The sequence below is a fragment of the Drosophila obscura genome, unplaced genomic scaffold, assembly GCF_018151105.1.
Source record: "Drosophila obscura isolate BZ-5 IFL unplaced genomic scaffold, ASM1815110v1 contig_73, whole genome shotgun sequence".
Taxonomy (NCBI): Eukaryota; Metazoa; Arthropoda; class Insecta; order Diptera; family Drosophilidae; genus Drosophila; species Drosophila obscura.
The window spans coordinates 5,406,675-5,682,901 of record NW_024542865.1 but is presented as its reverse complement, the minus strand read 5'-3'; the positions used below and the strand labels follow the sequence as shown (position 1 = coordinate 5,682,901).

Here is a 276,227-nt window from a genome sequence, read left to right as displayed (position 1 = left end):
TTTTTTTAATTCTCTTTTTTTCTTGTTTCTCTTTGTCTTTCGTTTCTCTCTTCTTTCGCTCCACTTTTTCTTATTTTCAGCCTCCACTTTCCACCGCTCAAAAGGCAGAAAACGGTTTAATTCAAATCTGGGATACCAGGCGCACAGAAATCAGCAGAAGGTCGCTGCTTTTTTTTAATTCTCTTTTTTTCTTGTTTCTCTTTGTCTTTCGTTTCTCTCTTCATTCGCTCTAATTTTTCTCATTTTCTGCCTCCACTTTCCACCGCTCAAATGGCAGAAAACAGTTAAATTCAAATCTGAGATACCAGGCGCACAGAAATCAGCAGAAGGTCGCTGCTCTTTTTAATTCTCTTTTTTTCTTGTTTCTCTTTGTCTTTCGTTTCTCTCTTCTTTCGCTCTAATTTTTCTCATTTTCGGCCTCCACTTTCCACCGCTCAAATGGCAGAAAACGGTTAAATTCAAATCTGAGATACCAGGCGCACAGAAATCAGCAGAAGGTCGCTGCTTTTTTTTAATTCTCTTTTTTTCTTGTTTCTCTTTGTCTTTCTTTGCTCTCTTCATTCGCTCTAATTTTTCTCATTTTCTGCCTCCACTTTCCACCGCTCAAATGGCAGAAAACGGTTAAATTCAAATCTGAGATACCAGGCGCACAGAAATCAGCAGAAGGTCGCTGCTCTTTTTAATTCTCTTTTTTTCTTGTTTCTCTTTGTCTTTCGTTTCTCTCTTCTTTCGCTCTAATTTTTCTTATTTTCAGCCTCCACTTTCCACCGCTCAAAAGGCAGAAAACGGTTTAATTCAAATCTGGGATACCAGGCGCACAGAAATCAGCAGAAGGTCGCTGCTTTTTTTTAATTCTCTTTTTTTCTTGTTTCTCTTTGTCTTTCGTTTCTCTCTTCTTTCGCTCCACTTTTTCTTATTTTCAGCCTCCACTTTCCACCGCTCAAATGGCAGAAAACGGTTAAATTCAAATCTGAGATACCAGGCGCACAGAAATCAGCAGAAGGTCGCTGCTTTTTTTTAATTCTCTTTTTTTCTTGTTTCTCTTTGTCTTTCTTTGCTCTCTTCATTCGCTCTAATTTTTCTCATTTTCTGCCTCCACTTTCCACCGCTCAAATGGCAGAAAACGGTTAAATTCAAATCTGAGATACCAGGCGCACAGAAATCAGCAGAAGGTCGCTGCTCTTTTTAATTCTCTTTTTTTCTTGTTTCTCTTTGTCTTTCGTTTCTCTCTTCTTTCGCTCTAATTTTTCTTATTTTCAGCCTCCACTTTCCACCGCTCAAAAGGCAGAAAACGGTTTAATTCAAATCTGGGATACCAGGCGCACAGAAATCAGCAGAAGGTCGCTGCTTTTTTTAATTCTCTTTTTTTCTTGTTTCTCTTTGTCTTTCGTTTCTCTCTTCTTTCGCTCCACTTTTTCTTATTTTCAGCCTCCACTTTCCACCGCTCAAATGGCAGAAAACGGTTAAATTCAAATCTGAGATACCAGGCGCACAGAAATCAGCAGAAGGTCGCTGCTTTTTTTTAATTCTCTTTTTTTTCTTGTTTCTCTTTGTCTTTCTTTGCTCTCTTCATTCGCTCTAATTTTTCTCATTTTCTGCCTCCACTTTCCACCGCTCAAATGGCAGAAAACGGTTAAATTCAAATCTGAGATACCAGGCGCACAGAAATCAGCAGAAGGTCGCTGCTCTTTTTAATTCTCTTTTTTTTCTTGTTTCTCTTTGTCTTTCGTTTCTCTCTTCTTTCGCTCTAATTTTTCTTATTTTCAGCCTCCACTTTCCACCGCTCAAAAGGCAGAAAACGGTTTAATTCAAATCTGGGATACCAGGCGCACAGAAATCAGCAGAAGGTCGCTGCTCTTTTTAATTCTCTTTTTTTCTTGTTTCTCTTTGTCTTTCGTTTCTCTCTTCTTTCGCTCTAATTTTTCTCATTTTCTGCCTCCACTTTCCACTGCTCAAATGGCAGAAAACGGTTAAATTCAAATCTGAGATACCAGGCGCACAGAAATCAGCAGAAGGTCGCTGCTTTTTTTAAATCTCTTTTTTTCTTGTTTCTCTTTGTCTTTCGTTTCTCTCTTCTTTCGCTCTAATTTTTCTCATTTTCTGCCTCCACTTTCCACTGCTCAAATGGCAGAAAACGGTTAAATTCAAATCTGAGATACCAGGCGCTCAGAAATCAGCAGAAGGTCGCTGCTTTTTTTAAATTCTCTTTTTTTCTTGTTTCTCTTTGTCTTTCGTTTCTCTCTTCTTTCGCTCTAATTTTTCTCATTTTCTGCCTCCATTTCCACCACTCTAATGGCAGAAAACGGTTAAATTCAAATCTGAGATACCAGGCGCACAGAAATCAGCAGAAGGTCGCTGCTTTTTTTTAATTCTCTTTTTTTCTTGTTTCTCTTTGTCTTTCTTTGCTCTCTTCTTTCGCTCCACTTTTTCTCATTTTCAGCCTCCACTTTCCACCGCTCAAAAGGCAGAAAACGGTTTAATTCAAATCTGGATACCAGGCGCACAGAAATCAGCAGAAGGTCGCTGCTTTTTTTAATTCTCTTTTTTCTTGTTTCTCTTTGTCTTTCATTGCTCTCTTTTTTCGTTCTAATTTTTCTCATTTTCTGCCTCCACTTTCCACCGCTCAAATGGCAGAAAACGGTTAGATTCAAATCTGAGATACCAGGCGCACAGAAATCAGCAGAAGGTCGCTGCTTTTTTTAATTCTTTTTTTTCTTGTTTCTCTTTGTCTTTCGTTGCTCTCTTTTTTAGTTCTAATTTTTCTCATTTTCTGCCTCCACTTTCCACCGCTCAAATGGCAGAAAACGGCTAAATTCAAATCTGAGATACCAGGCGCACAGAAATAGCAGAAGGTCGCTGCTTTTTTTAATTCTCTTTTTTCTTGTTTCTCTTTGTCTTTCGTTTCTCTCTTCTTTCGCTCTAATTTTTCTTATTTTCAGCCTCCACTTTCCACCGCTCAAAAGGCAGAAAACGGTTTAATTCAAATCTGAGATACCAGGCGCCACAGAAATCAGCAGAAGGTCGCTGCTTTTTTTAAATTCTCTTTTTTTCATGTTTCTCTTTCTTTCGTTTCTCTCTTCTTTCGCTCTAATTTTTCTCATTTTCTGCCTCCACTTCCACTGCTCAAATGGCAGAAAACGGTTAAATTCAAATCTGAGATACCAGGCGCACAGAAATCAGCAGAAGGTCGCTGCTCTTTTTATTCTCTTTTTTTTCTTGTTTCTCTTTGTCTTTCGTTTCTCTCTTCTTTCGCTCTAATTTTTCTCATTTTCTGCCTCCACTTTCCACTGCTCAAATGGCAGAAAAGGGTAAAATTCAAATCTGAATCCAGCGCAAAGAAATCAGCAGAAGGTCGCTGCTTTTTTTAAATTCTCTTTTTTCTTGTTTCTCTTTGTCTTTCGTTTCTCTCTTCTTTCGCTCTAATTTTTCTCATTTTCTGCCTCCATTTCCACCACTCTAATGGCGAAAACGAGTTTAAATTCAAATCTGAGACAGGCGCACAGAAATCAGCAGAAGGTCGCTGCTTTTTTTTAATTCTCTTTTTTTCTTGTTTCTCTTTGTCTTTCGTTTCTCTCTTCTTTCGCTCCACTTTTTTATTTTCAGCCTCCACCTTCCACCGCTCAAATGGCAGAAAACGGTTAAATTCAAATCTAAAACAGGCGCAAGAAAATCAGCAGAAGGTCGCTGCTCTTTTTAATCTCTTTTTTTCTTTTTCTCTTCGTCTTCGTTTCTCTCTTTTGCCTAATTTTTCTTATTTTCAGCCGTGGAAAGCCAGGAAGCAAAGGCTGATAAATAAGCGAAGAAGGCAAAGACAAAGAGACACAAGAAAAAAAAGAATTTAAAAAAAGCAGCGACCTTCTGCTGATTCTGTGCTCTTTGAATTTTAACCGTTTTCTGCCGATTGAATGAAATGTTCTGCCTTTTGAGCGGTGGAAAGTGGAGGCAAATGAAAAAATTAAAAAGAGCGAAAGAAGAGAAACGAAAGAAAATGAGAAAAATAAGCGAAGAAAAAAACGAAAGCAAAGAGAAACAAAAAAAAGCAGCGACCTTCTGCTGATTTCTGTGCGCCTGGTATCTCAGATTTGAATTTAACCGTTTTCTGCCATTTGAGCGGTGGAAAGTGGAGGCAGAAAATAAGAAAAAGTTGAGCGAAAAAGAGAGAAAAGAAAGACAAAGAGAAACAAGAAAAAAAGAGAATTAAAAAAAAGCAGCGACCTTCTGCTGATTTCTGTGCGCCTGGTATCTCAGATTTGAATTAAACCGTTTTCTGCCATTTGAGCGGGTGGAAAGTGGAGGCAGAAAATGAGAAAAATTGGAGCGAAAGAAGAGAGTAACGAAAGGCAAAGAGAAACAAGAAAAAAAGAGAATTAAAAAAAGCAGCGACCTTCTGCTGATTTCTGTGCGCCTGGTATCCCAGATTTGAATTAAACCGTTTTCTGCCTTTTGAGCGGTGGAAAGTGGAGGCAGAAAATAAGAAAAATTGGAGCGAAGAGAAGAGCGAAACGAAAGACAAAGAGAAACAAGAAAAAAAGAGAATTAAAAAAAAGCAGCGACCTTCTGCTGATTTCTGTGCGCCTGGTATCTCAGATTTGAATTTAACCGTTTTCTGCCATTTGAGCGGTGGAAAGTGGAGCCAGAAAATGAGAAAAATTATAGCGAAGAAAGAGAGCAAAGAAAGACAAAGAGAAACAAGAAAAAAAGAGAATTAAAAAAAGCAGCGACCTTCTGCTGATTTCTGTGCGCCTGGTATCCCAGATTTGAATTTAACCGTTTTCTGCCTTTTGAGCGGTGGAAAGTGGAGGCAGAAAATAAGAAAAATTAGAGCGAAAGAGAGAGCAACGAAAGACAAAGAGAAACAAGAAAAAAAAGAGAATTAAAAAAAAGCAGCGACCTTCTGCTGATTTCTGTGCGCCTGGTATCTCAGATTTGAATTTAACCGTTTTCTGCCATTTGAGCGGTGGAAAGTGGAGGCAGAAAATGAGAAAAATTAACGAAAAGAGGAGCAAAGAAAGACAAAGAGAAACAAGAAAAAAAGAGAATTAAAAAAAGCAGCGACCTTCTGCTGATTTCTGTGCGCCTGGTATCTCAGATTTGAATTTAACCGTTTTCTGCCATTTGAGCGGTGGAAAGTGGAGGCAGAAAATGAGAAAAATTAGAACGAAAAAAGAGAGCAATGAAAGACAAAGAGAAACAAGAAAAAAAGAGAATTAAAAAAAGCAGCGACCTTCTGCTGATTTCTGTGCGCCTGGTATCTCAGATTTGAATTTAACCGTTTTCTGCCATTTGAGCGGTGGAAAGTGGAGGCAGAAAATGAGAAAAATTATAGCGAAGAAAGAGAGTAACGAAATGCAAAGAGAAACAAGAAAAAAAGAGAATTTAAAAAAAGCAGCGACCTTCTGCTGATTTCTGTGCGCCTGGTATCCCAGATTTGAATTAAACCGTTTTCTGCCTTTTGAGCGGTGGAAAGTGGAGGCTGAAAATAAGAAAAAGTGGAGCGAAAGAAGAGAGAAACGAAAGACAAAGAGAAACAAGAAAAAAAGAGAATTAAAAAAAAGCAGCGACCTTCTGCTGATTTCTGTGCGCCTGGTATCTCAGATTTGAATTTAACCGTTTTCTGCCATTTGAGCGGTGGAAAGTGGAGGCAGAAAATGAGAAAAATTATAGCGAAGAAAGAGAGAAACGAAAGACAAGAGAAACAAGAAAAAAAGGAATTTAAAAAAAGCAGCGACCTTCTGCTGATTTCTGTGCGCCTGGTATCCCAGATTTGAATTTAACCGTTTTCTGCCATTTGAGCGGTGGAAAGTGGAGGCAGAAAATAAGAAAAATTAGAGCGAAAGAAGAGAGAAACGAAAGACAAAGAGAAACAAGAAAAAAAGAATTTAAAAAAAGCAGCGACCTTCTGCTGATTTCTGTGCGCCTGGTATCTCAGATTTGAATTTAACCGTTTTCTGCCATTTGAGCGGTGGAAAGTGGAGGCAGAAAATGAGAAAAATTAGAGCGAATGAAAAGAGCAAAGAAAGACAAAGAGAAACAAGAAAAAAAGAGAATTAAAAAAAGCAGCGACCTTCTGCTGATTTCTGTGCGCCTGGTATCTCAGATTTGAATTTAACCGTTTTCTGCCATTTGAGCGGTGGAAAGTGGAGGCAGAAAATGAGAAAAATTAGAACGAAAAAAGAGAGCAATGAAAGACAAAGAGAAACAAGAAAAAAAGAGAATTAAAAAAAGCAGCGACCTTCTGCTGATTTCTGTGCGCCTGGTATCTCAGATTTGAATTTAACCGTTTTCTGCCATTTGAGCGGTGGAAAGTGGAGGCAGAAAATGAGAAAAATTAGAACGAAAAAAGAGAGCAATGAAAGACAAAGAGAAACAAGAAAAAAAGAGAATTTAGAAAAAGCAGCGACCTTCTGCTGATTTCTGTGCGCCTGGTATCCCAGATTTGAATTTAACCGTTTTCTGCCATTTGAGCGGTGGAAAGTGGAGGCAGAAAATAAGAAAAAGTGGAGCGAAAGAAGAGAGCAAAGAAAGACAAAGAGAAACAAGAAAAAAAGAGAATTTAAAAAAAGCAGCGACCTTCTGCTGATTTCTGTGCGCCTGGTATCTCAGATTTGAATTTAACCGTTTTCTGCCATTTGAGCGGTGGAAAGTGGAGGCAGAAAATGAGAAAAATTAGAGCGAAAAAAGAGAGCAATGAAAGACAAAGAGAAACAAGAAAAAAAGAGAATTAAAAAAAGCAGCGACCTTCTGCTGATTTCTGTGCGCCTGGTATCTCAGATTTGAATTTAACCGTTTTCTGCCATTTGAGCGGTGGAAAGTGGAGGCCGAAAATGAGAAAAATTAGAGCGAATGAAGAGAGCAAAGAAAGACAAAGAGAAACAAGAAAAAAAGAGAATTAAAAAAAGCAGCGACCTTCTGCTGATTTCTGTGCGCCTGGTATCCCAGATTTGAATTTAACCGTTTTCTGCCATTTGAGCGGTGGAAAGTGGAGGCAGAAAATGAGAAAAATTAGAACGAAAAAAGAGAGCAACGAAAGACAAAGAGAAACAAGAAAAAAAAGAATTTAAAAAAGCAGCGACCTTCTGCTGATTTCTGTGCGCCTGGTATCCCAGATTTGAATTTAACCGTTTTCTGCCATTTGAGCGGTGGAAAGTGGAGGCCGAAAATGAGAAAAATTAGAACGAAAAAAGAGAGCAATGAAAGACAAAGAGAAACAAGAAAAAAAGAGAATTAAAAAAAAGCAGCGACCTTCTGCTGATTTCTGTGCGCCTGGTATCCCAGATTTGAATTTAACCGTTTTCTGCCATTTGAGCGGTGGAAAGTGGAGCCAGAAAATGAGAAAAATTATAGCGAAGAAAGAGAGTAACGAAATGCAAAGAGAAACAAGAGAAAGGTAAGAAATTAATTGAACCGACTTCCTCAGATACCTGCCGTCTGTGATCCATGAGAATCTGGTTAGTAAAGTGAGCCGCGTTCAATACGTGGCAAATCCTCTAAATTCGCTGCGACTGATGCGACGTGCTCATGAATACTGGGCCAAATAGTTATCCTACATCAAAGATCATGAAGATATCCCTTTGTGACACAAATGCCAAACGCCGTGGACATGAATGAAGCTTTGATGGGTATGGAGCGTATATAGCGTTTCTATGACTTGAGGGCATTTGATATGGCCAATGGGCTGATATGGCACGCCATCTTGAGTAAGAACTTGTCCCACTATTTCCCATTTGAATACAGCCAATCCAATGAATCTTCAGTACCCGCATGCTCGCACCAGAATGCCTTATCCTAGCGGACTTTATGTAGAACCGATTGGAATACACTAGAGACACACAGACTGACATGGAATAACCTTCAGCTACCACTCAATCCGCCCCAATCAAGAGGAAGTTCGAAAAAGGTTTCTCATCAGCAGACTGCATGATGGTTCGGTGAATCCAAACATTTGCATGCTGCTTTATTAAACTGATTCCACTCTTGCAGGCTCCATTGACCAAATAAAAGAGTATCTAGCAGGATCTGGCAATTCCTTTGGTATATCTAAAGCCAAAGCGCGCAGCGACTGACATTGAACGGGGTTGCAGGGGCCTCCTCCAAAGTTGGTCTGTCGCTACAATAACTCCACAATACCATTCCTGCAGCTGGCTCCCCTCACGGAGGAGGAAATCAGTCGGGATCCACTCATATGGTTGTATCACGATGTCATCTAGGACAGCGAGAGCCAACCTCACCAGAGAGGAAATGGTTGAGGGCTACACGGACAACTACGCCACGCCAGAGAAAGAGCGTTCGGTCTGCTGGTTGGGCATTGCATAAAGCGCCGCCGCGCCACAGAGAAGTCGAGAGGGGAGTTGGGCATCGGGGGACGGACGATGGATGCCGGTTGGTTGGACAATTGCGCATGCGCGTAGCTCGTTAAAGCGTTTTTCAACGGCACTCGGCAGTTGCTGCGGCGACAATTAAAGCAGCCCAAAAACAAAACAAAAACTCCGAGCAAAATGTTTGCAGTTCGAGGGCTTGCGAACGATATTGGACGCAGTCCAGGCACGTATCCCCATCCCCATCCCCTCCCCCTGGATAAACTCGTCTAAACTCTGGGGTACGTGCTGGTGCACATAGTGCCTGCCATTTGGCCCTAAACGGTCATAGGCAAAGCAGCAAAAGCAGCAGATTGAGCAGTTTGAGATTGAGATGTGGTGTGATGGCCTCCGCATCCCATTCTGCATTTCAAACAGTGGATGCCCACTGTTGGATCACTTTCTTTTAGTTGCCCAAAAATCAAATAGATGCGAAAAACATTTGGCGACACCCCAGCGGTAGAGATAAATGGCCAGCAGATACAATTGTATCTCACAGTTGCGTTATGTCATTCGCACATTTACACGTTGCTGTCTCTCTCTCTCTCTCTCTCTCGCTCGCTCTGTCTGTGTTTTATGATATCTTTTATCTCGTTGTTTCAGAGCTCTGACTCTGGCCAAGATCAACATTTAAATGTTGTACAATTATGCGAGAGCTGTCATCGCCAAATGTGAAGACTCCTCTCCAAAATGACACGAAACGAAACGAAATGCGGCGGGCCGGTGCCCCATTAAGATTATGTGTGGCAGCTGGCAGCTTCCTAGTAAAATGTTGAGTAACTCTAAGCACGGCAATCATGAGTTGGAAATTAAGAAAAATTATTGTCAACTCTGAAGGCAAATGTAAAAGATATTCCGCGAATTGTGGCATCCCTCTCTACATACTCGTACGAGTATTTGAACAATCTATTGATCTGGCTCTGTCTCTGTCTCTGGCTCTGTCTCTGCCTCTGTTGCAATGCATTCGATAATTGAGGAAATCCACCAATGGAATGGCATCTCAGGATGAGCTAATACTTACTATAATTAAGTAGTGGCATGGCCAGACAGAGCATACCAAAAGATCATAGCTGATGCCAAGCTGAACCCAGGAATCTGCAAGCCTATTTAATTATTGTTTAAAGCTGTCATGGCTTAGATATAGCAAATGATATTTATTTTTGGGAAGAGTGCCACAAAGAAGTCTTTATTTTTATTTATTATCCTTTCAAATAATTCAAACGCTATTCTAGCACTAGCTGGGAGTACAATTTCAGATTTTATAACTACCATCAGTTTGGGTTAGACCCTTCATGTTATTGCCGTAATTTGTTTTTGGTTTTTTCCTCACACCTACTTATGCTAATTTTCTTTACTTTCTTCCATTATGGATGGACCTACTTGTTTCTATTTGTTGCTCTGATGGAGACTTGCCACAAACCATATTTTTGTTCTCATAGTTAGAAAATTCCAATTGAATGTTGAGAATTTGTTTGAGTGTCCGCTGGTGAACAGAGACATAAAAAAATAACTAATTTCATTGCCAGTGTCGTGGAATAGAAATGTGAATGTGGCGCCAAAAGAAAGATCCTCTATGATCCCAAATGTAGGACTCTGGGGTGCCAGAGTGCCAGAGTGCCAGCTGTGCCCCAAATGGTGTACAAATATTGAAGCATGCCCTTTGGCCTGGCACCCGTTGCCCGTTGCCTGGTTCCATGCCCCAGCTGAATCTCTCTCTCTCTCTGTCTCTCCCTGTCTCTATTGGTATCTGTATATCTGTGTCTTTCCCGCGCGTGGAGCATCTTCGTGCGGCGATGCTGCCCCAGAGTCGTTGTCACAGATATTTGCAACATTTTGCATGTTGCCTTTGAGCGAATGCCGCCCGCGAGCGCTCACGTACTGGTACTGGTGGTACTACGGTGGGGCAGCGTCACGACTCTCTCTCTCTCTTTATCTCTCTCTCTCTCTCTCTGCCTGTGTGTTGTGTGTGTGACTCTGCCAGACACTGCGACTCTGTGGACTCTACTCTCGCCGCGCCGCGCCGCGCCGCGCTGTTACCTGCCGCATATTTTCCACGCGCAGCGCTCAGTTCGTGGGCGCCTGCGCGCATGTGCAGTCAGTCAGTGTTCGTTTGCGGTGCGGTTAACAATCGAGATACGGATCGCGATCCACTACACACATATATCAGCATATATATATATATATCAACGATCCGTGGGAGCAGCGAATCCCAAAACAAAAGTGTACCAAAACATAAATAAAACACCCCCGAAAATTGTGTGCTAAATATTTAAAATATTTTTTTGTTTGCATTTTTTGTTCGAGTGCGCCGACTGTCAAGTGTTCGTTTGAGTAGTGCCGTGCCAGAGAATCGCTCAAGCTATCTGGCATACACAGAAATTGTCAGGAATTTCAGGTAGCGATCGCCACAGCATCAGCGATCCTTCTTGAAGGGTTCGATTTCGATTTCGGGTTCGGGCTCGGATTCGGCAGCAGAGTGGCAAGCAGGCTACACGAGGAGGCGCGGCTGTTTTTCTTGGGAAAAACTGTATGCATTTCTAGTGCAGCGCAGTCACTGAAGAAGAAATGGTAAGTTCTTCCAAGAATTTGTTCACACGAAACCACACAAAGACAAACGGAGGGTTTTACGAGTGCCAAAGACAGACCAGACGTAGGTCAGGGTTCAGAAACAGAAACCGAAAACAGAAACCGAAACGAGCAGCCGAGCAGCGGTGACTTTGTAGAATTTTTACGACTCATTTCGAGGCCTAATATTGTTGTTTAAAGTACGAGTACAAGTACGAGTATCCATTAGGTTTACGATCACTTTCGATGCGGCAAAACATGACCCAAAACAGAAAGCAATGGAAAGGAAAAAGGCCCGAAACGTGTAGATCACTTAGAATATAAGAAACAAAAACAAAATACATGCAGGAATTGCTCTACTCAAAGGAAAAGGATCGGATCTTAGATATATACTATGTACCAGATGTCCATTAGAAGGGCTCAGGTTCTGTTCAATGAAACATCAATGAGTAGGGAGTAGGGGAACCTTTAAAATCGGTCTATAAGCATATGATTAATGAAGGGAAATACAAACAAAAATATGTATGCATGTACATATATGTAGAAATTAAATACAAAGATCCCTAAATCTCGAAGCATAAATGTCAGGGATCTCTGGCACATAAATTCTCACTGCATTATCTATTTATTTATATCTAGAAATAAATGAAGCTTTCTGTGACATTTTATTCCAGAGCAAATTTGCCTTTAAGAATCTTTTCAAAGCAATCACAGAGCTGTCTTGGGGGTTAAACAAACAATAAGACTCTGCTAAAATATCTTGAGAAATGAGAAGAAAAGTTTACCCAATAAATTTGCTAATTATTGTTCATTGTCTGCGGAATGGATACCCCCCTGGGGGTCTGTGGCTGTGAGCTGCAAATGGATCGGTTATCGTAGCCAATTGTCTAATTCATCAATATCTGTTCAATCTGCTCGAATCTGTTTCGCTTTGATCACTCAATTGCCGCAGAGATCCCACAGCCAGCCAGCCAGCCAGCTAGCCAGTGAGTGCCCTAGTAAAATATTGATTCATTGAATCATTCGTTGGGTGCCCTTTCCCATGGCCTTTACTGTGCCGCCTGCCTGTAGGTGCGAGACGCTCATTATGACGCTTATCAATCGCAGATATCGGAACGATCTAACTCTGGACGCTGGCAATTGGCATGCCAATCACGAGTGGAAGATCGATGCCAAAGTGGCTTACATAAGAGCCAGAAAGTACGAGTGCGAGTACGCGGATTATGCCCCAAAATTTATTATAAATTCGTTGGGTTGGGTTCGCTTGGGTTGAGGCATATGGGGTGGCAGGCGTAACAGGTGCGTTGAGTGCATTTCAATTGTATGGATAATGGTGCTGTATTGTAATTTAAATCCACAAAAGTAAAAACTCAACTCAATGAATGGAATATCATTTTATGACCACGCGAGATGCATAACGAATATGCCACGTAATTGTAGCACACAACACAACACAACCGACCCCCGAAAACCCCACAAAAATTCAGTGCAGATATTTTCTGGTATGAGGTGAGGTATTGTCTTTAAGCCACCCACCGAAAACCCAAAGCCAAATAATATATTATCCTATATGTACAGATGTACATACATATGTATGCATGTATATTGTATATTTTACAATGGCATTTCCAATTGTGTAATTGTTGGATTGCATTTTATGTGGCGGCACTCGTCAGCTTTTGTTTTTGTTTTTACGGTTATTTCTTTATTTCGGATATACGACTATAGGTTGGTGTTTTTTTACGAGTATTCCGTTGGGTGGGGGGAGGGGGGGGCATGCATCATACTCGTAAAAACCAATAGGCAGCCAAGCATGGATCTATCTGGTGACCACTGGAGCACATGTTGCTGCTGCTGGGTGGCTGGGTGCTGGGTGGCTGGGGGGCTGGGGGTCTGTTTATGGGGTTAAGGTGTCATTGACTGTTTAATGCGCTTCCCGGCAGATGCACACAAGCACAGGAGCAGAGGCAGCGACAGCGGCACAGGCAGAGGTACAGGCACAGGCACAGGCGATAGAGATGGATTGGATAAAGTATTAGTGATAGAGAGAGGCACGCACACAATTATATAATCGCCTTTGATGGTGGAACTTTAATTTAACTGACTGTCAACGCTTAAAGAAGAAAGAAACAGCAAAAGACTGAGACTGAGAGTGAGAGTGAGAGTGAAGGAGAGTGTGGCAGAGTGAGAGTGAGAGTGAAAGATAGGTGGAGAATGCAACACTGATGCGTTGATGCGATTATTCATATAATTGCTAAAAACTCAATGGCAAGAAGAAAATGCCGTTGAAGGAAGCAGCCCCCAAGGCCCAGGCGCCAAGCCCCATAATACGCAATCGGGAAAAGGCATTTGAAAGTGTTATACTGAGGAACAGTTAAGTCTTTATAGCATCATTTATCGTTATGTGACACTACTAATTCCCTCTTTATAGCTAGAGTTTGATGGAGGCTTAGGCCTCAGCTGATTAGTGATGATTATGTACAATCGATAGCAGCGATAGATTACTGTTGGCACGCCTATCGCAGAAGTTTGGTTATATTCTGCTGGGTTTAGCAGTTGTTTGTGGCTATATTCTCTCACCTTTTGGGATGCTAATTTGGTGACTAAAGTGACTAAGGAATACTGAAAACTCTCAAGTAAAAATGAAAGCAAAAAGCAAAAAAATGAGAATGATCTATTTCCGTTCTTACGTATATAAATGCAACATGCAATTAAATATCTGGCATCTAGGGCAACATTTCCATTAAAACCTTTCCCTCCACGTGATTTCTAACTCTTGAATGCAAAAGGATTTGATTAATATTTTGTGGCCGATATTCAACGGCTTTCTCCTCGTAACAGTGGGACTTCTTTTGCGATGCTGCGTGTGTTGTTTTTCTGGCAACTCATTTGCTTCCGTTTAGATCTCGGGGAAAGTACAAACAGCGCTTCCGTTCGACTACAGACAAAAAGAAATTGAAACTTTATTATGCAAATTTTAGTTTTTAATTTTTCGATCAGAGAATTAACATACATTTCCTGCAAAACGTTTTGTCGCCATCCCAGAGCTGAGTGGTTGAGTGGTGTGCCATAATGGGAGCAGTTATGAGATTTGATTTGTGAAATATGTGCATATATACGAGATGTAAGTAGGTACGGGCAGTGTGTGATTAGGGTATTACGCAGATGCAGAGAGTGTTGCAGTGGGGCCCAATTAAGGCAATGGCCGGTGTAAATATCTGAAAATTAATGGCCAAAAGAAAGACCATATATACATATATATATATACTGCCTAACCTATGCCTGGGCAGGCCATGCCACTGTGTATCTGTCTCTACAATCGCTTTACTGCCACACACTTAATTATAATTAAAATATTGTATCTCTCTCAGTCTCTGTCTCTCTGTCTCTGTGGCTCGTAATGACCTGCTTTATGAGGCTGAAACACACACAGCAACAGGGGGGGAGGGAAACAAACAAAAAAAATAGTTTTTAAATATAATCAGTTTGCAATTTCACTTCAATTTTAACACAACCCACAAAAGAGTCGTCCCAGTGCCAGTGCCAGTACCAGTCTCAGTCTCAGTCTCAGTTCCAATTCCAGTCACAGCCTCTAACTTTGAGCCGTCCGACATTCATAATTGCGGCTAGTGAGACCACAGCGAGATGATGTCTCTCTGTACCCCGTGGAAAAACAGTCGGACAGAAGAGTTTTTCGTTAGTTTTCCCACAGACACAGATCAGGCTAGATTTACGCACCCCCCACCGCACCCCCACAGACAATCCGAGAACTTGCATAACGAGAAAACGGAAACGCAGGCGAGGCGAAGTGAGAAAATGCCTCTAAAATACTAAATAAATAACGCAGCAGCAGCAGCAGCAGCAGCAGATGGAAGGCGGTTAAAAGTCAAACAAGGCCCAGCCACGAGTACGACTGACCAACGTAACTTAATTGGCGTCACTTAGGGCAGCGAACAATCTTAATTACCGCATGGAGCCACAGGTGCGCGGGGCGGGCACCACTGTTTAAGCCCCACCAGACAGAGGTGCTCGACTTTTTATTGCTGACCCCTGCCAAAAAAAACAAAAAACAACAAAAAATAAAAAGAAAAAGAAAAAAGAAAATAAAGACCAAAGAAAAGCCAAACGGCACGCAGCTGAAAAACAATGGAAAATCCATACAAACAAAAGCTGAACTCTCTTCAGCTCTATGCCAGAGCATATACACATATATATATATATATATTGTACACCCGATCCCGATTTGTAACAACAACCACTTTTACTTTTATTTTCATTCGAGTTGGGACGCTATTTTTTTTTTTTTCTTAACAATTTTGAACATTTTTCAACAGCCAAGTTCAGCGCCAGCGCACAGTGGCTTGAGGTCTTTGGGCAAATGCTGTGAATATATACAAATAAAAGAGAACGAAGAACAGGAATATATATTTATGTAATAGTTATGAGAACTGTTGAAGATTGTTGAAGCTGTGGCAGAATGCCGCAAGCTGGCTCAAAGTCTCGAAGCTAAAGACTAAAATATATAACAGTAGATCACATGTGGGCATATCCTCTGATAGCTAGGAATTTAGTAGAACTATTGAAGCTATATTCATATATCGTTGTTGATTTTTATGATTTTTGCCTCGTGGTATATTTTTGATCCCATTAAAAACTTTAAATTTCATATTTTAAAGATCTCCATGATATCTACAAAATATGGTTACACAATACACAATAGAATTTATACAAGTCAGTGGAATTTTGTTTAGGAAAAGTTATCCAGGCAGCAGTTCCTTTGACAGCCTCAGGAATGGTTCTAAGATTATTGTTTGAGTTCCATTAGACTGAAATTATAAATACAAAATAATTGAATATATTCCATATAATTTCCAATATTTTTTTGAGTGTCTTCATATTTAATTTATGAACATTAAATAAAATATTTTATCTTTATCTTTCATGCCTTCCTTTTGAATCCACTGAAATGCCTCTCCAGTCGTATTCCATTCGGTGCTTGTTCCACTGTACCCTCTGTCCCACTGTACCCGCTAACCCATAAGGCAGGTCGGTCGCCAGATACCGGCCCGGCCCGGCCCATACCATTGCACTTTCCTGGCTTTTTGGCTTGTGCGAAAACTAAAGCAAACACGAGCCGGTCGACCGGTCGACCGAGCCAAACAGCGGACGATCCGCGCGATCCACAATCCGACGACCGGTTCTACGGGTGGCGGGGGCGAAAGGAAAGGAAAGGTTTCCCCCACGGAGCCCCAGGCCCCGCGTTGTCACACGACAATTACACGCAAGTGTTGAGAGAGGTGGATGGGGATGGGGCTGTGGGGCTGTGGGGATGTGGAAATGCCCCTCCTGCCGGTGCGCGTGTGAAAAGCGCATAATTTTTGGACGCGGACAAATTTTCACTTTTTTCCCGAGCATCTCCATGCGACGTTCGCGATGCTCCCTCCACGGGCTTGGTTTTATTTTTTGTTTCTCTTTTATTTTTTTCGTTTCACTTCTTTTTTTTTCTTTCTTTCTATTGCATTTGGTGGGTTGCCTGCTCGCTTTTCTTCTTATTGTTCCGCAGGGTCACACCAGACCAATTGGAGGAGTCAGTGCTAGGGCCTGTGCCGCACCGCACCGCACCACACGGGTGGTGGGTTGGTAGGGGCGGAGAGCCGACAATAAAAGTCCACAATGCGCCGATTATGCTGGCAATCGCTGGGAATCGTTATTGTTGCTGTTATTACTCGTATTATAATGCCGGGTCTGTCTCTATTTTTGTTGTTGTTGTATTGTATCTGGATATACGTATCGCTGTGTGTGTGTGTGTGTCTGGGTGGGAGCTTGTTATGGTCAAAAAAAGGGGGGCACGGCTACCTGGTTGGCTGGCTGGCTGGCTGGCTGGCTGGCTGGCTGACTGACTGGCTGGCTACCTATATCACTGTCAAACTCTCTCATTGCAGACAGACATTTGGGCCAATTATCTGTTGGCCTGGCTCCTCTTTCCCTCTTTGGCTTGTCGCTTGATTTACGAGTATGAGAATTGGCTTGGGGTCCGATAATTTACCAAAGAGTTTATCATCTATTTATGCCATTAGATCCAGGCAATTTTCGCATGCTTATATGCAGAATTTTCAGCCCACTGACTGCCCCCCCCCCCATCAAGGAGAGCTACCTCCTCCTTCTCCTTTTTTTCCTTGTTTTTTTCCACATTATAACCGTGGGACCTTGTGTCGCAGCAGATCGGTATCGGCAGCCCGGAGATCGGTAATCGGTAATTGATACGTATGCACGCAGACGGGTGGCACACCGCAAGTGGCTAAATGATCGCTGAATGGAATGGCTCGAATCTTCCGGGATTGGCAGTGGAGTCGTTTGATTATGCAAAGGTTGAGGGGAGATGCTTGTTGCATCGATCGCTGAATTGGTTCGTTGGGCGCCCGACAAATGCATTAATTTGTTTATAATGAACAGCGCGAATGTTGGAGGGGCGAGGCAAGGGTTACGCGACAAATGCGACAATTGCTGCGATGGCTGCGATGGCTGCGATGGATGCGACGGATGGCTGGCAAAAACTTGTTAATTACTCGCGTGCTGTCGTCACAATTGCTTGATTCCGCATTGCGTTGCATACATCATCATCATAATCATCATTATCATCATCGCACACAGCCATGACAGACATTTCGCAAATGGTACTCTGTCTGCCATTTTTGTTTGTATTTTTGGGGCAAGCAAAGAGGCACACATCCCCATCCACAGTTGCATGGGCATGGGCCATGGGCCATGGCGGGGGCAACACTAATCAAATTAAGCAGCTTCATAAATTATCCACATTCGAGTGGATATGCGCTGGATATGCTGTTGTCGTGAGACAAGGCCAATGGCTCTGCTCTCTTCTGCTTCTTCTTCTCCTGTCAGCTACTTAACAGTTCGAGGTGAGATTAATTTTCGATTTCGGCTGCGTACAGTAGTTATATACAGTCATCACACTTTTCGCCGGGATAATGGCATGTGTCTGTAAAGGTGTGATAAGCAGTGTCATTAAGCAGTGTTTCAGCACTGTTAGCTGTCTGACTCAGGTTAACAGCCTGTGAACTGCACTCCTTTAACAGCTCACTGTAAGCTCTCTCTCGCTCTCTCTGTCGAGCTGCCTTGGCTTGTAGTCTCTTTCCATTCTGCGTGCTCATCGTTCTGCGTTACTCCTCCTACTTCTCCAACTTTATCCACTCTCCCTACAAATGGAAAACACCCATTCAGCCCCAATGCAAGTGATCTTTCATACGTACGATTCATTTAACCCTTCACTGCCGAAAATGGGCTTTCCATACAAGTATTTAATGGTTTCTATTTATTATTTCTCCACTTGCTTCCCCAGCATAAAAAAACCTTAATTATAGGCAATAATTTACAGTTAAATCTGTGCTGCCGCTGCCGCTGCCGCTGCCGCTGCTCTATCGATATTCTGTATCAATTTCCTGCCCAATGTCAACAAAAACTAATCACAGAATTTAATATATATAACTACGCCTTGGTGCGGCCATCGGACTGGACTACTATCTCTAACTGAAATTACTCCATAGACACCTGTAGCTGTAGCTGTCCCTCTGGCGGCGATGGCGGCGATGCCGGCGATGGCGGAGGGCGGTGACGAGAGATAAGTCCATGACATCGATAAAAGTCAATCCGAAAGTTTTCATAATATTTGAGTCACACAGAACGGGTCGCATACAAACACATACATACATATGTACATATTTATATATATATATGTACGGGTAGTATTGATGATATTGTTTATGGATTGTCATCGTCCATCGAGTGGAGTATTTCTTGCAGCCATTTCTTGTGCCACATTCACTGGCCTGGCCTGGCCTGGCCTGGACTGGACTGGACTCTCTTTTGCATGCAGCACTTAATGCCATCTCATTTGGAAAAAGTTGTCGCCCAGAAGGTGCATCGCATGGCGCACCTGTTGTCGCTTGTATCTACCAGATACCAGATAGCAGATCTCATTTCCCTGACAGACATTTCCGCCATAAATGCGGCAAAAACTATTTGTCCACATGGCACATGGAAAAGCTCTTAAGATTCTCTTAGGATTGGGATTATTGAAACGAAGCGAAAGTGATGGATCCGGTGCGATCAGAGGGCTGGCCCCAGACAGAGGGTGGCAGAGGCTTTTATTTATGCGGAAATTATGCAAACCAAAAAAATAAAAAATTAAACGTTGCACTCTGCAGTTCAGTTGCAGGGGGGAAACTGTGTTCGGGGATCCTCCTTTCATCCATGCCTCAACTTCATCCAATGATAATGCATATTGATCTGTGTTCAAGCATCAATAAATCCAAACGGATGCACAGTAATCTTTGTAAGCCAATGACCCACATTTGGTTGGTGAATGATCTCCCACTGCCTCAGATGAGCATAAATCATAAATAAAACAATTGATTTTAGTCGGCAAACTCATGAATATTTTTGCATATTTGTGTGCAATAAAATGGGTGGCATTGGGGGGTGGCATTGTGCATTTCTTTGGGGCATAGCCTGTCATCTGCAACTGCAGACCTCTGCGCTCATCCGCCCATCCGCCCATCCGCCCATCCGCTGACGACTTCCAGCCAACATAAAATTGTAGATATATACATATATATTTTTCTTTGCTGGCTGCCATTACTTTGTTTTGCTTTGCTTTGCTTTGCTTTTTTATTTCTTTTTTTTTGTTTTCTCCACAAACCATTTCCATACATCTCCGGAGGCGCAGGCACAGGCACTGGCACAGGCACAGGCACTGGCACTGGCGTTATGAGTGCGAAATGTATTTTCATAATTAATTTCTTTTGGCTTTTGTTGTTTGGAAAACCTAGTGCCGTGCTGTGACAGTTTTTTTTTTCTTTCTTTCTTTTTCTCTGCTGGCACTTTTCCACACATCCACCACGGTCGCCGGCAAGCCCTCCCCTTGAGCCACTACTGGGTTTCCTCCTGCCTTTTATCGACAATTTCACTTTTGCCACAGAGCCACAGAGATGCACAGAGGCAAAGGCGGCAAAGGCGGCAAAGGCGGCAAAGGCGGCAGAAGATGCTCATCGTGTCTCATATGTGATGACGAGCGACCCATGGATGATGGGGTCGTCGACAACAATTGTGGTTTGGTTATTTGCGGCCCCAAAAAGATTCCCAAGCACATTGTCGGATCGCGTGCACTTCTCCAGCCCCCTTCTGCCCGCCCCCGCCCTTTTGGCTGGTGCTCATTTGTCAAACCTTATGGCGGCGTCGGTGGCTCCCAAGTCGTTTGCGATTCTCAAGTGCAAAGCCAAGGTTGCATGTTGAATGGACGTACGTACCTACTGGATGCTCTTCGGCTGCTGCTGCTGCTGCTGTTCTCTGCTGGAGCTGCTTTTATTATCGACACGAACCGAGAAGAAGACGAAAACAAGTTTATTCCCAGAGCAAGCCAGACCAGACCAGACCAGACCAGATCCAGACCCACAGCCAGACTCCCTCCGCCTGCAACAGCGACTGTGACTAAGAGCCAGGCCCGGCCCGGCCCGGCCAGGCCCGGCCAGGCTCCTCTCCTCGTTCGTCAGCTGCTCTTCGCTTCTTTGCAAACCGTTTGCAGAATTTCACTTTCTTTTCAAATTGCGACGACCTCGATTTATTACCAACCCAACGACATCGCCATAGCTGCTGCTGCTGCTGCTGCTGCCTGCCTGCCATGTGGACTGACTGAAGTGCCTCCCTGCCTGCCCCACTGCCTGCCCCACTGCCTGCCACTGAAGTGCGGGGCTTTGGGCCCCCGCGGATTGGGAATTGGCCTTTGTTTTGATATCGTCGTTGAGGCTTAATTGAATTACGTTGAGCTTCTGCTTGAGCTTCAAATATGGCAGCATCCCAAAAACAAAAACAAACAAAAAAAATATATATATATATTATAAATAAAAAAAAGAAAGAAGCTGCAAAAAATACAAAAAATAATTATGGGAAAGTGAACGCCCATTGTTGGGGGGCCTCTTAACTCTCTTCGTATTATATTTTAGTTTTTCGCTTTTTGTGTGTGTGTTTTCGGCTGCTTATTGATAACTCACATTAATGAGAGCCAATTTTCACATAATTAGTCGCCAGGCAGTCAGGCAGCCAGGCAGCCAGGCAGGTCGCTGGGTGACTGGGGAAACCTATAGCCACGCAGGGGGCTGGCAACTTCTCTTTCTCTGTGGGTCAGGAGTGCACCACCAGAGGGTGGTGGCACCTACCAGATGTGGGTGTGCGAGATGTTGATATGCAATTTCTTTTAGTTTTCTTTTGGGCGTTTTGGTCTTACTTTCATCTAGAGTTTAGGTGTCAAAGATTTCTTAATATTATTGCATTATTGCATTATTTCTTTCATATAATTTCTATTTCACTTTTCTAATATTTTTAATCATTAGAAACTATTTTTTTTTTGTGTGTTTTTAATGCTCAATAAATTGCTTAAATATTCCCAACCCAGCCCCTGAGTTAAAACTTTCCATTAGAAGTATGAAAATGCCTTCTGCTTAAGCCACTTTGATTCAGTTCCCATGGAACTCCATGCCTGATCGCAGCTCTTTGTCTGATTTGTTGCGAACTTTGACAAGAAGTGAACGCCCACAGCTGACCAGCAGGGGGCTGGGATGCAGCTGGCAATATATCATGGCCATGGGGGGCAGCCGTAAATAATGGCAAATTGTCGCACAAAAGATGCACCTGAGGAGTGGCGCGCACATGAACCCCATGCAATGGGGTGCACAGAGGAAGTCTCCGCCGGAGATGAAAATATTTCTCTCATTTTGTTTAGTTGGTTTTTGTGGGAAGCAGCAACCAGAGAGAGAGACGTCATATGGCATATGGGCAGAGTGACGATGATGAGGAACACGTTGCGGTCAGTAGCTGATGGCCATTTACCTTGGCTAATTTGCAATTTGGTGAGTAGCTGACCCCGCCCCGAGTAGCAGGGAGAGAAAGCCAGGCCATGCCGCACCGCATGTGAATCGGAAATTGTCATTCAATCGAACATTCAATTGGAATGGTCTATGGAAGTTTGTCCATGGCATTGTCTACTCATTGCCACAACAATCGAATTTAATTTCTATTTATTTTTAATCTGAAGAAACCTCAAGAGGCATCCCTGCCCTGCGCCTCAAGTGGTTTTTTGCGGTCTTTGCCTGGGCCTACAAGATTATTGTTATAATGTTTTTTTGTTGCCCAGAAATGTAACTTAACTTTGCGTTTATGGGGCCCCATAAAGCTGTTCCATTCGGTGTCTCAGGTTTTTGGTGGGGGACTTTATCTCTGTTAATATTTCACTGGTTAGTCAGCTCAGACAAACAAGAGTGTCCACAGCAACAGCCACACAGCCAAAGCCCCAATGCTGTAATCAGTTCATGGAACGCTTGTCTCTCCTCAATTTGAATGTCATTATCGCAGCCCTACAATCTCATATCAGTGGGTTTTTTGTTTTTAGTACTGGGTTCTTTGCCTGGCGACAATCATTGGAAAATGCCAAGCGACTTTAGACACACAGAGGTTTGGGGATGCCAAGGCATCGGGCAATGGGCATGTAGCTGGAGCTGCAACAATGAGTGCAAATAATATTATTACTATATATATTATTATTAATATTATTATAATATACATTATTATTATTAATGTTATTATATTACATAATATTATTATTATATATATTAGAACAATTTGAACCAAGCGAATAATAACTATAATAACATTAATAATAATATTATAAATATAATATGGTAATATTAATTTTAAAATATAAATAATAATAATATAATATTATAATTATAATTATTATTATTATTATAATTATTATAATATAATACATATTTATTATAATAATTATAATAATAATATAATATTATAATAATATATATTATATTATTATTACTAATGTCATTATATACTATTATTATATATATTATTATTAATATTATTATTATATATATTAGAAAAATTTAAACCAAGCGAATAATAACTATAATAACATAAATAATAGTATTATATGATATTATTATATTAATAATAATATAATTAATAATATTAAACAATATAATAACATTAATAATAATAATATAAAATTATTATTAATGTTATTACTAAATATGTTACCATTATTAATATTATTAATATTATTAATTATTATTATTATTATTATTATTATTATTATTATATATTATTATTAATGTTAGTTTCCTTTTTATTCGCTTGGTTCGACTTCTTCTTCTGTTAGTCTGATTTTAAAAGTTCCTTGAAAATCAAAGGGTGGCGGGTGGTGGGTGGTGTGGGGTCCCGTCCCCCCCGTCCACAGTTCAGCCGCTGGGTGTACGTTTATTTTGTGGTGCGGGGATGTTGCATATCGCATCACGAATGAGGAATGAACCGGATCAACTGCTTCTTGCTTTTATGCTTGGATCCGTAACCGGATCGAATGCCGCCGACTGCTCTCTATAAATTAGTCGCGTTGGCGGCGGCGCTGGCATTGAATTTATGACTTGGAAAGTGAAATTTGACATCTAATTGGACTTACACCCCCCCCCCCCCTACACCCCTCTGCTCTCTTCTCTCGTTTGCAGGCACTGAACCACACTGCAGGAGGCTTGGCGTTCCTCGGCCTCGCCAGCCTCGCGCTGGCGCTGTTGCCATTCACGACGGCGGCCCAGGCCCAGGTCCAGGCTCAGACGCTCTCAAGGTCAGTACTGCCGGCACAGCCGGCGGATCATTTGGTGCCGCCGCCGCTGCCCACAGCGCAGCGTCTCAGCCATGCGGCAGGATACTCGGAGGTGGCCGCTACAGGAGTCGCTGCCGTGCCGGAGCCGCCGCCGGGCTTTATGACGCGCGTGGCCCGCTGGTTTGGGCTGGGCGGACAGACGGCGCGCGACCAGCAGCTGAGCGCCAGCAGCGCCAACAACTACGCCTACCCCAAGCCCGTGCAGAGCTTCGATGCTGCCGGCAAGCCCTGCAGCCTGTGCAACAAGTATCCCTGGGTGCCAATGGTGGGGCAGCAGCAGCAGCAGCAGCAGCAGACCCATCCACAGCATCAGCAGCAACAGCAGCAGCAGCAGCAACAGCAGCCGCAACAGCAGGTCCTGCAATCCTGGCAGGTGCAACAGCAACCCCTGGCCCAGGCATCGCAGCACCGCCAGCGAGCCGTGCAATTCCGTGCGCCACCTGCGGCCACGGCGGGGCAGAGTGTCTTCCTGCCCATCACCGTGCCGCTGCCAGCGCTCAGCCACGTGGCACTGCCGCCGCTGTACAATGCGCAGCCCTTCCGGCCGCTCGGGCCAGAGCATGTGGCCGCTCCGTCGGAGGTGCGTGCCAGCACAGTGCCGCCGTTCCGGCCAGCGCCCAGTCCGCGTCCGTACAGCCCCAGCATTGCCAGTTCCAGCAGCAACTTTGAGATCGTCCAGAGCCATCAGCTGACGGACTTTGTGACCTCCGTGGAGTATCCGGCGACCTTTGTGCCCTCGCATGCCATCGATGTGGGCGGCAGCGCACCCTTCGCGCCCGCGGAGCAGCAGCAGCAGGCGGATCGGGAGCAGCAGCAACAGCAGCAGCAGCAGCTGCAGCTGCAGCAGGACATCAGCACTGTGCGCTACCAGCTGGAGGATCTGAGCAGTGGCACGGTGCACCAGCATCTGCCCGCCTCGCAGCTGCTCACCGAGTTGGGACACTTTGCGGAGACGACAACGCAGCAGCTGCCACCGGCGGACAACTATCCGGCGGCATCCTCCCAGCAGCAGCTGCAACAGGAGCAGGAGCAGCAGCTGTTCTACGCGGAGCAGTACCAGCCCGAGGAGACCAGCACAGTGGTCTACAGCACCACAGAGCAGCCAACAACAGGAGGAGCAGCAGAGGCAGCAGAGGCAGAGGCAGCAGCACCGCCAGCGCCTTTTCTCGAGTTGAACAACCATCTGGCGGCAGTGCATCATCGAGGTGTCTATCAGCAGCAGCAGCAGCAGCATCCCCATCGTGCCGGCAGTCGTGGCAGGGAGACACCCAAGCGGCTGCTCGACTCGCCCATCAACCATGCCCCTCCCCTGGGCGTGGGGCTGGCTGGAGGAGCGCGTCCCTTTACGCGTGATCCCGCGGATCTGAGCTTTCGCCTCAGTCAGGTGTACAAGCCCACGCCCACGCCGGCCGCGCCCACGCCCACGTCCACGTACGGGGCCATCGATGCCAGCGGACAGTATGCGGGCATGTCGCCGCCCAGTCCCCAGCAGGTGATAATTCCCTACACGACCAAGCAGCGGCCACGCCCCTTCGACCGGCCATGGGTGCATGTCCAGGAGCAGCAGTCGGAGCACCACGACGGCAACGACGTGGAGGAGGAGCCGCACGAGCAGCAGGAATCGAAGCTGGCAGCGGCCACAGTGACGGCCCCACCGCCGCCCAACACGCATCGCACCACCAAGTACCTGACCAAGATTCTGGCCACGAATCTGCGGGAGCTGCTGAAGCGGGAGCGCGAGACGAAGCGCCGGCCCCTGGGCGTGGACATTTCCCGGCTGCAGCACAACATCGATGGCTGGACGGAGCAGGAGTACAACTCGTTGTCGCATCGCCCCAGCACGCCCACCATACGGGGCAGATCCAAGCACATTCCCACGGAGTATCTGACGACCACCACCACGACCCCGGCACCGGCTACGGCTCAACAGCTGACGCGCCAATCGAAGACGACACGCGGCGGCGGCTTCGAGTTGGGTGGCGCCGCCGCCGCCGCCGCCTTGCCCACCAGTGCCGGGGATCTGTCCACCTCCATTAACAATCTGGAGCAGCTGCATCTGCTGGGGGAGCGCGGCCTGAGGCGCTTCCAGCCGCTGGAAGACAATCGACTGCACTTGGACTACTACGAGGCACAGCAGCGACCAGGACCACGACCACGACCAGGACCCGGACCCCCTGCCATGACCACACCCCTGCCGAGCACCACAACCACCGGCAGGACCACCGGCAGGACGACGATGATGCCCAGCGAGGAGGTGGCCGTCACGCCGCTCTATGTGCGGAGCACACAGGCGCCCACGGAGCTGTGGAAGCAGGCCAGGGTGGCCATTCTGCCGCAGACGAACGAGAAGGTGTATGTGGTGACGCCACAGCCGCGTCACCAGGCCTACCATGCGACAGAAGGGCATCGTGAGGTGTCGGTGTCGGTGTCCGCCGCGGCATCGGCGCCCCGTCCGGTGTACCAACAGACGCCAGCGCCAGCGCCAGCGCCCAGATTCCCCAGGGTGCGCCCCACGCCAGGCACAGGTAGGCGCTATGCGAAAGGGAAGCGAAAAGATTCCAGAACTCTTAACGAATTTCTTTTTGTTTTTCCAGCTGGCGAAGCGAAGGCGGCCACGCCCACCCTCAGCTCATCGCAGCTGCACAACTATACGCCGGATATCTTTGGGCTGACGGGTCTGTCCGCGTATGTGCCCGCAGATCCCGTGGAGATTATTGACGGCAACTCCAAAGTAAATCGCAATTCACATCGTCTAGACATGTAATCTCGAGCTCTCTCTCTGTTTTGTCTCCACCACACGTCACACACCTCACTCACTCACTCACTCACTCACTCACTCCATAATTCACCACACACCGACACTGACACTGCAGGTCATCACGATTGTGACAGCAGCGCCAACGGCGGCCGCTCTTCAGCGGCCCACAGCAAAGCCAACGATGTCGCCCTCCCCGAGATAGAGAGCGTGCCCACCCCCTCACCAAAAGAGATCATGGATCCGCATCCCCATCTATTGTAATATATTTCCACACAACAACAACAACAACAACAACAGCAACAGCAAAAGAGAGAGAACACCCCAAGGAGGCGTCGCGTCCACATCAAACTTAGATTTAGAGCAAAGTCTTTGGGAGTGCTATTTGATAAGAGAATGCAGCCCCGCTAGAGATCCAAGTTAGAGTATTTTTGCATTTGGTAGCTTTATAAACGCATAGAGAGAGAGAGAGAGAGGAGGATGGATACAAGAGAGGATTAAAGAGAAGGAAAAAGGATTGAAGAAGTACATGGAATGAGAAGTACTTCAAGCAGTGCATGGAACGAGAAGTACACCAAGCAGTGCATGGAAAGAGAAGTACTCAAGGAGTGCATGGAACGAGAAGTACTCCAAGCAGTACAGAGTACTGCAAGCAGTTTATGCATGAGCAGCATTGATTGTATGGGATGGCGAAGATGATGGATGATACACACCGCGCCCCCTTCCCCTTAGAAAAGATATACTCCACTAATTTTTTTTATTTTTTTTGTTTGCTATGTGGGCCTTTCTTTTTGCTAGTAGTTTTAGTTCTTTGTATAAGTATATCTGCTATATGTATGTATATGTTTATGTATCTTATCTCTATATGTATGTAAATCGAATCAATCGAAAGTCCTGATGTAGATAACCGTTTCGAATGCAAACAATTGTTCAACATGCAGGAGAAATGATTGAAAAGAAGAATCGAACGATAGGCAAAGTCACTTTAATGTACACTTTAATTTGTAAGAATGATTGAATAAAAATAAAATATTATCAAGAGCTTAATGGTTTTTGTTTTTTTGTTTAAAATACTTTGGTTAATTGGGTGGTAATATTTAAATCAAATTTCTGTTTATGTCTAGCACATTTTGATCAAATTCAGATTTTAATGGGGAATTTGCAAAAAGTTTGCAGCCTGAAAGCAGGCTACACTTTTCCGTCAAGCCTTGCACATGTAGCATGCATGTAGATGTGACATGTAAAATTCTACGTTTCTTTTTTTGATGCCGCAATTGAAATATAACTGGAAAAAGGATATTTTCGAACGAAATATGGCAGAAATTTCTCTGTGGAAGTAAGTAAAGGTACAAACTGGAATTTCCTCCAAGCTGTGGGAATTACTGAAGCAAAAAGGTAAATAAACATAGGAACAAATGGCGTATAGATAGACCATGGCTTGTACTTGATGCTTAATAATCTATTACAAAGCATTAACTTAGAGATAGCAAAAAAAAGAGAAGGTAACTAACTTAGGCACCGATCGATTAGCGATTAGCGTGAGCGATGAGCGATGATCGATGCTCGATCAGCTATCATCCAGTCGCTGCTTACGCCGATGGCGGCGAATGAGCGCCTCCAGGGTCCAGGAGGCGGCAGCCACAAAGGTCATCATATTGAGACAATGCAGGGTCACCGAATAGTCGAAGCGATCCCGCACAAGACCTGGTGGAAAAACCAAACAAAGCTTAGGCTCGATGGGAGATGAGAGACTCGACGCGATTCGATTGGACTCACCGACAAAGGGTCCGCAGATGAGTGTAAAGAGGCCCGAGATGAGCAGCTGGAGGCCCGAGGCGCCGGGCAGGCGATTCAGCGGCACGTAGCCGGGTATGATGAGGGGCCAGAAAATGGTGCGCACGCCCTTGCACAGCCCGATCCACACGAAGCTGCAGAGGATCAGTGTGTAGGAGCGCGTGCAGGCGACCACCGTGCGGCCGAGGGCGATGCCAACGACGCCGATGAGGAAGAACACCCGATTGTCCCACGGTATCTTCTCGGTGATGAAGGGCACCAGGAAGCGCATGGTGATGTCCAGGCCGGCCAGCAGCGACATGGCCAGCGTGATCTGTGGCGTCTCGAAGCCAAAGTCCAGCAGGATGAACGGCGTCAGGATGGAGAAGTTCAGCTCCCCAAAGTTGATGATCGTCAGCCCAGCGACCAGATTCACGAACGTGAAATCGCGCAGCAGGTCCAGATCGAAGAAGGTCACGACCTTCTGCAGGAAGCTGATATCCCCGGCGGGCTGCTCCACCGCTGCCGCATCCCTGCCGTTGTTGTTGTCCTCCCGGGCAATGGCCCGATGCTCGGCGCATCGGCAGCACAGCTTCGCCTCCAGATTGGACTCGACGCGCTCCCGCCGAAAGTTATTGGGCCTGAGGAACTCCTCGCTCTCCTGCTGCTGCTCCTCGCTGATGGGACAGTGCAGCCGCTGCGTCTGCTCCAGATCCTTGGAGCTGGACACCGTGCGAAAGCGCAGCCGTCCCGAGGTCAGTGAGGGTCGCGACCCAAACCAGCCGTCATTGGCCCGCGACAGCATGGGCGTGCCCGGCTCACAGATCTCGTAGCCCGGCCGCTGGGCATCGTCGTCCTGCCACAGATACTGGCTGGAGAAGATGCCACCCGGCTCGCGCTTCTGCTGCCAGGCACAGTGGGCACACAGCGCCTCCGTCGGCAGCTGCAGCTGCTGCTCCACCAGCTGCTCCGGCTCGGGGTCCGGCTGCGTGGCGCTGCCCCTCCTCACATGGTAGCGCACCGGCTGATAGATCATCGCACTGACAAACGAATGCAGCGAAATGGCGGCAAAGAGCAGCACGGTGCCCAGCACCCCATAGACGGTCAGCAGGAAGGTGACCAGATAGGGCAGAAAGATGGGCCCCAGACCCGTGATGGTCCACGAGAAGCCAGCGGCCTTGCGTCGCTTCTGCTGGAAGTACGTGTTGATGGCCAGCGACGAAGCCGAAACACTGATGCCCATGCCAAAGCCTACAGACAGAGAGAAGAGTTGCTGTGTAAAAGAGGCAGCTAAAGGAGGTGCATGAGACTCACCAAAGAGCAGGGCATAGGCCACCATATAGCCGACGAATGTCTCACAGAAGGCCGTCAGCACAATGCCGCCGGAGATGAGCAGGGAGCCGGCCATGGCCACCTGGCGGAAGGTGAAGCGGCGAAACATCGGACCGTTGAGCAGACCCGTGCAGGCGGACACCGCCGGATTCGTATTGATAATGGCCGTTATCTGTGAGCTGGACATGCCCAGATCCCCCAGTCGCTCCCTGAACAGAAAGCCAAACTGCTGCAGACACGGATAGATGGACAGCTGCTGGGCAAAAAGGGGTTTCGGTTTCGGTTTCGATTTCGGTTTCAGTTCGATGTGGGGGGCAGGGCAGAGAGCGCTTTATCCTATTACCTACATTGGAAACGCCAGCGGCAACGCACACCAGCCACGCCCAGCCGCCATCGGGTGCCACAAAATCATCGCCCAAATCGCTTTTGTCGTTCCTGTTGTAGTACCGAGCCCTGGGCAGGGGTCGTGTGGTGTCCTGGTAGACCTTCTTCTCGGCGGTGTCCATGACTGCAACTGAGTAAATGAGTAAAGATCAGTGTCGCTGTTGGTATCGGTATCGGTATCGGTGTCAATGTCCGTGTCCGTGTCCGTGTCAGAGTGGCAGTGAGAGAGAGGAGCATCAGTTGATCTGTCGACCCCCTGCGGCATGAGGAACTATTAACTGAAGCGTGTACAAAACAATTGTTTCGTCGCTTCGAGTGCATGATTTACGAGTCGATTGTCAATTTGTTTGTAGGAAACACTTTAACGATCCACTTGCCACAATTAACTGCCCCAGCCAGCCAGCCAGCCAGCCAGCCAGCCAGCCAGCTAGCAGTTAGCCTGAAAAGTTTATGAAGAGTCGGCAAGCCAAGCCGACTGCATGCAGTCACTCTCTCCTACGCTACCCTACCTTACCCTGCCCTACCCTAGCCTAGCCTAGCCAAGCCGACTTTCCTCTCCTACCCTGCCCTACCCTACCCTCCCCTTCTTATGCCCGTACTCCGCTGAACGCTTGCTGGATTCTGAATTCTGACTTTGGTTTTTTTGTTTTTTTTGTTTTCTTGTCGTTGCCAGCGGCTTTCTGAGCCCGGGTTCATGGCTGGCAGCCCCCCAAAAAAAAAAACTCTACCCTCCAGTCTGCTCCTCTGCCGGCTCTTATCAGCAGTAGTAGTCATGTGACGCGGACCTAGACCCGAGACGCTGACCAAACTTAGCGCGCAAATAGCTAAAGATTTCGGTTGAGTGAATCACTTGCATCATCATTGTCCTCTACCAGAGGAGAGAGAGAGAGGGGGGGGGCATCAGTAAAGTTTAACTGAAAATTCCAAAAAAGGAAAGCCAAGCAGGAAGCTGCCCCAGTCAGGAAGCAAGTCTGATCTGATTGATGCAAGGAAAAATTGGCTTGAAATGCTAAAAAGAAAAAGAGCCCAAGCTGATGGTGGGGCTCCCTCGCTACTTGCCCTACCTTAGAGTACTCCCACAATTTGTTGCGTGTAAAAGAACTTGAAAAGAGGCCGCAATTAACGATCAGTCAGAGTTCGAGGCGTATTAAATTGATTTGCCTGATGCTGTTTTCCATTTATGTAACCATCAAAAACATGCGAGTAAAGCAACTTCTGTCGAGTGCTGTGAAACAGTGGGAGGGCGGTGTGTGTGGGCTGGGCTGTGGGCTGTGCTGGGCTGCGCTGTGCTGTGGTACAACATGTTGACAGATTCCCAATGATAGTAAATTGAGAACTTTATTAGATAAGGTTTTGCCCGATAAGCGAACTCTCCCTGGCGGTAAAGTGAAACTGAAACGTCAAATCAAACTGGTAGCTGGCTTTTAGTTGCAGTTGAAAAAAAGGGATCTCCGCAGATTAAAATATTCAAACCTTAAGGATTATTGTGTTTGATTTTTGATTTGGCATATCGTACATTTAATGGCTATTGGAACTGCATGGATTCGATGGGATATGTTTTGGATTGCATCGAATTGTATGCTGGCTGGCATTCCATTGTTCCTTTGCCTGTGGCTCGAACTGATCGCACAAACAATGGGCACAGATCGCAGATAAGCAAAGCCCCCCCCCCCCTACTACTACTACTACCATATATAGACTATAGATCCATCCATCGATAAGGGATGATAAGATTGCGTTTGCCATTACATGGGGCTGGCAACGTTTTGGTTTTGTTTTTTGGTTTTTGGTTTTGTTTTTGTGCCAGCTGTGGCTTCTCGATAGCTAGCCCTGGGGGTGGTGTTGGGGTTGGGGTATTGACATTTTGCCAAGGTCCATGCCCACCTCCCAACTTCCACCATCTGCCCGGAAAGGGAATCACTGATAGGCAACAGTAGCAGCAGCAGCAGCAGCAGCAGGGCCGGGGAGGATGAACCCGTGCGAGGTGCGTGACATGAACGTGTGTACCCCTGCCGCCCCACTCGACTCACTCACCTCTATATCCTCTACTATTATTATTATTATTTGCGCCCTCTCCTTGGCTAGTGCGCAGATTGGCAGCCGATTATTTTTAGTTTTTATTTTGGTTTTTCAACGGATGAAAATGCCTGATGCCTTTACCTTTTGCCTCAGCCTCAGCCTTTGCCTCCGCCTCCGCCTCCGCCTCGGTTGTTGTTTTTATTTTTATTTATATTTTTACACTCTCTGGCACACGCGTTACAGCGCATTGACTGACTGACTGACTGACTGACTGACTGACTGACTGACTGACTGAATGGCTGTGTGCCTGGCCTGGCCTGGCCTGCATCTAATTGAAACACACACGAAAAAAAAAAAAAAATGCACAAACTGTCGCACCAAGCAAGTTCAAGGTTGCCCAGACTGGGAATGGGAATCGTATTGGTGTTGGGGCTTGGTGGGGGGCGGGGTGGGAGAGCGCCACTCCTTGGTTCACTTGCTGCTCGAGTTCTGTATTGTATCATTTATAGATCTCCACGGTAGTAATGGGTATGGAATGCCCGGATTCAAAACCAATTCCCATTTGGCGGAATATTCGTCTAATCGCGACGCCGAACCCCGTCGTCAGCTGAGTTGAAATAAACTAAAACTGAGAACTGAACTGAGAACTGAACCGAACCGAACCGAACACCCAGCAAAGCAAAGCACAGAGGCACTGGCAATGGCAGAGGCGTACAGTGTGTAGTACGGGGCGGCAATGGAAAGATCGGATCGGATCGGATCGGATCGACTAGCGCCAATCGAACGACGTCGACGCGTCGACTAGCAGCGTATGCCGTGCGGGAGGGGGCTGGGTGCAAGAGGCTGTCGGCTGTCGGCTGTCTCTGCTTCAGTTCCGCTGTTAGTTAACAGCCGACTGTAAAGGTGCGCGCAAAATTATTTGCTTTGCGTTGCCCGCCCCGGAAGCCAAACAGTGCGTCAGTAAAATATGGGCATGGGCAACAGATTAATTAGCTTATTATAGTTTCGATTGATATAGCAACATACATACATATATTGTGCATATTTCCATCGCTCGTTGGTTCGTCGGCTGAGGCAGTCCACGTGCTGCCTTGGTCTTTGACACCTGTGCTAGGGGTAGAGCCCAAAAGTGTGCTGCAAAACATTGAGTAGATCTGTTAACAATAGATTTCAAGAATTTGAAGACTTAAATAAATGTACGGCATCGACAGGAGAGAAGGCAACAAAACATACGCGAAGAGAATGAGAGAGTTAGGCTCAAAAGAAGCGGAATGTAAGCCCCATTTTTTACAAATAAAAATTGTCACATCAAAGAACAAACATTTCATATTTTTCTCTTATTTTTGGTTTGAATATTTGATGGCATAAACTTCGAACGGAAGGACCATTTGCTATGCTTCGGTCGCAGATACTTTGTGATTTTTCATTTAATAAACTTCAAACCGATTGGATTTGTATGTTTGTTATAGCCGGTATAATCTGCATCATACATTCATAGCATAAATCCAAATAGATAACCAAGTTAAGGATATATTATTTGCCATCTTGCTGTGCCGAAAACTATTCATTTGTTTGTGGGTGTAAAGATATATACACAAGGTTTTATATAACTAGAATTGTTGAATTTCTACTAAGCAAGCGATTCCCATTTTGTTGCTCTCACAAAGCAATCAACAAACAAAATCATCATTAATTTCTTGTTTAAGAATATCTTCAGATGATCTTTCTATATATGCCAAAATAGCATTTGCAATTCATGGAACAAAGCCATCAAAAATCTCTCTACAAATAATAAGAATAAATGGTTTGCTCAGTAAGAGGTTATGCAGCTGTCTTTCCTTGCGATCAATTAATTTGCTGTGGAAACATTCCCTGAACTGATTAACACACAAAACTAGAATGGAAATCATTTGTATATCCAATTGGACGATACCTAAAGAAGCCAAAGGCAGCCCCCAAGAAATCTCTCATTCCCCACGAAGCTGCTCTCGCTGCGAACTTCACCAACCACTCCAATTAATGTTTGCTGCAATAAAAATCATTAAAATAATAATAATATTCATTCTAAAGATGTTAAATTTTCTTCGCTAATTTCATAGATCCATTTACAAGAGACCAGAGACGAGAGTGTAGAGATAATTCTCCTTTTTTGTAACTCAACTAACATTTATATATATTTATCAATTTATCAATTTATCGATCAAAGTGTGGGACAGTTTCACACAAATTATATGATAGATCGGGATAAGTACAGTGTTCTTAGTCTAATTTATAGATTACATATATTTATTTTATTTTAAACACACAAACAAAAAAAGTGACAAAATAATAAAAAAAAAAAATTCAAAAATAAAAAATAAAAAAAAATAAAAATAAAAATGATATTAAAATGATATGGTGGTGGGATATGATGGGATTGCAGTTTTAAGGGGTAAATTACGAGCTAGTTATGCAATAATTAATGTATATAATAGTATATATGTATATATATATATATGTATATGTATATGTATGTATGTATATAGGTATATTTTATCTTGTATCTTGTGTATTTGTATCTTAGGTATCTGTAAGTACGGCCTGCAACTATGCCGTATGCTCAATCAACGTGCTACGTAATACTATGCACACACACATACACACACACACACACAAAAAAAAAAACTCGATCTAAGCTAACATTTAGGGAGAAGCCCAAGGCCAAGGCCAGGTCCAGTTCCAGGTCCAGCTCCAGGTCCAGAAGTCGTCCTCGAGAGTCGTCTCGCTCACACACTGGGTAATAGATGGATCGATGGATTGATGGATCGATGGATCGATGGATGGATTGATGGATGGCCAAGCAAGTAGTTTCAGTTCCGACAAGACGAGACGAGACGAGACGAGACGACTGTCCTAAATACATTTATGTATATTATCGGCCGGACATCACTGACCCAGCCCCTTCGACGGTCGCTTCAGCACGCGGCGCACAATCGATTCCGTGAGCCAGAGGAGCAGTGCCAGGCCGGTGAGGAAATTGATGGCATGAATGGTGGCGGCATAGCCAAAGGCCTCCGTGATGCTGCCTGCAAAATACACATTGAAAAATACACACACACAAATTAGCGAAAAAGTCCTGTCGAGGGAAACAGCCGGGCAGACCTACCCAAAATGGGGCCCATGGCAAAGGTGAACAGTGTGTTGAAGATCAGCTGGAGGCCGGAGGCGGCGGGCAAGCGATTGAGCGGCACGTAGCTGGGTATGATCAGGGGCGAGAAAATGGTGCGGAAACCCTTGCCGAAACCGATCAGCAGAAAGACGCCGATCATCACCTCGTAGGAGCTGGTGAAGGCGACAATCACACGGCCGACGGCAATGCAGAGGATGCCAAAGGCGAACAGCACCCGATTGTCGAGCTTCACCTTCTCGAGGGCCAGGGGGGCCAGGAAACGCACTGAGATGTCCATGCAGGCCAGCAGGGACATCACCAGGGAGATCTTTGCGTCCGAATACCCAAAGCTATTGAGTATGAAGGGCGTCAGCACCGAGAAGTTCATCTCGCCAAACATCATGATGCTCATGCCGACGGCCAGATTCACGAAGGTGAAATCGCGCAGCAGATCCAGATCGAAGAACTTGCTAACCTTCTGGCAGAATGTCATGCGGCTCTTGGCCTCATCCTCCTCCGCCTGGAGGGCATCATCGTCCATCTGCTCCAGTCGCATGGCCTCGGCGGTCTTCTGCAGCAGTGCCTTATCCTCGGCGCAGGTGCAGCGCAGCAGCTCCTCCTGGCCGTGCCTCGAGTAGACGCTCGTCTTGCTGGCATACCGATCCAGATCCTCGCGCTCCCGATTGAAGTAGTTTGGCTTGAAGAGCGCCTGCTGCTGCTGCTGCTGCTGGTGCTGGTGCTGCTGTTCGTGGGTCTCGTCCATGCGGCCCGTCTCCACGTGATCGAGATTCTCGCGGCTGCGCGAGGACACCTGTCGCATGAGCTCCTTGCGCGTGCGATAGCGTGCCCCGCCCGCACTCTGATCGGCGGTGAGCGACACCTTCGAGCCGAACCATCCGTCGTTGGCGCGTGCCAGCATGGGTGTGCCGGGCTCTGTGATCTCGTAGCCGGGACGCTCGGGATCGTCCACATTGAACAGATACTGCGATGAGAAGATGCCACGCCTGGCCCGCTTCTGGTACTGACAGTACTTGCACTCGTAGTCGATCCACGGATCGCTGCCGGGCGTCAGCAGATTCCCATTGGCCTCCAACAGCTCGGGATGGTCCTTGGCCGCATCCAGTGCCTCGGTGGAATTGGTCTTTGGCCTGCGCACATGCCACAGCACTGGCTGCAGGGTCAAGGCGCACAGTACGGCATTCATGGCGATGCCCGAGTAGATCAGGATGGTGCCTTGGGCCCCGTAGAAGCCCAACAGCCACGTGGACACATGCGGAAAGAAGATGGGCCCCAGGCCCGTGATCGTCCAGGAGAAGCCGGTGGCACGACGACGCCGCTGCTTGAAGTATGTGTTGACGGCCAGCGAGGTGGCAGCCATGGCCAGACCCAGGCCAATGCCATAGACCGCTGAGAGGCAGAAAATGTACTGCCAGAAGGTGGTGCAGAAGGCCGTCAGGAAGATGCCCACAAAGGCCAGGATGGTGCCCGTGAGGGCCACCTGACGGAATGTGAAGCGCCGGAACATGGCTCCATTGACGATGCCTGCAAAAGGGGGAGAAAATAAATAAATATTTTAATGATCCTTGCTCCGCTCCGCACTGCTCCCCGCCACTGACTTACCCACTAGCGAGGATATGGCCATCACCACATTCACAATTGTTGTCGTCTGTTTGGCATCGAATCCCAGCGAGTGCATTCGCACTCTGTAGATCAAGCCGTACTGCTGCAGGGCCGGAAACAAAAAGAACTGGATGGCAAGAAAGAAATTGATGAATGATTTATTGAATGCAACTCGAGTGTATGGACTCGCTTATCAATTTCTATTTCACATACGTTATTCAATCCAGCCGCGAGGCATACGACCCAGCCCCAGCCGCCATCGGGTGCCACAAAATCTGCACCCAAATCGCTCTTGTCCCGCCGCTTGGGCTTCTTTGGTTTCGTCGTCACATTGTACACACTCGTGTGATTCTTATCCGTTAAATTTGACTTGTCCATGCCCTGAAAGAGTACAAGAAACATTTAATTTTGATAAGATATTAATTGGGGATTTCCTAGCATTCGATTTATAATTATTTAATGTTCAGGGGAGCACAAAACAACTGGCAATAACTTTTAAAAGTTAGTTTAGTTTCAAATTGATCCCTTCTTAGCTGTAACGTGTCCTGCAGCAGCGCCCCTCGGCTTGCTTTGGCTTTCGCCTGGGCTCTGCTGATTTGCTGTCTTTTATGATTATTCTATTCCTCAAAGATCATCAGTTGATCATCAAATAATTGTATCATTATTGGCATCTTAATCCTTGCTGTCGTGCGTCATGCAGCAGTGCCCCTCGGTTGATTCTGTCTCAGCTCTTAACACAAAACATCTGCAATATATGCAGCATACTCTATCGAATCTCTATGCCTTCGATTTTAGGTTTAGCGCGTCATGCAGCAGTGCCCTTTGGTCGGCCTGCTTGCGCTCCTGGGATGCCATTTCTTTCACAACTATTATATTTATTAGAGAGCTACCCCACTCGCGCTCTCTCTCTTCATCCTTCTCTTAGAGCTTCCACACCCACAAGGCGTATCCCCATTTCGAGTGTTCGTTAAACGTCTAGCAATCTCAGATGTGTCTAACAAATTTCTCTCCATTATCATTCCTTATCCTACATACATATGTGTGTGTGTGCGTATGTCGTTGTCAGTGTTTTTCCAAAAAAACTATCATTAGAGCCATCACAACGCTGGCATTATCACATACTCGTACTCGTACTCGCACGAGTATTTATTTCGTATCTATAGCCCCCTATAGTCGATGAGGGCACACCTTAAATGGCGCTGGAGCCGCAGCTGGAGCTGGAGCAGGAGGCGGCTGGCAGGGTGGAGGAGCAAAGATAATGCTCTAATTGCTAATTGGGATTGACGCAGAAAGCTCCGCTATAATGTTGCAGACTAGACCGACAATCATCAATATTATAGGGTCTATCGAGTGACGACTCCCATCATAGATACGACACACACAAAATTGCCTATTAATGGGTGCGACATTGTCGCGCCGATTGGCGGTAAGTATTTCGTATGCAAGTCACGAGGAGAATTCTTTTTGCAATTTGAAACGAAGCAAAATGGAAATCACTTAGCGGGTGGGGTGTGCCCCAAAGTGTTGCACGGCACGGCACGGCACAGCACAGCACAGCGCCCAGACCGGATTGGATTGGATCGATGCATGGAAATGCACAGGCAAAGTGAGACCCCATCGAGAAGGATCGAGAGTTGGTTGTCATCGTTCGTTCGGTTCTTGTGATAATCAAAAGACAAGTTGTACCGCCTAACCGCCCCCTTAGCCCCCTTAGCCACCTTCCCCTGTTGCATGTGGCGTTTATTTATGCATCGATAATGCGAGGACAAAGCCGGTGCAGCACTGCCAGCAGATGCATCCGTGGGATGTCTTCATTCAGACGAGACTCTACGCTGCCTCTCCATGTATGTATCGGTGCCGTGTGCCGTTGCCATTGAACTTCATCGGAGCGTGCCATAAATTGACGCCCCGTCCCGTCCGTTGTAGTCGCAGTCTGTCTGGAACTCGAACTGCGTTGGGATGGGGGGACTGCAACTGGGACCGATCTTGCAGAAGGGGTAGCACAACGATGGCACTTAGCAGCCGCCCCCTCCCCACCACCATAGCTTTAAGCAATCGATCAACAGAGAGGAAAGCGTACAAAAATAAAATAAATAAAAAGAACCAAGCCGAAGCTTTAAGTACACTGTAAATTGCAGTGTATTAAACATATTTTCAGGGTTTATTTTCGCTAATTTTTATTCCGTGATTGTTGGTAGTTAAATATTTAAATTTATTCTTTTTATTCTTTCACTTTTGATATGCAGTTCTCGCTTTATTGCTTTCTGCATTCTTTAACTAACATTTGCTGCATATCAGCGGCATGCAGCAGCACTCCTCGGTTGTCGTTTTTGCCTTGGTTCATTCAAGCAGCAACTGTTCCTACGACAGCTGAATACTGAATAGAATCTATATATATGTATATATCAAGCAGACACTCTATGGCTACAAACAGTATTCCAAGTGAGTTCTTAAATGGATAATTATGCACCAAAAAATAAATGTATTTAGGCTACAGACTGCAATGGCTCTCCCACTCTACATCTGCTACTCTCTCACAGTGCAGACAATCAAGCAGTGCGTGCCGCTGCTCTGCTTGCACTGTCCATTCTCCACGTTAGACTTTTGTTTCTTCTTTCTCTCTGCCATTCATTCATGAATGATGCTCCATGGCAGTGTATTTGTTGCTTCTTTCTGCCATTCATTCATTAATGATGCTCCCTGGCAGGGTATATTCCCATACAAAACTTTCGCTTTAAGTCGATATATCGTGGCAGTCGTAGTCGCAGTCGGCACGGCACGGCACTCTCAAAACGTTTCAACACGAGAGCCGAGCGCCGAGACTCATTGGGTGCAATGCAAAGCGATCTACCATCCAATCCATCCCATCCATCCAATCTATCCATATATCTATCATCTATCTATCTATCTATCCAGCGTTTCCATCGCAGCGACCGCGACATTCCGGTTTCGATGCCAATGGAGCTCCGGCCGTCGGTTTCCGCAATTTGTCGTCATTGCTTTCTTATAATTTGTATTTGTATTTGTGTTTGGTTTTTATTTGTTTGTTGCTTTTACTGTTGTTGTATTTTGTATTGTGTGTGTGTGTGTGTGTGTGTGTGTGTGTTTTCGCATAGTCATGCCGCGTGGGCAACTTAATTTTGTGTTTTAGAAAAGCAAACACTCATGAATGGGCTGGCCAGAGACAGAGTGGAGAAGCAGAGCTCTGAGCTCGCCGGAGCTCGGAGCCCGGAGCAAGTGCCTTGATAATAAAGCCCCCCCAATCAATGGGAAGTGCAAAACGTAACGAAACAAAACGAATCGAATCTGTTTGGTAAGAATTTCACAACATATTCCAGAGAGGGTATTCACAGATAAGTTAAGCGTATTCCAAACACAGATTAGTTTCACACAAAATCCTGATAAATGTACTGGTACTAGTAGCATGGCGGGGAGGGAGGGACGGTGGTGGGCTATTAAATAGGTATTCCCCGTCTCAGAAGGTAGTCCATAAATTCCAATATTCCAATGAGGATTATAAAGCAGAACAAAGAGCGAGAGACTGCGGCTGCGGCTGCGGCTGCTGCCACTGGCACGGGTATGACTTTATCTCTTTGTACGATAGCACGGTTGAACGGAATGTAATTAAGTATTGCCCCATGCCACAAAGCCACAAGGCGCACAAAGCAAATACTCTGCAAATACTCTGTAATTTTTCGCATTGCTCGTGCCCTCTCAATCTCTATCTCTATCTCTCCCTCTCTCTCTCTCTCTCTCTCTCTCTCTCTCGCTTCTGTTGAGATAAGAATCAATCGGCCCACAGGAAAAAGAAATCTCCTGCGACTTGTAGCGACGACTTTTGAAGGGGGGGATACGTAACCCTTATCTATTGGTCGAGTGCTGGGCCATTAGAAGCGGAGCAGATGACTCATTATTTCGAACGGGCTAGATAAAGGGCGGAAGGGGCACACAGGCGGCACTATTGACTACGGACGAGGCGTCCGATCGACGCTCTGACGCTCTGTCTGTCGGTTGTCGTATCTCTCTGGAGCCACAAGACAAATAGCAGAAAACAACAGCAAAGAAAAGAAAGGGGAGAAGTGAAGTGTAGTGAAGAGAGGAAAAAAACACTTGTACCTTTTGAAGTTCACAACGCACATGTGGCTGTGTCTGATGTGATGTACAACAGGTGCAGCCTAATGGTTGGACAAGCACTGGAACATGCGCCGTTCCCCGTGCCCCGTGCCCCGTGCTACATGCCCCCCCAAAAACCGATAAGATGCATCTCCCATACCAAAAACCATTTTGTAAGCGGTTTTCCACTCGCTCTCTCACTCAATTGGCCTCTAATTGAGATTAATCGTTGTGTGGGGTTCGGCATGGAATTGCGAGAGTATATTGTCACTCGGCTGCGTCTGTGTCCAGCTGTCTGTGTGAGCTGTGGGCAAAGCAGAGCAGAGCAGAGCAGAGCAGAGGAGGGAGGCGTCAAGTCCAAAGAATTGTGTTGTCGCACTGATCGTTTTCATTTCACAAGCAGCCAACAGAGACTTCAATTAAATTGTGTCAATGAGAATTGATTAAGGCCTGTCCACAGATATATAGCAGAGCGCGGTAATTGATTCGCGCCGTCGTCTAATTGGTTCCAAAGAGAGCGCAATAACAACAACAAAAACACACACACACACACACACACAGAAGCTATAATTGTAGATCATTCACTCTCACTCTCTCTCACTCTCACTCTCTTAGTCTGGAAGATTTGACACTCTTTGAACTTTTGCTCGATGCACACAAGAACTTTCAGCTGATCACACAGAATATTTATTATTGACAAAAGAGAGCAACAGCAGGCAGCAGGAGGAACATAATACAAACATATAAACACAAACTTATGTATGGTATGGTATGGTATGGTATGATCATAGATATGTATTTTGCAAAGACCAGAAATACTTTGCCAAACATTGTGAAATAATGAAATCTTAGGAAGAGAGAGAGAGAGAGATACTTTCGATAGATAAAAGCTATCTTTAGTTGGTTGTATGCCTAGACTTTAGTTTTTAAATTTCATGGATTTTTCTTGGATTTCTGGCATAGCTTTTTCTTTTCTTTTATAGATAAAATAAGTCTTTACTAGTAGTTGGGGAATAAATATATAATTTACGCAGATAAAATTAATATTTGGAGATTAAATAAATCGCACATCTATTGCCAGATTTAGTTACTGAATTTGATGCATTTCTCTTGGATTTATGGCACACTCTTTTGATAGTTAAAAGCAGTCTTCAGTAGGTTTTAAATTTCTAAATTTATGCCATGGATTTTCTTATAATTTTTATGCACTTTTCATACAGGATTTCCCTCAATATGCATACTTGTAAACTGCACTGTTTGCCCGCCGTTAGCATACTGCATTTAATGGAACAATGCAAACATTGTTCAGAGCAAATCTTTTGTCTAGTAACAAGGTAAAATCTGTTGCAGCAATAAAATAACATTTTTGACCACTGAAAATTTATGATTCAGTGCTGGCGCCTTCCAAAAAACATTCCCTAAAACCAAACACTCGTAAAACCAAGAAAGGGAACCTCATTGTATGGCAGGGCATGGTTCTGGTTCTAGGTCTGGGTCTGGTTCTGGCTGTGGCTGTGGTGTTGGCTTTTTGTTTTTTGATTTATTCCGTCTGTATAGGCTAGTGGTTCTAGTAGTCGTAGCGTCATGCTTGGCTTGATGTAAAGAGAGACGACTACAAATGGGGCTATTTATACACCCAAAACCAAAACCCGTGGGCCCATTGGGATTGGGACTGAGAGTGCGACATGGACATGGAGTTATCATTCATTGTGTAGGCTGAACTCCGTCTCCGTCTCAATTGCATCCCGAGATTATGGGCAAACGTGTGTTCCCTGGTATTGGGCTCTGGCATGGGTCTATTTTTAGTAGCATTTCATTTCATTTCATTTCAATGATTGTTATTGCCACAGTAGGCCCTGGGCTGGGTGCTCTGGCCACAAAATAATCCCAACACCCGTCACATTCTCACATGTGTCTCTCTGTGTCTGTGTCTGTCTCTGTCTCTGGCTCTGTCTCTGGGAATGGAATATGGTGATGGTGATGGGTATGTGGCATGGGATATGCATGTGGTATGTGAATGAAGATCATTGAGGATCAATCTTAGGGGGAAAATCCTCATGTCCATTGCCGCCTTGCATACAATTCTATTCTATTCTATTTTATATTATTTGGTTTCGTTTCGTTTCGTTTCGAATAAACTCACGTACTCCCGACGTTGCACTTCAAAAATTGACTCCGATGCCGCCCGCGCCCCCGCCGCTTAAGTGTGCTGGGCCCCGGTCCTAAGTGCCTTCTGTCAAGTGAAACACTATACTACTGGCAAAGCAAAGCAAAGCAAAGCAAAGCAAAGAAAAGCAAAGCAATCCCCTGTACCCAGAAAAATGCACTCGAACGAACCTCTCTGTCTGTCTGTCTGTCTGTCTGTTTGACTGTCTGGTTCCCATTCGAATAACCATTCTTATTCCCAATTCCAATGGCAATTGGCTCTCACTCCAGCCCACAAATGCTAATTCCACTTGGGTGTGCGACTCTGACATATGATCTCTGTCTCTCTCTCCCTCCCTCTCTCCGTCTCTCCGTTTCTATGTCTCTGGGCCAAAAAGGTGTGCTTTGGCTTAGTGGGAGTTCTCCAATCAATTGGTCAAACTATCTAACTGGCCCCACAGAATATCAGAGTGAGAGAGCCAGACCCAGAGAGTTCTATTTTGTTCTGTTCTGTCTGGGCCAGGAGCTTATCGCCTGCATTTCTGATTCCAACGGGAGGGGTCGCTCTTTATCGATTGCATAATCCCAGCGAACAGGGCGCTTCCATTATACGATAATCATCATCAGCACGTAAGCTGCTTATAACTGTTGATTCAATTCAAAATCTAAAAAAAATAAAAAATAAAACAAACTCTAAAATCTGTCTACCATTTTCCCTTTTCCCATTTGCACATTTTTCACGTAACATTTACCAAGTAAAAAATATAATAAAACAAAAAAAAAAGACACAGTAAAAACCAGACGGAGCGTGGCCCCCAATTCCCCGATTTTCATTGTTTGCAACAGGTTATCTCTCACGGGGAGTCAAATACGAAAATCCGCACAAAAATTTCCCCATCTTCTGCTGGGTGTCTGTCTGTGTGTGTGTGTGTGTGTGTGTGGGTGGGGTAGGGGCTTTGTGCTGAGGGCTCTTTGAGTCTGCTCGGCTCTGCTTTGCGAGTCTGTTGTGTGCTGACAGCTTTAGTTTATGCCAGAGCTGCGGGGGCAGCATCTTCTTCCAGCGGCAAAAAAAACTGACAGGCCAGAACCTTGGCCAACTGACATCTGGGGGGTGTTGTTTTTGACTGGCTTTGCTGTTGCTTTCCGCGTGCATTCTGTGGCCACAAATTATAGTATCTAAATATTCACCTTCTACAGATTTTCAGCATATTCTTAGAATACTCTAGAAGGGAAGTGTAAGTACCTATGGGACTCCCTTTTGCTTGGGCATATTGCTGGGAATATTTCTGTACGTTTGGCGATCTTTTTAAAGGAGAAACGGCGAACCCCTGAGTATTTAGAAGTTCTTCAATAGTTTTAAATAGTTTTAAACTTTGTTTTAACATAGTTTAGCAAATGTTTCGTACATGCTTAAATTATAAATATTTCTATATTTAATACCAACTGAAACTTTAGCCATTTAAAGCCTGGCATATTTATGATTGATGCAATATTTATATGCATTTAATACCTTGATATTTTCTCTAATTTTAGGCAAATTTTCCAACTAAAGATCTTAGTTTTCTAGTATAAGAGATTTTGTTTAATTTAAATAAAAAATCGCAAAAAAACAAATCACTTTTTGATTGGGTTGTTCTCTTGCAACTTATCAAGCACAGAATGCAACAACATTTCAATGGCACGGTCTGATCACGTTTAAAAAAAATATGTATGTATATGTGTCTGTTTTGCTGACGCACTCCGACGGGGGGTGCCGGCATCCACCCACCAATTGGCGCCCGATGTAAATGCATTTACCGTCAATTCCAGACCCCGGACGAATCCCTATGGAACCCTCGAGGCGCTTCGTCGAGGACAGCACAAAAATAACATCACGTAAAAAACAGCACACAAAAAAAAAAAGGAAATTTAATTCGATTTGGTGAATATTTTCAGCTCAGTGCGGAGGTTTTTTTTCGAACAGGGAACGGAAGGAAGGCAAGGGAGGCAAACTCAATTTGCTTCCCGGAACCAGATCGTAATGTTGGTAAATGTGGTGGGTAGAGCGGTGGTCCCGTCCAAGCACACACAGAGTGGCTGTTGGGCTGTGGATGTCGATTGTGGGTGCCTGTGACGACAGACAGTAGTGGTAGTGGTAGTGGTAGTACCTTATGGCCCCCCCCCTCTGTCTGTTTGACACTTTCTTCATTCTGATTTTTGACATTTTGTTTTGTTTATGTTTATGTTTTAATTGTTTTTTTCGAAACTTACGGTAATTGGTAATCTGTTGTTCAAGTGGTTTGTAACTGTCGTTTATCACACGGTTTACGGCTTAGCAGATGCTTGGATTGAGGAAGCTGCTAATTTTCACACGTTTGTTTGTTTTTTGTTGGATGTTTTGTTTGTTTGAGTTTGTTTGAGTTTAAAGAACTGTTTAGAGAAGTGCACAAAAACAAAAAAGAAGAGCACACTTGAGCTGCACTGCGCTGCGCTTGGCTTATTGCAAATCCCAAAAGTAAGAGAGCCGAGGAGGAGCCGTTAAAAAACACTTGTACACTGGTTTGACGGTTGGTTCGGTTTGGTTTGGTTGAGTTGAGTTGGGAGCAGAGAACACGCCGCGTATGTGTTATACACAACGTCGCGACTCAGCTGTTCGAACTGTAATACAAAAACAGAAAACTCTTTCACTGCCAGCCAGCACCTGCTGCCGTTGGTGAGTTTGGTGAATTTGGTGAGTTCATCATATTATTTTGTTTTGGTGCGCTCGCTCGGTCTGCGTGCTCGGCTAAGTCTCCGTGCGTGCGTGTGTGCCTGCGTGCCTGTGTGTGTGTATGTGTGTGGGTTGTTCACTGTTATGCGTCCAGCAATCGACTTACTTGGCCCGGCGGCCTGCGGTTGCCTTTATAGCATTTTACGTTAGCAACGCGAGTCTAAGCAGCAGCAGCAACAGCAACAGCAGCAGCAACAGCAGCAGCAGCCTGGCCCGGCACCCAGAGCGAGCGGGAGCGGGCTACACTGATAGCGAGAGTGAGTGTGCAAGTGCGAGCGAGGACGAGAGTGATAGCGCCTGCCTGCTGGTTGCCTGCTGGCTGCCTGTTGCTGGCAGTGCGTGGGCAGAGTGCATATGAAAATGCAGCAGCAGCATAGGCAGCTAGGCAGCTAGGTAGCTAGGCAGCAGCTCTCTATCCCTCTCTGGCTCTCGCACGCGCTCTACGCATTAACAGTGGTCTGCTGGCTAACATTATCATCATGACTCTGCCAATAATGAGAGATACTGACTCAATGAGAGAACAACTTTGATTTAGCCGCTCGCTGGGCCAACTGTTGCTTTTTTGGTTTCTGGTTCTAGTGTGGCCCGCACACGCACAGTTCGCACAGTTCAAAGGTCGGCTCAGACAACCAACAGGCCACTAATTGGCCGTTAGGAGACAAGAGAGAGAGAGAGAGAGAGAGACCCCGGGTATAGCTCCGCCATTTGATTGATGTGCAAGTGTTGGACGGCAGTTGGTTGGACAGCTCTCTTCCTCTGGCGTTTCTGAAACGAAATCTTGACTTGATCCTGCGGCATTTGTGTGTTGCGGCTCTGCCACCTTGGGCTAAACCACAATTTACGATTATTCAGGTAGCAGCACCCTTAGCCCTAACCCCCCATATAATATTATTGCAGAATTTTCCACAAAGCACTTTTCTTGGGAATTTGTTACGAAATTTCCTTACACTTTATGGCAGCACTGCCACTGCCATCCCACTGGATATACCACTGTCATTAGAACGCTAAGTATCTCGTTGGTTGGGCCGCCATAAATCAGTCGATGCAATGCCATCAATCAAATGGCTAGATCCTGGCCGCTGGCCATCAATCAAATCAATTCGCAAACTGAAAGCAAATTAATCAAGCTGATTATGCGGCTAATGAGTCATGCATCATGCAGCATGCCGCATGCAGAGTGCAGAGAGTGCATCATGCATTTAGCTAATTTGCACCACGGTGCACCAGGGCCACGCCACGCCACCCACTCTCACTCACTCACTCTCTCCATCTCTATCGGTGAGGCTGTCTCGCTCGCACGCCCAACAAGAACTCCTTGAGAGACGATTGAGTCTTTTGGCTGGTTTACCGTTCGTTCTTACCACTCGCACACACCCACACACCAGGCGCAGGCACACCCACACAGGGACACATTCATTGGTGGCTGGGCGCCCGTACGAGTATCAATGTCAAGCAAACACAGGCTTTGCGACATTGTGGGAGCACCACTACCACCACCACCACCACCACCACCCCCGCTCAACAGCACTTGCCTCCCCGGCCAGCAGCCGAAGCTCTCTCTGTCACTCACGCCCTCTCTGTCTTACGCTCGTACAACAGGTGGTTGCGGTTTCCCAAGTGCTTAGTCGCACACTCTTTCCGTCTCTGTTGTTGACAGAGGTGCGGAGAGAGGGAGGAGGTCGCTCTCGGTCTCGGTCTCGGTCTCGGACTCGGTCAGTGGATGAGCAGAGGAGTGGGTAGGAGCGGCGGGGTGGCTTAGAGCAGGAGGAAGTGGAAGTGCAGGCAAAAACAATACTTTCACAGCAAATATGAAAAATCGACGACACACGACACACGAATCGAACCAGATTCAAGATTCTGGGGGGCAATTATATATTGCGAAATTAGTGTACAGTAGCACACGCACATGCATGGTGGAAGCTAGGGAGGGGGACGGTAGGGAGGTGCTGCTTACACCACTGGTCAAAATAATAAGTACACACGCTTCTGAGCTTTCTTTCACGTCTCGTAAAACGTTTTTAAAACAAAACAAAAAACAATAAAAAAAAAATCCAATTAACTTTGAATTTACTAATTTACTGTAGACTATACATACAAATATTTACCATAAGCATTTTTCGCTTCAAATATGTACAAATATGTACATGTATGTACAGGTGCAAGTGTGACTATATAGAAATCGAATAAATTATCATTTAATTCAGCATGATGAGACATCGCAAACATAGGAAAACAAATTCATTTTAAGCCAATGACTTGGCAACTTTTTGCTGTCGCTCTCTCGCGGGTAATTTTGTTTTGTTTTTTATTTTTTATTTTTGTATACCCTATTTGGTATATGGGTATTGTGAACTGATGTCCAAAGATGTATGACTGAAAGGGAAAAAACTTCAAAGTTACAAGTGAAAGGAGCACAGGATTTTACACATGAAACTCAAAATTTGACTAGGAATAGGAATAATAATAATAATTGCTTGAATAAAATGAATTGCTTGCATAAAATAAATCAAAGAGAATTAAAGCAAAAGTAATTCAAGAATTTAAAATTGCATAAATGGCATGTCGAAAATAAAAAACCTTTTTAGTCAGTGAAACGTAATACATATGTAAGTAGCCCCAGAGCCACAGATCAGACTGACGTTTTTTCCTCATTTAATTCGTATAATGTAGCGCTCAGCTGAACGATAGATCTCCGCTAGATCTGCTATAAAGAGCATCAAGTGTTTCGTTGCACAAAGCTGAACTTCCTCTCTTGTTTACTGTTGATTCTGCAACGAAAACGCACAGAAAAAAAATACTGGTATCGTCTGTATCTGTGCTTTGAATGGGGGGGCTGTGCTCTGCGCCAGGGGGCCAGAGGCCCAGGTCCAGGTCCGCCCAGTAGTAGTGGTAGTACGAAGTGGGCGAGGCGAGGCGAGTATCTCTGTTGCTTGCGTGCTTTTTGTTATTTGTTTTAATTTGCCTTTGATGTTTTTACTACCCTAGGCGCGGTGCCCCATCATGGAGCGTATGGTGTGTATGGAGCGTATGGAGTGCCGTGTGGAGCCATGCAGCGTGCGTCTGTTTTTATGTCTAACCAAATATTATTCCATCTAATTGCGGCGAAAGTTCTTGCTGGGGATATCCACATGCTTTTTCAACTGATTATCGATTATGATGGTTGACACTTTCCTACCCCCACCCACCGTATCCCCCCACGCATTTGTCATTCCGGCATTCTGCAGGTCATTTCCGAGTCGTATACCGTCGGTGTAGATAGCTATACCCATCCAACCAATGTCATGGTAACCGGCAAAAGGCCGGCAACTTGTTGAACTACAATTCATATAATTTTCTACTGCTAACAGTTGATAACAGACCGCGATCGTCGATAGAGAGAACCGAGCGAAACGTTCGTCCATGAATTATTATGCAACATTAAAACAGTTTCGTGACGTATTTTAAATTTAAATTTAAATTAATTATACAGCAGGCAGACAGTCATCCAAGGCAAGCCAAGACTTATATTATGAATATGAATATTATATTATATTTTTCTTTATTTATAATATTTTATTTTATTTTATTTTATTTTATTTTATAGTAATAAAAACGCATGCTTCCGAATGGCTCTGCGATTAAATTCCCAACGAATGGCCGCTTGGTCGGAACGGAACCCTTCCAATTTGTCTATGCAAATATTGGCGCAAAGATTAGACTTGAGCTGACGAATCCGCCCCGAAAAAAGTACCCCACTAAATGTACTACTTACTATCTTTATTATGCCAGAGATAGTTAAAGTTGCGTATCGTAAATCCAACGCCACTAGCATTTCTCATACGTTAAATATTTACAGCAGTAATTTGGCGGAGAGCGAGCACTTTGCACCACAAAATGCGTCACTCAGACTCGAAAGTCAAACAAAGTTTTCGTTTTCCCTTTCGGTTTTGGTTACGGGGCTATAACAGTGATTCCAAAAAGTGTTTGACTCACTCAACAGTCGCGGAAAACCTCCGCTGCGCAGTCATTTGCAACGATTACGGACTTTACTTCTTTTTTTTTTTGTGCCCAGAATGACTCTCGCCTATGGGGATTTACGTGCGTTCGCATAATATCTATTGGCTGAAATATAGTGACAAGAATAAAATGGGAGTACCACATGGGTGGAATTTATATGTGGGGTATACTCGTACAGACACATTGGTAGACTGGAAAAATTTAGATTTAATGCAAGAAAACACTCAATCGAAATTTATGTATTCGTTTGCAATTGCATTTATTTATTTATTATTTCTTTATTTATTTATTTTATAGATTCAAACTATTTTTCAACGATTTAAAAGGTGCAAAACAAAACTCATCTGTCTGTATGTCCGTATGTATTTTCCTATCAAGTACGCCAGTCCCAAGTCTTATCATGTGTCGCAGGGGGCAGGGCACACAAAAAGTTGCTTCTTTTTGGCTTGGCAAATCAGAATGAAATGTGCACTTCCAATAAATAGTCGCCACTCATCGTGATAGTGGCACATATTGTGCACAACAACTGATACTCGTGCTCGTGAAGAATACACACTCAAAATTCGTATTAAATAAATTCAAAATAAAAAACAAATATGGCAAAAGTTTGATTGAGATATTTGCCCAAAGCATGACTTGAATTATTCCACACGCGTTTCCGTTTACACAAATAAGTTGACTAAAAAGTGATTTAAATAGTGATTCAACAAGAACTTTAAGGTGTCGTGCAAGAGGAAAAATCTTTAAAGATTTATATGGATTTATCATGCTCAAAGGTTAAATATTTTAAACTGATTCCGCACTGGAATTAATGTCTGCTCCATTCGAATTTCTCCTTGAAGTGAGAATTATGCCAAACAGATTTGTCATTAGTAGACGCTTACCTCAATCATTTGATTCAATTATCGCCCACTAATTAATTAGCTTTGACGCATTCCTGGCCAAGGGGATTGAATAACCGCTAGAGCCTATCGGTGGAATTCTGCACAAGTAATTATGTGTGTTGCAGCACCTCGACCCCGACCTCCAGCTTGCCCGCTCAATAGAATTCCCTTTCAGCATGCCATCCACATTCACATTCACATTCACATCCACATTCACTCGGGTATCATATTCATGACCAGAGTGGGCACATCTCAATATACACAACCGAGAACAGAGCAGAACAGAACAAGGCAACACAATCCAATTTGGCCAAGCATTTATGCAAATATCTCGAACTGCAACAACATGTTTGTGGTGTCCAAACATCGCTGGGGCCTGTGCCTGTGCCGGTGCCGGTGCCTGTTGCTGTTGCTGTTGCTGTCTTTGGCTTATGGCATGGACATATTTGCGGTTAGTTTATTGACCGAGTTCAGGCCCAGCACAGCCGGCATCAAAGTCAGAGAGTGAGAGAGAGAGCATTTAATTGGTAAACTGGTAACCGGTTCCCACACAGCAACACTCCGGCATTTATCGTCTCCACTCTCTTTCTCTCTCTCTCTGTTTCTCTCTTCCTTTGGGATATTTCTCCAAGCCCATGCGATCTGTGGACACAGATACTGGAGGAGGGTGGCCAGGCCGGGCCAGGCCAAGCCACAGGGTCTCTGTCTCTCTCTGGAGCTAATTTCGCCACATTGTCACATACTTTGGCTACGCCGCCAGCTAAAGAATGGGGCTGCACGCTCCACGCCTGGCCCCATGCTATCCAATTACCAGCGATTGCATGACACATCATCGACTTGGGGGCGCAACGTCAAACAACAGTCCATATCAAAGCGATTATCAATGACAAAAGATAAAAACCAGAAAAAAAAAAAAAAAAAAAACACCAAAACTTAGATACACTTCAAAGTTCGCTGATACCTGATAGATTACTTCTGGCATAATAATTTCCAGACTATACGAAATTCGTAGCAAATCTTATCGCGTCTCATTTAATGAATTTTCGTTTGTTCATTCAGCAAAACTATTCCCAAATCGGCGCAGGTGTTTCCTTGGCATAATCTCAATCAAAAGTACACAGCGGAAACACATTTCTAGAAGAGTTCTCAAAGCGTTTTTTATGCCGCAAGTTTCATCACTTTTGCTGCTGCCTGTAGTTCTTATCCAATAATTATGAGACTATCATTTGATTGATGGCGGAAAAGAAACAATTAAGATTGAAAGAAATAATGTGCACAAGAGAAGAACAGCAGCACAGACAGAAGGTATGTGGCACGACTAGAAGGCGTCTTTACGCCTTTTATCCTTATCCTATAAATGAAATATAAATAGTATTAAGTATATAGCATATATCTTCCCCGGCTGTACTTGCCCAGGCGACACAGTCGATGTTTAATGGGGAAATTCAACGTGTACGTTGGAGAACTTTGATGATTGCAAAAAGACCGTCGGAGCAAATTGATAATTGATAAATGCCGTCGGCAACATGATGAACAATAAAATGCAAAATCTGAAGAGCCATATACATAAGCTATAGATTATATCTACGCACTTCTTGGGCTATAAGAATCGATTGCCAATATACTGAAATAATTCTGAGCTCTGTATTCCATATCCAGTAATTTCTACAGTGCCAACGACCTTCCTTCCACCTGTTACTCGCTCGCTAGAAAATCAAATATGCCCCGAGTACGTACCCCATGAATAAACAGCATTCATTCATTCATTAAGTACCCCCCCGGGGCACTCTTTTGACCAAAAAGACTCGTGCATTATTTTGCTAATGTTTTGTTTGTGTTTTGCTTTGCGTTGTTTTGCTTTTGCTTTTGTTTGGTTTGTTGTGTTGGCAGCTTATGCATATTAATAACAATTATCAATAGTTAATACAAATAATTAGCTACACTCAATTATTATATACACAATGTACACGCTGATTATAGACATAATTTACATTAAGAAATATAAAAATACAAATTAAAAAAAAAAAAAAACATCTTTTGGGTTGGGGGTGGTGTGGGGGTGGGGGTAACAAGAAGAAACATTTCGCTAGATTTAGGGCTGGGATGGATTTTGGGGATGGATTCTCAGTTGACCGATGGCTTGACGGGCTGCGATTTGCGTGTGCGGGCACGCACAAAGTCCTCCAGGTACCAGCCCGCAATGGCCATCACACAGAGGGCATTCAGGCAGTTTAGGGTAAAAGCGTAGCTGGTATGGTCCCGCACCAGACCTGCAAACGAAAACGAAAACGAAAACAAATGCAAACACAAACTCAGTTGGTGGGCCAAAGACTCTTGGGGGGCTCTCTCTCTCTCTCTCTCTCACTTACCTATGAGTGGGCCAAAGGCCATGGAGAAGGTGCCAGACATTAGTAGCTGAAGTCCAGCGGCAGCTGGCAGACGCTTCAGTGGCACATATCCTGGTATAATCAACGACCAGAAGACCGTGCGGAAGGCCTTGTTGAGGCCCAGAAACAAAAAGATGCCGACCATTGTATAGAAATTGGAGGTCATCGAGAGGAAGACACGGCCGAGGCACATGCCCAGGATGCCCACCACAAAGAAGGTGCGATTGCTCAGATTGATCTTGGCGGTGATCAGTGGAATGAGGAAGCGAACGACCAGATCGAAGAAGCCCAGCGTGGACATGGCCAGGGCTATCTGGTCACTCTGGAAGCCCAGATCGTTCAGTATGAATGGCGTGAGAATGGCAAAGTTGATCTCCACAAAGTTGATCAGCGTGATGCCCACGGCCAGGTTCACGTAGGTGAAGTCACGCAGCAGATCCAGATCGAAGAATATCACGATCTTCATGTAGAAGGGCAGCTTCTTGCGGCGCTCGCGCTCCAGCTCGTCCTCCAGCTCCTGCTTGTCCCTGTCTGTCAGCTTGAGGGACACGGCCTCCGCCTCGGATTCCGAGTCGTAGCCAGGATGCGGCTTGTCCGTCTCCGTACCCGACTCTGGCTCCTCCTCCCTGATGCTGTGGCTCACGGAAATGCTGCGCTGCTGGCGCGGCGAAATGTCCGTACGCTCCCCGCGGCTATTCAGACGCTTCAGCTCCACGTGTCCGCTGTGCTCGGACTTCTCAAAGGTATTAAGGCGATTCCGGGTGCCGCTGCTGTTCAGCGAGGCCCTGGACCCGAACCAGCCATCGTTGGCGCGCGGCAGCACCGGCGTTTCCGGCTCCACCACACTCTTGATGATATCCCCATCCTGGTCCTCGCGCTCGGCCAGTCCCTGCGGCTCGTGCAGCGCCTCGGCATCCCTGTCGCGCTTCACCACATGCCACTTCACCGGCTGATAGATCAGCGAACAGGCGATCGTGTGCAGCGAGGCGCCCGCGAAGAGCAGCGTCGTGCCCTGCACACCGAACACCTGCAGCATGTAGGTGGCAAAGTAGGGGCACACAATGGGCCCCAGGCCGGCCACACCGAACTGATACGCGGTTGCTGTGCGGCGCTTCACCTTGAAGTACGTGTTCACCGCCAGCGAGGAGGCGGACACCGTCAGGCCACGCCCAAAGCCATAGATGATCGAGAAGCTGAGCAGGTAGACGGTGAAGCTTTCGGCGAACACCATCCAGAAGAGGCCCAAGAAGGTCAGCACTGAGCCGAACAGGGCCACCACGCGGTATGTGTAACGCCGGAAGAGCGGGCCATTCAAAAGACCTGCAACAAAAGCATTAAAGGAATATTATCAGGGAATTTATCAATTAAAATACAAGTTGGAGATCCTCTCTATACTCGTTAGGCAATAAGGAAGTCATTCAAAGCTATTCTTTAACACAAAATATTCCAAGATACTTCAAAAGAATAGATTAAAGATTTAGCTTCAGAGAGAGAGAGAGAGCTCATTGGCACAAAAATTAAGAAATTGCAGGGCTGCTGGATTAAATGAGTTCGTTCATTGATATTTTGTGGAAATTTATCAAACACGACAAATTTCCTATTTACACAAATACTTAAAAGCGAGTACTAATACCAATAGATCTGCTCCGAAAGTGGAGATTCTCAGCAAGAAATTGTTACATTTTACTCATAATACAAAATACAAATGCCCATGGAACGTAAAAAAAAAAATATATATATACATATATTTCATATTAAAAATAAATATTTTCACATTTCAATTAAATATCTTCATATTTAAATAATATATATTTTCATATTTAAAATAAATATATTTCATATTCAAATTAAATATTTTCTTATATAAATTAAATATTTTCATATTAAAAATAAATATATTTTCATATTTAAATTACATATATATTTTCATATTTAAATAAAATATATTTCATATTTAAATTAAATAGCTGTTCATATTTAACTCAAATGTATTATATTTAAATTAAATGCACACATTTAATTAAATATATTTCATATTATTAATAGCTTATATCTTTTAAAGCGTTTCTGTAGGTGTTTAAATTAAAGTGAATTGCGAATATTTAATTTTCCCATGATTGGATATAAAGATTGAATATTTCATTTGAATATGGGTGTGTTCACTATGGCATTACTATGCCATTTATCTGCGAGTGTACCAACGCGGCATGTGATATCACAAAGAGAAACGTGAGCTATAAATATTGTTTACACTAACTGAAAAACATCTAAGGAGCACATAAAGATGAGACGTACGCAGTAGCACGCTGCCTTACTCACCCGTAAATGCAGAGACGGCTATCTGTGTATTGATGATGGTGGTTAGCTCCGAGTTGCTGATGCCCAGATTGCTCATACGAGTGCGGAACAAAATGCCAAACTGCTGGGCCAGAGCGAATGTCACCAGCTGGAAGAGCACATGGAGAAGGTCAGATCAGCATGGGAGTATGCGAGAAGGAGCATGGGAGGAGGATACACTTACAATATTAACGCCACTGGCAATGGCAACCAGCCAGCCCCAGCCGCCATCGGGCGCCACAAAATCATCGCCCAGATCGCTCTTGTCGCGACGCTTCTTTTTCTTTGTGGGTGAATGCGAATTGGCTAACACCACCTTGGCCTGGCCGGTACCATTCTTTGAGTGATGCTGCGACTGCGACTGCTGCTGCTGCTGCTGCTGCTGTGGTTGCTCTGCTGTCAGCTGCTCCTCGGGCAAGCGTAGTCTGGATGCCTCATTGATATTATTATTATAATTGTTATTGTTGCTGCTGCTGTTGTTGTTGTGGTGGTGATGATTCCCATTATCAGTCATCTTGAAACTGCGGTGTTAGGACTGGGATTGGAACAGGGACTGGCACTGGCACTGGCACTGACAATGGCACTGCTGGTTGTCTGATTGTTGCATCACTGGATGGGTCCTACAATCATACGCCTATAAATGGGAAATTCAAATCAAAGTGAGTAACCGGAGTAGTCGTTGCGGCAGTTATTCATGGCAGGCATTCAGCGGTTCAGCAAATTCCACATTCAATCAAAGCAAATCAAATCAAAGCAAAGCCCAAATACCTTTTCCTTTGAGATAAGCACGAAATCAATTGTATATAAACAAAAACGTTGCACATTGTACAGTACATATATACAACTGATAAGACAGTTAAAACAAAAAAGAAGAATTATATAAGCTCCGATTAGAACGAAAAAAAAAAACAATGATTTCTCGAAGCATGGGGATCAATGGGAATCATAGAAACATAAAAGAACTTTGAATTGGTCGCTTGAACTTTAAATTCGATTATTCAGATAGCTGAGAGTTAAACTTTGAGCATCTATTTGGAATAATTAAATTAAATGCCACATATTATAGAACAACTTTTTGTACTCATTGAAATCCAATGGATAGCTTTTTTTTAAATTTATTTTTCACTCTTTGGACAGATTCACATGTTCACTCTTCACGCCACATTGACAGACTGAAAGCCGCCACTATATTGTACATAAATATGTACATATATTTCGCTGGCACACCACACAGACGATCCGATAACCGTTTATGGATCAGATTGAGCTCTTTGTTTGGATAATTTGTTGGTCTATCACAGTCGCCGCCCAAAAAACCAAAAACCCACAGCTAACTCTCACTCAGTTGGCTTCGTTTAAGTTAAATATTTGGCTGGGGAACTAGAAACGTGACCACAAACAAAAAGAGTTAAAAACTAAATAAATAATACATAAATTTAGCACCCCTATTATATAAAGAAAGTAGAAAAAATAACAAACGTCAATGGGTTCCGATTGTGTGATCCGTAGAGCTCGCTCCGGCGTAGCGGCGCGTCTGGGCGACGATTATTAAGTATTATTTTTTCTTCTTTTTTGTTTTTGTCGGTATCCTAGAGAGTTTTGGTCTGACCAGCAACCCAGCAAGCAAAGGTCTGAACTTAACTGAACTGAACTGAAACGGAACTGAACTGAACTGAAATGAGGCCTCTCCGTTCCGTTGTAAATATGCCAATCGACAAGCGGCAGGGGCAAAGAAAGATATCTCTGCCTTGGGTTTTATGAGATCATTGGAGTGGGGTGTAGGGGGTAGGGGGTAGCAGGGTTGGGCGTCGCTATATATTTGATAAGGATAAGGATAGCGTTCTTTTTTTTTTTTATATATCCAACACGAGGTGAGAGTGGAGCGGAGCGGAGTCGCCATTATCGCAGACTGACCAAAACTGACCAAATACATACACACATAAATGTACGTACATATGTACGTATGTCGTTATGGCAGAAAATGATAAGATTCGCGGCAAAGTTCGCTTTTATTTGCACGGGGCGAGCAAGGAGAATAAATAAAACTGGCCAACTGGAAACCAATGCTTAAAGTGAACAGTAACAATAATGGGTAGGAAGTTGCTGGAGGGAGGGGGGGTGTGTTTTTGTGTGTGCTAAAGGTCGCTTAAAACTGCTGCTCAAATGTACACTTTACAGCCACTTAATTGTCCGGCAATTAATAAATAACAACTGGAAAGGCTATCAAATATTGTATGCTAAATACTCACAGCTACTCTACAGTGGCTGCGCAAAAACTTCTCACTTGGGTCTGCTTATCAGTCGGGATGGGCTCGCGTTTTGGGTACCATATAATTGGTTGCTAATTGACCTTAAGCCTCTTTCGTTTCTTATCACAAAATGTGACAAAGCTCAATGTGAATGTGAATGTGACTGTGAATGTAAACATATGTACATATTGGCATGGGCATGGAATATTTCATTGGTTACCATCCATTCATCCATCGATCGATCGATCGATGAGTAAAGCACATGGCCTGCTCCTTCCTCCACAGCACACGTGATGATCCTCCCCCCTCCAGGGCTGAACTGACCCCTACTTTTCTGATGTTTTATCATACGATCCTCAAACGGATGTTGCTCTTGGGGAGCACTTAAACATTATCTTTTGGGTCTTTGCATTTTGTTAAGCGATCAACTTTGAGTTGGTTGCTGATCTGCCAGTTCACTGGCACTTGAAGGGAAGTTTAAGAAGCAAAATAAAAATAAAAAAAAAATTAGAGTAAATGTCTTGTTTGAAACTGCCCCACACAGCGAAGGATTGATGGCAAAACATTCGTGAGTATATACCCGTAGTTTGAGTTTATATACAAACGAATTTGCCGCTGCCATCGTCAGGCATTATTAAGTTTTGAAGGCGTCTAAAGCTAAAAACAAACATCTTTATAATTAGTGCTTTCCGCATTATATGATTACTCTGCCTCTCTGTCCTCTCCCCACTGCTGCCTACTGCCATCTTTCACACTCCATAAAAAGGTATTTGCAGTGCAAACAATAAAAGGCGAACGAGGCGAGGCGAGGCGAGGCGTGGAGCTCATGACGATGCGTCTGATGGGGGGGATGTGTTACTTGTGTGGGCAAACAACTTGTGGCAGACACTGTGCCAAGGCACGTCTGATTGGGAAGTTCTGTAAATTGTAATCTCTCTATGTCTCTCTCTCTCTCTCTCTCTGTCTGTGGAGACTTTGATTGATGAATGCCCGTCGAATGGATGGGAAGGGTAGCATAACGTATGCACTGATATTACCCCGAGACATACACACATATTTAGATATTCAGAGTTATTGAGTACAGTGAAAGTGCCCCAGGAGGAACACATACTCTTAATGTAGCAGCTACTAGAGCTGGAAGATATTTATATAGTAATCTTTGTTATCTTTAGACATTTATGGGCATGCCATTTAGTTTTTGATTAGCAAAGGAACCAAAGCACCCCTCCCCCTCATAGATATAGATGTGTGCCCTTTCCTTTGAGAGCTCCTAAAATTACTGGCAGCAGAGACAAAACCACAGACCTTCTTTATAGCTCTTTTGGTAGAATTTCCACCTATAGCTATGGATATGAAGTTACACCAGTTATCCCCTGGGAGCGCTCCCAGTAATGTTCGCTAAAGCAAGCCTCCACTGTAGCATAGACATATGTATCTGTATCTGTATTATCTGTAGATATTTATCTATAGATTTCCGTTTGAATGTTTTCGCTTTTGTGCACGTGTCGCCCGAGGAAAGCGCGCGCTTATTTAGTTGCGTTGCTTTTGTGTTAATTGCTACTAAATTAAAATACAAATGTTAACACACACACACACACACACACATGATCATGCACACATTTAAATATATATATATTTATTTTTACATACATACATACATATGTATATATATGTATATATTTGAGGCCGTACGATTTTATTTTTGTTGAACGTTTCTTTCTGTTTTTGTCGCTTGACTTTTCCACTGCCGCCTCCTCTGCCACTGCTGCTGCCTGCTGCCTGTTGCTGTTTTTCTTGTTTGTTGTTTTGTTCGCGCTTTAGAATAATGTAAAATGTTTTAAGAACAAAAACAAATACTTAAAAACAAATGCAAAACAAAAAAAAAACAAAAACTAAACAGAAACAAAAACAAAATCAAAAAGAATGTAAATAGTATATGAAGCCGAGCGAAGTAAATAGAATTTTTTTTAGCATTCAACAGGCGGCGACGACTTCGACTCGGACTCGACTTTTCCGTTACGTTCACCAGCGCGAACTGAACCGAACGATTTTGTGAATTATAGTATTAAACACCAGAATACAAACGAAACTCTCTCAAATACACACACCAATACAGGCAGGGACAAACACTAATACATGCAGGTACATTTATGTGTGTGTGTGTGTGTGTGTGTGTGTGTGTATGGGAGCCCCTTTGGGCGACAGTCTGGTACATAAAAATACACTTACATGCGCCACCGATGCCGGCTGCCGGGGGCGCTGTTGGCCGGTGCGATATATTTATTATACGCGATATACATATGTATATGTACACGGGCCATGAAGCGAAGCTCCCCCCTCGTTGTCAGTGTGTGCGTGTTATTTATTTTGGAATTTTGCGCTTCAATTGATACCCTTTTTTGCTGCAGAGTGTACCTCCTATTACGATCCAAAAGAGGGCGCAGGAGCAGCAGGAGCATTCACAGCAGCGTATCGGTATAGGTCAGTGTTTTGTTGCTGCCCCCCTATAACAAGTTCCACAAGATCGGTACACTATATAGTACATACATATATGTATGTGTGTGTAGGTTTCCGAAGAAGAACATTTGGTCAAAACTGCTTCCAAAGATTTTGTTGGTGATTTTTCAATATTCACCGAAAAATTCAATTCAAATCGGATCACTTTACCATATACATATGTATGTATGTAGCTGTATAGCTGCCATAGGAACAATCGAAAAACTTGTCGATGGGCTAAGAACCGTTGCAAAAACTGTTTTCAATTAAGAAGCATCTAAATCTATTGACTTTTCTTCTTCCCGTTCCAAAAAAAAAAAAAAATTTGAAAACTGTTCTTCCCTTCAAAGATATTTCCAATTATATTTACTAAATTATAGTTTAAGCAAAACTACATCGAAATCGGGGTGGACTATATCATAATATAGCTGCCAATCGCCCCTTAGCCCATTTGCATTTCTAAATATCGTTTCAAATGCACCAAAATAGAAGCAACATTATGTTTTAATTATTTATTTCTTTCAGAGCTCCACTGAGATAATGCCAAGAGAATAAAACAATTTCCAGGCTCATAAAAATAACAATGGATAATGCAGATGCAGAGGGTAACAATTAATTCGGTAATCCGTTCTGGCGCTTCTTCGACTTCTTTTGATAAGGGGAATACGGTTCCATTGTATTTGCCATGGGGTTTGTTGTTGTAATTAGTGTTGCCCTCGCAGGTGCGATTATCAGGGCAAACATACATACATACATACATACACACACACACACACACACACACACACACCTCATACATTTATATGTGTAGGAGGCAGCACACCCCACACAGGCCTGTGTACAGCCCATACAATCTGCACCGTGTACACACACTCATAAATACATTAAGATAGCAACGATGATTAGAATTTGATTTTGTCATCTGCCATCACAGTGGTGAGCAACTCATTCGGATGGCAGCCCCCCCGTCGTGGCTAGATCTGGGCAGAAGAGGCAGATTTAAACTTTTCTCCCGCGTTAAACAGGCAGATTGCCTCTGCAAATAATCATTCCTGTGACTGCCTGTGGGGGGAAGTGGCGCCTCCCCAATTGAATAGGCCTTGCAGCACTGTACATCTCCCATTGGGTGGGGTGTCTGGCATACAGGAAATGCTTTTAGTTAACTGGTGAATAGAAGGCAATGGCAGTGCCAGTGGCAGTGGCAGTGGCAGGTGCTCCTGGTTAAGCCGTTCCGTTCGCCTAGTGTGACGATGATGACAGGTGGTTTCAGATAGCCCAACCCCAACCCCAACCCCAACTCCAGACAGACCCAAGTACAGGTGTCCAAAACTGTATCGAAAGTTTGCATTACATTCCCCCAAGGCTGTCTGTCGTGTCCATGCCATGACGCAGATTGAGGATTATGCGGCATGTGTCTGCGTGGCTGCGTGTGTGTGTCTGGAGTAATCTTGGGTCTGGCAACAGGTTGGCGGCGTCCCCGTTGGGGAACTTCCATTTGAATGTCATGGATGGGGGGATGGGGGGGATGGGGGAAGTGAAAGGCTCGACACGGCCCGTTGCTTTTGCTCCTCTTTCGCTTAGCGCTGATGATGACTCCCCAGCCGTATATTATCAGCGCTAAAAATAAATGTGTATTAATTAGTTTATATATATATATGTATGTATATGCATGTGTATTTTGAGAAGACTTCTTTACCGGAATTATCTTCAGACCGAAAGGCAAACAATAATATCCAACTGGCGAGACCTTCAGTGCGCCCATATGGGCTGGAATTCGCTCTGCTGTTTGCTGGTTTTACAATCTTCAACTGATACCGACCGATAAGTTTGCAGTTTATTTGCCGTTTGGCATTTTCGGTGCGGGCTTTACGATTTGGCACCCGGCTCCAAAGGCCAAGGTGGGTGTGTCCCACAATAAAGCTGCGGGGCCACAAAAGTACACATAAAATAAAAATATATAGACGAACGTATTTATAGCATAGTCACAGATGTCAGCGCCATAGCCATTTAGTTCCTTAGACCGGCCTCCTCCAGGGCAAGCGATAAGCAGCAGGCGAAGGAGAGTGGACGATCATCGCGAGTGGACTCCAGTCAGGCCTCAACAAACAGCCGATACGCATTTATGATTGGTATGTTCTGTTCTGACAAGTCTCCGACTCACTCGAATTGAAACGCACAGCAACAAGAGGGAAGAAACTTTGACACGGAACCAAACAGAACGTTGGATCTGCCTGGGAGACTGGATATCGATTTTAGTAGGTAACAGACAAGCAGCTATTTTGGATTTGGAACACACACACAAGATAGCCATTTGTCTATTAGCCACAGAAATCTTTGACGGGGTTCGGGTCGATCAAGGGGAATGCAAAGCACACTCCAACACAAATCGATTAGTCAGTGAAACACGGTGACGGATGTTCAGCACAAATTATTGCATTTCAAATATAACAATATGAATTTTGAGCTGATCATCCGAACACCGTCAATCGTTCATCGATCATCGTTCATCGGACAAAACACTCACAGGAAACATATTGTGTGAGCTTTGCTGATCGCTGATTAATGAAGGGTTTCAGTTCTCCAATGATATTTGAATTTAACATTATAGATTCCAATCCATTCACTACTGCAATCACATAAACAGACAAGTCGCGATTTAATTTTAATTTTAATTTAATTTAATCACAGAATATAAAGATACCATGCTGCTTGTTTGATTCAAGTACTAATTGAAGAAGCTCTGCTGTTGGATATGGAAAACATCAACGGCAGAGCACCCTCAATCAGTACTGCAATCGTCTGAAGGAGTGATGCTCAATGGGAGGGAAGGATCCACTCTCGATCACTCGCAGAACGTTGGCATTGAGTACGTGATTCAGCAAACTGTTCACACTTCACAGGATATTTTGATGCTATATGTAAATCACAGTAATCAGCGGGATAAGCTGCAAAATTAGTTTGAGAATATACCAATTTATGATCAGCTCTTCCCGCCCACTACGTTGATCGCATAAAAGTTTCTGCATGATTCGACGCTCACAGGAGATATTTTGATGACAGCTGCGAATGCCCATGCAGCTCTATTGGATATCGAATACACCAATTAGGGAAAAATGGACATTCACTGCCGTCACAGAGAAAACAGCAACCGGACACTCAGCGGACACTCACCGGACACTCAGCGGACACTCACCGGACACTCAGCGGACACTGACAGGACCCTCACCGGACACTCAGCGGACACTGACAGGCAGCCATGCGCTGCTATGTAAATTGTGCTACGAGCGTAGAATCTTTCCTATGGATTTTAAATACACCAAAAGAAAAACATCCTTCGCCAGTACTACAATCGCATGAAGAATAGATCAACGCCGTTACTCACTGGGTACATTCGTTTTGCGATGCTGTTGCTTCTGTTGATGCTGATCACAGTTGTGCATGGCCATTTTTCTGTATTTGCATATTAAAAGAAAAAACCAAAATTCAGAATATGGCCAGAACATGACCATGATCCACAAAAAATATAAAACACACACACACACAAAGTACACACCACACGTTACCAACAAACACTGATCATTTTTTTGTTTGGGTCACTCGATGGATGGTGATTTTTCGAATGATGCTATGGCAGGACAAATCCATGTATTCGATTTAAAATCTAAGAATACATGACTTCATCTTGCCAGCACTTCGATCGCATTAAGCAGGTGGACACTTCGCAGGATACACGGGCGGATATGCAGATCACAGTGCCTGGATGAAAAAGCACACTAATTGACTTGCGAATAAACGAATGAGTGTGCTTTGCCACCCAGCAACGATAATCGTCGTATATTAAAAAGAAAATAAAAAACATTATTCACTCACAGCATAATTATGGGGATTCAATGCGCACTGAAATAGTTTTTTAACAAGTCTCTTTATTGCATTTGGAATACAACAATAAAGAGCATTGTAAAAATACGACTTCAAGCGTTCTCTTGTGTTGTGGCAGCAGGACTGCAGCCAGTAGACACAGTTGAAACAGCATTTTTTGTGTTAATAAATTCGATCGATCGATCGATTAATTAATTCTCTGAAATATTAAATATTTTTTTATTTTTAAATTGTTTTATTATTAAATTTAAAAAAAGATTACGCAAATAAAGTTACCTCAGTTGTTAGCTTTTTTGTGGCACACTTTTGGGCAGTCGCATAATAATATCGGTTAATTATTATTTAATTTACTTGCTTTTTGTAGCATACTTTAGGTGGTGGGGCTGGTTTCGGATTTTGTTTAATTTAATTTCAAAAACACTTTGAAATAATAAGAACCCAAACGGATGGAAATTTGATTAATTTGTTGGCTTAAATTATTAGTTGCTTACTTGCACATTATCGAAGCCATCCGATGTCCTCTCCACTCAATTGAGTAATGCACGCAAACGTATTTGGGTGTCCATTTCATCCGTTGTTATCACATGCAATAATACTGGAGCCTTTACATGCAGATTGCGAGCTGCAGTCTGTGCGCCTTTATGCGTACACCTCCCTGCCCCAAACTGCGACTAATTTGTGAGCCCCACAGGTACTTGCTTGTGTGCGTCAAAAGACGCCTCCGCACACAGAGTCCCCCAGCAGCCAGAATTGCAAGTCGTGCGGTGCTCGTATATATTTATATGCCCACGCACAGGCACACACGAAGTGATGGTGGTGGATTGGGGGGGTTGGGTGGTGGTAGCTTTCGTGTGGCGTCACCAGACGCGCAACAAGTTCCAGCAGGAAGCCCACAAAAGCAGAACACAATACCAGAAATGACAGTAGCAAAAAGAGCGAATACAAAAGGAAAGCCAAGGAAAGTGAGGCAGCCGTGAGGCAGGAGTATATGGAACAGGAGCACAGTTAAATCTTCCTGTCACCCACCCACTGAGGGGCACTGAGGCACTGCTCTGCTGGGGACTCACCAAGCACAACGTTCGCTGTACTCGAATGGATGCATTTGAAACATGCCACAGTTTGTTGCCTTAGCATTTATTGGTGGCCTTCCCTCCCCATGCGGAAATAGTAATTTATCGATTCATTGTCAGGTTCGTAGAGTTGGCAAAAAGAAAGTTGGAGAGAGGCAGGAAGGGAGGGAAAGAGACATTTCCATTATCAGAGGCTTAATACGCACTCATTGGCAGGCAGGCAGGCAGGCAGGCAGGCAGGCGGCAGCCGCATTGTGTCTGGTGGCTTATTAGTTGGGACTTTCGTTCTGCCGTTCATCAGCCACGTGAAGTGGCAGAACTGAATCTGAATCTGAGTATCACAACAAGACAGGCGGACGGACACTTGTAGCCTGACGGCGCGGGCCCCGACAAACTTTGACACATCTCAAAATATAGAATTTAAATAGTAACTGCTACTCGGAGGACCCCTAGACCCTTGACCCTAGCCAAAATATATTTAAAAAAATATATATATTAATGCCTTTTGCATGCACTTACGGATTTAGAAGTGAATGACTGCCACGGAAATGTTATTGTATGTGTGTACATATGATCTCATCTATTCCGATCCAAGCAATAAAGTCCAATCAATATCGTTTTGCCGCCGAGCGAGCCGCCGCCTTCAGAGTTCAAACTCCAACGAGAAGCGTGTGACAAAGGCGGCAGGCAGCTGGCCGCACGTGCTGCACATCACGAGCGGCATCATAATCAATATAGGAAGAACTACGATCAATAACAGCACTTGGAAAATGGAAGCAAAAAAAAAATAAGAAAAATAATAATTAAGCGAAATAATTGTCTCCCGGCGCAGTCGTAGGTTTATTTTTCTGGCATGAAAATATGAAAAATAAAACGAAATTTATGTAGAATTTTAGAATTGTTGTATTCTACCCAAGGGAAGGGCCATAGAAAAAAAAAAAAAGAACCAATCATTAGTTTCGTTGTTATTGCGCTCGCAGTAGTCAAAGGGGATGAGTGCTCGTATCTTGGAATGCGAATGCAAGATAACGCAATCATATCCTTTAACTAAAACAAGCCCATTGAACCGCATCAATAAATAACTCACAGCATGGGATGACAAATGAAATTAACACTGGAAAATGCATTCGCCACTTAAATCAAATCAGAAATGAAGCCGCACACAATACACAGAAGCTGTCCCAATAATTCACTCGCTGGATTTAAGGCTGCTGTGTGGATTGCAGTATATTTTGAGCAATCTTCCAACTTGGATTTTAAATATGTACACCAGCATGGAATCTTGACCAATAAATACGGCTAACCTTGGATTGGCTTGGATTGTTTGGCTGTTTGGGGGACTCGCAGCAGGATTCTGCGATCCGATGCTAGTGGATTGTGGTACTGCCGGAAAGTGCGTTGCTCATGGATTTCGAATGCACCAATAGAAACGCAATTTCCGTTAGTACTTCAATCGTGCAAGCAAACAACAAAACAAAACAAAAAAACATCAATTCCGAAACTCTTTTTGGACACACACACAGGATATGTATATTCGTTTTGTGGGCTGCTAGTGGATTGTGGTAGATGCCGTTAATGCATTTCTGTCGGTTTTTAAATACACCGATAAAAATGCGTTTGAGGCAAGTACTTCACAATCGTATTTGGCCAGAGCAATGCTCTGCGAAACTGTCCCGACAGACACTCACGGGATATGTCCTCCAGGTGTGCGCCACTTGATCGGATTAGTAAGTGGAACAGGCAATTTCTTTATGGCATTTTTGAGTCAACAATAAAGTAAGAACCTGATCCACTCACTAAATTAATTTTATAAAAGTTCACACGGATCGACGGCATGCCAGGGACATATTTAGGATGAACACGAAAATACCACGCACATTCACTGGGGAGTCCGTGCCCACTGTTGTCAGGAAATAAAGGAACTCTCCTTCAGATGCGATTACTTCACATATATGTATGTATGTAAAAAAACAAAAACTGAAGCTAACCCCAATTGAAGAATAGCATCTAATTCCATTCGAATTTTTAATGGATTAAATAGTGATTGAATATTACCATTTGAGGATCCTCTTTATGCCGGTGCTCTGGGACAACTATGGAAAGAAAGAGAGAAATAGATTAGCTAAAACTCAAAAGATATCCTAGATATTATTATTGATTACTGATGGATTGATTTAGAATGAGCGCCAGAGAAAAAGAAAAAGAAAAGAAATTATATCACTTCCCGATGTAAAGTTTCGCGCACAGTTAAATGATTTGTAAATTCTTTGGGTAAATAATACTTCAGATAGCCGGTATGATATGATATTTAAATGGAACTATATGATACCTGGTGATCTGAAGAACTATAAGCCAATTGAAATCTGTTAAATCTATACATTTTATTATTTATTATGTATCTTTGTAGAACATTTTATCGACTAACAGATGATCCTAGCAGCACAAATTTGGTATATAATCTTTAAAATGGGCTACTGAGCGATCATCAATCAAGCGATAAATCGTAACTGAAAACTCATTGTACACATGGTGCCCTATGCTGCAGAGTGAAGATGTAATTCTGATCAAATGACCGTGCTTCAAGGACTGATACAACTTAAAGACATACGGCATTTGATAAAATTACCAACTCAATTATATGTATAAATAAAAAAATCGAAACATATAACTAATATAATATAGTTATATTTAGTCACAAATGCCAAATTTATGATTGAAAAATTAGCGCCTACGATTCCAAGCTAATGGAAATGCAAAAGCCTCAAACCTGGCTCCAACGATCCTCTTCACTTTCACGAATACATTTTATGGCAAATAACTCTCCAAAGTCATAAAACAATCATAAGATAGCTGTGTGGATCTGTATTATTATTCACAAAATATTTAATTTTATTTTTTGTTCACTTTACGACTCTACACTTGAGTCCCTTGGATGCGCCGGGCGGGACTGGCTGCAGTTCGGGAAACTACAGTTAGAGGGAATATATGATTTTGGGATTAGGCCTGGTACTAGGCATCACATTTGGATATCACACATTCATATTTTAAGATAATTTTTGTTTGTAATGAAACTTGTAGGTCTGCCACATTGGAGCGGTGTCTTGGGTATGAGATGAGATCTCTGTTGCAAGCAGGATTATATTGCAGGCCTTACCGAGAACTGTTCCAGTGGCAGTCATTTGATGACTGCAGATTCCGACCTGCAGTCTGCGCGCATTTATTCGTGTACCCCCCAAAAATGCGACTCATATTTGGGGCACAGGTACGGTACAGGTACTTGTGCGTCACAAAATCCCAGAAGCCAGAGAATCGAATCGAATCGGCAATGTTAGATGCTCCTACGTAGATATGCAAATGTAATTCATACGCACACGCACTGACAGGCGCACATATGTATGTATGCAGTGGGGGTGGCTGGTCGTGGGTGGGAGCTTTCGTGCGGCATCACCAAATGCGCAACAAGTACCAGAAGGAAGCTAACAAAAGCAGAACGCTGGGAGAGAGCACGTCAATAGAAGAAAAAAAAAATAAAAAATGGAAAAATAAAGGAAGTAAGGAAGCAAAGCAACAGCCAACCTCCCACCAGCTGCATTGGCATTGAAACAGCAGAGGAACAGGAGGAACAGGAGCACAGGGAAATCTCCCTGCCACACAATTTGAAGCACTTGTGGCGCCATGGGGGGTCCGCCAAGTGGTGCGCTCACTGTACTCGAGTGCATGCAAAATATGTGCGACAGCGTGTGTTGCTTAGCATTTTGTGCCAACCCCCCCCCCACGCAGAATCAGTCATTTATCGATTCCATTGTCAGAGGGTCTCAAGAGTGGGAGAGCAGAAGCCGAAGCAAAAGAAAGTGACGGAGAGAGATAGAGAGGGAGAGACATTGCTTGCGGAAACACTTTCATTTTCAGCTACTCAATGTAAGCCACCACCTCGTCAACACTCCATTGTGTCCGTGGCAATTAGCAGGGCTTTCCCCGGCAATCGTTCCGTTGGGTTGTTGGGTGTGTCAGGGGCACAAAGCAAGCAAGAACTATTGAATAAACACCCCCCCCCTCAATACACCACAATGGTCCACGAATTCGAAAATATCCCACAAATAATTTGGCAGTCAAAAGAAAAAGATTGACTCCAAATGGGAATCCATATACAAAATATTGAGACATACTAGAGTGTTCGGTCAGTATGTGTATGGGTGGAAGGCAAGAGTAGATTTAGAATAGAGCTCCGCCAAGTATCGTTAGGATCATTGCCCATCTTATGCAAGTAAGTTTCCATTTATGTTCATATATTTCCATAATAATTAAATTACACTCAATTAACAGTTGAGATATTAACAGTATTGGATCTGTTAAAATTGTCTTTATTGACAGTAATCCATATCTGGCAACGCCAAGCGATTTACCACTGTTCCTCTCTCTTTTTCTCTATTTCTCTGTTTCTCACTCAATGTTTGGCTTCCGCACCCATACACTTGCCCGTGAGTAAGCAGAGCAGCAGCGCAACAAGTTAACAGACAAGGCTACGCAACAGTGAGTGGAACAGAGAATGAGAGAGTCGAGTGCATTTGCGCAACTGCAACGGGAACCAAAAGAATGTAGTGCACGGTGAGGGGAAGTTAGCTTCAGGTAGCGGTTACAGAATGCAACTCCTCCACCAAGACTCAACAGATAATAATAATTATAAGTTAATGGTTCCATAGAAAAGAGGCAACCGACGAGAGCGGGCATGCATCACCTTGTAGTAATACGCCTTGCAAGAATTTGGCAACTAACTGCTTCTCATCCGAGAAGAGCAATCGAGAGTTGAAGGAGCAGCGCTCGCTCTCCCTCTCTCTCTCTCCCGCTCTCTTTGCATATATATGCGATCTTGAAACTAAACACACACAGTCGAAAACTTGCTTTACCATGACGACTCTCTCATGCACACGCTCATGCTACCACTCACTCACTCGCGCTCTCTTCATTGCCTTTGGTGGGAGGCAGGCAGCGCAGTCAACATGACAAGCGCAGACGACAGTCTCACTCATGTTTAAAAAAAACCGTAAGAAAACTAATTTCGTCGTAGCGAAGCCCTGTATACCCTGGAAGTTAGACAGACCATGAACCAATATAGAACACACAGGCCCTGTCCACGCCATAGCTATCTCCAATGGCACGTACATATATGATATGTGCTGTTCTGTCCCAACTGCCTGATTCCGCGGAAGGATCTGCTTAGATAATTATCATATGAGTCTGCACAATTTCATTAAAATAGCTGATAGAAACAGACAGACAGCGTACCAAACTTCTGTTAAATCTGCAAATACCCTCTTCTAGGGTATGGAAAAAACTTAACATGAGTGAGTTGCTTCTTTGGAAATTGGGTACCAACGAAGCAACTCACTCATGTTAAAAAAAAACATACAGTGAATATTAGTGGTTGTACATGAGCGCAGTGCTCAATTTCGCGTGAGCAGCCATTCAATCGAACAGCGCGAGCGCGTAGCTCATCGAAATCGAAGAAGGCAAAGACAGAGTGGGAAAGAGAGAAAGAGTGCCACCCCCCTTTTGGCCCCACCGCTTCTTTTTTTTAGTTTTGTAATAAATAGCGCTGTATAAAGCGACCACGCTACCAAACGGAAAGAACCCGCGCTGTGAGCAGAGCAACAACGTAGGTCGGTACCCCCCTGCACCACCGCCCCCCCGTCAATATACCATCGTCAACGAAAGGGAGAATCGAATCGAATCGAACCGAACCCCCGAACCGTCGTCCGTTAACGTGAACGAGAAGAAGAATCGGTTGAAACAGCTGGAACAAAACCAGAAAAGAAACCAGCAAAGCAAAGCAAAACAAAAACAGAATTAGCGACAGGCCAAAAAAAATATAGAGAGAGAGAGAGAGAGAGAACATACGTTTCCCCCTCCCACCGTATCGCCGCGATTTTCCACATGGAAAAAATATAATACAATATAATAAGTATATTAAAATTTCAATGTGATAAGAAAACTCTGAAAAAACGGCATAAAAAGCAAACCGATCAAAAATTCAACAACAACAGCAACAAAATAAGATATAAGAACCGCCTGCAGCAACAAAGGGGAAAAATCATGATATAGGATTAACGAAACTTTATGGCAAAAAAGAAAAACGAGTTGCAAAAAATTATTTTCAAATTTTTTTCGAGTGTGTAACAAATTAAAGACCGAACAAAAAATTAAAATCACAACAAATGGAAAAATATAATTAAAGCAGATGCCAACACAAAACAAAAAAAGCGAAACAGAAATTAGCAACGTAAAAAGAAAATATCCATAAATCTATATATACCATACATTATATATGTAGATAGACGGAGAGAGGAGAACCCGGAGAACGGAACGGAACGGACAGAACGAACACCTTAAAGCCAAAAACCAAAGCAACCAAAAGCGAAAGAAGGAAGGAACAAAAGAACGAACCAGCAGATACGAGAGGGACAAAGACAGAGGGAGAGTGAGAACACAACAAAGAACACAAAACAGAAACAGAATTAAAACAAAACAAAACAAAAAATAGAGCTGAAAAAGTTAGAGGAGAAGGAGGAGGAAATGACAACGAAACAACCAAGAAAAGTTGCCCCCGATGGCGGCTGGGGTTGGGTTGCCTGTTTTGGCGTTAGTTTGGTCAACGTAAGTTCCACCTTAATATATATACTACATGCATATACATATATGTACACATAAACCTCCCATCCAATGTATCCACACATTCCAAGTATTCCAATTAATTAGCTAATAAGAGAAAGGAAAAGAAAAACCAATCACTCTACGCTGCTTTAAAACCCTTTCATCCTGCAGACTGCATTCTTGTCTCCCTCTTTTTTTCCCCCTGATGTACAATATTAATGGTTTTGCACTTAGGATAGGTTAGTTACAAACTTTCCCCCTGTCCCCTTTCACTTTCCGTCGGTGTAGCCACTGTAGGGAGTTGGGATGGTATATGACTTGTGTTTTTCCTATGATAAGATTCAAATGAAATATTGTATGACAAAATTGAATATGTTTCTATCTCCACATGTTTACACGACGCGATTTATGGGGCTATTCTGTAATAAATATTATGGCTAATAAATACGGCAGATACATATATAATCAAATCATAAATACAGAAGATAATCTATTGTATTAATGTGGTTTTACTGGGTTAATTATTTACAATCAGATCCCCATAAAGATAGTACCGAGGGAATGTAAAAAGTTCAAAAATAAATCAATTTCTCAATTCCATGTCTGGAGCGATCATCAATTCCATTTATCTATCTACCTGGCTGCTGGTCTCTGTTCCCTGATCCTGTTCTATGGTGCAACTTGTCTTTCCTTTCCTTTCCTTTATTGTTTTCCCGTGTATCTGTATATCTGCACCCCTGCTGTATACAGCAAACAGGCAAGAAACAGCTGCTTTTTGAAAAGACTAAGGTAGAATGAGCAATAAAGAGGGCGAGACAAAACAGGAGAACCAAAGCAAAAAAAAAAAAAATGAAACTACTCCGATCCGATCATGGCCATTGAGTGTGTTCGTTTTGGAGTCTCCTCTGGGCATCCACAATGCACAATGTGCTGTGGCGCGGACACGCACCAGACGCGTGATATCGAAAAGGCGTCTCAAGTGTTGTATACCCTTTTTGCAGAGGGTTACGTGCATTTAGTATCACAAGAAATCACATTTCGTTCAATACTCGCTAAATTAAATATGAACCGAGAAAAAGGGAACACAATTTGATTGGGAGTGGCACCACAAATGCCGAATTCTTATAACAATTTCGATCACACATCGACTATTACGATATCAATAAAGCTAAAGGCTTACGTGATTATAAAGAATATTTGAATCTTTTTGAAGATCCTCGATTAATATTGAGGCATCATCATTTTGCTCTTCATCTGTGGGAGGTTAGACCAAACCACTATGGAAAGAAAGAGAGAGAAATAGATTAGTATCCGAAATAATATTCAGCCCGTACACAGCCAAGTACACTAATGGAAAATAATCAATCCTTTATTGGCCTAAATGATGGAGAATGAACGTATACGTCTACCGAGTGTACTAGCCTTAAGGAATGAAACCACTTAATGGCTGGGACACTCGAATAAAAGTAACAGCTCCAGCGACTCTCTTTTTTTATCCACAAAGAATATTGACGCACGGATGGGCAATCTCAAAGATGGTTTAGTGGTTAATAAATGTCTTGGTTCGCAGCCCAATATGATACTAAAAAAACATATTGGAGCTGTGATCCAAAGACAACTATAGGCCAGTTTAAACTTTTCCCAATTAATATTTACAAATGAAAGTACCAGCTCCAGCGATCCCCACAAGGTTTACCGAGAATATTCACCGCTTTAACGCATTTATCGGTTCGAAGTTTGAGCTGATGGAAAATAAGCTTAGACGTCTATCCATTTTCCGAGTATTAAGATACCAAAAAATCTTATATACCAAGAAAATGGATAAAAGTACAAGCTGTCGTCCGCTCAAAGAATATTAGCGCACGGAACGGATATCTTACGGATGGTTGGGTGGGTGGTAAATAAATATGATCCCACAAATGATGGAGAATGAACGTATACGTCTACCGAGTGTACATGCTTTAAGGAATCAAACCACTTAATAGCTAGGACACTCGAGTAAAAGTAACAGCTCCATCTTTTAATCTACGAAGAATGTGGCTAATAATTGTCACTGTGCACAGCAATTTATGATATTAAAATCTAACATAAATTAATGGACAAAGTTTAAACGATAAGTCCATGCAAAATATTCACCACTCACGAAATAATTCACGACTGATTTAAATTATTCGATGTTGGGGGCGCCTACATTCATCGAGTTTCCCAGTCATAAGATATCAAACCTCTTAATAACTGGGGATACTCGACCAAAGTATGAACCCCAACGATTGTCGTCCGGTCACAGATGGTTTAGTGGTTAATAAATGTCTTGGTTCGCAGTCCAATATGATACTAAAAAAAAACATATTGGAGCTGAGAGCCAAAGACAACTAAAGACCAGAGGAAAATAAGTCTCCACAATGAAAACTCAATTCCCAGTTGATTCGAAGTTAGTAATTCTTTTAGATAAAATTCCACAAATGATGGAGAATGAACGTATACGTCTACCGAGTGTACTATCCTTAAGGAATGAAACCACTTAATGGCCGGGACACTCGAATAAAAGTAACAGCTCCAGCGACTTTCGTCCTTTCTTTCTTATCACAGAAGAATATTGACGGACGGATCGGTAATCTCAAAGATGGTTTAGTGACAAATAAATGTCTTGGTTCGCAGCCCAATATGATACGAAAAAAACATATTGGAGCTGTGATCCAAAGACGACTATAAGCCAGTTTAAAATTATTACAATTAATATTTACACATAAAAGAGAATATACAGCGCTTAACGCATTTATCGGTGGATGTAATTGATTCGAAGTTTGAGCTGATGGAAAATAAGCTTAGACGTCTATCCATTTTCCAAGTATTAAGATATCAAAAAATCGTATATACCAAGAAAATGGATAAAAGTACAAGCTGTCGTCCGCTCAAATTATTAAAATGGAATATTAGCGCACGGAACGGATTTCTTACGGATGGTTGGGTGGGTGGTAAATAAATATGATCCCACAAATGATGGAGAATGAACGTATACGTCTACCGAGTGTACTTGCTTTAAGGAATCAAACCACTTAATAGCCAGGACACTCGAGTAAAAGTAACAGCTCCATCTTTTAATCTACGAAGAATGTGGCTAATAATTGTCACTGTGCACAGCAATTTATGATATTAAAATCTATCATAAATTAATGGACAAAGTTTAAACGATAAGTCCATGCAAAATATTCACCACTCACGAAATAATTCACGACTGATTTAAATAATTCGATGTTGGGGGCGCCTACATTCATCGAGTTTCCCAGTCATAAGATATCAAACCTCTTAATAACTTGGGATACTCGATCAAAGTACGAACCCCAACGATTGTCGTCCGGTCACAGATTGTTTAGTGGTTAATAAATGTCTTGGTTCGCAGTCCAATATGATACTAAAAAAAAACATATTGGAGCTGAGAGCCAAAGACAACTAAAGACCAGAGGAAAATAAGTCTCCACAATGAAAGCTCAATTCCCAGTTGATTCGAAGTTAGTAATTCTTTTAGATAAAATTCCACAAATGATGGAGAATGCACGTATACGTCTACCGAGTGTACTAGCCTTAAGGAATGAAACCACTTAATGGCTGGGACACTCGAATAAAAGTAACAGCTCCAGCGACTGTCGTCCGTCCTGTCTTTTTATCAAAGAAGAATATTGGCGCACGGATGGGCAATCTCATAGATGGCTTAGTGGTTAATAAATGTCTTGGTTCGCAGCCCAATATGATACGAAAAAAAACATATTGGAGCTGTGATCCAAAGACGACTATAAGCCAGTTTAAAATTATTACAATTAATATTTACACATAAAAGAGAATATACATACACCGCTTAACGCATTTATCGGTGGATGTAATTGATTCGAAGTTTGAGCTGATGGAAAATAAGCTTAGACGTCTATCCATTTTCCTAGTATTAAGATATCAAAAAAACGTATATACCAAGAGAATGGATAAAAGTACAAGCTGTCGTCCGGTGGAATTATTAATATGGAATTATTCGCGCACGGGACGGATATCTCACGGATGGTTGGTTGGTAAATAAATGACCTGAACTCGCAGTACAATATGATTTTAAAAAAGACATATTGTAGCTGGGAGCCAGGACAACTACAGACCAGTTGAGTTATATGGAGGGAGCCACAGATGAACCGATTGATAAGGGAATGTCATTTGTGTCGATAAATAGATCTTTCAGACACAATATCATTATACATAGTAGTCTTAAAATAACGAAATCTGTGCAACGGAATAACTATTGATATTTTGACATAATGAAAAAAGGGTTTGTTGAATTTAATGGATTTTCGTATCCACTTCATCATCAAGGCGAAGGTGCAAATTGAAAACAAAACCTCTAATCTTAATCGTGAATGCTGCTTCTTCCCCACCTGTACCGCCCCCCCCCCCCCATGTTTGGAGTAGAATCGGGGTTAGATCGTTGCCTGATATCGGCTGATAGGCGGCCGATCGATCAGTCGATTATGTGAGCACACGGTTAACGGTTGGATTGTGTTTGGTTGGGGTTCGGGTTGGGGTTGGGTTTGGGTTAACTTAGCAGCAGCTCGAACTAATCGCAGCCCGGAGAACGTTTTGTTTGTTTGTTTTCGCTGCGTTGACAACACATCCAACAACAACAAAATTCACTATCTTTGGGCAGCGGCCAGCCGCACGTTTAATCGCTTTTAAATCATTTACGAGGCAAATTAGCACTTGAACCTTATACAACACGAAACAGAATAGCACACACACACAACACATTAACCTCTCACCAAACACTAAACTATCCAAGACAGCAACAATACTACCAATTCTTCTGAGGATGGATTGCTGTATAAAAAAAAAAAAAAATTAAATATGACTCTTAGAAATAGGAAATCTCGTTGCCAGGTGCCCCGAGACATATCTCTGGAAATTGATTAATAATATATGACTAATAAGAGCTCATTTTTTTGGGTATATAAAACAAGTCCCACCCATACTCCTACATTAAACGAATAACTCACGAATTTTTCTTTGTGGAAAATAAATGGCAAAATTCTTTAATTGTTCGGTCATATATGGTATAAAAAAACAAACATATGTGATCCGAACAATTAAACAACTTAAAACCATTAAAAAAGTATATGGAATATAGCAAGGATCTCGCCAGATATGGATATCTCACTGATGAGCTTGCGGTAAAGAATTCCCCAGAGACACGCTGCCCAATGATATTAAAAGTATACATTAGACAGCTGTGGCCCCGGAAAACTACAAACCATTTGCACAAATGATGAAGGATGAGCTAATACGTCCATCGAGTACCTCAGCCGAAAGATATCAAACCACTCAAGAACTGTGATACTCGGTGAAAGTACCAGCTCCAGCGATTGTCGTCCTGTCATTTTATTAAAATAGAGTATTCACGCACGGAACGGATATCTCAGGGATGGTTAAGTGGTAAATAAATCACCTGGTCCGCAACTCAATATGATACTAAACGAGAAGGAACGTGTGAGTCGCTTCTGGGGACGCGACTCTACCTATACCCGTACTCAGTCAGTATATACATTTTTGAGCTTATGATTTTTAAGAATTTTAAAATTTTAAAAAAAGTTTTACATTTTACATTTTTTTTGCTACATCTGCTATCTACATCTACATATACATGGTAGATGTACCATTCATATTCTACATCTCCTGCGCTAGGGGTTGCGTACTGAACGCGGCAGAGTGTGCGAGCGAGAAAGAGAATGAGTAGCGTGTCTCTGGCTGAGTAGGCGGGGAAGGCAACTGAAAAAGAATTTCTTCATTCTGGCTATACTTATGTTTCGATCTGATTCAGATTCGGCAATCTTATAGATATGGTCATTCTCTACGATACTGCGTTTTCAGTTTTATCGTATCTTTAAAAATGTGCCTGCTACAGATTTTCGTCCTTTGTGGGGGCGGAAGTGGGAGGGGCGAAATTTTGAAATACACTTGTAGCAGTGTGATATCACATGAGCCCGGAAACCAAATTTGTTTGCCCTAGCTCTTATAGTCTCTGAGATCAAGGCGCTCAACAAGACAGACGGACGGACAGACAGACAGACAGACAGACAGACAGACAGACAGACAGACGGACAGACAGACATGGCTCTATCGACTCGGCTATTGATGCTGATCAAGAATATACATACTTTATGGGGTCGGAAACGTTTCCTTCTCTGCGTTACACACATCAACTTTTAACACAGATCTAATATACCCCTTAACTCTTTTTTGAGTACGGGTATAAAAAACAAACATGACTCTTAGAAATAAGAAATCTCGTTGCCAGGTGCCCCGGACATATATCTGAAATTTGATTAAGAATATATGACTAATAGGAGCTCACCTTTTTGGGTATATAAAACAAGTCCCACCCATACTCCTACATTAAACGAATAACTCACGAATTTTTCTTTGTGGAAAATAAATGGCAAAATTCTTTAATTGTTCGGTCATATATGGTATAAAAAACAAACATATGTGATCCGAACAATTAAACAACTTAAAACCATTAAAAAAGTATATGGAATATAGCAAGGATCTCGCCAGATATGGATATCTCACTGATGAGCTTGCGGTAAAGAATTCCCCAGAGACACGCTGCCCAATGATATTAAAAGTATACATTAGACAGCTGTGGCCCCGGAAAACTACAAACCATTTGCACAAATGATGAAGGATGAGCTAATACGTCCATCGAGTACCTCAGCCGAAAGATATCAAACCACTCAAAAACTGTGATACTCGATGAAAGTACCAGCTCCAGCGATTGTCGCCCGGTCATTTTATTCACGCACGGAACGGATATCTCAGGGATGGTTAAATGGTAAATAAATCACCTGGTCCGCAGCCCAATATGATATTAAAAAAACACATTGGAGCTGGGAACCAGGACAACTATAGGCCAGAGGAAAATAAGTCTGCACAATGAAAGCTCAATTCCCAGTTGATTCGAAGTTAGTAATTCTTTTAGATAAAATTCCACAAATGATGGAGAATGAACGTATACGACTACCGAGTGTACTAGCCTTAAGGAATGAAACCACTTAATGGCTCGGACACTCGAATAAAAGTAACAGCTCCAGCGACTTTCGTCCTTTCTTTCTTATCAAAGAAGAATATTGACGGACGGATCGGTAATCTCAAAGATGGTTTAGTGACAAATAAATGTCTTGGTTCGCAGCCCAATATGATACGAAAAAAACATATTGGAGCTGTGATCCAAAGACGACTATAAGCCACTTTAAAATTATTACAATTAATATTTACACATAAAAGAGAATATACATACACCGCTTAACGCATTTATCGGTGGATGTAATTGATTCGAAGTTTGAGCTGATGGAAAATAAGCTTATACGTCTATCCATTTTCCAAGTATTAAGATATCAAAAAATCGTATATACCAAGAAAATGGATAAAAGTACAAGCTGTCGTCCGCTCAAATTATTAAAATGGAATATTAGCGCACGGAACGGATATCTTACGGATGGTTGGGTGGGTGGTAAATAAATATGATCCCACAAATGATGGAGAATGAACGTATACGTCTACCGAGTGTACTTGCTTTAAGGAATCAAACCACTTAATAGCCAGGACACTCGAGTAAAAGTAACAGCTCCAACTTTTAATCCACGAAGAGTGTGGCTAATAATTGTCACTGTGCACAGCAATTTATGATATTAAAATCTAACATAAATTAATGGACACAGTTAAAACGATAAGTCCATGCAAAATATTCACCACTCACGAAATAATTCACGACTGATTTAAATAATTCGATGTTGGGGGCGCCTACATTCATCGAGTTTCCTAGTCATAAGATATCAAACCACTTAATAACTGGGGATACTCGACCAAAGTACGAACCCCAACGATTGTCGTCCGGTCACAGATTGTTTAGTGGTTAATAAATGTCTTGGTTCGCAGTCCAATATGATACTAAAAAAAAACATATTGGAGCTGGGAGCCAAAGACAACTAAAGACCAGAGGAAAATAAGTCTCCACAATGAAAACTCAATTCCCAGTTGATTCGAAGTTAGTAATTCTTTTAGATAAAATTCCACAAATGATGGAGAATGAACGTATACGTCTACCGAGTGTACTAGCCTTAAGGAATGAAGCCACTTAATGGCTCGGACACTCGATTAAAAGTAACAATTCCAGCGACTTTCGTCCTTTCTTTCTTATCAAAGAAGAATATTCACGCACGGATCGGTAATCTCATAGATGGCTTAGTGGTTAATAAATGTCTTGGTTCGCAGCCCAATATGATACGAAAAAAAACATATTGGAGCTGTGATCCAAAGACAACTATAGGCCAGAGGAAAATAATCACAATTAATATTTACAAATGAAAGTACCAGCACCATCGATCCCCACGAGGGTGTTTCACACGCGAACCGGATATCGTTTGTGCTATGATTGACAGTTTTCCAGATCTCCAGAAACATATATGATTAGCGGACCTGGACAACTTCAAATCATTTGTGAAAGTACCAGCTGCAACGATCGATGGACGGAGTAGGGAGCACTTTTAAATAATTAGCAAATTCCTTGAGAACATATTATGATATTAATGGAACATAGTGTTCGTAGCTATATGTACTGAGATTGGAGTTTATCAATTCTATGAGTGTATCTATCTATGGAAGTAAACCCAAAAAATGGTTTCAGCTATCGCATATATAAATTTCAGGTGGAAAAGGCGAGGCCAAAAGCGGATGGAAACGCACCCAGGGATTTATATGATCAAAATTTAATATATTCGAGTATATTTATGTATATATTGTATATATGTCGAGATATGGCCAAAATGTCTGGTGTGGGTTGAGGCACCTTATCTTTGGTGGAAATATAAGACAAAGAAAGCCGCCGCCCGTCGTCTGTCTGTCTGCAAAGCTTCGGGCAAAGATAAAGATAAAGAGCAAACTGGCAACATATTTCGTTATACTATTCATGGCAAACAGAGAGATTCCGAGAGACCCGAGGACCACCATCCTCAAGAGGCACCAAAAGCCATTAGCAGGCACGTGACTGAAAAAAAAAATATATATATATCTTATAGCAAATATCGGATGGCAGAGATAGCATTACAAAATAGGTACACACCATGTATATATGTAGATATGTAAATATATATACAATAGATACAGATACACAGATAATTTGGTATTCAATTCGCTTGGAGGTCGTCGACACAGACAGCACACAAGAGGAGACCCGATTAAACCATAATTATGTGTACCATTGTTGGACATCAATATTGGAGCGGCTAAGCACAAAAACGAAATACCATTGGACTAGAGATCTATTTGGAAATGTCATTAAAATTACATAAAGATTAAATACATTGTTGAAGAGAGTTCCTTATTGAGGAAGTGATCTAGGGCCCCCCTTCATTTGCAGACACAGCTCCTCCATAACCTGTCGAACCTGTCAAATCTGTCAAAAAAATCAATTTCCATTTTGTATCACGTAAGCTTGCTTTGTCGTAAGCATTTCCATAAACAATCTCATTTAATTGAATTCTTCGCTCCAGCGATTCGAACAGACTCTGTCTGTCAGAACCAGAGACACAGAAAGACTTGCATAACCAATCGCCAGATAACGCAGTAGCAGCGATATCGCTCGATGTTGAAATTAAAGAAGGTACAACAAGTCCATGAGCCTCACGCCTCCCCACTCCCCACTCCATACTCCCTCTCTCTCGCTCACTTTCTTCACCGGAAAAATGTTGTTTACTCTCTTGCTGATATTTTATTTGATTTATTGCCCAAGCTCCTTTCGATTGCAGCTGCAAAAATATAGTGGTACACCCTCGAAGAATCGAAGAAAATCAAATACACTGAAAGTATGATTCAGAAATAATTTGATAACAATTTTTGCAAAACGCAAATTAAACAAAGAGAAAAAAAAAACACACACCAAAGATTTTCTGTGTGGACTTTGCACGGAACGAGACTTTTGCCTGTCTGTCTGTCTGTCTGTTTGTCTTTCGTGTCTTGTCTGCTTTCGATCTCTCTTTTTTATTTTCTTATGTCCATCTGCTGTACAACAAATTGAATGATATATATATATATATATATATATATTCTGTACTCTATCTGTGTACACATCTTGATTTTGCTGTTGTGCTCAGTGTCAACGCAATAATGAAACTCAAGTAAATGGTTCTCAGTGCTTGCTTACTCTATAGATATGGGGGTGGGGGGCTGCTGGCTACCTCTCGTTTTTGCCAGAAAGGCATAAATATTTACAATCAGTAATGGAGCATATGAAATTCCTGGTGGCGCTAGGATGGATCTAATTTTCAGGGGAATTGTAATTTAATATTTACTTTGATTGCATAAATATAACGCTCCCTCCTCTCTCCCACTTAGACTCCTAAATAATATTCCGGCATGTGCAAATATCTTAAGTTAACCGCATTCTCTCTATTCCAGTGTGGCATAGCATCTCTGCTAGCGCACTGCTCTCTCCCAGTGAGCATTTAAAATAACCAGGGTATCCCCACAGTCTCTCTCATGGTCCCTGCCCACTCTTTGTTTTCGTTTTTCTATTTGAAGATTTGCTGCCACCAATTCCACCTTCTTCTCTGCTCTTGACGCTGTGCCAATTTACTAAAAACACAAACAGAAAGTAACTTATAGATGTACTACCTATGTACATATGTATGTATATATGTATATGTATATATATATACAAGAGAGTGGTCGTCATTGATTTGCTTTTGCTGCTCTTTGTTATCATTATCAGCTGCACGATTAGCACTCTTTTTATTTGTGATTCGGGTCTAGACAATCGAAACGATTGATAGCTTCCCCTGCACCACCCTCTACCCAGCCAACAAATGGCGCGACGACAATGAACTAAAGACAAAAGCGTAGCAATTAAGCCTTAACATTTAGCACATTGTCTTAATTGATAATTAGAATACATGAATTTTGTGATTAGGAGAGCACTCAGAGGCACAGACACAGACAGAGACAGAGACAGAGAGAGGAGCTCTGTCCATGTAAGGCAGGCAGGCACCCAAAATGACAGACAGAGTGAATGATCCGAGTGAATGACTGAACAGAATGACTGAATGACTGAATGACTGAATGACCGAATGACTGACTCCTCGACTGAACGAACGAACGACCATTTAGCATTCATCAAACGCATGCTCAAGTCAACTCTCGACTGGCCTGGCCTGGCATGGCCTGGACTTGACTCGACTTGAATACGTCATACAAAATATCCGGCATGCTTTTGCAGTCAAACGTACAATCTATATCGGGGCATATGGGGTGCATACATATGTACATATATGTATATGTTTGTACATACATATATACGAGTATTTGAAGTGGCATTAGTGTCGTCGTCGTCATCGTTTTCGTCGTCGTTGGCGTTGTCGCACATCGAAAGCCAATTAGAACATATCCCAAATTCAGTTCAGGGAATGCTGGAAAATTCCCATTTCGTTTGGAGAGGTCAAAAAGATTGCCCAAAAAAGGGGAATCCCAAATTACATATATTCAAAAATGTTTCAATGAAGAAATTCCAATCAGGCCTATTTGGTGATTTGCTGCTGTGGCATAATTCAGAATAAATTATGATCATGTAGATAGAAGATAATTGAAATGAAAGGACAATTATTTCGCCTGAAATTTATGGAACTTTTTTTTGGTTTGTTTTAGTTTTCAATGGATGGCATTCTAATAATAATTATATTATATATTATATTTTTTATTATTATTATAATTATAATTTTAACTCAAACCCGAAATCCAAGCCAAACCTTTTTTCTACATTTCGTTCACCCAATCTAAACATTTTCTTGTTAATTTTGTGACGCTGTGTTTCTGTTTTTTTGTTGTTAACAATTGTCATCGTCTGTCTTTACTGTCTCTCTCTGTGTGGGTGTGGGGGTTGTGGCCTCTGTTTGCTGGTTTTTTTTTTCATTTTTATTATTATTATTTTTTTTTTTTGCAAATGAGAGCTAATTTCTTTGACAAATTCCGTGTGCCAGGCGCGAGAAAAACAATAAATAGAATTAAATAGAGCACGAAATAGAAACAGAAAAACAGGAACGAAATGCGAAAAACGAAATACGAACACCCGCTCGACGAGTGATGTGTGAGTGTGAGAGATCTATCTCCCCATCTGATCTGATCCAATCCGATCGATGGTCGGAAAGTCATGCAAACAAGATCTTAAACATGGGAGCAAACAAACTTCCCCCCTTGGGCATTATTCGCAGGTGAATGCTAAAACCAAACGATCGATCCGATCGCGAGAGGAAGTGTGTGGCGTGCGTGTGGATGTTAATGAAATTTTAACAACTGCTAAAATGGTATCAGAGTGCCAACAATACGAGATGGAGCAATCGGAAATGCTAATGTTAATGCCCAAAAGAAAAAACCACCACAATCAATATCGATGCATGCAAAAATGAGCTTGATATTTGCTCTCAAGTATCTGTTCAAGAAGGAATGTTAAATCCCACATCCATTCAATGCTAATTATTAGCCCTAAGAGAGCACCCCCCCCTAAGTGACTGACTGGGCTTCATTTGAAAACGTTTTCGCATCACGTGATCAAAGCCCACAAGCTGCACGAGTCTATAAGCAAGATCTATCTACCAGTTACCAGATACAGCATAATAAATGGTAGGGGAAATTAATGAATACAAGAAAAAAGCATTGCAACAACGAGTTCCAATCAATGTCAATAGTCAAATGCACATGTGACGAACGGACTTGACTCAGCGTCTTGCTTCCCTCTAGCTATCTCTGTCTAGATGTATCTCGCAACTCTGCCTCTGCCTCTCCCGCTCTCCTTATCTCGCTCTCGCTGACTGCAGCAGTTTTGCAGGTTTGTCAAGCAGCTGATGCTTCGATCGCTTGCTGGCTTGCTGGCTGGCTGGCAATCACGTGACTCTGTGGCAAGTGGCAGACAGACAATGGGGTGCCTGGGTAGGGAAACCTGTTTGCAGCAAAAGCGAAAAAAATCTACAACAACAAAAAACAGCTGCTTTTTTGCAGCTATATTTTTTAGGAGCGGGGTGGGGGGTTAGTTTTTGCTGTGATCTGTGATCTGTGCCCTGAGCATCACTTTGTAGCTGCATCTGTTTTTGGATTCTCTGTGGGAGATGTGCAGCAGGATCTCCGATCTCTGTGCTGGCATATTTTATGAATTTTTCGCAAATTATTGTAGCTCTGTAAGCTCTCTGATTTCTGATGCTGCAACTCCCATGCATACAGCTCTGCATCGCCCATCTCCACATAGCAACTGCAACTGCCTTCCGCTGATCTCTCTGTGCTGTTCCGTTTTCTGGCGTTTTCTGGCGCTGTATCTTTGCTTGTTAAATCACATGATTGCCAACGATCATGTGCAAGCGCCATCGATACCCACAATCTCGTTCCAGGCCAAACCAAATACATATCTACGCCCCCAGCCGCCCCCTTAATATCCGCTCTATCGGATCGGTTCGGTTCGGATCGGATCGGTTCATATCTGAATTGTAATTTCGAGTTCAGAGCTTTGCAGCATCAGCAGCAGCAACACAGGCTTTTGTTTTGTTTTGTTTTTCTGTTGCTATTGTTTTTGTTTTAATTGAAATTGAAATGTTTGGCGACTCAAGTGCCCCCCACAGTTCATTGCGTTTCAGTTGAGTGGCTGGCTGGCTGGCTGGGCTGGCTTGTCGATACAGATTCGAGTCTCGAGCTGAGTTGAGTTGAGTTCACAGTGAGAGCAAAAAATATAAAAAGCTGTGGCCGGTAGTGAAAATGTACTTCACAATTTAATTGCTTCAATTGCCGCGAGACCCAGAGAGCAACAATTTCAATTTTGAACGCACTTATACATACATACATATGTATCGTATCGTATATTTGTTTGCATTATTATTTTTATTCTTTTTTTATTTTGTTGTTTTGTTGTTGTATGTGCGCGCGCCTGTCTCTTTTAATGAACGCAAATTAATATTCAACAATTTAGGAATAATAATAATACTGAAAGTTGAAGGCACCCTCGGTGTACTGGGTACTCTACACTCGTAAAATGTAAAAACCAGCAGCTAAATTTTCGTGTATGCAAATTGATTGGAAATTCACGTTTTAAATAACATTCAAGGCAGTTGCTGTCCGAGTCTGAGGCACTTTCTGCTGTCTGGGTAATCCGGACTCAAACAGAGCAGAACAGTGACAGCAGAAGAAAGGAATTGAAATTAATAAAAAGGGGGGGAGCTGCCCCAAAGGGGGAGCCGTAGCTAGTGAGAAGCCAATGACAGGAGTCCATCTGTGTCAGTGTATGTGTGCGTGTCCTCTCTACTCTCCTCTCACACCAACCACCGCTGGCTGCTGGCGCTCTGTGTCAATCAAGAAATTCCTCTAAATATTCGAATTTTGAGCCCCTCTTTGGGGGAAAACTGTAATCCAAGACTGCAGTTTCATGAAAAGCGTAATTGGAAGTTATTTTGTGCACAAAGCTAATTGAAACATGGACCATGGACACTGCACCATCTCGACCACATGCAGCACATGACAGCCATGCAGCATGCAGCAGCAGCATGCAGCAGCAGCATTGTGAAGGTATTAAACCAAATGCCACCTCTTTTCGAAGCATACAAATCTGTACAGCAAAGTGAAAAATGGCTTTGGGGCTTATCAATTGCATGCGAGAACTCTTTGTGCGCAAAATATTGAAGATTTATTGACAAATACCTGAATATATTGCGTAAGTTTTCGCCAGCAACAAACCAAAGATGGCAAAGACAGCAACACAGGGAAAAAATTAACTTCAATTTAAGAGGCATATGAAGCAAATTTCGGAGCATGGAAAATTATCCTTGAATTTCCGATAATTCTTGAAAAAAATTTAAGGGAAACTAAAAAACCAACAACTACCAACAATTGGTATTATTATGCTTCAAAATTGTGAATTTAATTTTTTTAAATAGAAAAAAAAAAATAATAAATAAAAAAAATAAAATAAATAAATAATAAAAAAAAAAATTATAATATTAAAAGTTTGAGAATTTAACTTTCGAATTCGAATTTCCTATTTATTGCGTTGCCCTTGGAATAAGAATCAAATGATGGGCAGGGCGCGGGCATCATAATACTCATATCATGTTCATGGCAATATCTATTGCAGGCCAATTATCATTTAATATTCAATTACAGTGCCCAGAGATTGAATTCATTTGGAAGATAAATTGCATTCACAGTTTAACGAAAATTTCCCTGAATTGGGGAAAGGAATGGGGGGAGGGATGGTATGATTACCCTTCAATTACTGGAGTTAATTCCGGACTTATAAATGAGCAGCCAGCAGGCAGCCAGCAGGCAGGCAGCTCGTTGGCAGGCAATAATAATCCGGAAACAAAACCCTACCCGTACGTACTCCTGGCTGTTGGTCCTTTGCTCAATTATCTATTGCTTAGACAACACAGACAGAAACGCAATGAAAATCGAAAAACCCCCCGCCGTTCGCCACCATCCACAACCAACCATATCCATCCATTCAAATGCTAAGTTCCGAGTTTTTGAAGGACAAAAGCTGGTGTGTGGACAGGACAGGACACACACACACACGGACACTGGACACTGGTCGCTGGTCGCTGGTCACTGGAAAATGATGAAATATCAAGTTGAAGGCATAAGAAATACCACGCAAAACGTAATGGGAAATCGATAGGACAGATGGACTTGATTTACGACGAACGATGGTCAAGGGCCGCCGCCTCTGCCCCAAAAGCAAAAAGCACCAACAACGGACAGTTGTCGTGACAGCCGCCAACAAAGAGGTACAGGCAGAGACAGAGAAAAAGTCAGAGCCAGGGGTAGGTGGTAGGGGTAGGTATGTATGTGGGGAGGTTGGGGGTGTCGGGAGGTTGGTCTACGACCAGTAGTGACGTCTATTGACATCGTCACCATGGTCAGCAGCAGTAGTAGTCATCATCATATAAATTTCGCCCCCACTGCGTGCCAGTGACCAACCACCCACCCACTCTCACCGCCTTTTTGCCACAAGCCACAAAGCCTTTGCCACACAGCACAGAATGGGGCATGGCAATAACGCTGTCGTCGTCATGCGCTTTGAAAGCTGTTAATTGATAGCACGCCGAAAGTACATTTCAAGAAAACATCAACAGGCTTCCTGTTTTAAATAGAAATGCTTAGATACATACATATAAATATCTTCAAAGACACAGCTGCCGCTGCAGCTGCAGCTACAGATACAGATACAAATACAGAGCAGTGGAAACTTTTGTGCAAGGTCTCAAAGGAGCAGCTGCAACCTTTGAACAGTAAAAAAGTCACCTTGAAAAGTGGAGAAAACTCCGCTTGGGGAAAATGCATAACGCGTAGGATGTTTGAATTTAAATTTAAAACAAAATATAGGAATCAAATAAAATATACAACAGATTAAATGGGAAAATGTTCCGCCGTTCTATGCTGAATTAGGAGGAAAAATGGCAAAATGGTAAACAAAATATTGCCTAGAAATTGTAAATAAATTAGTAAGAAGTAATTCAAAATTTAATAATACAATTTGCTTGTGGAAAATACAACTGCCAGCTAAATTCCCTAATAGTATATTGGCTTAAAGTATACATATGCTGCAGTGATTGATGGATAATTTTTGGGTAATATTAGACCATAAATAATGATTGATTTGGGACGTGGGCGCACGCTCTCTCTCTCTCTCTGCTCTAGAAACTACACCTAAGAAAACCATTGGACATGGTTTTTCAGCTGCATGGCTTCTCAAGAGTGTCAGAATCGGGGGAACCCCACTAATTATTATAAATTGCATTGCTTCATATTGATATTCTGCAATTGTTGACACCATTTTGCAATTCACAAACAAACAAAGACATCGACTTCACGGGTTGGCAAGGGTTTATTAATAAATATAGAGTGCAAGATTTTTCATTGAAATGTCAGCAAGGTGCAAGGGTTCCGCAGAATAATAAGAGAAAAGAGAAAGAGGAGAGGGCAAGGTAGGGCTTCTAATTGCCACTTTTCAATTAAATATTTAATTACAGACCAAGAATACAACACATGCAATAGCGGAAAATTATTGTGAGAGAACAATTGTAATTAAATAAGAAATTCAGTTGGCGGAAGATTCGATATTCGAAAAACTTTCCAGCCACAACAAAGCACTGAAACGATTTTTAGCTGAAGAAAAGAACTGTGTGCAAAGATCTGTATTTTATGTATAAAGATTTGTACCAAATTATACTTAATACGCTCCTTTTGGGGAATTTAAATCCAAGCCGTGATACAGGCGTGATTTTCAAATGATTCTATAAGCAGATCTTACAAATCTTTTATCCCTTGCCATATCCATAAATCATCACCAAGAGAGTGTCGCTTTCTACCGATTTGTTGGACTATTAATAGACTTGGGACAAGCGATATAACAAGGCTAAAACGGTGACAACGTGCGCTTGTTAAGTAATATTTTCTATAGGTATATTTGCCATAATCAAGAGCCCCTATATATGTACACATGTATCTGTATATCTATGGCTAGAACGTGGCGGAGAACGTACACTCGAGTTTCACGTTAATTTCACGCAGGCGGCGGCCAGTCAGCAGCAAAGGCAGCAGCAGCAAACGACAACCACTTGTAAATTAGATTCAAAAATATTGCACGAAAAATGTTTAAAAATAATTTAGCATCTAATTGTGCAAATATCATATTATCACACAAGCTACCTCTAAATAACAATTAATGTATATAGTATACGGCATATACATATAAATCAATAAGGTGATTTAGAGCAGTAGATCCAAAAAGGTGTTCCCAAAACGCGAGTTGTCTGTCGAGCTCTTTGAGGTGTTTGCCTTTTGCTGTTTTTCGCTAAAAACCCAACAAAAGTCAAGACAAATAAATACAAGTACAATTTACTTGTATACTATATATGGTTATATATTCCAAGATATTTGTATGTACATCTGTATGTATGTATGTATGTTTGGGTTGTGTGACTGAAAAGCTAATAAACAAAAGCAAAAAGGCAATAAGAAACCAAAAATATATACGAGTATATATCATACTTATGTATATATATTATTTACACATTACAGAAAGGCTGGCTGGCTGGCTGGCTGCTGGCAGGCAAATTGCAAATGAAATTAAAAATAAAAACAAACGTGGGTTTAGACGATTGTTGTTGTTGTTTGCAAATGGTTTGAGTTAAATGGAAATATAATCTGCAGATTGATATTTCCTTTGTTGTAAATAAATTCCTCAGGCAAGTGCCCCTCAATGGTAGATTTTGGGGCAGAAATATATTTCAGTGATTAATGCAATATTAAACCATAAATTAAGATTGATTTGCGTCAAGAGAATATGCACACAAAAGAGCATTAAAAGAGAAATAGCCTGTGCCTTAGGGTTCAATTGTGGATTACATGAATGATAAAAGATAAAATAACTTAATAACTTCTAATTACCTGTCGAATATATACACAGAATACTATATTATAATAGGCATGTGCCTCTATATATTGATTGATTCATGATTTTTAAATATTAAAAGTTATGGATGATAATGTGAAATGAATTGAAGGATTTAAATGGAATTTCAATTTAATAAAAAATTAGCATAATACTCAATATAATTTTATTTATATTTATAATCGAAAGATACAAGAAAATAAATTAAGAGAAATAACAAAAACTTTTATTGATGAATTTGTTCTGCCAAAAATCAAAGTCTAAAGATCCCCAAGATTGCCAAGTAAACCCCATATAATTGTGCCACAAAAAGTGTCCCTAAATGGCATATAGCATTGAATCTACAGCCAATTTACGATCTCTAAATCATAAAAATCATATAAACTCAATTAAAAAACCTAGACCCCCAGATACACACAAACACCAATTGGGGATTGGGATTGGGGCACATTGAAAGGTATTTGAAGCACTTGTCGAGCGCGTGCTGCTGCTGCTGCTGCTGCTGCTGCGGCTGGGTGCCATGCCTGTTGTTTTCTGATAACTCAATTATCAAGCAATTACCGAATGAAACGACAGAGCTCCACATACAAAAACATTATATATATGTATATATATTGTAGAGGTAACCCCGGATACGCTCTATAAAAAGTAGAGGACCCTCAGCAGAACGAGCACACACACACACACACACACACACCAAAAAAACAAACACACACACAATCAATAGCACAAATAATCGCAAAAGCAAATAAAAAACACTCTCAAGAGCACCCCCACAACAAATCCTAGAGCATAGGGAACAAATCTATTGAATCGGTGGATTGAATGACCTGGCGGCCCCTTCATGGCACAACAAATGTGAAGGAGACGAGAGGGGCCACATGAGTAAATTACAAATGTAAATTATTGAAGCGAAAGCGACTCTAAGAAATGAGTCGCGTCCCCATTTACTTAGCAGCCAATCATCATTATAATAATTTAAGCTAAAGCGCAATCTTGTGGCAAAAGCACATGAGGAAAAGAAAATATTTTACTTGAATGGAAGAGACAGGGGAAAATGCTTAGAAAACTAGGAAGTAATAGGGGAAAATTCTTAGAATAATAGGAAGTAATTAATATAAATAATATATATAAAATAAAATGAATATAATAAATATGTCAAATAAATAATATACGTATAGTTCACATAATGATTGATAGATTAGTTTTTTTAGAATGTTAGATTAAACAAAGAAATATTGCAAAATACTTTTCAAAGGACAAAAACCTACATAATAAAAAGGGGAAGCTATCATGGTAATCCACTTGTCAGCTACCCTTGGAATCCCCTCAAATAATCTATTAATCATACGATTATAATCATTAAAATGTTTATGGTACATAGCATACAGACTTACATACATACATATGTACACATATTAAGTGACTAAAGCACTCATTTTCTTATCGTGGAATATCATGAGTAACTCATGGAAATGTAAATAAATAAATTGTGCAAAGCCAAAACTTAAATAAATTCTTGACTAGAAAAATTCTAGGGTTATAATACCCCCCACTAAGGGAATGGTATGCCAATTCCATAATCGTTTTTATGGCAAATACAAAATATGTTTGGCAATTACAATCGGACATTGATATGGCGGCGACTGTGGCCCAAGGAATGATCCATCAATCAAGCTGCTTGCTGGCTGGCTGGCTGGCTGGCTGGCTGGCTGGCTGCCTGACTGACTGATTTCTGGATCCATCAATGGAGCAAGCTAGCCCTGCTGTGTGTGTGTCCATGCCCTGATAATGCTGATGGCCAAATGCCGCATTGCACAATCGATAAGGGTACCTCCATATAAAGAGGGTAAATGGCATGAAGTGCATTCATGATAGGCCACTTTCAGGCACTCTCTCTCCCTCTTGCTCTCTTTCTCTGTAGCTCACCCGCAGGGCTCACAGCCCTCCTCCGCCTCCTCCTTGCTTACTCTTCGAGTTCCATTGATAAGGTTTTGGCGATTATCCATTCAATGACGTTGACTGTTGATTGTTCCTCTTGGCTTTCCTCCTCCCTTCTCTCTCTTTTCAAGTATTTTCGGTGTTTGCTGATAGCGTCCTCTTCTCTCCATGGGCTAAATAAATCACGCGCCGCTTGCAGATTAGCCTCAAAACGACAAATTGGCCTACATAAAAATACAAAAAGAAAATAAAATAATTAAATTAGTAACCAAGTTTATAATTTCTATAATTTATGATGGAATGAGCGAGCAGCAAATTGCACAAGTACCCACACACATGCCCAATAATAATAGCCACAACCACCACCACCCCTCTTTCCCTCTTTTCGTTGCAGCTTGCCACACGCTCCATAGAGCCATCGTTTGGTCTGCTTTTTGGCGACACCCTCAAAGATCTCAATGTGGGCACCACTGGGGCGGCGGTGATCATCAGTGCGCTGGACGTCTGCATGAATTTCTCGGGGCTGTTTGTCGGTCCGCTGCTGAAGGAGTTCTCCTACCGCAAGGTGGCCATTGCCGGCTCCCTGCTGTGCGGCCTCGGGCTGGCCCTCACATCGCCCGCGACGAGCATGGCCCACATTCTGAGCACCTATTCGGTGATCAATGGCATCGGTGTGGGCCTGTCCACATCGGCGGCCTTTGTGGCATTGAATCATTACTTCAAGCACAAGCGCGGCCAGGCGGTGGGCCTATCGATGGCTGGCACAGCCATTGGCATGTTGATCATGCCGCAGCTGGTGAGGATACTGCTGGAGGCGTATGACTTCCAGGGCGCCGTCCTGCTGCTGGCGGGCGTGGCTCTGAATGCCACTGTCGGTTCGGTGCTGCTGCAGCCGGTGAAGTGGCACATGAAGGAGGAGTTCGATGATGAGGAGCTGATGTGTATATCGGCATTGCCGACACCCCAGCCCCAGCTGACAATAGGGGGCGGCGGCGCGGCGGTAGCTGCGTCGGCGGCCTCGCCGCCCGACTTCAAGGTGATCAAAGAGGATGGCAACGAGGAGGATGCCCTGCCAGAGATGAACACCCTGCTGTTCCACAAGCATCACGCCCATCAGCACTCCATGCGCAAAAACTACTCTGAGATGGCCATGAACACAATGAATGGCGCCCGCCTGGGCATACCCAAGCGTCCCACCTTTCCGCGCATCATGTCCCTGGCGGGTGTACAGTCGGCGGCCCACGGTGCCGGTGCCGATGGCGCCTACACCTCACAGGCGGAGATCAATGCCACGCAGCTGCGCTGTCGCAAGGCCTCGGTTACCTCGAACCTCTCCTACATGGACTTCACCGGCTCCATACTGCAAGTGCACCTCAATACCGGCGACGATGAGTTCGAGCAGAATGATCGCGAGCTGCGACGCGTTGGCACCGCCACCGGCAGCATTGTCCTTGGCGGCCATCGCGATAGTTTCATCAAAATGAAGCCCACGGAGCTGGACAAGCAGACGGAGGCGGCTCTCGCCGCCGCTGACGATGAGGAGGCCAAAAAGAAGAAACCAAAAAAGCCCGGCTTCTGGCGCCGATTTGCCGATCTGCTCGACATTGACATGCTCAAGGACAAAATGTTTCTCAATCTGCTGTTCGGCCTGTCCATCTTCTATGTGGCCGAGATGAACTTCAAGATGGTGACGCCCTTCTTTTTCGCCAATCTGGGCTACCAGAAGGCGGATGTGGCCTTCTGCCTCTCAATCACAGCCATCACGGATATTGCAGCACGTATTGTGCTGCCGCCGCTCTTCGATAGGACCACCATCCGAAAGCGTACCATTTTTCTGGTTTCCATTATATTTGTGGCTCTAACACGTTCAAGTAAGTGAGATCCAAGGGGGCTTCGGCTTCCCTTTGGCTTTCTTTAATTACATTTTTTATAACACATTTTGCTTCTCTGCTCTCTCCTCTCCTTGCTTGCAGTCATGGCCGAGCAAACGGATTGGACACAGCTAATGATTTGGCTATCGATTTGTGGATTCTTTCGTGGCTCGGCACTGAGCAATTTCACGCTCACCGTCTCCGAGTATTGTTCGCTGGAGAAGCTGCCATCGGCCTTTGGCTGGCATTTGGTGGGCAAGGCATTGTTTGTGATAACATTTGGGCCACTGATTGGTAAGCAGGATCACTCCACTCTACTCCACTCCACTCCACTCCACTCCACTCCCTCGCTCTATAAACTTCGGCGGCAGCCAACTGACTGAAGTCCGTTTCTAATTTTGTTTTGTTTAATTGCAGGACTCATTCGTGATGTAACCGACAGCTATCCCATTTGCATACACACCCAGAGCTTCTGCATTATGCTGTGCGCCTTCGCTTGGGGCATTGAGTATTTGGTGGAGTTCCTTAACTCGCGCCGTCGCACTGCAGATGCTGCACAGGTGCCCACGCAGGAGGCAGCCGCAGCAGCGCCCACGCGGACGACGCAGGATGTGAAATTGTAAAAAGGGGGGGGGAAGAGAGATGCAAAAAGAAAAAAAAACACGATGAAGGATTAGATATGAGCTATACTATATATTTATAAGGAAGAAGACAAGGCTCGCTCGCTCGCTCGCTCGCTTGCTGTAGGCAGGAGTACACTTAAGAGAGTGGGGATGGAGTCCCCCGCACCCTGTATAACACCTACACCACCCACTCCCCACCACAAGACCCCACCCCTCACCACTGTACCCACAAAATGTATTAAAAAAAAAAAAAAACTTAGTTAATTTTTTTTTTGTTTCTTTTGTTTTCTAAATAATTTAGTACATAAGAAAGTAACATTTATTTTCTGTATTTCCTGTATTTCCTCACCCCCACCCCGTAAATTGATTTGTAATTTTTTGTATTTTTTTTTTTTGCTTTCTGTTTGCTCGTTTTTTGTCGTTTATTTAGTGAACTTGTATGTGATAGTTCAAAGATAGTTTCTAATTTAGCTGATAAACAACAACAACAAAAATACACCATAAATACACACACACACACATATATATGTATATGCGAGAGTAGAAAGTAACCTGCAACTAATTATATCGTATAATATATACACAAACAAACAAACAAACATGCATAAGCCGATGCAAAGGAAAATGTGAATCGAAGTAGCGAGAGACAATTAATGGGCTTTAAAATGTACCTTAAGAAATGAACCCCAATCGTGTACCCATACAAAAAAATAAGAAAACAGACAAACCCACATATACAAGGACCAATTGTAAGTGTTTTTTTTTTGTGTCGCCAATTTGATATATAAATATATACCCACTATATATAGTGATTAAATATGCAAACAGATCAGCAGATCAACAGATCCTTTAAATTCTGTTGCCAAACAAAATGCCAGAATATTGTATACCCCCCTCTCCCTATATTCTATATTCTATATCTATAAAAGAAAAGAAAAAAACAACAAAAAACGATGGTTCCTTGTGCTTGTAAGATCAATGAGTAAAACACACACACACACACACACAATTATATTTCGGACGCGAGAGCCTTATAAATGTGCCCAAATAACCTATATTATACATGTATGTATTTGCATGCCCATATTTAGATCTAAGTTAGTCTTAGGCAAAAAAATCCCCAAACTGTTTTTGCTTAGCTTAACTTTTTTTCCGAGTCGATTTCTAACAATTTTCATATGAAATTTGTACCGCAAATTAATTTCAATCAATCAATCAAGGAGTTTATTTCGCCCAGAACATATAGAAATATATATAGTACAGATGTGAATATTTGTTCCAAAAAAAAAAAAAAACAAATAATTTTGGACATTACACAAATCCCAGGCAACTATGCCGACAACAGCACTGTTGGCGCCACCTAGCGGCTAGGTTGCAAAACTGTATGTCAACTATTCATTTCATGTAGAATGTAAAATATTCGTTAGTGTGACCAAGTGCAGCGAAACTTTTCAAATGTTGCAAAGCTCCAAATAGGGCTGACAGTTTTTGAACTGTCAACAGTTTTAGTGTTTTTTTTTTTTGTGTGTGGAGCGTTTAAATTAAACAGTTTCCATCGCAAGTTTTTTATAGACCATCGCGAATGGTAATAGGAAAATGGTAATAAATAAATAAATGTTCCGCCCACCTTGGCGTATGAATTTTTGGAAAACATTTACAACAAAACGATAAGCAATAAAAACAAAAAACAAAAAGAACAACATTCAGATATACACCACTTAAATTAAATAGTATTTTAAGCATATTTTGTGTACTTAATTTTGTTTTTGTTTTTTGTTTTTGGGACAGGAGTGAAGATGATAGAGAGCAGGAGATTTTGATACGATGAAAACTGTTGGCATTGATATGGTCCCCAAGATATTGAACGATATAATATAATATATATATATACGATAAGAACTATATTGATAAATATATGTATGTATATTTAATTGAGAATAAAGTGATGAACAAGTGACAACAACAACAACAACAAAACACAAGTGTATTCTTTGGGTCGAGTTTCTCAATGGCAGAGAAGCAAATATTTGCGGTTGGAATTTGACAAGATAATGGTTTAGGGGGGATGGATGGTGGATTCTGTAAAAGAGGTAGCTAGCCCCAAATTCCTAATCAAAGAAGATGCCTAGCCCCCTGCCACATACCAACGCGCTCCTACTGGTTTTATGAAGTGTGAAAAGAGCCATTACCATTACCATTACCATTACCAGCCACCTCCCACCTCCCACCACCCACTCTGAGCACGATCATCAACAGCAAATGATAGTGTTTTATCATCCCCAAAGGCACACATAGGATAAGGAGCAGAGACAGGCATGCGTATGCGTGTTCTGTAATGCGTGAAGAATAAATTTAAGTTTGTATAAATTATGCATGAGAATTAAATCTCAGAAGAGCAACAACAACAACTCAGGCCACGACAGGACAGACTATTGTGCACACTATATATCTCTCTGCGGGCATTAAGTGCTCTGCGCGCGCTCTCTCTTATCATGTGAGTGGGAGAGAGGAGGCATTTTAATTGTTATTTTAGATATGAAGAGCGCTGGATAGATAAATATCTAACCATAAAAATGATTCGCAATTTTTAATATAATGTTACAGAAGGTGCCCAAAGGACAGAGGCGGCGGCGGCGGCCTCCTCTTGGCAAATATCATTTGAAAGTCAATATTGCATCATTTGGCCAGAGGCATCTCTCTTCTAATCTTATCGCGCAGGGAAAAGCCAAATTACATTATGAGTGCCGAGATGGGCTAACAAACAAAAAACCCCCCCCTAAGCTTTGGCCATAAAGGCCATATACCGCGAGAGAGGCGATAAGGCAGCAGGCAGCAGCAACAGCTACTGGAAGAGGAAGCCGCCAGCCAGCCACTGACTTGACTTATATGATGGATGGAGAATTGATTTATGTGTAACATAGAGCAGACAGAGGCACGGCACCCACCGCGCAAGGTGCCACTCGGAAAGTCACTTGAAAGATCAGATCACTCACCATTCAACGCTTAAGGAGCGCAGCAGTCGCCGTCACCGTCAAACCGTCATCGATGAAGAAGTCCAAATCCTACAAACTGGAGGCCCCCGATGGTGGTTGGGGCATCCTGGTGTGCATTGGCATGGCCCTGCCGTTCGTGAGTACAATTGAGAGTCGCCAAAGGATATTTCCTGATATTTATGCTGCGCCCTTTCAGGCGAGCGCCTTGGCTGCTCTGCCATCGTTTGGTCTCGTGTTCGGCGACTTCCTGAAGAGCATTGGCGCAGAGACGAGTGCCATGGCCATCATCACCAGCGCCTTCTTTTCGGCCATGAGTTTTGCTGGCTTATTTTCGGGCTCGCTGTTCCAGCGCTTCGGCATGCGAGCGGTGGGCGTCACGGGCGGCATCCTGTATTTTCTGGGCACGGGCATGCAGCTGTTTGCCACCACAACGATGCATCTGATGCTGGCCTTCAGCTTGGTGCAGGGCCTGGCCTTTGGCCTGATGGTGCCCACCTGCTACACGACCTTCAATCATTACTTCGTCAAGAATCGGGTGATGTGGATGAGCTTTGCCCAGACGCTGATCGGCCTGGGATCGATGCTCTATCCGATTGTGATGCAGAAACTGATGCAGTGGTATGGCTTCCGTGGCTGCCTGCTCATCCTTACCGGCCTCAATGCCCATGCCGTGCTGGGCATGCTCGTAATGCATCCCGTCGAGTGGCATATGCGTCGTGTGCCCCTCAGCGAGGAGGAACTGCAGCTGCAGGAGACCGCCAAAGGGGTGGTGGTGGTACGCATCCAGCCAGAGACTCCGCTCAAGGCCACCGAAGAGGAGCCCAAGTTTCTGCGGCGCCTCTCGCATGCCGAGGAGCAGCACATGCTGAAGGTCATCTCCAGTCGAGCGTCGAGCATCACCAGCCTGGGCAACTGGTCCGGCCCTGTCGTCGTCAGCGATGCCTCGCCCCAAATGCTCCACAGCCTGCAGGCATCCAGGCGCCCATCGATGACCAATAACACGGCTCCCGATCTGCCCAAAAAGGGATGCATCCGCTCTGTTGTGGACTTTCTCGATCTGACGCTGCTGAAGAAGCCCATCTACGTGAACATTGTGCTGGGCATCACCTTTGCCCTCTACTCGGACATCACGTTCTTTACCATGCAGCCGGTCTATCTATTTGAATTGGGATACAGCAAGGTGAGTAATTACTTTTGAAATTATTAATATTTTAAATCGGCACATCGGAGTTTAGAATTTAATTTATTGACTCTAAATTGAGTTGGAAATTCGAAAAATGTGGCAAAAACCAAACGAGATACGAAAAAAATGAAGCAGAGGATTCTTCCCTCTTGTTTTTCACACACACAAACACGCCTCAGGTTTTACAAAATTTCGTTGGAATATCTTAAAAATCAATCGGAATTATCTTTACAAAAACAACCTTTTATTTCACTCATTGGCTTTGCAACAGTTAAACTAAATACTTATAGCCCAACAAATTCTCTTTGCATTTTAAAAATTTCTGCAAATGTTCGAGAACGTTCGAAGCAAAATAGCGAGAGGAACCGACGCTGCGGCCATTTTGATTTATCCGCTTATAGCACACATACACGCACACATGCACACACGCACACCCAAATTTTCAATTTAAATGAAATGTATTACTCAATTTAAAAGTTTTTCAAAAAAGAGGCATTTCTATAGAGGGTTTGCAAAAATTACACTAGAAATTATCTCAATTTTACTTCCAAATACTCTGCATTTTCCCAATATTTTTTTCTGCTCGCAGAAGTTTTGGAATGCTCAATAGAATAAAGAGAGAAAAAAATGTTCAAGCGTTCGGGAATGTTGAGCAAAAATGAACGAGAGAAAGAGCAACGAGCAGACGAATCGGCAAACAAGAAACCGACGCTGTCGCCATTTTGATTTTACCCAAGCTGCACACACACACACACACAAAACGACGCATTAATTTTACAACATTCGATCCAAAATTGTATGAAATATACGCATTTAAACTTCGGCGAAACGAACAAAACCTTTAAAATGATATACAACTTCGGCGCTCCGAAGATTTTACTTTGCAAATTAAACATAGTTTCGCACAACATCACAAAAAAATCATTAAATCTTAGACAACTGGAAGAAAATTATTAAAATGTAAAAATATTTCGAAGGCTTTACCTTGAAAACGTTTTGTCGAAACATTTTTTCCATTTATTTATTGGACTTTTCACTTTATTTCACATTTAATCGGACACATTTAAAACATCTTTCGTTTACGGCTGCTACTTCGATTCTGGCATTTCCAACATCAAGCGCCGCCTCATAAGAACATTCTGCAGATCTTTTTTCTCGCTCGCACAAGCTCAAAAGGAAGGGAGTAGCGAGAGCAAAAGAAACTCGGTAAAAAATGGCAAACGAGCCAGAAAAACCGACGCTGACGCCATCTTGATTTTGTCCCAGCTTCAAGTATACACACACACACACACAAAACCACGCATTAATTCTACAACATTCGATCAAAAATTTTATGAAATATTCCTATTGAAACTTCTGCGAACCGAAGAAAACCTGTATAAATGGTACATAACATCGATATTACAAAGATTTACCTTGAAAATTAAACAGTTTTACACAATATCACAAAAGAACACCTTAAAACTTCAACATTCCGAAGAAAATCATAAATTGTAATACTATTTCGAAGCCTTTACCTTGAAAACGTTTTGTCGAAACATTTTTTTCATTTATTAATTGGACTTTTCACTTTATTTCACATTTAATCGGACACATTTAAAACATCTTTCGTTTACGGCTGCTACTTCGATTCTGGCATTTCCAACATCAAGCGCCGCCTCATAAGAACATTCTGCAGATCTTTTTTCTCGCTCGCACAAGCTCAAAAGGAAGGGAGTAGCGAGAGCAAAAGAAACTCGTCAAAAAACGGCAAACGAGCCAGCAAAACCGACGCTGACGCCATCTTGATTTTGTCCCAGCTTCAAGTATACACACACACACACACACAAACCACGCATTAATTCTACAACATTCGATCAAAAATTTTATGAAATATTCCTATTGAAACTTCTGCGAACCGAAGAAAACCTGTATAAATGGTACATAACATCGATATTACAAAGATTTACCTTGAAAATTAAACAGTTTTACACAATATCACAAAAGAACACCTTAAAACTTCAACATTCCGAAGAAAATCATAAATTGTAATACTATTTCGAAGCCTTTACCTTGAAAACGTTTTGTCGAAACATTTTTTCCATTTATTTATTGGACTTTTCACTTGAATTCACATTTAACCGGACACACACATAAATAACTCCTTTCGTTTGCGGCTGGTATTTCGATTCTGGCAGTGGCAACATTCAAACACCGCCTTATATAGAAATGTTTCAGGCGAATCTGTTCTCTTTTCTCGCTCACACTAGCTTAGAAGAGCGAGAGCAAAAGAGACGCCAGCGAAACCGAAGCTGTCGCCATTTTGATTTTGCCCCAGCTGCACATACCCTTTAAAACACACATTTAAAACTTCCTTCGCTTACGGCTGCTAATTCGATTCTGGCAATTCTTGACGTTGGAAGAAGAACATTCTCTTAAGAAAATTCTGCAGATCTTTTTTCTCGCTCGCACAAGCGAACTAAGTCCGCTCCTGCCGTTTTTACTCCGGCCATGGCAACAATTTTTTATATATGCGCTGCTGCGTTTACAAAAAAAAAAAACACTCGTGAGGACAGAAGCAGGCGAAAAGATCTCTTATCTCGCTCGCACAAGCTCAAAAGGACGGAGGAGTAGCGAGAGCAAAAGAGACTCGGTAAAACGAGCCAGCAAAACCGACGGTGTCGCCATTTTATCCCAGCTACACATACACACAAAGCACTCATGAATTTTACAGCATTTGATCAACCATTTTATGAAATATGCGCATTAAACCTTCGGCGAACCAAACCGAACTAAACCGAACCCGTCCGTTCGACTCGTGCTGGAGCACTTCGGCTACTACGCAGACGCCGCTGCCTCAGCGTTCAGAAACCACAAAGCAGAGGACAAAAGAAACCAAAACGGATTCAGCGCGAACTGAACGTTACTTTTTGTTGTCTCTAACTGCGCAAATGCAAAACACACACACACACACACGCACACGCAATGCAAAGGGAGAGTGGGTAAAAGTATATTTTCGTACATCCGTATGTAAATTCAATTAAAATTTGAATCCTTAGCGCTTGCGCATTAGCTAATTGGCTTCTAAAATCCAAATCCAAACAATACAAATATTTTTGCAAACTATATATGTATTTTGTGGCTACACGAATTTATGACAATTTAATTTTGTTTGTGCTCGAACCTGCCTGCACACACACGCACACACACACATACATACATGCTAAATGTATGCATATGTGTATACACATTCCTTAACTGATTTATTTAGTAATGCCTTAATTTGTTGCTTCTTTTCTGCCTACCTATAGCCGGACACTGCTACTATTATAGCAATTGGAGCAGCCGCCGATTTGGCTTCGCGAATTTTTCTGGCCATTACCGCTGTTTGCATACAGGTGCCCTCCCGATATATTTACTTGGCCGGAGCTGTGCTCACAGTCTTTGCCAGATTCTGTAAGTAACCTCCATTGAGGATACTGAAGAGAAACACTCACATTATTTAACTGTTCACTCACCAGTTTTCAATGGCATCACGGAGTTCGTTGGAATGGCCTGCATCACGGGAGTTATTGGCTTTTTGCGCACGTGGCTGCATGTGCCGCTGCCTCTGGTTTTTGCCGACTACTTGCCAAAGGAGAGGTTGGTTCGGGATCTCTTGAAATTCGTATATTTTAATTAAAACACTTGTGCCCATGCAGATTCGCCACCGGCTACGGATTGTTCATGTTTACGCAGGGAAACGCCATGTTTCTCATTGGACCGATCGTCGGCATTATCCGCGACAAGACACGAGATTATTTATTAGTTTTTAATATATTGAACGGGTTCATGATTCTGTGCGCTGTCCCCTGGGTCATCGAGGTGCTTATTGTTAAATTCCGGCGACGCAACAAAATCGCTCGCAATAATGTCGATCACGAGGATGTTCCCGACGCGGGCCGCACTACAATTGTTCACTGAGTACCACTCACACTCACTTGTATTCACTGCTTGAAATAAAAAGAGAGTAAACTATTTAAACGTTTTGACTAATAGCGGGAAACGGAAAAGGCAGGGCTGCAGCTCGACAGTGCAAGTATCGATATTAACGTGGCAAATCGATCGATAGTACTATTGGCAATCAATTGAAATCAATGCCAATTTTTTCCATTTGGAAAATACGATAAAATCTTAATTTTAAATAAAAGCCAGCAGGCTTTAAGCTAATTGTTTTGAGCCGATCATTTTTGTAGGAATAATCGATTGAAGCTTATATCGAACTATCAAGAATTGGAGTTTATCATACAAAATCCAGCCCAGTATTGCAAATGATTTATTATATGTTTATAAAGCCATTATAGAGCCATTACCAAGCACATTATTTTTGAGATTAGATTTAAAATGCAATAGTTATCTGTGAAAAGGCCTACTATCGATACATTGAAAAATTCATTTTTTTTGTCATTTATTCTAAATTATTTATTTCTATATAGGTATTTTAAAAAAATTGCATTTAGTCTCTAAATTCTTTTATTTCTCATTTGTACAAGCAAATTAATAATAATAAGTGTTCTAAACGATAGTTGCCATCGATATGTCGCAGCTGAAATCGATTGCATGCACATAAAAAAACCACGAAACAAACAATAGAAATAGCACTTTTTAGGCAATTATGTTGCAACAAATTAAGATGCTGCTGCTCAGCATCGTTACGCTTTGCCGGCGTGCCTTATGCTGCTTCTCGCGGCGCCGCAAGATGAGCCACAGCGGCGGTGGCATCACAGCCAACGGGGACCAGCTTCTCGCCGTCAACGTGATTGCGGAGCGGGGGGACTTTGCGACAGGTGGTGCTGGCAGTCGGTCAGCGGGCAGGGAGCGGGACTGGAACTCGTGGGATGACAGCCCCCGAACCGTGGAGGAGCACATAGAGCAATACCGTCAGCGCATGGCCCAGCCCCCAACGCCGCCGAAAGAAGAACCCGAACCGGATTTCTTTAGTGTGAGTGTTGGTATTTGGCCCAGACGGTAACTGGTCACGTTTAATCCAACGTTTAATTGTGCTCGGTTTCCAGGAGCTGACGCCCACCATCAAGCCACAGGTGAAATACTTTCTGGACGATCCCACGGCCGCGGCTGCGTCCAGCCAGGCAACTGACTTTTCAAGACTGCAGGCCCAGGATGTGATACCCATCAGCGATACCGTAAGATCTTAGTTATCCACTGCCCGATGGCTTGTTTTTTTTTGTTTGTTCTAACTTTTGCCACGTTTTACTGCCCCCGCCCCTGCAGGCCGATCTCGAGGACTGGGTGGATGACAATCCTGGCGGCTGGGAGGAGTTGGACACATCAGGGACCAAGCAAATCATACGCGAGAAGCGGCGAGAGGCGCGCCAGCAGCGTCAGCCATTGACCAAAGCCATCCAGCCGACCATTGGAGCACAGCGTCTGAGCGACATTCATCGCGTTGCGTAGCTGTCAGCTATCCTCCCCCGCCACCACACTTCATTCACCACCATTCCATTCCCCATTTTTCCCACATTGGCAATTTCTTTATCGATTTCCCCCGGCCCTGGCCTGTCGTCCGCTGTTGCTGGTACCAAGAGTGGCGGTGGCGTTGATTTAGTTGATTGGGCACACAAAATAAATCTTGCCTCTCATTTGCACTTCCCTCTACCGGTCCAGGCCCAATCGTTGGGTCACCACCACTTCCTGATGGCTCTGCGGTCAATGCTTTGCCAATTTGCCGCTGGACACGCTTCGTTGGCCAAAACCAGCTAGAAGAAGGCCTTAAAAGGGCCGACCACCGCTGCGGCATGATGCTTTCAATACGATGCTGTTGCCGGAGTTGCTGCTGCTGGTGCTTGGCCTGGCCGTGTCCATGTCCATGTCCATGTCGGACGCGTACGATCGGAGTGTCAACTATTGGGAGGCATTTGCCCCGGGCAAGCTGCTGCAGCGTTTGGATGCACTCACCCTGACAGATGTGGACCAGAGCAAACTGGGCAAAATGCCCGAAATGATTCAGGTGCTGGCAGAAACGCAGGCCAATGCACAGACGGAGCCCAAGGCGGATGAGGATGTCGATGGGGCGGACGATGAGGTGGACAGCCTGAGTGCCGAGACCAGCCATGAAGCGCCACATTCTGGCGAGGATTACGAGCGCAACTACGAACAGTTTGTGAAGGAATACTTCGATCGGGCCGCCTCGGACGATGGGGATGCAGATGCGGATGCGAATGATGGCAGCAGCAGCATGGAGCAGACCCACGCAGAGGCCATCAACCACAAGGATCAGCGCTGTCGTCGCGTGCGTCGGCAGGGCCAGCTGTGCGAGATTTGCCGCCAGGCCAAAAACAATCAAGTCTCGGAGACCTGCAGCTACTCGAACTCCGATAAGCCGGAGAAGTATGTCTATGGCAGTGGCAGCCAGTACAAGCTCTATCGCGATGATGCTGCGGACAAAGACGACGACGACGATGACGACAGCGAGCAGGAAACCGTGGCCGTGGAGGCCAAGGAGGAATCAGACGCCGCCGCCAGCAGTCTGTGTGTGCGACGGCTGCAGGGCAAAAGCGTCTGCTATCAGTGCAAGGACAGCAAGGGCCAGCGACTGGAGCGCTGCTATGATATGCTGGAAAAGCGTAAAAAGAAAACGGCGGCCTCCTCATCCGCCGCAGCAACGAACACGAAGAGCAAGCCCAAGGTCGCCTCCTTCTCCTCCTCCGCGAAACGGAAGCCACATGCCCGCCAGTCGCAGCAATCGGAGCAGGAGCAACGCATCTACAAGCGCACCATTAGCTACAGCTATGCCCAGGGCTCCAATCCGAATGATGGGGAGCTGCAGCCGCCGCCGCCGCCGGCAGAGATTACGACTACAGCAGCAGCACTGCCAGCGAATCAGCATCGTCGCCGTCGCCTGGTCAAGATCTTGCGAAGACGGGGGCCCGTTCCGTGATTGCATATATCATTCCCTTAGCCGCCCCGCTCTCCCCAGTTCTCCCAGTAGCTAAGATATAATATTACAAATATTTTTTTTTTGTTTGCAATAAAAGTTTTCATAAAAAAAAAAACCTTTTGATGGAAACTTTCATAATTTTACCTGTTGATTATGTCTCCGATGGCAATGGGAACTCTGATCATCTATTAGCACTCAGACTGCCTAGGACGCTACCATGAAGATGTCCCATGGGCTAGGACTCTGATTAACCTGCAAAACATACGACTCCGTATATAAATTTATGAATTTAAGAAGCATATGTATATGATAGCTTCCGAAATTTCTCACCAGAAGATCTGCAGATACTCAATTAATTCCATTATATGCTCTTCGGATCTTCCTTTGGAAAACCTGATGGATATTTCTATTCATTTATTTATAAATCTTAGGAACTCACACGGAAGATCTTTACTTATCACATTAATCGATGCACGCGTTGATAGTGCTGGCAAGTATTCCCAATCCCTCTCAATGAAACACACACAGTTGATATATTTTCAATTTGAACAACAATACATTCACAAAAAAGTTCCTTTATTAGGGGGGGGCGGGGGGTGTGTCTCCAGCAAGGTGTTTGTCTCTGGGGAACATAATATGAATCGGAAATTCCAACTCTGTTTATGGTTTTTTTTTAGTTTAATTCTTAGACAAAGAAGCACAGACACGAATTTGGTTACGTTTTACACATTGGCATAAGTAGAGAGAATATGGAAGCAATTGCGTTTTGCAAACAACATTTAATCTTACTCTAAGTTTTGTAGCTGCCCAAAGAGAAAGAGATACAGATAGAGAGAGAGAGAGATAGAGAGAAAGAGCTACCATTGTTGCGAAAGGGATAGCTAGAGGCTGCTGTTGCTGCTGCTGCTGATGCTGCTGGCTGGGGTTAAGGTTAAGTGCTAGCGTAGGTAAAGCAGCAGCACAGTACAAGTTGTGCGCACAAGTCGATTATTAAATGCATTATATGGAATTGTTAACACTTTGCCATCATGCCATCATGCATGTGTCTATGTATGTATATGAAACCATACGAAATACATTATAAACATAAGACTTGAATGCATCCAATGCAAAGATACAAAGATGCACATACACATATATGTATATATGTAGATGGTTAGATAGCTAAGAGTTTCTTATAAACTATACGCTGGTTTTGTTTATTAATTTCTATTGTGTGCTGCTTGCTGTGTGCCTTTTTTTGAACGTTTAAAAAACTTTTGCTTGCGTGTGTGTTTTGACAATTACAATATATATATGTATATATGTATATGTGGAGGGTTCTGCGATCCTGCATTCATAAGACAAAAGACAACAGAATGGGGTTTTTTGTTTTGTAAAGAGACACCACCCAAAGAAAGGGTATGCCGTGTCCTTATAGCCTAATGTTTCGTTCGTTATAATGCTCACAAAATTTCGTTGAATTCGTTGAGTGGACCGCTTAGCCGTAGCTAATTTCAATATATGTATGTGTATATAAGTGTAGTAGGTACATAATGAGTAATATATATACATATATATATATATATATGTATGTATATATTGTATATAAGACATCTATATAAATTGGCTGGCCTAAAATTGGTTGTGTTTTGTATGTGTGTGTGTGTGTTTCGGGGGATCAATCATGATCATAAATACATATATTGTTATGGCTAAAGCTTTTACTTCCATCATCATTCAACATTCTCGTTGTTTTTGTTGTTTTCTTGTTTTTTTGTAGCCCTTTTTTTGGCGTACTTTTTGTGTGTGTGTGTGTGTGTGTTTACATTCATTATTTATACTAAACATATATAGTATATGATGGATTATGTTTTATATGGGCTGATGCACTTTTTTTTTGTATACAGACAATATTTTGTTTAAAGCTTTTTGTTTTCGTTTTGTGTATATTGTGCATAATTTAAAACTTAGGCAACTAATTTGTTATTCTTAAGCTTAAAAGATATACACACATACATTTATAGATATATATGCAACATGCACACACTTCACACATTTAAGAACATTTTCGAATAAACTTTGTTGTTGTTTTTTTGTGTGTGTTGTTTTTGTTTTTGTTTTTGTTTCGTTTCGTTTCGTTATTTGTTCTGTTGGTTTTGGCACAAATGTTTCGTTTCGTACACTTAAACAGAGAGAAAAAAACAAACAAAAATTAAATAAAATAAAATATTACAATTTTAAACATTTAAACATAAAAACAATTTGTATAATTAAAATATATATTTAATATTTAACTAGGATGCAGTGTGGTGCGTGGGAGAGGGTGTGCTGCCGTATCTATCTGGCGCACTGCTTGCGACTGACGCTGCTGGTGCTTCTGCTGCTGGTGCTTCTGCTGCTGGTGCTGCTACTGCTGCTGCTGGTTGTGGTGGCGGCGGTTGCAGCAGCAGCAGCAGCAGCAGCTGTGGTGGTCGTGGGGCTGGCTAGGCAGGGTATACCCTCCAGGAGTATGGCTGCTGGCACAACAACCGCTGGTGCTACAATTGCGACTACATCAATGGCTGCCTCTACGGGCGACATGGCCTTGGGTGTACCAAAATAGATAAGCGAATTATAATATCAAAGCTCGTCATTGGGCGAATGCTCCTGCACGTACTCCTTGGGAAAGTAGCCAACCTGTAATAAAAAACAAAAACAATTCAAGTTAAAATATTTATCGTAAGGTTGAAAAAGACAATTATAGCTTATCGACACGCACTGTATCACCAATCTTGCCACGCCACCAGCCCTTGCTGTCGCCATCCTTGCCTATAACCAATATCTGGCAATCGGTGCGCAGCTGCAGTTGATTGCTACCCGGCTTCGGTTCGTAATCGTACAGGGCAGTGGCTATTACCTCACGATATGGCCACTGCAGCAATGTATTTAAGCTGCAACAACAACAAAAATGATCACAAAATAAGCCACAGTCAGAATGGGTGACTTCGCTGCTTACCCTGCAAAATTCTCGCCTAGATCGTTCCTTTCGTAGTAGGAAACCAGCTCGACAATCGTCTTGAAATGCCTGCGTGCCGACAGGCAATAGAGCATGCCCTCTGTGCCAATTTCCTGATTGATTTTCATATGCTTAATCACATGATCATCGGTTCTGCGGAGCGTTATTAATTATATTTACATGCAATTCGAATCAATCTACCATTCCACATTCCACACTCACTTTAAGCTCAGGGCATACATCGTCTCATGGGCCGTCGATGGTCCCTGCGGGCGTACGCGCAGCAAATATGTGCCAATGCGTCGATTCTCCAAACGATTGGCCGCCGTCTCGCGATCCATGTTGCCCACAAACCAATTGAACTCCGTTAGCTGACGATCGCAGACGGGCGGCGGCTGGGTAATGGGATTCTGCTTGCAGCGACCCGTCGACGAGATGCAGCCCTTGTGCACGGCTATGAGGCACACCTTGCAGCGATAGCCCTGATGGATGCGTCCCTTTAGAAACTTGGAGCAGTGCCGACATGATGTTGGTGTATCGAATGTAAAGATTTCCATTTTGTGATCCGTATTGCGGCAGCCAGGCGGATCCAGGCTCTCCCTAAAAGAAAATTATGCACATATCAATTGTGATATGGTGGTGGCTGTGGTGGTGGCGGGTGCATATTCTCACTCACATTGCCTCGGTGAGTGCCTTGCGCCACTTGTCCCGCTCATGCTCCGACTTGAGATACAGCGTGAAGGCCGTCTTGCCCGATTTGCGGGCCAACAGTAGCTGATACTTGAAGCGCGTATCCCGGCCGAGAGTGCGTCGCGAGTGGCTCTGCTCGACACGGTAGTCGGCCAGGTTATGCGAGTCGCGATATGTGTACTGCATGTCGCCCGTCTTGATGTGCAGCGACTTCACCATAATGAGTATCTTGTCAAAGACAAACGCATACCGCAGCTTGGTCTTCTGATCCTCGTGCGCCTTGATGTGCAGCTCCCCGTCGAGTAGGAGGCGGCCATACTGCAGCAGATCATTGCCATTCTGCAGCAGATGTAGATCGAATATGCTGTCCTTCACCTTCTGTATGATGACCAGATGGTCCGAGTCGCGTTTCACCTCATTGATATACTGCGACACATCGATCATGGCCTCCTTGGCCCGCTCCAGCGAGCGGTAATCCTCATGCTGCGGTGCCGTCTCCTTTACGAGCTTGTCCAGCAGCAGATGGTACTTGAGAATGCGCTGCATGGGCACCGACAAAATGTCGCGCAACTGCAGCTTTCCCACATTGTATTCGCGTTCGCATTTCTGCACCAGCTGATCGATGATCTGATTCTTCTTGCACACATCCGCCAGATAGTCAATGGCGCCCAGCAGGCAGCTGCAGTACTCGCCATAGATGAGGAATGGCTCACGAAAATCCATGAATACCTGGGCCATTCTCAGCTTGGTGGTGGGCGACAGGGCTTCCCGCAGTTCCCGCAGGAAGCGCGTGTGTATGTCAGCCAGCTCCTGGACAAGGCATTCAGTTATAGAAACGAAAAGAACTGAATCCTGACGGTGGCATACACTCACCCTGATTCGTGGAAATATTAGCCGCAGCTCGTCCTGGTTGAGGTGCCGTTCCAGCGGACCCATAAACTTCAGCTTAAGGGCATTGAGAACATCCAAATAGTTGGACTCTGTGTCGATTAGCTCCCGTATCACGTAGTCGCGCTGCTCGAAGCTCGTCGATGAGGCTGTCTAAAGGGGGACGCACAAAAGCAGAGACATTAGTTTTGGCTGATCAGCTGAATGTTTTTACAGCGGCGTCTCATGCACAATAGAAACATCTGCAGCAGTTTCTACCTGGCTTCTACTCGTCCTGTGCAGGGCGCACAAGTCTTGGTAGACCTCCTCCTCTTTTGTGTTGGTGTGATCGTAACCGGTTCCATTGCATGCAATATTGTCGGTGGTACTAAATGAATATACGAAAAACAAAATTCAAATAATACCAAATTATATCATATCAAAACAAAAACATAGGACAACATTTTTAACCAAAAAACAAAAAAAGTATAATCGGGAATTGAAACGTTTGAATTCGATCATTTTGGCCCGCCGTTAATCGCTAGCGCCTGACAGCGCCAGGGCTCAGCAACAAGCCGCCAACATCCGATATGTTACTATTGTTTGATGCTTTGGACGCCAGTCTTGTTTGAACCTTATTATGTAAACAATCCCATAAAAAGGAGTTCTAAAAATTGGACAAAATTATTTTCTTAGGGCTGACAGGGCTAACTAGCTAGTAATATTCAACCGAATATCAAATTCGAGCAATATTAACGCATCTTGTCGTGTCCGTTAGTATATTTACGGTATATTTTGTAGTGACAAGCTATATTTCGAGGTTCAAGCGGTATATTTTATGTGCGCGGTCACACTACTAGAACATCTGTGTGATAGAATTTTTTTTGTTAATTTTTGCTGGTGGAGCTGTCAAACGATTGGAAGTTGAGCCATCGATAGTTTTGAATGTTTTGAAAAAAAAAACAATCGATACTATCGTGATAGTATCGGGCTCAAATAATTATTAAAAAACCATTGAAACCTTTTAGGAACTTGTCCATTGTAAAAATTAGATGCCACCTGTCGATTTGTTTACAAATGGGTCTTCGTATTTTATAGCAGCCAATCCAAACATATCAAAAGCGCAACGACTGCAGCTCGATACTATCATGATAGTCGCAAAACCGTCGATAGTAGAGGCTAGCAGTAAAATATCGATACTATCGATAGTGCCCTCGATGGTTTGACACCTCTGTGTGCGTTTAAGAAAATCACAAAATCTCTTTTGATTCTGTGTAATAAAAATAAACGCAAATGGAGCATCATACATACGCCAAAAGTGGTTTGAAAATATGTAAGTTGCAAAGGGCAAACAGACATACGTGTTCCTCCACGCCCCCGACCAACGCGATTCTAATGCAAGTAAATTCTTTTATTTATTCTCTGGCACGTTTGTAGGGACCATTGAGCAAAAGCGCAGCCTCGTGAAGAAGCGCATTAATGCTGATTATTTGTTCAATAAACCCTCGCTAAGGGGCGATCGGCCATGGAAGTAAGTTTTCTTTTGGGCTATTTACATATATTGTGTGGCCCAGTGCGGGGGTGGGGGGTACTTTTTGCAGTGTACAAAATAAGCTGTGGACAGGTGGGGCAGAAAAAAGCTACATAGAAGACGGGTGCATGGGATGTACGAAATAAGCTCTTAACGACAAATATAACTCTACCTTTTTGCAGAACGTTTAAGGAAATGGCCCAGATTGGTGATTTTAGCGAGCATGCCCTGCGACAGCAATGGCAAGCCCTAGTCTTTGACTATCGCACTGAGAAGGAGGGCATCACTTCGCCCATCAACGATCTGGTGGTCAAATCACTCAACGAGAAGTGGGAATTCTTTGGCGAGATACACAGATTCATGATCAAGAAGAATGACCATCATTCGTATGCGCAAAAGGAACCGAATCCGAATGTGCGGGCGGCACATGTGACTGCAACTAGCCCCCCATATTCGCCGATATTGCGTTGTCCTGACGCCGCCAAAGTTGTGGCAAAGGCCCAGTCAACAGCTGAGAATAATGCTGAAAATTCATCGGACGACGATGGCCTGGAGATCATAGCACCTGAAGCTTATCCCACTAATGCATCGAAAAAGCTGCTGGAAGTCGATCCACGGACATCGAAAAAGATGCACCCAAAGGAACAGAACGACAAGGAGAAGGTTGACGGGGTCAAGGAGGTTTGCATAAGCCCAAATAAGATTAAGACGGAGAAAAATGATGAAGTAAACGAGGACGATATTCCGAATCCTCCATATGTCTGGCCTGAGCAGAGTGGCCCGTCCGAGAACAATCAAAACGAAAACGACAACAACTCTGCTCAGCCGAAGGCTCGCAAATCTCGCAAGCGTCGGGGGTCTGGAAAGGTACTTAGCGAGAAGGATAAGTACTACAAGTGAGTATGCCTCTCAGCCTCTTTCTCTCTCAACTGATTAATAATAATTTGTATCCCCCTGCCCGACCACACAGACATCGCCGTCGCTTGGATCATCGCATGGAGAAGCGTCTCAATGGTTTGGGCCTGGCTGTGAGTGTCATTTTGAAGCACTTTGCCAGCAATTTAAAGGCTCAGTGCGAGATGCCGGATCTGGGGAAATTATTTGACCCTGACTCGGAGCCATCGAGCAGCAGTGGCAGTAGCACAGACGAGGACTCCGATTAGAACTCAAATCAAAACAGCAGGTTACAGGGCGGGTAGTCTATAAGTAAGAAAGGATGGAAAGCAGAGTAGAGTAGAGTAGAGGAGCCCAAGGCAGAGCCAAAGAAGCTACCACTAAAAAACAGGGTCCACGTTTTTGTTATACCTTCTTCACTTCATTTTTTGTTGTTGTTTGTTTGTGTTAGTTCCTACCAAACTAATAGCTCCTCGCATAGGAGTGCGTGCAAAAGACTTGTAAAAGAAAGATGAAAAAAAAAGGTAAAAGACTATCGAAATTTAAGAGTATTTAATAGGAAAAGAAGAAACAGTAAGTCTCAGTTTCTTCCCACCCCAAAAGTAAAAGAAAGAAAAGGAAAATACAAACGCTGACTGCTGAATAAACAACATCATCGAACATAAGTAGGAAATAGCAACGAATTGTTAAACAAATCAAAAATACACTGCGGCAGATGAAAAGCGTCAAAACAAAAACGTAAACGGCATTTCAATTTAAAGCAGCAATGGGCTGGTTGAGGGGCTGCAATCAATGTGTAGCGCTTTTGGTACCATTCACGGGCATTCTCTTTTGCGGAATTCGCTTGTGTGTCTCGAGTCGAGCAAGCACATAAATACTGGCTAAGGGATGATCGTTGGCGCTTTCCACAGAGAACTGTTCACTAAATTTGCACTCCCAACATGGTTTTTGGGGGATAATGGTTGGGGCTGTCTGATATGGCCACGAACATTTCAAGCATCTATTTATAGATATTTATATATATATATATATATATTTTCTTTTTGAAAAAAAAAGAGTAAACAATTTCCCTCCAATCAATTATACATATTGTAGGGCGATAATCTGTTGTATTGGGGGTGTGGGGGGAATACAATGCCAGGAGCCAATGCAAAATCCAATACCAATCAGGCAGATGAAAGATAGTGGGACAAGCCTTATCGGCAGAAGGAATAACAGGCAGGCAGGCGGGCAGGGTAGGTTCCCCTCTGTACTTTCGGATCGATACACAATCAAAAATCCACATTTGACGGATGACTAGGGACCCAAACAAATTTTAGCAATATGCTGGATGCATGGGGGCCTTCAAATGTTGTCAAATATCTGAACATACATAGGTGGGGGTGTAACGGAATGGATATAGAAACAGATAAATAGAAGCCAAAAGAAAGTAAATAAAGTGCAAAGGGTGGGGTGGGTGGTATAATAGTCGTTGGGTGTGAGATGTGTTCGTGGCAGTGTTCTCTTAAGATTAAACAGATATTCAAAAGATTTCAGGTAGGAGGTGGGAGGAGGAGGAAGGGAGGTACAGCAGTTGGTCTGGGGAATGGGTTAAGGATGTGGAATGGTGGATGGAGGACTACAGTGAAAGAGTTAGTAATGGATAGACGGCACACCTCTGGTTTTGGCTTCGTTTGGAAGGTGACATAGCACAGATCCTCGTAGACCTTCTCATCGTCCTCGCTATAGATGTACGAGTACTCATGCTCCTCGGAGCTAATCGACGGGCATGACCGATAATTGTAGACAGCGGCGGCGGCCTTCTGCAGCCACTGGCTCTCGTTGATGAACAGCGACGAGTTGGAGGCATGCAATAGCGACAGTGTCGATGCACAGAACGATGCATTCGATGCAAATGCCTCGGCAGCCGCCTCCGAGGTGCTCGGCTTCGGTGCCTCCCTCAGCAGGGCAGCGGTGGTGCGTGTGGGCGCAAGGGTTTCCGGCGGTGAGGCGACTGTGGCCACCGGCACGCCCTCCAGCGAGGCCGTGTCGTCCAGCGAGAGATCAAAGGAGAGGGTTTTCATGGAACCATTGCCACCGCCATTGCCGCTGCCACTGCCACTGCCGCCACTGCCCGAGTCATTGTCCATGGTCCCATCGCCGATGTCGTCCATGTCATCGATGTCGTTATCCTCGATGCCATTCTCAATGGTTATATCGCTGTTCTCATCCTCCACCGAAACGGACCCGGAGCCGCTCTTCAAAGACCGTTCGTAGAATCCTTCCCTGGCGGCGGCGGCGGCGCCGGACGCGGATGCTGGCACAACGGCCGCATCAATGCTGTTGGTTTTTCGCATTTCACTGCCGTCGGGAATGCAGTGCAGAGATTTTTGTTTTTTTTTTTGTTTTTGGGAAAAGCAATGCAACTCACACACACACACACACAAACAGGTTACACGCATGCATCAATGATTGGTTAGGTTAGGCAGTGTGTTAGAGGGAGAAAGAGAGAGTGAGAGAGTTACAGAAATGACAGAGATGGAGAGTGAGAGAGAGAGAATGCGTGTTAGATAAAAGCAACGGGACAATGGGATTGTTTTGGATTTTATTCAAGTTTTTCTTTCGTTTTTGTTGTTGTTGTTTTTGATAAGCAGCCAGAGACAGACGCAAGGGCTTAGGCGTTCTGTACGTGGACGCATAATGGGTAGAGAGATTGTCTGGGGAAGGGGTAGCGGAAATGCAAAATACATTGCATATCCGCCTATGCTGCGCAGAGACGGGGGTGTGGATGTGTGCACAGTTTCACAGAGCAAGAGAGAAAACTTACGTGGAGTGTAGATCCTTGTAGATGGCCTCATCCGAATGGGAGCGTTCGCTGGGCGACAGCAAAAGGTTGAAGCCGCTGCAAAAGAAGATCCAGATCAGAAGAATCTCGAATTGGGATGCCATACAAGCATAACCAGGGATGGAGGGCACTGCACTGCATCCATTTGCATTAGATCAAATCAAGCAGTGCAAGCAGTAGTTTTGATTCTCTTATCGCCCCATGCCATCTCTGGTGGTGCTGCTGCTGCTGACACCTGCACTCTTCAGGCACGAACGACACTCACACTAGATCCGGATGGAGCTGCTGCACCTTGCGACACTGCGACAGCTTTGAGAGCGTGATCAGCACCCGATGGAAATTGGTCAGATCGTAGAGCATGGTGGGCTCAAACAGATCCGCATCGCGTATACCAAAATTATTGTGACAGACATCCAGGAAGAGCTTGATGTTCTTGCTGCACAGAAACTGGAACACACAGAAAAAAGTAACACCACGATAATAATGATGATGATTGATGATGGAGGCGTAGAAGGATCTTGTTATGGATTTTGGTGTCCCACCTGGGCCATTTGTGGCTTGCGATTGAATTCGCGCGGATCCATGCTGCTCGGATCCAAATGGATGACCAGATTGCACAAGAGGACGCCATCCCGCAGCGTCATGGCCAGAATACGAATCTCGGCGTCGGGCAGAGCGGCCTTGTGGTCGGGCGGTATGATTTTGCATCGCGTCAGCCAGGCGACGCACTCGCGCCACAGATCTGCATTGACAGCGGCTATACCGCCGCCCAGAGAGTTGCCAAAGCTGCTGCTAATGTTGTTGTTGTTGTTGGAGGCCATTTGCAATATTGGGGGTGGCCGATTTTGTGGGCGCACGCAGGCGGAGATTGGGTGGGAGTTGACCTCGGACTTGGGCGTATGTGTCTCTGCGTGTGTGTGTGTGTGTGTGTGTGTTGTTGCTGTTGCTTCTGTTGCTGAGGGAGCCCTGATTGCGGGGGTCGCAATGGCAGGCGCGCGCATAAATTTCGTTGCGTTAATAAAAATAATTTGGGCTCATCCGTATCCGTGGGCCGTGGTTTTTCCTGGACAGATTACAGATTACACATTACACAGATGCAGCGCGACCGATGCTGCACACATAACTACATTAAAAACACAAAACGACGAACAGACGACGGATAACAACGATACGCGTACACTATGGACTGGCACAGATTTTCTTTCACTGCACTTTTCTTTCGAGCGCTGGCGTTAATTTTTTATATTTTTTGTGTGTGTTTCTCTTTTGACTGTCGCTGGAAAAACGCCCGGAGGAGTGTGGGGGGTGCTGCAAGGAATGGGGGCCAATTTGTTTGTGTACGATCAACATGGTACTGTTAAACGCATTTTGAGGCCTCTGCTAATCGCAAAAAGTGCTGTAGGCGCATCGGTTGATTGATCTGGCAGCACTGTACATCCGATATGATAAATGCGTCGATAAGAACATATCAAATTTAAAAACTTGCATTTATTTCTGATTCTGATTGTTGTATCTATCGGATAGAATTATTTTTTTGGGGCTGAGAGGTCCAACTAGCTGGTAATATTGAACTGAATACCAAAATCATGGAATACGATTTCAATCAATATAGTAGAACGGTAACCCATTGTCGACCAGGGGGGTATTTAGCGCACAAAAAACACTGCGGAAAAATTTTCCGCAGAGGTTTTTCTTCTTCTTCCTTTTTTGGGAACATTTTTATTCTTCTTCTTCCTTTTTTGCGGATTTTTGTTTTTCGGGCTGCCAGATCAGTTCAAAGCGAACCGGTAATGAAACGGGTCACAAAATATCATGGTGTGGCACCCCGCAGCAACTATGAATGCCACGAGTCTGGCAACGCCACAAAACGACGACAAATTCGTTTTATGTTGTTTTTGTTTGAACCTTAATATGTACATAATCCAATAAAAAGGACTTCTGAAAACTTGCCAATCTCTTAAAAAATGTATGTATCTATCGGATAAAATTATTTGTTTAGGGCTGAGAAATCCCAGCTAGCTGGTAATATTAAACGGAATATCAATATCGAAGAATATCAACGTCGAATGTTTTGAAAAAACAATCGATACTATCGTGAATGTATCGGGCTGAAATAATTATTAAAAAACCATTGAAACCTTTTAGGAACTTGTCCATTGTAAAAATTAGATGCCACCTGTCGAATTTTTTTACAAATTTGTCTTCGTATTTTATAGCAGCCAATCCAAACATATCAAAAGCGCAACGACTGTAGCTCGATACTATCATGATAGTCGCAAAACCGTCGATAGTAGAGACTAGCAGTAAAATATCGATACTATCGATAGTGCCCTCGATGGTTTGACACCTCTAATAGTTTATAAATTTATTAAAATATATTATTTATTATATAGCTGCGGTGAACGGTGGATCCGGGACGGTCTGATTCGCGCTGAGATGCCAGTTTAACTAGGCTTTTTTTTTATTTAGTTAAATCATTTGTGTAAAAACTGTGCCGAGTGAAATTACGCCCCGAGTTCGCGTGGAACCAGCACCGGAGCGCTTCGGCTTCCCGCAAAAGCGGCGAGCAGCCCAATAAAAAAAATGTGAATTGTGCAGCCAAACAGCAAGTGAAATTAAAAAAGCAATATAAAAACTAGTGCCTGTTATTATCCCCGGACCTGTGCTATACGGTGAGCGGGCGATACCGCCATTGCCGCCCCACCATCCGCTGAGCCCTGCGATGGCCTCCCTACATTCCAGTTGGCGTTTTGGCAAGAGAAGCAAACTACAATTACGCATTAAAGGTAATGTAACAAAAATGTTCATTTAACATTCAGCATAACCCAAGCATAGGCACGACCAATGCACGTATGTAGCATGCCATAACATTTTGATATCAATTTGCGATTGCTGCGCGTAAAATCTGAACTGAACTGAACAAACCAGGCAGGCAGAAGCACCAGCAGCAGCTGTTGATATTGTTGTTCCCTTGGTGATTTGTTGTTGGTTTGGTTGTGGCCTAGTGCTTATTTAATAAATAGTGGATGCATGCCAGCCCCTCTAACATTTGTTTGCATTGATGTTAAGTCGGCCACCTTCTGTCTATAACATGCAGTGGTCGGTGCACAATCTCACCTACTATCCCATCCCCCCCCACACAAACATAGAGCCCCGTTGCCCCCCATGGTAATGGTAATGTTAAGTCAATTGCGCATAACGGTAACCATATTTCAACAGAACTGACAAGAACAGCATTCTTATTAGCAGCCACAGCAGCAGCCAAAGCCGAAGCCTCTTGCACATTCTTCCAGAAGTTGTTACCTCCTTCCTGCGTTTTGTGTATGGGGTACGGTACATACACGCTTGCACATATACTAGTAGTATATTTATGTATTTTTATTTTGGTTATTGTTAATGTTGTTGTTGCTGCCATTTGACCAAATTCTTTTGCTACATGTTGGCCGTCTATTAATAGAGACAGTCGCCAGCAGCATAGAGAGAGAGCCATACAAACGATGACGCAGCACCAGCAGCAGCAGCAGCGGAACGCATTAAATGCTCGGTTTCTTCCATTCATCAGCACTATGTCCCCCGTCCCCCCCACTCTATTTGCCGTGTCTCTCTTTCTCTCTCTCACCATATCCATCATACAAGTACAGTTAGCTGTAACGACAACGACGGCTAGAGCTTCTGATGTGCCGAAACTTTTGATACCCTAGCAGATAGATCAATATGCCATGACGGGTAATATTTTCTTAATTGCATTGCAAGTATAATTGAAATAAACACCTAACGGTATTGCTGATCAGGAACATAAATACTTGATGGCTTGATGGTAATTACTTTTCTCCCTGAAACGTATGCCTGGCATACTCTCTGAATGGAGGGTATTTACTAGTAGGCAGCACCAGCAGCGTAACTGTGCTATGACGCTGTCTCGGCTGTCATTTCACGTGCACGGCGGCGCAGCAGCCAGCGTCGCTGTTGACGCCAAAGCAGAGCTGATTAGTTTCGCTCGTGGATCAATTTCACTCGTCGATCTTCTTCGCTTTCCAATGCATTTCGTGTGCGTTTGTTGTGTTGTGTGTCTGCAAGAAAAGACAGAGATAGAAACACAAATTAAACTTAAAACTAATTTAAAAACAAAAATATATATATATATATATCCCTTTAATTCCAATATATAATTTGTTTCCTTTGCAGTTTCACAAGATCCGGAGGATTTCTATCGTCTGGATCCCACACGATCGGCGGCGGAGAATGCCTTTGACATCTACTCGATGCTCTGCCGGGAGGAGACCCGTGACACTAAGCGCCTGTTCCTGCTCAATGCCCTGGCCTCGCTCTGCCTGGCCGCCCGCAAGGGATCGCATCACAGCAATCTGCGCTTTAGCACGGAGGAGCTGCTCTACTGGTAACACAGTGAATCCCAACCATTGGATATTCCAATCTAATCCTGAATCCTGATCTCTTCTCTTCCTGTAGCCTTAGTGCATCGCTGGTGCACACGTTCACCCAAGTGAGGGCGGCGGCATTGCGCACCATCCGCTATGCTTTGAGCACGCCCAATGACATAAAGGCCTTCAACTCCCTCCAGCTGCAGCATTTGCTGTGTCGCTCCATTGACCTGATGCTGAAGAACGACGATGAGCGGGTGCAGGCGCTCAAGCTGGTGCGCAAGATGCTGGCCATTGCCCCCGAGGACATCAGTCCGGTGGTGGTGCGATGCCTCGTCTCGCTGGCGGACAGTGGCATCGAGGAGAACGACAATCTGCTGCGTGCCTGTCTGGCCACACTGGCCGAAATTGCTGTCCTCAATCCCGCCCTGCTCATCGTATGCGGCGGCGTCACCTCCATAACCCGCAATGTACTCGAGTGCCACAATCCCCGCATCGCAGAGAGCCTCTGCGGCGTTCTGCTCTACCTGCTCGAGTGGCCGCAAACGCGGAACATGTGCGGCGTGCGCCTCGATTGTCTAGCAGCGCCCTACTGCGACTTCACCTACAGACTGGGCATCATGGACAAGAACAAGTGAGTGCGAGAAAGAATCTCACCGAAGTGCAAGCTTCATTGCTGCCTTGTGCTTTTTTTTTTCCAGAGATGCACGCGAACTTCGTTACACCAGCTGCCGGCTGGCATTGCTCTCCGTGCTGCGCAGCTGGACGGGCACCCTCGAATTCTGTGATCCAAGCAAACCCTCAGGCCTAAAAGCAATAGTCGACGCTTTATATTTAAATCAGATTGAAGTCAGAGTGAGTGCACCCACCTCCTGCTGCTCCTGTTGGTTCTTCTCTCACATTGAAATTCTCTCCTCTCACTGGCCATGTGTTTAGAAAGCAATATTGGATTTGCTGTACGAGCTGCTGTCACTGCCGCAACCCGCCTGGACGGATGACTATGCGGTGGCACTGCAGGCAGTGGATCCGTCGGACTTTCAGGACTCGTGGCTGCTCAGCAATGGCTTCGTTTCCGCCGAGGGACGTTCGATACTGCCCAGTCTGGCTGCCCGGGCACCGAATGTCGTCGAACAGCATTTGGCCCTGCTGCTGTACTGCTTCCTGGAGACGGGCCTGCTGAATGCGCTCGTCGAGGTGGCCGTTGCCAGCGATCAGTTCGTTTCGGTGCGCGCCACCGTCCTCATTGGCAAGATCCTACAGCTGATGCACACACACCTGCCGCCGGACATTTGCTGCACCTGTCCGGCCCTGCCCACGCTCATTGGTCATGCCACGCAGGGCAATCAACAGGCCAATGCGGCGGTGGCGGCGCTGCAAAACTATCAGAAAATGCTGCGCCAAAGGCCGGCATCGTGCAGCCTATTTCTGGACAGTATTATCCAAGGCGGAGCCCTCATCCAGACGCGTCTATTTCGGCGACACCTCAACGTGCAGGAGCAGCAGGGCCCCGCCCTGCAGCTACAGGATACGGCTGCGGCAGCGGGCTCCTCAGTGCCGCTATCGGGACAGCTGCATGCCACCCTCGATCGTCAGCGTCTCGATTCGGTGTCCTCCAGCGATGAGTCGCAATCGCAATCCTCATCGAATTCCCTACGTTCCAGCTTTCGATTGAAACGCAAATTCATGCCGCAGGCACTTTTTGATAATTTTCGCGCCCTAAATCGCCTGCTCACCGGCTCCCGTGTGCTAACCCAAACGGATGCGAATCTCTGGGACTGGGATGTCATCACCACAATCCTAAGAGTAAATTAATAAATTCAATTAATTTTTTTTTTTTTATACACATTTTTATATATATTTTTTTTTTAATTTTTTATTAATTTTGAATTTTTACCATAAATTTGTGTTATATTTTCTCTGCTTTATTTTCACAGTCAAATTGCACTCGAAAGCTGGACTTTACGCTGGGCAAGTTCCTCAAGCGTTTGGTGGACTTTTACAAGCCAAGCAATAATCGATTCTCGCATCAGGATCTGGTGCCAGGCCACAGCATGCCAGCGTTTGTGAGTGCTGGTCTCGATTTAATAGATGTACTTGTGGGCAGCAGACAGGTGACCAGACCCCCCTACCCCTAGCCCTACCCCTACCCATTTGTGGGCTCAGCATGCTGAAGTTCTCTTTTTTGTTGCAGCTGGAATGTATGCGTTATATCACGGACTACTTTTCGGACATAAGCCAACATTTGCTGGCTGTCACCACATCGAATCGTGCCCACGATTGCCTGTTCAGTCCACAGCACATGAACAATACGATGTGCCAGCAGTATTTCCTATACATTGGACGCATGTGCCGCACACGCAAAGGCATTGAAGTGCTCAAGAATACAACTGTCTTTGAGTAGTGAGTAATTATTTAGTGGCAAATACTCATTCCCTTATCTGTATACGTATCTCTTTTGCCCGCCGCAGCTTGATCACTTTGGTGCGTGTCACGGATCATGTGTGCTACGTGAAGCTGATTGTCTCCGGCCTCAATTACAGCTTCGAGAAGCTGCCCCGGCAGGTGCTGGAGAAGGCACTGACCTCGGCCAAGACGCGCAGCGGTCGTCTGTATGCCACACAGTTTATGGCCGTGCTGCTGCGTGCCCGCCTGCCGCACTTTGAGGTGTGGGGCATACCACTGATCATACTCCAAACGAAGGATGCCGATCGCAGTGTGGTGCTGGCCGCCATGGAGGTGCTGGAGGAGGCCTGCCATGACAAGTACTATCTGGAGGAGATTGTCAGCCTGTGGCCGAACCTAACGCTGCGCGGTGACGTCGGCCGCCTGCTAATGTCACGCTACTACTCGCTGTCGCGCGGCCTCAACAGCAGTCTGGCCCGCATCGAGGATGAGATCAAATACTGGCGCAATGGCTACAACAAGCGTTATGTGCTGCTGGTCGAGGCGGACACCCACTCCAGCCTCACGCTGCACATACGCAACGAGGATGGCTACTATTCGCGACGCAACTGCAACCAGCGGCCCCAGACAGTGCCGCCGAACATTGCACCCCATCTGTATGGACAAATGGTGCAGACCAGCCAGGGCATGACGGCGTTGAGTAAATACGGAGATCTGCCGCAGCTGCTCGACCTACTGACACGCGCCAAGTGCACGGACGATGCCGAGTGTCTGGAACTGAAAGCGGCCGTCTGGGCACTCTCCCATGCCTCAACACATGCGAATGGAATTGAATATTTTGTGGAACAAAATGCCAGGTTAGGGTTCAATCTCTGTCCCTGTCTCTGTCCCTGTCCCTGTCTCTCACTCTCACTGTCTTCACGCTAATTGATACTCTCTCGTTCATTTTGCAGACTCTATGAGAAGCTGATTGTTTTGGTGACCAAATGCGAGGTGTATTCGGTGAGGGCCACCTGTTTCAGTGCCCTGGGCCTCATAGCGGGCACCCAAGCGGGCGCCAATATACTCTTTAAGCTGAGTAAGTGCTGTGCTGCAGATGCAGATGTGTGATGGATGTGCAGGTCGTTGATTGTATCTTATATGCAGATTGGTTGAGTGTGCGGCATGATAGGAACACCATGTGGCCCGTGCATCAGCCAGAGGATTGGATGTCCAATCAGTATACGCCGGTGCGGCACTACTACGAGGATGCGCCGCCCTATAACTTCACAGTGCTGGAGGATCAGATCGATGGCTCCTATTATACAGGCTCCTACTACTGGAATCTGCTCATCGATCAGACGGAGCCCATGGCAGGCATCGGCACGGGGGCACTGCCAGGCACTGCCGGGGGCAACATTCAAGATCCAAATTCAACCGCCACCACAACCACCATGGACGATGGTCATGCCCTGGCGTTGCATGTGAATCGAACGCTGCCCGGAGCGGGGGCGGGCGCGGGAGTGGGAGCAGCGGCCAAGTCAAAGACCCTGCCGGAGGGCAGCAATCTGCGTCAGGGCAAGCACCAGCGATCGCTCTCCGAATCGAAGACAACAGATGTGATTAGCCTGCTGGGCGGTGGCGGTGGCGGCGGAGGAGGAGGAGGAGGAGTAGGAGGCGTCACTGGCGGTGGTGGTCTGTATCCCATGCCCTACCAAACGCAACAGCAGCACCAGCACCGCATACGGTACAACTCCTGCACGGACTCAAACACCTCGGGCGTGAGCAGCTGCGAATCGGTAACGGGTCGAACGGCCGCAGCTGCCGCCGCTGCGGCGGCCAATATGAGCGAATTGCAGCAATTCCCGCTGAGTCCCATACCCAGTATGTCCAATCTGCTGGAGAGCGAGGAGCTGATGCGTCGCCATACGCTGGCCACCAGCCAGAGCGGGACGGCTAACACCACCCTCAGTCCGATGGCCATGAAGGGCTATGCCCAGCTGAGGGTGCTGCGCGCCCACAGCCGTCCCGTGCTGGAGACGGCGGCGGAGCTGCATGACTTTATACACAAGCAGGACTGGAGCTATCCAAAGCCCAGGCTGAGCAAGGTGCGGCGACGCCTCTCTACGGGGGAGCTGAACGTGCTGCTGCCCACGCTGAATGCCCCAAAATTTCTGCAGCAGAACGATATGCAGGGGCCGTGCTATGCGGGCATTTGTCTGCCCAAGAATGTGCTGGATCTGTTCCCCACGCGCAATCTCAGTCGCACGTATGTGTCGCGTGACATCCAGGATCAGGACCTCATGGGCATCAATCTGTTGCTGACGCAGCGGCTGCAGTTCCTCAACGATTCGCTGAACAACGAGGGCGGCGACGAGTCCTCGGTTATATCATCGCTCTCGGACGTTTCCTCGGCGAGTCGCCGCCAGCCACGGCAGTGGCAGCAGGGCGGCAAACATGCGCGCAGCCAGTGCCTCCATTGTGCCCGATCGCCGCGACAGCAGCGTCAGGATAGCGTTGGTAGCCAGAGCAACGGTGCGGGTGCGGGTGCGGGTGCAGGTGGTGGTGGTGTGACTTTGGCGCCCTGTGAGTTGTATAGCAGTGCAGCAGCGGCTCTGGTGGCGGCTGGCATCCAGGCCGGTCCAGTGCTGGCCAAAAAGAGCAGCAGCAGCATTGGCGTTGGCGGTGGCGGTGGCTCTGGCCGGTTGCCGCTGGGCACCGACATTAGCTTCCATTCGCCGGAGAGCATGCTGAGCGAGGATAGCCTGCCGGACAGGCTGACGGCCTCCATACTGTACAATGTGCAGCGTCTGGCCAATCCGGTCAGTGCCAAGCAATCGAAGATGGCCCTGCTGGAGCTCAAGCAGAAGCATCCGCATGCCTTTCAGGTGGGATTTTCGCATAGAAAACAAACTTCGGGTATGGCTAAAACTCTTTTTTTTCTATTGCAGGACATTTGCCTGTATTCCGAGTCGTGCAAGACGCTGGGCAGAAGCAGCTATCGGATGAGTGCGCGCCGTTTCCTGCAGGAGCTCTTCCTGGACCTCAACTTTGATGCGTTCTATGTGGAGCCGCAGCTGATAATTGGCACCCGAAAACTGCCCGCCGAGGAGAAGGCAGAGCCAACGCCACCATCGGCCATGTTGCTGGCCCACAAGACCCAGATGAAGCCCAAGCCAGCGGCCCAGCTGGCCAGCGTGTACGAGACGAGCTGGGAGAATCTGCTGATGGATCAGTCGCCGCGTATGGTGGTCACCAAGTCACCTGCCACTGCCACTGGCACTGGCCAGCAGGCGGACCAACACCAGATGATGGCACACAATCAGCTGCACATCGACGACGACACCGAAGACACCCTGGGGGACAGCGAAGACGACGACGAGGAGGAGGAGGAGGAGGAAGATGAGGACGGGAAAGAAAAAGACGAAGAGGATCCTGGAGAGGATGTCTGCGATGGTAGTGGTGCTGGGACCCAGGCCAGCTCCGTGACCACCGCCCACACAGCCCTGCCCTGCCATGGGAACAGCAATCGAAGTAGCATCTGCACGATCAGCCAGCAGCCGGCGCCCCAGCTGTGCGGAACAGCCCCTGGAGGAGGGAGTGCCGGTGTGGCTGCAACGAATCTAAGGAACGACAATCGCCAGTATACACGCGGACGCTTCTATACGCTGGAGCTGGACCTCAGCTGCACCAAGAACAAGTTCCCCATCAAGGATCGTAGCAGGACAACGCCACCAAAGACATCGCCGACGCCAGTGCCCCAGCTAAAGCGTCAGATGAGTGCCGATGCGGAGCCAGATGTAGATGCTGATGCTGATGCGGATACGGATGCTGGCGTTGTGTCGCCCGTGCTGGTGGCACCCGGCTGCTCCTCCTCCTCCGCCACGCTGGACTACTCCACGGTGACCAAGAGCCTGGCCGCATCCATGACAAAGCCCGTGGGCAGCCTGTATTGCGAGAAGCGGTTGCAGACCTCCAAATCGGAGGCGGTGCTCGGCGATGCCAGAACTGGAGTTGGAGCTGGAGCTGCAACCGGAACGGCGGCGGCGGCGGCAGGCGGCAGCAATGGCAGCGTCAAATGGACATCAAAGCGGGCCACATCCTAGAGAGAGGCAGTCAGGCAGGCAGGCAGCAGCAGCCAGAAAAAAGAGACTCAAAAAGGCAATCCCAGACGACGAAATCCGGATGTTTGTAATATATCAAATCAAAGAGGAACTTGTAGGCATTAGGAAATTAGGAAATAGGCAATAAGCATAAAGCATAGGGCCAACACTCCTAACGTAGCAACGTAAGTTAATTTCTTTTAGTTTTAGTTACTGTCATTTACGATCTACGATTTACGATTAATGCATCCTAGGGTATGAATATTTCTATTAAAATTCTTGTTTGACCTTAAGTAGACACGACAGACAGACTACACACACACAAACACACACACACACACATGGAGAAAATCCCAAAAAATATCGTATAATTTTCTAACAAATTCAAACATTATGTATTATGTAGGAACACACACACACACACACACACACACCACAAATATTATGCAAACAAAAACTCGATGAATACCTTAAAGCAAAACAAAACAAAACAAAACAAAAACCAACCACAAACCACCGCAATTTAATTAATCAATTGTACTTAAAAAGCAACAACAAAGATAGATGAAGAAGTAAAGAGCGAGCAGGAAGCAAGAGGAATGTGGATCGATCGTTCCGTTCGATCCAAAATCACATCACAGCACGAGAGGAGAGGAGAGGAGCGGAGAGGAGGAACCCAAATGCAAACCAAGAAATTATCATACAACAAAATACAAAACATTGTGAAACGTTCACAAAACAATTAAAACCAAATTAAAAAATGATTAAATTTCTAAAACAAAAACAAATACAACAACAACAAAAAAGACAATTGGTTTTTACATATTGGATTCATGCACTAAGGAGCGGTGCATTAATCAGCTGTGTGCACTTTCGTGCATGCAACTCGAGTTGCACAAGAGCGAAGGCTTCGAAAGAGAATCTCTGAGAATGGTAAAAAAACAAAAAAAAAAAACCAAAAAAACCACAGACATATTGTGGACATGACGTGGAACATGGCTGCTTTGTTTTTGCTGTTGCGTTGCGCCCAAATTCAAAAATACTGCCACACGCTGATTTCGATTGATAAAGGAGCTTAGATAGATCGATATAAAACACTTCGAATTTAGATGGCGTATCCAGAAATGGGAAAATATGCACTTCATCTTTAGAGAGGGGAATTGTGGAATTTTTATAGTTACAAACGCATATAAATAGAATAAATTGGGATGTTTGATCTGGATAATATCAAAGAGTATAATACAGACATAGATGAAGCCTCTCAAAGGAGATAATTGCTTGCTATGGCGGGTTTTGCAACTCTCGCCCACAGCTCTCTGGCGTCAGCTTACTGTCTCATGTCCTTCGTTAGACTGTATTTTGATTTAAAAGCAGGAAAGTTAATCAACATTTTAGATCTGAAAACTCCGAGAAGATTACCCAATTTATTATGGATTTGCTTGCAGATTGCTGGACTTTCTCTATAGTTTTAATAACTATATGCTATGCCTCGGCGGCCTGTTCGATTTTCAATTGAATTGAGTTTTTCTAGTAGTTGTTGGAATGTTGATTTATTTAATGTAGATTTTTCTTTTGATTGAAATTTGCTAAGCTTTTTGGTAATTTTTTTGTTTTTTTTTTTGTTTTTGGTATTTGTTGTAGGTGAAGAGGAGGAGGAGTCATGCATGCAATGGAAGGAAACTCTTGAAAATCTATTTGTATATTATGGTATATGGTATATGGTATATATATTCGTGTGAACCATGTCCTGGCATTGGGGTATGCGTGGAGAAGACTCTGTAGGAATTTCATAGTAAGCTCTATTCGTTTCTCTATGTGTATATGTATGTATATAGTATATAGTATGTTTTAAGGGGTATACCTATAGAACGTTCGAGTATATAGTGTGTGCATGGGTATATCCGATTCAATGCGATTTGAGTTTGTGTTTTTTTTTAGAAGAGAGGAACCATTTATCGATGAATTTGAATCGTCTCCTGATAAAGCTACCAATAATTGAGCAATAATCTCTGCGCTGCTCCTGCGAGATCTTTCTGTCTGTCTGTCTGGAGTGTGTGTGTGTGTGTGTGTGTGTATATATATATCATCTAAATAGCTATGTATATCCGTATATGGTGGTTGCTTTTGTATATATATATGTATATACTAGATAAGTACAATTTATATGTATCAAAAAATGCAATCAACAATATCAGTCCAGTCCGTTGCCCCACACATGTGGCAACAACAAGTTTTGCCTCTACTCTCCACTATATCCAAATGATCCTTGATGGGTGGAATAGGAACAGGAACCCGAAGTCGAAGCCGAAGCCCCTCCTATGCCCAGGCAAAATTAATGCCCGTCAATTGATAAAACTTATTGTTAAATGGCCTGTAGAATTCGCGCAGCCTATCGATGGCATTGGGATCGATATGCGGATGATTGCGGCCCTTCGTCTTGCCCAGGCAGTGGGGCGTGGATCGTGCCTCGGACTTGAACAGGCACGGAAAGCCTTTGGTGGCATTAAAGTAAAAATGCTTCTCGGTTACCACACGCTTCAGGCCGAGAAAATCCTGTACGCGTCCGATCTCGTAGGCGGGATCCATGATCAGGCGCTCGCCGCTGATGAAGAGCAGCTGGGAGAGCGGAAAGTAGAGGAGCCAACGCTCCAGGTATCGCGAGTACACGCCAATCTTGACGGGCCCCCAATTGGTGTCCACCACCGAGTAGCTGCCATTGACAAAGGCCAGCTGCTCGAACCGCTTCATGTCCGCCTTCTTGCTGGCCGCCTGCGTGTAGTCGGAGATGGCACGCGTCACCGGATCTCGCACCACAATCAGCAATCTATCGGTAGGGGTGGGGAAGGGGAAGAGGAAGGATTAGATAACGAACGCCACAGATACGGCAGGAGGCTAAGCCCAAGGCCAAGGCCAAGGCCACTCACTTGGTAGCCGTGTTCATGTGATAGACCCGCTGGGGCACCTCCTTGGTCACAAAATAGCTTGGCGTCTTCTCCATGGTGATCTGGCCCTCGATGGTGTACGGCATGTGGTGGCGGTACCAGCGCAGGCCCCGCTGATAGTGCCTATCGAAGAAGTGCACCTCGGAGCCGGCCGCCCGCACATCCGGATGCAGGCGAATGAACTCCAGCAGTGCCCGCGTTCCGCTCTTCTTCACGCCAATGATGAGCGTGTCGGGCAGGTGACGTGACGGACGCAGGCCTGGCTGCCGCAGCAACTGATACTTGCTGGCAATCCCCACAGCGGCTGGTACATTGCTGATGTTGCTGCTGCTGCTGCTGCTGCTGCTGGTGTTGGTGTTGTTGGCCGATGGAGCAGCAGCAGCAGCAGCGGGTGTGGCGGAATCGTTGCTGCTGTGGCTGCTACTTTCGTTGCGGGGCGTCGACGTCAGTGACAGCAGGTTGCGTAAGTTGCTCTGTGGGTGGGCGGGCAATGGATGAGAAGGAGTTGTGAGCAGACGAAGAAGAGGAAGCGTGGAAGAAGGGGAACGGACTCTCACCTGCTGAAGGCTGCGACTGATGCTGGCCAGCAGGCAGGCATTGAAGCTGTAGGAGAAGTACAACAGCGTCAAGCATAGCACCAGGACAATGGCCAGGCTGCGGCTACTCAGGCTCAGGCTGGTGCCCCAAATGCTCATCACAAACATGGCACCGCCGTCCCGTCACGTCCCGTCTCTAGTGATTCTCGTCCGCAGCGCAGCTACCGTACCATGGCCAGCGGGTGCCCAGCCGAGCGGGGAGCGCAATGTCTACAGCATCTCTCCAACCCAAATTGCAGTGTCAGCGGGTGGCGTGTGGCGTGTGGCGGGGCAGTGGCTGTGATTCTCTCAGCGTCTCAATTGCAAGTGCAGTGTGCCTGCCGCTCGCTCTGTCGGTTTGTTGTTGTCGTCGGCAGCAAAGTTCCGGAAGTGAAAGCCGGGTATAAGTCCGGGCCAAGACATTGGTGCGGTGCGGTGCCCACCCCCCCAGCCTTAAGGATAATCGGAGCGTCGGCCGAGCCGCAATGTGTGGGCAGGTGGGTGGGGTGGTCGGTACCCGGGCACAGAGCACAAGCGCAGAAACACAAATGCTCACAGACACTGAGAGAGAGAGAGAGAGAGAGAGAGGAGAAAGAGCTGTCACTCTCTCTCTTGAGCTCGTCCTTGCAATTGCGCTTTTTTCGTGCTCTCCTTTCATAGCTTGTGACGTCACAAATACGAGTTGAATACTTTTGGCAATCATTTTCTTTGCCAAATATTCGACATTTAATAGTTTTAAAAAATATTTAAAATTTAGGAAATATTAAAGAAAATTTATGAATCTTTCAGATAAAAATATTTTTCTTTAAATATTACTTAAAACCGCAAAAATCTGAAAAATTGTGTGGAGTGTACACCCTACGTGTAGATGTAAAAATTTGTTGCGATCCAATTTCCCATGCCACTGGTTTTTTTTCTTTTTTTTTTGGTGAGATATGCTTTCAGTTCTTTGCAAGCATTTTTTTTATTTATTTATTCTGCCAATATACGGTGATGACAAATGCAATGAGAATAAGTCCAAGAAGTATTTTACACCAATAAAACATAAAGATCATTATAATGAAGAGGATCAGAAAGACCCAGAAAGGAATCTGTATAGGTTCCTTTAAATCTGCCTTGCTCACATTCTGCAATAGGACGAGAGTAAAGAAGAAGAAAATTTCAAGATTTTAACACCATACGTACACGGTTGTAGGCTATTACGTCCTTAACGTTATACCCGATTATACTCGAACCAAGGTTTTCATTGTGCATTTTCATGATTCCAATAAGAATTGCATATTGCTCCTGGCAGCTGACATTCTGACACGTATTCAGATATTTCATGATGATATCTCTGCATTGTGAATCATATGTCTGGGTAATGCGTATGCCAATAGCGTGTACGCAGAGATACGCATGTCCCTCTTCGATGTTTGGTAGTGGTTTGGGTTCTCTTGGTTTTTTTTCATTTTTAAATTTTCCATTATTATTTGCATGCAGTGGGCCCGAGTTTGAATATCGCTACAATACTCTGACTTACTGGAGAATTGGACCGTACTGTACTTGTTGGTATTTTTATTCCCCCAATTGATCGGAATGATCGTACATATATCCAGGATTATATACATATTACTCCTTCAGTTTGCTTTTACATTGCAGCACAATATATACATATATGCAAATAGATGCACAGAAATGTTTGGGAATGCAAATGCAATCTTCCAAGTGTTATCTAACCCTGTTCTCAAGACCGCAGCGTAGCGCTCTCTCCCTCTCTCTCTCTCTCCCGCTGACACGCGCTCTACTCTAAAGTAAACAAACTTCTCCCATGTACCATATGTACATACATATATGGTACATACAATACTTACAATAGAAAATAATCAATTTTCCGAAGCTTTATCGGCAGGCAATTCATTATCAATACTAGCTATGTATGCCAGATTAGCTTTAAAACCTATCAGGTGAATGAATACCATATACATTTACATTTCCATATATACGTAAAGCCGATTACAGCAAAACCTACTGAAAAGGATACGATACCCTACCCTACCTTCATACACCTTGAATCAAAATTTCGCACGTTTATTGACACTACTTGACACCGTTATGTTGTGAAATTGCGGGCAATTTTTATTGATTTGATTGACAAAAAGCTAATTTAAATGCCAATGCTAATTTGACCATAAACTGGGCAACATATGCAGGGTTCACTGTATATATAAATGCATGGCCGGAAATAGCAGGCCAAGCTGAATGGAGAATCGACCATTTAGTGGCTACAAAGCGGCTTATCTGTTTATATGGCCGAAAAGGCTACTCTACTACTCCAATGCGGCATTAGTCACCCCACCGTACATATGTACATCCATCAGACCGGCTGCTCGCTCGGCCAATTGGCTTATCTTATCATTGTCTCGTTGCCATCGTCGTCGCCGTCGTCGTCGCAGTTCACTTTATAGCCACTTTGGACTTGCGGCGGCGTCTATTTGGCCATAATTGTGGTCATCTCTACAGTCCAGACCAAAATGCTTTAAGCTCCTCTCTCGCCTATCGCCCGGCTACTTTGGATTGGATATTGTTCGTGTCAAACATGACGCAGTTTTGGGGAAAACTGCTGCTCAAGTTCTTCAAATACGCGCCCAGCTGTGTGGGTGAGTGTGAATCGCCCCCAGTGTGAGAGGGAATTAGATCTGCCATCCAAGATTATATAAAACATTTTCATTTAGTTAGCTTGAGCTTCCTGCCGTGTGGCTTGATCTTTGGCTATACGATCTGCTCGCTGGTGGCCGAGCGCAACCTGCAGTCCGGCCTCATCAACTATGGACCCCTGATCTTGGGCGCGTGCTGGGCCCTGGTCACGGCCCTCACCATGCTGACCATTAAGTACGTGAAGAAGTGCATTGTCTACTGGCAGGCGTGGCTGCTGCTGGCCGCGGGTGTTTTCAATCTGGTGGCCAGTTGCTTTTACTTTGCGGATGGCTTTGGTAAGGGGAAATCCTCATGAGCAAATCCTTATCAAAAATTGTCTCCATAAATAACTTGCAGACCATGTGGGCGCCTACATCTCGTACATGGCGCACAGTATGACCTTCATTGCCGGCTACAGCTTCCTGCATACCATCAGCTCGAAGAGCAGCCGTTCCCTCGTGTTGTCCGCCTCCTGCAGCTGCTATCTGCTGGGCATTGCCACGGCCGTGAGCTTGATTGCATCCGCCTACAGCCGAAACCTAAAGGCATTTGCGGGACAGACGGCCACCACTGAGCAGCTGATCGATGGAATTTATGTGAATTTTGCTGGCACCTATCTGAGCATTGCCGCTGCCACGCTGGCCATACTGGTGGGCATCAAGGTGCTGCACTTTGTGGGCACCGTCGATCTGGTGAACAGCATGGACAACGATCTGAGGATCGCCAACGGGAATGGCAGCATCTTTGAGCCGCGCTCGGAGGTGATCAAGCGGCTGCAGTTCTTCTATGTGACGAAAAACCAGCAATGGAATGTAATGCTGCTGCTCCTCTTCACCGAGGCCGTACAGTATGCGCTGTTTGTGTATTTCATCTACTGGTTTGCCCTGAATCCATCCATCAGATTGACCCAGCTGGCCGACATCGATGCCATGTTCTGGGTGATTTTTGGTGGCAGCTGCTTGACGCTCATCTGTCTGTTCTTCATCTCGGTGAAGGTGAACTTTGTGGCCACACAGATGACGCTGGTTTTCTTCACACTCCTGGCCATGATCATCTGCAGTGTCACCGATTCGAGATGGTCCCTCTGGGTACTGCTCGTCCTGTTTGGCATGTCCTATTCCAGTCTGCAGATCGCCCTGCTGGAGGTCACCCACCTGCGGTTCACAGAGTGCGTCATCTGCGTGTCGTATGTCCTCAAATTGATCTGCACCAGCATTGTGTACTATTATTTTGTGGCCGATGCTAAGAATTCGTATTTCTATGCCACCGACAAGAGCACATTGATGGCCCAGGGATTCGTTTTTATGATAATCAGCTCCCTGCTGGCCCTGGTCGTGGGCATGAAGGTGCCACGCACACATCGCACCAAACTGCTGGACATCCAGTACGAGGTCTATGGCATCATCTTCATGAAGCATCAAATCGAACAGCTCAATGTGCGATGGCTAAATGACGGCACCATACCCACAATCAGTCAGTGATGTGTGATCGATCAGCATTCTATTCTATTCCACATTCTATACTCAGTATTTAAATGTAATGCAATGCGAAGACAAAACAAAACAAAACAAAACAAACCCATAATTTCGTAGATATTTTCTGAGGCAACCACAGAGCAAGGCTGTGGCAAATTCAGCGGAGGGAGGGAAGAGGCTCTTAGACAATTGCTATTTGTTTTATGTGTCCAAGTGCTGTTGTTTATATATTATATATTTTATTACTACCTAGAACTAGCGTTTAATGGAGATAATCTGTACGGCAGCGGTGTGATCGCGACAAAAGTGACTCGCGCAGGCCGAGACATTCGCACAGGGTGTCACCTTGTACTCGTGTATGGCTGTAAAAGATATGTTACATATTAGCTATAGGATATACAATGTGCATATAGATAGAGAGGGTGCTTAAAAACTCACCCAACTGCTCCATGAACTTGTGCAGCGTGTCCACATTGCGCACTGTGCTGGCCAACAGCATTTCCAGGCAATTGCCACGACTCGCATACAGATGATCGAGGGCACCCAGAAGGGCATCGAACTGCGAGTCGTCATAGATGACATCCGCAGCGAGCAGGAGATCCGTTTGTGCATATTGCTGCCAGGGAAAGTCTTTAACCCCATCCCAGCGCAACTGTTCACACTGCGGTATGGCTTCCTTGGGCGCTGTTGGGAAATTCAAGGCCACATTCTCGCGCATCAGCTGCACACAGGAGGCACTGCCATCGGTGAGTAGGATTTGGCCAACATCAAAGCCCAGGGCTGGCAGTTTGAGCAGTATTCCTATCAGACCGGTGCCAGCGCCCAGCTCCACAATGTTCTTGCCCTTCACCACATCGCTGTGCTGCATGAGATAGTCGGCCAGGGCCAGGGCAGCCTCCCAGGTGCAGAGGCCGGTGGTGCCCTCGTTCACAAAGCTAATGGACTCGCGCAGCGTAATATGGGCATCTGGCTGCAGTAGTAGGTAGTGCTTGTAGGCATAGTCCTTGCATTGATGTTCCCCTTTCTGCGAACAGAGGCTGCTGAATAGGTCGTCGTGCAGCTCCTCGTGATCCTTAAGCAGCTGCATCAGTCGCTTTACGAATGCCTCCTGGTAGCTGGCACGCACTGGATATCGCTTGTTGAGTGGATGGCCGCAGGTGGCTGCAATTAGTGCCTTTTGCTCATCCCAGTCCATGGGTAGTTGCACCGACTGCGCGTGTATACAATTTTGTTGTCAAAGATGCAACAGGTGGTGGTGGGCATTGGTGCAGACAGCTAAATACATACCGACCAGGAAATTTTGTTGATGGGATAACAGCACAAAAATTGCTGCTGTATTTTGCTTAGCTTGTCAGTCATGTTTCTCTCTTGACTCTCTGCTTAATGATCTCTTCTGCGAGGAATTTAGGTTTCAAAAAGATAAATGCTAAATTTCAGGCAACGTGAAACCGGCTAGATAAATGTGCTATCGATGTAGTGACTTATCGATGTTAAGCCTACTATGGCATGCGGTTTGATTTGAGCCTACTTAAGTACAAGTACTTCACAAGCCAAAAGTAAGCTAAATTAAGATAATCTAGACTCAGTGAAAAAAGCTACTTCTCGTAAATTGTTAATATTTTAACGCAATTCAGATTGCTGTTCACTACTATCGATAGCTTTGTAACACAAAATTTTAACACAGTGGCAGCACGCACCATGTCATCAGCTGTGAGTGAACAACGCCAACGCAAATCCATAGTTTTGCGGTAACCAGGAGGCGAAAAAACGCAGGAAGCACATATAATTAGGCATGTCCGACGACGATGATGCCGGCGTGCATCGACTGGAGGGAACTGCTGGTCAGGAGGGGCGTGGCGGCCTGGTAATAAAGAAGTCCAGAGATGGCGCTGACTCAACAGGCAGCTTCAAAGTGCCCCAAGGCTCGCTGCTGGGCCTGGACAAGCTGGCCGCCAAGCGACGCGCCGAAAAGGAGCGCGGCGATCGCCTGATCTCGTTCAAGGACAGCGAATACGATGACACTGGCTCCAGTACGCCCACTGGCTCCACGCCCGGAATCAGTGAGTTTGCCTTCAAGAAGCCGGACACCAAGAGCTTCGAGAAGTTGAGCCGCCAGCTGCGCGAGCATAAGGATGACACGCCCTCGCACACGGGCGGTGTGTCGGAGAAGGCCCGCGAGCGGCTGCGGGAGCACATTCAGCGCGACAAGGCGAGGGGCAGAGCGCCCAATGCATCAACGGCCTCATCCTCGTCCGAGGGTCGAGGAGAAAGGAGAAGAGAGCGCGACAGAGAGCGAGGTGACCACGACCGACGGCGTCATCGTGACAGAGATCGCGACCGAGACAGAGATCGACATCGCAGTCGCGATCGTGATCGCTCCATGTCCGAGCGGAGTGTCCACACACCCAGGGAGCCTGGCACCCCAGGCGGCGGTGGTATATCCAACAGCTCCTGGGACGATGATGACGGCGAGGGCGGCGGCGGGCAGCGTAATTCCGATTGGGATATGCCAACACCACGTCGCCATGGCGGCGGCGGCGGTGATTGGTCAGTGCGGAGTGGCAGCAGCAATCGCAGTCGCCGAAACAATCGGCAGGATGACTCGGCCCGGCCGACACCAGCGCATCGCTACAACCAGTGGGCCAATGACCGGAAGCGAACCGGTGCCACTCCCTGGTCCGATGATCCCGAGTCGCGCGACCTCTGGGAGGAGGAGCAGCGCCGCCTGGACCGCGAGTGGTACAACATTGACGAGGGCTACGACGACGAGAACAACCCTTTCGTGGGTCCCAATTCCGAGTACTTCCGCAAGCGGGAGGAGCAGCTGGAACAGAAGCGAACGAAACGCCTCAGCGCCCAGCAGCGGCAGAACAATCGGGACAACGAGCTGTGGGAGAGGAATCGGATGCTCACCTCTGGTGTGGTCACCAGCATCCATGTCAACGATGATTTCGATGAGGAGGCCCTGGAGCGGGTCCATCTGCTGGTGCATCACATAATTCCGCCCTTTCTCGACGGCCGTATTGTGTTCACCAAGCAGCCGGAGCCGGTGGTGCCCGTCAAGGATCCCACCTCGGACATGGCGCTGCTCGCGCGCAAAGGCAGCGCTCTGGTGCGCACCTATCGGGAGCAGAAGGAGCGCCGCAAGGCCCAGAAGAAACACTGGGAGCTGGGCGGCACAAAGCTGGGCAACATCATGGGTGTGCAGCGGCCCCAGGACGATGAGGATTCACGCTACGACAAGGACAACGACACGGCCGATTATCGCAAGGATCAGAAGTTTGCCGACCATATGCGGGACCAGGACTCCGGCGGTAAAAGTGAATTCTCCCGCAAGAAAACCATTTCGGAGCAGCGCCGCTTTCTGCCAGTGTTTGCCTCCCGGCAGGAGCTGCTCAATGTCATCCGAGAGAACTCGGTGATCATCATTGTGGGCGAGACGGGCAGCGGCAAGACCACACAGCTCACCCAGTATCTACACGAGGATGGCTACAGCCAGCTGGGCATGATTGGGTGCACACAGCCGCGTCGTGTGGCGGCCATGTCGGTGGCCAAGCGTGTCTCCGACGAGATGGACACACAGTTGGGTAAGCAAGCCCCTATCCTTGGCTCTGATTTTGTTATAAATTCAAATTCAAATTCAATTGCAGGCGAGGATGTGGGCTATGCCATACGATTCGAGGACTGCACATCGGAGCGAACAGTCATCAAGTACATGACGGACGGCATATTGTTGCGCGAGAGTCTGCGTGATCCGGATCTGGATAGCTATGCGGCCATCATTATGGACGAGGCCCACGAGAGATCCCTCTCCACGGATGTGCTCTTTGGGCTGCTGCGTGAGGTGAGTGTTGTTACTGGTGCTAATCCAGATACGCATAAAATATATACAAAGTATATGTAGATATTGAGTATCGGGTATAAAACGTAGAGCTGCGGCCCTTTCCGCGTCTCACAATGTTTTCGCTCGCTTTGTTTTGTGTGTGTTGCATCGGTTGGTTGGTAAACATTTAATAGTAATATCAATATAAAGCATTTTACAAACGTTTCATATTCTTAAATTGTTTCACATTGTCGAAATGTATACAAGACTACTTACTACATGGTATATAAATATATATATATATTATAAACTGCTTAAAAATGACACAACTTAAACGAAATAATTAATAATTATTAATGTATGGTACCCCTATATACTATATATTTATATATATATATATATATATCTTAAACCCTACTTTTCTTTTGTTTACTTTTATTTTTCCATTAATTTACGTATTTTTTTTTATGTTTTCTTTTTTGAGAGTTTTATCGTAGTTTTGTCTCCTGTTCGTTTACCGTTTCCGTATTTCCGAGTCGTCTGGGGGTGGGGGGTTCCCGTAATTAAATACATACATAAAGAAACATTTCGAATGTCTTAATCCTTCTAATCCTATGCTTTCTATATAGATCAAATTTTCTCTTTTTTTTATTTTTTTTTTTTTACTTATTTTTAATATGCTTAAACAACAAAGAAAACACATATGCTTGCCATTCACAATGAAGTATATAAATATAATATAGTATATAATATAATATAATAATAATAATCACAAGAAAACAAAAAAATAATGACAAAAAAAAAACAAATATATAATAAGTCTTTTCGAATTTCACAGTGTGTGTGTGTCTCTCTCTCTCTTTCTGTGTATGTGTGTGTTGTGTGTATGTCCGATATACATAAGTATTTATTTTTTTTTTTTTTTAATTTTTTATACGATTTTGGTGGCTCCTCGATGGGAGTTGCAACAGTTTAGTTTGAGAGTTCTGTGTTTGTGTTTGGGGTACAGTTGTGTCACGTCTCTGTGTGTCTCTGGTATTTTTCATGGTATTTTAATACTGCCAAATGAACATACTGCACTCTCTATTTCACTCTCTTGGGGGGGGTGAGGGGGTCTTTCGTCTGTGTCAGTGTGTGTCTTACCCTGATCTGAATTGCACTTCAAAATCTTTTTACACATATTTGCAAATTTTTGTTTGCTGCTTTTTGGGGGCCGCGTCTCTTATCATCGGAATTTACTTTTGAGAATACTTATGGCTGGTTTTTCTGTTTTTTTTTTTTTTTCTTTGTTTTCATTATGAGTGGAGTAGAGGGGCGCAATCGAGCGGTTACTTTGAGTGGGAATAGCATTTCTGTCTATTATTTAGCACCAGCAACATGCCCGCATTCATGCCAACGCTGCCCCATTTCACGCACTCCGACATCTGCAAGATACATATAGATTTTTTGTTTGGTTTTGTTCACGGGTGTTCAATGAATATAACACGTACAGCGGGTACAGAGAGCAAAGGCAGAAGCACAAGAAGGTGGGAGAGTGTGTGTGTGTGTGGGTGGTGTGGTGGAGTATTATTAGTGGAGCGGTAGGCGCACACGCACACACAAGAATTCCTGCCACATTAAACAGCAACAAAAATATATATATGTATATTTAAATCAGGCGCCAGGCAACAAAAAATGCACTGCCAAATGAAGGACGGAATTTGAATTGGTGTGGGGCAGGGGAGGGTAGAGTAGCGTGGAGCGTGGAGTGTGAGTTATATATAGGGCGATCGAGGGGGTTCTACTACTGTGATAGATATATTTTACATATTTTTGGTTTTGGTTAAATTTGTGGCCCCGATTCCAAAAGCGTAAATGAGTTAGCAGGTATGAATTCTTTTTATCGGTTCTCATTTCTGTCATGCCGTTAGTCAGTCCTGTTTCTGTGTGTGTGTGTGTGTGTGTGTCGTTGTGTTTAATCTGTTGCAACTACAATCAATGCATATGTGAGGGTGGGGAGTGGGGTGGGGGATGTTGGTAGGCAGGACTTTTGGTTGGGTAAATGTTGTGTATTTTTTTTTTTTGCTTTAGCTTTTGATATTGCGTGTGGTTTTGTGTGTATGTGTTTTTGTGTGTGTGTGTTTTCCTTCTCTCTCTCTCTATCTCTGTCTGAGATGGCTCCGCTGGCTGCTCCGCTTATCAGTTAATCAGATGGAGCAGCACGTGATTAGCACTCGTCGTTACCTGTCGCTTGCGCACATCCTGCTGGCGGCTACCATACCGGCACCAGTACACAAAATGCTTGTTGTTGTTCCACAGACTCTGTTTGGCCTTGCGTGCCAGCGATACCTAAACAGGGGCGGTGCGGTTGTGGGGGCGGGTGTAAATGGGGAATGCATTAGTTATCAATGGGAATACTATTTCGGAAGTTCCTAATTCGACTTTCTCACTGAAATCTCTCGAGCTCTTTTTTTTGGTAGCATACTTCGGGGAGTCCCAATTCGATTGCGAAAGTGAAACTTGGAACTGTATGTTGGTTATAGGCATAAAACGTGTGTCGGTTCTTTTCTGTGCTGCTCACCTGATTGCGTATATCCTTCTCGATATGCGGCATCTTCTCCTTGTCGGCAAAGTTATTTATCCTCAACTCCCAGCCATGGCTCCAGATGTCGGCCAGTGACATTTTGATCAGTTTGTAGGTGCCATTCTCACGTATTTTCACAGAAAATATCTCAATGGAATCGGGCTTCGGCTTATTATCTGTAATAAAATAACAAAAATAAAATGAATTAGTTTTGTGTGTGTGTTTCGCTTTATCTCATTAATATATCTCATGAATATCAATTGAAAGAACCAGGGAAAAGGTGACCCAACCCGATCGCCAAACTGTGAAACAAACTGCAATTCAGTTATTATTTCAATTGATTTTGATTTCACATTTAAGTAAATTCGTTTGCGCTGATTAAGAATGTGTACAAAAAAAGAAAAACAAACCAAAACGAGAAAGTGCATTCGTTGTGGGTTCCCATCTATGTATGTATACCCATAGAAGATTTACTTGAAATTCTACAGCTGCTTGGTTCTCAGATAAATGCACTTGTTTGCATTTGTACACTTGAGAAAAATGCACACAAAATGTGAATTTTATGGATCAAAAATCAGCCGACACATATTAAATCAGAATTAACAGCTGTTCTGCTTTGCTGTTCAACAACATTAATTCTTACTCCCAAGTGCCTGCCATTGCTACGAGATTTGGTCTTCATGCCTGCAAAAACGCAAAAACAAAATACATGACGTGTCCATGACACGTACGATTGCTATTCGACTTGGAACTGGAACTTCGGCGCTGGCTTTGCAGTGCGTCAAACAAAATATATGTCGTGTGCATGACTAGGGCACATTGCTGTTCGAGTCTCGCTGTTAATTGTTGCTATTTTGTTGCTTTTTTCAGTGGATTTTTGTGTCATGACAATTACTGTACTTTCTTTGCTGTGTCTTAACGGTAATTATGTACATCCAACCAGGATGGTCACACCACATGATGCTGCTGCTTGTAATGTGTTGTGTTTTGTTGTTTTCTTATCATTGGTTGTTGTGTGGTTGAGTGTCGAGTGTTGCGTAACTTTGTTATAACACTCACAAATTAACTTTATATAAAATAATTAGCACTGCTTAGTATGTTACACCCCAACTGCTGCCTTTTCCTTCCCCTTGTGTATCTTTACCCATCGAATGGTACATTTATGTCTGTAGTCTCTAGTATTTTTTTCTTAATTTTTTTTTTGTGCCATGTTCAACCAATTTGCAGGCATTTAAAAGTTTTTTTTTTTAATAGCTTCTCGGTGGGTGGGTGGCTGAGTGAGAAATGCACTTGGTATTTTTTTTCCCCCCATCTGTATGTACATATGTACGTACAATATGTAGCCATATAATCACACTAGTAATTTGCGAGTACATTCCATTAGCCACAGACAGTAATTGGGACTGTCCTGGAGTGGAGGCTACAATTAAAATGTGTTGCATTTGTGAATGAGCTCATCTAGCTATGAAAATGATAAAAAAAAAAACTAAAACCTAAAACCTAATATGTATGTCCCACCTGTTACTAGAAAGCAGCCCACATACTCAACGAAATGTTCAATTGCATTTCATTCTTGAAGAATGTTCAAGTATTTGCCTTTAATCCGTCCCCATCGATTGACGTGCAGTGGGGCAGGGGGGTACAGGGTGCGATAGGGCCAGAGGGCCAGAGGGTGGAGTGTTTGATGTACGTGACTACATGGGACTATATATTGTAAATATCATTTGATAAGCACGCATGCGCATTTCTTTGCTGGCAGACATTGCTGGGTGTACAATATACATACGGCGCGCCGCTTGTAATCTGTCGCCGAGCATGAGTAATTTTTGAGGGGCGGGGGTCGGCAGTGGCAGGATAATCAGTGTGGTCCTAACAGGTGGAATGGACAACAATTAGAAACAGAAATAAGCGTCAACGTTTTATTGATTGGCTAGGGGCCACTGAGAACTGTGATGTACCGCCAAATCCGGTTTTTTTTTTCCCCGTCATTCATAAACGGAAGATGGCAATATGGCTTCTCAAATTCTCAATAAAATTCATTTTTATATAGCTAAAATCTAGTATTGTACAACACAAATATGTATACCCTACCGTTCTGCGTTTGCAGGGTATACGAAATGCAAGTCAAAATCCCCTTATCAATCCTACGCACACACATGTGTACATACATACGCACACAGCATTGCCCAGTAAATTGCCGCACGTGGTGGGTTGGGTTATTGGCCCGGGGTCCAGCCCAGCCCGGCACGCACGCACACGAGATGCAACAAACCGCCTGCTGCTGTCGTTGCTGCTGTGTGGGCGCGTGGTGAAATGCTTAAAAGCTCACCACAACATCCACAGCACCCCAGACGGGGCGCACAGTAAAGTCTCCGGCTGACGAATCAATGTGTTTTTGTTTCTGAGCTAAACCAAATTTAAAGACGCCAGCGAAGTCTTTACTGTGCCCCCGCGCCTCTTTCTACCCCATGGGTACAGCAAACATGGAGCACATGACGTGCTTGGGAGTGGAGTTTGTGAAAAGACACAAGTCAGCCGCCTCCAGCTCACGCATTGTTTGATTTTGTTTTTTTTTTTTTGTGTTTGCCTTTGCCTTTGCTTTTGTTTTTTTTGTGTGCGTGCATATGCGCACGCAGAAAATTTTTGGAATTTTCTGGCAGGCGTCGGCGCACTATTGTGAATGGTCCGTGCAAAGGTGACGTCGCACGCTGCTGCTCTGCGACAGCGCACTTGCTGGATTTTCGATTAGATAAAAAAAACCTAGGCATAGAAATCTATTCCATGCCTGTATATGTGCTTTTCCATGTGTGCGTGTGCTTCTGCGTTTGTTTGTTTATTGAATGACATTTTAGAATGGCAGAATCCCGCGAATTCGCCTTAAAAACCCAGCGATTAGCGTAATTGCCCTGGATGTCTGCAGAGCTATCAAAAAGTTCCCTACTGGGTGGTGGGTATTGGGGACTTGGGGACTTACCTTTGGCCACTTTGCATAGGACAATGCCGTACCAGGACGCCACTGGTGTCTCGTTCTCGTCTTGGGTCTCCAGGAAACTGATGCTGCTGCTGCCGTTGCGGGGTATCATTAGGCCGGGAGCCAGGCCCAAACCGATGGGGGGACAGTCCATGTCCAGGGAATCGATATCGCTGGCAGCTGCGGCCGCTGCGGCGGCGGCTGCCGCAGCCGCTGCCTCTGCTGCCGCACTGCTGCGCACCTCCACAATGAAGCCACACTCGACGACGGCGCAGAAGATGCGCTGCTCCTCGGGCTTGAACCACTTGGATTCGCGCAGTTTTTGCACGGCAACGCTGCTGCCAAAGGTGGCGCTCACCACGCCGCCACCGGCTTTCGGCTGCTGCTGAAGGGCCGGTGGCCAATTAGAGATCGGGGAGCTGGGCGCCGACTGTGAGTAGCCACCGTTGCTGGTGGGTGGCGCTGCTGCAGCTGCTGGTGTTGCCTGGCTGTTGTGGCCCTGCAGGGGCCACCACTTCAGGGAGCTGACAAAACTGTTGGAGCGGTTCATTCCAGGCGGGGCGGGGGGCGTGGCCGGTGTGCGCCTAACTTTCACTCGGGTGAAAAATGTGTGTATATGTATGGGATTTGTGTAAAGTGCACTTTTCCGCGCTTTTTTCCCCCTTCGATTATGATATTCTGGCCTCTTTGGCTTTCTGCTGCTGCTGTTGCTGCTGCTGCTGCTGCTATCGCTGTTCGGCCTTTGTCTTGCTTCTCCCCTCCCCCGGTTGCGCTGCTCCAATTCGCTTTACTTTTAATTATTATTCTGCTCTGCACCCCTCTCTTCTCTATCCCACAGTCTGTCTATCTGTATGTATTTGTGTGTGCAAATGTTTCTTCTTTTTGTTTTTTTTTTTTGGTTCAGCTTCAGCTGCACGGCAATTTTCTCAACGTTTTTCGTGTTTTTTGACGCTCTGTTGTCTGTTGTGCTTCGTCTGGGCTTTCGATATTTTCTGTTGTTTCCTTTTCCAAATGGACGGCGGTTATACTCGTCTCTTCAGATACTATAGCTACGTCACAAAATTCAATGGGAGCAAATGTTGCCCGGTTTGACTTGCATGTTGCTGGTAGCCCGTACTCATGTTGCTGGCAAACCGGTTCCAGTGCTAGGGCATGGTTGGTCGATTGAGTTTCTTGGAAGTTTCTGGTACCCTATCTGGAAGGTTTACATACCACAAAGTTATATATTCCCAGCTTTTTTTTAAATAATTATCATTAAGGCCTAAATTTAAGAATTATTCTAGTGTGTTCATGATGCGTCGAGAATATAATTTTATAATGTTAGAATATAATTTTATCCAAGGGTATTCAAAGATTGTTCATTTCATTTCATTCCCTACTCTGCCATAAATTGTGTGACAGGGTGTGTTGGGACAACAAGGTAGCACCCAGCAACATATGGCGTACTACTCACATGTTGCCAAGCGCCACCTCGTTGTCGTAATGCCCCTTGTTCACACACAAGAATGTGCAACATGGGTGCAAATGAGACAGCTGAGAGAGAGGAAAACGAGCCGAACCGACAAAAGCCGAGAGAGCGAAAAAAAAAACCCACCACAACGAGAGAAAAACGTCGTCACCTTGTTTAAACACACTCACAGACACACTTCTCTCTTCCCCTCTCCGTGCACACTGCCGTGCTCTTCTCTGGATTCCGTTATGCTGCTGCTGCTACGCTACTGCTGTTGTTTGTTTATTATGCACATCACTTCTGCCTCTCTCGCTTAATACTCTGCTGTAATTATCATAATTATTTTTATTCGATCCTGCTGGGATCTCTAGCTGCACCGATAACAGGTACCCACGCGCTCTCTCACTCCCTGTGTGTGTGTGTTCTCTTGATTGGCGCGCTGCTCTACTTCCGCTCTGACCTTCTTATTTCTGTTCTTTATGAGAAATTTATACATATGCCGTTGATTATTTTCGTCAACGTCGTAGATATTTGTCACAAAAATTCGGTTGTCGCGGCCCGCCGCCACCCACAGTCACCTCCCGCGACACCTGATACGTCAGAGCAGCACCGGGTAATGGCACCGGTAAATATGATTGATGTGAATGACAATGTATCGATTACAAAGATCTGTTATCGTAGGGGATCATGTGATCGTGCGCACACCGCCTCTTATGTGTGTTTACATATTGTAGAAGATATCATGCTGTTCACAGCTGATCCATGGCAAAAGTATAACGAAAATTTTGCTGGTTCTATTTGTTATAGAACATGGCTAACATCCATTGTCCCTCTTAAATTGCTTTTAAATTCCATAAACGAAAATCAAATCAACAACACATTATTATGCATACTTACGCTTACATATGTACGTATGTATGTACATACATGGTTCATTCTCCATCTTGCACACTCTTTCAATCCCATTCCCCCCGCCATGTTCAGCGTGCATAACCACAGGGTAATCGCATTATCTGAAGATGTCTGTGGCCCGGTACGACCTCCCACCCCCGCCGCCACCAGAGACCTCCTACTAGTGTGGCCCCGCCCCCATGTTGTGCTGCATCCAATGTTCGGATCGATATTGTCAATGACTCAAGTGGCTCGTCATTCCATCCAACGCCAGATGCAATGAAACGAAAAAATTCATTTCTCTATTTGTTTGTCGATTGGCTTGCCTGAAACTTTTCGTGGTGACGTCGCACAAGTTCGATATTTTTCTTTTTGGGGTAGTGGCGGTGGGAGTGTGTGTCTAGTCACGTACCAGAGAACATGCCAATTAATTTGACCCATTAAGCGCTCTGCGACACGGCTTTAATGTGGGCCAAGACGACCCACGACTACCTGCTGTTGGAACTGCTGCAGCAAGCTCTATCGTCGGGGTCACCACTTCCTAATAACCTGTCCACGGCAAGAGCAGTTACCCATGGAATGCCCTTGGGTGGTGTTAAATATAATTAAAATAATCGTGCTCAAAAGAAATGCAATCTATAGAAATGTTGTGGGACCCCAAAACCAAAATGAAAAGGGATGTAGGGCAAAAGCTCTTCAGGGAGAACACCCGCTGTTTCAATGCTTATGTCTGCCAAAGGGGGTGAGAAAAAGAGAGCTACAAAAATAAGGGCAGGGAACATGATTATAGACTAAACACAAAAGTTCTGTTTCGATTGGTTACCACGATTTGTACAGGTGATGTAGAACTCTGCTCACACAAGCAAACAAAGATATACTTCATATGATTTCTCAAATTGCACCAAAAAAAAATATATTTGAGATAGAATTTTGAGAATACATATATATTTTGCCAATCAATATCGATATTCGCGATTTGACATTCCCCAACACTGGCAGAGAGAGAGAGAGAGCATCTCAACGTCGACATCCGCGCCTAGGTTTCTTATTTCTCTGTTTTGTTTTCAATTCAAGTTTTTCATTTACTTTTTCTGGTCGTTGTCGTCGTCGTCGGCGTCGTCGCCTCTCTTGTCGTCTATAAATAGCATTTTCAACTTGCTGCTGTTATTGTTGTTGTTGATTTTTCTCCATAGCTATTTATAGTTTAACCTTGGTTTTTGTTGTTGTTGGAAAACGAAATGTTTGGAGGGGGGGGGCACCTCACCTAAAGGTGGGAAACAGCGGCCCCAAAGGAGAGGGGAGAGAGCCGTATAGCATGGATGCGGGGGAGGGAGAGGGTGCCCTTTGTAACACCCCTCTGTTACATCTGTTTCTCTAATTACCGGTTGGTACCTCTATTCATTGCACTTGGTATACCCTTCGATAAATTAGCGATAAACATACATATGCACTGGAATCGTTTAATCCGATTAACTACCATCAAAGATTATCGCAGCACATTAAGCCAACAAATTCAAACGAAGAGAATGAGAGAGTAAATTGAATAGCTGATTTTCTATTTTATTTTAGGATCTGAACGAGTTCCTACCGTTCCAGTAAAATTGGAGACTATAAGAGCTAGGGTAAAAAATATCTATGGCCTCCAGATGAAGGTACCCAACATTCCACTTTATACGAAACTCTTATCGCAAAATTGGGCATTTACTACATTAGTTTCTCTGGGTTAATGCATGCTACAGTACCTGTTCTGTGATTAGCAGGTATCACCTAGTCGGAATACCTTTTGTTTTTGCTTTTATTGAAAATTGCGCAATCAATTTGAAAGCTTCTCCCGCTGAGCGCGTGTGTAGGTCAGTGCCCAAAAGGCGTCATCATTCATCGTTTGTCTGAGCAGATAATAACAATGAATATTTGGCAAAAAAAATTATAAAAAATAAAACTAAATAAAGAAAATTGTGAATGCCCTTACTGGCAGCCGAAGAAGCAGGCGAAGATCAGCCGTTACAATTTATCGTATATTTTTAACAAAATTAAATAGTTTTTAAAAACTTAAACAAAAACTGAATGTTGCTTAAGGGTATTCCAGTTTCGTGTATACCTCTTGGTCGGGTCGGCCCTTTTGCTTGGGGATGTTCAACAAAAGAAATAAATGCAGAACCACCTGTATTTGCTTATATCTATTTGTTTATTTATATATAGTATAAAATTTGCATGCGGCGGCATTTTGCTTCCTCGGCGTTGCATAAATAATCAATTTTGAATGAAAAATTTAATAAATATAACTGTCATGATCGTTTAGGCCAGGTGCTTAGGCCTTTGACAAATTACATACACATTATGTACATAAATACAAGTATATACATATGTACATGCATACAATGTATCCATCCATCTATCTATCTATCTATCTATCTATCCAACACACTTGCTTCCCCCTGTATATGGGTACAAATTTGTATATGGAGAAACTCGTTTTGTGTTTTTTTTTGGGCTGGTGGGGAGGGGACTTAAAGGCTTCGTTTTGCGCATTTTACCGGCAAAATGCTTTCGATATCTGGTAATAACCAGACTTTGTGCTTCAGTCAGACTTCATCGCTGTTTCCGTTCCGTTTCGTTTCGTTTTGTTTTGTTTCAATTCGTTTCACCCTATTCTAAATATGTATGTATGTTTGCATTCCATTCTGTTTTGTCTGGGGGCTTTGCAGTGGGTGGGTGGGTGTGTGGTTGGACGGCCTGCGGGTGACATTCCAAAGTTCAAGCTCCCAGAGTTGCAATACAAATGTAATCGATCCGAGAGACCAGACCCAGACCCAGACCAGCTGAATGAAGCGAAAGAATGAAAAAAGAGGTGGGCGCGCAGAGCAGAGCCGAGCAGACCAGAGCAGAGCAGAGGCTCTAGATGAGGCGGCACATTCCATTGAGCATTGAGTGTGTCTAGTCTCCAAACAGCACACGACAAACAGTAGCAAAAGCCCTGACAATGGCCCAGGTCAAAGCTTCAGAGCTTACATGATGGAATAACAACAGAGAAACGGAGAGAAAGGCAAGGCTGACAACGGTAGTCGAATATGGGAATACCCTGGCCGGCACGCACTACTATTCCAATTATATCTAGTTTAAAGTTTATAGAATAATAATGTAGAAACGAATAATGTTAAAAAGGATATACCCTGGATTGGAATTGAATGTAAAACCCAATAGGCTATCCCATATTCATCTTTAAAGCCCCTTCCAAACCCACTCTCCGCTCAACGTCTCTGGTCACGTTGCCAGCATCAACAGGGGCGTTCTTGGCTCTCGTGGCTATTTTCAGACACTTTATAATCATCATTCAGACGAGGCGCGAGCAAAAAAATAAAAGCAACAGCCCCACAACAATAACAACAACAAAATGAAATATAAAAGACAATACAGACAGTCGGGGCGGCGGCATCACAATAAATGAAATGAAATGAAAAAAATGTTAAAATAAAAATAAAAAAATAAAGAATTTTGTATGCTTATAGGTTTCACCCTTTGCCGAGGGTATTTCACATTTAAACAGAAGGAGGGAAACATAGAGACAACTACAAAGAATTTCTTGATCAGCAAAAACCCTTCTATATTTGAAGATATTATTACAGATACTGTTTTAATATTTTTGTCTAGAATCTCCATAGAAACAGTTGATCTGTACAGGGTATCTGCCGCCCAGCACAGGTTCCCAAAAGCTGTGTGTTTCTGTCGATGTTTTAACAGCCGTGAGAGTTGCGTTTTGCTGCCCTTCGTTTCCTGGTGTCGGCTGGGGTCGTGTCCAAGGGGAGAGTGGTGTCAAACGGTACTTTTGGGGACATCATATGGCGGAAGGACTTCTCCACAGCTGTCGGGCAGCGTCTTGGTCGTACATTGTGGGCGGCGGGGTAGGGTGGGGAGCAAGAACGAGAGAACGAATTGAATTAGCCGGGAGTGCAGTACGGTTGGGTCTCTCTCTCTCTCTCTCTCCCAATATCTGGCTCTCGCATGCTGGTGGTGCTTTTCTCTTTACAGTGTATTCACCTCAGCCACATCTGCCCATGGGAGAGGCACATAACTCGTTTGCGGCTTTATGTGGAGCCACGGGGCAGGCCGAACCGAAGCGCCAAAGCCCCAAAGCCGAGTCTTTTGTCATTCTGTTGTTTTCGTTCTTGGATCGGCTTTTATAGATACTCGTAGTAGTATACGAGTATATATGATACGTGTACATATGTACATAAAATAATTCACATTCCGCATATCTCTACGTTCTTTGCATTTTTCTTTTGGTTTTGGCACATTTTAGGTTCTGTTTTCGTTCGTTGCGAATTTTTGTCAGTTTTGTTTACATCTCGCGCTTCGTTGGGATCTTTTTTGTTTTGATTTTTAGTTTTTGGCCAAAAACAAAATATAATCTCACAAACAAAACAAAAAACAAACTTACTTATATACATACATATGTACATATGTATGCATGTACATATGCATTTGCGAACGGTGTTGTGTGTGCTTTGTTGATGCCGCCGCACCTCCAAAAAGCCCACAGAAACCACCACTTGCTCGCTCTCTCTTTCTGTCTGTGGTATTGGCTCTCTCAAGATACATAATATCAAATGTAAGGTAAGGCAATCCTGGCACTCTCCTGCTATCAAAGTCTGAGACGCAGTTTATTTCACTCTCTTGGACAGTTCCCTGGACCTTCTATTTAATTTACCTTGGGCTCGCTCTCTCTATGTAACTCTCTTGGCTGCTGCTGTTGCGCTCTCATGCGGTTTGGTTGGAGAAATGACGAGAACATGCAATCGGCAAGCTTAACGGAGGACTCGACTGTTGGTCTGGTCCCTTGCCTGTATCCACGTTTCCATGGCCACAAGTGTGTACCATCTTTCCAGCATCTTCGCTGCAATCCTTCCTTGTTATTGACTTGCATTTTGCTGTGTGGTTGTGTGGGTGTGTGTGTATGTGCTCTTGTGCACTGGCAACCCGACCACAGGGGTATTTTTTTGCAAAGAAATAAAAAAAAACAGTGCAAAAAATGCATAAACCGCTTTTTAACCCATGTTCAAACCAATTATTGTGTCCTGCAATTCCCGTTGAACAAATATCTACTGAACGCTGGATGGGTGGCATAAATGCGGGGGTCGTCATATGTCGATGACTTTTCTCTGGTCCAGTCCACTGTGGACTGTCTGTGCTATGTACTTTTAGGCTTGCCGGGAATCAGTAGAATGGAAAGAGGTTCATTAGACTCGCATAATTCATTCCACCTCCCACCAGCAATGGCGCCCGGTACGGCAGCGGCACATGTACAGCACATGCACACCCACAGCCACCCCCTTATACAAATCGCCATCCAGCAAACAACCTCGCTCAAAAACGTTTTGCGCCTCAATGCAAATGTACGCTAAATTGCATTTTCGGCATTTTTAAATTGCTAACATACAAACATACATACATACATATGTACATACATATGCATATGTGCGTAGACTTTTAGCGGTATATTGCCACGCATAGGTACATATGTACAAATGTACTATGTACTATTGGCGCCAGGAAAACACTTGATTTCCTGCCTGTTTGCATCTACTACTCGACAAGGTTCTTGCTGGGGGTTAATGCAATATTTCTGTGTGAACGAACATGGAGGCCATAGCTAGACAGAAAGTTGATTATTTTCATAGCTCAGAAGGCGATTAATTGATAATTAATCGATACACATGTACATGTAAATATGTGTACAAAATCTCTGTTAAGGGCTGAGCTAAGCAAGACTTGGTACCAAGTCGTACCAACAATGTGATTCAACACTCGTGGGCTATGGAATAAACAGATCTAATATCATGCTGGTACTTGTGGGTACGGCTGCCTCATACGAGTACGAGTATCTTGGGCTGGCACCTCAGACATATTTCTGTTGATATGCACTGCACTGCACATCGATACACAAATCTGCATTTGTTTTTATAGCAATGGATTATTGTCATATCTTGCATTTTGTTGGCTTTGTGCCTAAAAGAAATCAAATTAAATTCATTTCACTGGCATTTCGTTGGCATTTTAGATGGTAAGCAGTGCACCGTGCCTGCAGCAATTTCCTGCAATTTCAGATGCATATCAGAACCGAGTTCAATCCCATATTGATGCATTATCTATGCACGAAAGTAATCTTTTTTGATTTCTTATTTTTTTGTTTGTTTTTTCTCATGTTGATTAAGGGACAATCGAGAATAAATATTTTAAGGGCATTATCTGTGCGAATTATTCGTAGTAAATACATATTTCGTTTCCTTGTTGGCTTCCTGTTTCTATAATAAAATCATGTGCTAGAGCCACCATATAGATATACCTAGATTGTTTGTGGGATTATTGTTTGATGGATTCGAGTATTATATTTCCATAAAAACCTCACAGAGCCCCATCTCGAGTGGTCTCTTATCGGAATCAATACTGGTTCTATATGTACTAGGGCTAGGGGTGGCGCTCTCTCCTATTGATTATTGTTTTACGACTTCAATTGAATTACCAATCGAATTCGCAATATCAGTCAGTATGCAATGGCATATATGTACATATATGTATACACACTAACGCTCGTGATCTTATTCAGAATGTGTGTTACTCACAGCCGATGTGTGACTCGTTCTGATGAAATACAGCTGATGAATACAGCAACCCGTAATCCCCAAATCTGATACCAAAACTAAACCAAACACAATCTTCTTTTCTCTGCTCACTCTCCTCAGTGAGTAAGAAAAGTGCCGAGATATCGCTCTGTGTACGCACGTACTCCCCACAGGCATTATCAGTATGTTCCAAATCGGAATCACATACACATATACCTACTCTTGATACCATTTACTTATAGGCAAAGTATAAGTTGGTCGGGTACTTAAACACGGTACAAATGGGGGTACGAGGGTACATATTCATTTGGTATATATTTATTAAATTAATCCGATCTCACAAAATATATATATATATATTTAAGATCAGATCTGATTGGGATCCTGGGTTCTGTACCTATGCTTGGCAATATACCGTTATTCTCGATCACATCTGTTTATAATCACATAATTATCGTATAAAGTTTTCCTCTTAAAATCTCTGTAAAACCTTCCCGATTTCATTTCAGAATCTTAGTAGAGTGTTTTAACTCTTTTTTTTTTTTTGCAATGCTTTATATTTAAACTTGCTTGGAGTGGGGAGGGTTTTTATATGTTTCCGAAATTGGTCGACCTTGAGATAATGGTTTTGGGGGCGGGGATGGGAGGCTACGAGTAAGAGAAAGATTGTGGAATGAGATAGCGGATTTAGTTTCCCCGATAGTTTTTGGGTGTTTCCCTGTCGGATACTACGAGCATGATGGTTTTATGGTGATTTATATCCATTCGAAAGGTATTTATTTCTTCTATCTTGCAAGTTCATACTCTGTTCGATACGCGATAAGCGTGTGTGGGTGTGCATCGCCTATCGAAATGATCGTGACTATCGTAATTGCTGCGTCATCTATCCAACGTGCAGAGATATAAAGATATTGGTGGAATCAATGCGGGCGATTTGCTTTGCGTTGCGTTACCTGCTATCCACCAGCATCGTAAATAATTTCCAAACACACACATGCACAGATATACAGATATGTACACACACTCATGACATGTACACACAAATGTACATATGTATGTATGTGTTGCATATGCAAGTAGATAAGCTGCATAATAAAGCACACATTACGAGTAGGTTGTGTTGTTGGATTGCAAATTGCCTGCCTCGCTGGCTGGCTGGCTGGCTGGCTGGCTGGCTCGTTTGGTTTGTGGATTGTGGGCTGTGGCGAAAATTCTGTTAATGCGCAATTCGCTTGCTTACTGGGAAGAAAGGGGGTTGGATGGATGGATGGATGGATGTGCGTTGCGTATAGCGAATACCAAAGGAAACAAAACCCTCCTTCTCCTCCTACCGTTCTTCCTTTCCATACAATGGCGTACGTGTGTTCCAGCATGCTTGCCCGCTCCCTTAAACCGTCGAGACTAAGCCGAAGCTGCAACGGCTCTCTGCCAATCTTTCGCTCTCTCTCTCTCTCTCTCTGTGTGTGTTTCTCTCCCACTTTAAAGTTTGCATTCCACGCAGTTGCAGCCGAAAGAAGGTATTTTAAGTAGAAGGAAAAGCGGATTGGCTATTGTACTTTACCCCTCCCCCCTCCCTTCATATTTCGCTCCGTTTTATGTCAAACAAAGCTTTTAGTTTGAGAGCGAACACTGAGAGTGCATCACCTTATGCACGAACCACTCGCTCTCTCATTCCGCTGTGTTAAGATTTTTGATTTCACCACACTTGTGGACACAGCAGGACTTGCTTGCCAAGGGAAAGAGCGCGAGAGGGGAGGGGCGGTAGGGCTATGAGAAATTCGTGGAATGATGTTGTATGCCTTGACCCACTGCAGTGCCGGTCAACGACTCCGCGGCTAAGCTGGCGGGGATTTTGGGTCAAACTATGGTCTGTCCGCCCGCGTACCCCACTGCCGATGAATGACCTAATCCATATGTCCATTTTCCCACGATTTCCCCCCATTTCCCATTCACAGATTGTGGCCCGGCGGCATGATCTGAAGCTAATTGTGACCTCCGCCACGATGGACTCCACCAAGTTTGCAACATTCTTCGGGAACGTGCCGACATTCACCATACCGGGACGCACCTTTCCCGTGGACGTGATGTTCAGCAAGAACACCTGCGAGGACTATGTGGAGTCGGCGGTGAAGCAGGCGCTGCAGGTGCACCTGACGCCCAACGAGGGCGACATGCTCATCTTCATGCCCGGCCAGGAGGACATCGAGGTGACGTGCGAGGTGCTCGAGGAGCGTCTGGCCGAGATCGACAATGCCCCGGTGTTGAGCATTCTGCCCATCTACTCGCAGCTGCCCTCCGACCTGCAGGCGAAGATTTTCCAAAAGTCCGGCGACGGGGTGCGCAAATGTGTGGTGGCCACCAACATTGCGGAGACCTCGCTGACCGTGGATGGCATCATCTACGTCATCGACTCCGGCTACTGCAAGCTGAAGGTCTACAATCCGCGCATCGGCATGGACGCCCTGCAGATCTATCCCATCTCGCAGGCGAATGCCAACCAGCGATCGGGTCGTGCCGGTCGTACGGGCCCGGGCCAGGCCTTCCGCCTGTACACCCAGCGCCAGTACAAGGACGAGCTGCTGGCGCTCACCGTGCCGGAGATTCAGCGCACCAATCTGGCCAACACGGTGCTGCTGCTCAAGTCGCTGGGCGTGGTGGATCTGCTGCAGTTCCACTTTATGGACCCGCCGCCACAGGACAATATCCTCAATTCGCTTTACCAGCTGTGGATACTGGGCGCCCTGGATCACACGGGTGCCCTCACCACTCTGGGCCGCCAGATGGCCGAGTTTCCCCTGGATCCGCCGCAGTGCCAAATGCTGATTGTCGCCTGCCGCATGGAGTGCAGTGCCGAGGTGCTCATCATAGGTGAGCCACACAAAACTGCAAGGAGTAGGCCCCACTCCTGATCCCCTGATCCACTGATCCCTTATAACACTCTTTCTCCACTCTACAGTTTCCATGCTGTCGGTGCCGTCGATCTTCTATCGTCCTAAGGGACGCGAGGAGGAGGCGGACGGTGTACGCGAAAAGTTCCAGGTGCCCGAATCGGATCATCTGACCTACCTCAATGTGTATCAGCAGTGGCGCCAGAACAGGTAAGCCACCAGCGGCAGGGTGGATCACGGGGGACAGAATTGACAGACTTCACATTGTGTTCGTTTCGCTCTCTGCTCCACAGCTATGGATCGTCGTGGTGCAACGAGCACTTCATACACATCAAGGCGATGCGTAAGGTGCGCGAGGTGCGCCAGCAGCTGAAGGACATTATGACGCAGCAGAAGATGAACGTAAAGTCGTGCGGCACCGACTGGGACATTGTGCGAAAGTGCATCTGCTCGGCGTACTTCTACCAGGCGGCACGGCTCAAGGGCATCGGTGAGTACGTGAATCTGCGCACGGGTATGCCCTGCCATCTGCATCCCACCTCCGCCCTGTACGGGCTGGGCACCACGCCCGACTATGTCGTCTATCACGAGCTGATCATGACGGCCAAGGAGTATATGCAGTGTGCCACCGCTGTGGATGGCTACTGGCTGGCCGAGCTGGGTCCCATGTTCTTCTCCGTGAAGGAGTCCGGACGCAGTGGGCGCGAGAAGAAGAAACAGGCCGCCGAGCATCTCAAGGAGATGGAGGAGCAAATGTTGCAGGCCCAGCACGAGATGGAGGAGCGCAAACAGGAGGCGGCCCGCCAAGAGGAGCAAATGGCCGCCAAACAGGAGATAGCCACTCCAGGCACAACCACGCCACGACGCACACCGGCCAGGATCGGCCTCTAAACGCGGCAGTGGATCAGGATCGGCATTGAGATCTGCATTGAGATCTGTATAAACCATTGTATTGATAAGTTGATCAGTTTTTTCTATATGCTAATAAAGAATCAATGAAATATGAAGCAAGAGTCCAATCCAGAGCGTTGTTGGGACGCGGCTGCTCCCTGCACTCTCCAGCACACACTGATTTTCCCGCACACTGTGGTGGGCACTGCAGCGGCACTCGCCCCACTTGCACTCCATCGCGAAGGGCGGTGGCGGCTTTTGGGGTTCGTCTTCTGCCATCAGAGGATGCATTTGGCAGTCGCTGTCCGTGCGACAGTAGGCACCAAAGGGTACAGTGGGCTCGCAGCTAATCCGCTCCGGCTCCAGGTGCGTATCCACTGCTTCCTCCTCCTTTGGCACGGTGTTGGCCACCTTTCGGGGATAGTGGGTGGAGCGACAATTGCAGCGGTGTTCCTGGCACTGGCCACCGGAGCCAAGGGTCGCCTGGCAGACCGTGCTGGTCTCGCAGTCATCGCCGTAGTTAGATCCAGTGATGCACTTGGTCATGTTGCGGTTGTGAACATAGTGGACGGCACAGCCGCACTTCTTGAGCTGCGGCAGGCAGAGCGAGGCCCCAGAGCTGCCGCAATCGGTGTCGTTCACGCAGTTGGACTCTGTGGGTTAAGCGGGTTACATGTTAAGCATAATCTGGGCTTGGGATCGCCACACTCCACTCACCCAGGACGGCCAGGCAGTGTCCCTGATGGGACTCAAAGCTATTTCGACAGAGGCAGCGATTTTGAATTGGTTGGCAGGTACTGAATTTGTCCGCCAACTGGCACTGGCGAGGGAACTCGCAGGGTTCGTTCAGTGCCACCTTTTCTGCGAGGCAGCGTCGCTTGTCCTCGCTCGGCATGAAACCGGAGGAGCAGGTGCACTGCTGCAGCTGCTTGTTGCATTCGGCATGGCGCTGAGGGCAGGGACAGTGGCCACCAATGATGTTGGTCACCTTCTGCACCATGGGGCGGCAGTCCACGCGCTGACCCGAGTCACGTGCTGTACAGTGGCAGGTCGAATTAAGGCAGCGTCCGCGCTCAAACTGAAGGCACTGCACATCGGAGGAGCAGCTCAGCTCCAGGAGCTCCTCGGCCAGGCAGTAGCCAGCCAGAAATATAACAACTAATCCGTAATAATGCATTATTTGCATTAATTTTATGAAATAACCTGTATGTTGTATAACTTTTGCAGAAAGCCGTTAACCGTTAGAAAGCTCAGCTTAAGAATTTCGATAAGTCAGAGCTTTTCTATCTTACCAATCGATTTCATCAGACAGTCTGGTAGCGCTGAGCACGTTTATTTTTGTTGACCCTACTGTTTAAGCCTTATTTTGTAAAAAATTAAAATAAAAGGGTCTTTAAAATTAACCAATCTTGTAGAGAAATTATATGTTCAATGCTGGAGATCCCAGCTCGTTAGTAATATTAGATAGAATAGAGCGGGGTTAAGTGGTAAGTGGTATACGGTATTTTTTGAAAATGAGATGGTGTATTTTAGTATATTTCTGATGGTATATTTTATCGATAAATCCACTCATAAAGACACAATTATAAAATGTCTTTTAGCAATTTGTTAATGAAAAGCGGCCTCAACCATGGCCTGCGTGGAACACCGGCCACGGTTGGACTCATTAGCACGCGCCAGGGTCATAGGTTGCGTGGAAAGCCGCCCGGCGTGGCCCGTACGCTGGAACAACGTTTGCAGGGTAAGCAGTCCTCTTGCCGTGTTTTGTTGATGTAATCGCGCTAACACATGCACTTGCCGCCACACAGAGGAGACTGTGACTGATCCCGAGGTGGTGGCCCGCATCAATATTGGCTTTCCACAGCTCAAGGAATCGCGCTCTGCCCAGCTGAAGACGCGTCTGGAGCATCTGAAGTCGCAGCGGTCCAACAAACAGCTGGAGCAACTGGCGCGCAGCCACAAACGTAAGTGGCACCTAGCACCAGCAGCAGCAGCAGTAGATTCGATTCTTATGTGTAACTCTTTTGGGGGCAGTGATCATCGATCTGGATAAAGTGCAGCAGACATATGTGCAGACGACGGGCCAGCATGATTTACGCCTGCTCGCGGATCACTATGGCATCTTTGAGCATCTGTATGGCAGCGCGTACTTTGTGCCCCGCGTGCCGCTCAGCATACGCTACGAGCTGGGCGACATTCTCACTCCGGTCTACAATGGCAATGTGATCAAGCCTGCGGAGGCGACCAAGGCGCCAGTCGTGAGCTTCGATGGTCTGATGGATCCAATTACCGGCAAGTCGGTGGCCGGGCAGGACAGCTACTGGACGCTGTTGGCCACCAATCCGGATGCCCACTACACCAATCCGTCGGCCGAGTGTCTGCACTGGTTCATGTACGTATCAGAGCCGTAACTGATGTGGTTAAGTCAATTGATTGTTGGCCTCCTTGCAGTGCCAATATACCCAATGGCAGGGTGAGCGAGGGACAGGTCTTGGCTGAGTATCTGCCACCGTTTCCGCCCAAGGGCGTGGGCTATCAGCGCATGGTCTTCGTGCTGTACAAGCAGCAGGCTGTCATGGATCTGGGCAGCTACCAGCTGGCCGCCTCGGACTACAGCAATTTGGAGAAGCGCACATTCAGCACGCTGGACTTTTATCGCCAGCATCAGGAGCAGTTGACGCCGGCAGGACTGGCCTTCTATCAAACCAACTGGGATGAATCACTGACGGAATTCTATCACAATGTTTTGGGTGGGTGCACCCAGAGATTCTAATCCATCATTTAGTTTTGAATTGGTTTTCCTTCCTTCCTTCCTTCCTTCGCAGATCTTAAGGAGCCTGTCTATGAGTACGATTTCCCCAAGCCATATCTATCGGATCAGAAATTCTTTCCACTGAAGCAGCCCTTCAATCTGTACATGGACAAGCATCGCGACCAGAAGCAGCTGAACAAGGAGTATCTGCAGCGCAAGCTGGCCAAAACGCATCCCTTCGATGGCCCAGCCAAGCCGCTGCGCTTCCCCAATGCCCATCCCATACGGGATGTGCCCTCCTGGCTGAAGACAGAGATACGCAAGCAGCGACTGGGCACTGGCCGTGTACAGGATTACTAGAGGTGCCTTTTTGTTTCGTTTAATTAAGTGTTTTATTTGTTAACAAGTTCGCTTTCGTTTTATATTCACTGGAAGTACATGAGTCGAGTTATAAAGTACACAGGTTGCCTTCTCTACAAGCTACAAGTGTGGGGGGGGGGGGGGGGGGTTCTCTAGATGCTAAATAAATACGTGTGTTTGGGGGTAGGGTGTGGAATCGTGTCTTGCATTTAACAATTGTCTGTCCGAATGTGTGCTAATTGAATTAGTTTTTGGGTTGTGGTTAATTGTGTTTGTTTTGCTTTAAATTGTTTTTGATTTTTGGCACAGTTTATTTTTGCTACACGCATTGTCCCTGCTCCTGCCTAGGTCTGCGCCTTGCCATAGCTGCCAACTGGCGGCCGATACATGGCCGGCAGAAAGGGCACCTGTGTCCAATGGAAGGCATACTTTCGCGTGCCAATATTCTTGAAGACATTGTCCATGCGTGTGCCCTCGCTGCAAACGAACAAAACAGAACACACCACACCACACAATCAAATAAGAGTCAGTAAAGGAGAGCCAACTACTTACCTTCTCATTGTGCTTAGGGCATAGGGCACATGCTTGGCAGGCAGCTGAAATTCGCGTACCAGCACGCGGCACTGCTCCAGGGTGACGGCCATGCCCGTGCGATCTTTGGCACTCTTGCAGGAGGTGAAACGCAGTCCGTCCATCAGACGGCAGGCATCCTCAGCCAAATGCAGAATCTTTACATTCTTGGAGAGATTCGCGCGCAGCTGCTGCTCCATGAAGCCGAGCAGCGACTGCAGCGACTCGCCGGCATCCACAGAGCCCAGGCCCAGCTTGCGATACCGGCCATAGTACTGGCTGAGCCTCAGATAGTTGTCCCAATTGGAGCGATGCTGCTCCCGCGTCTGGCCCACCGTCTCCGCATAGGTGGCCTTGCCATTGATGCCAATGTTGAAGAATACGGGCGTGATCTTGAACGAAATGGAGGTGCCATTGCCGGGCAGCGAGTGCTCCGGCACTGGCAGCTGCACCTCCAAGGCCTGACGCGAGCCTGTGATGCGTGGCATCGGCGCCAGCGTGGCCTCGCCCTGAGCGCGCACCAGCTGAAAGCTGACGGCCGACAGGTCCTCAATGGCAATGCACATGTCGCTCCACATGTCCGCCTCGTTGCCGAAGAGCGTCAGCAGGCCCTCAAAGTAGGCCAGCGGCCCCAGATCCCTGAGCATGACCAGATAGGCCATGTCCAGTTCGCTGCCCCAAAGGCGCAACATCAAAGAGCTAACCAGAGCCGTCAGCTGTGGCAGAAAGACAATGGTTAAGTTGTGGGTATGGGTGTGGGATGGGCATTATTCTTACCGCCTGGGAGAAGCAGACATCCCGTCGATACATGATGCTCGCCTGCAGGCGATTGCAGCGCACATCCTGCTGCAGCCGCTGCACCGAATGCATCAGGCGTGCCGTCTTCAGCAGCCTGTCCATGGCATGGCGCAGCTTGCGCATGCTGGGACGCAGCTCAGCGGCCCAATCTGTGGTCAGCGACAGGTCCAAGCCGTCTGTGAATTTGTTGCCCTTCTTGACGGCAGCCGAGCCAGAGGCAGCAGCCGTTGCCAGCGGCTTGAGGTCCAGCTCGAGCTGCGGAGCGGGCTTCTCGGGTGCCGAAATCACATCGGGTGCGGGTGCCTGCTGCTGCTGCTGGTGCTGGGGGGCCACAGCAAAGCCCTCGCGCTTCATCGGCGGCTTGGGATGACGCAGCCGGATGGCCGGGCTGTCGCGACGGCCGCAGAAGAACTTTAGCTTGCACTCCAGGCACATGACACTGGCTTCGATGTTCAGCTGGGTGAGATCAAGCGGCTCCGGCTCCTCCGTGGGCCGGTAATAGTTGGCCGACGGCGAGGAGCTCATCAGCTTGGTGTCGAGAAAGCCTGCGGGCGGCTGCATCGCGGTCTGTGCCCCGCCCCTCAACTCATCCAGATCGATCAGCTGCAGTGCAGCGGGCGGCATGGGCGTCGCCTCGGGCTGGGACTGGAACTGGGTCTGTGGCTGGGCATGCCAAGCCAATGGCAGCGACTGATATGTGGCCTCTGCCTCGGCCAGGGCATCCTTTTCCGTGCGCTGTCCGGGCGCGCCCTGCTCGAGGCTGCGCAGATGCTCGTTGTAGCACTTGACGACATGCTGCAGCGAGTCAATGGCACGAATGTCCAGGGAGCCGGAGGGCGAACTGTTGCTCGGATGCCAGCTATTGGAGCGCATCAGCGGCGGCTGGCCGCGGGGCCACAGATCCGGCGGGGCCACCACCGGCGTGGCAAAGTCCTCCAGTTCCGGCGATTTCAACTCCAAGGCCGTCAGCTGTTGGGTAATCTTTCGGAACGGGGACATGGGCTCCATTAGGACATTCTCGGGCTCCTCGATGATGCGATGCTGCTCGATAAAGTCCACCGCCTCCTTGACAATGCTCGGCTCCCAGATGTTCAGCAATGTGCGGGTCTTGGACACCATCTGATTGCACAGGGGCATCATGTCGGTGGCACACCGACGACTGGCCAGCTGCAGTAGCTGCGACATCAGTTCGACAATCTCCTTGCGCAGCTGCTTGGTGGCCTGGACGGCATCGTTGGCTGCCTGCACCTTGCAGGCATTGCTCTGCTCCAGTTTCCACGATTTGCTCTCCTGCAAAAGTCTGCCCAACCAGAGTGGGAAATGGTTAGAAAAGAGGCGCACCTGGGACGTAATCCACTCACTTGATCAATCCGCCGCACTGCCGTCCCTTGGCATCGTGTCGCGTGAAGGCGCCCACTGTCACAATGTCCAGGAAGCCGCGCCGCTGCAGCGTGTCGTTCTGGGCCCACATCCGTTGCACATGCAGGTTGACGGGCAGAAACTCCAGCGATTCGTCCGTCTTCACCGACGACTGCTTGAAGAAGATGCCGTCGCGCGCCAGCTGCTGGATGTTCTGCTTGGCCTGCGAGTAGTCCTTGAGCAGGCGCAGATGCTCCTCGAGCAGATTCATCTGACGCCAGCGCCACTCGCCGCTCAGCTCGCCCATGCCCGAGATCTCCTGCAGCAGCTCCTTCTCGCGCTGTATCCAGATGGAGAGCAGCTGCTGGGGCAGCACACAGCACAGACGCGACTCCAGCAGCGTCTCCTGCACACTGATGTCCGCCCCCAGCGAGGAATGCAGTCGATATGTGTGCAGGCGTGGCTTGGCGCAGACCCTCTGCAGGCCGCACTGCTGCGGCACAAAGAGGCGCACGCCCAGCTTCGGGGGCAGCGACTGGGTGCGACGATGGGCTGGTGGAGTGGAGAGAGAGAGAGAGGTGCGTGAGCAGCTGACGGCCTGGCCTGGGATTTCATTGGGCACTTACCTCGCCTCCCGCTGCCGCTGACACTGCCACTGGAAGCGGATGCTCCTCCAGCCGTTTCAAAAAGTTGCGTGCTGGAACGGGGCGGCGGTGGCAAACCATTGCCCGTCGCTTGGCCCGGTTCCACGGCCGCCTCGGGTGACCAGGAGATAAGGGTAATGAAGCCGCACTCGCCACGCGGCGAGCACACAGGCAGACGCAGCCTGGTGGTGTCCTGTATGACGCCCAGGGCCACCTCAGCGTGGCCCAGGGGCACCGATGTCAGCGTCATGCGCTCCCGCACATCGTGTACACTGAAACGGAGACGCGTGGAGGCCGTAAATCCGGCACTGCGCTGGAAGCGCATTGTGCTCAGGAATTGCGGCGTGCGTGTGCCCTCCTGCAGCTCGGTGCGGGCGTGCTCGCGCCACAGGCAATCCTCTCCTGGCTGCAGCACCGAGCAGACAACACGGGGATTGGGATCACGCCCGAAGGTGTCTACCGGCAGGCTATCACAGGACAAGGCCGTCTCGCAGATGGGCAGCTCCGAGAGGTCCAGTTCTGGAAGGAGAAGCAGATCAAATCAGATCAGAGAGCAGAGAGCAGAGCAGAGACCATGAGAAACATAAAAAAAAACAAACTGTTTTCCGTTTTAAATTTAAAAATAAAATTCAATTTTATTCCAAGAATAAAACCCATTTCCAGTGCAAGAGATCGGATCTCTACCTCCAACCCCAGCCACCAATTTCCCGTTAGATTTACAAATACAGTTACATATACAAAAATATACAAATGGAAGCAGTGCGTCATTTCCAGTGGCTCTGGAAAGCAGCGACAAGTCTTGGAATGGGTGAGCTTTTGCGTGTGTGTGTGTGTAAGTAAGGGAAATGTAATGAGATCTGCGTGTGTGTGTGTGAGTACGATACAGAAAGTGCGTTAAAGAGAGTGAGATAGAGAGAGAGAGTCGAAACCGAGTGCAAGAGTGGCCAGTGCAAGTGAGTGAGAGAAAAATTTTGTTAACTTAAAACAAATAAAAACTGAAACATAAACATAAACAATAACAACATCCACATTCTTTGGTTTTTTTCTCTTCATTTGATTTGTTTTGTTTTTTTTTTTTTTTGTTAGAACTGTATAAGATCACCTTCAAAGGTCGGTGCCACCTCCACGGGAGGAGAGTCCTCTGTCTCATCCTGCTGCTGTTGCTGCTGCCGGATCATTGCGGGGGGCACTGGCACACCCAAATCAATATTATTGCCCATGGCCAGAGGTAATTGCCTGCTCTTGCTCACAATTTGCTCCTTCAGCTGGTTGATCAGCAGATTCAGCGTCTCGTTGGAGGCCTGCTCAATGCTGTATACCCAGGCCAGGCGTTCGGCCGACGAGTAGCTAATAAAACGCTCCGTGGGACTGTCTTTGAAGTCTGTAAAGCACCAGCGGATTAGCAAGGGAACGCACCGGTCACTACGCAAGCATCAATCTCACTCACCTAGATCGAATACATAGCCATCGGGGTCGCAGTCTTCAGTCTGAATGCGGGCGCGACAGTTCTCCAGTACGAGGACGCCCGACACCGGTGATTTGGGATCCTTGTCTTTCAGGCAAAACAACAGATTGCCGCGCAGCTTGCACCAGCGTTCGACTCTGACTGTGGGAAAGGGAGAAGTGGAAGTGTGCATATAAGCAGAGTGCTTGGACAGGACTTGGACTTATCGGTCCAGCAGTGTGCATGGGTGTGGGTGTGTGTCTATGTGTATGGCATGAGCATTTGCATGTGCATGTGCATGGCATGTGATCAGAGCTAAAAATACGTTGGATACGTTTTGGGTGATTAACCGCTTATCTGCTACGCTACCAGTTTGCACGTACCTTCGCTGCGCCACAGGAATCCCTCCTGGCGATCCGTAACGATGAGCAGCCCCTCCTTATCGAACTTGGTTGCCGGACTGGTGGCCAAAGCGTTCAGCTCGGACTTGTTAAAGCGCATGGCGACACTGCAATGGCAAATATTTTAACGATTGAACGGAACGGGGGTCTCAAACAGCGTCAAGCAATTCCAGGCACGCCTCGTGCCCCCACTGAACGACCGGCGCAGGGGGCAAGGGCAGGGCACACCGTCGTATGTGGTGGTTAAGCGAATTAATAATTTAACCAATTTTACTACACGCTCAAGAGTGTGTACGTGCGCCCACTGGAGTGAAGATGCATGGTGTCGTGGCCAGGGACGGAGGGAGGCAGCTGCGCGCAAGATGGGCGAGGACGTTGGGTGGGCGGTGGGTTCTCAAGCAGCAGCAAACGGTACACATACACACCTCCTCTCCTCTCTCTTGTCTTTGCGTTGCTCTCTTGTTGTTATTGCTGCCGTTGGCTGCACAGCTGGCGGCGTCGACTTCGTCTCACTGCCTGCTGCTGCTGCTCCTGCTCCCTGTTAATATGCTGAGTCATTCGATTGACAGTCGATCTATTCTAATTTGGGCTATTTTTACTATTTATTGTTCTAATTAATATATTGATACTGTTTGCCTCTGCACTCGGCAGTGACCTGTCGTGTCTGTCGTGCAAAAGCGTCGTGTCAAAAAACAGCAGCGACGCTGGCAGCGCTTTCGTGATTTTCGTGCTTTCCGTGATTGCGTTGATATTCCTCGATTTTGATATTTGGCTTGGGATAACTAACTAGCTGGAGCCCACAGCACTGATCATAGAATTTCATCCGATAGCTGAATTCATTTTCTACAAGAACAGCTCATTTTAAGGGTCTTATTTTTATGGTATTGTTTATAAAAAAGGGTTTAAACAAAATGGGTCAACAAAAATGTCGATGTTTTTACATGGTAACTACATTTTTTTTACATACATGTTAACAACATATTATCGATGCCACTGTCGATGGTGGTAACGGAATGGCTGGTTTGGCCATTTACGATGTTTATCAGCTCAAAAACGCTGCAACGCCATAAGAGAAAAACAATCAAACCAAAACACGAGTTGTTTGGACTATTAAAAGGTATGGTTTTTTTAAACAAACTAGAAACTTAACCGATTGAAATTAAGTAAAGAAACTGACAAATAAATAACAAAGTTACTATTTATTTATGGATATTCTATCGATACCATCGATATTTTCCCAACAGCTGGATCCATTTCAATTCAAAATAATATGCAAATTATTATCTGGTATTTTCAAAAATATATATATATATAACATTTTTATTTGTTTAAATCTAAAGAGTCTGAAAAAGTTTAACTAAGAATTAATATTATGTATTTTTCTCAGCCTTTTGCTCTTTCAGCTTGCGATAGAGCAGGACCATCTTTTCGCGCTCGGTCTCCAGCATGGACCGCATGCCGATGGGCAGATCCTTGCGCTTGCCCTTCATTTGCATCTTAAGGGATACCTTGGGAGACTTTTTGGGCGTAGGAGTGGCGATGGGCTTCGCTGCTATTGGGCTGTCAGCATCAGGAGTGGCGGATGGCTGCTGTCCAGAGTCCAGCAAGGATTTGAGCAGCAGATTCGACTTGCGTCCGGGTCGGGCAGTGGTATCGTCCTTTGTCGCCTTGCGTGGACGTGTCTTTAACGCTGGCGGTGCGTGCACAATATCACCGAAGGCGAACGTATCACGTTTGTACTCGACAATCGGTGAATTTTCATCGTCCGACGACTTCTCCTCTTTGGCCTCCTTGAAGGCGCGTTTGATCAGCTCCTTGCTGGTCTTTGCATCCATTGTTGGCTTTTGGTTCGCCTTCTTGCGCCCCTTTTTCCCTGCGTTGCGCTGCTCCTTCTGCTTCTGCTTAAGCAGCTCGTCGATCTCGTTCTTGGGACGTTTCTGGACTGTTATTTCACCCGTCTTGGCGTTGCGTATCACACTAACTCCGTACTTAGCCTCGTATTGGGCCTCACGCACCGAGGCGCTGGTAATGCGGTTCACGCGCCGCAGGTAGTCCGTGTCCGACTCATTGGCTATTTGCTTAATGTTGCGCGTGTTCTTCGAGGCGCTCTGTTTATCCGACGATTTCGTGGAGGCCTTGGGCTTGTCCTCCTTACCGATTTCGCCTAGTCTAAGTTTCTTGCCGGCCTTGGCCCCGTCTGCCAACTGTTGGAACTGCTTGAATTTGAAGGAGACATGCTGCTCATCGCTCTTCGTTGGCGGATTGTTGGTCACTTTGGACAACCTGTATGGAGGGTTAGCAGAAATAACATTTCAGTGCCATTTAGTTGATTGGGATGGCATGGACTCACTTCTTTTCCCTCTGTTCCTGCTGCTTGAGAGGATCACGGATGCCGTGATGCTTGCGCACTGGTATTTTCCGTGCTCGAGCCATTATTTATGTTTGTGGTTCTCGAACTCGTGGTTTTATTTACGAAGCAGCATGGTCATCGATATCGATCAATGGCTATCTATCGATGTATCACATTCGCTCAGTGCTAAGCAACGACTTTTTTTTGTTCGAGCTAATTGGCGCGAATTACAAATCGCCCGTTCAAGATGCACTTCGGGTACAAATTCGAAAATAAATGTTTTAATTAAGATTGAAAGTATTTTTTTACTTGAAGCTCTTTATACTACATATAGAATACACTTGGGTGGATTATTATGAGAATTGTTTTACAGAAACTTTTAAAATTGCATAAAATGTGGGACTTAACGGGTGAAATCCCTTACTTATGGATAGATAATGTATTGGCACAATTAATAAATTTAAATTTAATGGCCCACAGTGTGGGCAGTGTGTGGCTTAGCTTGACCCAGTTATAGATTATATCCGTTCTTTGTATCATCCTCGTTGTTGTCATCGCTAAAGTTAAGCATGAAATCGTCATTGAGATCGCAGTTGGATTCCGAGAATTGGAAGGTGCCATTTGTGGTAATAATCATACTATTCGAATCCTGCTGATGGCTTAACGGCGGCGATGGACGCACAAACAGCAACTCGTCCGACACAACTGCTGGCTGTTGTTTGTTCGTGGAAGCGCCCGCTTCATTAACAATTTCCATGACCTCGTGTTGTTCCTGGCTCTCAAAGCTTGGAAATAAATTTGAAAAATCCTTAATTTCCGTTTTGGATTTGCCAACATTGCCAATTCCCTGCGGGTGGTGGAATGCGCGTATGTCCAGTGGTGGGAGTATCTCTACTTTGGTAATTTTTGCCATTTTGGGGGGCATGGGCGAGTCGAAGTCGTAAAACTCCTTTAGGGATTCATCGATTGCCTTGGTGAATGTCGTGCCCAATGCTCCGTCATCGTTGTCATTTTCGTTGTCGCTTGCGACGGAGCCAGCCGGAGACGGTGCAAAGTGCACCAGCTTGGCGGGACTTGCGGCGCGCTTGCGCTCGCCTTGCTTACTCACCAGTATGGAGCGAAGCGGTGGCGTCTCCTTGCTATATTCGATTTGCGGCTCTTTGAATTGCAGTGGCTGTGGCGGCGCCTCCTCGCGATCTTCGATTTCCATCTCTTTGGTGCCTTTGAGAAAGTCACTGACAAATGTCATAGCCGACTGCAGTATCAAGTTGCTGGCCTCTGCCATCACAGAGGGACGCGCCGGGGCAGAGGGGTCTGAGGCGTTTGCGCACTTTTCCGAAGGCTTAATGCGCGGCTTGATGAGCTGTGAATGGAATGGAATGGATTTGATTTGTTTTGCGCATTTGCTGTGTGGGAGCAACTGACCTCTTCTCGGACCTCGTGGATCTCCTTCCGCAACTTGAGCACATAGACAATCTTCTTGTTGCGATAGGCTGTCGAGGATTTAATCTTGCTACTCCACTGTTGGAGCATGGCCTGGACCTCCCTTTCGTTCCTCGACAGCTCGTCAGCGGCCTCTTTCATGGTGCGCCTCATCTGTCGGAAATCCTGCACTGAAATGTGCAAATTGCAGAATGCATATAAAGATTGATATATTTGTGGCACATATCGAACTCGAATTTTACCAATGTTGCGACTCTCCAGGATCGCGCTGCTCTCGTTGAAGGTATCACAACGTTTCTCCACGCCTTTGATCTCCTCCATGACCTCCCCCTGCTTGAGGTGTACAGTTAAGCGCAGAACGTCTTCGATTTGTGCGTCGCTCATGTGGTTTTCAATGGCCAGGATACGGCTATAGCAAGCAGTTGCGATTCTGGCCGCCAATTCTGTCTCGGCCCTGCACTCATCCATGGATTTAGCCGCCTTTTTCACCAGTTTCGCATCCACATTCTGATCCTCTAGCTGTAACTGTAATCCTGCATATGAACAAAAATGTGTGTGTGCGTTAGTGGGTGTTTTGTGTTTGTTTTCGCGTAGCTTGCGTACTGTTTACGCTGTGCTTCAGTGTTTTGTTCTTCTGCAGTGCTTCTTCGAACTCCTGCATTGACTGGCCTATCGTGGGATAGCTGGCGCACATGTTGCTCATGTAGTCCATTACTGCTGGCAATCTATTCATGTTTTTATTTGTTAATTTTAATTTCGTTTCGTAGCAATGGCGTCGTTTCGCGGCGATTGAAACGCTTTCGATAGGTAGAGTCGACTAAATATCCTAAATATTTAGTATTGGACAACGCTTTGCAGATACTATCGATATTGCAGTTTTTATTATTAAAATTATTATTATTAACAGAATATATAAAAGTAACGTGTCATAAACTAAAAGACGAAATACTTTTATAGTGCTTTTCACTTGCACAGCCCCATTTGTTTCGCACTTTTTGCTCAACTCTGGCTGCGCCAAACAGTGCTGTAAAGCGTGCGCTGAAACAGCTGGCAGCGGTGCTTGTTGAAAAGCGACTACATTTCATATAACAGCAAATTTTCACTTGCTTCGTAGAGTTGTTCCGACTGGGAAACGCCAAAATGCTGACGAGTTGTGCCTCGAAGACGCTGGCCGCCGTGGTAAGTAGCCCACTAGTCCAGGACGGCCGCCCCACCACTGTCAGTGACAGACGGATAGCCAGTCGCCTCCGTGGGTTATATAATTTACGCTAGAAAAACAATAACATTTAACATCCTGTGTCATTCGTTCGTTTTGCAGCGCGGCGGCATGCGCGCCATTGCCACCAGCGGTGTTCAGCGCAGCGACAATCTGTTTGTGCACCGCGACACACCCGAGGATAATCCCAACATACCGTTCGAGTTCTCGGCGGAGAATAAGAAGCGTGTGGAGGCGATCATGAGCATCTATCCGGAGGGTCACAAGCGTGGCGCCATGATCCCACTGCTGGATTTGGCCCAGCGTCAGTACGGCTGGCTGCCATTATCGGCCATGCACAAGGTGGCCGAGATCCTTGGCCTGCCGAACATGCGCGTCTACGAGGTGGCCACATTCTACACAATGTTCTTGCGCAAGCCCACCGGCAAGTATCACATTCAGGTGTGCACCACAACGCCCTGCTGGCTGCGCGGCTCCGATGAGATACTCGAGACATGCAAGAAGCAGCTGGGCATCGGCATCGGTGAAATGAGCAAGGACAAGAAGTTCACCATCTCCGAGGTGGAGTGCCTGGGCGCGTGCGTCAATGCGCCCATGGTGGCGGTCAACGATGATTACTATGTGAGTGGCGTTCAGGTATAAATCCCAATATCCAATCTGTAACCTTTCGTCCGTTGCAGGAGGATCTGACCGCCAAAGATATGCAGGAAATACTGCGGGATCTGAAAGCAGACAAGATCTCGCCACCTGGCCCACGCAATGGGCGCTTCGCTAGCGAGCCCAAGGGCAAGCCCACGTCATTGACCGAGGAGCCAAAAGGGCCTGGTTTCGCTGTCCAACGTTGCGTCGAATTTGGCGATGAGCCGGTAGAAGACAAAAAGGGCCCCGCACCCAACAAGCCTTAGAGCAAATTCTATACACTGATTGTCGAAAGAGAAAGTGAAATAAACGTTAAGCAACTCCAAGAAAAAAAGGTTCAACCTACAACTAATTGCACTACATAATTTTCAACAACTCATTTTCAATCCTACCAATTTTACTTTTTACTTTATTGCTTTTTTACATATTTTGTGATTCTTTTAAGAGCCAAAAGATGATGTTCCAATTGCCTGTAAATCGTGGAGAAAGCATTCAAGTGTCTGAAAATAATACTTAATGTTCTATGGATATGCCTATGGTTTCCGTTTGTCCGTAACTAGTTTATGGGCTAGAAGTATTTCCAGTAATTTTTGCTTTTTATATTTTTCATGTCCCCCAGCATCCTCAACCTCTGATGCTCTATGTTTTGTGGGGTTTGCTCAATGCTTTTTTAGTACCTGCAAATATATCCATAATAATCGAAAGTATGTACCCCCTGGATTTTGGTATCAATAAACCTCGTCTTAAATGGGATTTCAGGTGGAATAGCCAGCTTTAATAAGAGTAAAGCCTTAAGAAATCTTAGAAATACTTAAAGAAAAAAAAAGTATTTAATTAAGTTAAACAGAGTTCTAGCTAATCGAAACATATACAATTATGGTATATCTCTTGCTTAGAAATATTTCATCAGCTAGGAACAGCGTTTTTCGAATGTATATTGCTTTTGCTATTCTCGGGCATTCTCTTTCGCACTAGAAGCTGGAAACCAGCACGTCGTGTCCAAATAAATAATATACCAACTGTGCAAACGCCTATTTGGAATTAACTTGAGCTTAAACTCCCTTTAAAGCACGCACGTTGCCAAATTAGACGCGGTCCAAATCGGGTTACAAAACAAATCCATTAATTTACAAATTAAATAAATCATTTGACAGTCGAATAAGAAGGCGTGAATATGTGAGGAGCCAGAAAACTATTCTTGGTTTTTTGGGGTGTTTTTTTTTTGTTTGTTGTATTATATTGTGTACAGTATATTATTTATTAATTATACATAAAGAGGGGCGAATCGATTGCGCCTTCCACTACACTTTTCGCATGGTGTATATGCCTTAGAAGGATGGGTACTACGAGGATAGTACGATGCAGATGCCGATGCACTTGAAGCTTATAATCTAATGCCAGTTTGTCTGTCTCTTCGATTGCATTTACGGATATATGCGCTGCTTGCATGCCATGCCTGATGTTTTGCGGGTGTCCTGTCCTTTCATGTCCAGAGTCTGGCCTTCTACTCTTAGTTGCTAGAAATGAAACTGTCTCTCTCTCTTTCTGTTGCTTTCCATTTAAATTATAAAATTATTTGTTGTTGTGGGATCTGTGCATCGAATTTGGGGGTGGGTAGGGGTAGGGGTAGGGGTAGGTTCGTGGTCTGTGCTTGGGCTTGGATCTTCCTGCCAAGCCACCAAGCATGCCCGCGACCATTAAAAGGAAGGTGAATAATTCTATGAAATTACAACCCGGGATCTACAGCCATCTACATTCTTCATTTGTGTGGGGAGGGGGAGGGGTTGTAGATGGGGAGATCTCCAGGGGAATTTCATCTGCTTTTCGTCGGTGTCCCCCTTTAGGCCGTATCTCACTCCTCCCCATAAAAGACACTGTGTGCAAAGCAAGGCATTAGGCAATAGAATCGAGGAATTGAGACTGATTTTGTGTGCTTCTGTTCTCACCGATTCTTGGCAGCGGCCCGCTTGGATGAGCGTTCGATGCGATTTGCTATGTTGGTGCGTGGATAGCACTCGTTCACCAGCCGCTTGGTCTTTTTTGGTGACTCACGCAGCTCCTTGATATCAACGTTGCGCTGTGAGACGAGGCCACGTTTGAATTTCTCAATTAGGCCCTCACAGGAGAGATTCGTTTCGGGCTCCCATGTATCGTCTTTGGCACCGAAACCCTTCCAGCGTATGCGATACAGGCCGCCAGCATCGTCATCATCAACATAATCAATGACACGTTCGACGACCCATTCCTTTTCGGGATCCTCGGTGGACTTCTTGCTGGACGATTGCTTGCTGGTGTTGGCTGCTCTCTTGCCACCAACAGATTTGCCAGCACCACCATCGGATTTATTTGTGGCGACTTTTTTGGCCTTACCCTTGGCATTGGCATTGCTATTGCCATTGCTTTTGCCTTTGCCCTTAAGCGGTCCAGTTTCAGTGGCGGTTGCCTTGGGGAAGAAGAGAGCGAGCGAGAGAGAGAGAGAGCTGGTAAGCGAAAATAAATGAATTGGAAAGAGACGGGGCGCACCTTTTTACGGAATTCAGCGATCAGATCATCGCAATTCAAGTCAATCTCCGGCTCCCAGGTGTCCGAGTCCGAATTGTAGCCCTTCCAGCGTACAAGAAAATAGGAGGCGCCACGCACCTTCTTGTGGCCAATGATGGCCTCCACCTGGAAATCATTTTAAGTGATTAAAACCCGAGTCTAAAGCAGTGTAGAGACCCACTATTCCGCTCACCTCGTACTCCACTTCCTCTTCGACATCGTGCCGCTTTCGGTCCAAATCATCATCGGACTTGGCCAGCGATTCATCATCGACAGCGTCCTCGTAGTCATCACCCGAATCGACGGCGGCATTTTTTTGTGCGGCCGCCTTCTTTTTGCCATTGTTGTTCGATTTACCCTTGGATGACACGGCTGTGGATGTCGATGCGGCTGTGGCTGACTTTGTCGATTTGGGTTTGGCCTGTTTGCGTGGCTTCTTGGCCTGCGGCCCACCGCCAGTGGACTCGTTCGAATTGGAACTCTTGCTACCATTAAGCGGTAGATCATCGCTGTCATCCGAGTCGCCATCTACGGATTTAGATTTGGATTTGGACTTGACTTTGGTGCCAGCATCAGAGGCGCCGCCGGCGGCTGCAGCGCTGTGGCCCATGCCTGAGGATTTGCGTTTGCGCTGATTGGAGCGTTGTTTTTGGGAGGAGCTTCCGCTGAACGAGCTGCCGGTATCATTCTTATCGGAGCAGCCGTCCTTCGAGTCGATACCATCGTCCGAGTCGTCGGCGCCATCACCGTTCTTGTGTTTGGCCTCGGCCTCCGATTTTTTGCGGCTCATCTCTTCGACCACCTTCTTTTTACCCAGCTTTCCCATTATTCGTATGGTTTTTTGATAGTTTGCAAGTGTTTTATTTAATTCCGTGGCCTCAGTGCGCAAGTTTGAGGCAGCCACAGAGCTTATTTACCGAAATTCCCTCTTCTTTTTTGCCGCGAAAAAAAAAAACAGTAAATCTGAAGAAGAGAGCAGAGCAGAGCTATTTGTCTTAGTATTGGCGAATGTACAGTACAGTACAAATACAGCTACAAACACTGGCTGGCACAACGACGGCGATGTTTGTATATCGTATGTATCTGTCGATATCTATCGCCCAAGATCTATGCATCCCTCTCACACTTACTTGCTGGGCTGTTGCTGGGTGGTCAGGTGAATGCTATGGCTGCATTTTAGGATTAATCGATTTTTGCTTAAAATACTCGAATTGGATTGGTATTTTTTTTCGGCCAGATTGAAGTGTCCGAAGTTGTTTATACATTTATTTTGTTTATACGTTTATATATTCTGCACTTATACCTCTCACTCTTACTGCATTATTTGCCCCTTAAGGTACTTATTGCTGGTCTCACGCACTTCAATTGATACGCTAATAAAACGGTATCTTGTTCCCCATAAATCTGGCTTTTTATAAGGAATTAAGGAATTTAAGCTAAGGCAAACAATTAATTGGCGAAATATATAAAGAAGCCAAAGTATACTATAATACAAAAAAATAGCTAAAGCTTTGAGTATTTTTCCCCGCTAAAAACCCGTAATTGATGGTATTTCCTTCAAGAAAATGGTAATGCTGCGCAAAAGACAAGACCTGGTCACACTGCACACACAGCACGTGTAGGAGACGGCGCCTGCAAACATTATTTTTGATTTAAAAGCTAGCTTAAGTGTCGCATAAAAGCCAACATGGTCAGTTCCAAGGAAACTGCCAAGACCCGTCCGCCGCGTCCAAAGTCGAACTTCAAGCCTGGCAACAATAAACCAAACGACAAGTTCAAATCCGCACCGAAATTCGCCAAAAAGTCTGACAATGACAAATCCGCACCGAAATTCGTGAGGAAGTCGGACAATGAGAACACAAAACCAAAACCAGGCGGTGGTCATAACAAATTTGCTGGCAAACCGGTGTGCAGTGGAGAGCCCGAGAAACAGGACTGGAACAAGTTCAAGAAGGATAAAAAGGAGCTCAAGCTGAAGCGCAAGAGCACCCGCGACACCTACGAGATCACCAAGGAGGCCAAGCAGATCTACGAGAAGCTCCGATGGTAAGCAAACGCACGCACGGCACTTGGCATTCACCTCGAATCGAATTAATTGTTTTTGAACTTTTCAATAGCCGCAAAACCGAGAACAAGGACCAGCTGGTGGAGCAAATGTTCAAGATCCTCAATGTGGGCGACACCATATCGAAGATAGTCAAGGCCCACGACACTGCCCGTGTGCTCCAGTGCATGCTGAAGCATGCCACACCGGCGCTGCGTGCCGAAATCTCCGACAAGCTGCTGCCCTACGCCGTGGAGATGTGCCAGTCAAAGTACGCGCAGTTTTGTGTCCAGCGTATGCTTAAATATGGCGCTCCAGCCACCAAGAGCAAGCTGGTGGACAGCCTCTTCGGGCATATTGTCCGCCTGGCCGGGCACAGCATTGCCAGCGGTCTGCTGGATGTTATGTACCAGGGCGGCACGCGTCAGCAGCGTACGCATATGCGGCAGGAGTTCTACGGGGATCTCTATCGCAAGGCCAAGGATTCGAGTGTGAAAACACTCAGCGACACCTACAAGGAGGCCACCAATATGAAGGCCTCCATTCTGGGCTCTGTTAAGGCCAATCTGGATCATGTGGCGAATAAAAATCTGGTGGACAGTTCTCTGGTTCACTGCGTAATGCTCGAGTATCTGCGCGCCAGCGAGGATGAGGAGGAGAAGCTGGAGGAGACAGTCACCGCATTTGCCGCCCTTGTGCCTCACATGCTCAGCACCAAGGAGGGCAGCGAGGCGGCCGTCATTTGTTTCTACAAATCCACGCCCAAAAATCGTCGAGTAAGTAAAAGTGAAACGCGCTTGATTGAGGCTGGCGGCATCTCATCGCCATCTTCTGTTCCCTCTCGTCATTCCAGGCCATCATCAAGAACATTAAGGAACATCTGCTGAAGATAGCCACCCACGAGCATGGCCATGTATTCCTCATCTCGCTGCTGAATTCCCTTGATGACACAAAGGCTACCAAGAAGGCCATTTACGATCATCTGCATGGCGATCTCAAGCAATTGGTGGCCAATCAATATGGCCGCAGGGTGGTCCAGTGGCTAGTGGCTCCAGGCGACACCACCTGCTTCCATCCCACATTCATACGCGTCATCGAGGAGGGTCTGGCGTTTGGCAAAAAAGAAAAGGAGGCGCGTCGCAAGGAGATATTCGAACAGATTGAGGCGCCCATTGCCGAGGCCATTGCGGAGGATGGTGCCTTTTGGCTGTCCAACAGTCACATTGGCCTGGTCACAGCAGATATTCTGAATCACAGTAAGTGACGATAGATCCGCTTCGCTCTCTCCATACCATACCAATTACGTTCCGCCTCTTTGCAGTCCAAGGTGTATCCTATCAAAAGGCTGTGGAAGCCCTCGCCCAAGTGGTGGTTCAGCCTGATTGGCGCATTACAGCAGATGCCGCTGGTGCACAGCCGCCACAGCAGAAGAAGGGCCATCAGGATGTGGAGGAAATCATTGCTGAGGCCACAAAGCAGCGCAAGAAGTTGACAAAAATCGAGGAAAGCAGCGACGACGATGACGAGGAATCGGAGGAGGAGCAGGAGGAGGAAGCTGACAAAGAGGATGCTGACAATGGCATAGTCAAGCCCAAAAAGGCCAAGAAAGAACCAAAACCGGCCAAAGAAGAGCCAGCCAAGCCGCTGGTCACGGGCATCGAAGAGGCCGGCATGCATATTGTGCTCAAGAAGATCCTCAAGAACGATGGCAAGCAAGAGGTCGAGGAGGGCCAATCATTTGGCGAACAGCTACTGAAACATTTGACCAGCGATGGGGTAAGTTGGTCTCTGACTCTCTTTCTGCTCGTCTCTAATTAATTTTGGTGCTCCCATTATTTTGCGCAGCTAAAGGCCTGGCTGTCGGTGAATCGCGGCTGCTTCATCTTGCTGAAGCTTGTCGAGGAGCGACCCAAACTGTTGGATACTTGCCGCACGGCCATCCAGGCCGAGCCGGAGGTCAGCCAGCTGCTGAAGAGCCAGAAGACGCTGGGGGCCAAGCTACTGGCTGGCAAACTGAACATTGGCAAATGAAAATAATTCGAAACGAAAGTTCTTAGTTTTTAGATGAATTAATTAAACATTTATAATCTATTTGGAAATGAATGCTGGTATTTTTATATGTGTGTTGGTTTCTGGAGCGCAGCCAATTCGTGGGGTTATAATTTAAACTGGCAATTGGGAAGCGCCTTTAATCCTTTTCAATTGTATCCTCCTGGAGCGCCTTTTCGTAGTTTAATTTATCCTTCTACTGGAGCGTCTTTTTTTTTTTTTTGTTTAGTTTATGGAGCGCCTTTATCCTTCATCAGGAACTCCTTTTCATGCTTCGATTTAACTTCTTTTCATTATTTAAATTACCTTCTTCTGTATCGCCTGTTCATACATTAATTTACCTTCTACTTTATCGCCTGTTCGCTTAAATTTAAACATCTATCTGTTGCGCCTTGTTTTTGTTTTTTGATGCAGCTGCTTAATTAAAAATTGTTTTTATCATCAAGCTTATGCTGTCTAAGATTTGCGCTGTATAATGTGCAGGCCCGAGTCGGTATCCACAATTCCCGAGAGTTGACCTACATTCAAGGCAAAGGCGGCCTTCTCGAAGGGTGGCTGCATTTGACCTAGATAACCGGAAATGACGCAGTTACAGTTTGTGAAATTCAGGGTCGTGTCAGGAAATGCAAAAAAAAAAAAAAGAAAAAGAAAAAAATTCCCTTCTGCGACTTACCGCGTCCAAACTTGCCCAGATCGCCGCCGCGCTTGGCCGAACTGCAATCGGAACAGGAGCGGGCCAGCTCCTCGAATGTGGTCTCCTGCTGTACGATCTTGTTGCGATAGACCTCGAGCAGCAACTGTGCCTCATCTTTGGTGCGTGTGATATGTTGCTCGCGCCACGAGCTCGGCCGACGGCTGCCCTTGTGCTTCACAAGCAAATGGAGGCACTGCACCTCGGCCGGTCCATCGGCAGCGTTGGAGCCCGATTTTTTGGCTATCTCGGTGGGCTGATCCCACTGCGACTCCTTGGTGTGCACATTCAGATAATAGCTGAGACCTGCGCGCGTTCACGTTTTGTTGCAGAATTGTTGCAAAAAAAAAAAATTAATGATTTTACCGGTCGTCAGCAAATTTTGTGAAAATAATGTTTTTGTTGTAGTTGCTTGCCTGTCGAGCGACTTGTGCGCTTCTCCCAGCCATCGGGCAATTGTTCAGCATCGGGCATTGTTAATTATTTTATCTTTTTTTAACTTTCCGCGAGAGATAACTTTTTTAGTTTATTGTAGTGATGGGCACGATTGGATTTATCGACAAAATATATCCGTCAGAGACGTCAATTAATTGCACATTGAAATCATGACATTGCCCATCGCTAGTTTCTGGAAAATTTCGAAACGCGGTAAAATTCGATAACTGTATCGCATCGATTGGGCTTCTCCGCCAAATTGCTAATAAGAGATAAAACGAAATGGGCTCGTTCACAAAATAATTTGTTGGTGATTGCGACTTCGCGCTGAAAATGAATATCAGCCATGAGTATATATAAAATATACAAAAGCGTACACGTTGTTGCCGATAGTTTTTATTTAAATGTTCAAACAGCTGAAGCATATCAGGGCTGCCAATTAATCCAATTATGTATATAGTTTTGTGATACATGATCATGAATCATACTCCGTTATTTTCCTTAACGTAATGGAAAAATAAATTCTTCATAATTGTTCAATTAATTTCCTCTGAATAATTTCATTAAAAAGTTGCTCTGAAAATAATTGCATACAGTAACACTCAACCGATGTGGCAGCACCGGCAGCGCCCAAACAGATTTTGGCTACGTCTGGAACGGGTCCGCTGTTGGAAAAATAGACAGAGTCTAGTTGGATTGTCGTGGTCGTGTACAGCTAAACAGAATAACCGAATATCCGTTGAATGAAAACTGCATAATGTTTATTTTTTTCGAGTGCAATTTAACTTAAAAGTGATCCCAAAACACACACAGAAACAGATAAATAAAAGAAGCAGAACCCCGTGGGAGAGTGTGAAAGAGGTGTGTGCGTGTCTGTCTGCCTGTGTGTACGTGTGTTTGCGTGCAAGTGTGAGGAGGAGAAACAAAGTGACGTTTACAGCTATAAAAAAAAATTCGGCCCTCCGTTTCGGTCTCTGTCTAAATTTTGTGTGTGAAATAAGAGCAAAAAACCGTCTTAATGGGAAAGGCATCTGTAGTCTGGAGTTAATTCGTCTGCCGATTCCCATGGCATTTGCAGGCAGCATTTCCGATTCCTAAATTTGTTGCTGCTGCTGCTTGCTGGTTGTGAACGGCGCGACAGTGACAGCGATAACAACAAAAGAAGACCAGGCAACCCACCCTCCTCCATCCATCCCCCTCGTGCAATCATTCACATTAGTGGAAATTAGCAAAAAGGGGAAGCGAGAAGGATAGGTAAGTTGAGCAAACAGTTCTTTTCCAGATTCAAATATTCCTATGTATCTTTGTGGACGTGTTTACGCGTATCGTATGCTGCCCCAGTGCATTGCATCTCCGTTATTATCTTCGAAAAAGAAACTTTCTTTCGCTGTCTTTTATGGTTTTTCTCAACTTCTTTTCTCTCTTGTCTGGCGTTTCGTGTGTGTTTGTTAAAATATTTTTTTTTTTTTACAAATTAGCGAACAAACCGAACGGTATTGTTGGCCATTTCTCCAACACACACGCACATAAAAGTTGTTATATTTTCTTCATACATTTGTGTTTGTATGTACATATTTTCGCGCATTAATGTAATTAATTACGCCTGTTCGCTTGCGTTTATCATCATCATCAGTCATTCCGCAATTCCGCCATTCCCCCATTTGCAGCTTCACCAACAACAACAAATTGTAGCCCTGCCCTTGCTCTCCACATCGCCACACCACCACCCTGTTTCGTTGACTGTCTCTATTGCTCCCATGCGCTTCCAGCATATCAGCTGCTCTCTGTTGCTGTTGTAACCTTGTCTTGCTTTCCACCATCTACCACCCACAACCACTTGGCGTGTCATCTCGCTCTAAAGTTCTGTTCTCTCCCGTTTTACCTTGCTTTGCGCCTGCGCGTTGCCACCTTGCCGACACCTTGCACGCACCGCTGCCCCGCCGCACCACAACAAAACGGAACGCAGTGCTGCCACCTTACCCTATCTAACTATGTATCTATGTGTGTGTGTGTGTGTGTGCGTGCCAGCGCTTTATTCAAACCCTGTAGAACCAAAGGGGTGAATTGACCCTCTCGAACTAGCTCCGCGCCGATTACCGCGCAACTAGTTCTGCAACTAGTTACGCGGGAAGCGAACGGCGACTAGGCCTTTGTCGGATACAATATACTAGTTCTGCAACTAGTTACGCGGGAAGCGATCAGCGACCAGTCGAAACAGAAAAAAAACAGAAACGAAGCCGTCGTCGCTTTGTTTTCGAAGTCGACAAATAACCGTAAAGCCGTGGAATTATGAAGAAACCGCGAAAAAGAGTTAGACTACAGTGCGGACTCAGTTAGTTTTTACTGATGCTGCTACATGCAATTCGCACCAAAATGGTAAGTTATTCGTGATACTTTACTGTACTTGCACTCGTGGAATGCAAGAGACAAAAAATTACACAAACAAAATGCATTTGTTCTCCGCGCGTATGCTTTGTGCGTTGATTTTTTTCCACTTCTGTGCTAGATCTAGTTGCTGGAAGAAGCATTTGCAATTTTTCTGTGATCAATTGATTAGAAAGTGAGAAATAACACCCCAAATTAACAAATTAAACGCCATAACACAGGTACGAGACAATATATTTACATATTTTAAATAAAATGATGAGCAAAAGGCATTTGCGTAGACTCCGAAAGTGTGAGAGGGAATCGAACCTTGAAAAGTTAGCGTCGTGCAGTGAAAGAAACGTGGAACAGAAATTGGTAGAAAAAAAATTAGAAGAAGTTGAAATACAGATAGAAGAGGAAGAATTAGTTTATGAGGAAATTCAAACAAATAAATCGTCATTAAATGAAAAATTAAGGCAGTGGTTTATAAAACATAGGCCTACGCGTGAATGTGCACTCGACTTAGTAGGTATTTTAAAAGAGGAAAATATAGATGTTTGTCCGTTTTACAAAGCAAAACGCCAAAACAGAGGCGACATTCAGTTAGTTGGTGGAGGATCTTATCTTCACATAGGTCTAGCTTGGCAGCTTCAACGCCATTTTCAGAATGTTCAAATAATGGAAGAGCTAAATATTGATATAAATATTGATGGACTTCCATTATTCAGAAGTTCAAGGACACAGCTATGGCCCGTATTAGTTAGAGTCAACAATTTTCCAAATGTTCCAGTGTTTCCAGTTGGAATATTTTTGGGAAAAAGTAAGCCCCATAGCTGTGAGCAGTTTTTAGCAAAATTTTGTTTAGAATTTAAAGAATTAAAGAAGGGCGGTCTATCCATTTGTGGCAGACCTATAAATATTGTTATTAGGGCCGTAGTTTGCGATGCTCCAGCAAGAGCATTTATTAGCGGCACCCCGGGACACACATCTAGTCACGGGTGCGCCAAATGTACACAGATAGCCAGAAAGGTAGACAGGATTTTGACCTATAGTACTACTTCAGGAGTTTTAATTACCAATGAAGATTTTGCGCTTAGAAGATATCCTTGTCATCATAGCAGTCAGTATTTAAATTGTAGGTCAATATTAGAAGAAATTAACATTTCAATGGTGACACAGATTCCCTTAGATTGCATGCATTTGGTAGAGTTAGGAGTGATGCGTAAGATGTTGTTAAGGTTTGTCAATAATAAGTTAGTAGTAAAAAGTTCGAAAGAGTCCAGAGAACGCATTTCAGAAAAGCTAGTGTCCCTTAAACAATTTATTCCCAGAGAGTTTGCGCGTAGGCCTAGATCTTTAGATGAATTGTGTAACTGGAAGGCCACGGAGTTTAGACAATTTTTGCTGTACACTGGAATCATTGCCTTCAAAAACGAAGTCAGTGACGACTTTTATTATGAGTTTATGTTACTTCATTGCTCATATAGAATGCTATGCAGTTCTAAGCTCCGCGAGTACAATAAGGAAACTTGTCAACGCATTTTAGATCATTTTGTTCACAATTTTCCAATTGTATTCGGTGAAAATAGCGTGTCTTATAATGTACACAGTTTATTGCACGTAAAGGAGACTGTAGATCAAATCGGAGATCCGATTTCCGGCTCTTCGTATGCGTTTGAAAACTATTTACAAACTTTAAAAAAATGTGTCCGAAAGCCTAGTAAAATTCTAGAACAAATATTTAGAAAAATTAGTGAAGACAGAATGGAAATAAAAGTACAGAAAAATCCTAGGATAGTGGGTAGTAAGTGCTTTTTTAATAATTTTGTTTTATCAGAAAAGGAACCTGATAATTTTTTTTTTATTAATGGAAATATCCCAATTATTGTAACAGGGTTTACGGCAAATGAGGGAGGAGCTATTATAGGGAAAAGACTTTCAAATATCAGAAGCTTTTATGAGGAACCTATAAACTCAATCGGACTAGGAATAGTTTTAGTTGATAGGGAAACCATAGCAATAGAGGAAAGGTTTGAATTTGTAGATTTGCAAAATAAAGGTGTAGGTTTACCGTATGAGGGAATATTTTAGTCATTCCATTGCTTCATCATTGTATTTAAATTTAAATATGTTGTCAGTACCTAAATAAAAACAGATTTATATTGGGGTGTTTAGTCCGTAGGCGTGTTTTTCAACACGAATCGGGCATGCCCTTTATCGTCGGCTTTAAAGGGTATCTTTAAAGATTCACCTAATTACCATGGTCCGCAAACCAAAAAAAAAAAAATTATATATATAAATCTGTTTATTTTAGCAAAAAAAATTAATAACGAAAATGGCATCACCTAGAAAAATTAGCCGTTTCACCATGTCAAGCAATGGTAAGTATTTTTGTATTTTATATTAAACAAAATTAATACTATTTTTTTTAGAAAATGAGCAGTGTAAAACCTGCAAGCAAATTTTGGAAGAGGTCAAGAAGTCGACAGGTAAATACAAACTTTGTTTCCATATAAAATTGGAATAAATAACTCGAATTAATTTATACTTTCAGAAAATCAACAGCGGGAGAATGCTCTTTTTCATGGTAAGGCGAATAAGTATTAATATAACATTTTTTGTATTATCCAAATATTTATACACTTTCAGAAAACTACAGCGGGAGAATGCCTTTTTCGTGGTAAGACGATAAATGTGATATTATATTAATTAATAAATCGAAATAAATATGTACTTTCAGAAAATCTACAGCAGGAAAATGCCGTTGTTCGTGGTAAGACTAATAAAGATTAATATTTGTATCAGCAAAATTAATACCAAAATTCCTTTAGATCAATTGAACGCATTGGCCAAAATTTTAGCTGACCAAACAGTTTTGCTTAAACAACTTTTAAAGGAGAAGGCCGAAATTAATTCTGTTCGGGACCAGTTCCCGATTGAAACGGAGGAGCAGCTGATAAAAATGGAGGAGATTTAAAAATGAATAGAGACATTTATGTAAGTAAATTAAAACTCTAAATAATATGACCTATTCATTTTCTATCTAAACCTTCTTCTTGAATCCTTCTATTTACAGATTTCAACAATCAAATCCATTTTACAGCCGGCCGGATTGCCGTCAACTTAAAATTTATTTTAAGTGACGAAATTGTACTGGCATATAATGTGGATGGAGTGCAAGGGAAGAAAGCCCTCAGGAGCCACTCGGAGTTTTATGGAGCTTTGCTAGGTAAAGTACACTAGTGTTTATTATATTTTAATTAAATTAAACATATAATTATTACAGAATGTATTCGCCTGGAGACGAGCACCAGAAATGCTGATGCGCAAAGCGATGCAGAGGGTGAAAAAAGGGTGTTTAAGCAAAGGTGTACCAAACCAAAAAAGTTAGAATCTGTTTAGGCTAGGCTAGATTTTAATATATATTTTAAGTTTGAATTTTGCAAGAATTTTGAATTAAACATTCATATAACACAATTTTGTATTTAATTTATTTATTATAAAGCCAGAAAGCTGCTGGTCAACCAGCTACTGGTAATCGAAGGGTAATCGATCGGGAACTAGTTGCTGACGATCTACTGGTAACTAGGCCGTACCCAGCGCCTAGGCAACCAGCTACTGGTAATCGAAGGGTAATCGATCGGGAACTAGTTGCTGACGATCTACTGGTAACTAGGCCGTACCCAGCGCCTAGGCAACCAGCTACTGGTAATCGAAGGGTAATCGATCGGGAACTAGTTGCTGACGATCTACTGGTAACTAGGTCGGAACTAGCTCATAAGCAACTAGCTACTGGTAATCGAAGGGTAATCGATCGGGAACCAGGGGTGGTTACGCCCTAGGACATGCATGTGTTAAATTCTCCGCTGAAATACATTGTCGGGGAAACGAAGCGGAACTAGGGACATGAGAATGGTAGCTAGTTCGGCACCGGTACCGAACTAGTTGCCTGGTACTAGAGGGAATGTTTCTTATTTTTTTTGTTCTTTTCTGTCCTCTATTTAAATCACAATCATTAAAATCATTGTGTGGAACACATGGAGCAGGCAGAAAGTCATCATCAAGTTAATGATGATCATAAATCTGTGTGATAGTGCGGGCGGGTCGGGTGTCCCCTCTTTACTGTGTGCGTGGGTGGGTGTTGCCATCTGTCATTTGTCATCATCTTCTGGAAGGAAGGAAGGAAGGTTGGAGCGGGACAAACAGCCTTCAAACATTTCATTCTCTTGTCCCTTGCCAAAAAAAAAAACAACATATTTTTCTGGGTTTTCAAACGTTTCGGGGTTTTTGAGTTATTATATCTAGTATCTGTTCAAGTGTTTCTGCCATATTTGTCCGACTTTTGTTTATTTGCATTCTTTTATCATCATTTTTTCATAGTTTTGTTTCGCATTTTGCGATTATTTTACGATCTCAACTGTTGTTTTGTGCCCGTGCCGTGCCTTGCCGTGCCACATGTTGCCTTTTGAAGCGCTTTTTGACCTTCGTCACAAAGCCGACAAAAAAAAGAAAATGTGTCAAAATTATTTTGCACTTGAGAGATATTTGCCAACCAGTTTTTGTTTTGGTTTTTGTTTTTACCCAAAAAGTAAATTTAACCAAAATTAAATGAGCGTAAAAAGGAAATTATCAGTCGCTGTATTCCCGCTGTCTCATGCGATTGCGCAGCCTGTCTCTCTTTCTCTTGCTCTCGCTGCAAAGCCCAAAAACTACCGTTATGTAAAGTTAAAATGAGCAAAAGCCAAAAGAAAAGAGGAAGAGGAGAGATCAACAACAAAGGGCGAACGGCACTCCTCCCTGCTTCTCCTACAGCATCCATTATTGCGAGATTTACCTGCCGCAAATATTGAAAGATCCAACAGCAACAAAATAATTTCAACTCCACACTTCAACTTCAACTTCCAATATCTATGCCAATCTCCCCGTCACAGCCGTGTTCGTATGTGTGTGTGTCTGTTTCTGTGTGTGTGTGTACGTGCTGGTATTTGCTGTATTTCGAGATTCGAATTTCGAAGCCAAATGAATTAACGGTTTCAGCGCTTACTGCTTGCTGCTTTCGAGTTTCTTTCTTTTTGGCTCAAGCTTTCGATTGTTGTTGCCGCCAGCGATACCCTGGTTTAGGTCAGTGATATAGGGGCATGCTGTATTTTCGTAAAGCAAAGTGATGGCAAGGTCTCTCTAACGGCGGAATAAATGACACGAAAAAAGGGGGTATCTTCTGGTCGGTATATCAACTACAGCTACAGTTCTTACAATAAATATTTTGCAATGGTGGGAATGATCGGAACTGCAGTTACGTTTCAGTTTCAGTTTCTGTATTCCATTGTCTGTGGGGAAATATAAAACGCCTCAAATATTGCGTTGGAAAAAGCACTTGTCGACTGCGCTGTATCGTATTGTTGCTCCCAAGATCCAACAACAACAAAGACAACAGCAAAACTGAAACAACAACGAGAGCAATCGCAGACAGCAGCAGTATTTATTTTCTTCTTTTTTTTTTTTGTATATAATTATGTTACTGTGGGAATAGCAACGGAAAAGGCAACGCCAAACGGCATTGGTTGTTGTTGGGTTGCGGAGGGAAATGTGTTGGGTGGTTGGCGGGGTGTCTTTCATAATATCATTTACTGTTTGTTTTTTACATTTTGTAATTTGTTTATTTTTACTGCAATACCGCCCCTCAAATATCGTATTGCTAGATAGAGGATGATAGAGAGAGAGGATTCCTTGTCCAGGGATCTATTACTTTGTATGGCGCTTCCGTCATCGATTACTGGGTACAATCTCCAGATGCATATCCGATCAAATCTTTCGTCTACCCGTATCTTTAGTGATTTATTTATCGGTTGCACTTTTTTTTTGGAATAGTTCCGATTATGATCTTAAAAGCTGTACGTGAGATAGGGGGGTAAAAGTCGTGAAGCCAAAATGAATATTTTCTATTTTTTCTTTCAATATTTATCACGTTTTTGTTGCTCTTGCAAATAAAAGGCACTTCCTTGCAAGGTTGCTTGCTGTTTCCCGATGTCTCTCTACGTCCACTACAGTAGTTGCGCACTCCCTCCCGCCTGTGCCACTGTTCCACTGTTCCACTTTGGCACTCCTGCACTTGCTCTCTCCCTCTTGATCGACCCACTCTTGCACTTGTTATCTCGGCCTCTGTCTCCGTCTCTGAGATAAAGATTTCATTGTTTGATTCATTTATTGCCCCTGTTACGCCTCCGTTCCAGTCCATTCCGATTGAGGAAATCGACAATACTCTTATCGCATCTTCCCCTTTCCAGTCGTCGACGTCGTTGCCGCCGCCTGCCCCTTGGTTCTCTTCTCTTGGGCTACTGGTTCTTGATTTGGCGGCCCCTATCGGTGCGGAGTCTCTCTCCACTTGAGTTTGTTTTCGTTTTGCTCTTAGGATTTATTTTTCTAAGATATTCCATTGCATTATGATAATGGAAAATTAGGGGTAAAATGCACAAATTGTTGCGCCTCTTGGGGCTTTTGGAGCTTCACCGTTTTTAGAATAATTACAAAAGAAATACAATTTGAATACAGTGAAAGTTCCAAAAATAAATTAGATATACAAAGATTTGTGGATGAGTGGGGAACAAATTCAAAGAATTATTTAGAACTATTTGTCGCTCTCTTTTATTGTGCCGTTCAAAGCAAAACGTTTCCCCTTTACTTATGTAACATTTTGTACAGCGAATTAACCATGAGGAACAGGCGGAATAGGTGAAACAATTCCACCAGAAAATTCTTAATTTTTAGTATACATTTTTTCTTTTAAATCAAAGTTCCACTGTAATCGAACGTCTCGTCTGGCTGACGTCAAAGCCTTTGCCAAGGGCTCGGCCCCAGTGCTGTGGGTGGTGGTGGGAGGTGGGGCTGGGAATGGTTTGTGCCTGTGCCCCAGTGGGCAAACAATTCAAATTGGGTTAATGAGAGTGTTTGGGGCCCAGGGCTTGGCTGTGTGTGTGTTTGTGTGTGGGCGTGGCATTCATACATTTTTGATGAGTGAAGCTTAAATTACATTGGGGACAAATGGCGCACACAGGACGGACGAGAAATGACAAGCAAAAAGGACTGACAGGGACACAGTGATATCACTTTGGGGAATTTCAATACTTGAGATTTCCAGATGCCGCCGGGGACTGTACCAAAAAGGCATCCCTGGCATGACTCAAATCTCGAAATGCGCTTAACGAATGCACTGAAATGTGTGTGTGCGTGTTTTTGTTTTTGTGCTTAAAATTAGCAATAAAACAAAATGAACTTCCACACTAAATGCTGCCGCTGCCACTGCCCCACCGGCGACGGGTGGCGGGTGGCGAGATGGGTCATCTAATGTATTATTCATTTGGTATTAAACAAACAAAAATATCGGCTACAAAATTTTGTGATTTGTCTGAAAGGTAGAGAGGGGAGAGGGCCAAATGTTAGCGTAAGGTATTCACCATCAGGTTTCTGACTAATCGGCGCCAGAAACAGCGGCATATCTTAGCAGCAAAGCAGCGATGGATGGAGAGGGGTGCAAGTGCGAAGCAGATAGAGAAAAAGCATGCCGAAGCAATTGATGCACTACATACATACATACGTGGTACATAGTAGTCGATTCAGTTCCAAGATATCACAAAAGGAACTTCACAGATAAGGAACTTAAGAGAGGTAGTGATTGCGAGAGATGTCAGTAAGGCATTAAGAGCGGGAATATAATGGGAAATTGAAAACATATTTATATATATTTTTATATATTTTTATATTTATATTTCTTTGCTTTCTCCGTTGCTTTTTCTTACAAATGAAATTATCGTTTCTTACCGGGGTTACTTCTTACATGAAATTCCTTTCTGTTTCACATTACCATACCGTTCCGGTACACGTTCCATTCATTAAATGCCGTTAGGTGCTATTCCATTCGTTTCTGTTACCATTCCATTAATTCCAAATCCATAAATAAATGCATCATAATATAGATACATATACTTACACCGATGCCCAAAGGTCTGACCAGGTCGTAAATACCTAAAAAAAAAACAAACAAAAAATGAGAATGCACAGAAAAAACTTTTTCGTCTGTGGGCGCAGCTCTAACGGTTGTCACCGACACACACACACACACTGGCGGAATGAAACAAGTATTTTGCGGTACACAAAACATCCATATATGTATGTATGTACAGTGTACACACTTATAGATACAGTTGCGGTCATAAAATTGTATGAATCGAACGTCTCTCGATTGTGCGCTGTGACTTATTCTTTAACAATCGACGCACAGACAGGTGCACCACCACAAGCGGCAAGTGCAAAAGAGAATATGAATGAGCCTGTTCCACTCGAGACTGTCATCGAGATGCAAAAACATAATGCATAATACCAGCAGCATCCCTTGAGAGTCATAAATTCTGAAGTCAGATCCCAAAATATGTTGAAGAAACTCTGCCTAAATTTTCATTTTCATGGTACATTTTATGGGAAGAATTCTAGGGAGATTTTAACATACCAATGTTAAAGAAAGAAAGAGTCCAGTAGGGCAAAATATATCCAAGGAAATTTCAGAATATAGGAAACAAAGTCCCCTCTCTCTCTCTCTCTCTGTCTCTGTCTCTGCCTTCACAGCCAACTCTCTCCCCACATGTGGCTCTACAGAAACGTTTCGAATGACCCCGCCAGCTGAAGGCGTATACTTAAGCCCTGAGTGGGGGTTTCGGTCTCTCTCTGGTAATGTAAAAAACGTCCATCTAGCTGCTAGCCCACACAGTCCATGCCACAGTCCATGCCAGGGAGGCCCGAGCACACATTAAGTGTGGCGTGCGCGGCAAGTGGCTGAAGAAGGAGAACTTTTTATGAATGAATTAGACTGGAAATAGTGCATAAATATCTGCACGAGTGTGCGCTTCCATGGTCTGAATATATGTACATACATGCATGGAGTGGTTTGCTCAAGTGTTTTCGTGTGCTTAAGGCTGCAGCCAAATACACAAAGGGGAAGACAAGTGGCGCAGGCAGCAGACAGCAGGCAGCAGACGTTGCACCCAATAATAAACGGGGGCAAGCTCATGGGTGCATGAAGACTGTCCACCGTGTGTAATGGTCTATCATCAAAATGGTTAAACAAAAGGAAATTCTATGGTATTAAATATATATCTGAAATATGTGCTTGAAATTCGAAATGAAAGAGAAGGATGGGATTAACAAAAAAGTGTCATCCGCTCGTTGATGGGAAATTTTGTAAAAACAGGAGCAGGAGAAACAGTGTAACGGGAGGAACAGTGTAACAGGGGGAACAGTGTAACAGGAGGAACAGTGTAACGGGAGGAACTGTGTAACAGGGGGAACAGTGTAACAGGAGGAACAGTGTAACAGGTGAAACAGGAAGATCAGTCGATGTGGAACAGGGGAATAAATGGAATTCGCAAAATCGCAAAATTCGGCACAGGTGCCCATGGATGATGATGTTTGCCTTTTACTCTTCTGCTGCTTGTGCCAATCCACAACATTTGTTAACAATTACTGTTGTACCCAACCCCACTTCACTCCACCCCACCCCTGCCCACACACTCTTGCACTTCTTTAAGAGCTGGATTTTTGATTTCGTTTGATTTGTTGCTGTCGCAAAATTGTCGCAATGAACAAAAAAAAAAAACACTTGCCCGAATGACATGCGCTCTCTCTCTCTCTCTACACGCTCGACGCTGACTAGTCATGTGACGGAACAAAACGAGCCTAAAAGTATAACGGTATTAGGCACTGGGATGCTCTCATCGCAATGATTGCAGCCTGTGACGTCAATAGCGAGGGGGGGCTTCCTATCCAGAGCTGGCGAATCTCTGCGTAATTCGTGATTCTGTTGTTGCTGTCCCATTCTAGGTGTGGGAATGGGATTAAACATCAGAAAATAAATATAATTATTTATTCACTTTAATTGGTTTGCTCTTTCATTCGAAAAATTAGAGCTATCAGGATCTTTAAATACCTTTAAAGTAATTTCTTTTTCCGGCTCTGTTTTGGCCAATTGAAACCTTTAGATGCGCATCTCTATTTCCATTGAATTTTCGGTGATGGGCCATCATCACTCACGCCAGAAACCAAAAATGATTCACACTGTTGCCTAAAAGTATGCTCTGAAAAAGTTGAAAGCATTTTTTGAACTATTTTTCCAAGTGTATGGTGGTACGTCCGTCCATCTACATGTGTATGTGTTGTTTGAGTGTTTGATAAGGTGGCAAATACAAATAATCAATCGATGGGACAACCTTGAAATGCTAGACGCCTCTTTGAAGGCAATACTCTGGGGAGTCAATTTTCAGAAGAGTGACCGCTTGCTGTTTCCATTGCAGGTACAATTGGTGTTGCATTGTTTTTCTGTTTCGTTTAGAGGGGTATCCAACGCAGCGTTTCGATTGTCATTCCGGGAATAATTGCTGCCGCGAACTTAAGTACCTGTCAGAGATAATTTCTGATATGATATGTATGTATGTCGGATTCATAGAAACACAGTGAAAGCTCCAAGCAAGCGGACACCCACACCCTCCCCTCAGGGGATATTCGAGCCAGAGCTTTTCAATCATTTCTTTTTAACGATTAATATATGTATGTATGTATGTGGATTGTGTGTGCTTTCGGTAATCCCTTTGGCATAGCTAGTCGTCTACGTTTGCATTTGAATGGGCCCCGCCCCCCTCTGCCACTTGAACATCGGACCGATTGCGTGCCCCTTGGGAGCTGATATCGATAATGATTGGCATGCAACCGGATGAGGAGCGCTGCGCGTAGAAACGTCGACATCCAAGTGAGGGCTTTGGACTCCCTGCTTAACCTGTTCTTTTTTTACTTTTCTTTTTGATCTTCTATAGCTACAATCTTTATGTGTAATCTACCAAAACACCCAGCATATTTTTTGTGTAGACTTTAATTTGATTTTTCTTGGTCTTAACATAATAAACAGTTGTGAAAAAAAAAATTGTTTGTGGAAATCAACTTAGTCGATTATTTAATCGTTTGTTCCCTATTTTGGGCGGATCTTTCTGCAGATCTAGTGTGTGCTTCATAGCTCTGAAGACAGGTATCGAATAGTGTTTATCGTTTAACCATATAAAGTCGATTATCAAAGATATCAATGTATCCCCCTCCATCCACATAATTCATACATATATTGAGTAAATTTAGCTATCGATTAATGTCATGATTTGTTTTTTTTTTTTGATTAAAAGCACAGCTTTCGAATCATTTGTTGATTTATCGATTAAGGTATCGATTGATTATCAATTTCAATATCGATCGCTTGTCGATTAGTGAAATCGATCGGCTTTTAATAATAAATCTAATATTTAGCTAATCAAATTTTGTTTTATCGAATAATTGCAATTTTTGCATACATTTTCGGTTGTCGAATACATTTACGTAAATATATCGTACATATTTGATGCTCGATTAATGCTTATCGAACGTAGACAATTATCGACAAATGCTTACAGTACTGTTCTCTTATGATCTGATATCCATATCCATATCCAATGTCCCATATCTATGATCATTTGATCGATATATCGCTATCGTTATCGACCATCGATACCTCACTGTCCGTTGGTGGTCATCACATTGATCAGTCCCGGCAGCACCTCCGCCTGTATGGGTCCATAATCGACACGCTCGCCATCGACGACCAGGATCCCATCGCTGCCGCTCGGTTCGATGCGGAACGCCTTGACGGGCACCACTCGAATGAAGGGATCATTGCCGCCGGCCGGCAGATGGGTGCCCGTGTTCATGCTCAGCAGAAAGTTGAGCATCTGGTGGCGCCCCACGCCGCTGCGGATGATCACCAGATAGATGATGCCATCGTTCAGTCGCGATTCGGGCGCAAAGTAGCAGTCGGAGGACAGGTGCGTCGTGTAGGCGGCATGCACCATCACGAAGTCCCCCTCCTCGCAGCACCAGCCTTCGGCGGCAGGCAACGGCAGCTTCAATCCCGGTATAGTGCCCGAGGGCACTATCTCCGCAAACTCTGCATTGGCCGCCTCAATCCGCTGGGACACGCTCATTCGGCTGCGATTCGAACGGATGCTCTGGCCCCCCACCGAATAGTAGGCGGTACGGCGGGACATGGCCGAGTGCCAGCTGTCGGCGTGCTGGCGAAAGATGGAGCGATCCATGGACAGGGCATCGACAAACTGGTCCGGATCTGTTTCGGATTCCTCATTGAGGTCCTCGGGCAGATCCCTAAATTCGCTGACTTCGCTGACATCGCTGACTTCGCTGACATCGCCGTTGACGTTGAGGGGCAACGAGATGGGCCTGCTGGGTGGCGCCTGCTCCTCCACTGACAGCTGCAGTGGAGTTTCCTTTTCCTGGGGAGGAGCAGCAGCAGCAGCAACTGCAGCTTCAGCAGGTTTCCCCTGTTCATGCTCCTCCTTGGGGTGTGGCAGATAGAAGACCTTGCCCTTGTAGGTCCTCAGCGAGATGAGTCGCTTGATGGCCCACAGTGTGAACCGTTGGGCTCCAATCGAACGCAGACGCTCGCTCTCGATGTCAATGTCAGCAATGAGGCCCCAGCCCACGGACAGGAAGGAGTACATCACGTAGTGCTTTTCCATGGACGATAACTCCACACGGACGACATCCATGGCCGTGCTCCGGCCGGCAATGCACGTGAGCGTGGCATGAAGGATGGGCTTCGGTTCGTACGGTTCGTTGCAGTGATGGGCCACGCTCTTGGCCAGGCCATTGCCGCTGCCACAGGGTATGATGCCGAGCGGCAGATTGCGGCAGACGCGACGCCAGTCCATGCGCTCCATCAAACCGTTGAGTACCTCGTAGAAGAGGCCATCGCCGGAGGCCACCACAATGCCAGAGTAGCGCTCCAGCAGATCCTTGCGAGTGCGCACAAACTCCTGGGCATAGTGGGGATGCGTTGTGATCTGCAGATCATACTGCACCTCCGCTTCGGTGAGCAGCGGTGCCACCTGCTTCTGAAACAGCTCTCGGCCCTTGCCCGAACCCGATTTCGGATTGAGCAGGATCAACAGGTGTTTGCCCGAGCCAAAGCCCGCGCCCGAAATGTTGCCAGAGATGTCGATGGTGGTGCTGTTGCGCTGCTTGTGCTCCCGTATGGTGCGATGCCAGAGCTCGGCCGTCTGCAGATTCTCCGCGTATTCGTTGCTGGAGCGAAAACGCAGAATGCGCAGCGTCTGTACACGGCGCAGGGGCTTCTCCTTCTTTAGATACGCATAGATGTACAGGTAGGCGCTGTTATCACGATCCGGCTGTTGTTCCTGCTCCTGGGCCGCATCCCCGTTGGGATTCTTGCACGAAGTGAGCCCGCCACGTGGTCGCTTCTTCAGGCGGGGACCATACCGGGAGCCAATGATGTCATCGATGCGTATCAGCTGCTCGTTGATGTGATCATCCTGATCGGTCTCCCGCCGCAGGTAAACGCCCTCCGGACAGAGCTTCACCTGGATCTTGATGCTCTGCTTGCGCCGGCTGCTCTCCACAAAGAAGATCTCGCTCAATGCTTGACTGGTCTCTGAGGAGGCGGATGTGGGTGTGGATGGCAGAGACGACATCGTCTTGCCGGTGGGGTGCAGGTGCAGCGCAGCCTGCTCCTGGACGGGTGTGGTGGCGATGGCGGCAGCAGCCACGGCTTCCATTGTGGCTGTCATCAGCACGCTCTCCCACTCGCTTGCGCTCTTGCACTCTTTTTCTCTCTTTTGCTCCCTGAAGTTTATATCTATGACTCCTCCGCTCTCTGAAGTTTGTCTATGAAGTTTGTCTCTCTCTCTCTCTGCCTCTCTCTCGCCTGCTCTGGAAGTTTGTCTTGTGCAGCTTTTCTTTGTGTGCACCGTTGTGGCTCTCTCTCGCTCTCTGTCTCTCTCGAGTGGAGTCTTTTTTTTTTGACCTTGTCTTTGGCACTAATAAAAAAAAACAACAACAACAACAACAAAATCAACACAAGCACAAACCGTATTAGTCGATGGCACAAAATGAAGATCAGCGTAGAAAAAAGAGAGTTGTGGGGGGCAGGGTGGGTAGAGCGTTTGAAACCCGTTTATTTTTGGGTCTGGCCTTTGCCTGATTTTGGTTTTGTTTTGTTTTGTTGGATTGCTATTATTATTATTATTATTTGCCTTATTTGCCTGCTTAGTATTTTAATGTGTGCTTCTATTAAACGAAAAAATAATTGTGTTTCTACATGCGAGTTCTCAGGCCCGTCGGAGCTTACGCTCTTTAGTGTGTTTTTTGTTTTGTGTTTGCTTGTCGTTTCGTACCGTTGTTCCGTTCCGTACCGATCGCTTCCTGTGCGCTTTTCGTACTGAGTCGGGCCCGTGGGCGAGGGTGAACACTAACCTTATTTTTAATGGAGATTTTACGATTTGCACATCGGTTGTTGCTGTTGCTGTTGTTGTTGTTGTTGCTTTGCTTTTGCGTATGCTTTTGCTGTTACAGTTGCTTTCACACACACACACTGGCACAATCTTCGGCGCTTTATTTGTTGTTGTTGTTGTTGTTGTTGTTTTAGTGTCGTGTCGAAATCTAATCAACACGTATCGTATCGATGGAGATATTAGTATGTCTTTATCTTCTCTTTCCTCAGCTATTTGTTTTTGTTGCTGCTGCCTTTTTTTTTTTTTTGTATTATTATATTTTATTTTCTACTCAAAAACAGCTGTCGGTGCGTTCCAAAAAACAGGGCACCTTAAATAATGTTTTTGCTTCTCTCTCTCTCTGTCCATGTCTAGTCTGTGCTGCTCAATGAGTAACACTGCAAGAGAGATAGAGTGTCCAACTGTCAACTCTGTTACTGTTACTTTTACCTCTCGCCACCCATTACTTACCTAGGCCTGTATGACACCACTCGCACAGCCACTTAATCAAAGTCAAAGGCCAAAATTGAAGCTTAAGTATGCAAACACAGAGAGAGAGAGAGAGAAAAATGCATGCAAACAAAGCGTAATGCAATTAATTTGAGTTTCACTTAAAAAAAAATAAAAAATAAAAGATTTATGAAAGAACAAAAAGGTTAAAACAACTTTTCAATTAAAAATTTCGAACCAAAAAAGAATTAAGTGCAAAAGCAGTTCAGTGTTATACAAGCTTTGGGCACTGCTTACAAGCTGCAGGCAGGCAAGCAGACAGGCAGGCAGGCTTTGTGTGTGTGAGTATGGCTGTCCTTGTTGCGCATTTGAGCTGCAATTTGCCTTTGACTTTGAATGCGAGAGAGAAAGAGAGAGAGGAAGAGAGAGAGAGAGAGGGAGCGCGAAATGTGTGAATATTGGAGGCTTTGAACGGTAAAGACGGGCATTGGGTTCGTTCTGCTGCATGTGTGAGCTTTCCCACCCTACCACTCTCTTTCTCACTGCTTCTGTGTCTATTTGGGCTTTGTGGCTCGGCTCTCTGTATGCAATTTTTGTTGCCTTTCATTCATAGTTTGTACGGCTCGCTCTCTCTCGTTCTCTCTTACTAGTAGCGCAGGGGTTAATCAATCATTTTGCAAGATCAAAGCGAAAGGTGTTGGAGGGGGGTCTGCTCCGACACATGTTGCGTATACGTCATGTTGAACCCTAGACAACCAGATCTTATCTAACGCTTATCCATGCGTTTCAACGTGACTCAGTCACACACACACACAACAACAAAAATCAGAAAAAAACAAAAAAATTCGCATTATTTCCATTTGTATTTAATTTTGTTGCTGTTGCTTTTTTTTTGGATTTTTTGCGGTGTAAGGGTTTTTGCGAAATCTAAAACAAATTAATCCGTACAAGTTCTTTGGAAATATTTTTTTGCCAGGTGTACATAAAACAGTATTTTTCTGTATTTTATTTTCCTTGATTATTTCTGCCGTTTTTGGTTTTTTTGTTTGTTTTTGTTTTTAAATTGCTCGCGTCTGTTGATATCAGAGTTAAAAAAAATAACAGAGATTGTTAAATTGCTTGGAAATTGCTGGTGGGGACAGTTTTAATTTGTTGCAGCGTTTTTATACGGCAAAGTGGGGTGCTTGGAGGTCCCACAGCTGCAAAAGCAGATAGATAATAAATATAGTCACTCGTTGATGTCGATGCAAAGTCAAAACAATAAGCGGTTAAGCCTAATCTACTGCTATTGTGGCTTTTTTCGTCACTGCTTCACATACATACGTTCTCGCACTGCTTATGCTACTGCTTTTCAATTTCTTCTACGGCTCAAACTTTCTTTCTTCTCTTCGAAATGCACTGCTTTAGAGATCAATGTGCATCAGGTTTAAGCTTATTCCACTGCTTGTACTGCTTTAAAGGCTGCTTTACAGCTTCAAATTTAATTGGCACTGCCCGATAGCTTAAATCTGAAATCTATGGATTGATTTCCTTCCATTTAACGCCAGTTGTGCGGGGCACGCACAGTTGCCAGGGAAACTTTATCCGAAAGCATTATAAAGCGTACACTGGAAAATGTCTGATTACTCCAGACTCGTATCTGGATGGCAGGCTGATTCATCCATCCATCCATCCACCGCCAGCGAGAGGGAGGGAAGGTCTGACGTACCACCCGCCACCACCTGAATGAGTCACTCGGAGGGCCCCCGTCCAATTAATGTCGAGAGACCCCCATAGATAGACCATAGACACACTCTCCACCTCATCGGTCTTAAGCGGTGCTTCCACCACCAGGGGGAGTTGAGGGGGTGGTGTAATGGAGAACATGTGGCTTTTGATGGATCACAAGGAAGAGGGGCCGCGTGGCACTCAAGTGGTTACCCACCGGCTGCCGTGCACTTTACAGACACACTGACACACAGACAGAGCGATAAAGACCAGACCTGGCTCTTAGCCACTCCATTGTTTATCGTCTCCTGACCTACATATGTATGCAACTGTGTGGCATGATGATGAATTCACTTTGCTTTTCAATTGCATTGAAAAAGAAAAACTTAAGAAGCAGCAGGAGCTAGGGTAAATAAAGGACTGGACTGGAGAGGAAATGGAATGCAACAATAGAGATAGCTGAGAGTGGCAGCCACCAGAGGGACTGGCTCTTCTCTCTCTCTCTCTTTGGCAATGAATAGCTGATAAAACATCAGATCATCAGGCCCCCCTTAATGGCCAGCAGACTTATTTGTTTTTTTTTTTTTTTGTTTAAAAGCCTTTTACACAATTTTGTACTTATAGTAATTACCACTTTGGTTCTTGCTTAAATGTGGGGTGCTGCACCAGAACCTACCTATTAGATATGTACAATCAGCCCTTGTCATAATAAAACTGCAGTTTGAAGAATGGAATTTTATTTTCCATTAAACCAGCAAGATAATGATACGATTCTCACGTACCTCTCCTTTTTGGGCCATTAAATGCTGATTAATAGCCCACCGGCCGAAGAGCAATCCAATCCCGAAACCCATAGAATAATATTCAGAAATCTAAACCAGAAACCAAAGTGAAATCCAAGCAATGGAAATACATACATATATCAATCTATAAAACAAGTTCTTCTAATGAGGAATGTCGGATTAATCGATCTAAACACACGCACAAACACACAAAAAAATAACAACAAAAAAAAACTTTCGGCTATCATCGATGCGATAATAGCGGCGCTTCTCTCTCTGTCTTGATCTCTCTCTTTCTCTCTTTTGGTTTCTTAGTGCTCTGCAGTCACTCGATCTCTGATTGAGCCAAGAAGCAGAACAAAACGCAGTAAAATAAAGAAAAAGTCAGAAAAGGAAAAGAACGAATCGAAAGCGAAATAATAGAAACGATAAAAATACAAGAAAGTAAAGAAAATATAAAAATACAAGAAAATTAAAGAATATAAATATTATGAAAAGAAAATGAAGAAAAAGCAAAAAAGAATAACAAAAAGAACAGACGAATGTTTTGTACCAATCTAATAAAAGCAAATCACTTTCTGTTGCTCTCGCTCTCTCTCTCTCTCTCTCCCCCCCCACTTTTTGCGCTTCTGATAACTGTTCTCGGCCGAAGGTGTTGCGTGGTGTTGCTTCTGGGAGAGAGACAGCGCCAGTATAGCAGTAGAACACTTTGATAACGTTACGAAACGGTACATTTCCTGTGCCTTTTCGCGCTGCTTTATTGTGTCGCTTAGAGCCAAGTACCTGAGGAGGCGGTTGTAAGTCTTTTACTGTCCAGAAAGAATATACCCTTATGTTACCCAGTAGCCACGACTTGGGGGCGCAATCAACAAAAAGCCCCAACAGCTTTTTCCATTGTTTTGCCGCAAAACCGTCGCGTCGCCCCCACCCTGGACTATCCTCCTAAGTTTTGTAGGGCGCACGGAAATATAAACAAAAGACGGAAGAACATGGAGAGGGGAATAGCTGGAGAATCCAAGCTGGGAATACGAGTACTTTCTCTCTCTCACTCCCTCTCTCTCCGTCTCTCGCTTTAAGTGTTTGTATTTGCCTTTCCAGAGACTGCGAGAGTCTTGTTTATTTTATTTTAGTATATGTAATTACTTCTTTTAAGTAATGAATTGTTTTCCACTTTCTTCTGTCAATTTCAGTGAGAGACGTTGACGAGAGACGTAGCCGCATCGCAACCAGAAGAATTCGAGCATCATGTGTCTATGCTGTTAGATCAAAGGATCAGGAATCCCAGGAACCCAGGATTATCAACTGAAAGGTCATACACGATCCAGAGATACAAATCTCTCGCACTCTCACTCTCTCTGTGTCTGTCGCTGACTGTCTCTGTGCCTTGCTTTGACTAGTCGACGAGCAGGTCGCTGTTGTCGTTGCCGTAGCCGTTGCCGTTGCCGTCAGCACCGCTATGACCCTGACAGCCACGACAATTGCCTCAACACCGGAGAGCCAAACGAAAATGGATGTGAAGGGCACTGGCAGCAGCAGCAGCAGCACTCTACCACCCACAGCCGATGAGAATCTGCCCACATCTGAAATGGATCTGCTGGCCAAACTGGAGGCAGCCAATAAGCTGATCGAGAGCGATGCCAAGTCCCTCAATTCGTTGCACTCCACGCACAGTCGCAAGAATTCGGACACGAGCCAGATTAGTCTCACATCGAGTAAGTATTTTTCTTTTCTTTCACATGGAATTGTGGATAGTATTCAGACTGCACTACCAAAAAGGATGATGGTTTATGGTATTTGACTCACATTGATGCATCGATATCTTAACGAGATTTCAACGTAAAAAATTCCCTATCGATCGTGGCGACTGATCGGTCTCCTGTCTGTCTGTGTCATTCGCAACGAATGTGTCCTTTCACTTATGGGCAACATTTGTGCAAGTAATTAACGCTAAATCTGCTAAAAGATCGGTATTGATGTGAGAGAAAGAAGCATCGATTAAAGATGGATAACAGATCGATTACCAAGTTGATTATTCGTTGAGACAATTAATGCTGCTCCCCCAAAGCATTTACCATTCCCGCCGAATCATTGCTCAATCGACAATCGTAGTCGGGTTTCAGTTAGTTATCAAATTATCGAAAAAGGGCAAGTTGAGAGCGCCCCCCCCCAATCACCCAAATCTGCTCTCTCCCGGGCGATAGATGTGCGCATCGAAGAGAGCGACTGGGCAGGAAGAGAGCGCTTGCCATTAGAGCTGCAGCCGAATCGGAGAGCCAATTCCAAATGGCATTCCATTTAATGCATAAATTATCTAAAATGCGACGTATGATAAACCCACCCCCCCAACACCCCCTTGATAACTCGATAGCTAATTAAATGTGTGGTTTTTTGTTTCGACAACAGGCGGCAATTCCGTGGCCGAGGAGGACATCTGGACAACGTGGGCCACCATTCTAAACGACTGGGATGGGGCGCTAAAGCGCAAGAATCCGTGCGTGCGGGAGCTGGTGCGCCGCGGGATACCGCATCACTTCCGGGCGATTGTGTGGCAACAGTTGAGCACAGCGGCGGAGGCGGACAAGAAGCAGTACGCGGAGTACATCAAGGCGACGAGCGCCTGCGAGAAGGTGATACGTCGCGACATTGCACGCACCTATCCGGAGGTGGATTTCTTCAAGGAGAAGGACGGGCCCGGCCAGGAGGCCCTGTTCAATGTGATCAAGGCGTATTCGCTGCACGATCGCGAGGTTGGCTATTGCCAGGGCTCCGGCTTCATTGTCGGCCTGCTGCTCATGCAAATGCCCGAGGAGGAGGCATTCGCGGTGCTCGTGCAGATCATGCAACAGCATCGCATGCGGCACATGTTCAAGCCATCGATGTCCGAGCTGGGGCTGTGCATGTACCAGCTGGAGAATCTCGTGCAGGAGCAGATACCCGACATGCACATACACTTCCAGCAGCAGGGCTTCCAGACAACGATGTACGCCTCCAGTTGGTTCCTCACCCTCTACACGACCACGCTGAATGTGAATCTCAGCTGCCGCATCATGGACGTCTTCCTCAGCGAGGGCATGGAGTTTATCTTCAAGGTGGCACTGGCCCTGCTGCTCACCGGCAAGGAGACGCTCCTCTGCCTGGACATGGAGGCCATGCTGAAGTTCTTCCAGAAGGAGCTGCCCGGCCGTGTGGAGGCCGATGTGGAGGGTTTCTTCAATCTCGCCTACGCCCAGAAGCTGAACACAAAGCGCATGAAGAAGATGGAGAAAGAGTATCAAGACTTGAAGAAAAAAGAGCAGGAGGAGATGGTCGAATTGCGACGGCTGCGTCGCGAGAATTGTCTGCTGAAGCAGCGCAATGATTTGCTTGAGGCGGAGAGTGCAGAGCTGGCCGATCGCCTGGTGCGCGGTCAGGTCTCACGTGCCGAAGAGGAGGAAACAAGGTAAGAGAGAGAGAGAGAGATTATCATCTCTTTGGAGCAGGATTCTGTATATAATCTTTTCCCATTTCCGTTCCCATTCCCATTTTAGCTATGCCATTCAAACGGAACTGATGCAGCTGAGACGCTCCTATCTGGAGGTCTCCCATCAGCTGGAGAATGCCAATGAGGAGGTGCGCGGTCTCAGTCTACGGCTGCAGGAGAATGTAAGTACAGTCGGCCGACCTACTGCCATGATCCTGCCACCTGTCTCCCCAGCCTCTCACTCTCTATCGATTGTCTCCTGTAACTAAAAACGGAATATGTTGCTAATCATTTCTGTATTCTTTTCTATTTTATTTGGTTTACTTTATGGTTGTGGTGCTTCACACACAAAATGTTCGCTTTAATCAAAATCAAAAAAAAAAAAAATACACACACCCAAATTCAAAAACATACAGAATGTATCCATCGACAGCGTAAGTATACCTCTCAAAAAGAAAAAAAAAAAACAAACATTGACTTGTAGTTAATTCCTTTCCACCCCACTGCTTGCCTGCCTCGCCTCAAATTCCATCCAAATATATCCCAATCCCATTCCCTTTGTGTAAATATTGCATATCCCTTGTGTAGTATTTTTGTGCATGCTTTTTTCTGTGTGTTTTATTAGTTATATGTATGTATGGTAGTGTTGGTCTCTTAGATCTAAGGTATATATGCCAGGAACATGGTGTAGCATTTGTCAACCCAGGAGATCATCTTGAGGGTTCTTTAATCAAAAGAAAATTCAAGGTGTGACAAATTGAATAAAAGAATGAAGCTGCAAATTAACTTATTGGTCACAGAATACATAAAAAGAAAGCTCGGAAGCTGTAGAATAAATGACTGCTACACATCACTCCCACATCCCACACTCAAGACTCGCGACGCACAAGCGAACTCGTTCAAAAGAAAATGCCCAAAAAATTTAAAAACAACATAAATGCCGTGTGCATGACTAGCATAATTAATGCGCGACTTTTCGTGATCTGTTCATTTGTCCGTGTCTCCTGGGGTTATGCGTTTGTGCAAATATAAATAATCACTAGTTGATGTATCTGTAGCAGCCATAGTACGAGTATCATTTGTATCATAGCTCAGCACTAGCCACCGCATGCCCTTCAAACAAAACAAAACAAAAAAAAAAACAACCATTGATTCATAGATGAAAAAAGTTTAATGAAAAGTTTAATCCCCCCCCACCCCACACCACACCACACCACCACCCAACTAAAATGTAGAACAACTCTCGCCAGTCGTCCATCGATGAGCTGTGCATGAAGGAGGAGGCACTGAAGCAGCGCGACGAGATGGTCTCCTGTCTGCTGGAGGAGCTGGTGAAGGTGCGTCAGGGTCTGGCCGAGAGCGAGGATCAGATCAGGAATCTGAAGTCAAAGGTCGAGGAGCTGGAGGAGGACAAAAAGACGCTGCGCGAAACAACGCCGGACAATTCGGTGGCGCATCTGCAGGACGAGCTGATTGCCAGCAAGTTGCGCGAGGCAGAGGCCTCGCTCTCCCTCAAGGATCTCAAGCAGCGGGTGCAGGAGCTCAGCTCGCAGTGGCAGCGCCAGCTGGCCGAAAATCAGCGCAGCGAGAGCGAGCGCAACACCCAAGCGCTGGACTCGACGCCCAAGAAGCTGTTGACCAACTTCTTTGAGGGCTCCAAGTCCAGCGAGCTAACGCAAAAGCTCGAGGAGGAGCTGATGACCACACGGATACGGGAAATGGAAACGCTCACTGAGCTGAAGGAGCTGCGCCTCAAAGTCATGGAGCTGGAGACTCAAGTGCAGGTGTCCACCAATCAATTGCGACGCCAGGACGAAGAGCAAAAGAAGCTCAAAGAAGAGCTCGAGATGGCCGTTACCCGGGAGAAGGATATGGCCAATAAGGCGCGCGAACAGCAGCACAGGTAAGAGCCACAGTTTGATGATAGATCCACAGACCCACAGACCCACAAAACACCTTTGCCCGTCCCCTTGCCCACAGATACTCTGATCTGGAATCTCGTATGAAGGATGAGCTGATGAATGTGAAGATCAAATTCACAGAACAGAGCCAAACGGTGGCCGAACTGAAACAGGAAATATCCCGACTGGAGACCAAGGTACGAGCTGCAACTCGCTTCTGTTCCTCTGTTCTTCTTCTCTTTGCTTAACGCTCTCTCTCTTCTTTCTTTCTGTTTTTTTGGTTTGTTGTTCTCTCAACCAGAACTCGGAAATGCTGGCCGAGGGCGAACTGCGTGCCAATTTGGATGAATCGGATAAGGTGCGCGACCTGCAGGACAGGCTGGCCGACATGAAGGCGGAGGTGAGAGAGAGTGCTCAAGTGGAGTGCCCCAAACGATAACAGCTAACCATTAACCTTTAACCAATTCCCCACAAAATGCCCATTCTCACCGCTTTTTGTTTGAGTTTTTCTTTTTGTTTTGTTATGAGTTTTTTATATTTTGCTGGGCAGGCACCTGCGCGCTTCACCTGTGTCCCAGGAACACAGCAGCAAGGAGCACAACACACAGCTCATTTAAGCTTCATTTGCAAACCAAAACCAAAAACGTTGTCTGTATTCACTCTAGCGGGCTGAAGAATGTTTTATCGAAGAGCAGAAAGCTCTTGGAATCTTGATCAAGTGTCAGAATGCTCAATCCAAGGCTCGGGAAGCTCTGTCAAACTCGATCAAGCTACTCTTCAAGGCCACTCACTCACAGCCGCTACAATTTACACCCCATAAATGTTGTGTGTTCCTCCCACTGGCAGGCTTGAAAGTGCTTCAATTGTGTCTAAAAAGGGGAGCTTCTGGCACTTTCAAACATTACAGAGCCTGGCTCTCACATTGAAGTGAGATTGAACTCCTTCTTATTTGCCTTACTTTTCTTTTGTTTCGATTTTACTTGTGTTTTTTCGTTTGTTTCTATACCCATTTGATCCACGTGTGTGTGTGTGGGCTCTCTCTTGTTGTAATTGCCCATTGAATTTTGTTCCATTCCATCATTCTGTTCATAACGAAACAATACAAAAATATTGTCCATTGTCGTCGGTTTAATTATAGTTTCCCACGCCAATAACCAGCCCCGACACTGAGCCATGGAAATGGATTAGCTAAACGTATTTAAAACCTATATAAACACACAAAAAAGAAAATGAAGCAGCTAAAAAAAAACAACACGAAATGAACAATGAAAAGAAACCATAAAAATAAACCGAAACCGAAACAAGTTACATCAATCAATCAAGCCATAATTAAACTAAAACCTAAACTCAAATACCATGCAAAATGCTCTCTTGCGAACACCCGACAAAAGCAAAATTCCAAAATACGACAGGTCTTTATGAAAAACAGCTGATAATGAAATATTTTGTTTAAATACTTAAATATTATAGGCATGGCGTATACGTACCATTTGCTGCATCGTATTTCGTATTTCTATAGTTTTCCGACATGTTGCATCCGTTCCTTTCTACCATTTTCGAACATACTTGCATGAACATGAAACCTGATTCCATTCCCAGCATTCCTTATTCTCTTTCTGTGTTCCAGTTGCAAATAGATAGCTGTAAATGAAAGCTTTTGCCAGAGCTTGAACATGAACCTTTTTTTTTTAGCGTGGGCATGAACCTTTTATTACGTTAAGCCTAGCCATGAACCTTTTTCTTTCGCGTTCGTCTTAGATCAGAAATGTTTTTTTTTAGAATTGATTTAAAAAATAACCAAAAAAAAATGCCAAACGTTTTTTTTTTGTTTGTTTTTATGGTGTACGTTTTTTTTGCAGTATTTTTGTTCTGTTTTTCAAGTAAAATTTTTGTAATTTTCATATGGTATTTTTTCAACATTTAATAGGGGAAAAAACAGCAAATAAGCTTTAATTAAAAGCTCAATTAAAAGCTCTTTTTAAATTTTTACCAGTTAAATATTTAGTTTCGTCTGGTTGGATTTTTTGATTGGTTTTCTTTGCCGATGGCTGGAAGTCCTTGTTAAAAAAGCATTAATTTCTTTAATTTTTAAATGGGTCACAAAGGTCTTAACTGATCTAAGTACTTAGCATTACTCTCAAAAATGTCTTCAACTGAAACTGAAATTAAACCGCAGCTTCTAGCTGCTCGTTGTTGTTTATTACCTTGCCACAGCAGCTACACTTTGGATTACATACTTGAACCGATCAACATATTCTCCTACTCGTACCTCACCTTGTCGGGAGTGTCTTAATGCAAAAACATTTCGTAATACTATTGCTATTATTCTGCACGCCTGCATGCCTGATCTTATCTAACCTAATTGACATTATCTATAGTAGTTTATAATTCAAATAAGTATTTTAAACACGAAAATAGTTACATATGTATGTACGTATATGATTCGTTTCATAGATCGATCTTTGCTTATCTAAGTTATAAATCAATCAGAGGTACAGAGATGTCTTTTTGCATGCAAAATACAAAGAAAATAAGAAAGAAATGCTTGACTTTTGAATACCCTTTGCAGATTTTATTTTAAATTATTTGACTAGCTTAAAATGTAACTCTTAAACTGGATTGAATGAATCCAATATTCATACAAAATCGATATATTAGTTTGGAAAAGATAGTCTATAATTTCTATAAAAACATATACATATTGTACATACATACATATATATGTATGCATGCAGTTCCATTAGAAATGTATTGTTATTTCTGCAAAGGTAGAAACTTTTATAATTATACAAATAGGTATACCTGTACAAGCTTTTATTTTTCCATAAATTATACTCATTTTAAACATCTTTAAACTAATGAATGTTTTTCGATGCCCCTCCCTCCCAAACAGTTGACGGCGGTGAAGAGTCGCGGCAAGTTTCCGGGCACAAAGCTGCGCAGTGCATCGATACAGTCGATTGAATCGACAGAGATGGACTTTAGCGAACTCAATATGATGCGGCGTGGTAGCACAGAGCTGTCGACATAACAAAAACAACAACAAATCCGCCGCACGACAACAACATTCACAACAGCAGCCACAAGAGGGCAAGGAAATATCAGGGGCAGTACAGGATACACGGCTCCCACAGGCATATACATCGTCTGCTGTTATATGCATTGAGAGAAAGGAAGCGAAGCACAAGCCGATCTACAATATATATAACAATATATATATACATATATACATATATATACTATATATATTATACACATGCCTGTGATCACAAAGCAGCAGCGGAAGCGGAGCAGCATCGGGCAATATAGTGGAAATAGTGGTTAAGATTACAGATTGATCAGAGAAAGAAACAGAGAGAGAGAGAGAGAGAGAGTAACATCAAAAAATAGTTGGAATCAAAACCACAAATATTATTTATGTATAATATTCGTTTAAATTTTATGATGATAAGAATACCTACCATATTATGATTATTTTTAAATCAATTAATTATTAATTATTAATTTTTTTTTTGTATTTTAAATTCTATTACTGTTATGTTTTATAATCCACAAACACACACTCATATTTATTTATTGAAAATCCCCAATCAAAACGATTTATATATAACAGTTTTGTACATTGATTCAGAAATAACAAGGAGGGAGACGTATCTTCTCGATATACTAGCAAAGCATTTTTATGTAACCCCCTCCTTCCCTCAACCACCATTCCTAACCAACCATACCCCCCCAAAAAAAGAAAAGAAAACCTAAAGTTTTAATGTAAGTTTTAAGCGAAAGTAGATGAAGATTTTTGAAAATGTTTACGCAAATTGTCATTACAGAATCCCACAAATTTCATTTGTGTGTATTTTTTATTATTTTGATTTGATCTATGTCGAACGAAACGATATGTCTAGAGTGAATTTTGTAACTCCTTGCAGTAGGATAACCCATCTAAATCTAAAATTTGTATCTTAAACAAACGAAACAAAACAAAAAAAAACTACAACTAATATACAACCAAGTGCGAAAGACACAGTAACAAGCGTTGCCAAATGCAGAATCAAATGCAAGAAGAAACACAAAACAAAATCCCAAACTATTTAAAATAGTAAAAAAAAAAACCACAACACACACAAACACAAACAATGTGAAGGTAGCACGGAGAGAGGTGGCGCTCAGATCCCAATACCCCGAGTCAACCACTTTCTCCAACAATCCCTACTCCCCCTCCCAAGAACGATATTACGATAACAATTACGATATATACAATTCTTACGATATTCTTACGATATTTAGTTGACATTCGCGTTAGCCAACATTTATAGATATGGTTCCTTGTTACACTGAAAACGATTTGAAACCCATTTGGCAGCTTGTACAATGCAAACAAAAAAAAACAAAAACAGACAACATAGAGAAAAATCGTGTAATCGATTAAAGATATATTTATCGATAAGCGATAAGAGCGAGCAATCGAGAAGGAGATTGATTGGTAGATGGTTAATCGAGAAACGGCAAGCAATCCCTTAAGACCAATATTAATCGATAAAAAACAATTTATGAATAAGTGAAAACTTCCATTCATCTATTATATAAAAAAAACAACTAGTCGAAATTGAGGCGCTTAGCCGATTAGTTGTTGTCAAGATTTTGATTAAATAAGCAATGGGACGAAATGAAGCATAACTAGCGATTACTCGATAGACTAGCTATCAATAATTGATAACCAACGAACTATCAATCGTTTTGTAAGATTGAGAGATGAATCGAACGGCGGGCGATTGCTCGCACACAATAATTCAGGTTGAGTGTTTTGTTGTATCCAATATGTATGTGCAATATTTAAGTTCTTTTTGTATTCAATTTTGTTTCGAACTATAGATTCTTAATCAATGTTTAGGTTTGTTACTTATACGACGAGATAAACTTAATTTGTATAATTCCACTTAAGGATTGATTGCATTTGCCCCCTGCATGACAAACACGAGCTGCATACATACTGCGGATGAGTGAATATATTCTGCTATATACTATAGTGTGTATCCAATATGAAACGTGTCACAAAACTTTGTTATACATAATCATTTAAGTACGATTACCATATTGTAATGCTGTATTTGTATTTGTATTTGTATGTAGTGTTCTTTTTTTTGTTGTTTTGTTCCCGACTTTTGCTGAACTATTAGAATTTTTTGTTCTTATATGTATAACAATATGTATTAAATTATATATTTTATTGTATTGTATGTACTATATATTTCTGCGGCACGGCACGCCCAGGCCAAGCGCAACCTAGAATTAATTTTGTATTTATGTTATGGCAAGCAATTACGGCACAAATTATAAGTATCTATGCTAGTTTATTTATACATTTCTATACATACTATGGACTGGACTGACTTGCAATTGGATTTATTGTTTGACAGCGCACCAGCACATCATCAAAGTTCTCTTCTGTTCTGTTGTGTGCAAAGTTTGTCCAAAGTCTAGACTTGGCTTGGGGCTTTACGGCGGCGTGTTAACTGATTGACTACACATACTATACTGCATATACTGCTCTACGGCTAACAGATAGCCTGGTCAATGGGTTAAATGCTGGGGGGGTGCAAATTTGCTAATCAAACAATTGACCCACACTTAACACGTGACTCATGCCGGAGAGTTATTGAACCCTTGATTGGATTTCATTTGTTTACATTTTCCCCCGACTGCCTGTCTGTCTGTCTGTTGTTTGATTTGATAAATGTTTCAAGACTTTGCAGTTTATCAATGCGACTGACTGGGGCAACTGGCCAATGACTTCCCTGGACCAGACTCGACTAAGACCAAGGCGATTTGTTGAACCCTCGCCCAATTCCATTGAATGCAATTAATTAGCATACATATAGTACACGAGCGTACACATACCAGTATACCTATATATGTAGTATGTATATTGTATTAAAGGCAAATAAATCAGTTACTGCTTCCATTAAGTAAGGCAAAGCAAAGAAAAGCAGAGTAAAGGCAGTGCTAGTGTTCAGTTTTCAGTTTGATTTGCAATTAAGTATTACACTTATAATTATTTTCGTTCATTGTTGATCATCGTCAGAGAATAATTCAAACGAAAATTCACACAAGTCACAAAATGGGAAAAAAAAAAAACAAAGTAGCAAACAAAATACAGCAAACAACAAATAGTGTTATACAAATTATATATATAGTATATATGTAGTATATACATACATACATACATACAACCAATAACTATAAAAAATATAACGATTGAAGAGCGTGTGAGATGTGACAACAGAACAGGTGGGAAATGCAAACAGCAACAGAAACAGCAACCGAAACCAGAAACAGCAACAGAAAATATTGAACACACAGCACACAAAAATCAAGAGCGAGACAACCGAAATTTAAACAGTAAAACAAAGCGAAATCAAAGTTATAACTTTTAGTATTAAATGAATAAAAACAAAATGAGAAGCAAAATAAAAATTAAAAATTACAAAAACACAAGAGCAGTACTCAAATTTGATGATGCAATTTGGTTGCTTATGGGATGGGTACTTGTAGGGTGGGAGGGTGTGCTGACTGGGCTGGCTGCACTGCCTGTCAGCTAATGAATCTCACAATGAATTTCAGCTTAATCTACAATGCATATACATATGTATGTACTTACGTGTATAACTATAGCCTGTGCCGTCGGGCACTGAATGAAAACTTTCTACGAACAAGCAAATGCATTTCACACGTGCATTTTGCTTGAGGAGAATGCAATAAGGCTGCAGCAGATTATATTGTGGATACGGATACCATGTCAGCTAGTACTCTGCTACGCATTAATCCTGTGCAGCATTTGGATGGCGGAATATTCCAATCGAATGAAAATATCATTCCATTTTAGAATCAAAGGGTATAAGGTATAAGTTCTCTCTCTGTCTACATTTATTGAGCATGAAAATGAGCAATCTTTATCGTGGGAAATCTTTAACTTGACACATATTTTTCTAATCTTTGTGCTGCGAGTGCGAAAATCGAACGACTATTATTTTAAAGTGATAATACATACAGTCCAATACATACACTTGTTACTTTCTCTATTCAACTGTCAATTGGAGCTGTCAATTGGAACCATATTAAATATTCAAACAAGTGAAAATATTGGTTTTGGACACGCTCCCATTCGACGCTTAAGCGTTTGAGCATCTCATTAGGAATACGGAATGCGGTATGCGGAATATTTGCATTATATTTAACAGTCAGCCCTTCAATGAAACTTCGTTTTGTTTTTTGTTTTTTTTTTTGTTGTATTTTGTATATTTTTTTAATATTTTTTTTGTTTTTTAGTGCATTTACTTAACTAGAGAGTATATTTGTATGTATGTAGTTTAGGATTACGCGTAATTAATTAATATCATTAACAATTATAGGGATGGGGTCTGGGGACTGTGTTGTTTGATCCTACAGCTTTATGTTCTTCGTTCTTTGTCTTTGGGGGGCCCCCCACCCATTCGCTCATGGGGGGCGATCAGGGGTGGTATATCTTTTTGGATCTTTGCTTGCTCTACTCGTTAATCATTCAACAACAACAACAACAAAAAAAAAACATAATTAAAAACATCCTCACACTAAAACCTAACAACAGGGGCTGGAGAAAAAAAAACAAAAAAAAAACACTGGAAAATCTTAGCGAGGAAGTTTCTATATAGTAGATAGAGTAATTCTGTTTCTAGATCCTGTCCTGCCCTTCAGCGTCAGGAACTTCAGTGGGGGGAAAATACGTTAGGTAAATTGAATTGCGCCTAATGACTAATGTCTAACGGTATACATATTACCACCGCCGAGAGACGGGGTCCGCGTCCGCGTCCGATTTTTTTTGTTACGATTCGGTTCGGTTCGGCTTGCCGGGTGTCAGGTGTCGGGTGTCGGGTGTCGGGTACGGGTGCGGGTGCGGGCAGAGGTGCGGGGTCAATGGATCAGTGGATCGATGGGTTAACAACAAATTAGAAATCAATAACAGGGCAACAAAACAATGCTGCAGGCAGACAAGATGGACAAGATGCATATATAGAATGGTGCCATTGTCTGCCCTCTATTGCCACCGCCTCTACTCGTCCAGGCAGATGGTCCGCAAGATGGCCTCCACCACGGAGTAGGGATCGCAATTGGAGCTGGGGCGACGATCCTCGAAATAGCCCTTGCCATCATCGTTGACGCCACGGGGAATGCGTATGCTGCAGCCACGGTTGGCCACTCCAGCGCTGAAGTCATTGATGGAGCTCGTCTCGTGCTTGCCGGTGAGGCGACGGGCATTGTCCTGTCCCTGCTTGGGATCATAGGCGCGAATGTGACGCTCATGGCACTTGGATAGCTTGGCCACCGCCTTCTCAATATCCCGAATGCCACCATCCTCCCGCATGGCCTTGGTGGAGACATTGGTATGGGCACCGGCACCGTTCCAGTCACCGGGCATGGGCTTGGGGTCCAATGTGGACACAATCTGCAATCGCAAAGAGCGTTGAGCACCGATGCAATCTCTAGGTAATGTGGGATTGATCTACTACTTACGCCAAACTCCTCCGAGATGCGATGCAAGAGGAAGCGAGCCATCCACAAGTCATCGCCAATGGAGATGCCCACACAGGGTCCCACCTGGAACTCCCATTGGGCGGGCATCACCTCGGCATTGGTGCCGGACACCTTGATGCCAGCATACAGACAGGCACGATAATGCGCATCCACAATGTCACGGGCATAGACCTAAAGCAAAGCAAAGCAAAGCAGGGAATAAAACAAAACAAAACTCTTTACACATATTTATTTGATATTTATTTATTTGATGCCTTACCTTATTGGCGCCCACGCCGCAGTAGTAGGGACCCTGGGGACCGGGGAAACCGTTCTTGGGCCAGCCCAATGGATGGCCATCAAAGTCAAGGAAGGTGTACTCCTGCTCAATGCCGAACCATGGCACCTCATCGACGCACTTGTTGTCCACCTCCAGGCAGCTCTTCCTCTTGTTGGTGTCGGTGGGGGTGCCATCGAACTTGTAGGTGTCGCACATCACCAGAATGTTGTTGCCACGGCGGAAGGGATCCTTGTAGATGGCCACCGGATACAGGTAGGTGTCCGAATTGGAGCCCTCGGCCTGGTAGCACGAGCTGCCATCATAATTCCACACGGGTAATTCTATTTGATTGAATTGAATTGAATTGAATGGAATTGATTGGCGGGCATTAGTTAAGGGTTGCTTGGGGTTGCTTGGGGTGGGGTTCAGGGGCCTGACCTTGTGGCTCACTTAGCATGCAATACTCTCGATTTAATTGTAATTGTTGGCAATTGCTGCTGCCTTTTGGGTACACTGGGTTTCACATCTCCCTAGCAATTTCTCATTTTTCACACAAAAGGCACGCGCCAGGTGCATTTCTCTATTTAGCGTGCACATACAGTGCGTTTCATACATTTGAGACTGACCAAAAGAGGGCGGAAAGTATAAAGAGGGTCAGGGTATACATTCAACTTTAATTTTGAATTGTTTTTGTGAAATATCCCTAGGAAATTGTACCAGAAATCGAGCATGCCCTGAATGTTAATTATTTGCTGTTCGAATTCTATTCCATTATTGATATCTATATTTATTTTCTTAAGTCCCAAAGTGCTGTGTGCCTTGCCTGCTGCTGCTTGGGATTCCCAATGCCGCCCCCCCCCTCCAGCAATTATTCTTCAAAGATATCGCTTATAAAATGTACTATAATTATTGTGCGCATATTAAATTTCACAGTACCCTCCACCCCCCGCTCTAACCTTTGGTTGGGTATTGTTTTTATTATTTTTAGCAAAGTGTCCCTCAAAAAGAGGGGATTCCGTTGAATTGTCATGGGGCTGGGCTGGGGCTCAGGTCCAGTGCTTTGGGAACCTGTTTGCCCAGTTGCCTGTTGTTTATTATAATAAATTGTTAATTTCCCTACCCGACCCTATCCCTACCCTACCCTGCCCGCCGTCACTGCCCTCTCAATGCATGTAAATAATGCTAATGAAAATATTTCACTTATGCAAATTTCACGCTGTGAGCGGAAGAGAGAGAGAGAGCGGGTAGGGGGGGGGGGTGACAGAGTCATTTGCAGTCTATTGTAACAGGCGGGGGGTGACCTTGAGCAAGCGTTTTCATTTACAATCTGGTATCTCATGTTAGTTCTCTATCTCTATCACTCGGAACGACCCCAGTCGTCGCAGCGACAGTCCTCAGTCCCATTCTCGCCATCGACTGCTGTCTCTCCACCACTCATCATCGTCATCATCGTCATCATCATCACTCGCTGGCTGCGTGTGTGAGTGTCTCCCGTCTGCTCGTAGAGCGCACTCCAATTGATAAACAGCTGTAGACTATAGACAGCTACAGCTACAGCTACAGAGACAGCTACAGAGACAGAGACAGAGACGCCGGACGACAGTGTGTCACTGTGCCACAGTTATTGTATTAGCCTTTGCTCTAATCATTGTTTGTTGGGCCTTACATTTGCTCATCCCATTTAGGGTTTTCCCCCGAACTTTCCCCGAAATTCCCATCTTGTGGTATTTCTTTTTGTTAAGCCTAATCAGCTGCACCCTTGAGGTGGGGGCCATTGGACAGCGTTTTCTTGTTCAAGTGTTTTTCTTTTATTGCAATTTATTGATTGCACTTGATGGTCGCCTGATAGGCAGGGTGCGACCCCCCTTGGTTGCAGAAGGCCCCCCCCCGCATACAATGCAAAATCGAGTTGATTTTTTTATTTGTTATTGAAACCTGCACGCTTCACCGATTAAGTGTCATTTTGGTATCAAATTGTTAGGAAAATTGCCCAATTAGAATGGAACTTCTTTGGACTGCATTTACGAACTATCCACGTTCAGGGGGAAGTTCTCTTTGCATTACCTTTACCTTTATTTAATAGCCTTATTCTAACAAATATGTGATCGATTACTTTCATTTCATTCCTCATCGTCCCTAAAGCTGTAGCTGGAAGCTTGCCATGCCACGGATCAGCTGCTGCCTCGTTTGGCCAGTGCTTAAGCAGCAACGTGTCGATTTCCTACACAGCCCACCCACCCACCCACCCACACGCGCTGTCGCCACTCTCTTTCTTTCTTTCTTTCTTTCTCTCTTTCTTTGTCATTGTTCGATGCACTTTGTGTGCATGTGCGTGTGTGTCGTGTGTAGATGTATCTACAGATTCTTAATTAGTAATTGTGCGCATTAAGTCACTTTGATAGCAAAAGTCAGCAGCCAGCAGCTAGCAGGCAGCAAAAGTTGTTTGTCTTTGCATTTTTTTTTTGTATTCTATGCGCTTTCAAGTTCAGGCAGCAGGCAGGCAGGCAGGCAGGCAGCCAAACAGCGTGTGCGAGTGGAATAATTAAGATGACAAGATCTACTGGGGTAGAGGGAATCGACTTCACTTCCGAGTTGTTGGCGGGCTATTTGGGAGCACTAGCACTACCTACGAGTAGTCTGTCTGTATCTGTCTGGTCTGAGTTGTGTCTGTGGCTGTGTGTCTGTGTGTGTGTGTGTGTGTGTGTGGGGGGGAGACTATGTTTTGCCCCAGACTTGATTAGTTTACGGCTGGCCATAGAGCAGGCACTAAAGACTCTGCTCGGTAATTGCACATTAAAACGCAATCAATTAAATGAAAAACTCTTTCAAGACAGCCGTCGCAATTTTTTTGTTTTCGGTTTTCGGTTTTTTCGTTGTTGTATTTTTATGAAGCCCTCGCGCGATCGCATTAAATCGCATTATCAGACGCGAGTCGTGAAAAATTTTCTTTTTTTAGAACCCCCCCCTCACATAGGGGGGGGGGGGGGTAGAATAGCACTTCCGAGACGAACCCCAAATGCTGCCCAGAACCGTGCCAAGGCAAAGGTCAGCAGCAGCGCACACAGTGCAAGTTGGTGGAGGGGTGGTGGGGAGCGAGTTACATAATGAACCGAATGAATTTCGTGTACTCTGGCTCTTATCTCTGTTCTGTTCCTTGTGGTGAATGAGGAGGAATCAATAAAAAGCAAATTGAAAATCAAATAAAATCAACGGCCCAACAGAGCTAAAAACTAAAAACTAAAACAAACGAAGCGGTTCAGTGCCAAAATTGATCGAATAGCAACCATAAAAGCCCGTAAATGGGGGGGATACGAATACTCGTTTGGGGGGAGCATTGCTGGCACGAGTTTGTGTATGGGATTAAAGTGTGAATATATGTATGCATCTGTCTGTCTGTCTGTCTGTTGTTTATTGGGAAATTAGCAAGTGTCGCATCGCATCGCGTCTGGCATGGAAGATATTTTGGGCTCAATTTCCCTTTCCTTTCTCACACACACACACGACACGATTCACATTAAATGCCAATTAATGTTTGTCAAAATAATTTGTACCCATTTGGGGCGATAAAACTGAGCAACGGAACTGCTGGGATCGGATCGGATCGGTACTGCTGGATTATGGCCTATAAATCACACACCCAGAGCAGCAGAGCAGCAGAGCAGCACTCAAAACTGTCATTGGAATGGGAATTGGAGTTGTGTGTGTGTTTTTGGGCCACTTGGCCAATAGATTAGATTAGGGACGGGGCAACTGGGAGGCATTGGGCATGTTGGAGGATGCCCCCACCCCCAACCAATATCAGATGGATAGAGTGTTAGGACTTACCCTTGGGACTCGTGGGGATAAAGTCGAGGGTGCGATCCTTGCAGCGCAGATCCTCGCCGGTGCCATCGATCCACACATAGGTGGCCTGGACCACGTTATCCTCCAGCGGCAGCGACAGATAGCGATCGAGAATGGTCTTGTTGATGCGCGCATTGGGCGAGTCTTCCAGAATTCTAGCGGACATACTGGAGGATTGGTATTGTGGTGGTGGTGGTGTTGGTGACGGTTGTGGTTTTGCGGGAAAAAAAAGGTGAATCAAATATAAAACAAGATTCGATTGGCACACGTTTCGAATTGGAGCGGTGGAGGGCAGAGGTCAGGAGTTCTGGGTCTCCGGGTTTTGTTGGGTTTTTGTATTTTTTTTGTTTGTATTTTGGGAATATGCACCTGTTTTTGTATTTTGGATTTTCTCACACTCTGAACTTTTATTTGTGCTTAGGAAATGCCTAAGTGTCCTTGGGTGGGTGGTTGGGTGGTGTGGATTTTTTTTCTTAGTTAGGTTGCGAGCGGAAGCGTTACTGGAACACGACTAAGCTGGAAAGCGTTATTCCAACTCAATTTATAATGACAAACAACAAACAAAACAAAAAAAAAACACACACAATTTATAATACGCCGCCAGCAACAGTAACAGCAATGTTTTTGTATTTGTTGTTGCTGTTCTGCTAGTCTACTACTTACAACAAACTAAGCGCTGCGGCCGCGAAAGCAGCAGCAACAGCAGCAGCAGCAGCTGCGCCATTGAAAACAAAAGCAACAGCTGTTGTAGTCGCTGCCAGCAGCAGCAGCAGCAGCAGTAGCAGCAGCAGAGGCGGCGGCGGTGCGGCGTTCGTCACTTGTTCTAGCCTGCCGCCCGCTGCATGATCGACTCGACACTGTCCAAGGTGTATTTTAGACAAGGTGAGGCCAAGTAGGAAGTGGGTTCTCAATTAGGTGCGTGAGTTAATTACTTAACTGCTCGGGTGAATAATTTACTTTCGTGGCAATACATTTTTGAACGACTTGACGGAGAAAAATAATTAGGCGCCTACACTCTTGTCTGTTTGACACCCGCAAATCCGACCCTTGCTGTTCTCAGGGCTTTGCTTGTCAATGTTAAGAAATTTATAGGAATAATAAAAGCGATGGATGCATCGCCAGTTCGCTTTGGGGAAAACTTTCCCTGGGAGACGGATTGGCTATCAATTGATATTGCATGGGATGCACCCGAAGGTCATCGCTAGCCCAAGAGAGATTTAGAGATTGAAGAGCTAATGAGCCTGTATAGCCCCACCATGCGATAAATACAACTTGGACGGCGTCGTGTGCGCGCCTACCCCACCCAATCCCACAGAACAGATTAGACGTCAGTGTTAGCGTCGCAGTCAACGTCGCAGTCGCCGTCGCCGTTGGCAATTATAGAAGGATGCGAAGGGGGAAAGAAACCGTTCGTTTTGCAGTGTTGTCGCTGCGGTTGTGTCGCGCGCGCGCTCTTCATATTGTTACTGCGTGAGAGAGATGAGAGAGAGAGGCGAGGAAGGAGAGCCTCTCCCGCAAACATTCTGTTACTGTTACAGATTCCCAATTGGATTCCTGGTTGCTTCCGGTCGCTGCTTCGTTTCTCGTTCGTTTTGCCAAATGCCTTGTTTTATTTTTGATTCACTTTTGATTAATGCGTGAATGAAGTGAATGAAGGTGTTGGTGGGAGGTTGTGATAGCGGGATATTACTGTTTGATGCATTTGCAATCTTTGTAATTGTAATCCGCTTATCAGCCAGATCGAGAACACATGAGACAGCGGGGGTTGGGGGGGACGGGGGGGGGGGGACACTGGCTGTGTCGATGGAGATGTAGATCGAATCGATGATGACAAGGACAAGGACAAGCACAAGGCCGAGGCCGAGGTCGAGGTCGATGTTTGCTGCCAAGCAAGTGGCTTAGCGATGAGCGACTATCGTCTGTTAACTTACGATGAATGCATTTTGTTCCTTTGCTTAGTCCACACAGTGAAGTGCAATTGCAATTTTATTTATCTCCCTATTGATCTTTGACACTTGCACTTGACTGAATATTGCAGGATGCGACTGTGATGACGCTGCAGATTGCAGACTGTGATATACTGGGGCGCTGTCTTTTGAGACTGGATAAACTGAGAGAGACTGAGAGAGACTGCAGCTGGAAACGGTAGAACACAGTGGGCACTCTTTGCGGAGACTGACTGCGCATATCCATCGGCGATTGATCTGCTTTTATAGGCCCCCAGTGCCCAGACTGGCCCAGACGAGACTCCCGACTCCAAATCCGACAGAAAATGATTTTCGTCGCCGTCGGATGTGTGACTCGATTTTTTTTTGTATTATTTTTATGGCGTATAAAACAAACACGAGCGGAGCAGAGCAGAGCACAGCAGAGCAGAGCAGAGCATATGTGCTAATTACCTTTTCAAGATTCTCACATTTTATTATTGCGAGTGTCTTTGGCGTACCAAGCCATGGCACACACACACACGCACACACACGAATACAAATCCCAACAAAATGTAAATATATAAATATAGTAAAAAAGAAACGTGAACAAATCTGACATTGTCGCAGACATACAATACATACTGTACATACATATGTATGTATGTACATATCTCTGTAATCACAGATGTGCGAGTATGTTACGTTCCCTTTTAATCGCTTTCCGGCAACCGATATCACGGTTCAAGCCCCCACGTGAACCTCTCTTGTCCGGGGTCGGGGTCCGGGTCCGTGCCAAGTGCGTAGTCAGCGTCTCGGCTGCGTCTCAATGCGTAGTGCCGTACAGCCAGCGTAAAATATTGGTCGTGTCTGAGGGCTGGAGGAGGTGTGAAAATTGTTAGTTAATTGAATGAAGGTCTGGCCGTCGATCTAAAAGCAATCCAAACAAGTTTTAAGTCTAAAAATAATGAACTTCTAACTCTCTTACTCTATTAAGCCGAGAGACTATACACCCAGAGACCCAGCGCATACTCCCCCAAGCAACCTTACACAGATACGTACGTAGATTTACTCAGCACTTAAGTGAATAAGTGCAATCTACATACATAAATGTAGATATACATATATATTTTTCAATGATTAATAAACGTTACATCATCAAGACAGACAGAGAAGCTGTAAAGTAAACAAGGCACAAAGACATGATTTATATGTTTGATGTATTTCCATTCCATATACATGTACATGTGAAACCTTTATTTTGTATGACAAAAGCTTTTCCCTTCGGGTGTAAAGGACTGCGCCAGTCGATCTAAATTTAAACGCAAATAAAAACAGACAAAAAAAAAATACGGTTCGGACTGCCGTCTGCCGTCTGCCGTCTGGCGGAGCAGCGGAGTGGGAGAGGAAGTTGGCCAAATAAATTGCGACAAGCAACATTTTATTTCAATTTTAAATGCACAATTAACATATGTATGTATGTATGCATTGGCGTCTACAAACATGCCTACACACACCCCCCGCCCCCATTCCCATCCATTTCCCCTTTCCCAAACAAATTCATTCGATAGTACATAAAATAAACGGAGCAGACAAACGTGAAGTAATTTTCGATTAAGGCCCGTATGACACTTACTTAACATAGTCCATGGATTGCTTTGCAATTATGTACCAGCCCATACACAATACTTATTTAAATTGGAAGGACACATATACATTTGCTGAAAAATGGGATAGATCTCGTAATATACGGGAATGGTGTTTTTTCTGTTGTTTTTTAATGTTTTATTTTAAGCTCCTGTTTTCGCTGATTTGAAACGGCCAAAAGTCATGATTCTGTGCTTTAATGATTAGTGCCACTGCTTCTTGGAAAAAATATTGTATTGGAAAAAATTCTCAGATGAAAAAATTGTACAAATTCCGTAAGTTCTAAGATGTTCTTGTACACAATTTTAGTCTCCTTTTTGTTCACTGATTTTCGACTTGAACGAATCAGTTTTTGTGGCTCTGCTTAGTGTGGCGGACTCTCATCAGTTCGAATTATGATTAAGCGAGTGTCATATGCCCATTATCGCCTCAATCCGTAATCCGTATGTCGTCTCGCTTCTCGCCTTTCTCGTCTGAGATCTGCTTTTCCGTCCGTCGGCCCGGCACGTCTTCTGCTCGACCGTTCACGTGAACTGCGCATGCGTCTGGTGACGTCGTTCATCGTCCGCCTGCCGTTGCGATCTTTGCTCGCATTTAACGAGGCATTTTTTTTTTTTATTTATTTATTTTTTATTTTTTTTCGGCAGCGCGTCTTTGCTGCATTCAAATTGGCTTAGGCGTCGGCGGAATCGATCGATCGGCCATAAACCCCCGCCTGGTCAGACCACAAAACTTTGATCTCACGGACGATAGTGCTTAGGGCCAAGATTAAGTACCCAGAAGAGTGTGGAAGAACAAGCAGCCGCCATTGACGCGTGGCTTCGATAAGCAGCAGGCCAGGCCAGCAGGCCAGCAGCAGGCCAGCAGCAGGCGCGGTGGTGCTGCTTGTCGCGCACGGGTTAACCGACTTAACCGTAAGTAGGTGAAGGCAGCACCGGCACCCTCCTTACCCTCCTCCCCACCCTCCTCACCCACTGGGGTGGGGTATTTTGTTTGTGTGACTAATTGATTGGCGGGGGAGACTGTGCAGACGGAGACGTGTTATCGTTGGCGGCCCGTTCAGCTGGGGATCGTTCCATTCTGTGGATGGGAGTGGATCGTTCGCTCACATTAATTTGCCTGCTTAATTGGCGATCATCAAGTGCCAATTAATCATTGTGGGCCATCATCATCATCCCCTAATTTAACTCTCTTTCTCTTTGTTTGGCGCCATTTTATTGTTTGGATTTTTATATTTACACTTTGAAAGGGGGGGGGTACGACTTTGGGCAGAGAGAGAGAGCGTTCTGCAAGGGTATTAAAACAGTCGGCTGTCCAGGGAACTTAGTTGAGTTCGTTTGTCTTGGCCTCCAGGCTGGGCCCCAATAAAGTTGCATAACATAGCCATAGCCATAGCCATAGCCAACGGCCCAAATATTGGCCCTCATAAAGGCAGACGCACTTCCACCTAATTCTTGGCCTGCACGACCCTGAACTTTGCCAGTGCTACGAGTGTGGAATGCTTGGTATGTGTCCAAGAGTGCAGACAGGCGCAAGCGTGCGTTGCGTATACGTAATATCAATGTTCGTGGCGCGAGAGAAAGAGAGTGAGTGGAGAGGGAGGGGCTGGCTGTGCAGCAGAAACCCAACCGATGCGAACCGAATTATAAAAAAAAAAAAAAACACTGCTACATACACTCTTTATTTTATGCCCCCAATTGGCGTATAAACTCTATTAAACAATTTATGCTTTAAACTGTCTGAATTGTTAAACTTCTTTATAGCCCAGCGGTCTGCGGGGCTCGCTTTTGGTTCGTTACGTTCGCATTGGGGTTTCTTGTTTCTGTTTCTGTTTCGCTTTCGGGTTCCATTTCGGGGCTCTGTGGCTCTGTGGCACCACCGCACGCTTATTTATTCTATATAATAAACTTATCTAATGCCCAGAGTCATGTGCACTTTATGATTGTATGGGTGCTGCGAGCTGCGAGTTGCGTGCTGGGTCCCCCCAGTTCGGCTTGTCATGAAACAGCGTGATCGTAGGCCCAAGCCACCGGCCACCAAAATTAAGGCTGTTCTTCCTGCTCGCCGCCACCCTACCCTGCCACGCTGCTCAGCTCATCAAAAACAATGTCAGGCCATCTCAATTGAGTTGATCTCCTCCTCGCGCGCTCTCTCTCTCTTTCTACCTCTCTGGCGCAGCAGGGTATGCGAATTTTGAGCAGCTGTTGGCACAGGCCGAGCAGAAAGTTTGTTCGCTGCCTGATTAGCAAACGATCAGCGCTGTTTATAGATGAAGGAACAGCATAAAGGTTAATAAACTAATCTTTCAGTGGCTACCAAGAGGAGACTCTCTGAAGAGAGTCTTAAGCTGCATGTAGCTGCTGCTGCCTTAAGAACAATCCATCCTAAAGGGTATTCAAGCAGTGTGAAAGCTTCTCTCTCTCTCTCTCTCTCTGGTTGTAATTGTATTGCGTGGCTCTTGCAGGCATGCGTGTGTTTGTGTCTATGTACGACATGAGGGATACAAAACTACAAAATGTGAAATCAAATGGGGGGTTCAAAATAAAGGGGCAAATATGTACAGTACAGTAGCGCTACGCTACTGTAGCTAGTTGAACAATTGCCGTTGATTCAATTTGCCAGTGGCCAGTGGCCAGTGGCCAGTCATTTGGTGCTGCTAAGTTCTTTGGTGCTTGGCACTCTCGGGGACTGTCGCTGCAATTACGAGCACATATGTACATATCTGCCCATCAAATCTATGTATCCCCAAACTCAACGAATCAAGCAATTTATTCATCATCATCGCCATCATTATCATTTTTGCTGCCCTTCGACTGAGAAACAAAAACATTTTTGGTTTTTTTTTCGTAGAGATTCAAATTCAAGTGAACTTCAATCAACCTTATCAGGCAGTCGGTACTCATGATCAGGCCTTCCACCCAAAAACATCAACGATTAAAACCCGATCAAACGCAACTTGTGAGACTCCCTCCACCCACCCTCTCCCACACCAGCCACACCAGCGACACGAGTGCGAGCAGCACGTACATATATGTATATTACCCTACTCGTACTACTACACTGACGTCATGGGGCCGGTGCCAGGCCTGGCCAGGGAACGTGCTCGGCTAATCTGAGTGTGCCTGCAAAACGATTGCCTTAGACCCGTCTATGGCATGGCGTTGACAAAAACAGAAACAAAACAAATTAAAAATAAAATAAAAGAAATAAAAACTTCAATACTTCAATCAATGTCTCACACGAACGAAGCGAAAGAAGCGAACGACACACGAGGGTCCGATGCCAGACGGGTTTGCATGATTTATGACTCCAACGGACAGGCAGGCCATCGGACAGGCAATCAGGTGGCACAGGAGCGGAATGCACGGGCAAGTGGCAAATGGCAGAGGGCTTGAGCTAATTGCAGGCTTCATTAAAGTTCATTAACTTAAAAGAAAAATGGCAGCACTTGGACTTGCACTTGGAAATATTTCGATACCAATTTTAGGTCGGGGGGAAATCATCATTTTGGGAGCCACATATTGAATTCTTTTATTTGTATTAATTTGGGCTTCGAATGCCCGGACATTTGAGCACCCTTATTGGACTCAACTCCGCTCCTGCAGCCTCATGCGGTGCTGCGTGAGAGTTGTGGGCTAGAGATTAGAGTTAACTAACCGCACGAATATTTATTTTATTTTTGAAGGAGGCGGAGTCCAAGTCGCAAGTCGCAAGCGCCAAAATATATTAATCTGGATTTGTTTGTATTTTGATTACTGCAAATGAAATTAGCGGCAAGCGCTAATTGATGCATTAGCTCTGATTGCGACTTGGCGGCACTCGTTCTTGGCCCACGTCGTCTGTTCTAGCCCTCATCTCTGGCCCCGTCTGTTCCGTCTGTTCCATCTTTTCCGTATGTCCCTTCTGTTCCACCTCCATCTGTCCCGTCTGTTCCGTCTGTCCCGTCTGTCCCGATTGTCCCATCTGTTCCGTCTGTCCCGTCTGTTCCATCTGTCCCGTCTGTCCCGACTGTCCCTTCACTGCCTTCCAGTATCAGTGGCATAAATAATTCAAAGCTGCAGCCCGGCGTAAGTTTTGTGCCAGAACTTTCTCCTAATTGCTTTCATAACAAGTCAATTAAGTGGGCTGCTGCTTGCTCGCCCTCTGTTGCCCAAGCAGCTGGCGCTGTGGCTATATAAGGAGTCCTTCCTGCTGCAGAGCACTCCATTGTCGTTGCATTATGTGGCACTGGCTGCGCTTCCTGCGACGCGATCAGCCGCTGGGCGTTTACTTCTTTGCCGTGCCCCGCCTCAGTCTGGAAATCATGGGCTACTGGCCGATAGGCGAGCCCCTGCCCATCCGTTCCATTGTGCACTTTGTGATACTGTCCATTGGCGTGGTCACGGAGCTGCACGCGGGCATTGCGTTTCTGCGCCAGACGCAGATCACCCTGGCCCTGGAGACGCTCTGTCCGGCCGGCACCTCCGCCGTCACGCTGCTGAAGATGCTGCTGATGCTGCGCTATCGCTCGGATCTGGCCAATATGTGGAAGCGACTGCGACAGATGATCTTCGATGGGGGCCTGAACAGGCCCCAGCAGCGGGCCATCATGCACGAGCATTCGGTGATGGCGGCGCGCATCAATTTCTGGCCCCTGTCCACGGGCTTCTTCACCTGCACCACCTACAACCTGAAGCCGCTGCTCATTGCCCTGGTGCTGTATGTGCGCGATCCCGACCAGCCGCTGCTCTGGAACACACCCTTCAATATGACGTGAGTGCTGCTGCTGCTGCTGCTGGCATTTGGTTTTGGCAACCTCTAAACTACTCCTGTGGAGCAACCCCCCTACCACCCCATAGAATGCCACAAGTGCTGCTCGGAGCGCCGTTCTTTCCGCTGACCTACGCCTTTATTGCCTACACGGGCTATGTGACCATCTTCATGTTCGGCGGCTGCGACGGCTTCTACTTTGAGTTCTGTGCCCACATCTCGTCCCTCTTTCAGTCACTGCAGGAGGAGATGCGCGCCATCTTTCGCCCCTACGCAGGTACGTAGATTGTTTATTATTCCAGCCAGGAACTAATGTGAATACCCCCCTGAATGCCCCTGTGTTTATACCCGAAGCATACCTTAAGCTAACGCCGGCCGAGTGCGTGCTACTGGAGCTTCAGCTGAGGGACATTATCATCAGACAGAATGCCATCTTCGAGCTGACGAGTTTCTTCAGGAAACGCTATGCGATCATTACGCTGGCGCACTTTGTGTCCGCTGGACTGGTCATCGGTTTCAGCATCTTCAATCTGCTGACCGTTGGCAACAACAGCCTGGGCGCCCTGCTCTATGTGGCCTACACGGTGGCCGCCCTCAGCCAGCTGCTCGTCTACTGCTACGGCGGCACTCTGGTGGCCGAGAGTGTGAGTATACGAATACCCCCCACCCCTCCCCACAGGTGATATATAATTATCATTAGCTTGGCTCCTCGATGAATCCTCGATCATGCAGAGCATTGAGCTGTCCCGTGTGACGGCCGCTTGTCCCTGGACACTGTGCGCGCCCAGGCAGCGTCGCATTATTCTGCTGCTCATACTGCGGTCCCAGCGAGCACCGACCATGGCGGTGCCGTTCTTCTCGCCATCACTGAACACATTTGCATCGGTTAGTGATCCGATTAATATTTACACTTGCATTTGAATCGCATTAATCCTATGTTTGGGTCTCTCTGGCAGATACTACAGACGTCTGGCTCTATTATTGCATTTTCCAAGTCCTTTCAATAGTTGGGAATATCGGTGGCAGGCGCAAGTGGAAGTGTAGCGTGGAGTAGCGAATCGAAAGTATTTAGCTGGGTAGCGAGTAGTGGCAGGAGCGAGTGGCAGTAACTAGAAGCAGCAGCGAATATCGCGCAGCGAGTAGAATCCGCTTGTAGCAGTATAGAATATAAGTAGCGAGTAGCAGTAGCAAGTAGCGAGTAGCAGTGGTGGCATTTATCGAATAAGGTGGCATCGAGGATGATGTGCAGTGATGTACAGTACTGTTGGCTTGTGCTGCATAAAAGGAACGAATGCCAAGCAGCGAGTCATGTTTGAGTAGCGAGTAGTTTTAAACATAAAGCAATATGCTACATAATATACATACATATACATATATAAATATATCCCCAGTTAAGCCCACACATTTACCTTTCATCATCTGCTAGCAACTAAACAGCTAAGGATTGTTAGTGCGATCGTATTTATTGATTAAATGATTCCAAAAGTGGTGCAAGGAGAAGTTAAGGTAGGCGGGGATGAGGGGAGGAGGCTTCAGGAGCTGCCGTAGTACTTCAATCCTTTTTTTTTTTAGCTTGCCCAATCAGATATTTTTTCATTAATTACGCGCCGAGTGGCATAGCCACAGCCATTGTCACACACGCAACTGGTCGCTCTGATGGCGGGTCATGTCATGTCATGTCATGGCATGCCTCACGGCTCTGTGCTCTGTGCTCTGGCTACGGGCTACGGGGCATCCAGGTGACAGTACGTCCCGGTAGCTGGTGGGCTGAAAATGTCGACACCGGAGGAGGACCAGCACGAGGAGCCGGAACGGCATAGTTTCTGGGAGCGGCACGAGTTCAAGTTCTACAAGTACGGCCACATTTATGCCGTCATCTACGGGCAGGTGGTCATCGACTATGTGCCCCAGCAGCCAATGCGACGGGGTCTGAAGGCGCTGCTGATCGCCTACGGTCATGCGCTCAGCCTGATCCTGATCGTGGTGCTGCCGGGCTACTTTGTCTATCACTTTCGCACCCTCACCGAGACGCACGATCGCCGCATGCAGCTAATGCTGTACGTGAGCTTCGCGAACACGGCCATCAAGTATGCGACGGTGATCGTGACATATGTGGCCAATACGGTGCACTTCGAGGCCATCAACTATCGGTGCACGGTGCAGCGGCAGCGCCTGGAGACGGCCTTCGCGGACGCACCCCGGCAGCCGAAGCGCAGCTTCGAGTTCTTCATGTACTTCAAGTTCTGCCTGATCAACCTGATGATGCTCGTGCAGGTGGGCGGCATATGTGCGCTATATGGCGCCTCGGACGGGCCCTCGGTCAGCCAGGTGCGCCTGCACTTCGCCATCTACGCCTTTGTGCTGTGGAACTACACGGAGAACATGGCCGATTACTTTTACTTTGTGAATGGCAGCGTCCTGAAGTACTACCGCCAGCTGCATCTGCAGCTGTCCGCCCTGCGTCGGCAGCTGGGCGGGCTGCGGCCGGGCGGCATGCTGATGCAGCACTGCTGTCGGATGAGCGACCGCCTGGAGGAGCTGCGGCACCGATTCGGCCAGATACACAGCCTCTACACGGAGAGCTTTCAGATGCATCAGTTCCAGCTGCTGGGCCTCGTGCTGAGCACACTGATCAACAATCTGACCAATTTCTATGCCATCTTCAATATGCTGGCCAAGCAGTCGCTCGAGGAGATCAGCTGCCCGATCGTGATCGGGTGCGTGTATGCCACGGGCTTCTACATCGACACCTACATTGTGACCCTGCTCAACGAGCACATCAAGCAGGAGCTCGAAGGCTTCGCCCTCACGATGCGCACCTTTGCCGAGCCCCCAGCCACAGCGGAGCAGCGGCTCACCCAGCAGGTAATTATTATCAGAGATACGCACAGAGGGGGAGCGGATTATCTATGCTCTCTATGCTCCGAACAGATTGAAGACTTCTCCCTGGAGCTGCTGAGGTGCCGACCGCCCCTGCTCTGTGGCCTGCTCAACTTTGACCGTCGCCTGGTCTATCTCATAGCCGCCACTGCCTTCTCCTACTTCATCACCCTGGTGCAGTTCGATTTGTATCTGCGCAAGCGGTCCTAGGCCGCACCCACAGCAAGCACTCCCCACACAGCAAGACTAACCCCGAAAGCACCCTTGCAGCTACATTCCCTTGGCCTAGGGATGGAAATGGCGGGCCAGTCCTCGGCATGGATAGCATGAGATGTGCCCTCGCTACGATCAGCAGTAGGCAGCAATCAGCACTCAATCGCCAGCAATTCCCCTTCAATAAAGCTAATTAACTGAAAATATCTATCTAAATGGAGCTGTGGGTGGCAGGGCACGCGAGTCCTACCAATGGCCAGCCATAGCCGCTGCTTACGGCACACACTTGTAGCTTAATTTACGTACATACATATGTGTGCTCGTATTTGCCCTGGATGAACGCTTAAAACCCAATAAATGTAGGCTTTCAGAACGAGTTCCACAGAGTCAATGAGCCACAGATATTTCTGATGGCAGCTAAATGATATAATGGTGCATAAATAATGATGGCAGCACACATTGAAATATACGCAAATCAAATTTTAATTGGAAATAAAATCAAATCTAGCATCAAAATAGGCGCTACTCGAATATTGGAATATTGAAGGCCATGGGGCGTTATTTTTGTCTTAGAAAAATGAAGACCGATTGGTAGGAAGGTCCTTAACGACACTCCAAGGCTATGGCGGTGGCTGCATCTTCGGTCTGTAAGTCGCTCTAGAACCAATCCACTACCCGCATAAAGTCGGTGACTCTTTTCTATTGTATTCTTTTTATTTTTTGAGTATTAAATGCCCAAAAGTGCAGCAGCATTAAAATGCACATCAATGGCAGTTTTATGTGTACAATGCTGAAAGGTAAGCAAAATGATTCGTTTTAGGCCATTCAAAGAGAATTGAAATGATTTTCTTACGCAAAATTTGTGCTCCAAGCAGGACGGATCCTTGCTGTTCGGTTTCAATCCACAGACTGACAATTAATTTCTAAATATTGTAATGAAGGACAACTGCTCTTGGGTTTCTTCAGCATATCCAGTGGTCAGCTGAGTAGGGTTAAAGCTTAGTTGTGTTGGTGGGTTTCGGATTCAACATTATCCTCCACGTTCGCTCTGAGCGTGGATCGGACTTCCATGTTATAGCAGGGCTGATTGGCGCCTTGCTCAGCCTCGTTTGCAGCCACCTTCGACCAGACTTTGTTTGGTGTTTTTTCAGCAGCATCAAAGAGTTTCATGCGATTGCCAGGCAACTTTGAGCGGTAGGTGACAAAGTATACAGAGGCATCGGCATCGGCATCGGCATTGGCATTGGCATCGGCATGGGTATCAGCCATTGACTCCAGCGTCTCCTGTGGCTTGGCTTCCTCTGCGGCAGGCAGCGGTGGAACTGCCACAGCGGCAGAAGAATCTTGCTCGAGGGCAGTGGCCACTTTATCGGCAGCAATTCCTTGCTCAATCTGCGGCGTGTTTGATTCTATTTCGAGACATTCTGCCAGCTCAAATTCTGCTTGAGTGTCATGCTGAAAGGCGTCCTTGCCGGGCAATTCCTTGGTGGGCATCTTCATCGGTTCGGTCTGCACTGAGTCCTGTTGCTCGTGTGTGCTAGGACTGAAAAACTCTGCCATATTCATATGCGGATCCTGGCTGCCGTTGCTGACTGTTGCTAGATTCGTCTGAGCTTCCGACTCAAAGGCAGCTTCTTCCTCCATCCGCAGTGGGGACTGCCCTTTGCCCTCGTTCTGCAGATAGACTTTCGCAAATATTGCAGGAGTATCTTGCAGCTTGGGTCGCACATGTTCGTGTTCGTGTTCCTGTTCTTCTTGCAGGTTTGCCAGTTGCTCCGCAGCCGTATTTTGATATTTTTTCCAACCGTTGCCGAGCCGCGTGGCCAGGCCATCCGCATTGGGTGAGACATTCGGGCGGAATAGCTTTGACAGCCCCTCGCGTGTTAGGTAGGAGTAATCGACAAAGGTTTTGACCGTCATCTGATAGCCGGACTCAGTCGCATCCAGTCCGTTGCCGTTGGCAGGCAGTTTGGCCGATCCAAGGGGATCATTCGCACGACTTCCTTCGATCAACAGATCCCCAGGGCTGTGTCTGTGCGGCATTGCCAGACATGTTGCTTCACTCGTATTCTTTTCGTAATTGCACGCAGGCCTCTCCCTGCATTTTTGTACATTTGCAGCTTGATTGCGGCGCAGCTTGGACTCAGGCTTAGGCTCAGGTTCAGCTTCATTGGGTTTTTTTGAGAGCAACTTGAGCAGCAGGCTGGCGGGCTTGTGCTGTGTTTTCTTGCCATCATCTTTGGCTTTGCCCTCCATTTGCGAAGCCGTTCGCAGCCAGGGCCCGAAGGGAGCAGAACGCTCGCTGGCCTCGGAAGACAGTCCGGAGGTTGATTGCCTGTTTGGGTTCACACTGTACAGCGATATGGATCTGGAATGCTTGGGTGCCCGAACGGTTATGTTTTGGACGCGTCTCTCCGTGGAAGGCACCTTCTTCAGGGGACTTGGCCCGCTGCCCGATGCACTCCTCTTGGCTGGCTTCCTGGCGGTTAGCTGCTGTCGGGTGTTATTGTCCAGTTTGATATTTTTGTTGTCGATCCTCTCGAACCACTCGACTGCTGACTTCACATCCACACCTGGCTCGCCGGCCAGATCCTTTTGAAAGCGCTTTGCTGGCGCTGGCGCTGGCGCTGACGGTGGTGGTGGCGGTGGCTTAACCGAGAACGTCCTCGATTGGGACGCCTTGACCGACGGCTGACTGTTCGAGCCAAAGAGCTTGACGTTGCTCGGAGAACGATCGACGTTCAGCTGCGGTCTGGACGACTGCACTCGAATGCGACGGTAGGACCTCTTGCCGGCATTTTCCGGTATGTTTATGCGAATGGCACTCACTGAGCTCTCGAGGGGCACGCTCTGGCGCTGCTCCTTTCTGCGCAGCTTGCGCATGAGCTTCGCGCGTGTGGCCTGCATGTCGCCGGCATTCAGCGTAGTCACAACTCGCCGCATGGTGGAGGAGCACGTGCGCAGGGCAATTGTGGACGGGGCCGCACACAATGTGGTTGAAGAGTCGCTGGCCCGTGGCGCCTCTCGCTGTTGCTGTTGCTGTTGCTGCCGCTGCCGCTGCCTGATTGAACGCTCGCTTGCTGGCACCCGCGATGCAGCGAGCATTGTCTTCGATGCACTTCTCAGTATTTGTGGCACACAGGGCGTTATGGAGTGGTTTGATGCCGTTGCGCGTGGGGCAAGTGGCTTCGCTTTCGCCTCGGGCTTGCTCTCCCGTCCTGCATGATAGGCCGGTCTTGGCCTCTTCTGGATCTGCCTGAGAACCCGCTGCAAGGGTCCATCGTTGTTGGATCGCTCTGGGGTCGGGCGGTCGGGCTTCAAGGCGAATTTGTCTGCAGAAGAAAGGTACAAGTGCACATAAGAACCCCCACCCACATGCTGTCTGTTAGCTTTCAGTCTACGGCTGGCTCTTACGGAAGTGTCGAATGCGCCTCGATCCAAACGATCGCTGAATCTGACTGAACAGTCCCAGCTTCAGAGTCTTTGTGGCCATATTTGCAAATAATTTGTTTCAAAGTTCAACCGAAAATTTTGCACTTTTTTCGAAAAAATTGAGTTTTGTTTGCTGACAATTTTGTTTTGTTGTTTTTGATTTGATTTGATGTGTGGTGGAGCCGAATTGTCTACTGAACTTGAAGGCTAAAAACTGACTGCAGATCCAATGCCTTCTGGAAACGTTTTTGTTTCCGTTCTCTGTTGAATATTAGTTTGTGCCCCAGAGTCGACAAATAAAGTTAGATACTGTATGATATTACGTAGATTAATTTCGGTTTATTTCATGGGTGTTTTTTTTCTTTTGTTTTGTTTCTTTTTGGTTTGTTTGTGGGTGTGTGTGAGGGGTGTGGGGGTCGAGTAATTTCATCTGCTGATGAACAAGTTACATTTGACATACGATAGTACATAATGATAGCTTTTGTCACATTAGCGGCCCTTCTAGTCGGGTCTCGTCTCTCTCTCTCTCTCACGCTCTCTGTGATGGATGTCTCTGGAGTATTGTACATATGTATGTATTGGTTGTTGCTGTACTCGTGTTGTTGCGTGTGTGTGTCTGTGTGCATATGATGTCCTGCATGTTTTACGCGCCTGCAGCCCCGTTCGATCTTCTACGTTTCTCTCTGTTGAAGGTAACCCCACCCCACCCCATCCCACCCCACCCGATGTGAACGACACACACAAACGAAGCAAAAACCAACCAAATTGCATTTCATTTAAGGCTAAGACGCGTCGCGAAGTTTGCTTGACTATCGGCAAAAACCATTGCCTACTTTTAAGGGGCAAATACCATTGAAGAATCCATTGCCTACTTTGGAGGGCAGTGAATGGGCAGAGGGCCACAATATGCTTGGGAGTGTGTGTGTGTGCGTGTGTGCTTGTGTGCGGACTATAACTGCACTGGTTCCCGTATAGGTATATGCATGTATGTATGTATATTTTGATCGATATTCGATAACAACAACGAAAAGAAAAGGCACAATTTTGATGAAACGCTTTCCTATGCATGTACGTATGCGTATGCGTGTGGGCGCGTGGCGTGTGTGGATGTGTGTGTGTGCGCACATAAGTAATGTTTTTTTTTTTTAATTTTTGTTTGTTTGTAAATGGATAAGGAAAATCCTTTGATTTTTTTTTTTATAGCAGCTCTCTGCCCTAAGTTTAGTCCTTATTTAGCTGATAGGTTTTTGGTTTTTGTTTTAGTTTTAGTTTTTGGGTTTTTGCTAGTAAAATTCTTGCATACGAATCTAAGGCTAGGTCAAAGAGTGATTCCGGGCGTCAGGCTCTCTATATATATAGTAGTAGTTGTAGTAGTATTAGTATGTCAGGGATCTCTGCAGTTGAAAGAATTAATTCAATTACAGATGGTTAAGCTAGGAATTGTTTCACGCGAGTGTGCGGCCAACACTCTGCTACGACGAGTATTGTATTTTGAGCGCCGAGGTTTAGAGCAAACAAAAGTCATTTACTAAAACTAGTATGTATTGTATGTAGGTATGTATGTATGTATCTTCCACCCTGTCAAGCGGCTTATCGTTTTTCTTTTTATCTAACTTACATATCTTCTTCTTTTTTTTGCTCTTTGCTTGAAGGAGTATGTTGTATGTATGTATCTCTGTTTGTGTCAGTGTGTGTGTCATTGATTAAGAAGTTTTCATTTGTTTGAATTTTTATTTTGTTTATTATATATAAGGTTCTCTCATCTCATCTTCGTTTTTGTTTTGTTTCTTAGGGGGATGTTGTTTGTTTTTCTTTTTTTTTTATTTCTTTGTAGATTTGAAATTATCATCATATATTTATCTCCCTCCTCCTCTCTCTCTATCTCTCTCTCTTTCTTTCGCTTTGTTTTTTTAGGTTTGTTAAATATAAAAAAAAAAGTATAATGAATTTCCATTGTTGTGTTTTAATTAGTATGTATGTGTGTATGTATGTATATATATTTAAAATAATATCCGACTATAGTTGCAGCTGCTGCTGTTTCTGCTGCTGCTTGTGACGTCGTCAACAATTTCGAAATTTACAAAAATTTATAAAACATACACAAAAAAATGATTCATTTAAGATTAAGAGGATAAGAGAAACTCGGACCAGATAATAATAAAGTAATAATAGTTATATAAAAAAAAAAAATTAATTCATATTTATATGCATATTCATATTCCATATTCAATATTCAGAATAATAGTATTTAACACTCAACGTTGAATTTTTCTAAATTTTCTTTTCTTTTTGTTTTGTTTTCTTGATCAAATTTCGGTAGCAATTTTATTTAATTGTATGTATGTATGTATATTTATGTATGTGTTTTTTTATGTCTGTCTGTGTGTGTGCGTTTGCTATAATTCGTAAATTGATTTATATAAATTAATCAGCAAATATATAGATATCTAATTTGAGTTCTAGCCGGACCATCCATCCATCTATCATCTGGCGGCTCCTCCACATTAACTGCTTTTGCATTGCGATTTTTCCCCTCCATACGCGGTTCTATCTTCCATTAACCCTTGTGTATTCTGCGTGTGTGTGTGTATAAAATTAGACCTCAACTGTCATCCATGTATCTTTTTGTGTATGTGTGTGTGTTTTTCTATATACTATATTTGTTTTATAGATTGTTAAATATACAATATATATTTATATTCAAATCAACGCGACAACAAATTGCTTTTCTTCTCTTCACACTTTTCACTCTCTCTCTCTCTGTCGAGGGAGGGATCTTTTATCTCCTTAGTTATTCATTTTCTTCAGTTTACAATAGGTATGTGTGTGTGTGTGTGGGTGTGTAGGGGGAACGTGTGGCGTGTATATATAGTAAAATGACTTTGTAGACGCGTTTCAAAGGATCTCATCTCGCGCATGGTTGCGGACTATTTGTTAAATGTAACAGATATACAAATACGAGTGTAGTATATGCATAGCAATATGTGTGTGTGTGTGTGTGTGAATGAACATGGATTTTATATGTATATGTTTGTATGTATGTATATGAGAAACTAGTTTCCATTAGTTTCTTTTATTTTGCATTCTTTTGTATTTATACGCAGATCTTTTATTGATTTTTATTATGTTTTGTTTTTGTTTTCGTTTATATAGTGTTTTGTTTTGTTTTTTTTTTTGTGTTGCTTGTAGGCAAAGGCGAGTGGGAAAAATTACATACATCTAACAACAAATGCACCAACGTGTTTCATCCTTTCATCATATTCAATAATCATTATCCATAATCATATTCATCCGTATCATAATCGTTAATCGTTAATCGTAAATCGTAAATCGTAGACCGTTAACGTCAGTACCGTTACCCGACTACAGTAATCGTACGACCGTAAATCGTTCAACTGTAACTGTAAGCGCAACCGTGTAGATGTACGTGTGTATTCCAGATGTGTAACTCCAGATGTACAATTCTACAGGCTACTTTGAATCATTGTCAATCAACCCCCTACCGTCAGCTATTAAACACTGTCGTACTTAAATTACAATTATACAATTCATTGCATAATCATCATCATCATCATCATTATCATGGGTGCCGTACATATGTACTATGTGCTGCACATGCATGTATGTATATGTATATATATATATTTATATATATCAAAAAACACATTATTCTTCAACATAACTAACTCGCTATAACTCTTGGCTCTCGTATATAAACATCAACATAAAACAAACAACATTCTAGCGCTTAACGAACGTTTCTAAGCATTTGCTTATCGATTTCTGCATCCTGCCATCTGCCATCTGCCATCCGCCTTCTACTACCTTCTGCCTTCTGCTAATGCTCTCCAGCTATCCATCTGCCATCTGCTCTCTGTTTTATGCCATCATAATCAGATCTTAATATATAAGTGTTTGTTTGTTTGTGTGTGTGTATATATATATATATATTATATTTCGCTTTGTTTCTCCTTAACCTTTCTCCAAACTTTGTTCTAACTAAAAACTATACACCTTTGTCCGCTTCAGTTGAACATCGTCATCATCTATAATCCGTCCATGGGGCCTGTCGTCACTGTGCTGTCTGCTTTGCTTTGCTCTGTTCTTTTCTCCTGCTCGCTACACGATGCCAAATGCTTTGCTCTGATGTTCCTCCTCCACTTAAACATATGTACGTTCCACTAAGCGGCGTACATCTATCTAACCATCCAAATACATATTTTGGACATTTTTTTTTTGTTTTATTTTTGCTACATTAAGTTGGCTGCTGCGGCTGCGTCAATTTTGTTGTTGTTGTTTGTTGTTTTTGTTGTTGTTTGTTGTTGTTCTTAAGTCAATCGTCAAGTGTAATAAGTCGTTCGTTTGAGTGTGTGTGTGTGTGTCCTGTTTTTTGTGTTGTCGTCGTTTGTATTCGTTTTTGTTAATTATTTTGTGATGCATAATCATCAGTGCGGCGTTTTCTGTTGCGGTTGATTTGTTGTTGCTGTATTTGTTGTTCTCGAGACTGGTCGACAACGTACTCGAGGCGGCAGTGTCCATGTTGTTGTGGCTGTTGGTCATAGAGATTCCTTGGAAGGTACCCAAATGGTTGGTCCCGACTGAGACCAAATCATTGACTTCACTTTGCTATATATCTCCTCAATGGTATCGCCTTGGACAACGCCTGTAAATGTAAACGCAAATGAAAATGCAAATATGAGTTTCACATTTAATTGCCTCAAATAATTTCACAAACTTACCCGTAAAGTATTCGCCAAACTCCTGCTCCATTTTAATCGCACGCTCATAAGTCTTCTTGGCCTGTTCCTCGGTCATGCGACGGTTCATCTCCCTGAATGATTTCGAGTGAATTCACAATTATCAGATGTTCTATATGTATAGATTAATTCGTGTGGTTTACTCACATCACAGAGTCCACCGATTTGGGTTTGATGAAAACGGCAACCGGATAGAGTTGGGCCACCTGCAGCCGCTTGATGGCATTACCCGATACATCCAGAATACAGTGTTTGCCCTTCTCTGCCACCTCGCGTACACTGGCCACCGAGGTGCCATACAGATTATCATTGTACTGGCCCGCCTCGATGAACAGATGGTTCTGTATGTCGCGCTCCATTTGCTCGCGCGAGGAGACAAAGTGATAGTCACGTCCATCCACCTCGTATTCGCGTTTGGGTCGCGTGGTGTCTGAAATCAGATCAGATCGGATTTAAGATCAGTTTGTGGCTGAAGGAGCGAGGGTCTCTTTCAACTTACGTGGCACACAAGATCCAAACTTCTCGGGATATTCAGATATTAGATCATCGTTGATGCGATCCTTCAGGGGTCCCAGTATGATGACGGGACGCGTATAGCTGATGGATAAACGCTGCACGGCCTCGTACGACAGTACATTCTCCTCGGAGGCTGCAAAGTATGGCAAAGCATTCGAATTAGGGGGCTTTTGTCGTGCACGTGTGGACTAAATCATCAACAAAATGTGTTCTATATGAGTTTGGGTTGGGATGTGGGAATCAGGGTATAGTTTGGGCTTGGGCTGGGGATTGGGTTGTTGGATTTTGGTTCGGGTATCTACAAATCAACAGAATTTCTTTTTTGTTTTTAAATGTTTTAATCTAGGAATACATACGAAAAGAGATGGGATAGATCGATAGATAGCTTGGGATAAAGAGTTAAGATAGATAGATGGGTACAGATAATTTCGTATATTGGGTTGTGCTCATTCTTGTCTCTACGGATTATTGGGAGGAGGGGTGGTACGGGTACGAATACGAGTATATCTCTAAATTGAATCTTGAAAACTCTTCGCATATACAACAATTAACAAAAGTTCTTTATTTATTTAATCTTGGATCGCAAACTCAATTAGCAAATCATAATTAATTTGAGTACAGAATTGGTCTCGCTGATTGGAAACAGTTGGAACCCCAACCTAAGATCGGCGACTATAAATTTAAATGAAATCCAGAAATGAAATGCGTGTCAGTACTCCTCATAGTTCCCAAGGCCCTACCTTGAAAAATCCCCTGAAATATCCCTTTCAACTTTTCCATGTAATATTTAAAAGCATTTTCAATCGACAAGTTTTTACGACACTTGGAAGATTTTCCAGTATTTGCATCAGTTTAGCATACGTCATACACACGACATGTATGTTGTTTTTCAATTTTTAGGTTCTTTTGTGGCCTTCGCTTGTGTCTGTCGACCATCAATGTACCGCAACACTGTGGGAGCTTTTCTAGACAGTCCATTTTTGGTTTTAGTTTTTTTGGTAAAATCTCCCCAACAGTTTAAACAGTTTCCAATGAGCGAGCATCTACTGTACACAAAGCCGGGGCTGGAGTTGGGGGTAAACTCCCAGCTCAGGAAATTGAACAAGTAAAATAAATGTTCTACGTTAGTGATGTAACGAGGCTTGGGGTTGCAAGGGACACTGGGTACGGGGCACTCCTAAGCTGTGTGGCAGGGGGGGCGGGGCTGAATGGGGCTTAAGAAAATATGCATAATAATATATGGAATATTTATTATAGAAATCGAAACTAATACCGGAAAATCAGAATGTAAATGTAAATGCAAAAACTGTGAAAAATGCTAAAAATGGTTACATCTACACAATGATGTACGGATATATGTATACATATATATATATATATATATATATAGATAATGAACAGACATACGTTATACATTCTACGATATAGGATATAGGGTTATATGGGGTACGATATGGGGGAAAGGTGATCGATCGAACTACGGTGGGAAATCAACTACGTACGGGTAGGACACACACTTGATGTATGATTACATTTACACAAGTTACATACTACATACACACTACATGACATCATGATGTTTACATACATGGCACACACACAATACATACTTACGACACAACATAAACATAATGTGTATGTGTGTGTGTATTTTTTCAGTGTGTGTTTTTTGTTTGATGATGTATAAAATATTATAAATAGGATCATTTCTGATGATAATTAGCTGCTGATCTGAGCTTAGATTAGCTTAAATGAGAATTTCCCTTCGGGGGGGGATGTTTCTCGAGTTCTCGAGTGGGGAAACACACACACACAATCAAAGCCCCGCGTATTTCGTGGGGTTTTACCAGGAGATATAACGTTGGGCTAGGTATGGGGGGTGGTGTTAATTCATTTTACTCACTCTGTTGGTTCACGCGCGGTTCTGTTCTGTTCTGTTGCGGTTCGTTTCGCCGATGGACTTACAAAATTTACAAGGACAAAAAACGGAGTAGGATCCTCCCCGCCCTCTTGAGGATCTACACCTCATAGAGAAGATTTATTCAGTGCAAAAATAAGACTTGTTTTGCTCACACAATTTATACAATTTGTTTATTTCAGATTTCAGGAGTTTTCAGCAGCTGAGGCTGGCTCTCTCCCCCACACCCCTCACCCACACCGGAGAATACATTTTGAGAGATTAAGGCAGGGGGGGGGGACACATATCTTATCGGAAAGAGGCTTTTGTTCCTTATAGAAGAGTTCTTTTTGTTCTATTCTTAAGGCGGGGGGCTCATCAAATCAAAAACAAAAATGATTGTTGTTTGGTGAGAAAGGACATCATGCAACACGACACACGAGCAACAATACTGACTGGATGTACGTTAAGGTGATGTAAGGCTCAAAATCAAAACAACGTCTACTGCGGCAGTACAGAAACAGAATGCAGAATGCAGAATATGCCAAAAAGCCACTACTCAAGTGTTCTTTCAATTCATTCTTTAATTTGCTTTTTCTTGGGATTTTTTTTTTTTTTTTTTTTGTGTGTTTGTTTAACTGCTGATTGGTCTGGTAGGTGATTTTCTATGGGCAAACGATACAAAGTGTGTGCTCAGGGTGTGTTTGTATGTTTGTGTGTGTGTGTGTGTGAAGTGTTCCAGGGGTGAAGGTTCACAAAACTAATTTGCTACGGACTGAACGCGTCATTCGATGCTATAGAATTATTCAACAGTTCACAAAAAGTCTAAAAACAAATAATAAAAAATTAAAAGTATTGTACCTTTAAGTTCTAAGTAAAGATAGAGAGAGCGAAAGAGATTCCTAAAGGGATTCCAGGACTAAAACGTTTTTCGGGGAATATGCATTTTCAGAACATGGGTGAAACGTAAGCATAAGCAGGGAGTTCTAGAGATGATCTATAAGAAAGTACGTTATAGAAACTGCTTCTCTTTAATTTAGTTTAGAAAAACCGCCCAATACTTTTGGATTGCAAATATTTTAGACCCCATTAGAAAACTATATCCTATGAAAAGCTGGCAGACTTTAGAAATGTTCTTCTTCTTTTCTAAATGTTTGCTTCTTTCTACAGAGAAATCACAATGCGATAGAGATGGATATATAAAGTGGAGAAAGAGACAGAGAGACGGATAGACGGAGAGAGAGAGAGCAAGAGCGATAGAGTGAGACAGCATGAGAGTGACAGACAAAGCAAGAGATAGGCAAAACTCAAAGAAAGAAGGAAAAAAAAAGGACGAACAAAAACATAATCAGAGGAATAGGAATATAGTAGATCTTGCAAAAATTTTGGATTTCTTTGTATTCAGAACTAAAAAAAAAATATATATTTTTAAATTTCATTTAAAAAAAATCGTTTCACTAGTATTTTCTTTAAAATTGTTTTTGTTTAAAAAAAAAAAATGATATATTTGTTGGTTTTTCTTTAAATATATACAGTAGTAGTATATATTTTGCTGTTGGTTTTTGGTTGATTTTTTTTTTTTTTGCTTGTTTTTGGTTTTTGTATTTTTCAGTTGCTCGACTTACGATAGTCAGCATCGCTATTCTCCAAGTAGATCAGAGTTATCTGCTCCATATCGGGTAACTCCACTCTGTAGATAATCTCGCCTGACGTTTCGTTCGTATATGTGATGTACGATGTACGAGGGGGATTGTTGATACACAGATATACAGAAGAATTTAGTAGTAGTCGAATATTTTGTTGTTGATTGCAGTATCGATCGGAGGGTCGAAGGACGGTGGAGCGAATGGTGCGGAGCGCATGGTGGTATACAAATATATGTGTATATTTATATATATGTATATATATTTTTAGATATCGGTTGTCATTTTGGATTGTTGATTGGTTTAGTTTGTTGGTTGTTTGTAGGTTGTTTGTTGGTTGGTTGATTGGTTGGTTGGTAGGTTGATTGGTTGGTTGGTTGTTCATTTGTTGTAGAGATCAATATATATTTAGAAGATATATAGATATATGTATGGTTTATGTTTTGGATCAGTAGAAATTTTCGTGATTTTAAAAACAAAGATTGTAACGAAATCAAATATTGTTTGTTTGTTGGTGTTTTGTTGTTGTGGTTCCAGATAGATCATATATATATATATATACACATTGTATATATTATATATAGAGAGATAGAGTTATAGAGAGGTTCGATATAGCGAGCGAGCGAGCGAGACAGAGAGAGAGAGAGAGAGAGAGGCAGACAGAGTAGGACACGTGAAACGAACGTTTAGATTCGATGACGCACACAGCACAGTAGCAGTAGATATAGTAGTAGTAGATATAGTAATAGTAGAAGTAATAGTAGTAGATTGATTCGTAGACAAAACAGTTGTTTTGAGGATAGTAGTAGCAGTAGTAGTAGTAGTAGTAGTAGTAGTGGGAAACACAAGAAGTAGTTCAGAAGTAGTTTCACACAGACACAGGGGGTTGGTTGGTTGATTGATTGGTTGATTGGTTGGTTGGTTGGTTGGTTGGTTAAAAGAAGTATCAAAAAGAAAAAGAAGAACAGAAATACCAAAGAGATTAACAACAGATCGAATCGATTATATTGTAGTAGTATTTTCAAGTCTTTTACTGTCTGAGTGCCTGAGTTGTGCGTGGAACTTTGGTGTTTTTTGTCTGATTTATAGTAGATGTTCCTCTGGCGAGGGGAGAGATGTTTTGCGTATTCGAATGTGATATAAGTAGAATGTTGAGGAGAGACAAAAGGAGTAAGCGAGAGATTGAAGAGATCGAGATCTGATTGTCAATCAAAAAATAAATACAAATTTGCAAATCGAAAAGAAAACGTGAACAACTTTGGGAACTTCTTCATCGGTGGCTTGTCGTTTGGAGATGTATAAAATATATATATTATGTAGTATGTGTGTGTGTATGTATACATAGATATAGATCATAATTCATCATTCCGCCGACTATGTATTATTATTATGCTAGAATCTAGATGATTCTCTATGCTCACTATTTATGTAGACACACACACACGCTGATCGCGTACATTCCACATACACATACAGATAAGATACATACGGATGATGTATTCCATTCAAGCTATACATATAGTATACATATATGTACGATATATACATATGTATGTATGTATGTATGTACATTTAAATGAGTCGAGTATTTTATTTAGAATTATCACACATCGAGTCGAGTCGAATCGAATCGAATGTGTGAAAACATTGAAACACGACGTCCATATACATAAGGATATATAATACGATAAATAATAACGCTTATCGAAAGTTTTATGCGATAGATTATCGTTTATCGGTATGTTTAGATGTCCGCATGGATGTACCGGATGTACATATGGATGTTTGCGCATGTTCAAATCAAAACAGAAACGATGCAGAAACATAAAATCCAAACCCAAAAAGTTCTCATCAAACCCTGCATGGTGTGTAGTTCCTTAATCGATGTCTTCCCTGGTGCATGTACACATCTTACGATTTCTATTGAAAGGGCATAAACGATGTACACAGCATAAAGGCCTGGATGATGTAGAATCAGGTGTAGGTACGGCCCTGCTGCTGTCGCTCACTTAAACGCACCAATACAATGTCCCGTTTTACCTGCTGCTGTATACGCACTACAAAATATGTGAGTGTGTGCGTGTCGACCACTGATGTAGATTCATACCTTATGATTTATAATAAAATATCTTATAATTTTCATCAGTGCCCCAATACATCAGTAAAGTCTGATGTTTAATCAAAGCATAACTGATGTACATTTGATGTAAACTAAAATTGCAAGCACATGTACCACTGATGTAGACTTTTCGTCTGCACTTGAGTTTACTGGCAATGCAATTAGACGCATACCCGACATCGCAATTAAGGAACTATAGCCATAAAGGATTAGATATTGGCCCAAAAATATATTATATATGTATGTATAATATTTGGATGTACATAGACACAGGAGATATCAAGGAATATGTAACACGAAGATGTATAATGTACGTAATGTACATACATATGTAACAAGTAAACATGGGAACACACACAACAGTATGTACTCATGTTGAGAGATGAAGGTTTGTATGCACAATAGGAACATGTACATAGTGTGTGTGTGTGTGTGTGTGTAGAGACATGGTGATGTACAGATGAACGTATGTTTTTATAATGTAAAAACCCAAAAACTAATATGTACTGATGTATGCATGTATGTAGATATCCATGTACGAGTATATAAGGTATATGTAAAATGTAAAATTGAATGTTAGCGTTTGGTGGGGTGGCGGGGGGTTCTATGTTATGTTCTATGTACGAGTAGATGTAGATGTAAATGTAAATGTATAATTGAATGTTCGTGTGGATATTCTCAGATTTATATAGTGGTTTGAATGAATGTAAATATATGCATATAGCAGCAGATATATATGTAAGTGGTATATATGTATGTAGTATATATAGTAGTAAAGTATAGTATAGTATATAGTATATATTCTTCTATCGAGTACATACCTCCTTCAGCATTGGCATCGTCTTGTGTGTAGCAAAGCATAAAAGCTAGAAAAATGAAGAGAAAAAACAAAAGGAGAAACCAAAAAGAGAGGAGAGAAACGTAGTGAGAGAGAGAGTTAGAGTTAGACAGAGAGGGAAGAGAAGAGAATCGAGAGAGAGAGAGAGAGAGAGAGAAAAAAGAGAGAATGTTTTGGTCAGATTAAAACAGAAGTGGCAGTGGACGATCGTTTCATTTACGATACGATACTATTATTAATAAATATAGTAGTAGTAGTATAAATTGTATATCTTTTTGTTTTTGTTTTGTTTTCTTTGGTTTTTTGTTTTGTTTTGTTTTGTTGCTGCTTAAATATGATGTCCCCGAATGGTTCTTGTTTCATATTTGATGTAGACAAATGATGTACACTTGATGTAACACGGATAACAGAAACGGAATATAACCATCTGGGGCTACACGACATAGGATCGTCATCCTGCCAACCTATCTCTAAATGGTTCTCCTTGCGTTGCTTGCACTGCTTTGGATGCACATGAAAATGTGGTGCTGGAGAAGAACTATCAAGATTTCAGAAGATTTCTAGAAGAATTCTCACAAATGGAAAACCCAAGATGGTTTTCCCAAAATGTTTTGCGGGGTTTCAGCTGCATACATATGACTAAAAGAACTATCCCTTGATGGTTCCTTTTACTCTGATGTGACATGACGTAAAGAACCATTGCGGGACATACTAATGCAGTTACGATCCTTGGGTGTCGTCGTCTTCTATTGAGCGCGATGAGAGGAAGGATCGATTGAGGGTCGCGTGTACGAGACAAAATTGATGAAAGCAGCCTGAACATTGGTTGAGGGGACTTTGGTGGAACATTGGTTGAGGGGACTTTGGTGGACACACATAGAGAGTAAGGTGTATAAGTAGTGTAGAGAGAACAGCAATAAGTAGTACGTTTCAGAACGTTTAGGTAGCAGGAGAGAAAGCATTTTAAATCAACCGAAAATTTCATTTTTATGATGGTTTTTTTTTTGTTTTTTCCTAAATGATGTAATATCTGAATAGGATGTACAATGTGATGTAGAATATATATGTATGTGTGTGTGTATGTGTGCCGCTGAAGGACAAACTCTTTTGGGAGCTCGGGGTCACCAGTGTATAGAATTACAGAATAGTTTAGCGCCCAAAGACTAATACTTGACTTATACGTATGTTTATGTATGTAACAAATGATGTTTCAGAAGCCTCCCCATGAGCGATGATACGACAGATAGATAGATAGATAGATAGATAGTACTATGCCCTTCAACAAAACTAGCCAACGGTTTTAATATAGCCCATAGCTTAATAATCCATACAAAGTGCAGGTATGTACATATGTATGTGTGTGTTTGCGTTTACCAACACTAGACGGATTGATAGAGAGAGAGAGAGAGACAGAGCGGAGAACCGAAAGCCCCAGAATATATCCAAAAGATATATGCATATATATGTACAATATATATATATAATATATATATGCCCATGTTGCAAGTATCCGCTCTCCAAGCGGCAACTATCTGGATGCCTTAATGTGAGTATGCACTTACGTTGCGGTTCATTGGCCTGATTGTTGTTGACACTGTTTATGTCTATCTCGCTGGTGCTGCTCACAACTCCATTGACTATTAAACCAGATCAGCAGGGATTCACCAGGGGGCGGTACGTACACGGTTCACAAATACACATCCCAAAACAACACATCAAATATATGGCAATGTGTGCGTGTGCGTGTGTGTAACGGTACAAGTGTATGTGTGTGATGTTGTTTGGTTTGTTTCATCATCGATCGATCGGTTGTTCATCCAAAGTTGGAACACAGATGTAGTTGGGTTGGTAGTATGAGCAGTGTACACGTATTGGACATCACATCACAGTTGTGTGGAATGGTTTGAACGGTTTCGGAACGGGGTTAACGGGGAACATGTAAAATATGAAAATAAACAGAAACAGAAACATAAACATAAATTATGTAAAATGATTAACAAAACACAAAACACAAATCAATAAATTAATGAAACAACAAACCAAAAGGGCATCAAATAAATATTTAACTTTCAAAGTAAATACAAAAAAGAATTAAATAAAATCGAATTTAGCCACAAAAGATAGTTCCAGTTCAGGACTGATGTACATTTGATGTAAACCTTTTGTGGCTAAAATGTATTAAATGGAAATGGAGGAAAAAGCGAAAACAGGAAAAAAAAAAAACAACAAAACAACAAAATTAAAGGGATAAAAATAATATTTTTTTTTTAGCTGATGTACATTTGATGTACACGACTTTAAGGATCTCCTCTTTTTTGGGCTGAGGATTGTGCATGTTTTTTTTTTTTGTTTGTGCTTTCACAGAAGATTTCGCTCATCCAACAACAACAAATATTCTCTTCTTCAGTCACACACACACACGCGCAGAAACACTTACATACATTACACCCACACATTCCGGCACACCCACAGAAGCCACACACACACACACAGACACGCACACACACACACACACACACACACTCAATAGAGAGAGAGAGACAGAGTGGTATAGTGGTAGAGTGAGAGAGAGAGAGAGAGAGAGTGGCTTAGAGACAAAGCGACAGCGTAAGAGAGGGATCTTTTGGAGCCTTAATTTGTAAACAACAATTAACTAGTTAAATTAAATCCGCCTTTCGAGTTTAGATACACGAGTAGCAAAAAGCATCTTCTTCGAGTATTTACTGTAGTGTCGGTAGTGAGACGAGAGACAGACACGGGCACGGCTGGCTTGGTTTACTGTCTGTCTGGCTGGTTGGCTGACTTCCCCATTGGTTGGTTTGTTGCCCTAGTTCGATTGTCTACTTACGCTCTTGGTCGCTGCCATCTTCATTCTTCTCATCGCGACTCTTCATAAACGGAAATTTGCGCGAGAATGTGAAATTCTTTTTCTTTCGATCCAGTGTCGATTGCTGCAAAAATATACAAAAACAAAATTATTTCACTATGGATAATAAAACAGACATGGAGCTGGGGCCAGGCAGTGCGCTATAACAATACGATCCAAATTGTTAGGGCTCAATCGCTCAACCGAATTTGGTACTCGAATCCATTTTGGAATCTTTAAATCTTTGGATACATAATTTAGATATTTTTTCTGATATTTTATTCGTGACTTAAAGCCAGCCTCCCATTCAGTCTTCCAGAGCTCTCACTTGTACGACTTTGCAGCCGATTCATGTCTCTGGATATGTCCCCGAGTCTCGTCGAATGGAAATTCCTTTCTTTAATCGTAATTTACTTTAATTTGGAAGCGGCGCATACTGTTGCAACGCACTGTTGTCCCCGGCGTGGTGTGATTCTTGGATAGCTCACCTTATCTAGATTGTTATTGGCCGCCGCATGTCCCTGGAACTTGACGCTACGATCCCGTGCCCGCATTTTGCGCTCCCAGCGCCTCTTCGATGGCACAATACCGATTTGTTCGTCCTCATTGTCGCCCAAAACGCGTCGCGCCTGCCACCACTCATCGTCGGAGGCATTCGTCACGTGCAGGATGTCGCCATGCTTAAAGGGCAATCCCCGCGAGGGCAAACCATCGTCCCGATTCGGATCGTAGTCGAACAGGGCCCGAACATATAGCGAACGCTTCTGTGTGGTGCGCAGCAAAGTGCCCGAGCCACCAGCCCCGAGAGCGGCTTGCTGTTTCAGCTCCTGAATGCGAGCCTCAAAGCGATTATACTCCTCGGGTCGGTACTGTGCCACCAAGGTGACAACGCCGCCAGATGTCTGCCACAAGCAAAGAGAAAGAAGACAAAATTTAATTTTAAATAAAAATATTTTTTGAGTGAGCACGGAAGAGAAACTTGCACTCACTTTAAGCGCCTGGGCGGCCTCCTCGTGCGTGGCATGCGTCAGATTGGCATTGTTGACGCTGAGCAGCTGATCGCCACGCTTCAGCTCAGAGCCCAGATCCGCTGGCCCGCCGGCCAGTATAAACGACACATAGATCCCTTGGCCATCCTCGCCGCCAACAATATTGAAGCCCAGTCCCTGTGGACCCTTCTGTATGGTGATGGTGCGCGGTTCTCTGTGGAGTACAAAGAAAATAAACATCAAAGGATTAAAATGGATGATGATGATGGAGGTAGGATTTTTTGCTCACCTGGTTATATCCTCGGTGCTGACGGCGCGCGGTGTGCCAGGTGGGACAGCGGCCAGTACATTCGTGGAAGCATATCTCGAGCCGGGCTCTAAGATGGGATTGGATTGGATTGGTTTTGGGATTGATTTTCGATTATCGTTTGATGTTTGTTTATTTGCCACACACAAAAGAGTTTTGAGGAATGAGAATTAATTATTAAAAACAAATGAGATAGAGAGACAGAGACAGAGACAGGAGACAAGAGATAGAAATAGTAAGAGAGAGAGCAACAGAGAAAGTTAAAGGTTATTTAAAGATATCTGACGGGGGTACTACCCTGCCCCAAAAAAAGGGCAGATATTTCATAGATCAAGAAAATCTTGTTAGAGAAACAGAGACAAGGACAGAGAGAGAGAGAGACGTAACAAAAGCACAAAAACAAAAGGAACACGCAACGAAGAGTGAGTGAAGCAGATATAGAAGATAGACAGAGAGAGAGAGAGAGAGCGCGCGAGACAGGGAATAAGAGAGACAACAAAAGCATAGACAAAGAGAGAGAGAGAGAAAGGGAAAACATAGAGAAAGACAAACAAAAAAAACAGAACGCGGAACACAACACAAAAATGAAAGAAATAAAGTTTTTTTTTTTGTATATATATATCCACTTCCTAACCCACACCCCACCCTCCCCTCTCAACACACACCGACACACAATCACCCACACACGCACACACACAGACACAGCACACACACACACACACACACATACAGGCACACACAAAATAAATGCAACAAATATAAAAGAGAGAGAGAGATCGATTGATCCGATAGACCAAGAGAACACACAAAACTCTAGCGATTAATAATCGATTGGCACAAAATATCAACGGCACACGCGCGGGGCACTAAAAAGGGGAAGCGCGGCTTAGGCAAGCCTTACGGGGGGGGGCGGGCAGTGCAGCTGCCTCAATAGTGGGGCTGGCTGGCTACCTGAAGGACTGAACGTGTAGGCGGCTACAGGGAGAGTGTGTGGGTGGTTGTGGCTGGTGGGTGGGTGGTTGGTTGGTTTCTGGAGCTAATAGTAGCACGATCTAGGGACTGGTATGGGCAGCAGCAGCATAGCGCTGGGTCTCCACGACAACAACAACAACACGAAATCGTTCCGCAGTTAGCAGCAATACGGCGGGGTGGGAGAGGCTATAGGCAATAGGCGTAGAGGCTAGAGGCGTAGAGGCTAGAGGCGTAGAGGCGTAGAGGCTGGAGATTACGTTGTGTTATAAATGGATGATTGATTCGACAGGAGAGTGATGAAACAGATGAAAGTAGGAAATTGTATAAATGGAGTAGATGGAATGAACGAAAGAGAAGTGAAAATAATAAAATGTTAGCTGTGGTAGGGGGTGGGTGGGGGAGTGTGTGAAAAAAATAAAATATAAATAAATCGCTTACGGCGCGGCAGGGGCGGTGGTGATTGGGAACGTATTGTGTTGGATTGTTCAGCGTTATTAACAAGCATTGGCATAGCATTCTTATAGAAGGAGGAGGCTGGGCCACAGGCAGATGCAGATGCAGAAGCAGAAGCATTTGTTGCTGCAACTGCAACTGATGTCTGGCTGCCATTGCCACTGCCACTACCACTGCCACTGCCACTGCTGCTGTTGATTGTATTATTATTATTATTATTATTATTGTTATTATTCGTATTGTTGTGACTGTAGCTGTGACTGTGGCTATTGGCATTGCCTAAGCTGCTGCTTAAATTGCTACTGTTGTTGCTTGTGGTGTTGCTTGTGGTGTGGTTGCTGTTGCTGTTGTTGATTGTGGTACTTGTTGTGGTGGTTGCAATGACTGATGCTGTGGCTGTGGCTGATGCTGAGACATTTACTGATGCTGGTGGGACTGATGGTAGTGATGCTGCTGCTGCTGCTGCTGCTACTGCTGTTGGTGAATCAACAACCGTTTGTCCAACACTTGTAAGCGCACCTGTCGACTGAGAGTTCACTTGTTGCTGCTGCTCCTTCACTTGGCTTTGGCTTTGGCTCGTCGCCAGCTGGGATTGTGACTGTGATAGCTGCTGTTGCTGTTGCTGTAATCCTCCTGCACCAGCAGCTCCCGCTGTTGCTGTTGCTGCTGCTGCTGCTGCTCCTGCTGCCACTCCCGTTGTGGATCCTCCAGACTGCGAAGCACTGCTGGTCAAATGCTGCGTCTTTCCCACAATTAGCGTCACTTTATCCGTGATGGATTTCAATGTGGCCACCGCCAGTTCGTGCGTTACATTCTCCAGGTTCTTTTCGCTCTATAAAACGAAACAAAAACCAAAAAGTACAAACATGAGATTACAAGGGAACTAGATGTAGATGTAGATATATCTACGATATACGTTACCCCATTGGTGCGCACTGCTATTAGCTTATCGCCTATGGAGAGACGTCCATCCACTTGAGCCGCACCGCCGTCCATTAGCTTCGTCACATAGATGCCATTGTCGCCCGGTATATGCTGATTACCAATGCCACCGGCTATGGAGAAGCCCAGACCCTTGCCGCCCTTGACCAGATCGATTTCAATCACCTTTGACCCGCCCGCTGAACCACTGTCACGGACATCACCAGCGGTGGCTCCGGCTCCGGCTCCTGCTGGAGATGTGGCCGCTGTGGCTGTGGCTGTTCCACGTTTTCGTTTAACATGCAATTTGACCGCATTGCCAGCCCTTTTGAGCGCCTCCACGGCCGAGGCGTGTGGCACATCCACCACTGAGACATCGTTCACAGAGACAATGATGTCGTTGATGCTCAAGCGACCATCGGCGGCTGCTGCACCGCCGGATATCAGCTTGGTGATGTATATCGATGTGTCCGTGCCAATGTGCGGATTGTCTGTGCCGCCGGCAATGGAGAAGCCCAGACCAGAGTTGCCACGCTCCAATTGTATATCCTCGTACAGCCAGCTATCGTCGCCATTCACCTACAACAGCATTGAGACAGAGACAGAGCGACAGAGATTAGTTATACAGCTAAGAACAGTTATACACGGCTGTTATACAAGGAAAAACAAATGCTGCATGGGTGATGGTTGTCTGACATACGAATGAAGTCTCGTTTAACGATTCGAATGAGAGTGCAAGGCAGCACAACTACCGATGCATCATCCGATGCATATATATATGCACATATGTATTTTACATATACTCTCAGTGAGCCAAAAAAAAACATTCAGTATGCAAAACAAAAACTTTTAATATTAAATTTTTAATTTTAATTTCTTTTTCTTTTAATTTGCTGATGCCAGCAGCCAGCAAAAACAATGAAATTACATAAGCTAAAACGCGTGAAAATTAAAGCCCACAAAACTCGCGCAATCGTATAGGAAAATTCTTATATATAAATATTATATTATGAGCATTAAATATATATTTAGTTTTTGGCTGTAAAAGTCTCGCTTTTCGAAGGCTTGTTAAGACTTGTTGTAAGTAAAGATTTCAAGTTATTTTAAATCAAATATCACTCGTTTTTAAGAGTTCGTTTAGTGTTCGATAAAGGCTCTTTTCCAAGTCCATTTACGACAGATTATACATACAATAAGTTTCGTTGCGTTTCGTTTATCAATTGTTTTTTTTTTATCCACTGGGTATGTACAGATATTTAGTATGCTTATATCGTTGGTGTGTGAGTGTTTGCGTTAGTGTAAGTATTATGTGCGTATGTGTGCGATTAACGGATTAAATGAATTACAAATACATCCCTGAAATGTTTGGCCTTTGGTTATGCTCCTTCAAGCCCTTGGCGAAGGTATTGCAAGTGGAATTGTGGCATCTTTTCATACTTTGAGCACACTTTTTGCTTGCAACACCTTCTTTTCGGTTAGGTTAGGGCAATAAAATACGAAATACGAAGAATACAAGTACACAAAAATCACAATAAACATTGGACACAAGTTGGACAACGAACAAGAGACAACAAACAGAGAACAACAAATGCGTTTGCGATGATGCGTAGTATGGCGAGAGATGGGGGGAGCTGGTGGGGCTCCCTTTCATCTTTCATCTTCCATCTTCCACTTTTTTCTTTCCTTACCTTTGCCGATGACGCCCTGTGTAGCTGTTGTTTGTTTGTTGTTGTTTTTTGTTTTTTTGTTTGCAAAGCGTGTTGCAAGAAGAAAAAGGAGAAGAATTGGTTTTTTTTTTAGTGCATTTTGCATATGAAATATATAAAATTTTCAAACTCCCCCCCGGAATCCCACTTAAATCTTTACCCACAACCCCCGTAAGCATTCGCACAAGCGAATGCCCAAGAATAGTCAAAGAAAACAACATACATGTCCTGTGCATGATGCGGCAGCTAGAGTTTTGCTGTTACGGGTTTTGTTGCTGTTACTGTTACTGTTACTGTTATTGTGCCCAAAAAGTCTGCCAAAAATGCTGCTTTAAAACCATGTCAATGTATTATTGCATCTCTGGTATTCCATCCATTGCACATTCACATTTTGTTGTTGTTTTTCTCAATTAACAGGCTTACCCCAAAATGGCAACAAAATCTTGCAACACCAATTCAAGATGCGGAGTGGAGGGGAGGCAGTGGCAGTGGCAGTGGCAGGGGCCTGGTCTGATGCTGCTGCCTGGTTATGGCATCGTTAAATGAGTTCAATTGATTAGCAGCCAAGTGTAAATGAATTCATCAACCGCATTAACCCCAAAAACAGAGAAACAGCGAGAGAGAGAGAGAGAGACACACAAAATACGGCGGAGAGAGAAAACAGCGGCCGAAGTGCGGCCGGTAAGTGCAGTGCTAAAGTGGGAGTGTACTTGTGCGTCTCCTCTTTCCTCTTATTAGTTCCTACAAAATATAGCTCCAATTAACCCACTGAGACCTGGGTCAAGTTGCGTTTTCGTTGCCTAGGAAGCCTCAGCCAGCTAGCATAACAATTTTCCCATCGAAATGGCAACAGTTTTACTTCGGTTTTTAGCGGAACCCATTTACTTATTTTTTCAGATAATTTTACTGCTCTTCTGCAGAGACCATTAATACTGCCTTTTGAATTTATTATATTGCTGCTCTGAAGAATAATTTCTCTAACATTTCAGACTATTCTACGCCGATAACCACCTTATTTTTGCTCCAAAAAAAAAACCCCAAATCGGAAACGAATCAATAGCAAAACATTCAAATTGTTTGAACATCCGATTGGGGGGCATTGGCAGAAACAAATTCAAACCGATTTCGAGCAGAAAGATTTCAAAGAAGAACCCGAAACCCAAAACCATTTTCTTAGGGTTCCGTACCCCGCACTCGCCGACATTCGTGTCGAGTGTCTTATATGCCACTTCCGTTCGACAGTTTTTTACTCTATTTAAAACAAAAAAAAAGAGTAAATTATAAATAGGTAAAAATTACATCATAAAGTTAACAATCGGAACATCTATCAAGCGAGAGAGAGAGAGAGAGTGAGAGGGGGTGGCAGTGGAGGAGAACCCTAACACAACACAACCCGAAACGAAACCAAACCAAACCGAAGAAAACCACCAAGAAGCAAAAAAAAAACACGCAGCAAACATTAACGAGGCCAAAACAAGGTGGCATGGCAGAGACAGGGGCCCAGGGCACATGCCAAGAAAATAAAGAAAAGGCGACAGAAACAGAAAACTTTCAAAGGTTCGAAGCTTTAGATACCCTTCTACTCCTATACATATATCTGAGAGATATAACCCTTTTACCTTTCAATGTGTAGAGCAGATACATATGGAAAATTAACAAATTGAGTGAATTTCTTGGCTGCTAATGGAACACATTAACCCATTAGCCACAGAAGCACACCCTTGAAAATTATAGGCAACTGGCACTACGTACTGGGGGCACAGAGTCGTCATAGAATCATATCGCCGGCAATCGCCAGCTATATCTTATCTATGATAAACTTAGGAACTATGCTGTGGCTTAAAACCCGCCCACTGGCAGTGGCACTGGGCACTGGGCACTGGCCCTGTCATTGTCACTGTAAGGAGGAAGTGTAAAGCAGAACCGCAACCGCAACGAAGGCAGATAAAATTCTTGAGCAATCCCCACACTCCCAACACCACAGTGGTGGCAAGCAATATTGAGAGGCTATACCAGGCTACGCTGCAGAGAGGAGTTGGCCAAAATGCCAGTCACGTGTCAGCGTTCAAATAATGAAGAGCTCAATGGGAAAACTCTAGAGAAATTAGTCTGCCGTTTAAATTAATTTTCAATCGTAACGAATTCGCTCATGGAAACATTTTAACAGCGAATCAATCTATAAGAGTGTAAGGTGTAAGGGAGCATTCCCTCTCCACTCTGCACTCTTTCATTCCTGCCTTTCCCTCGAGATATTCGTAACAACTTGAGTGTTGTGATATTTACACTAAAATCAAAACTGAATTACCAGAAATACCAAAGCAATCCCATAAGCAACCCCAGCCCAGGGTTAAATATTATTTGATTTTGCATTCAAAGCAGATCTTTAATACGCAAGCCTTTTGCCTTCCAGTCTATAATCAAATGCTATTTAATCCGCATTTGCACTCCCTACACACTACACAGATACAGCAGATACATACATACATACACACACTCGTGCGTAGATAGACACATGCAATGTGCAGTCTGTGCGTGTTTAATCAACAATTTACTGGGCAATATTACCCCCCTCAGGAATATTCGCGTATCATAAGATGCGCAGCACAGCGCACGTCAGTTAAGTTTCGATAGGCAAATTTCGAGTGGAGGAGGGAATCAATTTCATGGAGTAAATTATACATATTTGGAACTAGAAATCTGAGAAAAATCTGAGATTTAGCAAAGCGACAGCTTAAGACAATTCTTTACGTAATATTTCCTTCATGGAAATGCTCAGAAGAGGATAGAATATATCTTGATCATATGCTCCCGCAATGTAACTATACTGTTCCTCTTCCTGTTCTATGACTGTCCAGATACTACGGGCTGCACAATGCACACTTGCACACTTCATTGATCCAATAAATATCCGGTAGATTGCCCCGAAAAGGGGGAGTGATCAGCGAGAGGGGGAATGTTGTGATATAAGGTTGTGGGTGGGTGACGTGATGATCGGCAGCAGTTGAGACGAGACGAGACGAGACACCTGCGCAAATCCAAACGGAAACCAAAAACCATATAAAATTATGGTTTCCAATAATGTAAACCTTGTCCTTCGGTTTCTGTTTTGTGTTTGGACGTGCGCTTTGTTTACAATTTTTGTTCATGGAATATAGATGCAAACATCTGTTGAAAATCCATCATACCCTACTATTTTGCAAAAAGGGTATGCCAACAAAGCTGTTGGAGACATTCGCTCGTCGTTTAATGGGTGGGTGGGCGAGAGAAAGATAGAAAAGCAGAGCAAAGAGTGAGAGAGAGAGAGAGAGAGAGCGAGAAATTGGGAACAGTAAGAGAAGAGCAGCGGCGTTACGCCTGCGCTGAATACGCTAAAGATTAAGGGCACCGAGAGAGCAAGCTAAAGAACAGAAGAAGAAGAATAAAAACCGTTGCTTGGGAGCAGCAGCATTAGCTAAGAGAGAGAGAGAGATGGCCAATGCGAATGCAAAGATGACGCACTCCCATGTCCCACCCTCTCCCCTCTCCATTTATGCTGCTGTCTGGCTGGCTGGCTGGCAAATTGTTATAAATAAACCATGGAATCATCCGTCTATATAGAACACAGATGCCAAAAAGCTGCGCCCACCACACACACACACACACACACACACACCACACCACCCCCCAAGAACAGCTACACCACGCCACAACACCCCACCCCACCCCACTGAACGGATATTGCATAAAATGTATAATCTCTATATGTAAATTATAGATATATATTTTAGATATATACTATTATTGTATACTGTGTGGGTATTTCTAGATCTATGTGTAGATTTTGTTGTGCTTTTACCGAATCCAAATTGAAGAGCGATGAAACCTTCTTGATGAAGCCACCGCCGCCGCTACCGCCGCCGCTGGCACTATCCTGGCGCTTCTTTTTGCGTGTCGTCATGGCTGGGATGCGGGGTCAGAGCTTAGCTTTAGCCTAAGTGTTCTCTTAAGCTCTCGCTCTTTCCACACAAACACACACCACGCACTAGACACACACACACACACACACACACACTGACAAATGCCGGGCGTGCGGTTTGTGTCTGGGTTGTCTTCTCTTTAAAAGTTCTCTTTGCCGGGAACGTTGCCTCTTTTTATTTTCTTCAAGTATTTACTGTTGTTGTTGCTTTTTGCTGATTATTCAACCAATTTAAAGGCTTTTCATTTACAGTAACTGCTACTGCTGCTGCCGCCACGCACTAGATAAACAGAGAGATTCACACGCATCGAACATTAATTCTGATTCACTACATATATCCCATATAGCCCACAGCACTGTTACTGGCGATCTCCCCGACAGACGCTGACCGAGTGTCACAGAAAATAATATTCACACACAATAAAAAAAAAAAACACCAAACGAGCGCTGCAGCGGCTCTCTCTCTCGCTCTGTCCGTCCGTCCGACAGTGAGCGAATGGAATGTTAAATACAACAGTGCGGCCGCCCGCCGCTTCTGTTCTGCTGGCGCGCCGCTTGAGCGTGAGAGAGAGTGAGAGCGTCGCCTTCTAATCACTCTCCCACACATACGTAAGCACTCATATGCATGTGTGTGCTCGCTTCGAATTATTTATTTATTTGTTTCTACAGTAAATGGCAAATAAAAAAAGAACTGTAAGCAGCGGCACGCTCTCCACCGCTCTCTCTCTCTCACTCCTACTTGTGGCTATTTTTTGCGCTTTACGTTGAACACACACACGCAACACACATATTGACAGTCACATTCCAATGGATATGTGTGTGTGTGTTTGGGTGTGTGAGCTAATGTTAAAACTTTTGTTGCTCTTGCTGGATAGCACGAATTGCACTTTGTTTGTGTTTCTGTTTTGGTATTTTACTTTGCGTGCACTTTCGCTTCGCTTCTCTCCGCCGCGTCGCGGTTCTTGTTTCTGTTTTTGGTTTAGCGGCCGCTTTCCAGGTCACTCGCGGACATGCATGTCTGTGACTCCTATTTGGCACTAGAATTCGTCGCGCAGGTATTTCACACGCACACACATGCACCACCACACATGCAAATGTGTTCTAGCCCTAGCTCCTCTGTCTCTCTTTGCTGCGTCTTCGCGTCTTGTTTTGTTGGCATTTTCCTCGGCCAGCTAGAGCTGGGAGAGCGATCGATTGATGGCTGGATGGGGGGGGGGGCTGGTGAGTCAGCCATCACTATCACATATCGCAACTATCGCCAGCACGTCTGGTACACTTTTTGCCGCCTGGCAATGCCACTACCACCGCTCGTTTTCTGGCTAGGCAGCCACTCCCGCTGGAACTTACTAAATAGCGACCTGCGACGCTCTCGACTGACTCGACACACACGAAAATGTTTTACATTTTAATACACGGCCCCTGACGAATGCCCGCACGCAAAAAACAAAATAACAAAAAAACACACCCAACCAAAAGAGAGACCGACGAACTAAAATGAGAGTTGTACAATACTAACTGTGCACCGATTTGCAGCACTGATCTCCAGCGCTGATCGATAGCGATCATTAGAGTTGCCTATCGATACATCGAAACTCCAGCTGCAGAGGCCAATCGATAGGCTGATCGAGCATTTGAAATGAATGGCGGAAAAGGAGACCAAAATTCAAAAATAACTAAGCAACGGATGTTAGATAAAACGAAATACAAACCATACAGCATGGAAATAATAAATGCAAATAACAATTACCAAACAAAACGTATATTTTTTTATTGATATCTTATAAAACAGTTTGCTCCTGTTTTTTTTTTTTTTGGAAGAACAAAAAGCATTAATGTAACAAAAATCATGCAAAAACTTAAGATTAATTTTCAAAAATTTAAGGAACAATTAGCAGATTATAATGTAGAGAAAATGATTGGCAGTCCTGAAAGAGATCTCGATTTGCTTTGGATTTACGTAAATTTGGAGACAACTTCGCGCTTTTTGCTGATCCACAAAATCCAAGGCAAATCCATATCTTTCTCGGGAACGGAACGCATAAAATGTGATTTGAGGCCAAAAGCGCGCTTAACATTGATTTTGTTTTTTAGTTCACCAACACTCGCCCGTCCATCCGCTGCCGGAAACGGAAATGAGCCAAGCGTCGGCCCCTCCAAACAAGCGCTGGCGTTAGCACCTTAACGTAACGGTTCATTTAAAAAGAGAGTGTAACAGAGAGTGAGAGAACAGCCCACGGAGTGGGGGAGTGGGGTAAAGAGAAATAAAGTGGCAATTTATGAGAGACTGAGAGACGGAGGGGGGCGCCCAAATTAAGTACAGCAAACGGTTTCTCCCACTCCCACTTCCCCTTCTGTTTCTTATTTAGCAGCTCTGCTTCCGCTCTAGGCGGCTCCCTCTCTCTCTCTCTCCTCTGCCCTCTCCCAGCCATTAAATGGACTCAAAAGCGCGCTTAAGCATTTTGTGCCGGTGAGGGCGCTGCTGCTGCTGCTGCTGCTGCGCAACAAAGCACTGTCGCTGTGGCTGCGTTTCGTTTTGTTGTTGCTGTTGTTGTTGTTGGCAGTGCATTGGTGTTGGTGTTGGTGTTGATGAAGACTGTGCATGTGGATGATGCATTGTGGGTTGGGGTATGTCTGTATCTGTATCTGTGTGTGTTGTGTCCATGTGTTAGTTCCAGCAATCGCCTTGGGAATGGCTAACAAGTTAAAATTGCATCGACTTACGGTCTGGGACCCGCTCCTGGCCGATGTCGTGGACTGTGACTGCGGTAGCTGCTGCTGTTGCTGTTGCTGCTGCTGCTGGGGAGATCGAGAGCTGCGCACCTGCTGTTGATTCTCGGCCGGCAAATCCTTGCCATTCTCCGTGTCCGATTCAATGCGCATGCGCTGGTTCTGTGTGATAGATAGATAAACGGATAGATTGGTTAGTTGGTTAGATCCAAAAACTATTTGATCATCCCACGTTTAACACCCCTTCACCCACCCACCCACCCACTCCTACTCCTCCTCCTCCTTGCACTTACATTGGCGCAGCAGCAGGCATATCGCGACCCACCGCCACCCCCAGACTCCTTTTTCTCCTCTTTCTTTTCCAGCGCACGCGATTGATGTTGCTGCTGCTGTGGCTGCAACATTGGTTGTTGCTGCTGCTGCGGTGGTGCCGTCAGCTGCTGCCTACGACGTCGGCGCATGCGCACCGGCGACCGGGCGCCCATATAATTGGAGAATCGGCGTCGCGAGTGCCGCACAATCGACACCCAGTCAATCATTTTGATTTGCTTGTTTATTAACACTGGGTTTTCAACTCAAAACGGTTCTACAAAAATCGGTGGTCAATGTTTCCTGCTTTTTGTTGTGCTTTTGTTTGTTTGTTTTGTTTTGTTTTTCTGTTTGTTTGGTTCTGTACAAAATTCACTTTGTGCGTTTCATTTTTATTTGTTTCTTAGTTTCTTTAGAGACAGAAAAAGAAGAAAATGTGTTGCGCTGTTGTTAGCTGTAATCGATGAAGAGAGAGAGAGAGGGAGCGAGAGAGCGTAACGTATGCAAAAGTTCTGCTTTGATTTGCTCTCTTGGCAGGAAAGGAAGAGAACCAAACTGTCAGTTGAATCAAAGCTTTTTCTGATCTTGGCTTGCGAGCGACAGAGAGAGAGAGAGAGCTTGGAAAGTTCCGTTGCCACTGCTTGCCGTGGGAGGAGGGAGGAGAGAAACGCAACGAAATAGTTCTTCTGCTGACTTCAGTGTGAGTGAGAGGAAACGATACGAAAGTTCAGTGGGTGGAAGCTACTCAGCCATCTATGCCTATGCCTATGCTTTCCGCTGCTCTCGCTGGTGGGGAGGAGTAAGTGCTCCTTTACCAAAAGATAACAACAACACCAGTGTAAATGCTGCAAAACCAACGAAAAGTCCCGCTATCTAAGCGGGGGAGAGCAGCAGCAACCCAGCGAAAGTCCTGCTTCTTCCCTTGGGCGCTGGGAGCTGGTTGCTTGGTGGTGGTTGGTGGTGGTGGTGCGGGGGGGAGGCCGAAACGATAGCAACAAGTTCCACAGCAGGGTACACAGTACACGGCAGCCTGGAATGCTGCGGGAATGTCTCAAAGCGAATTGGAAGGTCGCCCCCAGATGCCCCCCCCCCACGACATCTCTATCGTGCGAGTGTACAGATACTGTATCTGAATATACATAACATATGCATACATATGTGTGTACATATGTTTATATTTATGTAGGAGTGTTTGTATGTGGCGCCTTTCTCTCTCTCCCGTGGAACGCACATCAAATGGAAATCTGTTTGCCATTTCAATTTTTTTGCTACTCAGTGTACCCACTGGGTTCAGTCAAGTAATTGCTCGCTCTCTCTCTCTCTCTCTCTCTGTCACCCCACCCACACACACACACACACACACACACACGAACATACACACTCCTCGTAGTATTTTACGCCAAGGCCTGCCATTTGCTAGAGAGAGTGAGATCCCCACCCCCCCCCCCTTCAAGAGCTGTTTTTTTGTGTTTTTTTTTTGTTTACAGTTGGCTGAAACATCTGTGCGCCACACTGCAAAATAGAAATAGTTGTTGTTGTTGTTCCTGTTGTTGTCTTGGCATAGATCAAATGTTGCAGACTTTCTTCCCCTCCGCCCTGGCCGTGCCACATGCACCACAGTTGCTGCCCCACTGCTGCATACACTCATCCTTCCACCCATCCAATATCTGCTCTCTAACCCTAACAGCAATTAATAACGGAACCCCCTTAACTTTCTAATCAAAAGCGCAGCTGAAATCCTTTCATAAAAATAATTTTATTTTTAATGGATTTTGGGCCAACTTTGAAATGAAATCAAAATTAGTTCTGATGCAAAATTGATTTATTCAGTAGACGAACATCTGGCAGATAGGACAGAAAACATGTGAAAACGAGGCAAATATTCAAATTAAATAAACCAAAAAAAAAAGGTGTCAAAATTAAACCCCGAACGCCGAATGAACTAATTTGTGCGCTGAACCTTAGCAGCGATACAATTTCCAGCTGTATTCCAGCTAGCAACTATCTCGAGCTGTGCATCATAATGATGTTCCCCTAACTGAAAGGCAATCTCTTTTCATTCTTACATACAGCATACGGCGGGGGGGCCACAACATATGCATTAATGGTGAAGCAGATGGTTTGGGGGGTGCCTAAACGATATTTGGCATGAAGGCAGAAAGACGGCAAAGAACGGAAAGGTAAAGGTATGCAAGGCGAAGACGTACAACGGAGGGAAATTCTAAAAGACAAAAAAAAAAGAAAAAAGAAAAAAAAAGAAAAAGAAAAAAAAACAAGCTGCCAAAAGAAATAGATTGATATATTGTTGTTTCTGGTCGTTTCTTGTTATTTCTTGTTGCTTCAACGATGTTTTCCAATGCCAGGCGTCGGGTCGGGTCGGACTTGTCCGTCAGACATGAATGAAAAACTCGGAACAAAATTCAAAGAGTGAGTGAGTGGAGCGGTGGATGCGGGGGGCTGCAGTGGGAGGAGAGTTAATGAAAACAAGCAAAAGCGAAAGCAAAACACACAACGCAGAACATACTAAAAAGTTAAGAGAATATTGAACAGGCGGCAGTGCCCTGAGGCAGTGCCGGACACACGGGCCAAGGCGTATACGTAATATTTGGAAACCTGCCTGAAACAATGCCCAAACATCCCACACCCCCAGCACCTTTCCAACCCCCCCGCATACTTTCTGCCCGCTGTTGTTGTTCTTCTTTCTTATATTTTTTTTTCTTTTTTTTTTTTTTAGACAAATTTTTGTCTTACAAATTATGTAAAAATGTTTGCATTTTGGCGCCAAAAAAAAAGGGAGTTGGGGGCATATGCCGGGCCAACCACCTCATTCCTCCAGAGAGAAAGAGAGAGAGAGAGTCATCGCGCGGTGGCAGGAATAAGTTTCAGCAGGGAGACACGCGATAGCTGGGGCAACTGGCAATAGTGGCCATAATACAAGGGTTAAAAACCGCATCAGATGCGTTGACCGTTACACACAGACACACACACACACCCCCAAAAACACACACTTCTAAAAAAAACAAAAAAAAACCAGCAGTCGAAGTCGAATCAAAGGTAAAACGAAGAGACGGGCCACAGGACCGACAGACAGTCAGACAGGCAGACAGACAGACAAAACAGACGACGCGCGCGCCGCTATGCAAAGTTTAATACGACTCGACACGTCGACAGCGCGACTGTTACTACCGCCTGCCGCCTGCCTGCCTTCTATAAGTATCGCCGCGCCTCGCCTCGCCTCGCCCCTCGTCTCGTCTCCCATTCGCCATTCGCCAGCCATCGCCATCGGAATCGAATCGCACATCATGGCAACCACCCACCCAGCCCCCCTCACCCGCAGCCAGGGAGCATGCCAGACGACACTCCCCCACCACACCCCACACCACACACCAAATAACCGAAAGCACCAAACGTTCGCTCGGCGTTCCCAGGCAAAACAAAAGACTCAACAAAAACAACAACAAGAAATAGCAAGGGGCGGGGGGGGGAGTCGTAGAGAAAATGGAAAAAAGTCGACAGCAGAACCTGGGGTAATCGTTCATTGGTTGGGGCCGGCCCACCACCCCCCCCCCCCTTCTGATAACAGCAGCATCCCCATCCCCATGGATCCTCCCAGCAGATGCGTTCCACTGTGCACCCAGCGGTGGGTACAGCGTACAGCTGGCGCTGCCTGACTACCGTCGTTTAACCGGTAGCACCCACGTTCGCCGTTCGCCGTTTGCCGTTTACCATTTTCCATTTACCGATTTCTAACATTTCGCCATCGTTCAGCGTTCATCGTTTATCGTGCAGTACGCATGTCCCGGGCGGGAAACGAAACGGGAGGCTTGTTGGGAAGCAAACAAGGCAGGCAGCCAGACGAATGAGCGTGGGACGTGACCAGAAGGAGCAGGCCACCCACAAGCAAACGACACAGCGAGAGTGTGAGAGAGAGAGAGAGAGAGAGAGAGAGATAGAGAGAGTGAGTGAGTGAGAGAGAGCAATAGGTTGTTAATCTGAACCTTTGTCTCAGCTTTTTAATGTGTTCGTACGTACGTACATATGTATGTAAATATGTACATAGGCCACACAGCCAAGCACACAGAGGCAACGACCCGCAGGATACCCCTTCAAAGATGATCTGAGATAGGAGTTAGCTCCGATCCGATCCGATCCGATCCTCAACAAAATATAATTGATATATGCCCAAAGAATCTCTGGTTTGTTTAAGTCAAAATTAATTTTTTTGGCAAAGCAAAAATTGCAGTTAAAGAAAGGGATCATACATATATCATATAGCTGATATTCCCAGCTAATAGTCGAATTAATTATTTTGATTTTTGCCATTTCCATTCTTGTTTAATGAGGTTTCGAGTGTGCCCATCCTTGCCTATATCCCTGCTAGTGTTTCCTTTCCTTTCCTACCTTTCCACCGCGACATTTCGTCGAGCTAGTTAAAGCAGTTAAAGTCCTGCCCTGCCCTAGCACTGCCACACTTAATAATATTAATAATATTTAATAATATTAATTTATATATATTTAATAATATTAATATATATATGTTTAATAATATTTAAGCTCACCAATAAAATATCTAAGCACTGCAGAGACTCTCTATCTTAAAAAGTGTGCATATCCTGTACAGGAAATCTTGCACCTCGTACTTTTCGTATTAGCTAGTGGCTCATATTTTACCGATAAACAAAATACAAAATTCAAAATATTCCTTCGTTGGAAATTCATTTGCCCATTCCAGTGTATAGTTGAGGAGTTGAGCAAGCAGCTTATCAGCATAGAAATATTTTCGACTTTTCTGAATTTTTCATTTGTGCGCGCCGCATTTAACTTAACGCCCGAGGGGCCTGGGTATCACACAGCACAGAGAGCACAGAGAGCACAGAGAGGAGAGAGGAGAGGAGAGTGCTTTGAGTCTGAGTTTGAGTTTGAGATTGATGCTGCCTGCCTGCCTAAGCTGGCACCATTGGCACGTGCAGCGTATAGCCATGGGAAAGGAAATGGGCATTGGATAAGCGTTGTCATAGCCACCACTTGAAGCCCTCCCTATCCATGGACAACCTCGAGTGCGGACATTCAACTGGATGGACGGATGGTTAGATGGATGGATGCCTTCGCCTTCAGCCCGCTCTTTGCACTTAGACATGTTCAAGAGATTTCAATTAGCTCAGCTCTGGGTGAAACAATAGTAGATGAAGGGCAGAGCAGGGGAGGGGGGGCGAGGACCTAGTTAGCCTTAAGAGCAACAAATCGAGCAAGTGTGCCCCCAGCCCTACTCCTAACCCACCCATTAACCCATTTAATTGAGCTGCAAACTGCAGAAGGGAAACTTTTTGAATTAGTTGCAGAATATTTCCAAGAATTTCATCTCCTGCCCAGCCAACCGAGGGCAGCTGCTGCATGACGCGCCACCCGTGCAACCGCACTGCTCGCAGGGAAGCATGATTTAATTACGAATTCCCTGGAAACTTTCCGATATCTACAAGTATAGCTATAATTCGTAGCCAGCCAGGCGCAGCCTTTCGCACGGCACCTGCCCAAAGAGCTAACTGAAATTAGCACAGGATTTTTATAAGGCAAAAATCAGCTTCAACTTTGCACCATGAATGCAATTTGTTGCAGGGCGAGTCTGGCGAGGGTGAAGCAAAAAGGATTCTTTCCTTATTATTTATCTCGCCCATTTCGTTCGCTTTCTAAGCTGCTCTCAACTGTTCTTACACTAGCACTAACTCTTGATAAACTTAATCCAAAACAGTGTCCTGTTGCTCGAGAGCCCTTTGCCACTAATGCTGCAACAGCTAGTTAAAGAACTTACAAATAACTTCAGACTGCTAGTAAAGTAGTTCCCAGTGGCTGCATGTGCCAGAAAGTATTTCCAATAATTTAAGACTAAATCGTAGTCGAGTCCCCGCTCCAGAACTCATCTCAGAACTCAGTTTTTGAAATGTTTGCAAGTGAAATTAAATAAAAGCTGAACATGAGAACTGAATCAATCGATTCTATGTACAAATGTGGGCTTAGATTTCAGTGAAAAAAAAAAGCTTAGATATTGCAGAGTTATACACTAGTAAATGATGTACTATGTATGGTATAATGTATGATGTATGTATGTATGGTATGGTATGGTATGGTATGGTATGGTATGGTATGGTATGGTATGGTATGGTATTGGATAATGTTAATGTATAATGGCTGTGTTTTTTATGTATCTTACCAAAATCTCTTCCAATTCATTTTTAAATGTTCTGCTGAGTGCCTCGGCATGCGCTTGGGCATTTGTATTGATATTATTCACAATTTGATTTTGATTGAGTGCTGATTGATTTGTCTGATTGGATGATGCATCGTTGGTAAACTCATAGACGCAATTGCGATTTAAATTTGTTGTTGTTGTCTTTATAAACTGTGTGGCATAGTTTCAGTAAATAGTAATAGTAGTACAAGTAGTAGTAGTAGTAGTAGTAGTAGTAGTAGTAGTAAGCATGGAGTGGAAGAAGAGAAGAATATATAGAGAACAGTATAGAGTAGAGCAGACAGCTGTTATGCCAGAGCAGATATTGTTTGTTTAGATATAGCATATAGAGGTGCGAGTATTAAAGCAATAGCCAAATGATCGATTCGCATGATGCAAACAAAAAACCATAAAAACCCATAAATATAATTAATCATGTTTAATGATATTTGTAATGGAAATTTGGAAATTTGGAAATTTGGTAAACGGAAATCTGAAATCGAATGTATTTATGGTAAATGTAAGGCACACCACTCCTCCTTTCCTTCCATCATTTACACAACCTCCAACCCAAAATAAACAACAAAAAAATCACACACTGTATATACGTACGTATATATTGAGTGTATATATATATACTTTCTATATGGCTTGGCACTTACATCGGCTATCTTAACGGCCTGACCATCCTTCTCCCATTTGGTGGCTATCTGCAAGGTCTCTGCTGTCTTTTGCTGTATGCTCTTTGAGTCATCCAATAAGGTCAATTCATAGAATTCTTGTATATCTGCAAATGAAATAAAAAAAACCAATTAACAATTAATTAAATGCCTGCGAAAATTTATCTTAAATGTAAATATTAAATCTTAAAACTGAGCAAACATGCAGCATACCCATATCCCCACATATATCATAATTTAAACTTGATCTGCGTATTCCCTAGCATTAAAAGTGCTTGTAAGCCAGGTGTTCATAGAGCCGAATGGCCCTCAATTCTGGCTCTTCTGGCTTGTAGATTATCTCTATGATTTCTATGACTAATTGTTAGATTTAAATGCAAACGTGTTGAGTGTATCCTTAGGATATTTGCATATTTATATACATATCTTTGGTTTCACAATGCAAACATTTACATATATAAATGTATAGTTAACATTAGTTAACATCTTAGGAATGTTTTCATTTGATTATTTCTACACATAGAACCATTTGAGGAAGAGCATGTATCGTAGTACCAGGAATGCCTCTATTGCCTCCAATTCAATTTATTAAAAATACAATATAGTGCGCCGATTCGAGGGCATTCCAGAGGCAGTATAACAAATAATTTTATATTATAAACTCATTACTTGAATAACACATAATAAATGTGTCCCAATAAGTATTGTTCCATGTATAAGTAAAATTTTCTTTTTTCATAAATTTAAGAGAGGTCGGATCCCATCGGTTGCGCTTTCATTTAGACAGAAACAAATCTTAGAATATGTTTTCCATTCCATTGAGACGTTAATCCTGTCGTGTGTCCTATGCAAACGAATTGTAGCCATAGAAAGGTAAACTTTGGAGTGGTCATGGGGCTGTACTCAACGATCGCCATAGAGGCGGATCTCCCGTCGTACAGGCTGCTGGTGACTTGGCAGGCTACGGACCACTAGGAGGGGTTCAGGGAACGCGGCCTGCCGAGCATGGCCACCAGATAGATCGGGCTTGTAAATATCCATCGTGTGTCCATGAGCTGTGCTCTGCTCATCAGAGTAGAGAGTAGAGCCATTTACTCTGGCTAGACTTTGATTTGCACATCCCGACATCCCATCGTATGCAGTGGATCCCAATTTTAGGCTCTCAGTTTCTGTAAGCAAGAAAATTCATGAGTTTTGTGCTCGAATACGATTAAAATTAATTGAGTTACTTACCCAACGAGCACGAGTACGAGTGCGGAGCAAACGCCCCGCCGTAGTCATCCATCCATCTGCTTTAGGGATCTGCTTGGAGGCAACTCGGCAAACTTAGATTATCCCCTTTTACTTATAACTGAAGCGAACTGAAGAGGAGAAGCGTTGAAGAGACATAGAGAAGAGAATATCCCCCCATTATCCTGCATTTAAGCCAGCCAATCCAACAGCCCGACAACAGACAGCCGGACAACAGACAGCCGGACAACAGACAGCCGGACAACAGACAGCCGGATTAGAGATTCCTGATTCTTGAGTAAACAATGAATGCCCCACAACAATGGCGGCGGTGAGTGGCCCAAGTGGCAACGTGCTTAATAAAGTTGAAATCATTGAATACAGATAACGTTCGACGTGGAATGCATCCGAATGAATAAATAAACAGCAACGCTAACGGGGCTATGTCCACCACCCCCCCACGGGACTTGCAGGCAGGCAGGCATGCCCCCCAAGGCATGTGGAGGTGTCTGGAATATAAGTTCCGCCCATGCGGTTGTGACACTCACTTGAAACTTTACTTCACTCTACCCAGAGACTGACTACTGCCTGAGCTTCGGAGAGAGTGTTCAACAATACCCAACTACCCTTTGAGCTGCACACTTTTGGCAAGTTGTTGGAGCAACAAAAAACACTTCTGCGGATAATAATGGGCGTGAAAAGTTTTGACAGTTAATTAACAGAAAACTTTTCACCCCAAGCAACGAAAATAACTCAAATATGTAGAAGTTTCTGCTCAGAAAAAACTCATCAATATACAGATGTAGATTATGCAGATCTTAGCCATGGAACTTTAAATTAAATAAATAAAAACACAGCTAAAATTAATATTAATAATTAATAAATAATTTATAAAGCAAGCCAAAGTCTGCTACGTGCAAATTCCAGGCAGAAATGCAACAGACCGAGGGAAGCTGCCGCATGACGCGCGACGCGTGTAACCGAACCACTCGTGAATATGCAGAAAAGTTACATGCATAGGTGGTGGGCTAAACACAACTAAGTAAAGGAGAGCTAAATATGCAAATAATAATAATTAATATATAATATAATTATATATAATTAATTATTATTATAATTATATATAATTAATTATTATAATTTGCATATTTAGCTCTCTTTACTTAGTTGTTTTGAGCTTATTATTATAATTATAATAAGCCAATTTGCTTGCTATTTAAACCAGAAAAAACTTCTTAAAACAAAGAATTATTATTACTAAACAATTTCCGTAAGGAAATTCTTGCTCTAACTTCTCTTTTAATCCAACAATTGAAAGGTTTCTTTTTCAAGTAATTCCCACAACTAGGGGGGAATACTTTTGTTCCCTAGTCCTAAGCAAGTGTCATAATCACGCGCTCATCTCTAGCTAGCGTTGATTATTGAAAAAGCTCTCTCTCCCGCTCTCGCTCTCTAGTTGCTGGCTGCCCCGCTGGGTCCTGCATCGATGGGATGGCAAGTGCGCTGGTGCGGCAGCAAAAGCAAGCAGCGGAAATCAGGCAACTGTCAGAATGCATCTCAAATGCACACATTTCAATGCGCACTGACGCCGGGCACTGACAGCGGGCCCGATCCCCCATGCCCCATCCACACACAGCCAGTCAACAGTCCCATCGCCAATATGTTTTGTAGTCGAGTGGCCTAAATGGGGGAACGGAATCCAATCGAATAGAACCGAAGCGAACCGAACTGAACTGAACAGAACAGAACAGCAAAGAGCCGAAGCGAGGCTGAACTTTACAGAAACTGAACAAACAGGGAGAGAAACGAAATCCATGGCGCCCATTTAATTTCCTGTTCACGACAGCGCCACTTGCCAGCAAAAAAATATCTGAGGAAAGCGAATGGGAATGGGAATCGAAGGGGGGGAATGGGAATGGGAACGGGAACGGGAAAAGGAAAGCATTCGAGCATTGAATTCCAAACGGTCCTATAGCGTAATACATATGTATTTGCTGTGTATGAAAATGGGATCTCCCATTGAAATGTTCAGCGTACAGAACATACGAGTATGTGTAGACACTGTGGCGGTACAGGACGGAGCAGGACCCGGACACGGACCCCGACACGGACCCCCTACTGTTGTTGGCTGCCTAACACAGGGATATACTTATCGTAATGGTGTCTGCATGTAAGTTTTTCTGATGCAAGCAGAGCAGGAAATGTTTGAATTTATTTGGGCAACTTGGAGCTGGCAATGGAAGTCTCCTTAAGGAACACATTTGCACGCTGCTGGGGCCCTCGTTACTCCATCCTAAATTAACGAAAAGCATAAGCGAATTATCTGAATTATCTCACTGGGAAAGAGATGTCGCGGGCAAGGTCATATATTAAAAGGGGTTTCTATTTAATTTTGAACATAAAACAAAAGTTGTGTCTGCTGTTATGCAATCGATTGAGAGCCACTTGAACCCAAAATGAGTTATCGAATGCTTTTGCTTTGGAATGTTTCCCATGGATTGCTCCTGGCCTCCTGGCTCTGCTCTATGCTTTATGCTGGCTGGCTGGCTGCATGCCTGCCTGCTGGTGCTTTGTGTTGCCAACATTTCAGCTCTTCTCAGCCGAATGCCAATGTCATAGCCCTCGGGGGCAGGGTGGCAGGCAGGCAGGAAGGAAGGTGAGCTCAGGGAGGTTCTGCTGCTGGCCAACAACAGATGATGAAACTCAATCTACCTCTTCTTCGCCCTGTGGCCCCCATCGCTTGCCCTCTGCTCCTCGTTGAGGAGGCTCCTGAAAATCGATACCCAGGCCCCAGATGTGTTCGTGTGTGTTGAAGAGCCCAGGTCTCAGTCAGAGATAAACCGAATTCTAGGCCAATTAAATTCGGATTTTGGCCTGCACATGCTAACCCCACCCCACCCCACCCCAAACCCCACCCACCCACTCATTCATCATTTTCTGTTTCCTGTGGCCTCTGGCTTCCACTTTTGGCTTTCTCTCGAGTGTCAATTGTTGGCATGAACTTTAAGCATCTCCGCTTACAAAGGTGTTTATGTGTGTGTGTGTTTGGACTGCACCTGTGACATAAAAAAAGAGTCAAATTCCTTGACTACAAATTCCTTTTTTTTTTTCTTTTTCTTTTTTTTCTTTTTTTTTTTTTTTTTTTTTTTTTTTTGTTAATTTTGAAGCTTAAAATTGACAAATTTCAAGTCGATTTTGGGTCTGTATTAAGTGCAGTGTTTTTAGTGTATACATTGAGGCGGAGATAAGTCGAGCAAGCCTCTAAACTCTCGCGCTCTCTCTCTCTCTCTCTCTCTCTAGGTCTTGCACTCAATTTGCTCAATTTAAGTTGAATATTAAGTGCAAAACTCATTTCATTTAGTTGGCATTCATTTATCAGCTACGACAAGTACAAGCACCAAGTGCCACTCCATCAGCTTGCTCAAAAAAGCAAGAAACTTAAGCATACCAAGAGCGGTGCCTCCCTCGAGCCTCCATTATCTCTCGCTCTCCCTCATGTGCAACTGTGGACCAGAAACGGTTGAAATGGGTGCACAGGGAATTTTTCATTTTGCTCCTATCGAGCTTCCGTTGTTGCCCAAAGCCTCGCAAATCTCCAAACACTTCACTTCAAAGGGTGCAGGAAAAAAAAAGCCATTATTCGTCAAGGAACTACCCAGCTTAAATCGAGCCACAAGCAGAACTTTTTCTCATGCAGTTGCTGCCATGAGCATTGAGATGCAAAGTGTCAATTGGAGCCACCCCCCAGCCACCTAGGAAAAGCCTCTACAATCCGTAAGCTGCTTCGAACATGGCTCAATGGCAAATAGAAGAAAGAGCAGAAAGGGGAGAGGGCTTACCTCAAGCCTCAAGCTGATTTCCCATGCAGTTGATGCCCATGTCATGCGATTGGAAATTCTTTAAATAAGTAGTGGGAGAGGCTGAGGCTGAGGCTCTGTGGCTGAGGCTTCTGCTGCTGTGGCTCTGGGGCTGAGGCTTCTGCTGCTGTGGCTCTGCGGCTCTGTGGGCTAATGCCATGTTAATTATTTTCACAGAGTCTATTCACACTCACACGCATGCAAGTAAAAAGCTCTTATTCTCCTCCCACTCCCACTTCTTTTTTCACTTTATTTATGTTCTCCTCTGTTCTCCCCGGCTCCTCTGTGGCTCTTCCTATGTGTGTTTGTGTGTGTTTGTCATTCGTTTAATATTTCTGACACGAGAAGAGCACACAGCACAACTGTAACAATGTTTATACGCACACGACAACACAATTCCATGTGCCATGTGTATGCCTCCCATCCCCCGATGAATTCACAAAATGACATCCTTATTGGACATGATAAGTACGAGTACATTTTCAGTACTTTTTTCTTGCCTTAAAGCACATATGTAAGAATAAATATAATAAATATAATTCAATAATTAAATATAATTTAATAATAATAATATAATATTATATAATATAATAATAAATATAATTCAATAATAAATGTTATTTAATAAATTCAATAAATTTATTTAATATAATTTAATAATAAATATAATTTAATAATAATTATAGCTTGACTCCAATTTTCGTACCGAAAACAAATTGAAATTTGCATCACAATATAAAATATACAAAATATAAAGCATAAAGCATAAAAATAACTACAGCAAAACGTACAAAAAAAGCATTTAAAATAAAATAAAACCAATAAAAAAAATATAATAAATAAATATGTAAATAAAATAAAATAAAAATAAAACCAATAAAAAAACAAATATTAACTGGGTCATAATTAGCTATGTATAAATATTATTTTAAATTAAGTTAAATTTCACAATGCTGTAAATACTTTGTTAAATATTTTTATTCATATTTAAGTCTATCAATTTAATTTAGAATCTCCCAAGGCCTGTTCCTAGGCAAACTTTGTATATTTACCATTATAATTATATTAATTTATATTAATATTTAAAGACTATGCCGCTTTGGATCATTATGTGGATTATTCTTAACGATTCAAATGTTAGCTATTAACTATTTACGGAATAAATCATGTTTGATGTACCAACACAAATTAAGGATAATTACGAATTAAAATATAGAATGAAAAATTCTTCACAAAATGGTCTTTCGTATAAACGGAAACAAACAGAAGTAACTGTAACAGAGAGGACAGAGAGGGAGAGAGAGAGAGAGAGTGGTATCCCCAACCAGATGTAGGGACCCAACCACCAACAAAGTGCCACAAAGAAGAACAAGCAACAACAAAGTGAGAAATTTACAAGAAGAAGAAAAAAAGGGGGAGGCAGCAGAAGAATCAGTAACAAAGTAAGAGGGAGCAAGGAAGAAGCACCGCGAGGAGAAGGTATCGACTCGAAATGTTAGATATGGTGGGGCTACGAAACGGATTATGCAACTGCTGCCTGACGGGGCACGCGGCATCGACATCGGCATCGGTGGCGGCACACAGTGGTTACCCCATGAGAATGATGACGATGACAATGATGATGATGCCACACAGTACAGACACACACACAGGGCACAAGGCACAGGGCACAGGCACAGGGCACAGGCAGAGGCACAGGCAGAGGCACAGGCAGAGGCATAGACAGTGAGCGAACAAACTTTTGCAAATTATACAACAGGCAAAAATAAAGAAAAAGAGTCCCACAGAGCAGACACAATGGCCGGCCGCCTGCCCCTCAAAATGGATGGATACCCGGCAAACGAATGTCAGAGGTTCTACCCCTTGCCCCCCGCCCTGCCCAAACCAACCCAAATACGAATGGTGCCCGAGGGTTGGGAGGGGGAGGGGGGGAGCACACTCAAGCGACAAGCTGCGACCGTGACTGCGCTGCTCTGCTCTCCGCTGGTCTCCGCTGCTCTGCTCTGCTCTGCCTGGGCTGTGTTTTGACCCAAATCCTCTATGCAATATTATCGCTCTCTCTCTCTCCCTCTCTCTGTTCTTCTGGCTGTTTTCGTTGTTGTGTGTTTCCTTCGCTGTCAAGTGGAAATAATTTCAAGCCCAAAAGAAGAATAGAAATGAAAAGACGACAACCAAATATCGATTGGACGATAGGCAGAGGCACAGGCACAGGCACAGCACAGCCAGACCGGAACAACTACCAACGGGATCTTCTTCCAGTTCGATTAATTCTTGCACAAAAAACACAAAAAAAAAAAATGTTGGATTGGATTTTATAGCTAAAAAAAAAGGAACCGAACAATCCATCGATAATTCGATGTTTTAATCGATAAAACAGCACAAATAAAATTTCATTTTATATTATAACATCAATGGAGATCGATTATAGATCGATTTCGATTGAAATAAATTACTTGTAGATGCTAAAATGCATGGAGAATATGTCCTGCATGGAATCATTGAAGGGAGAGTCCTGTTTGCTTATTTTAATTATTTATTTTAATATATGCTAAACGTAATTATTAGGTGATGAGGCAGGAGGGGCAGATTACTCACCTAACAGCGCTTGAAACAAGCGAGACTTAAATATGCGAATAACGCGTTCGATTGCAATACGCAGCGCTCGATCCTGCGGCTCGGAGAGTCGGGCATGGTAGTCCTCGAGCAGTTCCAGAGCGCGATGAGCTTCTGCAAGTAATCGCAAAAAAAGTGAGGAAATCCATTAGATAAATTCAATTAAATATACAACAAAATATAGGAAGCACATGAAATAGAGATTTTCTGCAATAACCGATCCTTAGTTCCCTCCCAATTTGTTCCCAGCTGTGCTGTTCTTCTGTTAATTCTTTTTTCACCACCCCGTACTTTGTATATCCGCAATGCGTTCGTCTTCCTCCTGGCTTTGCCCCAGCTCCAGTCCGGCCTCGCCAAACACCGTTGACCAGAAGCCCCGCTGCTCTGCTGCCAGGCCGGGCGGTCCCGCCGGCTGAGAGGAGCGCTGCTTTGGCTTGGGCTTGGCCTTCTTTGGTGTGGCGGCGGCGGCGGCGGCGGCGTCGGCCTGCTGCTGATGCAACTGCTGCTCGGACTGCGACTTTGCCAGGCTCTCTCGCTCCAGGGTCTCGATCATGGCCCGGAAACGACTCAGCTCCATGCGCAGGCTGTCGGAGCTGTTGCGACTGGTGGAGGAGGGCGAGGCGGACAGCAGAAGGCGGGAGCGGGCGGCACCTGCGCTGGGTGACGCCTCCCACTCGTCGCGCGAGGCATCGCTCTCGGATTTCTCAAAATAGCCGGACTCCACGTCCGGTGTCCGTTGCTCGGCGGCCGTCGAGGAGAGCATGTGGCCGTACTCGAGCAGATCCTGGGCCGAGTAGAAGCATTCGATCGACTCGCGTACACTGTCTCGCAGCGAGGAAGGACACTTAAGGGGCGTCTGTTCCTCTTCCTGTTCCACCAGCTCCAGTTCTGGTTCCAGTTCCGCACTCTGCAGCACAACTCCAGGCTGCTCCTCGCACACCAATGCTGATGCTATGGTTGAGGCTTCAGCGACTTTCACATCGATTTGTTCTGGCATTTCTATGGCTTCCTCAGCAGTTTGCAGCAAGACAACCACTGGGCCTGGGCCTGGGGCTGGGGCTGGGGCTGTGTCTATGCGTCTATCCACCTGCTCCTCCTTCTGCTTCTGCACTGGCAGCAGGGACTCTTCCTCCTCCGGTTCTGCCTCATCATCGGCTGGCGAGGAATCATCCTCCTCATCCTCCCCCTCATCATCGTCGTCGTGAAAAGTCTTGTCATCGCTGCTGAGCAAACCCTCGTTGGGATCGCTGCTCTTCTCACGCTCAGAGCCCGAGTCCGTGTCCGAATTCATGCTGAAAGCCAAGCAAGCCACTCTTCAGGTCGAACCACCGCACTGGACTGTGTCCGACCGAGAGTCTTTTGCTATATAATATCCCCCCCAATATATCGCCGCAAAATGGTACAAAAAATAGGTGTACCGAGGCGGCGGCCCGCCAATAAATCAATAAAGATTGACTAAAATTACGTATGCCTTTTGAGCTTCCGATTTTTGTGTTCTGTGTTCTGTGCTCTGTGCTCTTAGCACAGTTCTTCTGCTCGTTATTTAAGCATAGTTTTTGCCCCCTTTCTAGCCCTGTGTCTGGTGGGCCTGGTGTCGTCGTCTCTCTGTCATCTGTCGCATTGCCAAAATAAAAATTAAACACATTATTTATTATTATGGTCGCGAGTCACACAATTTTTGATTATACACCACACGACATTACAACAAATCAAAATCTGTACACAAGCAGATACTTTTTACTACTCAATAGATACATATATGTAGTTTATGTATATCTGTATCTGTAGCAGCACGCGTCAGACGCTGACGTTGACCTTCACTCTGTACATTTGTGCCGTGGAGGCTGCTGCTGTTTGGCAATCTCTGCCCTCCTCTGAATAGTTGTCTCTGTCGCTTGAATTGCCTTTTTATGATGACTCAAAATGAGAATATTGAGAAATATATCCCAAATTCACTTCCCAATTTTACGGTTTTTGCCAGCTATGCCAACGGCAATGGGACCAGACCAGACCAGACCCAGACCCAAAGGCAAGCCTTTCCAACATAATACAAAGCAGAGTTATTCGAGGGATTTTTCTTGACCTTTCCTAGATGTACAAATCACTTGAAAATTAATGTAAAACATTTTTTATTTAAGTATTCTTTTTTTAACACTAAAATTATGTTCTTGAAACGAATGCATTAATCATCAGACTTTTGCCCCTTGTAATTGTTTTCCTGTTTCCTATTTATTTCCTTTTTTTTTTTGTTTACTATTTCTTGATGCTTTTGCTTACTGCTGCCATACGAATAAGCATAAACAAACGCTGCCAATGATCGGAAATCTGATGCCAAGGAAAGGTTCGAAAAGGAAGGGGCAGGCAGACCAAGCAAAATGCTTACTCAGAATTTGAAACCCAAGCGAATGAATGAGTGAGTGTTTTGAGTGCATACAAAAAATACATACATGCATACATATTTACATACATATATATTCCCCCCAAAAGTTCCTGCGAAAACTGCTGTACAGCTCTCGAAATTATGATAATATTTTTGTTATTATACAATAAATATTATTAAAGAAAAGCTATGGGGCAAGAGGGAGTTGCATATCTCCCAAGAGTGAATCACTTAATGCTTCAATTATATTCAACCTAAATACATACATAAGTACATAAGTGGCTGGCTGAATGGATCATAAAATACAAACTGAATTAAGTCACGCAAAAAACATGCATAAAATTGGTAAAGTCAATTAAAATGATGGAACAAGGAACAGGCTTCATGGAATCTCAAATAAATTTCGTTTAATTTGTATACAAAAAAAGAAGACACACACATCATTATATCGGATTTGTATGAATTCGTTTTAAGCCCCCAATTAACACAATTTAATGTTACAAACTGCAACAAAAAAAGAGTTTTTTAATTGCCCAGATACTTTCGCATTTCTGCATCTGCATGCTGTATACTTTTTGTTGTAGAAAACTTTACCCCCCACATAAGCTGCTTTGCGGTTGGCATAGGGATTACTGTAGGGGTACAGAGGGTCGGCACTGTATTCAAAATCGCACTGGACTTGCCAGGTAATACTCTCGCAGCGTGAATGATGAAAACCAGCAGGAAAGGAGCCAGAGATAGAGCTGGCTAGGATGGGTAAAGGATGGGTAAAGGAAGGGTAAGAATACTCGTATACAGAAACAGACACAAATGGCAACAACATTTCCGTGCTTTACTGCGAGCTACGAGTATTTAGCTTACCTTGCTTTTTCACTGGCATTCTGTGGCTGTTGCTGTTGCAGTTTTTCCTATGGCTATGGCTATGGCTATGGATGCTGTTGGCTGTGGTGGCGGCGGCTGTGGCAGCGGCAGCGCTGGCGGTGGTGCTGCAGCAGTTGCTTTGAGTGTAGTCCAATGCTGCCGTAATCTCTATAGCGTATGCCGTAATTTTGAGTATATTTTCTTTCCACAGTTATATTCGTCGTATTCGTCGTATGTGCAGTGGAGTGTATGGGGGGTGGGCACTTATCAAGATATAGACATTAATATGGCTAATCCCTCGCTTTTACGATTATTGGATTGGATTAATTTCGTGTTGCACGCACCCGCAACTGCTCATTCCATGAATGAATTTCGGTGTCGTGTTTTTGTTTTGGTTTTGTGTCTTGTTTTATGTACAAAATATACCGTGTCGTCGTTTGTTTCTTCTTTTCTTTTTTTGGCTTTCAATCGAAGTTTGTTTTGCAGATTTCTTTCAGTAGTTTTATTGTGTTTATTCTCTCACATTTCTTGTTTGTATGTAATAAGCTCTCGCGATTTTTCGCTCTATCTCTATCTGTCTCGCTCTCTCTCTCTCTCGCTTAGAGATCTGTTCTGGCCATTACACTGTACAACAACACACAAAACAACAACAACAAAAATATCCACACTACGTCTCTGACGGCAGGCACTCGACTCTCATACTCATTTGATCGCTTCTTTCCTTTTCGATTTTCTTCGATTTTGCATGGGGATTTCACTTCATTCCGTCACCATCTAAAAGGCAAAGGCATTAGCATTTTTAATTAAATATTTCTTATAGTGGTATTTATATACAAAAAATAAAAAAAAATTAAAACTCTCTCAGAGAAGAGAGCTCAGCTTTGCTGGGTAATTGAAGACACATCCCCCAACAGGGGAATCTGTGGAAATTTCTCAAAGTACAGTGCCAGTAATGGTTATATAGAATTACGAGAAGAGGACACTATTTTCCTAGAATTCTTGGAGCAGCAATAATCCTTATTTCCTATTAAATATTTAACTTTGTG

At 44.3% G+C, this 276,227-nt stretch overlaps 33 protein-coding genes and 1 long non-coding RNA gene across 76 annotated transcripts; 16 read left to right on the top strand and 18 right to left on the bottom strand.

The window, feature by feature from the left end:
• Positions 1-10,834: 10,834 nt before the first annotated feature.
• Positions 10,835-26,997, top strand: LOC111065334 (AF4/FMR2 family member lilli). The gene is made up of 4 exons (XM_041595578.1): positions 10,835-10,922; positions 23,504-26,183; positions 26,262-26,389; positions 26,532-26,997. The coding sequence occupies exons 1-4, from the start codon at positions 10,920-10,922 to the stop codon at positions 26,616-26,618; spliced, it is 2,898 nt and encodes a 965-aa protein (XP_041451512.1). The 5' UTR covers positions 10,835-10,919; the 3' UTR covers positions 26,619-26,997.
• Positions 26,998-27,834: 837 nt separating this feature from the next.
• Positions 27,835-32,588, bottom strand: LOC111065335. 3 transcript variants are annotated; one of them, XM_022353450.2, is made up of 5 exons: positions 32,300-32,588; positions 29,866-30,032; positions 29,501-29,771; positions 28,190-29,437; positions 27,835-28,117 (listed from the first exon to the last, which is right to left on the bottom strand). In XM_022353450.2, the coding sequence occupies exons 2-5, from the start codon at positions 30,022-30,024 to the stop codon at positions 27,981-27,983; spliced, it is 1,815 nt and encodes a 604-aa protein (XP_022209142.2). In that variant the 5' UTR covers positions 30,025-30,032; positions 32,300-32,588; the 3' UTR covers positions 27,835-27,980. The 3 variants fall into 3 exon arrangements, with proteins under 3 accessions (XP_022209142.2, XP_022209140.2, XP_022209141.2); XM_022353448.2 differs by lacking the exon at positions 32,300-32,588 and adding an exon at positions 31,937-32,209; XM_022353449.2 differs by lacking the exon at positions 32,300-32,588 and adding an exon at positions 32,063-32,209.
• Positions 32,589-34,136: 1,548 nt separating this feature from the next.
• On the bottom strand, positions 34,137-45,755 carry LOC111065373. The gene is made up of 5 exons (XM_022353503.2): positions 45,198-45,755; positions 36,903-37,070; positions 36,690-36,816; positions 35,067-36,611; positions 34,137-34,986 (listed from the first exon to the last, which is right to left on the bottom strand). The coding sequence occupies exons 2-5, from the start codon at positions 37,065-37,067 to the stop codon at positions 34,847-34,849; spliced, it is 1,977 nt and encodes a 658-aa protein (XP_022209195.2). The 5' UTR covers positions 37,068-37,070; positions 45,198-45,755; the 3' UTR covers positions 34,137-34,846.
• A 6,643-nt stretch (positions 45,756-52,398) lies between these two features.
• LOC111065351 lies at positions 52,399-59,330 on the bottom strand. 2 transcript variants are annotated; one of them, XM_022353471.2, is made up of 5 exons: positions 59,242-59,330; positions 55,485-55,934; positions 55,283-55,409; positions 52,946-54,283; positions 52,399-52,846 (listed from the first exon to the last, which is right to left on the bottom strand). In XM_022353471.2, exons 2-5 carry the CDS (start codon positions 55,812-55,814, stop codon positions 52,701-52,703), a joined length of 1,941 nt encoding a protein of 646 aa, XP_022209163.2. In that variant the 5' UTR covers positions 55,815-55,934; positions 59,242-59,330; the 3' UTR covers positions 52,399-52,700. The 2 variants fall into 2 exon arrangements, with proteins under 2 accessions (XP_022209163.2, XP_022209164.2); XM_022353472.2 differs by lacking the exon at positions 59,242-59,330 and adding an exon at positions 56,780-56,942.
• An 11,118-nt stretch (positions 59,331-70,448) lies between these two features.
• Positions 70,449-94,895, top strand: LOC111065428. 2 transcript variants are annotated; one of them, XM_022353609.2, is made up of 5 exons: positions 70,449-70,651; positions 71,323-71,645; positions 92,483-93,959; positions 94,062-94,253; positions 94,377-94,895. In XM_022353609.2, exons 2-5 carry the CDS (start codon positions 71,565-71,567, stop codon positions 94,580-94,582), a joined length of 1,956 nt encoding a protein of 651 aa, XP_022209301.2. In that variant the 5' UTR covers positions 70,449-70,651; positions 71,323-71,564; the 3' UTR covers positions 94,583-94,895. The 2 variants fall into 2 exon arrangements, with proteins under 2 accessions (XP_022209301.2, XP_022209300.2); XM_022353608.2 differs by lacking the exon at positions 70,449-70,651 and having other exon boundaries at positions 71,250-71,645.
• On the bottom strand, positions 80,420-81,672 carry LOC121405059. Its single transcript, XR_005968353.1, has 3 exons — positions 81,016-81,672; positions 80,791-80,953; positions 80,420-80,715 (listed from the first exon to the last, which is right to left on the bottom strand). It is a non-coding gene; the product is annotated as an uncharacterized LOC121405059 (long non-coding RNA).
• Positions 94,896-97,579: 2,684 nt separating the features above from the next.
• LOC111065430 (monocarboxylate transporter 9) lies at positions 97,580-102,760 on the top strand. The gene is made up of 5 exons (XM_022353610.2): positions 97,580-97,711; positions 97,772-98,755; positions 102,049-102,193; positions 102,259-102,379; positions 102,439-102,760. The coding sequence occupies exons 1-5, from the start codon at positions 97,628-97,630 to the stop codon at positions 102,698-102,700; spliced, it is 1,596 nt and encodes a 531-aa protein (XP_022209302.2). The 5' UTR covers positions 97,580-97,627; the 3' UTR covers positions 102,701-102,760.
• A 451-nt stretch (positions 102,761-103,211) lies between these two features.
• On the top strand, positions 103,212-104,382 carry LOC111065339 (receptor-binding cancer antigen expressed on SiSo cells). Its single transcript, XM_022353457.2, has 3 exons — positions 103,212-103,718; positions 103,792-103,920; positions 104,009-104,382. The coding sequence occupies exons 1-3, from the start codon at positions 103,392-103,394 to the stop codon at positions 104,189-104,191; spliced, it is 639 nt and encodes a 212-aa protein (XP_022209149.1). The 5' UTR covers positions 103,212-103,391; the 3' UTR covers positions 104,192-104,382.
• A 91-nt stretch (positions 104,383-104,473) lies between these two features.
• LOC111065338 (probable serine/threonine-protein kinase fhkB) lies at positions 104,474-105,770 on the top strand. The gene has a single exon (XM_022353456.2). It carries the CDS (start codon positions 104,550-104,552, stop codon positions 105,672-105,674), a length of 1,125 nt encoding a protein of 374 aa, XP_022209148.2. The 5' UTR covers positions 104,474-104,549; the 3' UTR covers positions 105,675-105,770.
• Positions 105,771-108,241: 2,471 nt separating this feature from the next.
• LOC111065279 (protein vav) lies at positions 108,242-116,782 on the bottom strand. Of its 3 annotated transcripts, XM_022353382.2 has the most exons (11): positions 116,000-116,782; positions 115,723-115,904; positions 115,440-115,514; positions 114,287-114,973; positions 110,488-110,596; positions 110,215-110,382; positions 109,328-110,151; positions 108,874-109,251; positions 108,652-108,804; positions 108,415-108,586; positions 108,242-108,332 (listed from the first exon to the last, which is right to left on the bottom strand). In XM_022353382.2, exons 1-11 carry the CDS (start codon positions 116,456-116,458, stop codon positions 108,276-108,278), a joined length of 3,264 nt encoding a protein of 1,087 aa, XP_022209074.2. In that variant the 5' UTR covers positions 116,459-116,782; the 3' UTR covers positions 108,242-108,275. The 3 variants fall into 3 exon arrangements, with proteins under 3 accessions (XP_022209074.2, XP_022209072.2, XP_022209073.1); XM_022353380.2 differs by lacking the exon at positions 110,488-110,596 and having other exon boundaries at positions 114,289-114,973; XM_022353381.2 differs by lacking the exon at positions 114,287-114,973 and having other exon boundaries at positions 116,000-116,780.
• Positions 111,415-113,370, top strand: LOC111065280. Its single transcript, XM_022353383.2, has 4 exons — positions 111,415-111,541; positions 111,646-111,739; positions 111,922-112,635; positions 112,710-113,370. The coding sequence occupies exons 1-4, from the start codon at positions 111,502-111,504 to the stop codon at positions 112,900-112,902; spliced, it is 1,041 nt and encodes a 346-aa protein (XP_022209075.2). The 5' UTR covers positions 111,415-111,501; the 3' UTR covers positions 112,903-113,370.
• Positions 116,783-117,839: 1,057 nt separating the features above from the next.
• Positions 117,840-126,748, top strand: LOC111065431 (rapamycin-insensitive companion of mTOR). The gene is made up of 11 exons (XM_022353611.2): positions 117,840-118,243; positions 119,643-119,853; positions 119,925-120,470; positions 120,538-120,691; positions 120,773-121,639; positions 121,771-121,947; positions 122,028-122,236; positions 122,305-123,096; positions 123,193-123,317; positions 123,386-125,106; positions 125,170-126,748. Exons 1-11 carry the CDS (start codon positions 118,180-118,182, stop codon positions 126,322-126,324), a joined length of 6,021 nt encoding a protein of 2,006 aa, XP_022209303.2. The 5' UTR covers positions 117,840-118,179; the 3' UTR covers positions 126,325-126,748.
• A 1,397-nt stretch (positions 126,749-128,145) lies between these two features.
• On the bottom strand, positions 128,146-130,397 carry LOC111065436 (heparan sulfate glucosamine 3-O-sulfotransferase 6). Its single transcript, XM_022353618.2, has 3 exons — positions 129,821-130,397; positions 129,246-129,736; positions 128,146-129,145 (listed from the first exon to the last, which is right to left on the bottom strand). Exons 1-3 carry the CDS (start codon positions 129,965-129,967, stop codon positions 128,638-128,640), a joined length of 1,146 nt encoding a protein of 381 aa, XP_022209310.2. The 5' UTR covers positions 129,968-130,397; the 3' UTR covers positions 128,146-128,637.
• Positions 130,398-132,042: 1,645 nt separating this feature from the next.
• On the top strand, positions 132,043-134,080 carry LOC111065434. Its single transcript, XM_022353616.2, has 3 exons — positions 132,043-132,477; positions 132,553-132,810; positions 132,872-134,080. The coding sequence occupies exons 1-3, from the start codon at positions 132,417-132,419 to the stop codon at positions 133,993-133,995; spliced, it is 1,443 nt and encodes a 480-aa protein (XP_022209308.2). The 5' UTR covers positions 132,043-132,416; the 3' UTR covers positions 133,996-134,080.
• Positions 134,081-134,200: 120 nt separating this feature from the next.
• LOC111065438 (protein-lysine N-methyltransferase EEF2KMT) lies at positions 134,201-135,473 on the bottom strand. Its single transcript, XM_022353620.2, has 3 exons — positions 135,277-135,473; positions 134,428-135,199; positions 134,201-134,351 (listed from the first exon to the last, which is right to left on the bottom strand). The coding sequence occupies exons 1-3, from the start codon at positions 135,346-135,348 to the stop codon at positions 134,245-134,247; spliced, it is 951 nt and encodes a 316-aa protein (XP_022209312.2). The 5' UTR covers positions 135,349-135,473; the 3' UTR covers positions 134,201-134,244.
• Positions 135,474-135,681: 208 nt separating this feature from the next.
• LOC111065433 (pre-mRNA-splicing factor ATP-dependent RNA helicase PRP16) lies at positions 135,682-156,188 on the top strand. Its single transcript, XM_022353615.2, has 5 exons — positions 135,682-137,576; positions 137,640-137,833; positions 154,260-155,172; positions 155,261-155,402; positions 155,486-156,188. Exons 1-5 carry the CDS (start codon positions 135,782-135,784, stop codon positions 156,081-156,083), a joined length of 3,642 nt encoding a protein of 1,213 aa, XP_022209307.1. The 5' UTR covers positions 135,682-135,781; the 3' UTR covers positions 156,084-156,188.
• On the bottom strand, positions 139,052-144,379 carry LOC111065440. Of its 3 annotated transcripts, XM_022353623.2 has the most exons (5): positions 143,350-144,379; positions 140,373-140,551; positions 140,242-140,317; positions 140,036-140,140; positions 139,150-139,236 (listed from the first exon to the last, which is right to left on the bottom strand). In XM_022353623.2, the coding sequence occupies exons 1-4, from the start codon at positions 143,894-143,896 to the stop codon at positions 140,064-140,066; spliced, it is 879 nt and encodes a 292-aa protein (XP_022209315.2). In that variant the 5' UTR covers positions 143,897-144,379; the 3' UTR covers positions 139,150-139,236; positions 140,036-140,063. The 3 variants fall into 3 exon arrangements, with proteins under 3 accessions (XP_022209313.2, XP_022209315.2, XP_022209314.2); XM_022353621.2 differs by lacking the exon at positions 140,242-140,317 and having other exon boundaries at positions 139,052-139,236; positions 143,350-144,375; XM_022353622.2 differs by lacking the exon at positions 139,150-139,236 and having other exon boundaries at positions 139,970-140,140.
• Positions 156,107-157,336, bottom strand: LOC111065437 (cell death abnormality protein 1). Its single transcript, XM_022353619.2, has 2 exons — positions 156,801-157,336; positions 156,107-156,736 (listed from the first exon to the last, which is right to left on the bottom strand). The coding sequence occupies exons 1-2, from the start codon at positions 157,267-157,269 to the stop codon at positions 156,174-156,176; spliced, it is 1,032 nt and encodes a 343-aa protein (XP_022209311.1). The 5' UTR covers positions 157,270-157,336; the 3' UTR covers positions 156,107-156,173.
• A 303-nt stretch (positions 157,337-157,639) lies between these two features.
• On the top strand, positions 157,640-159,293 carry LOC111065435 (39S ribosomal protein L38, mitochondrial). Its single transcript, XM_022353617.2, has 5 exons — positions 157,640-157,824; positions 157,892-158,047; positions 158,118-158,475; positions 158,535-158,833; positions 158,909-159,293. Exons 1-5 carry the CDS (start codon positions 157,674-157,676, stop codon positions 159,193-159,195), a joined length of 1,251 nt encoding a protein of 416 aa, XP_022209309.1. The 5' UTR covers positions 157,640-157,673; the 3' UTR covers positions 159,196-159,293.
• LOC111065432 (inositol polyphosphate-4-phosphatase type I A) lies at positions 159,205-165,105 on the bottom strand. Of its 2 annotated transcripts, XM_022353613.2 has the most exons (9): positions 164,837-165,100; positions 164,394-164,518; positions 164,014-164,172; positions 163,669-163,947; positions 162,549-163,085; positions 161,925-162,474; positions 160,543-161,863; positions 159,748-160,481; positions 159,205-159,672 (listed from the first exon to the last, which is right to left on the bottom strand). In XM_022353613.2, the coding sequence occupies exons 2-9, from the start codon at positions 164,509-164,511 to the stop codon at positions 159,540-159,542; spliced, it is 3,831 nt and encodes a 1,276-aa protein (XP_022209305.2). In that variant the 5' UTR covers positions 164,512-164,518; positions 164,837-165,100; the 3' UTR covers positions 159,205-159,539. The 2 variants fall into 2 exon arrangements, with proteins under 2 accessions (XP_022209305.2, XP_022209306.2); XM_022353614.2 differs by lacking the exons at positions 163,669-163,947; positions 164,014-164,172 and having other exon boundaries at positions 164,837-165,105.
• A 589-nt stretch (positions 165,106-165,694) lies between these two features.
• LOC111065290 lies at positions 165,695-166,904 on the bottom strand. Its single transcript, XM_022353393.2, has 2 exons — positions 166,762-166,904; positions 165,695-166,694 (listed from the first exon to the last, which is right to left on the bottom strand). Exons 1-2 carry the CDS (start codon positions 166,842-166,844, stop codon positions 165,782-165,784), a joined length of 996 nt encoding a protein of 331 aa, XP_022209085.2. The 5' UTR covers positions 166,845-166,904; the 3' UTR covers positions 165,695-165,781.
• A 358-nt stretch (positions 166,905-167,262) lies between these two features.
• Positions 167,263-169,001, bottom strand: LOC111065341. The gene is made up of 4 exons (XM_022353459.2): positions 168,808-169,001; positions 168,447-168,737; positions 168,187-168,374; positions 167,263-168,124 (listed from the first exon to the last, which is right to left on the bottom strand). The coding sequence occupies exons 1-4, from the start codon at positions 168,935-168,937 to the stop codon at positions 167,273-167,275; spliced, it is 1,461 nt and encodes a 486-aa protein (XP_022209151.2). The 5' UTR covers positions 168,938-169,001; the 3' UTR covers positions 167,263-167,272.
• A 237-nt stretch (positions 169,002-169,238) lies between these two features.
• On the top strand, positions 169,239-170,393 carry LOC111065359 (NADH dehydrogenase [ubiquinone] flavoprotein 2, mitochondrial). The gene is made up of 3 exons (XM_022353485.2): positions 169,239-169,383; positions 169,523-170,041; positions 170,101-170,393. The coding sequence occupies exons 1-3, from the start codon at positions 169,345-169,347 to the stop codon at positions 170,323-170,325; spliced, it is 783 nt and encodes a 260-aa protein (XP_022209177.1). The 5' UTR covers positions 169,239-169,344; the 3' UTR covers positions 170,326-170,393.
• An 841-nt stretch (positions 170,394-171,234) lies between these two features.
• Positions 171,235-173,621, bottom strand: LOC111065358 (chromodomain-helicase-DNA-binding protein 1). Its single transcript, XM_022353484.2, has 4 exons — positions 172,794-173,621; positions 172,583-172,726; positions 172,006-172,502; positions 171,235-171,933 (listed from the first exon to the last, which is right to left on the bottom strand). The coding sequence occupies exons 1-4, from the start codon at positions 173,424-173,426 to the stop codon at positions 171,912-171,914; spliced, it is 1,296 nt and encodes a 431-aa protein (XP_022209176.2). The 5' UTR covers positions 173,427-173,621; the 3' UTR covers positions 171,235-171,911.
• Positions 173,622-174,187: 566 nt separating this feature from the next.
• LOC111065356 (protein penguin) lies at positions 174,188-176,743 on the top strand. The gene is made up of 5 exons (XM_022353482.2): positions 174,188-174,646; positions 174,718-175,420; positions 175,498-175,900; positions 175,966-176,420; positions 176,490-176,743. The coding sequence occupies exons 1-5, from the start codon at positions 174,288-174,290 to the stop codon at positions 176,673-176,675; spliced, it is 2,106 nt and encodes a 701-aa protein (XP_022209174.2). The 5' UTR covers positions 174,188-174,287; the 3' UTR covers positions 176,676-176,743.
• A 174-nt stretch (positions 176,744-176,917) lies between these two features.
• On the bottom strand, positions 176,918-177,944 carry LOC111065361 (putative peptidyl-prolyl cis-trans isomerase dodo). Its single transcript, XM_022353486.2, has 3 exons — positions 177,801-177,944; positions 177,367-177,690; positions 176,918-177,259 (listed from the first exon to the last, which is right to left on the bottom strand). Exons 1-3 carry the CDS (start codon positions 177,856-177,858, stop codon positions 177,150-177,152), a joined length of 492 nt encoding a protein of 163 aa, XP_022209178.1. The 5' UTR covers positions 177,859-177,944; the 3' UTR covers positions 176,918-177,149.
• Positions 177,945-178,455: 511 nt separating this feature from the next.
• LOC111065355 (ecotropic viral integration site 5 ortholog) lies at positions 178,456-206,333 on the top strand. Of its 5 annotated transcripts, none has more exons than XM_022353476.2 (9): positions 178,456-179,073; positions 198,679-199,200; positions 199,892-200,927; positions 201,016-201,130; positions 201,365-201,382; positions 202,184-202,851; positions 202,929-203,046; positions 203,151-203,249; positions 205,743-206,333. In XM_022353476.2, the coding sequence occupies exons 2-9, from the start codon at positions 198,945-198,947 to the stop codon at positions 205,878-205,880; spliced, it is 2,448 nt and encodes an 815-aa protein (XP_022209168.1). In that variant the 5' UTR covers positions 178,456-179,073; positions 198,679-198,944; the 3' UTR covers positions 205,881-206,333. The 5 variants fall into 5 exon arrangements, with proteins under 5 accessions (XP_022209168.1, XP_022209172.1, XP_022209170.1 ...); XM_022353480.2 differs by lacking the exon at positions 205,743-206,333 and adding an exon at positions 203,988-204,207; XM_022353478.2 differs by lacking the exon at positions 201,365-201,382.
• On the top strand, positions 182,478-183,178 carry LOC121405027. Its single transcript, XM_041595562.1, has 5 exons — positions 182,478-182,567; positions 182,619-182,675; positions 182,741-182,773; positions 182,927-182,959; positions 183,018-183,178. The coding sequence occupies exons 1-5, from the start codon at positions 182,522-182,524 to the stop codon at positions 183,161-183,163; spliced, it is 315 nt and encodes a 104-aa protein (XP_041451496.1). The 5' UTR covers positions 182,478-182,521; the 3' UTR covers positions 183,164-183,178.
• On the bottom strand, positions 191,683-194,513 carry LOC111065357 (sphingosine kinase 2). The gene has a single exon (XM_022353483.2). It carries the CDS (start codon positions 193,845-193,847, stop codon positions 191,760-191,762), a length of 2,088 nt encoding a protein of 695 aa, XP_022209175.2. The 5' UTR covers positions 193,848-194,513; the 3' UTR covers positions 191,683-191,759.
• A 3,884-nt stretch (positions 206,334-210,217) lies between the features above and the next one.
• On the bottom strand, positions 210,218-217,675 carry LOC111065233 (glutamine synthetase 2 cytoplasmic). Of its 2 annotated transcripts, none has more exons than XM_022353289.2 (5): positions 217,448-217,675; positions 215,499-215,671; positions 211,674-212,014; positions 211,394-211,585; positions 210,218-211,325 (listed from the first exon to the last, which is right to left on the bottom strand). In XM_022353289.2, the coding sequence occupies exons 1-5, from the start codon at positions 217,456-217,458 to the stop codon at positions 210,933-210,935; spliced, it is 1,110 nt and encodes a 369-aa protein (XP_022208981.1). In that variant the 5' UTR covers positions 217,459-217,675; the 3' UTR covers positions 210,218-210,932. The 2 variants fall into 2 exon arrangements, with proteins under 2 accessions (XP_022208981.1, XP_022208980.1); XM_022353288.2 differs by lacking the exon at positions 217,448-217,675 and adding an exon at positions 215,886-216,041 and having other exon boundaries at positions 215,499-215,683.
• A 5,557-nt stretch (positions 217,676-223,232) lies between these two features.
• On the top strand, positions 223,233-224,878 carry LOC111065232 (odorant receptor 10a). Its single transcript, XM_022353287.2, has 5 exons — positions 223,233-223,840; positions 223,927-224,114; positions 224,192-224,481; positions 224,570-224,722; positions 224,794-224,878. The coding sequence occupies exons 1-5, from the start codon at positions 223,308-223,310 to the stop codon at positions 224,842-224,844; spliced, it is 1,215 nt and encodes a 404-aa protein (XP_022208979.1). The 5' UTR covers positions 223,233-223,307; the 3' UTR covers positions 224,845-224,878.
• Positions 224,879-225,276: 398 nt separating this feature from the next.
• Positions 225,277-227,147, top strand: LOC111065231 (gustatory receptor 10a). The gene is made up of 2 exons (XM_022353285.2): positions 225,277-226,702; positions 226,769-227,147. The coding sequence occupies exons 1-2, from the start codon at positions 225,611-225,613 to the stop codon at positions 226,925-226,927; spliced, it is 1,251 nt and encodes a 416-aa protein (XP_022208977.1). The 5' UTR covers positions 225,277-225,610; the 3' UTR covers positions 226,928-227,147.
• A 476-nt stretch (positions 227,148-227,623) lies between these two features.
• LOC111065230 lies at positions 227,624-231,473 on the bottom strand. Its single transcript, XM_022353284.2, has 3 exons — positions 230,345-231,473; positions 227,784-230,262; positions 227,624-227,720 (listed from the first exon to the last, which is right to left on the bottom strand). Exons 1-2 carry the CDS (start codon positions 230,421-230,423, stop codon positions 227,930-227,932), a joined length of 2,412 nt encoding a protein of 803 aa, XP_022208976.2. The 5' UTR covers positions 230,424-231,473; the 3' UTR covers positions 227,624-227,720; positions 227,784-227,929.
• Positions 231,474-233,489: 2,016 nt separating this feature from the next.
• Positions 233,490-275,377, bottom strand: LOC111065408 (disks large 1 tumor suppressor protein). 29 transcript variants are annotated; one of them, XM_041595623.1, is made up of 19 exons: positions 272,232-273,283; positions 271,923-272,054; positions 264,223-264,347; positions 263,543-263,731; positions 257,023-257,190; positions 250,329-250,352; positions 248,641-249,219; positions 248,239-248,551; positions 246,277-246,364; positions 245,988-246,201; positions 245,487-245,900; positions 244,981-245,083; positions 243,695-243,769; positions 242,116-242,160; positions 239,158-239,238; positions 235,619-235,768; positions 235,267-235,549; positions 235,102-235,193; positions 233,490-235,025 (listed from the first exon to the last, which is right to left on the bottom strand). In XM_041595623.1, the coding sequence occupies exons 1-19, from the start codon at positions 273,229-273,231 to the stop codon at positions 234,919-234,921; spliced, it is 4,182 nt and encodes a 1,393-aa protein (XP_041451557.1). In that variant the 5' UTR covers positions 273,232-273,283; the 3' UTR covers positions 233,490-234,918. The 29 variants fall into 29 exon arrangements, with proteins under 29 accessions (XP_041451557.1, XP_022209254.2, XP_022209245.2 ...); XM_022353562.2 differs by lacking the exons at positions 239,158-239,238; positions 272,232-273,283 and adding an exon at positions 275,182-275,377 and having other exon boundaries at positions 247,705-248,551; XM_022353553.2 differs by lacking the exon at positions 239,158-239,238 and having other exon boundaries at positions 247,705-248,551; positions 272,232-273,284.
• Positions 275,378-276,227: the final 850 nt, after the last annotated feature.

Bases quoted from the DNA above. Each gene is read 5' to 3' on its own strand.
- LOC111065334 (XM_041595578.1), top strand. The intron at 26,184-26,261 runs GTAGGCGCTATG...CAGCTGGCGAAG, and splicing joins GCGCCCCACGCCAGGCACAG to CGAAGGCGGCCACGCCCACC. The intron at 26,390-26,531 runs GTAAATCGCAAT...CTGACACTGCAG, and splicing joins TTATTGACGGCAACTCCAAA to GTCATCACGATTGTGACAGC.
- LOC111065335 (XM_022353450.2), bottom strand. From the start codon at position 30,024: ATGGACACCGCCGAGAAGAAGGTCTACCAGGACACCACACGACCCCTG. The intron at 29,772-29,865 runs GTAGGTAATAGG...TTTGCCCAGCAG, and splicing joins TTGCCGCTGGCGTTTCCAAT to CTGTCCATCTATCCGTGTCT. The intron at 28,118-28,189 runs GTGAGTCCAATC...TTTTTCCACCAG, and splicing joins CATCTGCGGACCCTTTGTCG to GTCTTGTGCGGGATCGCTTC.
- LOC111065373 (XM_022353503.2), bottom strand. From the start codon at position 37,067: ATGGACAAGTCAAATTTAACGGATAAGAATCACACGAGTGTGTACAAT. The intron at 36,817-36,902 runs GTATGTGAAATA...CTTGCCATCCAG, and splicing joins TCGCGGCTGGATTGAATAAC to TTCTTTTTGTTTCCGGCCCT. The intron at 34,987-35,066 runs GTAGGTCTGCCC...TGTATTTTGCAG, and splicing joins TGCCATGGGCCCCATTTTGG to GCAGCATCACGGAGGCCTTT.
- LOC111065351 (XM_022353471.2), bottom strand. From the start codon at position 55,814: ATGACTGATAATGGGAATCATCACCACCACAACAACAACAGCAGCAGC. The intron at 55,410-55,484 runs GTAAGTGTATCC...GTGCTCTTCCAG, and splicing joins TTGCCAGTGGCGTTAATATT to CTGGTGACATTCGCTCTGGC. The intron at 52,847-52,945 runs GTAAGTGAGAGA...TTTCGTTTGCAG, and splicing joins GGCCTTTGGCCCACTCATAG to GTCTGGTGCGGGACCATACC.
- LOC111065428 (XM_022353609.2), top strand. From the start codon at position 71,565: ATGACAACGAAACAACCAAGAAAAGTTGCCCCCGATGGCGGCTGGGGT. The intron at 71,646-92,482 runs GTAAGTTCCACC...TTTTCGTTGCAG, and splicing joins TTGGCGTTAGTTTGGTCAAC to CTTGCCACACGCTCCATAGA. The intron at 93,960-94,061 runs GTAAGTGAGATC...CCTTGCTTGCAG, and splicing joins TGTGGCTCTAACACGTTCAA to TCATGGCCGAGCAAACGGAT.
- LOC111065430 (XM_022353610.2), top strand. From the start codon at position 97,628: ATGAAGAAGTCCAAATCCTACAAACTGGAGGCCCCCGATGGTGGTTGG. The intron at 97,712-97,771 runs GTGAGTACAATT...GCGCCCTTTCAG, and splicing joins TTGGCATGGCCCTGCCGTTC to GCGAGCGCCTTGGCTGCTCT. The intron at 102,380-102,438 runs GTTGGTTCGGGA...GTGCCCATGCAG, and splicing joins GACTACTTGCCAAAGGAGAG to ATTCGCCACCGGCTACGGAT.
- LOC111065339 (XM_022353457.2), top strand. From the start codon at position 103,392: ATGTTGCAACAAATTAAGATGCTGCTGCTCAGCATCGTTACGCTTTGC. The intron at 103,719-103,791 runs GTGAGTGTTGGT...CTCGGTTTCCAG, and splicing joins CCGAACCGGATTTCTTTAGT to GAGCTGACGCCCACCATCAA. The intron at 103,921-104,008 runs GTAAGATCTTAG...CCGCCCCTGCAG, and splicing joins TGATACCCATCAGCGATACC to GCCGATCTCGAGGACTGGGT.
- LOC111065338 (XM_022353456.2), top strand. From the start codon at position 104,550: ATGCTGTTGCCGGAGTTGCTGCTGCTGGTGCTTGGCCTGGCCGTGTCC.
- LOC111065280 (XM_022353383.2), top strand. From the start codon at position 111,502: ATGGAGCATCATACATACGCCAAAAGTGGTTTGAAAATAT. The intron at 111,542-111,645 runs GTAAGTTGCAAA...GCACGTTTGTAG, and splicing joins CAAAAGTGGTTTGAAAATAT to GGACCATTGAGCAAAAGCGC. The intron at 111,740-111,921 runs GTAAGTTTTCTT...ACCTTTTTGCAG, and splicing joins AGGGGCGATCGGCCATGGAA to AACGTTTAAGGAAATGGCCC.
- LOC111065279 (XM_022353382.2), bottom strand. From the start codon at position 116,458: ATGCGCGCGCCTGCCATTGCGACCCCCGCAATCAGGGCTCCCTCAGCA. The intron at 110,383-110,487 runs GTAGAAACTGCT...GTCCCCCTTTAG, and splicing joins ACAGGACGAGTAGAAGCCAG to ACAGCCTCATCGACGAGCTT. The intron at 110,152-110,214 runs GTGAGTGTATGC...TGCCTTGTCCAG, and splicing joins TAATATTTCCACGAATCAGG to GAGCTGGCTGACATACACAC.
- LOC111065431 (XM_022353611.2), top strand. From the start codon at position 118,180: ATGGCCTCCCTACATTCCAGTTGGCGTTTTGGCAAGAGAAGCAAACTA. The intron at 119,854-119,924 runs GTAACACAGTGA...CTCTTCCTGTAG, and splicing joins ACGGAGGAGCTGCTCTACTG to CCTTAGTGCATCGCTGGTGC. The intron at 123,318-123,385 runs GTAAGTGCTGTG...TCTTATATGCAG, and splicing joins CAATATACTCTTTAAGCTGA to ATTGGTTGAGTGTGCGGCAT.
- LOC111065436 (XM_022353618.2), bottom strand. From the start codon at position 129,967: ATGTTTGTGATGAGCATTTGGGGCACCAGCCTGAGCCTGAGTAGCCGC. The intron at 129,737-129,820 runs GTGAGAGTCCGT...GCCCACCCACAG, and splicing joins TCAGTCGCAGCCTTCAGCAG to AGCAACTTACGCAACCTGCT. The intron at 129,146-129,245 runs GTGAGTGGCCTT...CCCTACCGATAG, and splicing joins CACATGAACACGGCTACCAA to ATTGCTGATTGTGGTGCGAG.
- LOC111065434 (XM_022353616.2), top strand. From the start codon at position 132,417: ATGACGCAGTTTTGGGGAAAACTGCTGCTCAAGTTCTTCAAATACGCG. The intron at 132,478-132,552 runs GTGAGTGTGAAT...ATTTTCATTTAG, and splicing joins ATACGCGCCCAGCTGTGTGG to TTAGCTTGAGCTTCCTGCCG. The intron at 132,811-132,871 runs GTAAGGGGAAAT...AATAACTTGCAG, and splicing joins TTACTTTGCGGATGGCTTTG to ACCATGTGGGCGCCTACATC.
- LOC111065438 (XM_022353620.2), bottom strand. From the start codon at position 135,348: ATGACTGACAAGCTAAGCAAAATACAGCAGCAATTTTTGTGCTGTTAT. The intron at 135,200-135,276 runs GTATGTATTTAG...ATACACGCGCAG, and splicing joins TCAACAAAATTTCCTGGTCG to TCGGTGCAACTACCCATGGA. The intron at 134,352-134,427 runs GTGAGTTTTTAA...TATCTTTTACAG, and splicing joins CAAGTTCATGGAGCAGTTGG to CCATACACGAGTACAAGGTG.
- LOC111065433 (XM_022353615.2), top strand. From the start codon at position 135,782: ATGTCCGACGACGATGATGCCGGCGTGCATCGACTGGAGGGAACTGCT. The intron at 137,834-154,259 runs GTGAGTGTTGTT...TCCCATTCACAG, and splicing joins TCTTTGGGCTGCTGCGTGAG to ATTGTGGCCCGGCGGCATGA. The intron at 155,173-155,260 runs GTGAGCCACACA...TCCACTCTACAG, and splicing joins TGCCGAGGTGCTCATCATAG to TTTCCATGCTGTCGGTGCCG.
- LOC111065440 (XM_022353621.2), bottom strand. From the start codon at position 143,896: ATGAACCGCTCCAACAGTTTTGTCAGCTCCCTGAAGTGGTGGCCCCTG. The intron at 140,552-143,349 runs GTAAGTCCCCAA...ATTTTATTACAG, and splicing joins CCTATGCAAAGTGGCCAAAG to ATAATAAGCCGAAGCCCGAT. The intron at 139,237-140,035 runs GTAACGACGAGT...TGTATCTTGCAG, and splicing joins AGGATGTGCGCAAGCGACAG to ATGTCGGAGTGCGTGAAATG.
- LOC111065437 (XM_022353619.2), bottom strand. From the start codon at position 157,269: ATGCAAATAATGCATTATTACGGATTAGTTGTTATATTTCTGGCTGGC. The intron at 156,737-156,800 runs GTGAGTGGAGTG...CTTAACCCACAG, and splicing joins ACACTGCCTGGCCGTCCTGG to AGTCCAACTGCGTGAACGAC.
- LOC111065435 (XM_022353617.2), top strand. From the start codon at position 157,674: ATGTCTTTTAGCAATTTGTTAATGAAAAGCGGCCTCAACCATGGCCTG. The intron at 157,825-157,891 runs GTAAGCAGTCCT...GCCGCCACACAG, and splicing joins GCTGGAACAACGTTTGCAGG to AGGAGACTGTGACTGATCCC. The intron at 158,834-158,908 runs GTGGGTGCACCC...CTTCCTTCGCAG, and splicing joins ATTCTATCACAATGTTTTGG to ATCTTAAGGAGCCTGTCTAT.
- LOC111065432 (XM_022353613.2), bottom strand. From the start codon at position 164,511: ATGCGCTTTAACAAGTCCGAGCTGAACGCTTTGGCCACCAGTCCGGCA. The intron at 163,948-164,013 runs GTGAGTGAGATT...GGTGCTTTACAG, and splicing joins TGGCTATGTATTCGATCTAG to ACTTCAAAGACAGTCCCACG. The intron at 163,086-163,668 runs GTGATCTTATAC...TTCTCCTTCCAG, and splicing joins GGTGGCACCGACCTTTGAAG to AACTGGACCTCTCGGAGCTG.
- LOC111065290 (XM_022353393.2), bottom strand. From the start codon at position 166,844: ATGGCTCGAGCACGGAAAATACCAGTGCGCAAGCATCACGGCATCCGT. The intron at 166,695-166,761 runs GTGAGTCCATGC...CCCTCCATACAG, and splicing joins CAGGAACAGAGGGAAAAGAA to GTTGTCCAAAGTGACCAACA.
- LOC111065341 (XM_022353459.2), bottom strand. From the start codon at position 168,937: ATGAATAGATTGCCAGCAGTAATGGACTACATGAGCAACATGTGCGCC. The intron at 168,738-168,807 runs GTACGCAAGCTA...GTTCATATGCAG, and splicing joins ACTGAAGCACAGCGTAAACA to GATTACAGTTACAGCTAGAG. The intron at 168,375-168,446 runs GTAAAATTCGAG...TGCACATTTCAG, and splicing joins CCTGGAGAGTCGCAACATTG to TGCAGGATTTCCGACAGATG.
- LOC111065359 (XM_022353485.2), top strand. From the start codon at position 169,345: ATGCTGACGAGTTGTGCCTCGAAGACGCTGGCCGCCGTG. The intron at 169,384-169,522 runs GTAAGTAGCCCA...TTCGTTTTGCAG, and splicing joins CGAAGACGCTGGCCGCCGTG to CGCGGCGGCATGCGCGCCAT. The intron at 170,042-170,100 runs GTGAGTGGCGTT...CGTCCGTTGCAG, and splicing joins CGGTCAACGATGATTACTAT to GAGGATCTGACCGCCAAAGA.
- LOC111065358 (XM_022353484.2), bottom strand. From the start codon at position 173,426: ATGGGAAAGCTGGGTAAAAAGAAGGTGGTCGAAGAGATGAGCCGCAAA. The intron at 172,727-172,793 runs GTGAGCGGAATA...AATGATTTCCAG, and splicing joins AAGAGGAAGTGGAGTACGAG to GTGGAGGCCATCATTGGCCA. The intron at 171,934-172,005 runs GTGAGAACAGAA...CTTTGCACACAG, and splicing joins CGGGCCGCTGCCAAGAATCG to TGTCTTTTATGGGGAGGAGT.
- LOC111065356 (XM_022353482.2), top strand. From the start codon at position 174,288: ATGGTCAGTTCCAAGGAAACTGCCAAGACCCGTCCGCCGCGTCCAAAG. The intron at 174,647-174,717 runs GTAAGCAAACGC...ACTTTTCAATAG, and splicing joins ATCTACGAGAAGCTCCGATG to CCGCAAAACCGAGAACAAGG. The intron at 175,421-175,497 runs GTAAGTAAAAGT...TCGTCATTCCAG, and splicing joins CCACGCCCAAAAATCGTCGA to GCCATCATCAAGAACATTAA.
- LOC111065361 (XM_022353486.2), bottom strand. From the start codon at position 177,858: ATGCCCGATGCTGAACAATTGCCCGATGGCTGGGAGAAGCGCACAAGT. The intron at 177,691-177,800 runs GCAAGCAACTAC...GAACGCGCGCAG, and splicing joins GCGCACAAGTCGCTCGACAG to GTCTCAGCTATTATCTGAAT. The intron at 177,260-177,366 runs GTAAGTCGCAGA...CCGGTTATCTAG, and splicing joins TCTGGGCAAGTTTGGACGCG to GTCAAATGCAGCCACCCTTC.
- LOC121405027 (XM_041595562.1), top strand. From the start codon at position 182,522: ATGGCATCACCTAGAAAAATTAGCCGTTTCACCATGTCAAGCAATG. The intron at 182,568-182,618 runs GTAAGTATTTTT...TATTTTTTTTAG, and splicing joins TTTCACCATGTCAAGCAATG to AAAATGAGCAGTGTAAAACC. The intron at 182,676-182,740 runs GTAAATACAAAC...TTATACTTTCAG, and splicing joins AGAGGTCAAGAAGTCGACAG to AAAATCAACAGCGGGAGAAT.
- LOC111065357 (XM_022353483.2), bottom strand. From the start codon at position 193,847: ATGACAGCCACAATGGAAGCCGTGGCTGCTGCCGCCATCGCCACCACA.
- LOC111065355 (XM_022353476.2), top strand. From the start codon at position 198,945: ATGACCCTGACAGCCACGACAATTGCCTCAACACCGGAGAGCCAAACG. The intron at 199,201-199,891 runs GTAAGTATTTTT...TTTCGACAACAG, and splicing joins CCAGATTAGTCTCACATCGA to GCGGCAATTCCGTGGCCGAG. The intron at 200,928-201,015 runs GTAAGAGAGAGA...TTCCCATTTTAG, and splicing joins GCCGAAGAGGAGGAAACAAG to CTATGCCATTCAAACGGAAC.
- LOC111065233 (XM_022353289.2), bottom strand. The intron at 212,015-215,498 runs GTAAGTCCTAAC...TCAATCAAATAG, and splicing joins TATCCCCACGAGTCCCAAGG to AATTACCCGTGTGGAATTAT. The intron at 211,586-211,673 runs GTAAGGCATCAA...GCTTTGCTTTAG, and splicing joins GCGGCGTGGGCGCCAATAAG to GTCTATGCCCGTGACATTGT.
- LOC111065232 (XM_022353287.2), top strand. From the start codon at position 223,308: ATGTGGCACTGGCTGCGCTTCCTGCGACGCGATCAGCCGCTGGGCGTT. The intron at 224,482-224,569 runs GTGAGTATACGA...TCGATCATGCAG, and splicing joins GCACTCTGGTGGCCGAGAGT to AGCATTGAGCTGTCCCGTGT. The intron at 224,723-224,793 runs GTTAGTGATCCG...TCTCTCTGGCAG, and splicing joins CACTGAACACATTTGCATCG to ATACTACAGACGTCTGGCTC.
- LOC111065231 (XM_022353285.2), top strand. From the start codon at position 225,611: ATGTCGACACCGGAGGAGGACCAGCACGAGGAGCCGGAACGGCATAGT. The intron at 226,703-226,768 runs GTAATTATTATC...TGCTCCGAACAG, and splicing joins AGCAGCGGCTCACCCAGCAG to ATTGAAGACTTCTCCCTGGA.
- LOC111065230 (XM_022353284.2), bottom strand. From the start codon at position 230,423: ATGGCCACAAAGACTCTGAAGCTGGGACTGTTCAGTCAGATTCAGCGA. The intron at 230,263-230,344 runs GTAAGAGCCAGC...TTTCTTCTGCAG, and splicing joins GAGGCGCATTCGACACTTCC to ACAAATTCGCCTTGAAGCCC.
- LOC111065408 (XM_022353553.2), bottom strand. From the start codon at position 273,231: ATGAATTCGGACACGGACTCGGGCTCTGAGCGTGAGAAGAGCAGCGAT. The intron at 243,770-244,980 runs GTAAGTAGACAA...CTGGTTTAATAG, and splicing joins AGATGGCAGCGACCAAGAGC to TCAATGGAGTTGTGAGCAGC. The intron at 235,769-242,115 runs GTATGTACTCGA...CATACTTTGCAG, and splicing joins CGATGCCAATGCTGAAGGAG to CCTCCGAGGAGAATGTACTG.